The sequence below is a fragment of the Urocitellus parryii genome, chromosome 7, assembly GCF_045843805.1.
Source record: "Urocitellus parryii isolate mUroPar1 chromosome 7, mUroPar1.hap1, whole genome shotgun sequence".
In the NCBI taxonomy this organism is placed as follows: domain Eukaryota; kingdom Metazoa; phylum Chordata; class Mammalia; order Rodentia; family Sciuridae; genus Urocitellus; species Urocitellus parryii.
The window spans coordinates 168,278,254-168,520,967 of record NC_135537.1 but is presented as its reverse complement, the minus strand read 5'-3'; the positions used below and the strand labels follow the sequence as shown (position 1 = coordinate 168,520,967).

Below are 242,714 nucleotides of genomic sequence, written 5' to 3'. Positions count from 1 at the left end.
GACTTGGCTAGAGGATCTGGAGGGTAATTATTTATGGCTTCTCCTAGCTGGCAGGATGAGTAAGAGCTGAATCTCACAATGGTGGTGTTTTTTTTTTTCCCCCTAACAGATGGCATGGAAGTTCACTCTTCTGTTGGCTTTTTATGTAAATTAAGTAGTACAGTGATAAATAATTGAAGGTTGCTACATCACACCACTCTGGAATCATGCAGTGCCTAGCCTGGGTGGCCATGTGCAGTAGCCCTATATATATATTTAAAGTGATTTTTCTGCAGTTCCGATCTGAAACCAGATTAAGGCAAAAGAATGAGTCCTGTGTTCATTCACTTACCCATCCAACAAGGTTTGGTCACTCTTTGGATTGCTTTGGACACCACAACAACTGCCAAGAACACATACATAAATCAAACAAGGTCTTTGTCCTCAAGAGCATCTGGCCTAGGGAGGTATATTAGTTTCCTGGGGCTGCCAAAACAAAATACCACAAACTGGGTGACTTTAACAGAAATTGATTTGTCTCAAAGCTCTGGACACTGGAAGTCTGAAATCAAATGGTTGCAGGACCATGCTCCATCTGAACCCTGTAGGTGAACCCTCTTCTGCTACTTCCTAGATTCTGGTGGTTTTCTTGGGATCCCACACATCCCTAGCTACAGCTCTTTGATTCCTGCCTCCATTGCCACCTGGCATTTTCCTCTTATGAGTCTCTGTCTCTGTCTCTTCTCTTATAAAGACACCAGTCATACTGGATTAAGGGCCTATCTTCATTTTACCTAATTACATCTGCAAAGATCCTATTTCCACATAGGGTCATATTTTGAGGTCCTGGGTATTAGGATTTTGATATCCTTCTTTTGTTTTGGAGAGACACAATCCAGTCCCATAACATAAAGTAAGAATACATGTGGAAAAAATTATGGTTGCTACAATGGAAATCTGTGTCAGGTACAGAGTGAGGGGGCAGGGGCAGAGGAGACAAATTTTACCTGTAAGGGTCAGAAAAGGTTCCATAGATGAGGTGATGCTTGAACAGACTCTAGATACTGATGCAGAGTGTTTGCCAGGAATAAAATGGGCTTGGAAATTAGGCATGGGAATGGAAGTACATCCCCCACAGGTGCAAGGTGGAGGCAACAGTGCCATATAAACTATATCATCATGTTCCACTACAATTGGAAAGGGGCTTAGGCTTCCTGTTTCCCAGAAAAATTAAAATATGGTCCTAAGCACCTCGCCTATTTGGAGCATCTATGACAGTTATTTGAGATGACTGGCGGCTCACTGGACAGAGAAGGGCAATTGAATTAGAAGGCAGAAGGCTGGCTGGTGGGTGACTAATCTAAGCCACATTTGCATGATAACAACACTGTTTTTATTAGTTTGCCGGTTACATAGTAATAAAAATAGCAACACAGTCAAAAGATGTCTTCATTGATTCTTCACATGAGACAGAGAAAAATGTCAATTATGCCTGTCAAAGAATAAGCGCACCCAGGAGTAACTTGGGGGGGGTGAACCTTCCTCCTGGCATATCACCCTATTGCAACACCTAGGGTAATGTTCGAGGGCTGTTCCTGTCCAGCCACTGTGCTATGTGATTAAATGTGTTATATCTCATTATCCCCAATTTACGGATAAAGGCATGGAGGGTTGGAGAGGTTAAAAGCATTGTCCAACTCATACAGCTAGAGATTTTATCTCAATGATAATCTAAAAAGCCATAATAATGTATGAACTAGGATGATGCCCTATCTGACACAGTAGTCACTAGCCACAAGTAGCTATTTAATAATGGAAATTAATTTAAAATTCTGTTCCTGGGTTGCACTCACCACTTTAAGGGCTCCATAGCTATATGTGGCGAAGGAGTGTTTCCGTTAAGAACAAGGAGACCACTTAATAACTGAGCACTGCCTTATGGTTTTGCTCGTGTTTGCTTTGTTTGAGATCCAGTTGGCATGGTGTACTCCCAATTGTCCTTTACAAATGAGTAAAGAATAGAGTTAGCCATAGTTTGTGAATGATACATTACTGCTGTCTCAAGGAAGGTAATTTAATAGTTCAACTAAAGAAAAGTTGAGAGGGGTAGTTTTACAACCTACCAAGATGCACCAAAATCAAAAGTACTATATTTACAGTGTAATCAATTACTTAGCTCAGCAAAATAACACCATCCATCTCATTAAATTAGCATTGTCAACTTAAATATCACAGGCTCCATAGTGTTGTTTAAATTTAAGAATTTGTACCTGTTTTAGTTTTTATGCATTTAAAGATAACATTATGATAAAAGTAACTAAGTAAACAGAAGGATCAGTGGAGAATTTGTAGTTACCTTTAAAAGGGGCCATTACAAACTTTGATGGGGCAAAGGGGAGGAGGGGTCGGGAGGGGGCATGGGAGTAGGAAAGATGGTGGAATGAGATGGACATCATTACCCTAGGTACATGTATGACTGCACATATGGTATGATGCTCCATCCTGTAAAACCATAGAAGTGTAAAGTTGTGCTGCAATTGTGTATAATGAATCAAAATGCATTCTGCTGTCATATATACTTAATTAAGATAAATTTTTTAAGAAGGGGAGGCCATTACAATTTTCAAGATTGACAGGCCTTGTGTAATGGCTCTCAGGATGAAGCAGCCTGGATGTATCACCTATAACACAGTCTCAGGCCCACCCAGTTTGCATGGTCATCAGCATCCCACCAAATCTGATTAACCGATGGTCCCAGCACCAGCATGCCATAGTTCTACCAAGAAACATATTATGACACCAACTGCAGCAGCTGGCAAGGCTTCACATGACGAAGCATTTTATTCCATAATTTTCTAATCACCCCCGTATTTCAGAATTTGATCAGTAAAATCTGATTTACACTATTCATAAAAACAGAATTTTCTACCACCCCTTCATAGTTCTGAATACTCAGAACATTTTTGCCAGGAGCAAGAGACCACATAGCAAGACTTATCCTTTCTGTTTTCTGGCACATTTTTCTTCTGTCTTAATCAGACCCACTATTCTCAAGCACCTTGCTGATGGGAAATAGGACTCAAGAGTGTCATTTTCATATTATCACTTCACAATGTTTTACTGAAGAATTTTGTGTCTCCTCACTTAATCTTCGGCCTCCAGCTTTCCCCTTGAAATCAGCAGATGATTTTCACATTCAAGTGGGCTGCTTTCCTCACTGTAAATGAGAAATTGAGACTGGGCCAGGGTGCGGCTCAGTGGTGCAGCACTTGCCTAGCAGGCGTGAGGGAGGCCCTGGGTTCAATCCGTGACATTGGAAAAAAATAGTAGAAATAAAGATCAGTCTAGGCTGGATGTTCTCATTGGGAGCATCCCTGGGGCTACTGTCAGTTCAGACTGGTCTTATCATTATGATGGCAAAAATCAGAGGGGTCCATTCAGGCAACTTTGTGCCACCGGGGAAGTAAATTGTTATTTTTAGTGGCATAGCATATTACATTGAGACACCTAATTTATGTAACATTGCATATGAATCCCCAGAACCTCTTACTGCTTAGCTTATTTCCAAAAACTACTTGGTAAATATTCCCACTATTTCTTGCCAAGGGAGGCTTAAAGAAGACATAGCGTATTGTATAAGTGGCAAAGAAACTATCAAAATCCTATGAACCAGAAGGATACTATAAAGTCCTCTAAAGCAAAACAAAACAATAACAACAAAATGCCTGCTTAGCACCTTTAAAAATACCCCAAAGATATGCAAAGTAACACTGGGAAGAATTCTGAATATCTATCTCCCTCCCCTTAAGAAGGTGTTTCTGGAAATTAAGTAAAGCAATCTTGTACTCAGATTTTTTCGAGGTTATTTATAACTGCTGAAGTTTAACTCTGCTAAGCTAATAACATAAGCATTTGCCATTTATTTGGCCTTTCCTCTATGTCAGACACTATGGCAAATTATCTACATATATTATCTTATTTACTCCTTATAACTACTTTAGGAAGGTAGGTAGTATCTCCATTTTTAAAGATTTTTTTTTTTTAATTGTAAGGCTTAGAAATTAGCCTGAAGTCACATAGCTATTAAATGTTGGAGTCAGGATTTGAACTCAGAACTTCCTGAACTCTCAAACCCAGGCTCTTAATCTCACAAACAATAATATAGTATACCAAGAAGGATAAGGACAGTCAGGCAGGGGGTACACACCTGCAATCCCATCCTCTTGAGAGGCAGAATTAGGAGGATCACAAGTTTGAGGCCAGTCTGAGCAGTTTGGCAAGACCCTAAGCAACTTAGCAAGACCCTGTCACAAAAAATAAAAAGGGCTGGGGATATGGGAATCCAATTCAATGGTAAAGCACCACAGTACCAAAGAAAAAAGAAAGAAGAAGACATATTTACATATAATATATATATATATATATATAAAATGATTTATGAGTAATAGTCCAATTAATTTGTTGCTACTCTTCAACCCATTTTTATTTTTAATATCTGCTCCAACTTCCAGGAAAATGTTTACTATGGTAAGGTTCAGTCTTTAACTTTTTTTTTTTTTTTTTCAGTGCTGGGGATAGAACACAGGGTCCCCATGCATGCAAGGTAAGTGCTCTACCACTGAGCTACATCCCCAGCCAAACCCTAGATTATTCTTAAGTTATAGCTCAAGTTCTTTTTTTTTTTTTTTTTGAGAGAGAGAATTTTTTTTAATATTTATTTTTTAGTTCTCGGCGGACACAACATCTTTGTTGGTATGTGGTGCTGAGGATCGAACCCGGGCCGCACACATGCCAGGCGAGCGAGCTACCATTTGAACCACATCCCCAGCCCCGAGCTCAAGTTCTTTGCAACTCAAATAACCTTCACAAAATTTACCTATTTTCTGTTCTTAGTTCACAGGGTTTGGCCTACTATCCCCAAAGCACTTTCATTTCCAGCCAGAGAGACTTTATAAAGAGAAATGATGCCCCTTTTCATTCCAAAATGAGTTCTCAACAGTGTTCTGTAAGGATGACTTCACTCCTCCAGTGGGTCATCTTTGCGGGAGAGTTCAGTCACCAACAGCTGGGCATTCACAGGAACCATGGTGTAGGGCAGGAGCCAGATAACCAATTACTCACTAGAAAATTCAAGGGGAATTTTGAGAACCTTGATTTTTTTTCCAGCTCTTAGTAAGCATCCTAATTTTCATCAATAAAACATTACCAATCTTTAGAAGAACATAAGTAAGATTTAAGCTCAGTTACTTTGAGGAGATCTTAGTATTTATATTGCACGTTAGGTAAGCTTTGATAGTTAATTCTATAAACTCTAAACTAGCCTGATAGTGAAAGCAGCTATCCCTTCTACCACACTTCTACTTTCACACCCAGGAGCAGATTCAGAAATCCTACCTACTCATTGTTACTTCTTCTTCCTTTTGGGGGGGATGGGGGTACTGGAGATTGAACTTAATCACTGAGCCACATCCCCAGCTCTTTTGATTTTTTATTTTGATTCAGGGACTTACTAAGTTGCTTAGTTGCTTACTAAGTTGCTGAGGCTGGCCTTGATCTTATGGATCCTTCTGCCTCAGCCTCCCGAGCTGCTGGGGTTACAGGTGTGGGCCACTGTGTTTGGCCCACTGTTACTTCTTTATCAGTTTATTTAATGGAAAATATATTCCCTCAACTAGAAGGAAATTAGTGGCAGGCACTGATTAGTTCTTTCATATGCTACAAAATCTATCAATAAAAATTTATCCAATATGGAGATTGTGATATTTGTTATGAACATGTCTAAACTTTATATTTGTACCATGGATAAAAAGGGTTTTCTAGGGCTTCCTACTCCCGAGATAGCCCACATTCTCTCTTGCCTGGGTCTCTGCTTTCCTAAATAAGCCTGTGTCTGTGTCTCTGGAAAAAAAAAAAATCAGGTTTTGGGAAAAGGAGGTTGCTCCTCCTTAGGCAAATAACTTTTGCTATGGACTGTGTCCTTCTAAATTCAGTATGTGAATGAGTTTTAGTCCAATATAACTCTCAATGTGATGGCATTTGGAGATGGAATTTGGGGAAGTCATTAGGTTTGGATTAGATGATAAAGGTGGGGTCCTCATGATGGGATTAGTGCTCTTCTAAGAAGAGACATTAGAGAATTTGCCTTTCCTCTGCCACGTGAGGACACAGAGAGAAGGTGGCCAGAGTTTAGTCATCTGGTGTCCTAATCTCAGACTTCCCAGCCTCCAGAACTGTGAAAAAAATAAATTTCTGGACCTTTTTTTTTTTTCTTTTGTTGGTATTGGGAATCAGACGGAGAGGTGCTCTATCTCTGAGTTTTACTCCCACTCATTTTTATTTTTATTTGGAGACACGGTATTATGGTTTAGATGTGGTGTCCCCCAAAAGCTCATGTGTGAGACAATGCAAGAAGGTCTGGAGGAGAAATGATTGGGTTATAACCTTAACCTCATCAGTGAATTAGTCCCTGATGGGATTAACTTGAGTGGGGGGCTGGAGGCAGGTGGGGTGGCGCTGGAGGAAGTGGTTCACTGGGGGCGTGGCTGTGGAGTAGTATTTTGTATCTTGAGAGGGAAGTCTCTCTCTGCTTTCTAATCATCATGTGAGCTGGTTCCCTCTACCACACTCTTCCATCAAGATGTCCTGCCTCATCTTAAGCCCCAAAGATTGGAGCTTGTCTTCTTTGGACTAAGACCTCTGAAACCATGAGGTTTTGAATGGGAGAGATGGTTCTGGTAGGGTCCTTTCAGTCACAGCAGCAAAAAAAAAAAAAAAAAACTGACTAAAACACAGGATCTTGCTAAATTGCTGAGAAGCCTTGAACTTGAGATTCTCCTGCCTCAGACTCCTGAGTTGCTGACATTACAGGCATGCACCAACATGCCTGGCAATTTCTATTGTTTAAGTCCCCCAGTCTATGGCATTTTGTTATGCCAGCCCAAGATGGTCAGTACATCTTTCATGATTTTAGGAGAATCTATTTGCATGCAGAAATATTTAAAACTTTGGAGTTATAATTTCTGTGTGTATTCATTATGGCAAATCTGACAAGACCTTTCTCCATGGCAATGCTTTTTTCTTTCTTTCTTTCTTTTTTGGTACTAGGGATTGAACTCAGGGGCACTCAGCCACTGAGCCACATCCCCAGCCCTACTTTGTATTTTATTTAGAGACAGGGTCTCACTGAGTTGTTTAGTGCCTCGCTGTTGCTGAGGCTGGCTTTGAACTCGAAATCTTCCTGCCTCAGCCTGCCAAGACACTGGGATTACAGGTGTGAGCCAATGCGCCCAGCAGCAATGCTTTTATGATACCCTTTCAATTAAAAGCGATAAAATACCTTTTAAGAAGTTATATTATGCAGGTTTTTTCCCAATAGTTTAAATAGTCAGAATTTGTGAAATTTATTCTTTTACTCTAAAGAAACTAATATATATCATAATAAATCAAATGTTATATATGAGCACATTCTTGCAGCAAGGTTTTGCTTTATTGTAAGAACACTGAAATAGAAGAGATCTATGTTGATAATCACTGAAGATGAGTGTTGGGGACACGCGGGGTTCATCGTACTACACTTTCTACTTTTGTGGATGTTTTAAAATATTAATCAAAGTTGGAATGAGTATGCATACAGGAGCTATGTACAAACTAATGGGTGGATATATTCAGTTTGCATTTAAGCTGTGTGTTGGCTCATAACCTTTTTAAAAAGTGGAAATGAGTAGCTGCCTGGCCCTTTTTTAAAAAGTACAAACCCTGCCAGCTGATTTGAATGGGAGAGAATGTTTTACACTCTATTTTCACAGCTGTCTTATCAGTTTCCTAAACTAAAGTAGGGTGGAGCACAGGGTTCAAGAATTTCAGGATGGGGGCCCTCGGGGCTTTGTTGTGGTGGTGCAAGATAAGGCTATCTTTCCAGGCTAGTCTCTTGGAGTAAAGACATTTCTCCAGAGGGAGCAAAAAGTAAGTAAGGCCTTAAAGACATCTTCATAGAACTGACAGGAGAAGTTGAAGCTTAGCAGGCTTTGGAGAACTCTGCCAGCCTTGTGGGGAAATGACTTAGTATTCAATTATTTTAACTTGGGCACTTTCCCAAATTAGGCCTAGTTCTGACTAGATCAAACCTCTGCATTCCATCCCACCCCTCCTCCACATCCAAATTCCCTGAACCCCAGGTGTGGCAGGCTTGCTTTGTTCAGGTGAAAACAGGACAAGAGCTATCAGGTCGTTCAGGAAAGTACCTTTTCAGTCTCTCGCCTGTTCTCTTGGCTTTGGTGTGGAAGTGAGAATTTCCATAATTTTAAAGGGAGTGCCTTATGGTTTGATTACCAGTTGAATAATCATTGAGGTTCTTGACCTTAATACACAATCTGGATTTCCCTGTCTGTGAAATAGGAATATTGAGCCTAGGACTCAATACTCAAACCAGCTAAAGTTGGTTCTTTATTTTTTGCAGAGTTTTCATTTTACTCATAACCTAGTTTTAAGCTGGAGATGTGGGTGGTGAGTATCCAGGTCCTTCATGAGGCATTACACAATCTATTAGAATTACACAGAGCAGATAGAAAAGTGCCTATAACCCACTTTTAAAGAGTGTTTCATAATAAAGACTCTGTAACCCTGGAAAATTCTTCAGGGCATGGAATTATTGACACTGTTTCTTCATGGAAGAGAATTCTGAAAAAAAAATTCTCATTATTTCTATAGTTCACAGGATACAGGGGAAAGGTGGGCAAGCGTGATAGGCCAAGGGATTGGGAAAGACTTTGCTTTGGGGACTTGTCAACCACACTATTGGTTCAAAGGTGGGACCCTCAAGCCCAGAGAAGATCCCCACATTTGGGAGATTGCAGTTGGTATAACCATTAGATTTATCACAACAGATTTTCATTAGAAACTTTTTGTTAAAGCACACATTAAGTCTTCCTCTTTCCCTTTGCCTCTCCAGAATTTTAAAGGTAAAATTTGTTGTTCATGCTTTTATCATCATGAATCATATTTTGAGAGCTCAAGAGACATGTGGCAATGTAATTAGGTAGTTGCAAAAGGTTTGAAAGAAGTTCATGAGTCATAAGGATCCCAGGTTTCAAGGTGCTGGTCTCTCATTAATTTATTAAATAAATGTTTATTGACTGCCTACTACGTGCTAAGCACTATTCTAGTCACTGGGCATATATCAAAGCACAAGAAAAACAAGGTCCTCACAGAGCTTGCTTTTTAGGGTGGACAGACATACAAAACAATGGAAATCAGGCTGTGATTGTGCGGATACAAAATAAAGCAGGATGAGACTAAATGAGTTAATTTGGATGATAAGGGAAGGCTGAGAAGTGACATTAGAAAGAAGAAATATTGGAAAGAAGCCAGTTGAGGAAGATCAAGGGGATTCCTATTCTAGGGAGAGGGAACAAGCCAAAGGGAAACTCCAATGCTTAACACACTTGAGGGACAGAAAGAACCAAGTGTGGCTGGGGCTTGGGGAGAATGCAAGGGAGTGATTTGGTCAGAGAGAGAAGCAGAAACCTGGTCCTATAGAGCTTTGAAGGCCTTAAATTTTTGCTATGATGGAAAAATATTGAAGGGTTTAAAGCAGAGAGACTTTATTATCATATTTGCAACTTAAAATATTACTCTAGTTACCATGTGGAGGGTGGATTAGATAAGGTGGCTAGATCTGTGATTCCAGTAAGAGGTGACGGATAGACCTGGAGAATAGCAGACGGATTCGGGATATTCTGGAATTAGGGTACTCAGCACTTATTAGTCTCCAGCAAATTTAATGGCTCCTTGCTAGTCCTATTCTTAAAATGTTTTCTCTATCCCTTTCTAAGTTCTAGAATTCTCCAAGTTTTCATTCTCATGCTCCTCCCCCCACTCATTCACTCCCAAGCATTTCACTACCAACTATTTCTATTTGCTGATGAAGACTAAAATCTATTTCTAAACCCCAGGCTTATTGATAACAACATGCGCCTCTCTCATAGACACCTCAAAGTCAGCACAACAAAACTAAATGTATCACCTTCACCTGTAGCCCTGCTCCTGCTCCTATGGGCCCCAACACAAGGAACGACCCTGCCACAGGCCAAGTAGAAACTAGGAAATCTCCTTCCTCCTGCTGTTTCTTACCTTCCCTTGACATAAGGGCTGGTCAAAGAAGAGATTGACTCCATTGGATATGATGAGCTATTAACTAAATTTGTGTCCTGGAGAAATGAGAGAGATGAAAGAATAAAAGTAAAGCCAGGATATCAAATCTAAGTAGCTACGAGTGCTCCTCAGCCATGCCAAGTATTAACACCTGAACCAATAAATCCAAAAATTTGGTGCTATGGACTGAATTTCCACTCTACCTCCCCCTGCAAAATAATTCCTACATTGAAACCCTAACCTCCAATGTGAGGGATCCCCAATGTGAGGACACAGAGAGAAGGATCCACTTGCAAACCAAGGAAAGAGGCCATGCCAGAAATCAACTCTGATGACACCTTTACCTTGGATTTTTAACTTCCAGAATATAAAATTCTGGTGTTTAAGCCATCCTGTCCATGGATTTTTGTTATGGTACCCTACCAGGCTAATATACCTGGGATATGGTCTAGGCAGGGATATTTGTATAACCTCCCTGAGTGATTCTGAGGCATAGCTAGGCTGGAAAGGAGAGAGGGAGAGAGAGAGAGAGAGAGAGAGAGAGAGAGAGAGAGAGAGAGAGAGAGAGAGAGAGAAGAGAGAGAGAGAGAGAGAGAAGACCATAGTAAGGGGCTGGGGATGTGGCTCAGCGGTAGCGCGCTCGCCTGGCATGCGGGGGCCCGGGTTCGATCCTCAGCACCACATACCAACAAAGATGTTGTGTCCGCCGAGAACTACAAAATAAATATTAAAAATTCTCTCTCTCTCCTCTCTCACTCTCTCTAAAAAAAAAAAAAAAAAAAAAAAAAAAAAAAAAAAAAAAAAAAGACCATAGTAATAAGACAAACATAGTCAAAGGTGAAAAACCAGGGAAGCCCGGAAAGAAGAATAGCAGCTCAGAGGAAAGCTTGCAAGTCTTGGGAATGCCTTTGGCATCTTTTGATATGATCTCAGCTCAGGCTTCCGCTGGTTTGCCAGAGTAATTAAGGGGCCCATAATAGGGCAACCATGTCCTCATCAGGGATCAACTCCTGATAATTCTAGTTCTTTAATATTTTTTCAACAAGAGAAACTCCACTGGCATTATCCCTGTCCTCCTATGCTTTAGTATAGTTTTATAAATAAAGTTTTCATAAATAAAGTTTTTATAAATAAAGTTTTATTGGAACATGGTCAAACTTATTTGTTTATGTGTTGTTTCTAGCTATTTTTACACTACAATGGTGGAGTTGAGTATTTACAACAAAGACTGTACAGCCCACAAAGCATATTAATTATTATAATTATTACTATGTGGCCCTTTTCAAAAGAAGTTTGCCAATTTCTGTACTAATAGGTAGCTATCCTCTAATGGTGGTTAGACTAGACAGCAGTCACTCATGTATGACAGCTTTACTGGTCCAAGAGAATAAAATGCCTTCACAGTGTGCCCAAGTCAGTATTTACTGAGCACCGACAATTTCCTAGTCTGTGATAAAAAGTAGCCTGGTACCCTACCAGGCTAACATACCATATCCCAGGTATATTAGCCTGGTAAGGGTACCATAACAAAAATCCATAGACAGGATGGCTTAAACACCAGAATTTTATATTCTGGAAGTTAAAAGTCCAAGGTAAAGGTGCCATCAGAGTTGATTTCTGGCATGGTCTCTTTCCTTGGTTTGCAAGTGGTCTTATCACAACAGTGATAAGAGTGCAGTGTTGCCCTTACATCCAAGCAAAAAGGGCCCCCCATCATGGGTTCCTCACTTTAGAGGGGCTACATATTATAAATATACACAAAAATAAATTTATTAAAGAAAACGCAGAACTGGGTGCTGTGGCATGTGCCTGTAATCCCAGTGGTTCTGGAGGCTGATGCAGGAGGATGATGAGTTCAAAGCCAGCTTCAGCAACTCAGCAAGGCCCTATGCAACTCAGTGAGACCCTGTCTCTAAATAAAACATTTAAAAAAGGGCTGGGGATATAGCTCAGTGGTTCAAGCCTGTGTTCAATCCTTGGTACTAAGAAAGGAAAACACAGTGCACCTGCTACTTGGTCCTATACTCAGCATTGGCAGGACTATAATCTGTAACTTTAAACAATCACTCCTGTGGCTTACACCAGTCAGGTTCTAGGAAAGGATTTCTCTACATCTTTTGCAGTCAAAACTTAAGATGACCATGTCAGAATATCACAGAGACTTGCAGATTATCCCCTTATTGATGTTGGAAAAAGATACTTCCTTGGCATGCAGGGAGGATTTGATCAGTGAAAAGGCAAATTAAATAAGCCATCAATCTCTTCCTCTTAGCAATAGATGCAATTGATGGTTACAGAAGAAGTATGATTTCCTATTAGTGCTGAGAATCCATTTTCTTGTATTTTTTAGTATTCTTCTAATGTATAGTTCTGAGGATACCTATGTTCATATGGCATATGAAGAGGGATATCAATTCTTTTGTGTATGTGTGTGTGTGTGTGTTGCTGAAGATCAAACCCAGGGCCTCATGCATACTAGGCAAGTACTCTACCACTAAGCTACCCCCTTAGTCCAATATTACTTTTTTACATTATCAACTAATAGACACTGCACACAAGACTTGGAATCCTTTTATGTGTATATTTATTCATAAAATTAAATTTAAAATTTAGCTTTGAAAAACTTTGATTTAAAGTTCACTAATTAGGCTTCTATTTTGCTCATTAAGCTTAATAGGGATTCCATCTCTTGGGTCCCCTTCTTCCTCTGGGAGAAGTCTTTTCTGCTGTCCTTTAATAAACTTCTACTTTCCACTCTGAAAAAAAAAAAGCTTAATATATTGTTTTTGTTTTGAATAATTTGGGAGAAAAATAATATCTATAAAATAATATTCTGGGACTGGGATTGTGGCTCAGCGGTAGAGTGCTCACCTGGCGCGTGCAAGGCCCTGGGTTTGATTCTCAGCACTACAAAAAAATAAATAAATAAAAATAAAGGCATTGTGTACAACTAAAAGAAATAAATATTTTTTAAAAACAATATTCTTGTTTTACTTCAATTTACTTTTTTGATGAAAATATATACAAATTTTGAGTACTTTCAATGCAATAAATTTTACTTTTATCTTTTAGATTATTTATTAGCAATTGAACACACAGTATATGAAAATCTAGATTCAAGTAACATAATTAGTGGTTTTGCCAAAATAAAGACAAGAAAAATAAATTTTATAAAATAAACATATAAGAGTTCTTAAAATATGTGTCATTTTCATTACTCATCTAAGAATAATTTGTCTGTTTGCAGAATGCCCAGACAATAATAACTAAATTGTCTTTAATATTTTGCCAACTTTTAATCACATAAAATCATAGATTTATGCATAATTTTTTTTTAACCGTATATGAATACTTTTCAGGGGAAAGGCATAAAGTTATTTTATTTAACTGTTGGTTAGCCTTTTTCATAAAGTTTAGATATTTAGACAAATGATGCACTCTTTCATTTGTACTCTTTCCTGGGCTCACTGAATGGAGAAGCAGGCCTACAGGACAGACCCAGTCTCTGCGCTTAGGGACCTTACAGTCTAGTTGGGTAGAGACACCTAGTTAGGCCACTGTGAGTACTGACACAATAGCAGAGTGCTACAGAGACACATGCCCGGCTGGGATGCAGGAAGTGAGGGCTTCCTGCAGGAAATTGTTTCTAGGCTACAAGCTGAAGGATAAGCAGGAGTTAACCAGGTGAAGGGAGGGAAGGGGTGGATGTGAAGAAGGGACATTCAAAAGGAGGAGGGTTCCTAGAAGAAGAAACAGCCTAAGGCAGGATTGGCCAAGTGTTTTGTTTTGTTTTGTTTTTATACAGGGCCAGATAGTAAGTATTTGAGGCTGTGTAGGCCTTTGTCTTGTACCTCAACCCTGCTGTTGTAACATGGAAGCAGCTGCAGACAGTACCTGTGTGTCTGGTTGTGCTCCACAATCAGGCAGCAGGCCCTTGGGTTGCGGTTTGTGGACTCTTGTGAAGCAGCTTGTGAAAGGTCACTTCAGGGGCTAACCATCAACAAATATGACCAAGGCATGGGGACCAGGAATGGTGAGTCTGGTGAGTTCAGAACAAGGCTGCAGAGAGTGGACAGGAGTCTGAATGCTGATGTTGCAGGCATCTTAAATTAGGGTGGTAGCAGGCAGAGGGAGAAAGGGGAATGGTTTGGAGAGATGGTCGTTGAGAGGTAGTAGGGAGAAAGGGAGCCGAGGGTCAAGGCCGACTCCCAGATTCATGGCAAGCAGGGCTCTATAGAAGATGCTCTGGGCAAGTGCAATCTGGGAGAACAGATTTAGGTAAGGGTTTGGGATAGGTGCTGGAATCTGTTCCCCAGGATGCTTGGGTCAGTGCCTGCCATACAAAATTGGCTATGTAAATACAGTATTTTTGTCAGAAATGTGCCTGGCAGGTCTATGAAAGTCCAATCTATAAATCCTGAGAAAGTCAGAGGGAAGCCGAACATGCAGAGCTAAATACCTTTGTAATGACAATCCTAGGGAATAATTACTATTGACAGATTTTTTTCTCTAGCCTATGGGGACCACAGGCTTTAGACACTCTGGTTCGCTTTTATTCACAACTAATTTAACAACAGCACAGCACACAGTATCTGCTGGTAACAATAGCCAACTTGGTCAGGAAAGACAGCTTCATCAAGGCAGTGAATCTGGTCAACCAGATGGATTGGCACTTCAGATGGCACATGTCCCAGTGTGCAGGATTTGCTGCTGGCTTAGGGTGGGGGTGGGGTGGTGATGTTTCTACAGCCCTCTCACAGTCACCCCTGGAATGACAGCCTTTGTAAAATAAGGGAGTACTGGAGGGGGGCCGGATAGTGAGGAGAGCAGGGTGCTTGAGCACTCTTTGACACAGAGCCCCGCCAGGCTGGTTGAGCTATAAGCATCGTTCATCTATCAAGCCAAAACGAGGGTACCAGGGCATTGCAGAAACAATTTAGAGATTCTCTGGGTGAATTTATGGACCTATGGCTCTTGCCATCAATCAGAAGTACACTCGGTAGAGTACCTGCCTTAGATCAAATGCTGCTGGGCTATTTGAGGAGCAATGGCCCCTGTGACACAGCAGGAAGCATATGCCGTGTGTGGTGCCTCTGAGGACACCTCTCCTGACATCCACCTGGCTACCGTAGTGACCTTTTTAAAATAAAAATTGGATGATGTCACTCCTCCACTAGAGGCTTCCATGCTTTTCCATTGCATTTAGAAGAAAATCCAGACCCCTGACCATGGCCTACAAGTCTGACTGCTCTGGCCAGGTTCTTCCTCTGCCACTGTCACCCTTGGATCCCTTTAGCCCAAACAGTAGCTTTCTCTTTGTCCCTCCAACATCCCAAGTACTTTCTCTCAGTTCTTCCTTATTCTAGAATGATCTCTGCGACCCTGCATCCTCCATTTCTACCATGATAACTCCTTGCATTTCAAATATCCAGTAAAATTAACCTCCTCAAAGGAGCCCTTACTGATTATCGAGGCTACGTTGGCTTTTCGTCTTATTCTGGCATAGTACCACATCTGTTCATCTGACCTTCCTTCCTCCCGTACTTTTCCTCCCTCCCTCCTTCTTTTTTCCTCCCTCCCTTCCTTACCATGATGCAACATCATTTTGTCTACTTGTTGACTCTCATCTCCCCTCACTAAATTATAAGCTCCTTGGAGGCAGAACTGTATTTAATCTGTTTACCATTGTACCCCCAGGGACTAGCACAGTACCTGGCACTTGTGGGCTCAAAAAATGTTTGTTGAGTAAATGTTTTTGTTTTTGTGGTGTTGGGAATTTAATCCAGGGGCATGCTATCACTGAGCTACACCCCCAGCCCTTTATAATTTTTGTTTTGAGATAGGGACTCACTAGGTTCCCCAGGCTGGCCTCGAATTTGCAATCCTTCTGCCTCAGCCTCATGAGTAGCTGGGATTACAGGCATGTACCAGGCTGTTTGTTAAGTAAACGAGTAGGTCAGTAAATAAAGTCATTCAACAAATCTATCCGTTGACTGACTCATTCATACGCATATGGGATATATTCATAATTGTAAAATTTCTACTCCAGGTACTTAGTGACTTAAAATAAAAACGTATTACTGGTCTTCTGATTCTGAAGGCTCAGTGTCTCCGCTGGGGAGTTTTCTTGGGCTAGCCTATGGTTGTGGTCAAATGGCAGCTGGGCTGGAGTCATCACAAGGACAATTGATACTGTCAATGGGTAGCACATTAGGCTGTCAGTAAGAGTACCTACACATGGACTCTACCTGTGCCTTAGGCTGCTCACATTTTGGTAGCTGACTTTTTTTTTTTTTTTTTTGTACTTGCTATTGAACCCGGGGAGGGGTGGTGGTGTAACCACTGAGCCACATCCCTAGTCCTTTTTATTTTTCACTTTTAAGACAGAGTCTTGCTAGGTTGCTTAGCACCTCGCTAAGTTGCTGAGCCTGGTTTCGCACTCTCGATCCTCCTGCCTCAGCCTCCCAAATTGCTGGGATTACAAGCATGTGCCACTGCACTGGCTGGTGGCTGACTTCTAAAGGGATTGTCCTCAGAGCAAGAGGTTATATATCTAGGAGACCCAGGCAGAAGCTGCAAAGCATCTTATTACCCAGCCTAAGAACTGTCTCTCAGTATCACTTAAGACATATTCTATTAGTAACAAGTAAGTCACAAGGCAGCCCAGATTCAAAGGGAGAAAATTTCACAAGGTCATAACTACTAATCCTGGTTCACTGGGGCCATTTTTGGAGACTAGCTACCACCATCCCTTAGATCATTCTGTAGATGTTTCTATTCCTAGCAGACACTCCTTTGTTTATTTCTCTTAGGCTCTTGCCCAAACCTTCTGTAATTTGTGTACTTTATTGCAATGACACTTACTGGTAAAAGTAGAGGATCTCTTTCCCCAGTTTCTTCAGAGGGCTGAAGTTAGTCATTCAGGGACTAGAGGCTCCAGGAAACGGGCCTGCATGTTGGAGGCTAACTTGCAGTGGGAGGGGCAGCGAGGTGGAATGGAGGCCGGTGCTGCTGGTCAGCATCCAGGAACCTTGGTGCTCACTGTTCATTACTGAGAGCGGGGCGCTGACCCTGGCCGGCACTCGCAGCACTGAAATCACTGGCTATGAGAGCCAAGTCCGAGGAGAATTGAATTTGGGAGAGTTTCAAGGGTAGACGATGCCAGCCCTGTCTCGTTTTGCCTTGTAGCTAGTGTTTTCATCCAAATGTGAAATGCTCTCCCTCTCCACCTCTCTTGCACTCCCACACCCCCTCCCCTTTCCAAATGTCCTTCCAGCTGCTATTTTTGATTCGGGCCTCAAGGCAAATGTTTCACTGTAGCAAAATTACTGTAAAATTCCTTCCTGTGCTCTCACAGATAATGGAGCTGTGGCTCCACAGAACCTGGGACTACTCCCTAGAGAACCCCAGGAGCACACCGCTTCAGAAAGGGCCCAAAGGCAATCCCAAAAGACGGATCTAAGGAAACAGAACTATCATAAAAAAGGCTCTCATCAGAGGGACGGGTCAAACAATATGCTTGTTTTTAATGGTCCTCCCTGAATTTAGGTACATTTTCTTTCTTTTTTGTGTGTATCAAGTCAGGCTCAAAACATCAAAGACCACTAAGGCACACAAAATAGTATTAGGAAGTCTGCTGATGGGTCTGTAAACATACAAACCTGTGATATATTTAAAGAACTTTAGTGGGCAGTATGTAAACAGAGAAACATCTTATCCAAAAACAACCTGCAAAACTGCAGAGGAGGCAGCATCTTTGAAAAACAATGAGTCATAAATTCTTTTCCCCTCTCCTCTGATGGACAGAAAACAGCAAAAAGGGATGCGCAGGAATATCCATGGCAGGTGTTTCTACTACAGTGCCATTTCAGCATGTCTGGGAAAGGCCTGTTGATGGTCTGGGTCAAAGTGAAGAAGTAGGGCTCAGGGACAGGTGTGTAGCTCAGCCGTAGACTGCTTCCCTAGCATGCACGAGGCCCTGGGTTCTATCACCAGCATTGGAGAAAAGGAAAAAAAAAAAAAAAAGTTTCTCTGTGTCAAGTTTCAGTAGTCAAGAGTCCTCAAATTCAACACTTTTACACTTGTATGTGATATCTTAAAGCAGAGTTCCTGATTTCTAATTGGTTATTCCCTTCGTGCTTCAGCCATAGAAATATACTTTTCACTTCAACTTCATTAATTCAGTACCAAGACAAGTTCAGATGGCTACTTTTACAGGATCCATTTTAAATTACAAAACCAGGTTGTTTATTGCATAAGAGGAAAAAAAATAGCCCTTTCTAATAAAAAAGAAAAAGAGGCAAGCCTGAACTTAATTTACCTGAGAATTTAGTTACAAAAGTGGATGACAGCCAAATGCTTCCTGCAGAATTCTCCCAGGGACAGATGACTAGAAAGGTAGAAACTTACAAGGGCAAACTATAGGTGTTGGGTAGATTTGGCCTCAATTCTTCATCCGTCCCTTTTCCCATGCCTCTTTCCATGTGACACTGAAGATCATCTCCAAAAATGGAAGAAAATATTTTCCTACCCTTTACCTCTGAGTTAGGCCATCTGATTTATTTGGGCCAAAGGATATGCCTTCTTTGGCATATGTAATACAAATGGAGGTTTAAACATACTTAGTCAATTGGACATGTGCTCTTCTACCTCTGTGAATGCAAAGGGAAGAATCCCCATGCTAGCTGGTGGGTCCCAGAAGGGAGACACATGGAGCAGAGTTTCCCTACCAAGCTCAGCCCAGAAGAGAGGCCCAGCAGACAACACTTACATAGAGAGCCTAACCTAGATCAGCCCAACCCCAACCAATTCCTAGGGGCGTGAGTTGCAATAAGGGACCGTTATTATGATGGTGGATTATTATTTATTATATAACATTAACTGACCAACGTAAGTGTTATGGAATCACATTGGTTTCCCAGGTAGTTTTATAAACTCAGAATAACTCTAATTTCATAAGAGTTAATAACCAAGTGAATCTATAGACACGATAGCAGATAATTTGCATCCTAGACTCACATTCCTATCCCAAACCACAGAAAACCTCTCCTAAATCTAAGGAAAGATCCTGAGACTTTATCCAAAAGCTCCCCTCTTGCTTTGAGCTCCTCTAGAAGTTAACTCTGAGATAAAGATTCAAGTGTAAATAGTGTAAATATGGGAGTGGGTGACATAGCCAAAGGAAAGTGGGCGACAAAGGACTTATTAGCAGCTGGTTTCCACTAAGGACTTATTAGCAGCTGGTTTCCACTGTGAACTGGAGCTTTATCTCACTGGTAAAGTCTGAAAGCCAGTGTGGAGCACACCTCAAGGGAAGCCTATCTGGCTAAGGACTGCCCCAGGGAGGAATAACTTCTGGGTGCTTCCAGCCTGCAATACCAGGAGTGGCCAGAGACTGCCTTTAGGCAAGGAAATGCAGATGCTGGCAAATGAAATCTGATAGCTCTGCACAAGAAATGGTAGGGCCAGGAAATAGCTTTGGAGAATCTGCTTCTCTCTGTTCTGTTGTTTCCTTAACTTGGAGAGCATGAAATCCTAGCTGGGCTGGGGATTTTACTTTGTCCCTGCCTTCTTTCTCTCTGCTACTCCTTGCTTCTCTACAATTATAAGGTGAGCAGCTTTCCTCTGCCACATCCTTCTGCCATGATTGTCTGCCTCACCTTGGGCCAAGAGCAATGGAGTTGAGTGACCACAGACTGAACCTCTGAAACTCTGGGCCCAAAATAAACTTTTGCTCCTTTAAGTTGTTCTTGTTGGATATTTTGGTCACATGCACAGCTACCATTTGGAGTTAGGTATGCCGACTTATCCCACTGGATAGCTGTGCCTTTCAAAGAGAAGTGTGACTGTGTTTGTGAATGTTGTAAAACTGCAGGGTCTGTATTTCAGATTTCATGGGGAGCATCCTTTGCTTCATGAAGCAGATGGACCTGAATGTTACAGACTGGGCGGCTGTAACAAGAGCCAGTCATGGGTATTGTCACCCTTCTTTACCTTGGTGGAGCGGACACCCTAAAAAGTGGTATGAGGGGGTTGGGATTGTGGCTCTGTGGCAGAGCGCTTGCCTCACAAGTATGAGGCACTGAGTTCGATCCTCAGCACCACATATAAATAATAAAATAAAGGTATTGTGTCCATCTACAACTAAAAAAAAAAATATTTAAAAAGAAAAGTGACATGAGGATATGAGAAAGGATTGGGAAAGCTACAGGAAAATGTGCACATGTCTAAAAGGAAACTGGCATGGAGAAGCACGCTGCTATGGTCAGCAAAGGCAGGATCCCACTGATCCAAAGATCTGACCTGCATGTGCTTGACCTGCCTGGCATGTAGCCTGTGGCCCTAATGAAACAGCCACAAAACATTCCTTTTTTTTATTGAGAAGATAGTGCTCATGCGTGTTAGTGCTCTACTTAAGTGCTGCAGGAGTTGCACAAAAGCAGCAGCAGACAGGCCCTACTTTCAAGGCAATTTTATTTGAGCCAAAGGATAAAGTAAAACTTCAGAGGATGACTTCGAGGTAAAATGTAACAGCGCATGGCAGAGCAGAACAAAGAGTGTGAGATGAGCAATAAACAGATGTGGTAGAAAGACTGAGTGAGGTGAGTTAGCAAAAGAGGGACTCCTGCAGGAAGTGGGTCTTGAGCCAGGCCCTGAAGGAAGCAATTGACAAATGTAAACTCTCCAGCTGGCCACAGGGGAAGGAGCTGGGCATCTGCAGGAGTTGTGTAACTCCAATGTGCTCCGACCTGTTTGTCTGCGAACACTCAGGCCAACTCCGAAGCTAGTTCGCCTGTGTCTGTAAGTCTGCACAAAACCACTGTTTTGGTCAAAAGAATGTAGTACATTTGGCACTGGGTGCACCTTCTAGATGATGTCATGTCTGTAGATCAAAGACAGCCTAATGTCACCTTCAAGGGAAGAAGACATACGTTGGTCTTATGCTTTTATTTTACCTTCTGTTTCCAAGGTTCATTTTTAGGTTAAAGATTTTCATCTTGATTACAGATCTTGGTAAATGAAGGTCATTTTAAAAATCTGATTCCTTGGAGGCAAAATGCACATCTTTTTTCTGGAAACAAATTCTTTTTTAAAAAATATACATATTTCTTAGTTATTGATGGAGCTTTATTTATTTATTTATTTATATGCTGTGCTGAGAATCGAACCCAGGACTTCACACACATGCTAGGCAAGCGCTCTCCCAGTGAGTCACAACCCCAGCCCACAAATTCTTATTAAAAGGTGAACTGCATCATTGCAACAGAAGTCCTCTTTAATGACATCAAAACAAAAACCAAAAGCACCTACTTTTTGCCTTAAAGCTAGAGAGAGAATAAGAAAGGAGTAGAAAGCTAGAGAGAGAATAAGAAAGGAGTAGAAAGCTAGAGAGAGAATAAGAAAGGAGTTAACAGATTGTTATTTCTTTGAGGAAGATATCAACTTAAAATGTGGTCCTTAGCCATAATGAAAACACATTTTTAAGTTCCTTCCTTATTCTGGCCAGATAAAAACAAGTTGTAATGAAACCATTTCTGTCAAGACTAGAAGCTTTGGCCTTATCACCATTGTTAAAAGCAATCCAATAAATACTCTTTAAGGCTAATTTTGCTGCCCTTTGAAGAGACTTTTGAAGCCAAAAAAAAAGAACCCAGACAATAAGATGAATTGGAAGGACCTCCTTGGCAGCCAATGTCAAATTACGTTGTCCCCTGTCTATGGATAAAACCCAGAATTGCACTCTTCAGGGCTGCCAGCCCCCTACTTGACAACCACTACAAAATCAAACAGTAAATGAAACGAACAGCCTACTTCACTAGATTGGGAACACATCTGAACTTGCACAGAAAGACAGCTGGACTTCAGTTCATTTCCCTAGAGACTCGGCTACAGCAATACCTAATGAAAACAGCGATGGGCACATATTTATTTCCAAGGCATTTGTAGCCTGAGCTCTAGTTCCAGTCTTCCCACAGAACCAAGATCAATTTTCACATCTTTTCACTAAGTGGATGGGATGTGAAATTACTCCTATTGACAATAAGCATTCTCAAGGGCTCTAGTAATTGCGTAGTCCAGCACAGCAGAAAAGAGGCGCTAACAAAAGCACATAGACAATTGGTTACCATCAATTTCCTCTGGTGCTGGCAGATGTGAGTGTAACTGCAGTAAAAAAGGGGGGAAAATGAGGTCTTGGGTAAAGCCTATGCCTTCTCCATTAGTAGCAAATCTAACCAGCAGAATGCAGCCAGCATGTGATTTCTTTTCCAGCAATCTCTGGAAAGTTCGTAGCACCAAATCTAATCACAGCCAGGATTTATGGGCTGAGAAAACCAGGACCTAACCTTCTGCCTGGTAATTTCTGCATATCAATTCCCCCTCCCCCATCTCAGTCCACTCCTCCCATCTTTTATTCTGCCCCATTTGTGAGATGAGTGCCAAATGACCTCTTTGACAGTGGACCACTGTCCGTGTCCATTTCCATCTTCAAAGATTTGACCTATGTGGGAATGCTTGGATTGGAGACAGCTCCTGGTTCAGCCTTCTTATTGGTTTTGTCTCAAATGCACTGACCTATATAACAGGGACAAAGAATGAAGACAAAAGCAGGTGCACACTTGAGATGAGTTAGAACCCAGACAGAGAGCTGATGGAGTACTTACGGCAGAGTAGATTATCTTTAGTCTCCAGATTTCAGATTGTCTTGCAAATACCACAAGCTGCTTCAGCACTAAGGAAACATCTTTCTCAGGAAGTTGCCTTTAAGATCAACTTCCTCACTATTACACAAATGATTTATTCCCTCCAAAAAATTCCATCAAATTCAACCAAAAGTAGACCGAATAAAAAGCACTCTATATACTTGTGTAAATATAACTAAAGCAGAACGTTGCTATTTTGACCGTTTGACAATAAAGGTGTAAGCAATGAGAAAACAAGTCTCATGAAGTACAAAATTGGAATCAAATTTACAAGATCAGGCTCACCTTTTGGAAATTCTAATTCAGTTAAGGATCTGGGCCATAAACCAGTCAATAGAAGAGCACATTTCTTTCATGTCTTTGTACAAAATTAAATAAATAAATAAAATGTTCCTGTTCATGTTTGCTATCAAAGAATTTCTTTTTTGTAGTTCCAGAAAACTAGATAGGAAAAGGGAACCAACATTTACTGAGAGCCAGACATTATGTTAGGTACTTTTTATATACAATATATGTTTCATAAATGCTATCTAATTTAATTTTCACAACACCAAGGAATTATTAAATCCCAGGGTATCTGGCTCCCAAGCTTGGGTGAAGGCACACAGTTTGTCATTTTTCAGAGAAATATAATACAATAAAATTTATCTGACAGAAAAACCCTAATGAAAATAATTTAATATTGTGATAGAAAAAGGAACTTTGCTTCAAGTTTTATTTTTCTTGGCTTAGTTTTATTTCATGACTTTCACAAATCACTGTAACTCAAAGTAAACTGGTATTAGGCTAAGCTGAATATGAACTGATCCCATGTGATATTCTAATATCAGGTTATATAATTCCTTTTCTAATAAAATGACAGGGCAGAAAAAGAGTGGTTATTTGAGCCTTTTTTGCCATTTGGATTCTGTATTTATTATTTATTTCTTTGCATATACCTTTTATAGCCTGCTCCCATCCTTTGAGGCCAGGAACTTTAGCCAAACAAATTATAGGCCTAATACTCCTAAATAAATATTTTGGTTTTATTTAACTGTGAATTTAGATAATATTTGACACTATAAACAGATTCAAGCCAGGCACAGTGATGTACACCTGTAATCCCAGCAGCTCAGGAGGCTGATGCAGGAGGATTGTGAGTTCAAAGCCAACCTCAGCAATTTAGTGAGGCCCTAAGCACTCAGTGAGACCCTGTCTCTAAATAAAATATAAAAAAAGGGCTGGGGATGTGGCTCAGTGGTTGCTCCAGGGTTCAATCCCCAGTACCAAGAAACAAACATACAAAGCAGATTCAAGAAGGTTGAGATCAATTGATGGCTCTTGGCTGTCCAACAGATACAAAGGAATTAAGGAATTTGCTGGTTTATTCCTAATTTCTGAGCACAATGGCATGGAAAGCCACCACTCTTCCTCATAGAATGTTACTTGAGGGTATTAAGAGAAAGATTGCATTTTTAATGTAGTTTGCAAGTTCATTTCTGTTATCTTTCTTTCAAAGCCCATTTTGCTTTTTAACTATGTAATCTCTCTGTTTTATCACATTTTCTTGGTATCCCAGGATAAAAATCTTAGAATAGCACTTCCCAAAATGAGTTCTATGAAATACTAAAGTCTGTGGTATGCTAATAAGTTCCTGCCAAATGAAGCATTTCTTTAGGGAATGCTAGTTAAAGAAAATCATACAAGTTCTACTTCTGTAAAGGCCAAGTAGCTCATGTTAGACCAACCCTTCTGTAGACAAAAGCTACATTCCTGCGAAAACAGAATTCTTGAAAAATATAAACAACTACTTGAAGTTACAAATAATTATTTAAAAAACCAGGCAGATATTAAATGGGGCCAACATTATAAAGGTGTGGTGAGGGCTTGTTTTCTCTAAAAGGAGTGAAGGGGTCTCTCTCATTTCTTTTATAAGGGCACTAATCTCATTGCTATGGCTTAAATGTGTTCCCCAAAGTCTCACTGGAAGCTTTATCTTCGCAGTGAGGCAGTGTTGGGAGGTAGTTGGGGCCTAGTGGAAGGTAATTATATCATTGGTGATGTTGCCCTTGAAAGGAATTAATGCTGTTCTTGTAGAACAAGTTAGTTCTCAGGAGAGTTGTGAGATATATATATATATATATATATTTTTTTTTTCCTCCCTCAAATACGGACCCCTCCCAGGTCTCCAGCTTCCTGTTTTACCATGTGGTCTCTTCCTCTTACACTCTACCATGCCATCTACCATGTTGTGATGAACCCTCACCAGAGCCAGAACCAAACTACTTAGGCTTTCAGCCTCCAGAACTGTAAGCTTAAATAAACCTCTTTTCTTTATAAAGCACTTAGGTATTTTATAATGATATAAAAGATACTCAGAAACCCATTCATGAAGGGTCTCCTAATCGCCCCCCAAAGGCCCTACCTCCTTCCTAACTCTGTCTTGTTGGAGGTGAGGATTTCAATCCCATATAAATTCTGGAGGGACAAAAACATTTAGACCATAGCAAGGGGAATTCACGAACACTCATTTTCTCTCCACCAGTACTACTAACACCAAAAATGGGGCTATATTTTTATAGATTTAATCAATTAAAAAGCATTTGTGGAGCCAATTGTCAAGTCACATGCTACTAGGAGCAAAAACAAAGTAACATGTCCACATTTCCTGGCCATAGTTAGCTTAAAAACCCAGATGAACAATTTATCCTGGCTCTCTCCTTTATGAGTACATAGGTGATGAGAACCAAACAGATTATCTATCCTAAAATAAAAAAAAAAAAAAAAAAACAATGGGTTTGTAATTGATGTCATGGGTGCAGTACGCTTGCTTCTACTATTGTATATCTCAGAATTATGGTTTCAATCCCTCTTGACTGTTAAACCTCCTTTGTGCCCTTTTCCTTTTTCCTGTTGTTTGACATCAATTTTCTCCATCTTTTCTAGCCTCCTCTCTGGTCACACTTCTCCTCCACCCCTAATATGTATTGTGTTCCTTCCATATAGTAAAATTCACATATATGAAAGACACAAATCTTAACTATATAATTCAATGAGTTTTGTTGTTGTTTTGGTCCTAGAGATTGAACACAGGGACACTTTACCATTGAGAAACATCCCAGTTCTTTTTAAAATATTTTTTAAGATTTTTATCTCTATTTTTATGTATTTATTTGTTTAGTTGATGATGGACCTTTATTTATTTATATGTGGTTCTGAGAATCGAACCCAGTGCCTCACATGTGCTAGGCAAGCACTCTATCACTGACCTACAACCCCAACTCCTCTTTTTTTAATGTTTAACTTTTAATTTTAATCTTGCTAAGATGCTGAGGCTGGCTTTGAACTGTGATCCTCCTGTCTCAGGCTCCCGAGTTGCTGGGATTACAGGCATGCACCACCATGCCACGCCAATTCAATGAGTTTTGACAACTGTGTACCGATATAAGATTCAGACTGTCCATCATCTTGGAAAGTTCTGTTGTGTCTCTTTCCAGTCTATCTTATCCTCTTTCAGGCTATTACTTTCTGGGTTTTGATTATTTTTGTTTTTTGGTCATAGACTACTTGTGCCTATGGTGGGCTGTCAATGAATGGAACCATACAATCTGTATGTACCATTTTGTATCTGGCTTATTTTGCCCAGCATAATGAAGGATGCATCAATGGTTTCACATACATCAGTAATTTGTTTCGTTTTATTGCTGAGTGTTCTTCCATTGCATGAATATACCAAAATTTTAAAAATCCATTCTCCTATTGATGGATATTTAGACTGGTTCCAGTTGAGAATGTTATGAACAAAGCTTTTACAAGGCTTTCTGTGGACACACACTTTTATTTCTCTTAAGAAAGTATCTAGAGTTTGCAATTGGAAACTCAAGTCATAGGATGGGTGTAAGTTTAAGTTTATGACAAACTACCAACTGGTTTTCCAAAGCAGTTGTACTATTTTACACTTGTAGCAATAGTCTATGAGAATTCCGGTGGCTCCATATCTTTGCCAAGATTTTGTCATCAGTGTTTATAATTTTAGCCCTCATAGTAAGTATTTAGTGCTATCTCAGTATGGTTTTAATTTGTGTTTCCCTGCTTGTGTACCAGTATAGACAAATGTTTTCACTTCTCTTGGGTATATACCTAAGAGTAGAATTGCTGGATTGTGTGATAACTGTTTAATTGTAGGAGGAACTACACTTTACAAAGTGGCTGTACCATTTTACATTCCTACCACCGATGTAGGGCTCCAATTTCTGCACATCATTACCAACACTTGGTGTTTACCATTTGTCTTTTTTACTGTAAGTGTCACCTTCCTACTGGGTGTGAAGTGTATCTTGTGGTGGTTTTGATTTGCAATTTCTTGATGTGTCTCTTTGAATCTTTCCTGCATTTAAAAAAATTTTTGTATTCATTCTTTTTAGATATACATGACAGTAGAATGTGTTTTGATATATTATACACACATGGGGTATAACTTCCCATTCTTCTAGTTCTACATGATATGGAGTTACAGTAGTTGTGTGAACATAGGAATGTTATGTCTGATTCATTCTACAGACTTTCCCATTCCCAACCGCCCTTTCTTCCTCTAACTTTACCCGCCCCCAGGTTTCTCCATTGTTTATTGGGTTGCCTGGCTTTGCACTAATGAGTTTTAAGGTTTTTCTTCACATATTGTAAGAATAAGTTCTTTATCAGATACTTGATGTGTAAATATTTCTTTCAGTCTGCAACTTACTTAATTATTTTCTTACTGCTATACTCTACTGTGCAAAGTTTTAAATTTTTATGAAGTCCAATTATCAATTTTTATCTTATATGAGTTTTCCTTATGTGTCCCACCAAAGTCATTTTTGCCTACTTTAAGATCATGAAGCTATTTTTCTACTCCTTCTCTTATAATCTTTGTAGTTTATCTTTTTATTTTAGGTCTATGATCCATCCCACTTTAGTTTCTCTGCATGATATAGACATTAAGGTCTATTTTTCCCATATGGATATTCAGTTGTGCTAGCACCATTTGTCGAAAGCTTTCCTTACCATGTTGAATTTCTTTGGCATTATTAGTCAAAAAATTAATTGGCCAAATAAAAGTGGTCTACTTCTGGACTCTTCATTCTCAACGTGCATTTTTTGTTTTCAATTTTTTTTTTGTACCAGGGATTGAACCCAGGGGAACAACCACTGAGCCATATCCCCATCTTAAAATTTTATTTAGAGACAAGTTCTCCCTAAAATTCATAGCACCTCACTAAGTTGCTAAAGCTGGCTTTGAACTTGTGATCCTCCTGCCTCAGTCTCCCAAGATGCAGGGATTACAGGCTTGCAGCACTGTGCCTGTAATTTTTTACCACACTTCATATTAGGTAATCTCAACCCAAAGGGTATTTAAAATAAACTTATCTATGAGTTTTGGGGAAACATATAAACGAGAACAGTTTTCCTTGCCCAGAAAGTACAATATTAACGAACATTAATCAATTGTTTGTCAACTTTTTCACAGCTTTGACTAAACGACCTGACCAGAACAATTGTGGGGAGGAAGAGTTTATTTAGGGGCTCACAGTTTCAGGGGTCTCAATCCATGGACAGCCGGCTCCATTCCTTGGGGTCCAGGTGAGGCAGGAACAACATGGTGGAAGAGTGTGGCAGAAGGAAGCAGCTCAATTGATGATCAGGAAGCACAGACTCCAGCCACCAGATACAAAAATAGATACCCCAAAGCCACACCCCCAATGCCCCACCCACCTGTCTTCAGTTACCACCCAATTAATCCCATCAGATGATTAATTCACTGATTGGGTGAATTCATTAATTAAGAGAGCCTTAACCCAATAATTTCTTCTCTGAACCTTCTTGCATTGTCTCATATGTGAGCTTTTGGGGAATACCTCACACACAAACCATAACATCAATCATTAGTTTGGTCTCACATTTCCCTAAGAAGACCAGCATTAAATTTTATAATTTGGTAACAATCAAATTAATTGTCATGTATTTAAAAAACAAACTAATATGTCTTTCTGATTAATTATAAATTTTTTTTTAGTTGTAGTTGGACAAAATGCCCTTATCTTATTTATTTTTATGTGGTGCTGAGGATTGAACCCAGCACTTTGCAGTGCTAGACAAGCGCTCTATCACTGAGCCACAACCCCAGGCCCTGATTAATTTTTTAAAAATTTTAAAATTTGTTTCAATTAGTTATACATGATAGTAGAATGCATTTATGTACTTTGATATATCATATATAGATGGGATATAATTTCTCATTTTTCTGAGTGTACATGTTGCAGAATCATATTGGTCATGCAGTCACATATATACATACAGTAATAACGTCTGTTTCATTCTACTATCTTTCCTATCCCCACATCCCCTCCCATCCTCCCCTATTATTTCCCTCTACCTAATATAAGATAATGCTATTCTTCCCTAGTGCCCCCTGCCTTATTGTGAATTAGCATCTGCATATTAGAGAAAACATTCGGCTTTTTTTTTTGTAGGATTGGTGTATTTCACCTAGCATGATATTCTCCAACTCCAACCATTTACTGGCAAATTCCATAATTTTACTCTTCTTTAAAGCTGAGTAATATTCCATTTAGTATATATACCACATTTTCTTTATCTATCTATATTATCTTCATCTAGGTTGGTTTCATAGTCTAGCTATTGTAAATTGAGCTGCTATAAAAATTGATGTGGCCGTGTCACTATAGTATGCTGATTTTAAGTCCTTTGGGTATAAACCAAGGAGTGGGATAGCTGGGTCAAATGATGGTTCCAATCCCAATTTTCTGAGGAATCTCCATACTGCTTTCCATAATAGTTTCACCAATTTGCAGTCCCACCAACAGTGTATGAGTGTACCTTTTTCCCCACATCCTTGCCAACATTTCTTGTTGCCTGTATTCTTGATGATTGCCATTCTGACAGGAGTGAGATAAAATCTTAGAGTAGTTTTAATTAGCACTTCTCTAATTGCTAGAGATGTTGAACAATTTTTCATATATTTGTTGATTGATTGTCTTCTTCTGTGAAGTGTCTGTTCAGTTCCTTAGCCCATTTATTGATTGGGTTATTTGTTTTTTTGGTGTTTTTTGAGTTCTTTATATATCCTAGAGATTAATGCTTTATCAGAGGTGGATGTGGTAAAGATTTTCTCCCAATCTGTAGGCTCTCTCCTCACTTTATTGTTTCCTTTGCTGAGAAGAAGCTTTTTAATTTGAGTTCATCCCATTTATTAATTCTTGATTTTACTTCTTGCACTTTAGGAATTTAAGGATGTCAGATCCTAGGCCAACCTGGTGAAAATTTGGGCCTATTTTTTCTTCTATAAGGTGCAGGGTCTCTGTTCTAGTGCCTAAGAGTTTGATCCACTTTGAATTGATTTTTGTGCAGGGTGAGAGATAGAGGTTTAATTTCTTTTTGCTACATATGGATTTCCAGTTTTGCCAGCACCATTTGTTGAATAGGCTATCTCTTCTCCAGTGAATGTTTTTGGCACCTTTGTCTAGTATGACATAACCATATTTATGTGGGTTTGCCTCAGTGTCCTCTATTCTGTACCATTGGTCTACAAGTCTATTTTGGTGCCAATGCTGTTTTTATTACTATAGCTCTGTAGTATAGTTTAAGGTTTGGTATTGTGATACCTCCTGCTTCACTTTTCTTGCTAAGGATTGCTTTAGCTATTCTGGGTCTCTTATTTTTCCAAATAAATTTGATAATTGCTTTTTCTAATTCTATGAAAAATGTCATTGGGATTTTAATAGAAATCATATTAAATCTGTATAATGCTTTTGGTAGTATCGCCATTTTGACAATATTAATTCTGCCAACCAAATACATTATCATGTATTATATATATATATATATATATATATATATATATATATATATATATATATTAGTTGTTGATGAACCTTCATTTTTTTTAACTTATTTGTATATGGTGCTGAGACTCGAACCCAGTGCCTCATGCATGCTAGACAGCACACTACCAATGAGCCAAAACCCCAGCTCCACATTATCATGTATTTTAAAAATAAACTAATATGTCTTTCTGATTAATTTTTAATAAAGAAAAAGCAAATAACTAATAAAATCAATAAGTGATATTTCAGCTAATAAATTCCTCTTATTAGGCTCCAGGTAATATTTTTCTATGTATTCACAAATTCTCTTCTGAGATGTTTAAAAGGCAAATTTTTAAAACAAAAAGAAAAAAATACATAAACCACTGAAGCAAAGGAGATGCTTTTATTTAATGCATGCGCTGAGATGCTTGATAAACCACACTTTTTAGGATTGCCAGTAGCATTGTGTGTGCGCACACATATGTGTATTTGGTTGTGTGCCTGAGGGAGGGTGCATGTGAATTTGTGGAATTTGTGGTGTGTGCTTGTGAGTATTTGTATGCAAGTATGTTAGTGTGCATTTGTGTGTGGGGAGTGTGAGTATGTGTGTGTGCTGTGAAATTTACCCCATGAGACAATGGGGGAATTGGTATGTCCAACACTCTTAGATCTTTTGAGAACAAGCAGGCAGACTCACCAAGACCTTATATCTTGAAAAAACCATCAAGACATACTCTTAACTCCGATCAGGGAAAAACACCACAGTTTAGGAGCCATGCAGGCCTGTGTTTGAATCCTGGCTCTGGCTCCAATTGGTTATAAGTCCTCTGGGCTTGGGTTCCCTCATCTATAAGGTGGTGGTAATAATTCCTATAACAGAGATATTGTAAGCATTAAATGAGATTAAATGAGGCTTTGCTCATTACACTAGCTAGGGATATTTGTCTTTTTTTGTTTGTTTTGTTTTGGGTTTTATTGTTGTTGTTGTTGTTTGTTTGTTTTTGCCTCCATCCACTCTCAGGGCCATAGTGTGACCTCGAAGAATGGGAGTTCTGTAGTTAGGTAGCCTCCAGGTAGGAATCCTTGGCTCAAGAAAAGTTATTTCATGTCCCTGAGCCTCAGGAGTTAGGATATCTACCATGTTAGGTTTCTGTGCAGATTAGATCACATGGTTTATATTTAGGTCCTAACACAGCAACTGGCCAGTAGGAGATGTTCAATACAAACCATTTTGCTACAACATATTTTAAGTATGAATGGCCTCGCAGCCATTGGTAAAAGGGAGTCTGATAAACAGCGTAGTCCTGTTGGTTCCTACGCAATTTTCCCCCCAGCATGCTAATGCTTTGAAACAACCGGGGACAAGCTTTCTCACAGTAACTACCTCTTTGATAAGAGCAACCTGAACACTCTGTGAAAGGCTTAAGGGAAAAGCTGAGAGTACACAGAGCTACCTTCTTTGGCTCAGGAAGTGACTGATTTAGTGAATTTAGGAACCACTGTGATGTCCTCTTGTCAAGCTTTCCGTAGAAATGAAGAGTCCAGTCAAGGAAGCTGGGAAGACATTTCCTTTTGTGCTTAGAAGAATGGATTAGCAAAGAATGCTCTTTAAACTGAATGTTTAATTTTGATGAAATGTGTCCCTCTTAGAAGCAAATGGCCTCGAAGACCTATCCCTCCAGGGATATAGCAGGAGCCCTAGAATTCCAGACTGGGATACAGTGGGCAAATGTTTGTGCAAATTGAGGTTTCATAGATCTAACATCTTATTAATTTTGGCTTTTTTTGTGGGAATTTTTGTTACAAAGTTGCATAAGTTTTGAGTGGTCTGTTCCAGCCACATTTGTTTCCTACAAGTCCAGCGATTTTTTAATGGGCCATGGGCACACAGGAAGATCTTTTCAGGAGCACATAGATGGTGTTAGAGCAGAGAGATCTATAGACATTCCCTTCCCTCCTAATGTTTCTTTACTGTCAAAAAAAAAAAAATCCAAGCAATGATTAATCAACATAAAAGCATAATATGTACATATGCATATAATAACAAAAACAATGGTTCTTGTTTATTTTGTATTCTTTACAGGTGTTAACTCAATTAAATCTCACAAGATTCTGAGTGAGGGGTGCTGTTATGTTTATCTGGTGAATTTGGAAACTTGGATCTATAAGTAACTTGAGAAAATCAAGATTAAGTAATTTGCCCAAGGGGACACAGCTAGGAAGTGTTTGAGTGAGATTGGAAGCCAGTGCTTTTTGTATACATTTAAATGCACTTATAGTGTGTTTGTTGGGAGGGGGGGTTGGGGGGGTCTATTTTCAATATCAATGGAATTTGACTTATATTGTTTCTTTAATGTACAGGCTCTGACCTAACAGAAAGCCTGAGTAAAGGAAAATTGTTAGTAACTCACAGCTATTTACATTTCACAAGTCTCATGTTGCATTCCAAGAAATCAGGCTCATCAATTATTTGCATTTGGTAACATGTTAATTATACAAATAATTAGCCTTGAGACTAGATCCGAACATGAAAGTATAATGAACCGTTTTGCTAATTGCTCTCTTCTGTTATGGGCAGTTGCTGGTTTGTAGTAGCAACGGCTCCCAGGTTAGTGTGCTACATTCTCCTAACTTTCACTTGGGATGACAAATGGATTTTCCGTCTCACACTAATCCTAACCCATTGGTTGTGACTGTTGAAAGCACAGTACAGAGAAGGCTTCTAGGGTTGTCTTCCACGAGTCCTTTTGCCAGGAGGAGTGCGGGTTAGCAGCAGGGGGATTTAGATGCTTGCCATCTCTGGCCTGAGTGTTGAGAAGAGAACCTACCTCACCACCACACTTCCTGCTCCCACCAGCAGTCCTATGAGCATGCTAGGGAGGAGTTCCATGTGGCTGGGATGTAGGAAAATAAAGGAAGGAAAGGTTGGGAAACAGGGGCAAGCCCAGGTTGTAAAGGGCCTGGGAATGCCAGATTAGGAATGTTCTAGAACAATGTTTCTCAAGGTGTGTCCACAGGATGTTCATAGTTATTAGGTAACAAAGTATCCTGCTGGATCCTGTTGTCAACTACATCTGAGCAACATTGAATTAACAGTAGTTAACCGCTCTTCAGAACTTTTAAAATGCAATTGTTCACTGTGACTCTCCAGGAAGGACCTGTAGTTTGCAAAAATCCCAAATTTAAAGAAATGTTGTTCTTGGAGCATTGTGGGATCAGTCACAGAGCTCACATTCAGCATGACTTGCTAATTGGCCAGCTGACTAGTCAGATCTAGGATCTGAATATTTTTGCAGGTATAGGGAGAAAACTATTTGCCCCAAAGAAAGCATCAAACCCTCCCTCCCTCTTTCCCCCTGGTTTATTGTTATAAGGCTCTGCCTTCAGGACCCTCCATTTTTAGTCAGACAAATTGTATGGTTCTCACATTCTGGACTTTTTTTTTTTTTTTTTTTTACTGCTCGAATAAAACCTGGTCTTCCTTCCAGGGCTCTAAGGGTGCTCTGTTGTGAATCTCCCATCTGTCATCCTGGATCCCAGACCTGCTGCCTGATGCCCCTTGACCCCTCCCCGCCAGCCTGCCTGGACTCCTTCTGTGCCACTGCTCTGCTCTGTACATACTTTGAGTGCTCCTGGTCCTCCTGGTCAATCTCTCCATGTCCCACCTCAGGCAGCTCACAAGCCTGATGTGACTGTGGCTCTGGCTCCTGCCACTTACTCAGAGACAAAGGCATCTGCGTCCTATCTTCTGAGAAGCTGGGCTCCTGCGTGTTTTGATGAACATCCTCCTGCCATCTTTCCCAGTTGTGGTGGCTTCCAGGTGAGATTCTATAAATCTGCTTCAGAGGGATGAGCAAGCAGCTTCTATATTTAACATCATTTAATTATCTCCCGTGGAGGGGAGAAATCTTAGCAGTGACATGTTTAGAGCTGCACTTGGAAGGAGCTTTAGTTGATTGGGCAAAATTGGGTGGGATTGCACAATAATCTAGATGAAGCAGTCAAATCTCTAAGCTTTGGGGGTCTGTTAGGTTGTTCAACAAGAAGCCAGCTGTGGGGAGATTAAATGAAGCTAGGTGAATGGGCAAAGCCTTGGCAGATAAACTTTAATGAGAAACAAGAGCAAGACAGGAAGAAAAGGTACAAGATGACCTACAGAAGACAAGTTGTGCCACTCTGAACCAACTGCTGTTGTAACCCAGGAAGGGACTTGGGACTCATTGAAGAGTATGCAGCAAAGGACTCTGTCCCCAAAAGGTTAACCAGTTTTTGGAAATTGTTAGGAAAAATAAGGAAGGGGAAACAACAAAGAATGCATTATTTTCCTTTTGTTTTAAACACAGACCGGAAGATGCAGTTCTGATGGATGAATTTCAAAAAAGAAATAATGGGATTTACGAGGCATTTCAAATGATCCAGGGACTTAGGGGCTCCTGTAGGAGGCCAGAATGAAGGCTACAGGATGACAAGGCATATACGATTGTTTAGGAAATTTGTGAAAGGTACAGATAATGTGAAAATAGACCAAAACCCAGCTTCTTAGAAATAACAGGCATCTGGAGATTTTCTCAGTTAAAAATGATTACTAAATCTGTGGAACTCCGGAGTTAGGGGTGTAGTTCTGTGGTAGAGTGTCTAGCACACACAGGTTCAATTCCCAGCACACACACAAAAAATTAAAAATAAAAAAAAACACATAAAAACTAAATGTATGGAACTCATTACCCCCAAGAGGTATCATAGGCTGCAAATAGAAATAGGTGTTTTTGAAAACAACTTGCGTAATGTTGTGATGGCTGGGACTGCCACATTATACTGAGGGAAATGGGATTGTTGTGCATGAACTCATAGGGGGGCCAGTTGCATATGTCTAACGCTTAGTCTTTAGCCTCATTCTCAGCATCACTGGAAATTTTGGGTTGGATCCCACTTGACTTTACTTACTTTTTTAAAAAGTACTTTTAAAAAGTAAGATTGCTTATATGAATGTATGTATCGTGATATTATTTGGTACCCACCCTGTGTTAGAGATCAGATCTCACAATAATACTATACAATCTAATAATTCCTCCCATTTCATAGATGAGAAAGCAAAGCTCGGATAAGCAGCTAGCTCAAGGTCGCACACAGCTAGTCAATGAGGAACTGGGTCTTGAATCCCATGCTTACATTTTTTTTTTTTGGGGGGGGCTACTGAGGATTAAACTCAGGGGCACTTGAGTCGCATCCCAAGCCCATTTTGTATTTTATTTAGAGACAGGGTCTCATTGAGTTGCTTAGCTCCTCGCTGTTACTGAGGACGGCTTTGAACTCCGGATCCTCCTGTCTCAGCCTCCTGAGCCACTGGGATTACAGGCATGCACCACCATTCCCAGCCCCCATGCCTACTCTTGATCCATGTAATATTGTCTCTCAATCACTCACTTCTTAGGTTTTTCTGCCCCTTGTGCCAAAATTTAGTCTAAGACTAAAAGCCCCAATTCCCAAAGTGTACTTGTTTTTCCTTTCTCATTGCTGAATAATTGACCTCAGTCATCATGGAACTAGAGCATTTGCCTCAAAAGTCCAAAGGACTCAGCAGGAGAGGGGACAATGGGAGTGCTGGGGCTGAGACCAAAAGGAGAGTGGGAAGAACTGATGTCGTGGGCATTTCATGTGTTCCATCATGTAGTTTTCACAACCTTTACTGTAATTCCCATTTTAGAGTTGAAAAGACTGAGTCTGGAGAAATCATGTAAAATACTTAAAAACCCATAGTTCACAGGCAATAGACCCAGAATGTGAATCTGTCTAATGCCGAGGCTGCCTCCCTTGAAGCAGGGAGGACCATACAACCGTATTCTCCTTCCTTCCAGGAAGGTCACCTTGTGCATTACCTCCATTGCCACAAACTCCAAAAGGCTCTCTGCACAAACTGTTGCTAAATCTAAACTGTTGGGAGGAGCTTTGAGCTTCCTTGCTCTACAAAGAGTAATTTGGGTTGAAATTATGTTTGTTGAATGAACTATCTGCCCCTGCCTCCTCCTTGTCAACATTTTTCCTAAATAGTTGAAGAGCTGATTTTTTTTTTTTAAAGAGAGAGTGAGAGAGGAGAGAGAGAGAGAGAGAGAGAGAGAGAGAGAGAGAGAGAGAGAGAATTTTTAATATTTATTTTTTAGTTCTCGGCGGACACAACATCTTTGTTGGTATGTGGTGCTGAGGATCGAACCCGGGCCGCACGCATGCCAGGCGAGCGCGCTACCACTTGAGCCACATCCCCAGCCCTGAAGAGCTGATTTTTAATGAAACAGATGGATATTCTGATTCCTCTAACTCAGGGTTTCTCAACCTTGGTGTGTTGACAGGGTGGGAAGGGACTGCTTTGTTGGGGGGATTGCCCTTTGCATTGTAGGATGTTTAGCAGCCTCCCTGATCTCTACCCACTGGATTTAATAACCTCCCTCCCAAACAGGATGACAACCCCAAATGTCTGCAGACCTTGCCAAAATCTCATCTAGGAGGCAAAACCAACCCTGGTTGAAAAACACTGGGGTAACCCAAGGGCCTTTCTACCCCAAAATGCAACCAGCCAACCCCACCCACCCACTGAGGCAGGAATGTAAGCCCTGGGGACATGGTCAAATGACACCTGTAGATGAAATTTGGCTTTTCTGGTTTGAGGGGGGAAGGCATAACAGATTGCTGGCCCAGGACATATTTGATGCCCCCATGAGACGTTAAAAATGTAGAGCTTTCAATGTGCAGATGGCTCTCGCTGCTTAATTATCAACCGAAAGCACAGGAGCATCTTCCCTCTCCCTGCTGCAACAGGCCTTCAGGAGCAGTGGAGGCAAGACGACCGGGAGCAGTTGCCCTTTCCCGCATCCTTATCGCACACTAATTATTTCATTCTAAAGAGACAAAGTAGAGAGAATGTAACATATGATTCTGACGACAAGTACTTTAAAAAAAAAGAAGAAAACTGTCTGCTTTTCCTAGTGACTAGAGCATAGGAGCTGGTTGCTAAGCAACTGGGAAACTGCAGACTCGTGTACTGGCCACGCTGGTTTCGGAAATGAGCCATAAAAGGAATTCCCCAGTGAGAAGGGATCCCATACCATTGCCTGGTTGCCATGGACACCATACATAAGTGATGGATCGTGGGTTACAGGCCCTGCTTAAGAAAAAAATATGTTGTCTCTGCTTAAGGCTTGAATGGTATGGGAAAGGTATGGAAATCTTCTCCCCCTACGTTATCCATGTGAGCATGCCCTGACCCTTTCCTCACGTGCTCCCCCTGAAAGAGAGGTCTGAATCTAAGTGGTTGAGACATTCCATCCAATTTCAGCTCTGCTTTTATTTAATGTGTTCCAGTTTTTTAAGGAGTTGGAAGGGAGTCTGCAATCTGGAAAAGCAAATTTTTAAGCAAGAAAAGATGCCTCTGGTGGCAGACAGGCTGTCTGTCTGTCATCCACCCTTGTTTGGGGGCCACACAGAGCCAAGATCAGGCACAAGGGCAACTCTCTATGTTCACACGTTCTATTGGAATTTTGCAAAACAAGAGAGATTAGCAGAGAAAAAGACAATAGCCGTGACTCCAAAATGAAATTGGCATGTCATGCAGAGCAAGGCAACAATAGGCCACTTCAATTCTGTCAGAAATTAGAAACAGACTTCAGATAATAGGAGTGGAAAATGTGAGGCAAATGCAAAGATGTGGAGCTTGAAACCCAGAGAGGTGCAGGTTTCGCTGGGATTCCTGTGGGAAATAGAAGAGTTATGCCTTGTTGGAGCACTGACTCTCACTTCCAGGAGAGGACATTAGACTCTCACCCCAAGTGGTCACAAGGAGACTGAGACCCAAAGAGTGAAAGTGATTTTTCTCAAGGCCAAGAAGACAAAAATTTCTGGATGGTCTATAAAGAAGAAGCCTCCGTTTTTAATATTTCTCCATAACAAATTCCCTCAGAAGGTAGCAGCTTCAAATCATAAACAGTTATTATCGTATAATTCTTGCAGGTCAGAAATCCAGGAGTATCTTAGTTGGGAACCTCTGATTTGGGATCTTTCATGAGGCTACAAAGATGTCAGGTTCTACTGTCATGAGTAACTAATTAGAAGAAATTTTTAAAATAAGGTAAAATAAAGATGTCAGAGGAGCCACAGCATCTCACTGCTCCAGGGCAGGAGGATCAGCCTGGCAGCTTGGCGGGGTGCTGGCCAGTCTCAGGTCCTCACTGACTGTTGGCTGGAGACTTGTATTCCTTGCTCTCTAATTCTCTCAGTCAAGCAGTTTATGATATGGCAGCTGTTTCCCCTCATGGCCAATGAGTACCCAAGGCAGAAGCTCTAGCCTTTTAAAATCTCAGCTTAAAAGTGACATCCCATCATTTTTGCCATGTTTTATTTGTTAGGATGGAGTCACAAGGTGCAGCTATGCTGAAGGGGAGTGGAGTACATGAAGACATGAATATTAGGAGGTGGGACCATTCACTGGTGGCTAATTCAGGGGCTGCCTACCTCCAAAACCAAGTCCACTTTCAGGATAAAAACCATAAATGGGAGAGATTGGGGGTGGGGCTTGAGCTCCTAGTTGCATGTGGAAGACAAGAGAGGGGAGAGTTCTGGGGCCTAGGGAGGGGCAGCTTGGGGAAACCAAAGGGAGAAGTAGAGAAGAAAGTAAATGTGAGAAGTAGAGAGTAGCAAAGAATAGGACCAGATAAACGTCCAGCGGAGAGAAGCAAGGGGTTGGGATGAAGGGCATACATTATAAGAAAATAGATAAAATAGAAAAGGGGATGGGGAATGAACAGGAAGAGTAAAGAAGAATCAAGACAAGGGAGAAAGGAGTGGAGATGGGGGAATTAGGAAGAGGAAGGGAAAGAGAGCCAGAAGCCAGGGGCAAGGCGCTTACAGACAATGCGATAGAACAGAGGGAGAAAATTGTTAGTGAGAGGCGAGTTGGTGGGGAATGTAATAATAGAAAAACTCTGCCAAAGACATGGAGGAAAAGGAGCTATTTTAGGGCTGGTGCAGAAGGTAGCAACTGGGGAAATCAATGACAATAACAACACAGATTTATTGAATGCCAAGAATTTCACGTGGTACCTGATTTAGTCTTCATTGTCACTCAACACTAAAGATGATGTTATTTATAGCATCTCAGAGATGAAGAAATTTAATCTTGGAAGGATTAAGTGCCTGCTCAAGTGGGCATGGCCAAGAAGTGGCTGCAGGTGCAGGGAAGCATGACAGGGCATCATCTTGCCAGGCAACCAGTCCCAGCCTCACCGTCATCTTGGTTAGGGCAGAGGAGCTGTAGGGTGCAGAGTTTATGCCCTTATCCTATCTGTAAATGGATGTTATCTCATGTCTCTTCTGCTACCCACTGGTAGTCTAAGTCCCAGCACAGATTTGGATCACTGGATTTCTTGTCAGTGGTAGTAGTCTTAACAGAACATGATGTCCAGGGTGTGTACCTCAGTTTATTATATGAACCCACATATTAAAATACAACTCTTCTCTATATCACGTAGTTGTTACTACATCACTGAGAGCATGTCTTGTTCTTCAAAATTCCCATTGTGCTTTGCACTGTCTTATACTGGTATTCAAAAAAAACTTTATAAAACCAAACATTTATGTACACTGCATCCCATGAGAGATTCTGCTGCAATGAAGTGGGGAAAGTGTGGCTCTGTCCCCTGGGTCCAGCTTTTCATTAGCTGTTTAACTCTGGGCAAATTACTTAACCAGACTGGAATGCAGGACCCTTATCATTAAATTAGGTTTGCCTAACTAATCTTTAAAGTTGTTTTCTAGCTCGGAAACTTCACAAATTAGATATCAAGAACAAGAATTAGGAGTCAGAGTCAAAATGGTCAATGGGTTGGACACAGATGTGGGCTGCCACGTAGGCAGAACCAGTGCAGAGCTGTGCCAGAGTCTGTGCGGCCAGGATGCCAATTCAGCAATATGCATCTCAAGGGAGGTTCCGCTCAACTCTGTGCACAACAAAGACTCCATGAGCTTAATTCTCCTCATCACCAAGCTCCTTCTCTGATGCTATGTTAGGAATGTAGAGAGGCTTATCAACTGGCAAAACAATAGAGACCAACGGGGCATGATGGGTTCAGCTGCCAGAGTTCCATTAGGAATAAGGAGAGCAGCAGGACTCAATGGGTGTGTCGTGGGAATCTGGGTGCCTGGATTTAATCATGCTTTTCAGTTGTCAGTGTGTGGAGCTGGTGCCTAGGAATAAAAGACAGTGTCACCTATCTCTGTTTGGCCCCTGCCCACCTGGGCAACTCTCAGAGGGCCAATCTGCTACACCATGGACCATGAGGTACCCAGGCATGTGCAGGCATTTTGTGAATGCATCAAAGGGGCAAGTCTATGCTAAACACAGAAATTCACTGATGATGGATTCAGACCATCTTAAAAATAAAGATTGAACTTGTTTGCTTCTATAATCACCATCTGCTGAAAATGATAGAAAAGGTTTGATATTAATCTATTTGTTGTAGCCATGGGTTCCATTTCCTAGTATTTCTGCATAAAGAAAATATATTAAGGAAAAATACATCACTCTCCTAATCGTAAGTCTCTAAGAACCTTACCAACAACGAAAGGTTTTGGTGATTCTTGGGAGCAGTGGAGAATCGACTTCCTCACATGTGTTCTGAGAAATTGAGTGCAGCAGCTGTTGTTGGTGTCCTGCCCACAGCCTCTCCGCCTTTACATTTCAGCACGAGTTGGCTTGGCTTCCAACTACCAGCATTTGTATATCTCTTCATCCAGAACTTTCTTTACCTGGGAACTGTCCTAGAGTTTCGGTAACTCCTGCCCATATAGAAGGCAGGAAGTCTGGGGGATTAACACTCAGCCCTAACCTAAAGCAGCTCTCCTCAATGACTGAGGGAGGTGGGATACAAATCCCCAGCTCCCTCGCCTTAGGTGGTGTAACTGTCTCCCAGAGATCCCCAGCAGGATCTAGCCCCACCTGCCCAAAGCCGTAACTTACTTGATGACAAATCTTTTATTCACTTCCTTCCTTTCCTTGTATCACTTCCCCTCACTCCTACTGGTGTTTCCTGACCTCACCTCTCTGCTAAACAGTGTGCACTTAAACCCTTATTTCAGGTCAGCTTCTAGGGGAGCCCAAACATATCCTAGGGCAATAAGAAGGAACAGAGAACAAAATATTATTTAAAAGAAGGATTTCTGTAAGCAGTGTGTTCCCTGATGCATTTAAGAGTTCATTTGCAGCTCATTACCTTCCTTTAGAGAAACGCCATGGGCTACATTAGCTAAGAAGTGCTGCTGACTAAGGACCAGTCAGAAATGAAGATAAAACATCTCTGGAAAGATCCCAGAGGTTATTAGAAGCATTACCTTGATTTGCAAAAACTCTTGTTTTTCCATGATGTCCGTCTGGGATGAACAATGCCACGTACCTGGAGTGATAACCAATTGCAGCATCCCTTGAGATTCCTATCTATGTAATTACCTGGAAGCCACACACTGACTGGGGCCAAGGGTCTTCAGAACAGACAATGCTGTTCGCTTGGCAGTGCCCACACTGGGTCATCTGGTGTGCCTTCAGCAGCATCTGGTCCTAAGGCTGTCCCAATGCAGAGGAAAGGGGAGAAAGAGAACAGAGACATCATAACTTGAAGGGCAACTGGAGAGGAAGCAGCTTACAGCATGTGGGCTCGATTTTCCTCAAAAGGCTCATAATATAACTGTCAAAAATGGCACGGTGAACCCAAATTATAAGATAATTATGTTCAATCCCAAATTCAACACAATAAAGGTTATTTGCTCTCCAACTCTAGCAACCATCTCATAGAGAGGAGAAAAATGCCATACAAAAACAAAATGTAAACTTGCAAAGCAGTAATAAAACCAGCACACAACTATTCATTTCAAGTCTCTTTTGAAAAGCCTTTGATAATACCAGTAATTCCCCGTAAAGCTTCTATTCTTTTGCCACAATTCCCTTCTGCAGATAGAAAAAGGGTTTGCTGTTCTACAGCTATTCCTTTTAGGGAGATAAAGTCCACTTTATTTTCCAATTTTATATGTTTATCATTCTTTAAAAAAAAAAGAAAAGAAAAGAAAGAAATCCCTGATCACCTATGCCTAGCTAAGCCTACCATATAAGTAGGGGCTTAGTGGCAATACCAGTGTGAATCCTCCTTGTTTTATACAGCACAATTTATTTAATGGTCTTAACAAGGTGCTTAAATATAGCCCAAGAGCCTTGTCCAAAAGACATTCCAGTAAAAAGTAGAAAATTCAACTAACAGTCTACCCATTTCCAAACATTCTGATGTTTCATAGCATGCAATGTGAATATTAGTCCTTTTATAACCTGGCTCAGTGGTTCTCCTGGATACCACTGGCAGGTCTACCTGCAACTGATGCTAGAAGAAAGGAGATTGGGACACCTTTGGTTGCAAGAAAAGGGATTTATTTAGATGAGTTCAACTAAGAAAAGGGTGGTTGTCCAGTCCTTCGCAGACTCTTAGGAAAAGCTGTGTGATCAGGTTTCAGGAAGAGTGGGAACTGGCTGCCATTGGCATCCAGCTGTGGGGGCTGATGTGGTAGAGGAAGGGCAGACAGAGCTATGTGCAGGGATAGAAACACCTCGAAGGAAATAGGTGTGTGGGCAATGCATAGGATAGTAAGGTAGGATAACAAAAAGGAAAAGAAAGAAGAATAGAAATTGGGAGCAGGAAAAAGGTAATCGAAACTAAAGGAAAGAGGAATGATGAAATGTCATCTGCGAAGGCTTAAGCCAGCCACCAGCAACTGACCAGTACTAACCATCAGCTGTCCATGCTGTGGAGCCAGTCTGTGCAACCCTGAGAGGCTGCAAATACAAAGCCCTTCTAATTTATCTGAACTGGTCATTCTGATTGACATGGAATTAGGGTCTATTTTTAAAAAAGATAAAGTCGTATTAGTTGGAAGGATGTACATGATCTCAAGGAAGATCTGGATGAAAAAGTCTTACATAACTCATAAAGCTTCATAGCATGTAAGTAATTGCATTTGGGGTATTTTGATGTTGCTTGCTATGACTGATGTGGATTTTAGTTTGTCACTGGGTTTATTTACACAAACATGGTAGTGATTCTTTGCCCCAAGGAATATGCCCTAAAAGTCTCTTTTCTTGCAACCGAAAGTGTCCCGATCTCCTTTCTTCTAGAATCAGTTCTAGAATTCTACTTCAACTGTCATCAGAAATGGGTCCCAAATACCTAAGACGCCCAAGGACTGTGCTAAGCACTTGCTTGGATGCTGTGTTGAAGAAGACACAGTCCTGTTTTAATGAGCTTGTAATCTGAAAGTGGAGGGGTGGGTGGTGGGGGTGTTAGGCATCATTAGACATCATTAGACAGTAACTGTGAGCAATAGACAATCACTTGTGTCCACTCGCTGTTCTTGGAACTCAGCTCTCTGACTAGAGTCCATGATGAGCCCTCTCTTCTTCTACCTCCCCCTGCCTGTCTCTTTCTACCTAAATCCAACTCATCCTTTCATCCTACCCATTCCATGATCACACATAAGATAATTACATTTAGTCCCAAGGCAGATCCTTCCACAGCATGCGAGCCCTTTGGAACCTCTCCAGTCTTGGTTTACTCAGCATAATGGAAATGATGACTGGAGGCTAAGTGGAGCCTTTTGACTCCCTGAGTCAACTGGTCCAGTGGAAACCACTCAGGGAGACCTCAAACGCTGAGAAGAGCCTGAGCTGCTGCACACCTTCACCCGTTGTCCTGCTCAGACATGTACTTACTGTGCTTGCACTTGTGGCTTCATCCGGGACTTCACGTGGAAGTGTGTGTGTGTGTGTGTGTGTGTGTGTGTACACTAGAGGAGAAAAGATAACTCAGATGGGCTTTCCAACCCTCATTCCCTCTCCTGCCTCCTTCTGCACAGCTGCTTCCTAAAATCCAGGGAAGAGACTGCTATATTGCATTGGGAGCACTTTGAAGTTTCTTGCTATCACTGATGTGGGTCTCAGTTTGTCACCAGGTTTATTTACGCATACATAGTAGTGATTCTTTGTCCCAGTGAATATGCCCTAAACCTTTAGGAATGGGTGGATTTCAGTTTGTTACCATGTGCCAACTGGGATCATACCCCCTCTGGCATTTTCTCTACCAGTTTTGTCCTAGGAGAGCTGCTGAGCACTGAGGACAAATTTGACCTGTTGACTGTGAAGATGCTCCATGGTTGGAGCATTATTCTGAAAGCCTGTGCCTGGTGTGGTATCTCTGCCTCTGTCCCTCTGCCCTAATTTCAGTGGTGACAGGGATCAAGTGTCCAGGATTATTCAGTCTGCCTGTCGCCAGTGTCAGTGCTTCTCTAATACCCAGGATCCTCACCAGACACCTCAGCCTGCAGCCCGAGTGCCGTGGGGGTAGTGGTAACTTTACTCTTACGCTTTCAGATTACAGACCCTGGCCAAAAGCATTTTATCTTCCCAGAGGCTGAGGGACAGGTTTTACTGGAGTTCATATCCCCAAACTTGAAAAGCAAGTTCACCTCCTTTCCTCTACATGTTGGTGTTCCATTCTATTTTTGAGAAAAAGTCAAGCATCCACCTCCATAATGACTCTAGAGATCACATCTTGCTCCCAGTGTGTATGCCAGTCACTAGAGCTTGGCTGATTAACTGTGGCAGTTTGGGACCAAAAGGTTTCTGAGACTTGGGACATTCAGTGCTAAAATCAGGAAAATCTCAAGCAGCCTTGGTTGAGTTGATCACCCTAAGTAGAACTGATCACTGGACCTCTTAAACCAGATCCCTGGCATCCCTGGGATCTAGAGTTAAGCAAAATCCATAAGAAACAAAGAAAGAGCTGAATTTGGAGTAACAGCAGCCTGTTGCTCTCTTTTGCCTTATTCAGACCCTCAAGCTTAGTTAGAATAGTCTTTGTTCCTCTAGATCTGAACAGGCAGGGAGCTGCAGCATCACCACAAACCTGGACTGTGTTCTAAGTCTTGTCAAAAGGGGATCCTGACAGTTATGCATAGATTGAGATGCAGATGGTACAGAGTTGGACCTGGGGCCAGGAGCACCTACACCTTCCCTCCATCATCTACACTTCCCTTCCAGGTTGCCAGGGGAACCTGTACTTACAAGGACAAAGTGAAGCTAAGAGGCACTCATTCTAACTGGTGCTTTGGTCCCAAATCTTGTTGTCAAGCCCTAGGGACTTGCCTGGGTCACTTAAAGAGCTTCCTCAGACTCAATTGGAACCAAAGCTCAAATCCCAAACCTCAGGGCAAAGTAAGGAAAAACCAAGCCAGAGAAAGTCACCAGGGATGAGCAGAGCCAACGAGACAGGAAGGGGTACCAGCAAGTGAGTATCTACCCCAAGGTCCAAAGCCAAGTTCACCTCACCAGGGAATCTGGAATAGCAGCTGAGTCCAATCCACAGACCCTTCCCCTCCCCCCAGCCTCCTGCAACCTTTTGGGTGCCTAAAGATGCTGTGGTTGGATCTCTAAGTCACACTTTGTTTTTCTGGAATCTTTAAGGCACAGTATCCAAAGAAAGATTATGCATATGCTCTGGGATCTTTACCTATTTGAAAAACTCAATCTCTATGGCCTGATTTTAACCAATTCTCTGAACTTGCCTCTGATGGGGAATTTCCACTTCCCCTGCTGGACTGGACACAGGGCTGGTACTCAAGAAATCTGAGCTTTATTCTTTTTAAAAATCTCTGTGACTGAAGGCAAAACATTTAATTACTGTTTCCTCACCTGTAAAATTGATTGGACTAACCTTTGGGGATTAAGGTTTCTTTTGGCTTTATGATTCTTCATCTCTCTCTTTCTCTTTCTCTTATACACACACACACACACACACAAACACACACACAAACACACACACACAAACACACACACACCTTGTTCCATTTTATTTCTGGATATTAACTCTTGAACCACGCCACACCATATTGAAGCTTGAGATGAAGAAAAAAAATCAGTAATCCTGGTCCTCTTTATTTAAATGTTGATATTTTTTTATCATGGATTTTTTCATTCATTTAAATTTTTAAATATTGCATAAAAATATTCATCTTGGTTACTGACTTTTTAGTGCCCCTTTAAGCTCTATGCCCAAGGCATCTCACCTAGTGTCAGCCCTGTTAGTCCAGTTCAGCATCTAGGTAAGTTGGCACTGAGTGAAGGAGGGAATGCCAAGAGAGGCAGAAAGAGAGATTAGATGTCACCACTTTACGCGATTACCTCAGGCCAGCACAGAGTCAAGCACTGAACAATCAGAATGCAAAGGCAGGACATGCACAGAAGTCTAGATCTTGCACCAGCATCTCTCTTGACCCTCCAAAAGGTAATCATTTATCATTAAAAAAAAATTTAAACTTCAGAAAATAAAAACATAAGCAGCTGGAATACCAAAAGAGTGAAAACAGTTGTTTTGGCACAATGTTACCAGATAATGAAAAAGGAATTTGTGTTTCATCTCTTGCTTTTTCCTCTCAGATTGGAGGGGATCAGGGAAAGGTAAGGCTTAGGCAAACAAGCCTCCGGGGACCCAGAGGAGGGTCACCCTGAGGAGGGTCACCAGCTGGACTCATCCGTTCTTTGATCTTGAACAATGAAGGCCGCTGGTGACCTGCCACCTTGCAGCAGGACTTGAGGGAGAACATCTTCAAGCTGCACAAACCTGGGCCTGGTAAGAAGAGCAAAGGAAATGGTATCAAAACATCACCCCCTTAAAGCTGCATCAGAGGACATTACAGGAATTGTATTGCTTTCAGTGTGATGCATTAATAGAGACTAATAGCTCTAAAAATGGATTTGTACCGTAGCCCTCCCTGGCAAGCCTTTATGCTGTAAATAAGCAAGAACTGGTGTTTGGATGCTACAGTGACAGAAGGCGCTGGACAGGATTCGCTTCTTATTTCTGGCTGGGTGCCCATGAGCAAATCATTCACCCTCTCCGTGCTTCCTTTTCTTCATCTGTAAAAGAGGGCCACTAAGACCCCCTCTATCTCTCACATTATACAGGAGGTGCTCTAGTAAAAGCGCTGGGGGGGGGGTATGATTTACTTGTAAAAGATTCCCTCCTGCTATCTTTCTGCTTTTTAAAATTTTTTTAATGGAGAGTAGTAGTCAAATTCTTAATTAGTAGGTTTTGAAATATGAAGAATACAAGGCTTTACTGTACATTTGGGAAGAATGAAGATTTTTTTCTTTTAAGTCGAGAAATAAAGCTTGCTTAGGTTTCTTACTGAAGCAAGTCACACCCCCACAAAAATGAAATGGAAGCATGAAAGATCCTGAAGATCTGGGACTCTACAAGCAAAGAACAAATACTGGGTTGGTATTTTTAAAAAGATCTCCATTCCATGTGCAGTACCTTTGTACTTCCTTTATGGATTTCTCCATCTCTTTTTTGGCTCTACAATGAGCTATTTTAAGACTGTTTTCCTTCCATACAGTAATACCGTTCAGATAAGGCAATTTAATTGTCATCATACTTTTTTCTTAGTCTTTCAAGACCTTTTGTTATGGTGAAATAATTTTAGGCACATCAAGCACAAATCCATTAAATACTTTCCTTATTTCACTAATGAACTATTGTGGGTGGTAAAAATTAATTTCATTCCACCCATGATGCATATCTGTTAAATTTTTATAGTTAAGAAATGAAGGTTGCAAATAACTGTATTCCAATGAGAGTCTTCTCTTTTAAAAAAAAAATGTTGCCTGTTGTTTCATTTATGCCAAGATGGATCAGAAGAAAAAAAATCTATAAAAATAACTCACAAATGAAAATGGTTCAATAGGTTCAATCTCCAGGCTAATACTGGAAACGCTTTAACAGGCAGAATGTGCTTAGGAACTTGAAGGACCTTGTGTTAACGAACTAGTCGAGGAGTTCTGAGTGGGTGTGTTTAAGCTCATCTGCATGAACAGATCAGATCTTAGCAAGCTTGTTAAAGACGAGGTACTGAGGATCTCAGGGTCCCAGGCTGAATTGCTTATAGCTCAGGTGGTGGTGCTCATTCTATAGCTCAGGTTGTATCCCTGGAACCCCTCTGCTATTTTACATACCTCTATGGAAGGTCACAGGCTAGAGGATGAGGATGGCATCCAGCCAATCCCTCCCCATAATACAGAAAAGGACTCCAAGCACAGGCTGTACTCACTGAAGGCCTGGGAACCCACTTTGACACTTGCTCATGGTAAGAATGACCGGTCAGACCCATTACTTCTGGTTGGAAGGTACTTTGAACAGGAAACCAGGAATCATCTCCATCATGTAGAAGAAAATGGGTAGGATGTGCCTTCACAGGGAAAAAAAAAAGAAAAGAAAAATACACAGTTGAAATGAAAGCACTCTCCTCCAAGAGACTGGCCAGATGCCACACAGCAAGAGAGGTCAGAGTCCTGTCCCTGAAGGTAAAAATTTCCAGAACTCCTGAGGACCTTGATGCATGTGAAACTGGGATTAACTATTAAAAGTTTCCTTATTTGCAAACTGTCCCTTCCAGGGCCAATTCCTATTTACTTAAATTAGTGTCAGTCCCTTGGGTACAAAAGGCGGCCTGCTGATTTTTCTTCAGTCAGATTTCATTCCAATTTCAGCCTCTAAATGTGTGCAAGCTACTTTAAAGGGTTCTCCAAGCCTGGTACTTTAACCTTCTACTCTTTTTTCTTTCATCTCTTATTTTTGACTCCTCTTTCATTTCTCTTCCTTCTTTCTAAGCCCCAAATAGTAGCTAGATTGGAGGACACAATCAAGGATAATAAAAAGAATCCAGTCTATAAGAAGACAGATAAAGAAATCCCCGAACTCATGTTCTGTGGCCCTGAAGTAATTACTAAGAGTCCAATGGAGTTCATGCTGGTGCTGAGCTCAGGGCTTACCAACATGACCTGGAAGATCAGTGACAACTTTAAGGAATAAATGAATAAAAGAAGAATGACAAAGCAGTTACCTTTTTTTTTTTTGTCAGTCTATGAAAATAATGTCATTGTATTCCTGCACACACACACACACACACACTCACACATATGCTCTTCTTGATCCCTTTTTTCTATTAAATGGCAGTGAGCCATGAAAGACTACAGAGAATTATAAGCAGAATCTGCCTTAAAAAAAAAAAAAAAAGATTTCTCTCCTCAAGCTACAGTAAGTTGGATAAATGCTATTTTTGGATGGAATATATCTAATGTCCAGATGTGATTCTACCACATGAAGGGAAAAACAAATCTAAAGCCCCAAACTGTACTTGAGGACATTTTTAAAAAAATTTCTGGTAATAATGATTTATAATGGAAAGACTTCAACACGTGGTCCTGGCCATCTGACTCTGCAGTGGTCCCCTTAGGAGTGACATCTGCACACATGGCTCCAACATGTAGATGATCCCAAAATTTACATTCCTGACTTAATTGTTACTAACTCTCTGGGCTTGCAACTTTTCAGTGGTATATTTCCATGCAAGGCAAGGCAAAAATCAGCATTTCTGTGCTCGGCCAGTGAGTTCTCCCATGAATGTGACCTTGAGAGGTCGTTTGTTTGTCCACATAAATACTGCTTCGGCTCCGACATTTTTGGACATCTTCTTCATTCACTCAACAAATATTGATTAAGCATCTACAATTTTCCAAGCTCTTTTCGGTGCTAAAAATGAAGTGATAAGTACAACAAACGTAGCCCCTGGCCTCAGACTTACAGTCTAGTGGAATTTCTCTGGGAGTCCAGGTTACAAATTACAAAAAGAAGATAATCTTATTACTTTAGCAACACAAATGGTGGTGTCACATTTGATCACAGCCTTCATCACTGTGCCTGACCCTGACTAACGTCTGGCCATTTGGAAAAAGTCAATCCCTGCAATATAGTTATGGAAGATAATCAAAATAATGTGCCTCTGAGAGAAGAGTCACAAACAGATTATTGAGCAATGACATCATTGCTGGATAAAGAAATGGGCTCTCCAAGTGACTCTGTAGTTTATACTCCTATAGGAGAGGGGATAAGGACATCCTGTCCAGGGACAGCAGCCAGGAGGCAGAGAGGAAGAAAAGAGGGAGTGGTAGGGAACTAGATGGAGCAAGTCCAATCCAAGTCCAGGCAGGTAGTAAAAGCCCTGGGTAGAGGAGGGAGTGGCACTCGCAGGGGGAGAGAAGTGTCAAATGAGAGTAGCTTTGGAGGAGCTGAGCCCAGATGTTTGGAGAATCATGATCAAGCTGCATAAGAAAATCCATCCAAGAACTAGATTGAGAGAAGGAACTAGGCTTGTCATCCCAGAGGAATAGAAGTCTCCAAGTTGCTCAAATAAACCTACCTTCTAGTTGCCAGATAGGTGATCTAGCATCTCCGAGGGCCAGGGGAAGGAAGGGGCTGGGCAGTGTGTCTTTATGGTGCCATAGAAGTGTCTAGTATTCTGTTCTGGGTAAGAGTGATCACATGTGCTTTAAAACTTTCAAGACCATAGATGATATATTGTCTGACTGGTCCCTACTTTGTCTTAAGAATAGGATGAAGGCTGAGAATAACTATGTCATCATATGGACAGTCAATAAGGGGTTAAGATGGGACTAAAATCAACTACTGTATTTGGCATTATTTCATAATCATTTCTCAAATGTCCAGTAGCCATCTGAAATGCATCTATATAAAAGAATCCTCTTTTCATCATTGACAAATTATGTTCTTTGTTTTGAAGTTCGAATAGTTATTTTTTAGCACGAGAGATGGATTTGCATGTAGTCCTACAAATTCTCCTACTCTAAATCCTTCACAAATAGCCAGTCTGGGGGGAACATCTAGCTGCTACCTGAGTGTGCCTGCAGGCATGAAGCAGAGCTGATCAAACTTCAAAAACACTGGGCCTGCAACCTTGGATTCACTTGACTAACCAGGAAGCAAGTCTACCTTTCCCTCCTCAAGGCCTTCCCTACCCAGCATGGTCTTTTAAGCCACCAGGTCAGTAACATCCTAACCTTGTGTTCCTTGGCACTTTGGGTGGTGCCACGCCCCTTGGGGACTCTTGTGGAGTTGTTCTCTTGGTCTCAATCCCAACACCCTGCTTTAGACCAGTGGGTTTCAAATCTGGTCTCAGAGGGTGCCTCAGGGTTCATGGGATGGCTTAACAGATGGGATCCAAACTTCCCATCGTAGGTACTTAGCTAGTGGCTGTTGATATAGTTTTTAAATTGGTTTTCTACACCAGTCTCCACGCAAGATTTTATTTCATAAAACAAAAATGTCAGAGGAAGTTCTATGACACACACACACAAACAATGCATGTGTGAGTATGCATGTGCACGCGAGCATGCGTGCACACACACACACACACACACACATACATGCTAATTAATTACTGTTTTAAACCAAGAGTCAGCAGTCATTTTAGCCATTTATGGAATGAACAGGACTAGACAGTGAAGTAAGCAAATTCCTTCCATGGCCGATTAAGCACAAGACATAGACAAGAAAGAAGAGAAATTGGCAAATAAGAAAAGGGGGGAAAGAAAGAAAAAGTTACAGTATTGATTTTGGGTTTTTTTTTTTTTTTTTGCTCCAAAACAAGCATACATTTGTGTTCATTTAATATTCTGTAGACAATGAGGGTGTCCTTGGATGACAAAGGCTCACATCTGGGGCTCAGGTTGGAAAGACATCTCTCTGTCCACAGCAACTGTATTCACCCTATCACGGGCACAGAGTGAAGGATGTGAAGGCAAAAGTTTGGATTCTTAATTTTTCTTTAATGTTTCTCTGATCATTTTACCTCATTCTCCTCATAAGGATGTTGCTATGAACTCTTAACAAACCATGTCCAGAGTTTCAAACATGGGATTGCAAATATTTTACTTGAGATTCTCATTAATGTGGCAAATAGCTTCTCTTGGCTACTTTCCAATTCGTATCTTTAGCTCTGTAATCAGAACAAATAATGTAATTGTCAGTTATAGATCAAGTCTACCACTTGCCAAATGATTTCAGTGGTTGTCATATTAAGAGTGTCCTTGAAAGCACCAAACATTTGAGGCTTTTGCTGGAGGCATCCAAAGTCGCTGGGTTATTTTTCCATTCATAACCCTGAGCAAAGGCCCTCTGGTATCATCCTTAAGCCCTTGGTTTTGATTGTTGACACTAAAACTGCTAATCAGCCTTCTATTTAGAACTTTAAGACTGAGTAATCCACCCCGTCTCATAACCCTGTCATGCGTGATATTACCCCAAATAATTGTTGCCTCTCTGGCCATCTATCCTCTCTTGAACTTACAAAGTAGAATTTCAATCCAGCACAGTTTTCCTTCTGAGTTTCAGCCTCCCATTGATAAGATTATTAAGTGACCACTTTCGTGTATCAAAGACACCTTAAGTTCAACATACCCAGCACCACACTCCTTTCCTGAGGATCTATTCCACTACCTGTCCACCTGCACTGGCCACCATATGCACAGTTGCTTAAGACAAAGATCTCTGGGCTTTTCCCTTCTTTCTTGTTGATTGTCACATCTAATAGGTGTTAAGATCTTAATGATTCTACTTCCTCCATAGGTAAGTGTTATGGCAAGTGTCTTCTAAATGGCTTTCCTAATTTCACTTTGAATTCTCCAGTCTGCCCCTCAATTTGCTATTAGTGACCTTTCAAAATTACACACTTGACCTTGTAACTACTTTCACCTAAAATCCTTCAGTAGGTGCCCTTTTCCTTCAAAATACAACCAGACTTCTTATCCTGGAGTTTAATGATCTTTATGAATTGACCTGGTCTTTCTCCACTCCCCGCCCCCAGGCCAATACCCAAGGCTTGCACCCAGCAAACCACAGGCTGAGTGATGACCATGCCCTCTTGGCCGCCTTCTTCCCTTTGTTAATACCTACTCACTCCTCCAAGATGTTGAACATTGTGCCAGCACTGCTTTTAGCTACACACATAGCAAAATTTCTAATCCTCCTAAAAATCCTGTGGAAATTGTAGAAATGCCTAAGATTGCCCAAGTTCAGTTAGTGAGTAGCGAGAGACTCAAATCAAGCCTTGTCAGACATCAGTGCCCAAGTTCTTTCCATGACGCCAAGATGCCTTACTTCAGAATACCACTCAAACGTCCTTCCCTGACCCCCTTATGCTGTACTTTCATGACCATCCAACCTGGAGTTCCCTCTAAGAAGCCTCAGGTACAACCCCCAGAGCAAGTGTCTGTCTGTCTGTCGGTGCTATAGGCTCTGAACTATCAAGCAGACATTGGGACTTTGAATGAGCTAAGAAACGCCTGTTCACAGATGCTAAAATTCAAGTACATAAAGCTATATGGAGACCCCCATCTCTAGGCCAACTTAGAGGTGACCAAAGTTAACCACTACTGTGTAACCTTCCAGAAGTTTTTGTGACTATGGAACTATATATACATATAGCCTTTGCCCCCAACACAGAGGCTCATATTTTATACTCTTCCTCTGTGATTTTTTTTCTACATCTAAGACGTTTTTCTATATTGGTACATATAAGTTGGCTTCATTTTTTGGTAGAAATAAATCTTTAAATATTCTTTCCATGATTCAAATGGAGGAATAAAACTCACACTTTTAAGATTAAAAAAATCAGGGCTTGGGATATAGCTCAATGTTAGAGTGCTTGCCGTGCATGCACAAGGTCCTGAGTTTGATTCCTAGTACTGAAAAAAAAGTCAGTATAGAAAAAAAGAAATCTATCTATATGCTGTTTTTAAGAGAAACACCTAAAACATGATGCAGAAAGATTAAAAGCCAATTCATTGAGTAAAATAAGAATACATGAACTTTCTCTCTCTCTCTCTCTCTCTCTCTCTCTCTCTCTCTCTCTCTCTCTCTCCATGTGTGTTATGCGTGTATGTACATAAATAGGTAGGAGAAGGGAAAGTTGAGCCTCATAGAAGAAAGCTAACCAATGAATGGAGAAGGAATGATGGAAGTAGAAAATTTCTATTTGGCACCTATCATAGTATTAAATGATTCAAGCAAGAATCATCAAGCGTTACTGAAACTAGAGGGAAAGAATCTGAGGAGTAGTGAGATATTTATAATTGTTTGAAAGTATTCTATCCATGAGAAATAACAAATTTATAAACTACAAAAGAAAAAATAATAACTTTACAAAAAAGAAATTTGAGAATCACCACCTTAACCAAGTGATCCAAATTAATACAAGTAACAAAACCCATCAACATCATCTGTGATGAACTGAGATGGGTGCAGCACTGTGTCTGGAGTGTTTCTGTCAAAATGCATAAATGGAATATAATCAGGAGGGAACGTCAGATCAACCCAAACCAAGGGGCATTCTGCAAAATAAAGAGCCAGACTCTTCAAAAGCTCAAGTTCAGGAAAGACAAAGAAAGCTCTGAGGAAACATCTCAAATTAAAGGTGACTAAAGAGATCTGACAACAGAGTACAACCTGTGATCTGGGACTTTCTTTTGCTATTAAGGTCATTATTGGGACAAATCTGAAAAACTTTTAAAAATTACAAATCTGATCTTAGAACCACTCTTAAAGTCCTTCAATAGTCACATTTTGCCTTCAAAACCAAACTCCTTAATATGTAATTCAACACTCTCACTAAGCTAACCCATCTGTAAATACTCTAAGGGATAAGACTTGTTCTTGTTGTCAACACAGCCATAATTTCATGCCAGGCTGAATGTGGGTGCTGTAAGGAACTCAGACAGAGCCTGCGTACCAGCCCCCACCAGCCATGATTTGGCAGTATGCCTTTTGAGTGATCCTCCCTGTCAAAATCTGGATCTTTGGAGAAGATATTGGCCAAATTATATTGTTATATTGTGTGCACGAATAGATATGTAACAACAAATCCTACCATTATGTACAACTATGATGCACCAATAAAAATGTGGAAAAAATCTGTGTCTCTGAGGGTACAGAACATTTCCATACTGCAAAGATTCCCCATGTTACCCTTTTATAACTACATGCACTTCTTTCTCAGAACCCTCTCCCTTAACTCCTGGCAACCACTAAGCCATTTCTATAGTTTTCATCTCAGGAATGTCCTATAGGGCCAGAATCATACAAGAATTACAGGCCACACCTAAAATCCCAGCTACTTGGGAAGCTGAGATGGAAAGATCATTTAAGCCCAGGAGTTTGAGACCAGCCTGGGTAATATAGTAAGGCCAGTACTGTCTCTTAAAAACCAAACCAAAACAATGTCATATAAATAAAATTATACAGTAGATAAACGTTGGGGTTTGTCTTTCTTCACTCAGTGCAATTCTCTGGAGACACATCCAGGGTCTGTTGAGTTCGTCGATTTTGCATTCCCACCGGCAAAGTTTGAGGGATCCAGTTTCTGTATGTTCTTGCTAGCATTTGGTGTCGTCATGATTTTTTATTTTAGCTATTCTGATAAGCATGTCATGGTATCTCTTGGTGGTTTTCAGTGCATTTCTCTAATGACTGATGATGTTGAACATCTTTTCATGTGTTTATCTGTGTTGTCTTCTTCATGGCTTTTCACCATCTTCTAACTGAACCTTTGCTTCTTTTACTGATGAGTTTTGAGAGTTCTCTCTATATTCTAGATACTAGTTCTTTGGTGGGGATGTGCCTTGCAAATATTTTCTCTTAAAAAAAAATATATATATATATACATACACACACACATACAAAATTTGTTTTTTAAGTTCTCTTACCATGATCTTTTCAGAGGAAAAATTTTAAATTTTTATGGCATCAAGCTCATTAATTTTTTCATGGAACATGCTTTTAGTTCAAGTCTAAGAATTCTTTGCAGAGCCTTGAATTCCAAAGATTTTTCTCCAATTATTTTTTTCTTAAAAATTTTACATTTCACGTCTAGGATTGTGGCTCAGCAGTAGAGTGCTTGCCTAACACATGTGAGGTGCTGGGTTCAATCCTCAGTACCACGTATAAATAAATAAGTAAATAAATATATTATTTATTGTACTGATTAGAGCTTCTAGTATTATGTTCAATAAGAGTGGTGAAAGTAGGCATTCTTGCCTACCTTATAGGGGAAATTTTACTTTTGTGCAATTACATATAATATTAGTTGTAGGATTTTGCAACATTGGGTAGTCTTTCTCTGTTATAGTTTGAATGTGGAATATCCACCAAAGGTCCATGTGTTAAAGACTTGGTTCTCAGAGTTGTGCTACTAGGAGGCGGAGAAAGCTTTAGGAACTATATAAACCTTTTCTCTTTATAAGTTAGCCATTTTAGGCATTTAATTATAGTGATAGAAAGTTGACTAATTCACCCTCTAATCTTGTTTTTCTGGAAGTTAGTTTTTTAATCATGAATGGGTATTGAATTTTATCAAATGATTCTTCAGAATCTACTGATATTATTATGTGATCTTTCTTCTTTATTTTGTCAGTTAGGTGACTATTGATTTTGAATAATAAACTGGCCTTGTATCCCTGTAATAAAACTCATTCTTGGTATATATTATTTTTATATTGCTGGATTCTATTTGCATTCTTATTTTATACTTTGTTGGGAATTTTGGGTCTATATTCATGGAAGATTTTAGTCTATGGTTTTCTTTTTCATGCTGTCTTTGGTTTTGGCATAAGGGTAACACTAGCTTTATAAAATGAATTAAGAAGTGTTCCCCCCTCTTCTATTTTCTGAAAGAAGTAACATGGAATTGGTTTGATTCTTTAAATGTTTAATAGAAATCTCCAGTGATACAATTTGGACATGGAGATTTCTTTTGAGGGGGTTTTAAAATTATAAATTCAATTTCCTTTTTAGTTAAGGTTATTCAAATGATCTATTTCATATTGGGTAAGTTGTGATACTTTGTTTTTCCATTAATTGGTCCATTTCTTCTAAATTATTAAATTTATATTGGTAGAGTTCTTTGTAATATTCCTTTATTATCCTTTTGATGTCTGCAGAGGCTACAGTGATTTCTCTTTTTCTACTTCTGATATGGATAATTTGTCTTCTTTATTTTTTATTTTTTAAAATCTTGTTAGAATCTTGTCAATTGAATTGATCTTTTCAATGAAACAGTTCTTCAGCTAATTGATTTTTCCCATTGTTTTTTCTGTGTACAACTTTATTGATTTCTGCTCTTTATTATTTCCCTCTTGTTGTGAATTTAGTTTTGTTCTTCTTTTACCAAGTTTTCAAGTTGGCACTTAGATTGATTTGAGACTTTTTTATTTTCTTTTTCTAATGTACACACTTAGTTTCCTCTTCAGCATTATTTTGGATGTGTCCCACAATTTTGACACATCGTATTTTCATTTTCACTCAATTCAATGTATTTTTAAACTTCCTTTGATACTTCCTTTTTGACTCCTGTATTATTTATATGTGCATATGTACTTTTCAAATTGTTTGGAAATTTTCCTGTTATCTCTTTGCTATTTATTTCTAGTTTCACTCCATTGTGGTCAGAGACCACACTGTGCATGATTTAAATAATTTAAATTTTATTGAGGTTTATTTTATGGCCAAAGATATGATGTATTTTGATACATATCCTTTGGCACTAGAGAGATTATGTCTTCTGCTGTTGTTGGGTAGAGTATTTTATAAATGATGATTATACTTTGGTAGTCATTTGTGGTTTTTTTTGTAATACTCCACTTATTTTCTGTCTAGTTGGTCTAACAATTTTGAGAGAAGTGCATAATTATGTATTTTTATAGATCTCCTTTAAGTTCTGTTAGTTTTTACTTCAGATATTTTACAAGTGTTATTTGGTGCATACACATTTAAGACTTCTATGTCTTCTTGGTGGGTTGATCCATTTTATAGTTATATAGTGGTCCTTTCTGTATCTGGAAATTTTCTTTGCTCCAACGACTACTTTATTTTACACTAATCCAGCCACTTCTGATTATTTCATTGTTTTACTTTATTTTTTATATTTTTATTGGTAGATTATAGTTGTACATGATGTTGGGATTCATTGTTACATATTCATACATGCACACAATATAACAATATAATTTGGTCACTCCTGCTTGTTTTTGAGCTCCATTTGCATGGTATATCATTTTCTGTACTTTTACTTTCATCACATGGCTATCTTTCCCTGAAAGGAAAATCTCTTGAAAACAACATACAGTTGGGTTTTATTTTTAATTCTGCCAGCCTATATATATATATATATTTTTTGATACCAGGGATTGAACCCAGGGGCACTTAACCACTGACCCATATCACCAGCCTTTTAAAATATTTAATTTAGAGACAGGGTCTTGCTAAGTTGCCGAGGATATCACCAAGTTGCTGAGGCTGGCCTTGAATTTGCAATCCTCCTGCTTCAGCTTCCCAAGCCTCTAGGATCACAGGCATATGACACCATGCCCAGTCAGCCTACACCTTTTAATTGGAGAGTTGAGACCATTTACATTCAATGGTGTTATACAGAGATGTTTATTAATTACTGCCATTTTGACTTATTTATAATGTTTAATTTGGTCCTGCTTCTCATTTGCTTAGCTATTCTTCAGATGAGATGTGTCCATTTGTGAACTCTGTGTATTTTTTATTTCTTCTTTGTTAAGTATTTCTTTAAGTATCTTCTTTAACACCAGCTTAGTAGTCATGGATTCTTTTAGTTCCTGCTTATCTTGGAAGGTTTTCATTTCTTCTACAATTCTGAATGACAGCTTTGTTGTACATAGCAATGTTGGTTGACAGTTATTTTCTTTCATGACTTTTAACACATCATTACAAGTCCTCCTGAGTTTTAGAGTTTGTGCTAAGAGCACAAAAGTAATTCCAATTGGCTTGCCTCTAGACATGACCTGACATTTTTATCTTGAGGCTTTTAAAATTTTATCCTTTTCTATCTGTTAGGTATTTTAATTATAATGTGTTGTGAGGAAGATCTTTTCTGATCTTTGCCATTGGTATTCTGTATCTGGATGTCCATCTCACTCTCAAGGTTTGGAAATTTTTCTGTTATTATTTCCCTGAAGAGGATGTATATGTCATTAGCCTGCATCTCACAACCCTTTTCAATTCCAATGTTCTCAAATTTGGTCTCTTAGTATATGCTGGTCATGGTTCCCTGTTTTCTTTAATACTGTCTGAATATTCAAGTCTGGCTACTTTGTCTTCTAAGATTCTGTCTTCAGCATAGTCTACTCTATTAGAGGGATTTTCAACTGAACATTTTACTGTGTTGATTGATTTATTGTGTTATTCATTTCCAAGATTTCCATTTGGTTCTCTTTTTAATATTTATTTTTTAGTTGTAGTTGGATACAATACCTTTATTTTGCTTTATTTATTTTTTTATGTGGTGCTGGGCATCGAACCCAGGGCCTCGCATGAGCTAGGTGAGCACTCTACCGCTGACCCACAACCCCAGTCCCTCCATTTGGTTCTTTAAAAATATCTTTGATGTCTCCTTACTGAATTCTTATTCATGTCCTGTACTGACTCCCATAATTCATTCAGTTGTTTTTTTTATGTTATCTTGGAATTAATTGATTGTTTTAATAATGATTCTTTAAATCTTTAATATTTTATCCACTTCAATATCTTTGTACTCAGTTGCTGGTGAATTATGAACTTTAAGAAGCATCATTTTAAAATATTTCTTATATTCCAGTGTGGACTTTTATGCATCTGTTGGGATAGATTTCTCTTCCACTTTTATACAAGGGCCTTTTTAGGGTACAACCTTTTTTTGCCAAAATGTCCAGAGTGATCTAGATTGAGACCTTTAACAAGTGTGGTATCCACAGCCTTTGTGTTAATTCTCTCTGTTTTTGCTGTAAAAATGGATGTTTGTGAGTGGGACACGAGGGCCCCCCACTTGCTATTCCTACTTAGGTTCTGGTCATTAGTTTGGGATTTTTGTCTCCTCTGTTGTTTGCATTAAAGTATCACTGAAGTTTGAGAGTGATTAATTTGTGTGTCGAGCAAGTGGGGGCTCAACTTTTGACTGGGATTAGCTCAGCAGCAGAGACTCTATCGTTTCAACCTGCAGTGCTCCTGTATCTGCAGGTATCCCAGCGCCTCACAGAAAAGGAGTAAACAATAGCAACAACTGAAGCAAACTGTATATAGCATTAAAGCAAATACCTGAGTCTACTAGGACATCTAATACACTAATTACCACAAAAACAGAAACGATGGGGTCAGCAATTGCCAACAGCACAAACATTAAACTGCCATGAACTAGATCTGGCATTAAGCAGCTGGTATCAACTAATGCCAACCACAGTACTAATAACTGCAACAACATGAATGGTTGGGCAGGGTTTATATAAACCAAATAGCTTTAAAAGATGGTAAAAATACAGTTTATTAAGAGAAATCAAAATGTGATAGGAACAGAAAAGAAAGTTTAAATGTTCAAAATGTGAACAGAGAGAATGCAGAAGAAACATAGCAAGTGATGGTTATAAAAGAAGGAAGAGAAAAAGTAGAAAAAAGTAAAGGGAGAGAGAAAGTGAGAACAAGAGAATTTAACTATTAGTTGGAGAGAGAGAGAGAAGAAAGAGAAACAAAAACAACCAAAAAGCCCTAACCCTCAAAAGTCATGGAAAATTTATTGTTTAAAAAAATTCTATAAAAGAGCAAAAAAGAAATAAATACATAACTGTTGTATTATATATATAGTATATAATATATTACATGTAATATATATATTGTATACAATAATTATATATGTATACGTATAGTTATTTTATATATCCATGAACCAATCATCAGAGCAAGAACACCAAAAATAAAAAAGGAAAAGAGACTCTTCATGGAAAGTGAAAGAATTTTTTTCCACTGAAGTAGTCAAAACTGTCTACAAGGATGGACGTTCACTGCCTATGCCTAGCAATCCTTCTTCCATTGGGCTACATAGAGAAAGATAGAGCAGGAACTGGGTGTTGTTAATCTGTGTGTGTGTGTGTGTATGTGTGTGTGTGTGTGTGTGTGTGTGTGTTGCTCACAAATCTTCCAGCTGCAGCCTAAAGCTGGTAGAAATAGCTTTCACCTCCCCTTCTCAGGTGGAACGAGAATGAGAGTTTTGTCCAAACAGGCCAGATAGATGCACTCCCTCAGTGGGGCGGCTGCAGAATTCTAAGAGGGAAGTTCTTGTGGCTGGGGCATATGTCTAATCAGGCCTTAGGGAATTTATTGGGTGGTATCTGCTCTGGAGAGATTAGATCAATATATCCCTAGGGCCAGGCAGATGCTGAACTCTGCTGGAGTCTGAACCTCAGAAAGCTCCCATGGATTCTGCTTGTGAGGCAGGGAAGACAATCCTCCACAGGTCTCACACTTTCCACTGTCCACATATACACTTTCCTAGCCTTATTCCCCCCCGGGCATTGATGCTCACCTGTTCAGTTTCCTGATCCTCTTCACCTGATCACATAAGCCAATGGATTCAAGGGGAAAGCATTTCTGACTTGAATGCCCCTGGATACAGTCTTTTCTATGCCTGTTCCACTCACGTTCTGCTAGGTACACCCTAGGCCACACTTAGGTGCTTGCTGGGGCAGCATGGCCATGTTTGCTGTGATCTCCTGAGCTACCACACAGAAAGTTGCTGTGTGACCTCCTCAAGATGGCTCCTACCTCAGTTCTCCATTTGCCAGCTGAGAAATACAGAGCACTTTTCAAACACCAGTTCACTGCACAGCCTCTGGATCAGACTGTTTTTCTGATCTGCAGGTTTTTCCATGCCAAATTTGCCCCTTGTGTTTCTCTCACTTTATTATCCCTCCCCTCTGCAGTGAACCAGTGCTGCTGCCGCTGCCACAACCAGCTTGGCCCCAAGGTACTCTTTCTTGTATTTTGTTCAATGCATCAGAATGTCTGAGTCTCTAATATACTCTCTGTCTACATTAGAGTACATTAGAGACTCTAATTGAATTAGTGAATTTCAGTGAATTCCCAATTTCACCTATCTTACTGAAAAGCAATACTCCCATTGTTTGAATCCCAAGACACAGAGAAATTGGAAAGGCAGCCTTCTGCTAATCTGCCATCTTGAATTCTCCTATCTTTTTACTTTCAACCTGCCTATATTATTATATTTGAAGTGTGTTTCTTATAGACAGCATATAGATGGGTCATGTTTTAAAACTATTTCTGTCAATCTCCCTTTTAATTGCTGTATATGGACCACTTACATTTAATGCAATTATTGATATATTGGATCCTAAGATTGTCATTTGATTTTTTTATTTTCTTGTTTGTTCTATATTTCATTTCTCTTTTTGTTCCTGCCTTACAGACATTTTTAATAATTCCATTTTGGTTTATCTGTGTTGTTTTAGAATATATTTATTTGTAGAGGGTTTTTAAGTGGTTGATGTAGATATTACATTATACATAAATAGCTCACACAGTCTGTTGGTATCATTTTTATATTTCAAGTGCAATATAGAAAAATTATTTCCTTTTATATCTCTTTACCTTCCACCATTTATAATACAGTTCTCTTACTATTTCTTCTATATACATTTGGAACCATACCAAAAAATTATCATTTATACTTCAACAATTAAACAGTTTTTTTTTAAATATCAATTAATGTAAATACTTTATTATAAAACTATTTTACAATTTAAATTTCATTTGAGAAATGTATTCACATCCACAATTTCTTAAAAGTCCTTTATATGAGTGCATTTCATAAGAAATACACTAACATTATTATTTATGTTTCCTAGGGGAGAAAAAAATTAATAATCCTATTAATCCAAACCATATCATTAATTTGCTTATTTCTTGAACATTTACATGTTCAAACATGTTTGCTGAATAGTGATCATTCATCCCCACAGTGGCATACTTCCGCATAATCTTAAAACAGGACTAGATAATAGTCACATGTAGATTACAGAAACAGATACTTATTCTGTTACATACAAGCTTACTTATAAAGTAATAACATAAAATGGTCATTGGGTAACAGTGATAAAAAATGTAAACAAAAAGAATTAAATGTTAATCCCTTCCCTGAAAAACAAAGATAAAAGCACTTCTTGTTTTATTAAAACAAAACATGATCTATTTTATCAGAAAGGCAAGACATTGACTTTACAAAACTCTATTTCCAAATACAGATAAAGAAAATCTAGAACAGCTGATTCAGACTTTATTGAACTAAAATGTGCAAATAATCTGATAATACTTAAATTTATTAAATTTAATGTACATAGGCTGACACAATCCCATACAAAAATCCTCTGAAGATTCAACATAGTGTTCATTTATATGAGCTTAACACTATCTAAGTAACAACAACAACAAAAGTCGATATTGAAGAAAAAAAAGAGTAAAAATAAAAAAGTTTCTATTAATTAAGACTTGAATTTCATTTCCACAAAAATGTATGGCCAATACCCACTTGGGAATACAGAGAAACATTACATCCCAAGGAAAAATATTTTACACTAATTCTAAATAAAAATAACAAAATGCATATAAAGTTATGCCAGTTTAAAAGATTTGCTAAGTATAGTATTCATAGAAATTTATCTGGTGACTTTGTTTGGACTTAGATATTTGCAAAGTACCCTCAGTGAGAGTTGGGAAGCTAAGAAACAAAATTTCCTCCATACCACATAAAAATGGCACTTGGATTTAAAAGTTTAAATTGTGATTCTGAGGTAAAAAGAGGAGGAAAAGATCTTAAATCATAACTTCAAAATGTGTTCCAGGAATATGGTAAAACTGCTCAACTACTTAGATGTATTACTAGTGAATCAAAGTGCTTTGAAAGCATTAACATCAAATTATTTTCAAATTTAATTTTAAAGTCTTACAATAAACAGTTTTTTTGAAGTGCTTGCCTAGCGTGTATGGGGCACAGGGCTCAATCCTCAACACCACATAAAATAAATAAATGAAATAAATGTCTAGAACTAAAAATATTCTTAATTGAATAATAGATGAGAAAACGATTGTATTGTTTACTAATTTACTAATTATTTGGTTTTTTCTGATGTACCAAGTATCCTTCTTTTATCATTCCCTTTCCTGATGCTCCAAATTTCCTTCTTCTGCTGTTCTATGTTTAGAAAATTTCTTGTAGCCATTCTTTTAGAGTATGTGTGCTGGTGACAGATTTTTAGTTTTCATTTATATGAGACTATCTTGGTTTCCTTTCATTTCTGAAAGAAATATTCACTGGGTATAGAAATTCTGGTTTGACAGTTCTTTTTTTCTACACTTAAAAAAATATCGCACTCCTTCCTTAAGACTCCACTATCATTCAAATAATGTTTTCCCTGACTAACTTCAAAATTTTTCTCTTGGCTTTTAGTCTTCAGAAGTTTAACTATGATGTGTCTTGGAGTGGATTTCTTTGGGTTTAACTGTTTGTGGTTTTCTCAGCTTCTTACTCTCTAGGTTTATATCTTTTATGAAAAATTTAAAGTTTTCAGTCACTGATTCTTTGAGGATTCTTTTATTCTCACTTTCTTCCCCTTGTCTTTCTGCAACTCCAAAAATACTATGTAAATCTTTTGTTAAAGTTCCAGAGTGTTCTGAATTTCGGCTCATTTTTTGTCTATTTTTGAATCATTGTTAACATTGGGCAAATTCTATTATTCTACCTTCCAGTTCACTGATCTTATTTTCTGTTTCCTCCATTCTACTATTGAGTCCAAACACTGGGTTTTCTATCTTAGTTATTGTATTGTTAGGTTCTAAAAACTTCCATTTGGTTCCTCTTTATATCTTCTATTTCTTTGCTCAGACTGTCTACTTCTGCATTCATTTCTAGTGTGTTCATGGCTGTCATGTTATTGTAACATCTCTGTCATCTTGATGTTGGCATCAATTGATTGGCTTTTTATTTACTTATGCAGTTTAATATCTTCCTGGTTGTTGATATGATGAGTAATTTTCAGTTGAAACCTGAACATTTTTATATTATGTATGAGTCTACAGATCTTATTTTACCCATTTGCTTTATTTTTGATTTTTGTTTGTCTTTCTCTTTTTTAGTTATTACACTGTTCCAGCAGAGGAGGGGGACACCACTTTACTATTGCCAGGGAAAGGTAAAAGTCTTGGTTCCCCACTCAGCCTCTGTATTATACCTGAATAGCACTTCTCATCACTGATGAGAAGAAAGGGAATGTGCAGAGGAGGGAATTCCAGCTCCCCAGATGTCCTCCACTGACACTGAGGTGGGGATTGCCTTGTTACCATTGGATGGTGGTAAAAGTCAAGATTCTTCACTAATCCTCTTCTAGTCCAGCAGGGATGGGGAGGGCCAATTCATTACTGCTGGTTGGTGGTAGAAGTCCAGGCTCTTCATGGTGAGTACTTCATCATGGCCTCAGAAGGGTAGATTTCTAGGCTCTGCACTCAGCTGTTTCTGGCATGGGTGAGGGCCAGAGATTTTTCTATGCTTTTTAACTAGATTAGAACAATTATTATATATGTTAGTCAGCTTGGGTTGCTATAACAAAATACAATGGTCTGGTAGCTTAAACAATAGATGCTATGTCTTATAGTGTAGAAGGTGGGATGTCTGAGATCAAGGTGCTGGCCAATTTAGTTCCTTGTGAGGGCGCTCTTCCTGAGTTGCCAATGGCTACCTTCTCACTGCATTTTCACATGACAAAAAAAAAAAAAAATCTGTCTCTCTTCTTCTTATAAAGCCACTAATCCCATTATGAGGGGCCACATCCCTGACCTCATCTAACCCCAATTATCTCCCAAAGGCCCACTTCCAAACATCATCACATTAGGGGATGGGGCTTCAACATATACATTTTGGGGAAACATAATTCAGTCCATAGCACTAAAATTTTCCTATCTTGCTACGCCACCCCTTTCCCAGACCTTTAGCTAAAGAAAGCAGACTTTTATTGTTGTTATTTTTAACTACTCCTGTTGGCATTCCCAGCTTGCTGGCTTCTTCAACTCCATGTCAGGGAGTAAAAAATAAAAATCCAGAAACTCACTGCAATATTATTCCTCAGGTTCTTTTGTGAGTGAGTATGTGTGTGTGTGTGTGTGTGTGTGTGTGTGTGTTGCTGAGGATTGAACCCAGCGCCTCTCAAGTGCTAGGTGAACACTCTACCACTGAGCCACCACCCCAGCCCCTATTCCTCAGTTCTGAGGTTCTCAAATATTCTGCTTTCTTTTCTGTATCTTTTAGAGTCTTATATTTGTTCTATACATAATATCAGGGTTTATTATTATGCTTAATGGAAGGAATAGGAAAATACACTAGAAAAAGAGAATTTTTTTCCCCTTAGGAAATGAAAGGAAAAAGTTAGGGCTCCATGTACTTGTTTGTGTATATAAGACTATCATAAGCCCATGACTGGGCATTATCTCCCAAACTGGCCACTGAGAGACATTCATTAAAGTTTATAAACTTTAGTTAATAAATTTATACATAGACTCTCTATTTGTTGAAAAATAAAAATTACATTCTGCCAAGAATCACTTGGACAAAAACATAAACATAATTGACTCTGCCCAGTGAATTAGAACACCAACTTCTCTCATGTGCCTTTTAAGTCCTCTTTGCAGTGAACTAAATTAACATTTCACCTTTGCAAACCTCAGGTTTCTATTAATTTCTATTAAGATATACTTAATCTTACTGAGACTTGAATAAAGGAGTAGTATGGCTTGTCTTTGCTTTAAGCCAGTGGCTCACAAAGTGTGGTCCATGAGTTTTAGGCATGTGTAATGAAATTAAAACTATTTTCTCACAATAATACTAAGATGTTATTTGCCTTTTCTCTGTGTTAAAATTCTCATAAACGATAATGGGTTAAACTTCTGATGCTTCAGCATGAACCCAGCATCAGTATCAAACTGTACTGGTATGAAAGGTCCATTGATTTAAGAAAATGGGAAGACAAGCCACAGTCTGGGATAAAATGTTTTCAAAACACTTATCTGACAAAGGAATAGTATCCAAAATATACAAAGAACTCCTAAAACTCAACAATAACAAATAACCCAATTAAATAATGGGCAAAGAATCCAAATAAACACCTCAACAAAGAAGATATACAGACAGCAACTAAACATATTAATAATGCTCAACATCATATGTCACTAGAGGCTTGCAAATGAAAACAATGAGAAATAGATACTATGTATATATCAGAATGGCCAAAATCCAAAAAACTAGCATTACCAAATATTGACAAGCATGTGGAACAACAGATATTCTCATTCATTACTAGTGGGCGTGCAAAATGGTACAGTCACTTTAGAAGACAATCTGGCAAATTCTTTTTTTTTTTTAACTTTATTTTGTTTATTTTTCATGTGGTGCTGAGGATCAAACCCAGGGCCTCACACATGCGAGGCAAGTGCTCTACCACTGAGCCACAACCCCAGCCCTGGCAAATTCTTATAAAACTAAACACACTCTTACTATTTGATCCAGCAATCATACTTCTAGGTACTTACCCCAAAAAAGTTGGAAACTTATGCCCACACAAGTGTTTATAGTAACTTGTTTCATAATTTTCCTGAACTGGAAGCAAACAAGATGGCCTTCAAAAAGTAAACGAACAATCAAAACCATGGTATATTCATAAAATGGAACATTACTCAGTGATAAAAAGAAATGAGCTATCAAGCCATGAAAAGACATAATGATATTTTAAATGCATATTGCTAGTGAAAGAAGCCAGTTTCAAAATTCTACATATTGCTTGATCCCAACTATATGATATTCTAGAGAAGGCAAATCTATAGAGACAGTGAAAGATCAGTGGTTGCCAGAAGTTTTGGGGAAGGAGAGAGGAGATGACTATGAGAAGCATAGGGGATATTTAGAGTAATGAAAATATTCTTATGATTCTGTAATGGTAGATACATGCCATTATACACCTGTCCTTTCTTATGGAACTCTGTATAAGAAAGAATGAACCCTAATGTAAACTATGGACTTATGTTAAAAATAATATATCAAAATTGGTTCATCATTTATAAAAAATGTACCACATTAATGCAAAATGTTAATCCTAGGGTGCTGGTGTGGGGAGGGACTTAGGGGAACTTCCCATACTATTTGTTTAAGTTTTTTAAAATATTTATTTATTTTTTAGTTTTAGGTGGACACAATGTCTTTATTTTTTTTATTTTTATTTTTATGTAGTGTTGAGGATTGAGCCCAGAGCCCCACACAAATGCCAGGCAAGCGCGCTACCGCTTGAGCCACATCCCCAGCCCAATTGCTTAAGTTTTGATAAACCTAAAACTGCTCAAAAACGTTTAGTCTAGCTGGGCATGCTGGTACACCTACAATCCCAGCAAGTCCAGAGGTTGAAGAAGGAGGATTACAAGTTTGAAGCCAGCCTTTGCGACTCAGCAAGACCCTGTCTCAAAATAAAAAAAATGTTGGGAGTGAGCCAAGGGATGAAGAACCCCCAGGTTTACTCCCCAATACCACCAACCATCAAAAAAATAGTCCACTTCCCCCACCCCCAGATTCTGCATTGCAACTCATCTTTAAAAAACTATCAACTTTGGGTTTTGATTTTAAAGAAGAATATCCATAATTATTTGAAAAGACCATTAAAATACTCTCTTTGTCCAACTACATAGATATGTAGGGGCAGATTTTCTTCCTATATTTCAACCAAAGCAACATATTACAACAGATATTTTAGAAGGTTATCCATGTTAACATGCAATTGCTCACTGTTTTTTAAATAAATAAGTGAACATTCAAAAATATCTGATTTCTAATTTCTTATACAGTAAATATTGAGAGAGATGATCCACACAAGCAAAAACTCTTTAGAGTCTTTGAAATTTTAAGAGTGTGAAGGGGTTCCAAGCCCAAAAACCATTGCTCTTGGTCTTTGTGGTCTGGTTAAACTTTTTTTAGGTTATTTTTGGACCATTTAACAACTGATATACTAATAGCAAATATATCTAATAATTACACAGAAGCTTCTGGTATCCAGAAAGGGGCCATCAGGGCTGACGGGTGTATGCTAAGCATATCTTTTTTCAAGCATGAATTTGGAATTTGTTCAATTTTCATTCTTCTGTTATCTTCCTTTAAAACGAAACATTTCAACGAATATAATAAAACATGAAGGTAAATAAAAAAACAGTGAAGTCAAATTTATGGTGAGGCAACATAAGGCTTGCTATTACAGCTTTTAATGGCAGATAGTTTACAATAAACATTGGGCTTAGCCTGGTAGAAAATAGTCACAGACAGGAGGTAATTACTTGTCCATCTCCAAGCATCAGAAACTCTGGAGTCCCTCCAGTTGAATAATGCAGATCTGCCAACTGTCACTCATTTGGACCAATGCTTTTTTTGTTGTTGTTTTAATTAAATTGAGAGAGGGAGGAAAAAGAACACGAGATAAACCTCTCTCTCTGAAAGTGCTAAAATTCCAGGGTTGGATAAATCCATGACCCATCCTTTCACGCTGTCTTTATTAGTCCTGAGTAAATCACATAGACTCCCATAAATAGAGCCACCGAGGGAATGGAATGTATATGTACGTGCTAGGAAGGGCCCACTGCCAGCAAATCTGAATATTACAGCAGGGGTTCTATAAACAGCACGAGGAAAGCAGCTCGATCCCCTCACAGATAAGAATATAAATGGACCTTTTAACGAAGCTTTGCATCATCACGTATGAAATAATAAATACACCCAAACAGAGATAAAAAGAGGAAGAGCAAAAATTATGCAAAAATTCTGTTGTTAAGATATGTGGGCAGCGTGGCTCAAAATAGAAGCCAAGCAGCTTTCCAAAGACTTGAAGGTTTAGATACAGAAAATAAAATCGCTCTAATTCTTGTTTAATCCTGTTCCCTCCAGCTTTTATGTCAGAAACTGTTACCCACCTCTGGTTATTTGAGGACAGTGGAACTGCTCACGGAAATATACCTGAAACAGATTCTCACAAGCAGGCATTCTAATTTTAGGGCTTTTACATTTAAAAAAAGAACTGTGGCAAAATTCAAGGTTACGTATAGGGAGAATAACCAAGAAGCAAATGGAATTTGTATCATATTCTAATCTCTAATATGCTTTACGAAAACCTGTATTTATATTTTGTTTGATATGTACTTCAGATAAAAGGTAATTTAGCATCAACTGTTATTATTAATACCTTAGATTACTTCAAATCAAGGGCTTTCAGTGGCACACTAGGTACTTATCAAAGGTGTGTTCTTCTGAAATGAAGAATGCATGCAAGATTAATTCTGATTTTTTTTTTTTTTGTAGTAGGGATTGAATCCAGGGATGCTTAACCACTGAGCCACATCTCAGTCCTTTTTTAATATTTTATTTAGAGACAGGGTCTCATTGAGTTGCTTGGGGCCTTGCTAAGTTGCTGAGGCTGGCTTTGAACTCACGATCCTCCTGCCTCAGCTTCCAGAGCAACTGGAATTACAAGTGTGCACCGCCACACCTGGCGTAATTCTCATTTTTATTTCATTATCATCTCATTGGCTAAGAGGTTGCCCCAGTGCTACAATGGAACTTGCATTTCATTTTACACTGAATGAAAACAGTTCTCCTTATACAGTCATGTTTAGCCGAACTAGTGTCTATCTCATGGTGATGTTAGTAAATCTGACTCATTATATGCTCAAAAAGAACTTAAAAATAAATTATACTAGATCTTGTGAACTGTAATGAGCTTCAGTTTCAATTTCATCATGAAAATTTATGACACCTCATAGGTATCACACCCAAAAGAAATAGTAACCTGAATAGAGAGGAAGCAAATTTTTAAAAGGGGAACCTTGTGGTACTACATGTGATTTTTTCCCCTTCTGGTACTGATGCTCACTGTTGGCACCCTCACAAGGTCCAGGGGAAAAGTAAGTATGATGGTGTTAGGCCAACATTTTCGAAGCCAATAAAGCTCAGTGATGAATATAGAGGTCTTAAGCTTATCTCAAAGGTTGCACTCTGAGGACTTATGGGCAGAATACAGCTCATGTGTCAGCTTTCTTTGACCTTTACAGTGTTTTTCTGAAAATTGAGTTGGTTGCCAACATTCACAAATCAGGATATTAAAAACAACAACCAAACCAAACCAAACAACCAAAGCCTCAGATCTCTGACTTTTCTGAGCAATTCAGAGGTCTGGCCACACTGAACTTTTATAGTCTCCCAGGGCAAGGAGAAGCAGGAGGCAGGGTGAGGCTGCTCCCCTCATAAGGGACACCCCTTCAGCTGGCCAGGGTGCATACCCAGCCTACCTTATTCACCCATGTTACCCACTTGACCCTCAGATATGTGTACGTGGTGTCCTGGGCTTATGAGTCTCTCTGGCTGAGCCTCAAAGAAAGAACTGGTCAGACTCAAGCGTTTGCCCCCTGGGGGTCCCTCCCTATCTCTTTTACTAAAACTCTGAAGTATAGTTTCAGATCCCAGCTAGACCTGAATGGGAGGCATTCAGAGCCTTGGTCCTGATCAGAATCACATCAAATTATCATTGCTCTGAAGATATTCTGGAAATAAAGAGTCAGAGACCTTTCTTGAAGTTTATGTTCAATCAAAGTTGAGCTGGGAAATGAATCATAAGACAAAAGGAGAGTAATTCTGGGATCACAAAGAAAAATGATCCCCCAACAGAGGTGTTATGGTAATGTCTCTCAGTATGTGAGATGCAGTAAAGAATAATACCTGTATTCTAGCCCCCACGCTGCCTATAACAAGCTGAGGGACCTTAGACAAGTCACTTAGCTTCATTACTTTCTGTCTTTTCACCTGTAAAATAAAGGAGATCCAAATCATATATTAGAGTCACCTGGAGAACTTAAAAAATGTTGATGCCCAGGCCCACTCCAGGAAAATTCAGTCTGATTCCTTGAGTTGGAATCCCAGGAATCAGTATTTTCCTGATGCTCCCTAATAGATGCTAATGCAGAGAGGAAGGAGAGACATGAATCAATATGACCTCAAAGGTTCTTCCCATCCTCCAATTCTGTGGTCTCAGTGGATTGGGACCAAGTGCCAGGAGAATAGCCATTTGCACTGTTAATGGCTCTTTGATGTCAGATTGCCAACAAAGAACATTCATTTCACACACATGCATGTGGGGGTTAGGGGGCATAACTTTTCATTTCCATAGTAAGTAACTAAGAGAATTCTGGGTTAGAAGCTCACATTCTACCACCCAACCTCTTCAATTCACTTTCCACATCCATATCTTAGGCAACACTTGTCCAAGACATTATGATTCTCATATTGTAAATAATTATATACAGTGAAGTTATTTAAATCATTGTCCTTTAAAAGTTACCAAGAGCTTCTTGGTATGATAAGGTGGCCATCAGTCATATGCTGCTATTGAACACTTTCGATGTAACTGGTCCTAATAGAGATGGGGCTAGAAGTGAAAAATATACACTGGATTTTGTGAACGTAGTGCAAAAAAAGGTAAAATGGCTCATTAATATTTTTATATTGATTTCATGTTGAAATGACGATGTTTTAACACAGTGACTTTGGCAAAATGTATTATTAAAATTAATTTCACCTGTTCGTTTTTACTTTTCTAAATATGATTCCTAGAAAATGTAAAATTACTGAAACTGGGCATGGTAAAACATGCCTGTAATCCCAGCTACTTGGGAGGCTGAAGCAGGAGGACTAGGAGTTTGAGGCCAGCCTTGAGTAAACAAAAATATTTTAAGTACTTGTTAGCTCACATTGTATTTCTATTAGATAGCACTGAGAGGTGTCCACTTTCTGAAACTTTAGTTGAAGTTTGTCCTGTGCATGTGTTTTTAAAGACAGTCTCATGAACTAAGTTGAGGGTTGATGAACAGTCAACTTACTAGCCTTTATTGCCAAGGGACTGACTAAAATTCCACAGCCTTCACTGGGTGGAGAGTCACTAATCAGAAGTAATAGAGCAGTCCCTTGGAATCCTTGGAGGGTTGGTGCTCAGCTCCCCAAATCTACACATGCTCAGCTTCTTGTATAAAATGACATAGTCTTTGCATAAACCCTATGCACATCCCCCCAAATGTTTTAAATCATCTATCTCTAGATTATGTACAATATCTAATACAGTGTAAATGTCATGGAAATAATTATTATATTATTTGGGAATAATGATAAGAAAAAACTCTTTATGTGTTCAATACAGATGCATTCTTTTTTTTTTTTTAGTTGTTGATAGACTTTATATTATTTATTTATATGTGGTGCTGAGAATTGAATCCAGTGCCTCACTCACACCAGGCAAGTGTGCTACTGCTAAGCCCCAGACCCAGATGCATTTTTAAAAAATGTTTTCATCTGAGATTGAATCCATGCTTGCTAAACTTGTGGATCTGGAGGGTTGACTGTACTTATGCCTATAGGACACTTCTGTATCCCTAGATATGGCTCTGGGGAGAATCCTAGTGGAACACTACAAGTGGCCACTTCCCCTTCTTTTCACCACACATTAGGAATATTGTTTCAACACATCTACCTCTTCCCACGTTTCCCCCCATTCACACACTCACTTAGCCAGTTCTGTCCTCAAACAGAAAACTTACAAATGGTACACAAAGTTCATGGGGGCATTTCGAGGGGACATCATCAAAGTGTCCCATTTGGTGCAATTGTGTTTCCATCACGAATCTCTCCAAAGCTGGAAAGCAGTTGTTGCTACAGTCTTGGGAGATTTCCAGCTAAAAGGTCTGAGACTAGCCATTATCAGGCCCCCACCCGGGGCCTTATCATGCAGCCACAATACAGGGCAGGGAGGGGAAAACATGTCAGATTGAATGTTTGGAATTAGGGCCAACTCTAAGTGCAGAAAGAGCAGGCAACTGTCCAGAATATGTGGATCAGGGGTGCCAGGAGCCTCCAGCCTCTCAGGAAACTCTTCCTTGGCTCATTGCAGCTCTTTGGACTAAGGCTTTGAGGCCTGGTGCAGGATGGAGTTCCCAGGTGCACAGGGGACGAGTCACTTATGCTTCACTGGGAATACTCTTCAGATCAATTCGATACATATTGATTATGTGTGGCTTCTCCAAGAAGCTCTAGATAAAAGTGTTGGGAACCTTCCTCCAGAGGGGTGGGGGAGAAACATGCAGGAGGGAGGAAAAGGACGCCAACGCCAAGGCTGGGAGAGCTGACAGCTAACGTCATCCTGCTCCAGGTCTGGCCGGTGTCTGGCCCTGCTGGGAAAGGCTTCCGCCAGCGGGGAACTGACGCACCCGTGGGCACCACCGATGGCCCTCCAGCAAGGCTCGGAGGCCCTTCCCCAGTCCTCCCCGTGAGAACCTACCCTTCCTCTTTCCCTCGCCCTCCCCCAGGCCCACACCTACTCTATCCTAGACCTGACTCCATGGTCTTGTTTACCTTCCTTCCTCCCCCGCAAGCGCAAAGACTGTCTGAGTCCTCTGTGACACAGGGCCCTTGGCCCTGAAATGCTTCCTACGCATTTGATGAACGAACCCGGGAGTATACCCTCCCGGCCCATTGCAGGGTACCAAGAGGAGCTATGGTTCTGCCCATGATCTCAGGGTGAAAGAAGTTGCAAATCTACGTATCCAACTAGGCCTGCATTTCCAAACACTAGACACAACATTTTGAAACAAAGGTGAAGGGGAAGAGGCGTAGGGCAGGTTGGGGCATGAAAATATTACCACCCATGTGTGTACATACCCACTGAGAGGCTGCCAAAATGTTGCCTCGGCCCTTTCCCATGTGTCCTCCTTCCTGTTTTACCCCCAGCCTCAGTGGGTCTCTGTGAGAAAGACCATTAGGATAACTTGGTTGGCATCAAACAAATAAAAACAAAGTAGATCAAAACTTTCCCCGCAATCCGAGGGTTATCGTACTTTTTAACAAACTGACCCACCACTGTTCTCCAGCATTTGTGATAGGCTTCTGCAAGTAGGCGCCTGGCACTCGGAAAGCTCAAGGTTCCAGCAACAGTTGGGTGGCCTTGGATAAGGAGCACAGGGAGACTCTTTGTCCTCTGGTTTCTTCAGTGTATTAAAGAGAGAGAATGGTATATTCAATGGGTATGAAAACAGCTTAACATTAGTCTGCATGAAGCTCTTTGAAATGCATGAAGGGCATCGCAGTGTATCAATTCAACACTTGTCCCAGTGTTCACTCAGAGGCCTTGTCTGAACATTTGTAAAATCTCTCTGGGGAAGTGTACGTGCACACGCACATACATACACACACACACACACAGTCACAACTATATTTAAAATTGCTTTTAAAATGTTTAAGTAAACACACTGTAATGGTTATAAGGCGTCTGTGCAATGTAAGCCTGCCACGATAAGAGCTATTTGAGAAACTAAATCACATCAATGAAAGAATAGCAATGAGTCAATTGATGAAATATTGCATTAGCAGTGGCCTCTGACCCCGTGTGATGCCAAATGAATGCTTTTTCCTCCCTTTGTAATTCAATCATCTTTCAGTTAGATTAATTTCTTAAAATCCACTCAGTCTTGCATTACACACACATAACTCCAGGTGTAGGTGAAATAAAGGACAAACCTCAATTGTGCTATGACTCTCTGCTACTGCTTTATTCTGGAAATGGACAGTATCCTGTTTGTTTGTTTGTTTGTTTCTCTCTTCCCCTCTGACAAGAATTTTCTTTGTTAAAGGGTAAAGTCAAGGGACCCAAAAACCCCAAGGCAGAGACCCAGTCACTATGCTATGAAGCTGTAAAAACACCACCAGGAGAGGCCCCACAGTGTGCCTCCTGGACAGATAGACTGGCTATGTTTTAAAAACATTATTTGAATGCAAAGTAACTGACTGGAAGGTGACTTTGTGAAGACAGCAACTCTGGGAGGAGCTGACAAGCCAGCCCCACGCCTGTGGCCTGTGCTTGGGCTTGCTGGGGGAGCTCGCTCCACACACGTCCAGGAATTTGAGGACTGAGTGTGGTTAAGTCATGTTTTAAGAATGTTCTCTCATTATCCTGACTCAGAGGGCGCAGCAAGCCACAGAAGGGACATTGCACAGTGATACCTTCTGGGTTTTGAGAACTGCCTTCTACTGTGTTGAGGATGGGAGACCCATGTGGCACGAAGTGGCACCTTCACGTCTGCTTTCCACAGGGCTAGGGGAAGAGCACTTTTCCCTGTTGACATTTAAAAACAACAACAACAAAAACTTGTAACCTGGGAATCAGGCTGAGGAAGGTGGGGAGGGTGGGAAAGATATGGGGAAGAGTGAGGGAGACAGAGAAGGGACTTGACCAAAAGAGAGACCCAATCAAAAAGTCTGTAAAACTAGCCAAGAAATTTGTTTGGGAAAATAGAAATCTAAGAGCTGTGGTTTGGCAAGTAACACCGACTGGTAATGAGAAAGGCAGAGAGAGAAGAGAGGGGAGTCTGGGATAAGGAGGGGAGGGAAAAGAGGAGGAGAGGTGCAGCTCAAGGGAGGAACAAAGGGGGCGGTTAAAAGGAGTGAGACTCAATGTGTGACATCAGAAAGGACATTATGAGGGAATGCATTTTAAGGAGAGCCTGGAAGTTGACAATCAGGATAGGCTGCCCAATAGGGGACATCTGTTCATGTCCATGTCCCAGAACAAGAAGAAACAGCTTTGCTGATTTATTTTTGGTCCTCTTGTCTTATCCAGTCAGCAAGCATGTGCTTGAGTGGCATTGGGAAGGTTCCTCAAAGAGTGGATTTGGGCCAGGCATGGTGGCTCACACCTGTAATCCTAGCAGCTCAGGAGGCTGAGACAGGAGGATCACAAGTCTAAGGCCAGCCTCAGCAATTTAGCAAGCCCTGAGCAACTTAGTGAGACCCTATCTCAAAATAAAAAGTGGAAGGGATGTGACTCAGTGGTTAAGTGTCCCTGTGTTCAATCCCTGGTGACAAAAAGGGTCGGGGGGTGGACTTGGGTATCATGGGGCCATAATTAGTCTCCTCACCTACCTTCCGTCACAATGGTCTTCCAGCCATATTGACTTCCTTTCATTTCCTTGAATCCCCTGAGCTTTCTCTTACCTTAAGACCTTCCCAATTCTGTTTTCTGCACGCTCAGAGAACTGGCTCCTCCTCATCTTTTGGGTCTTACACAGAGAGGCCATCTTAAACCACTCTGAACAAAAAGGCTCCCAATCTCCCCACTGCTATCTCCATCACTGTACCCTATTAGCAAGCACTAATTGTCACTTGTCAGCATATCTTTCCTGATTTGTCTACATGAAAATTGTCCTTGACACCTACTATCTATTCAATAATTATTTGCTGATTGAACAAATGGATGGACTATTCCATATTCACTGATTTGAGCACTGGCAGCAAGCCCCAACAACCCATCTTTGCTTTTGCGATTCCTCTTCCTGACCTCTCCAAGCCTAGCTCCCACCTGTGCCTTGAAGATGGTCCTGCTGCCTGTGAAGACCCGAAGCCTAGCAGAAGGAGAGGTGAACAGTCATCCTTGGGTGGGACAGAAGCAAAGAGACACGACAGTTTAAAGAAATTGGAGCTAGGTACAGTGGTACACACCTGTAATTACAGTGGCTTGAAGGGGGGGGGGTGTGGAGGCAGGAGGATTGCAAGTTCAAAGCCATCCTCAGCAAAATTGAGGCACTAAGCAACTCAGTGAAACCCTGTCTCTAAATAAAACACAAAATAGGGCTAGGGGTGCGGCTCAGTGATTGAGTGCCCTGAGTTCAATCCCCCCTCAAAAAAAAAAAAAAAAAAAAGAAATTGGAGTTTGCAGCTTATCTGATGCTCCTTTTGTCATTAGAAAAACTGAAAGAGAATTACAAAAGGAAAGCACTCTGAAAAGAGGGCGGACATTGGAAATATTCTAGTCAGGGACAAATGCTCATCTGTGTGGTACCATCAATGGGGAAGGGGGACCTGCTCCATTCCTGTGAGTGCAGAGGTTACTTTATAGAGCAAAACCTCCAGAATCTCAACCGTCTGAAAATGGGTGATCAGAAAGGAGGGCGCCTTTGCTCTGTTATGCGGCCTACCGGTTGTAGGGCTACTATCATCCTCACTTGCTGTGCACCTTTATCCAAATAAAATGTCATGGACTAGAATTCACAAAGGTCCAGGAGTTGCTCAGTGCTCATGTTCCCTGTATTCTTGATGAGAAGGGTGTTTTTGGTTTGGCCTGAGTATTTATTTCTCCAGAAACATGCTCCATGGTCATGTGGGATTCTCGGCGCCATCATGGATTCTGAAGGCTGCATCTTTCTCAAGAGTTGAGAGTCAGTCTACCGATTCAACTCTTGGCCAAACTTAGTTGAGTTGATCCAAAGTCCAAACAAACCAGATACTCCTTCTGGACAGAAGTCCAATTCTTTCCTTTGATAATATTTTTTCAGAAATTAAAAATGCAGTATGTTTTCTGTTCTTGAAGTTCTTATAATCACATCCAATATCTTATCAGATGCATCAGTTGCCATAATGAAAGGTTTTTGAAAAGTCTGAAGCTTCCAAAGTGGATAAAGAAATCAAAGCTCATTTGAACTTTTGAGAAATATTTCAGCACTGTAGGATCCAAAGACTCTAATGAGTTTGCCCCCTCTTTGTAAAACAGCACAATTGACAAGCAACAATTCCAAGTGAGGGAAATTCTAAGGCATCTCCCAAAGGGCATGCTTTCTTAAAAAATTAATTATAGTGAGTTTGCCAATCTCTAACAGAGTCTACTTTGTTCCACAAAAGAATTGGATTTCAAATATCTGATCTTTGAAGGCCCAACAGACATTACTAAATTTCATTTAATTTTTGGATGACTGACTGCAAGCCCCAAACTGAATACACCCTCACAATTAGGGATGAGGTCAGAAAATGTCACTCTGAAACTCAGGATTAAAAAAATAATATAAAATCAACCACAATGATATTATTTAAACACAACTAGCCTTTTAAGAAAGAAATAAGGCTTTAGAGATGTTTTATAAATTTGTGGGAGATGTTCCTTGGGCTGTCCTCAGATCTCAGCAAGGAGAATTAAATCTATGTATATAATGTAAAAAATAGTGATACCATTTGTTGCACAGCTACTTGTGTATCAAGTCCATGCCAGAAACTTTACATTACCTTATTAATTCTTATTAATTCAAGTGCCACCGCTGGGATTTTAACCCAGGTCTTCTCAACTCCAGACTATATGGTTAAGACAATAGATAGAAGAAAAATGTCCCCATAAGTCAAGCAAGAAGGCACCTATCTGAAACATAAATATGGTAAAGTCTCCAAAAATTTTGAGGTGAACAATCCAAATCAGTTATCCAGACTGAAATGTCCCTGGAGGGTAGGAAACTTATTCCTTAAGGTCTCCTTAACCTGCTGGATAAATCCCTTAAGAATACTCAATTCCCTGTGATCTAATTCAATATTTACCACAGACTCCTTTAATTCAGGCTCCTGGGGATAACTTTCCACGGGGAGGAAGCACCTTGTGTACATGGCCAGGGTCAGCTTGCCAGCTTTGTGTTCTGGGATGAAAAAAATAAATAAACTGGTCCAGTGGAGGACAAATGAAAAGTTTCTGCTGAGGGGGAGTCTTTGGAATCAGTTCCTAAAATGATCAATTCTGAATTAACAAAAATGGATCCATCCTACAAAAAGGATCTGATCCTACAAAACCAAGACCCAAATCCTGGAGCCTTGATGACCTCCATCATGAATTATACATAGGGAATGTCAGTGATAGAGTGCTTGCCTAGAATGCAGGAGGTCCTGGGTTCAATCCCTAGCACCAAGAGAGAATGAGAAGACTGTGTGTGTGTGTGTGTGTGTGTGTGTGTGCGCGTGTGTGTGTGTGCGCGCGCGCGCGCGTGTGTGTGTGTGTGTGTGTGTGTATGTTTACATATACACATACACACATACCAATGCTCACCTTAAACATCCTATTAAGCTCTCTAACCATCTTAATACGTCAATGTAGTATCATTCTTAACGGGTACCATTAATTAATGGTTATCATCTTGCACATACCCCTTCTTGTCAACTGTAGCTAAGGGGTGAATGCAGAATGTTATAACAGCCGACAGCATACTCCATAAGTCATTAGTCAGTTTTTTTAAAAAAAAAAAAAAAGAATCAGATGAATTCCCTGCACAGAATTGTGCTGGAAGAGAACCCAAGGAGTGCTCAAGGACTAGCATGCCTGTATAATACCCTTCTCAGGAAAGCTACTCTTGGAAATTCTTTTTGCAAACAAACGCCATGGCACAGGTCAGGTGCACTGATTGAAAGCAAGACCATTACATTAGCCTCAACCAACGAGAACAGGAACTTGTCAGTCATGTGTGGCTCAAGATCAAAATGACCATGTTTAAATTGTTTGTGAGGGAGGCCATGTGCCTCTGAGGCCATTTGATGTGAAGCTTTATGCCCTTGTAAAAGAGCTCCTGATTAGTTACTGTCAGAGACCTAATTAGACAGCCCCTCCCCCCACACCTTTCCCTAAATATGAGGTGAACAAAAGAGGGTGGGTATTTCCAGCTCAACTGAGTAGCTGGACCAGGTTTCTGGGGGATATCCCAATCTTAGAAGCCTTGGGAAGCTTTGAATGATAACTACCTCTCTGGAAAGTTAACTTTTCATATTGAATTAACTGTTTTCCTCAAAAAATATTATTCTGAAACTTAATTCAGTCTACTTCTGAAATTTTACACTTGAAGCTGCCCTTGGTTGGACTCTTAGATTCAACAAAAGAATGCTGGTACTTACTGGCCAACAAGAAATAGCTTATTATAATCCGCTGTCTACTGAAGTCTTAATTTTTTTCTTCACTTATTCATCATTTAATAGGGACACATGCAAAACAGCAGGTATAAGTCGGATCCTTTCCTCAACCTGGAATTGTTTTTCTTCCTCACTTTACTATTTCTCTTCCTTAGCACTTTGCTTTTTAAATCCATAACTAATCTTGTTTGTAATTTACATGCCAAGGTTAAATTTACTCATGAACCACTTAAATTGGAATTGCTCTATAGCTTTTTAATGGGCTGACCTTTGGTTCTATCACTCTTTCAAGGGCACCATGATTCTTTCATAGAACTTAATTTTCAAAAACATGTGAAGTGCACAAGAGTTTAAAACTGAGATGAAGTGATGTCTACAAATCTTGATATTTTTAAATCTTAAAATATTTATGGTTTATGGGCTGAGGTTGTGGCAGAGCGCTTGCCTAGCACGTGCAAGGCCTTTGGGTTTGATCTTCAGCACCACATAAAAATCAATCAATAAATAGAATAAAGCTATTGTGTCCAACTACAACTAAAAATAAATATTTTAAAAAAAATTTATGGTTTACACTCATGTGCATTAAATAAAATCTTAAAATATGCTTTAGGGAAAAAATTACCAATTATCAAGTGCTTACTATGTGTGAGGCATGATGTTAAATGTTTTGCCTTCTCTCCTTCAATCTTCACAGCAATCTTTGGAAGCAGGTAGTTTTATTTTATGCAGATTTTGAAATTGAAGGAGAGAAAGCTGAGTCCAATAAGTACCATGTGCTTTTTCTTACTAGTGGGCAACATCAAGATATCAGATGTGGGGGTCTTGCTTCTGAGTGCTGTTTCTGGTTTTTCTCCTATGTATATGGTCATCTGAGCTTCAACTTTCTCCTGTTAATCATTAATAATAATCATTTATCATCATTTTTTTATTTGAGGTACACCATAGCTCCAACAGAACAAGCTCCTTATCATTTGACTATTATAGTTTCAAGCCAAAGTTTCTTAAACTTGGTATATTTTTAAATACCTACCTTTGAAAGGCAAAGATCATGGAGAGTGATCTTAGGTTAAGTCCTTAGTTAATGTTTTAAAAAAGGACACTAGAGAGCTGAAAACAAGAACAAAGTGTGGGTGGGGTTACTGGTACTGGAAAGGTTGTAAGGACTTCTGGGTGACCAATGAAGGTCAAATGAGAAAGTGCCCAAAACCAAGACTTCACCTAAGTATATTTTGTCCAGACTCTGTTCAGCTCAGGATATGTCTTAGAAGTTGATGCGAAGACAAAAAAAATAAGACTCAATGGGTTATATAGAGTCCCATGGGGCCAAAGTATGAGTAAAGAAGTACTAAAGGACAAAAATCTAGAAAGCAAGCCCAGGGGAGAAAAATGGGAAAGTCATGCACAGAAGTTCAGAATTCATTGCACAAAGAGGATGCTTTAAGGGTTTCTTAGCAGGGTCAGAAGACATTAGACTTCTGATGCTTCTTAGGGCAGAGAAAATGGTGGGCATAGTGTATGAAGGACAGAAGCCGGGAAGTGTTAGGAGATCCTTATGATAATCTAGTTAAGAGGTCATAGAGCTAAAAATCAGGGGGTGGTGACAAGAAAAGAAGGACTGTAGAGGACATGGTCACCACCTGGATATGGGGATTGTAGAGAAGACTCTGGATCCACAGTCACAAAGATTCTGGGCTCTGGTGAAAGGTCCAAGAATTTCTATTCTCCTTTTTTTTTTTTCCTCCACCCAATCTAAAATGTCCTAAGTTGACATCTACTGGCAAATTACTGACAGCCTAAATATGCAAAATAAATGCAAGAGTCATCTTTGCCTACGAGAACCATATACAGAAATAAACCTTGGAAAAACAGTAAAACTAGCAAAGGTTCAGGTGCCTTACTTCCAAAACCGCGGGCACTGGTCTAAGGCTCCAAGCACTTATTTCCTTGGGAGGTCGGTGAAGACCACTGATAACCAAGAGGCCAGAGTTCTGGTGTCCATTCTGCTTAATTATTTATGTTTTCGTTTTTATGTTAGACTACAGCATTTCTATTGGAGCTCCCCTGCAGAACCCCACCTCCAAGATTACAGTATCTTTCCCTCTTTCCAAGTATGGCCTCTATATTATTTCATTTGGAAAAAATTCCTCTCTCCTTTTCTAATCTCCTTCTTGATAAAAGCACTGGACCCTTTCAGGGAAGAAGTGAGGGCCTCTACATCTGCGTCTGGGCTCCGACATCAAGACAAAGCCAGCGAGCCTCCTCCTCCAGCATCCCCTGGCATTCCTGCCACCATCACCGTTTTGCCTTCCCTACTGCATCCCTCCTGGTTCCCACGGCAACCGGCGGGGCGCCCACGTGTGGGCTCAGGACCTCTGAGGCCACAGCCCCGCCCCGCCCCGCCCCCCACCCCTGCGCTCGCGACGGGCCGCACGGAACACAGCGCGAGGAGGGCAGAGGCCCGGTTGCCAAGGAAACGGAAGGACGCTAGGCAGCCGACCCCACCGCCACCGCCCCTAAAAAGGCCGGGCAGGCGCTGCGGAAGGCTGCCTCCAGGAGGAGGAGGAAGCGGGAGGGAAGACGCGAGTGGAGGAGGAGAAGCCCAGGCCAGCCCCAGTTCGATTGATGGGCAGCCCCTCTGCACTGAACCCGCCCGCCGAATCCGCTCCTTGGCCCCTTTAGGAGACAAAGTGTAGGCTCTCAAGGTAACTGACCCGCCTAGCCCAGACCTCCGTGGGAAGCGAGGTACTTCTAAGATTCTGGAGGGAGGTAGGGCCTCCTGATAACAGGGCTGCCCTCCTGGGGATGCCCCCCTCCCCACCCCACCCCCTTTTTTCCAGCCTCTAAAGCACTGATTTGGGGAGTCTTATCATTGGCGCACAGGCAGCCCCTGCGCACCTACGTGACTTCACTGCACCCTCCTCAAATCTGCAAGAACAGGAAAGGTATATTGGTGATATTTGGTATTAACGATAGCACCAATGGGCTTGTCAAACCTGTGGCATCCGCCCCCCACCCCCCACGTCCCCAAAGTTTCCCAGTTACACATTGAGTCTCTCTGGGTTTGATCCTCAATATGTGATGGCCCATCTCCCTTTGTTTAACAACAAAATGTAAAGTGGCTGCCTTGAACAACAAGCTCCTTCCTCGCCCTCATCCACCCCCCACCACCTTGATTTCCTATGCCAAATTGGCTAGGAAGAGTCAAAAGATTTCCCTGCCTTTCCCAACAATGACTCCTCTTTATGATCCCAGGACTCAGGGAGTTAGGAAAATTGGCCTCAAATCACTAAACTTTGTTGTTTATTATCAAGACTTTTTAAAAAATTTGTTTATTTTTTAGTTGTAGCTGGACACATTACCTTTATTTTATTTATTTATTTTTATGTGGTGCTGAGGATCGAACCTGGAGCCTCGCACATGCTAGGCGAGTACTTTGCCACTGAGCCACAACCCCAACCCCTATTATCAAGACATTTTTATAAGTTAAAATATTTAAAAACTCTAATATTATTTTGTAAATCTAAGATTGAAACAAATCCTGCAATTCTTGTTATTACAAATTAATTGAGAAAAAGGTTGAATTAAGATCTGAAATCTTTCTTCCAGGCACTCAATTGTGGAAAAGAGGGAATTTATAAACCTGATTGCCAGGTATTAACGTTGCCATTTAAAATTTGTTTTAAAGGAAGCTTCAGCCAAAGAAGAGGTTAAATTTACAGCTTGCTTAGTTGTTGAAATCAACAACTTTAGTGATATTTCTAATATTATAATATTATAAGCTGAAAACAACAAAATAGCTTATTAAAAAGGTCTCCTTTCAAATCATTTTTAAATAAACATGGCCACAAAACAGGACTCCCTATATATGTAAAAACTCATATATAATATTATACATAGTATGTTCTATATAGTCATATATATAAAATCATTCAATTCTCTAAAAATTATACATATATACATATATACACAGAGAGAAAAAGAGAAATTTTTAAAAAATGTATTCTGCAATCAAATTCTCTTCTTATTCGAGACCCAGTTTGAATTCATTGGAAATTTACACTAAAGAGAAATTTGTATGTCACAAGTTCTTAGAATTTTTCTCATTGAAATTTCACAGATGTGTAGAATTTGGAAGCCAAGAAGAATCCTTAGCTCTTGCTTTCAGTGAGGCAAGTTCCCTTATCCCTCTACCTCTTTCCCTCCCACTACTTAACATGGCCTCTTCACTGATTTCTAAAGCATAAATTTGACACAGTACATTATCACGAAAGATTTAAAACAGAAGTATGCATAACCATGAGTGGATTCTAAATTGAGAAGCAGCTTAAAGGTGAGCAATAGAAGACAATATGGAATGCTATTTTAGAAACATATGCCTTGGCCATTTTTATTATCATTGTCTTCCACTCCTCCCACCTGTCTGTATTTGCTGATGAAAAACTCTTGGCTTCAAATGGCCATCTGATTGAGTAGGCCCACAAAACTGAGCCCCATGATTTTCTCCTGTGGGATTATATCCATACGGTTACTTCTGTTTCTTATTCATCCTGATCAGTTTTTCAAACCTGCAGTGTGGTATGAATTTCAAGTGAATGTGGGAGAATATTTGCCTAACCTGAGATAATCAACCATCTCCTTGGACAATCTCTACAGTCTGTTTCCTTGGTGCCTACAGTATCATTTAATCTCACAGAGTCTTGATGAACTGAAATAAGTAATTACATGTAGTACCATGATGCTTCCAAATACAGTGCAATAGAGACTTGGGGTGGGGGGTGGAGAGAGAATTTGGTAGGCAATTGTAAAGTCCTTTATTTGGTAGGTGATTGTGAAGTCAGAAGTAACCTAGCAAGTTATTCAATAGCATTACTTCCTGCCTCTTTAGACAAAGTGATTTCATGCCTTCTGATTTAGAGGCCTCCTTAAAATAACATTGTGTTAAAACCATGATAGCTGACTTTGCTATGTTAACTTTGTAACCATCTGATTGGACTCTGGGATGTGCCTCTTTAGTGACCATTAACATATTTTCATTATGATCTTTGTGTTCTCTGACTGATTAATATTCAGACAGGCTTCTCTTCCCAACAGTAGCAGCAGGGATCTCTCTCTCTCTTATTAACACCATAGTTTTCTGAAAAGAGTGGGAACAGAACTTCATTCTATGCAGATACAAATTTATATGAAAAATAAAAGTGATCCTTTAAAATCTAGTCTCATAAAGGACTATTAAAATGCTGAGAGATTATCAGATGTGGTGGCTCACACCTGTAATCCCTGCTACTACAAGGCTGAGGCAGGAGAATCTCAAGATGGACTTGGTGACTGTGGGGATGGGGTGGAGAAGGAAGTGTCGAGGAACCCAGGTCACTGGCTCAAGCTGGAGGCCAGCGTCAGCACTGAGGGATACCCTATATCAAAATTAAAAAAAAAAAAGCACTGGAGGTGTAGCTCAGTGATCCAGTGCCCCCTGGATTCAATAACCAGTACCAGAGGGGGAAAAAAAAATGCTGAGAGATAAGATTTGGTTTGGCTCTGGACTGTGGAATCTAAATATTGGGTTGCAGTTTCAGACTCTGACTCTCAAAGACCAACATTCTATACTTGAGAGAAAGTTATTTCCCCTGAGGACCAGCAAAAGTTTTTCCTATTGTTCAGAGGTAGACAATAAACCTTGAGAGATTTCATAACTACCAGACGAGACATTGGGTCACCACAAGTCAGGGACAACCTGACTCTGCCAGTATCTACATGACTAAATAAACCTGAGGCGTTTGGGAAGGCCACAGAGGCCACACACTGAGGACTAGGATGTCTCTTTCAGCCTGTCTACCCAGAGCCTAGAGCAGGCCCTGTCACACCATGGCCATGAAAAAAAAATATGTGTAGAAATAAATGAAAGGGCATCACTGGACAATAAACAGGAATCTTGTGGGGGCTCCAGGGACCCTATAGGTGAGGTCTACCCATCTCATTATGAACAGTGCCATTTTATCCCTTTGTGAGCTTTAATATTATGGTCGTGAATTTGACCATGCCAATCAGAACCAAACTTTTTGAAATCCTCTACTTCCTTACCTCCTGTTTGCACTCTGTCCTCAGAACTGTCCCTTCGCTAACTGCTCTCACCAGGGTTATTCGCTACCACCTCCCCAAAACACTCCCTTGAGAGCTCAGAAAGGGCACCAACCTTGTCTTCTGGCCTCCCCGGCTTCTTCACAAGGGCTTCTCTTTGGCCACTTGTTCCTCAAATTATAGAGTTTGTCTCAGGTTTGTTTTGTGTCCATTTTCTGGTTTTGGTCTCCATTCTACTTTAACCTGAGTCATCATTTGCCAGCATTGGCCAGATCTTTGCCTAATTGGCTTCAGAGTCCTGCATCTAACTGCTTGCTTGACATCTCCTCTTGCGGAAGGGCCAGGACACATTAAATTCCGTGTTGTTTTCTCAGCTGCTGCTCCTCTGTTTTCTGAATGGACTGTTGGTCTCCCAGCCAGCTAGCTTGAGCCAGTGACCTGGGTTCCTCGACACTTCCTTCTCCACCCCATCCCCACAGTCACCAAGTCCAGATGGTTTTCTCTTCTGAACATCCTTCTTATCAGTTGCGGTGAAGAGTGTGGACACTGGCACCAGGTTCTCTGGGTTCCAATCCAAGTTCTTCCGCTTAATAGCTCTGTAGCCTTAAGCAAGTTACTTAAGCAAGTTCTTTTTGTGCCTCAGTTTCCTCACCTGCAAAACAGAAATACAGTGCCTGCCTCTCAGCATCCTCCTGCAGATTGACTAAGTTACTGTGTGTAAATGCTCAGAGCAGTGCCTGGCACTTCCAGAGGCTGGAAATAGGAGCTATGATTCCTGCTCTGTCCCTATTTCCCTTTTTCTTCTTCTTTTTCTTCTTTCTCCTCTTTCTTCCCTCAACCTTGGCTAACCAAGCCTGGCCACCATTTTACCTCATCTGGGTTATTATCACCTATTCCAGTGGTCTTCCTGGTTCCGTGTTTTACTCCACCCCCAACCATTCTCCCTACCACAGCTGGAGAGGTCTTTTAAAAACACAGATCATTTATTCCCCAGATTGGAACCTGTTAAAGGCTTCATATGACTCTTCCAACCATGGCCTTCGAGGACTCACATGAGCTGGGTCTCGCCAATCCCCCAGCCTTTCTGGGGCTGCATCCTGAATTTCCTCCCTTGCCCCTGCCCCTTCCTCATCTGCATCTGCCCCCTTCATGTCCTAAAGCCTCTCTACCTGCTGTCCTCTCTGTTCCAATTCTTGCTTATCTCACTCCTTATCAAACCCAGTGTTCCCTGAACCCTCCAGGGCAGGTTATGCCCCCTCATAACACTCCCTCAAAGAACCCCATACTTCTGTTCCATAGCACTCATTGGCAGTTAAATTTCATTTATTCAATGTCAGCTTTCCACCTTAGCCTAGAAGCGGCACAAAGGCAGGAACCACGTCTGTGTGGCTGGTGGTTGTACCCAGTACCTAGCACAGTGCCTAGATTGGAATAAGGGTAAAATGGTTGTTATGTAAATAAATATGAGAAACCTGGGACTTATGACTTGGTCATTGATAATTCAGCTAGGTTTGGGGGGGTTTTCTTTTTTTTGTCACATTATAGAAGTGCTTCTGAATCCGTGTGTCACTCAACCTCACTCCCTGTGAATAAGCAGGACAGGCTCACTGAGGCCAGCTGATGAATGTGGCTGCATAATTTATGCCCAGAACCAGGAGAGCTATACGGGCTTCAGCACCAACACAAGAAGCCCCTTCAGCCTGAAAGGAGCATCTGTGCCTTTCAAGCAACGGAGATTAGATTAATAAGAGAATAAAAGCAATTACTGGAAAATAAATCCAAACATGGCAGTCACAAAGGAGTCCGTCACAGCACATTTATTTCTCTTTTATATGCAGGTCAGGAATTAAGAATCATGTTGCATGAAGTAAAGGATAGACAGAAGTTCGTCAGTGATGTTCAGTGTCTGCAGGACATGCAACACAAGGGGGACTCTGAGTATCAGGTAATTGTGGAAAGCAAGGAGTGTCTTTCACCTTCTCTTACAGTGTTGGCAAGTATGCAGAATAGAGTCTCAGCTTATGATGCTCAGTCATCGTTTCCACAGGGGGTAACCATGAAAAATCACTACACCTTCCCGAGTCTCTGTTTCCTCATCTGTCAAATGGGGAGAATGATGGCGTCCATTTCACAACACCATCACAAAAAAAAAAAAAATGAAACTAGATAAAGAGCATTTAGGGCAGCATTTGACACACAGCCCTTAACAACAAAAGACATCAGGGTTTCCACAAACCAACTAAGAAAAAAAGACTATAAAGGGTTAACTGGGTCATGTATAAAATAACATGCTCTTCTGTTGTCAGAAGAAGGGTGGTTACATATTCTACAATAAGCTAACTGTTGGTCTCCCTGGTTACGGTGTTTACATGCAAAAACAAAACAGAAAAGGAGCCCTAGGGGTCATGATGCAATTACCGGGGGCTGGCGTAGGACAAACTTGCTAGACTGGGTTATGGGATTCTGGGAGCTGTACAAGGTGTCAGTCATTCCCCCTGCCAGAGGTCAGCCCTCACCAATCAAGAGCCATGTCCTCAGCCTTGTTGGAGGATGGAAAAGCACTCCTTCCCTAAGGAGAATAAAGATCTGCCGTTCTGAGTTTTTTTTTATTTTTTCCCCTTCTCCTCCTCAGTAATTTCAAATATAACCGAACCTCCTGGGTCACCAAGGAAACCAAACCTGTCTCAGTAACCTGATTTCACCTGTATAATATGGCTTCACTTTGGGGCTGGAAACGGAGTCAGCAATTCCCTCCCACAACTTGCCAGCCCACATATCAGAAAACTATAAAATCCAGGGAATTTCTGGAAAACAAATAAGGATGTAAACATCTGAAACAGTCACCCTAAGAAATCCATCTCCTTCTCACAAAGACGCCTCTGCCACCTGGCTTGGGCGTGGAAATACTTTTTGAGATTGTCTCTAGAACAGGCACAGAGGGAGAACAATCTTATTATTCTGTGGTCCCTGCTGAAGACAAAGCACACACAACCGTGTAAGTTGGAGGCATTGTCATTTTATTTTCTAATCTCAGTTGGGTTTTCAGGGTTGCCTTTTCATTCATTCAGCCAGTATTTATCAAGGGTCTACTATGTGCTGGATGAGACATCTATTCTCCCAGAGTTCTTGTCCTAGGCATGGGGGAACAACACCTCTGAGTAAATGTGTAAGATAGTTTTAACTACTGCTATCGTTTAGATCTGGAATAACCCCTCAAAGGCCCGTGTATTAAAGGTTTGGCCTCCAGCTTGACACTGTTGGTGGTAGAACCTTTCAGGGGTGGAATCTGTGGGATAGTCGCAATCCAGTCCCTTCCTCCTTCTCTCCCTCTCTCTCTCTCTCTCTCTCTCTCACTTCCCAGTGGCCATGAGGTGAACCCACTTCCTCTGCCATTCACTCCCACCATGTTGTATGGTGCTGCCATAGGCCCAAAAGCAATGGGACCGATAGACCAAGAACTGAAAGCTCAAAAACTGTGAGCTTTCCTCTTTTAAGTTGATTTATCTCAAATTATTAACTGTCTGAAGAAGTGAATGATGGGAAAGAGCCTAGAACCTCCCAAGTAGTGTTAATGCCCTGAGGCAGGAACTAGCCTGGGACGCTGGAAGAAACAAAAGCCGACCAGAGTGGCTGAAAGATATTCCCGAGAGGAGGCAGAAGAAGTTCAACCGAGCAGATCGTGTTGGGTCTCACAGGGCAAAGCTTGGCATTTAGATGTGATCCTTAACACAGTGAGAATTATTGAGTGGTTTTTAAGTAGTAGGATCTGATCTACATATTAAAAAGATCACTTTGGGCCCTGCATGGTGGCACATACCTATAATCCCAGCTACCGGGAGGCTGAGGCAAAAGGATCACAAGTTCAAAGACAGCATGGGCAACTTAGCAAGACCCTGCCTCAAAATAAAAAAAAAAATAAAAAAGGCTAGAGATGTAGCTCAGTGAAAGAGCACCCCTGGGGGTTCTATCCCAGCAAAACCCATACCCGCATCGTTTCAGCTTTGTGTGGGGAAAGGACCAAAAGGTCAACAGAAAAAACAGAAAAATTCATGGTGAAACTCAAATGGAAATTTAGGAGAGAGATTATGGTGACTTGGTTGGTAGCTGTGGAGGTGGCAAAAAGTGGCCCGACCCAGGAAACAACAGAACAGACGTCTTGCTAGATGAAGAGGAGGAGTGAGGGAAGGAGAGAATGAGGGGAGACTCACTTCAGCACCCTTCCTCTGCCATCAGTCCCACGTGTTATCATCGCTCTTTTAAACCTTTCCACTCTTCAAACCTCCAACCCCCTTACTTCTATTTCCCCTCTTATTTCACATACCAACGAAACTAAACGAAAAACCCAAGGCCAGCACATGGAATGTGCCCAACCTATTTCCCCTGTAACCCAGGCTAGCCCTCAGGTCTCTGGGGAGTGATCCCCTTCCTTCCAAGGACCAGCTGAGGTGTTGGTCCCACCCCTTTGCTCTCCAGCCTCTCCCACCCAGGGCCCCTTGTCTGTCTTTGACCTTCCCTCCTCCTCACTGACTGTCTAGACATGCTCATGCATCTCCCATCTGTGACCCAAAGAACAACCTCTACTTTACACTAACGACTTGTAGACAGGAGCCTGCCCAAAGTGTCAGAATCATAAGCTCACTCGTTTATTGGATATTTCCACCTGGAAGTTACATAGGCATCTCCTGTTCAACGTGCCAGTTGTATGTTGGACAGCTGTACGCCACGTGTCCACTCCCTGCCATGTTTCCTATGGCCTACGCCTGCCTTGGCTCCTTCCTCTCCCTCCCCACCCACACCCCACCAGTTACAAGCCCTGCCGAGTTCACCTATGAGCTCACGACCTTTTGTTTTCCTTTTTATCTTAGTGCCACCACTGTGGTTCCAACCTCCACAATTTCTCTCCAAGACTATTATGACATCCTTATAACCGATCTCCTTGCCTCTGCGATCTCTCTTGTCGTCTTTCAGATTGCTTTCTTGAAATCTAAGCTGTGCATTTGACTAGGCTATTGGAATACACAAAATCTTTCAGGTGTTTTGCCACACTTAAAGGCAGGCCCGGGACCCAAGAACCTGAGCAAACTGACCCAGCCTCAACCCCCCGCAACCTCCTCTTCCCCTTTGCACTTCGCTCTCTTGACACAAGGGTGGTGAGGATCATAGTTTTAATTTAGGACTAAAGGAAACCTCTGTACTCACAAGACGTATTCACAGTAGTTTTATTTTATTTTTAATTTTGTAAAACCTTTATACTTTACATATCATGAAATTCAATCTGTTTTAACTGTTCAGTTAATGATTTTTAGTAAATTTACCAAGTTTGCAGCCGGGGCTATCAGTTTTAGAACATTCCCATCACCCCAATACCATAGTACCCTTTTATATCTCTTTTATTATATCACAGGGCTAGTGAGATTGTGTTACAATTATCTTTTGAGCAAATGCACAACACCTCCTTAAGGGCAAGGGCTGAGTCTCTTTTATGTTGAACCATGGGCCCTGTCATTCGCTAAAGTCAATATTAACCTAACTTGGCCACCAACTCTATTTATTAGACTTAGATCCAGCTGACCTGTGACTATTCTTTTTTTTTTTAATATTTATTTTTTGGTCGTAGACGGTCACAATATTTTTATTTTATTTTATGTGGTGCTGAGGATCTAACCCAGGGCCCCACACGTGCTAGGTGAGTGCTCTACAGCTCAGCCACAACCCCAGCCCGTGACTATTCTTAAGAGTCAAATTCACCTTTTTTTTTTTTTTTTTTTTTTTTTTAGCATTTTCAATCCCACTTATCCAGAGATTTGCATAAAATGAGTATGGTTGTCTTGAAGATGCTCTGTGTATTGTTGAAGTGAGTGTACAGAGATAGTAACTACTTGAAAGGGAACAGCACTGATTTTTTTTAGTTATATGATTCAATCTATCCCTTGCTTTGTTTCAAAAAGTATTTAAAGTAGTGGTTTAAGATTCAATTACATACCAGGTGTGGTAGCACACGCCTGTAATCCCAGTGGCTCGGGAGGTTGAGACAGGGAAATCACAAGTTCAAAGCCAGCCTCAGCAATGGCGAGGTGTTAAGCAACTCAATGAGACTCTGTCTCTAAATAAAAACGTGGCTCAGTGGTTGAGTGCCCCTGAGTTCAATTCCTGGTACCGCCGCAACCCTCCCCAGAAAAGAATTTATTGTATGACGTTAGTGACCCCTCAGTAACCTGGCCCACATATGACCTATATGTATTTAGATAATTTACTGAGACTTGATGTTGGATAGATATCGATGAGCTTGGTCATTTACCAACTGTGGAAATCCTTGTTTTCTCAGTTTAGCCATCTGCTCGGGACACCAGGGATTCCCTGTTTCAGGGTGTACAAATAGTGTAAGACCTAATAACTAGGTGTGACTCCCAAATCATATACATTTGCCACATATTCCTTCCTGTGCCTGACTTGCCTTTAATGAACTGGCTCAAATTGAAGCCCTTAGAAACCTCCAGTGTAAACTATTCCTGCTCCATCCTAAAATATTCTAAGGGTTGGTATGCACCAAATTAGCAGTGCTTTTCAGGTCTCTGTGCTAGCAGCAGCAGAAGAGGGATAAACCCACCCTGAGTTATTTTGATACTACTCCTTTCAGTGGCTGGGTGGGACCCTTTTGAGAAAACAAGAGGGAACAAACATCTATTTGGCATATTACATGCTATTTCAGAATCTGGTAAACTAGTATATAATTATATGCCATCTCAGAATTTGGCTCTATTTCTTCAAGGGTGTTCATGCTGCATAGTTGTGTGTGTGTGTGTGTGTGTGTGTGTGTGTGTGTGTGTGTGTGTGTTTCCTTGTGGTCAAATGTGTTTATGTAAGGGAAGGCAGAATTTAGCCATTAATGTCTACTAGAAAGCAGGAGGGAAAGATTACACCTGGCATTTCAGAACAATTTTCTGTAATCCATCGAATGTGTCCAAATAGGTTTCGTCCCATGTCCCTTATTCAGAATCTTGATTCTTTTAAGTGCAGATTAAACAGCTAAACGTGACAATATAGATTTATTCATGGACATGATAGGTGACTTTATACCAGGTGGCAAGAGTTACAGGGGCACCTGGCTCGCCTGTGAGATGTGTGTTTTATTCGTTTATTTATGAAGAGACTATCATGTCAAACTTTTTAATGGCTTCAGTTTCTTAACCGTTTAAAATGAATGAATTTCAAGAATGTTATCAATGATAATTAAAACCCAGTCCCCGGGTTTTGTATATTGGAGCATAAGAACAACAAAGCAGCAGCCATTGAAGGCAGTGGCCATTCGTGTCTCAAAATGCCTCCAGGGTTAGTGTAACAATAGCCCTGTGGATGCCATTACTGACAGAGATGTGAAGCCAGATCACTTTCAGGATGGTTTTTACACCAGAGCTATGTGGCTGGCAAGTGTTCCTGTGGCATGTGGCTTCTTAAGTCATCAGGAGTCCCACTGGTAACTAAAGAGGGAAGACAGATAATAAAAAAAGAATCTCTGAGCACAACTGCAGGCTCAGAAAGTTGTAATGCCAAAGAAAAAGTGGTTTACGATGTGACCCCAAGTGACTGAGAGCAGGAGCTGCTCATTGGGCCATCTGGGGACTCTAGGCAGGGAAACAGAGCTCTACTTACAGGGCAGAAAAGCAATGATGAGCCCCAGACCCAGACAGAGAGGCTCTTTCTTCTGTGGCCAAGATCATAGTCATGCGCTTTGGCAAAGGCTGACTTTGGAAATAGAAGTAAACCGGGAAATAGGATTGAAAACAGCAATCACAAACCTGACGATGTAGGGGAGGCGGGGACCTTTGAGGGAACCCTCGCCATGGGCCAGTCGCTGCTCCCACGTTACCCACAGAACCTCCCGCTCTCCTCCTAACAGTCTTGCAGAGGAGAGAGCTGACAATCAATGGAGTTAGTTCTCAGTGTTAGAAAGTGGCAGCCCCGGGGCTCGTGGTGTTTACCAGGATTGAGTTACAGTGAGTCACAAAGCCCCCGCTGTCCCCCACAGGCAGACAGGCACATTCTGTGATTTGCCCCCATGGTGGGGGCTTCTGCCCCGGAGGCAGCCTGACTGCCTGTGCTGTCGTCAGAGGGTGGGCTGGCAGCCGGGCGGGGACACTACCAAAGGAGAAGTGAAGAAGGAAGCCCTGGCTCTCCCCAGAAGGAAAGAAGAAGTCACCTGCAGCCTTCCATTTCAAGACTGCCCTCTGATGGTCTTGCCACACAGCAGAAGCTTATTTATAGCCCTCTCGGGCCTGACACATGGAACAGAAGGGGAGGACGACAGAAGCGCAGGTTATGAATTGCCAATCCGTTCCTCCTCCCGACCCGTGGGTTTCACCCTCTGCTGGTCACGTCAGGATCCCTACCATAGAGATCTTGACAAATGCAATGACCCCAAATCACTCACATTTACAAATACAAAGAAAAGGAGCCCTCTGGGGGAAAATATGGCTAGGTTCTTGCTTGTTTCTAGGACCAGAAGTCTGGTGGCTCTGTTCCCGTGTTCCTTCTCAGCAGAGCTATGACTGAGAGGATTGATGTTTGATTGGCACAGAAAGATGATCAAAATGATCAAGTACCGACCTTGCCGCTGGTTTGTTCTTGCTAATCTACACGAGGAGGGAAGAGGAACCAGGGGCAGGGGAAATGCTTTTCAGTATAGCAAGTCCATCTATCCCTCCTCCCTTTTGGTAAAGAAATATTTAAGTCCTAGGCATTCTTGGAGAGAATTTTCAAAAAACACTCAGCCCACAAGAATTCTGTTCATCCCACAAAATCTGCCGTGGTCCTACGTGCATGTGCTCATACTGGCTCCTCCACTTTCAGCCTTTAATACCAGTAGGTTAAGGCGACACAGACATCTGTCACTTTGGGAAACAACACTCCATGCCAGGAATCCCCCTCCCAGGAGATCTGGTTTGCAGACGTCATGAAAGAACAGAAAAGTGGCTCATATTTCATTGAACTTCATCAAGCTCTTCAGATTTCTTTTAGGGTTGCTTTGGCTCATTTATCATTTCTTGTTTATTTAACTTATTCATTATAGTTACTATCTAAGTGTTCTTTGCATTTTCTTTTTTACATTATGAAACAAACACTACCGGGTTATTTATTTCAATGATTTACTATCTATGTGGCATTACTTTAAAAAAAAAAAAAAATAAGACAAACAGTGGGACGGTGGGGAGGGAAGAAACAGTCATTTCAGAGTGTTCTTCCTCTCCAAGCAAGGTGGGGTGCAACTCCATCTCTCTTCTGGAATCCAGGATTCCACCTGCTGCAGGTGACCATCTGGCTGCTGGGGACGAGCTGGAGGCCAGGGCCTTACCTGTGATTCAGTTGAGAAGCACAGTGTGACCAGGTGCTCAATGTTAGACTTTCTCCATGGCATGGAACTCTGGAAAGTCCTGCCATAACACATCACAGAGGAAAGTGTTTCTTGTAACAGAAGAAAAGAAATCTTCCCTTTCTCAGCCTGTCCAGGAAGCAGGATATGGCAGGTCTACTTTAGTAACAATATTGTTGATCCCACACCAAATCTATTCACTGTGACAGTGGATGATTTGACCCTAGAAGGGCAAAGGTGAATTAGGTCACTGGGTCTACAAGTATAGAAATACTCCTAAAGTATTACTCTTTGGGATTATTTAAAATGTCAGTTGAGATCTTCAAAGCACATGATATCTTTGAATTTTTTTAGTCCTAATTACTAGAGGAGAGAGATTTGTTACCATATTTTATTTGAGTTTTGCTAAGAAAAATGGGGGGAATTAGTTCTGTTGCTAATTTTATTTTTATTATTTCACATTTAGGGATTGGTATTTTTTTTTCCAAAGCCAAAATTCAGTTCAATTAATATTAAGATAAAGGGTCACCCTTTATCCACAAGAGATTGAGCCCAAAGTCCCCAATATGTGCCTAAAACTGCAAATAACAATGACTCTTGTATATTGTTTTCTCCCCTGATACCTATATACAAATGATAAAACTGAGTTTATAAATCAGGCACAGTAAAAGATGAATAACAATAAGTGAGGCACAATAGTAGCACATGCCTATAATCCCACCTACTTGGGAGGCTGAGGCAGGAGGACCATAAGTCTGACAATACTGTCAGCAACTTAGCAAAACTATTTCTGGAATTAATGAAAGAGAATAATTTTAACAATATACTTTAATAAAATTGCCAACATCACTACTTTGAACTGTTATTAAGTAAAATAAGGGTCCCATGAACATAAGCACTTTGATGTTACCATATTGGTTCTGATCACTGAGATAGCTACACAGTAATCGTTAGATAAGCAGCGTATATGCTGAATAAAGGGATGATTCATTAGGACAGGACAAGATGAGAAAAGTGAGATTTCATCATGCTACTTAGAATGGTACTCAGTTCAAAAACGCATAAATTGTTCATTTCTGGAATCTTCCATTTAATAATTTTGGACCAAAGTTGACCATACCAGAGAAGAGGAGTAATCAGGAAAATGAAAGAGAAAAGATATCCCATGATCTGGTTCTTAGTGTCAGCAGGATTGGCCAAGGGAACATTGTGTGGAGGTTATTCCGAGCAAAGGGAATAGCATTTGCCAAAGCTAATGTGAAAATTCTGCACATTGGGGGTAACTTTGCAGGCGGGAGTAGCAAGAAGGGGGATCTAGGAAGAGAATGAGATGGAAGGAGAAGCTAATATGGCAGATCAGGTATAACCTTCCTCGAGAAGGCAAGTGTTGGGTAAGTTCTTGACAAAATGCCTGTTAGTGTGTTCATTATTTAGACTTATTAAAGCAGTGACTGAGATTTTTGACCTGGAATTTTGCACGAAGGGCCAGTAGGGCAACACCTGGTCTTTATACTTGATAGCCGACACTTTAGGAACCCTCAGAGAAGGATAACATCTATCGTATGCTCCTCACGATCAGAATGAAGCCTCAAGTTGCCAAAGCCAGTCATAAATCAAAATTTTTTTTGTTTTCTCTAGGCTTGTTTGAGACGACAGGAATTCAGAAGAGACTCAAAGGATGAGAAGAAACAAGATCAGTTTGAGGGGCAAGAGATAGATTTTGAGAGATCCCGGAATTCAAGCGGGTCATCTTCCAAACAGGTATGGAGAATTCTGGGGGACAGACAGTTTCCTACTCCTGTGTGTGTGTGTGTGTGTGTGTGTGTACTCAAAAAGGAGATGTTACAGAATCCTAAAGGTCAGGGCAGGGAGAGGTGCGGGGCAAGGCATGGGCCCAAAGATTCCATCCCAGACACCACCCACCACTTCCCAGCTGTGTGGCCTTCCTACTTTTTGGTGAGGGCTTGCTCTTCTTTCCTGTGGTTAAAAGACTGGAGGTCGATGGTCTGCAAATACCATCTGCATCAGAAATGCTGGAACACTTTGATTTTAAGAGTTGAAGGCACTGGGCGTTCATGTTTGTGACTTATGGTCTAAGCCACTGCATGTTCGAGTCTAGCTTTTATTTCAAATGGAAGAAGACAGCAAAACATAGTGATAATGTCGTCATGCAAAAACTGGCAATTGTTTAAATATTTTCATCTAGGATGATAACAAATAATAGGAACAATATCATATTTTTTAGCAGAATGATGAGGATGATAATGATAGCAGTCAAAATAGTTACCATATGTGAGTTCTTACAGCAGTCCAGGCACTGTACTAAGTAGCTAATACGTATTAGCTTACTTAATTTTCACACATCTATATGTATCTAACACACACACACACACACACTTGCCCCATTTTACAGATAGGAAAACTGCACCTAAGAAGTTAAGAAATTTTACCTAAGATCTCACAGCCAGTATGTTGTGAAGTAGGAATTCCATGCCAGGCAGACTGACCCCAGAGAAGGTATTCCGAACTGCTGAGCTGTCCAATCATATTTCATCTTTAAGATCTTGGCTGTCTGAGAATTTTACTTATCCTGCCTACAAGCTAAATACCACAAACTGCATTCAAGCCTGGTTGTTAGCATGGTGAATTGATTTAAGATGAGTAATATGCCTTTTATGAATTCTTACTTAATATTTTATGCCTGAAATAGACTCCAGAGGGAGGGACTCTCTCTCTCTCTTTCATATCAGTGGCGTGGATCTTTGAGATAGATCTTGGATACCTGATATCAATCAAATTCTTGTTGAGATTTCTTCTTTAATCTACAATGTTCACAACTGCAGTTATTTAATGTTCAAAGGACACCTTTAAAACATCTATGATTGATGTTTATGGATGTAGCTATATCCCTGGGAGAGATGTATACTCCCTAATAAGGGATATAAAATCACAGGACAAAATATCCCGCCTAGAGTCTGAAGGTGAAGGAGACCATCTCATGGTACCGCCAGCTCCAAGAAGAACATGTTGCTAAGGCTTTTTCCTGTTAGTCAAGGACTAGATATGATGTCTGCTGCTGGATAAACTTAGGGAGTGAGATCAATCCAAAAGTTAAATCCAGTTTGGATAGAATAACACATTTTAGCTCTAAGACAAATTCTTACATTTTTATACTTAGAAACAAAAATCAAGAACGGATAAGAAAATTCAAAGTATTTTAAGTAAACAGTAGTGTGTAGCAATCTTCCTAGAATGGCATTACTAAACAAATGGGCATCTGGATTCTTCTGTTTTCAGGCAGAGATTCACGTTCATAGTTGGGGCCAGTTTGTATGGCAGCTCGTGTGCATTTGGGACATTTGGGACTTGCAGTTTATGCTCCTCTCTACTCATTTTAGGGGACAAGCTGGTATCAGATTCCTATGGTTTCCTTCTTTCTGCTATAAAAATTAACCACTCTTTCAGACCACTTCTAAATAAGGATATGGTTATACATATATAAGTAATTATGTGAAATAGCTTCTATAATCATAGATTATTTGTCTGAATTTTCCGACTCTTAATTTTATTATTCACTTATACTCACCACAAAATAATGAAAAAATTGCATAGAACTGGTAATTTCTATCTAAAGTACAAGTTGGATGCAGTGGCCATTCCTATAATCCCAACAACTTAGGAGCCTGAGGCAAGAGGATCACATCTTCAAGGCCAGCCTCTTCAAGTTAGGGAGACCCTGTCTCAAAATGAAATTTTAGAAGAGGCTGTAGCTGTAGCTGAGTGGTAGAGTACCCCTGGATTCAATCCCGAGAAACACACACACACACAGTACGAGGATCATACTATTCCACCATTCCTCTGTGTATCGGAGAACATGAAACATTGCTTTCATAATCTCATTTTTTCCAAATGATAAAACCATGGGGCTGGGGTTGTGGCTCAGTGGTAGAGTGCTTGCCTAGCATGCACAAGGCATTGGGTTCGATCCTCAGCACCACATAAATGTAAAATAAAGTTATTGTGTCCACCTAAAACTAAAAAATAAATATTTAAACACACACACACACACAAGGGTTTGGTCCTTGACTGTATGAATGACTTTAAGGCTATATCTTCTCATCAAGAAGAGTGACAGTGGGCTGGGGTTGTAGCTCAGTGGTAGAGTGCTTGCTTCACATGTGTGAAGCACTGGGTTTGATCCTCAGCACCACATAAAAATAAATTAATTAAATAAAGGTACCATGTCCATCTACAACTAAAAAATATATTTTTTTAAAAAAAAGAAGAGTGACAAAATCAGAATTTTCCACAGCTGAAGTTCACTGCTTTGCTTTTAGGGTTGGACCCCCACCTACATTTCTACGAAATCTGATTGTCTTTAAGCCTTCAGAGCCTGGAGATGTCCTGCCATATCTCAAATCCTGAAGGAATGCACAACTTATTAATAAGCTTGTTTTCTCAGTGTCCATAACACCAGGGAGATCCTGGACCTAGTCTCCCAGAGACTATAAGAAATAAGATACAAGAAAGCTGGCATCTCCCGAAGGAGAACCAGGCCAGACAGATCCAATTTCCAGAGCTCAGCGTATTGAATGTCACATCAGGAGCTAGAGTGCCAAAACACCTGTCAATCAGAGAGGGGCAGGAGAAAGAAGCTGCTCAGAGAGCCAGTGTGAACCCACCAAAGTCCCCCTCCCTGGGTGCAAATTCCCCGAGTAATTTCTTTCCAGAGATTGCAGTGCTGAAACCTCTAAGTAACATTTTGCCTATGATTTGTGGAGGCAGGTTTATTCTCTTAGTGAGTGGCTAGTATGAAAGTGAATTGCTTACTCCATGGAAATTCTTCCACCATTCTGTCACTATGTGGAGCGTGCCAGGACCAAATTTTGACACTTGAATTGCAATTTTCATCACTTGTTCATTTCTCAACTCAGATTCGCATTGTGACAATTCTGATGAGCCTGGAACAAGCAAGGCATTTACCATCAGGTGATGGCTCCAGTGTCAAGTTGTCATTTCCAGACACCTGCCTAGAGGTGGGCATGTCCCCAAACACGGTTACCCTGGTGGCTGCTCCATCATGGCACAGCCTCCTCGCTACAACCAATGGCTCTAACTGCCGGGGGTACGAAGAGGTTGTGTTTAATTTAAATCTAGGAATAAGCAATTCCTATCAAGCCCCTGCTGAGTGGTTCTTTAAAGTGGTACCTCCTAAATACATTTCAGCTTGTGATTGGGCATAATAAAAAACATTAATCAAGGCCAGCTCTGTCCCTCTTTACAGTGTGAATTCAGGCAAACCCTTTGCCTTCGAAGCATTTCAATTTACCATCAAGGGGATACTTGTTATTGTGCTTATCTTGTTTGGGATGATTGTGAAAATAAGGGTGATCTCTAAGTGACATACTAACATTTGAATACATATAAACTGTCACCGGTGTCCACTGCAAATGATGCTTCAACAGGCTTCAGTAGAGGAATTGTTTCTGCTCTTCTTCTTTTTTGCCTCAGCCCCATCCAGGCCACATTTCTAAAGGCCAACCTAACGTAGCAACTTAATTTTAGACCTTTCTCAGAGTTACAGATAACCTCTTAAACAGCTTATTCAGAATTTTAACATGGAAATAAACAGTAGGTTCACATAGCCAACTAGAAATTGGATAATTTAGGGGACCAGAAAGCAAAGAAGTCTCCATATAAGGAGAAAATAGCTCTCCTCTTTCCCAGGTGCCCCTAGGGATTGCTGCTAGCTTGGAGGACCTGCTGTGATTGACAGGGGCACCAGGATTTTTCATCCTTTCAAACCTCAGCAGAGAAGAGACAGAAGCCCCAATTCCCTTGTAGAAGATGAAGAAAATGATTAACCCAGGACAAGGAGGACAGCAAGCTTCTCTGAAGAGACACACTACAAGTCCTTCTCATCTTTGGAGATCCTGTATCCTTGCTGCAAGAGACACTGTTCCCAATGCACCAGCCTCAAGCCCTGAGAACATATTGTCACTGCATTTTCTTTGTTGGGAAGGAAAATGGAGATCAGCCCTCAGTTTTTCAAGAGCACCTTTTCCTTGGGTGATAGGAACCCTCAGCAACCAAGCTACTAAATATTTAGATTGCAACTCACAAGGACCCAAGGTTACATTGGAAGGAGGCGTAGGCAGTTAACCTGATACCAAGAAGCAGCTGGCTGTGGCCCAGGCCCTGCTCAGTGTGATGTTTACATCCGTGAGGTCACCTGAACCTCCCAGCAAACAAGGTAAGTTTCAGGAGAAGGCTATTTCCTGACACACACATTTTTAATTGTTTTATCCATGAGAATCCACACAAACTTGGAAGATTAAAAAAAAAATAAAGGCTCTAAAATGCAACCTGTAATGGTTTAAAAAATCAGCAGGTCTACCACCCCTCCATGAGGGCAGCAGAGGTCTAGAACTGTGGTGTCCAGTGCCAGTGGTAACATGCCATGTGTAGCTATTCACATTTAAATTAATTAGAAGTAAATTTAAAATTTAATTCCTGAGTCACACTAGCCATGTTCCACTGGGGTCAGAGTCTGCTGTGCTCCACTGTGCTGACACAGAGCATTTCCATCATTGAAGAAAGTTGTGCGGGACAGTGCTGCTCCAGATGGTCAAATCTAAAACACAAAACAAAACAAGACCCATGATCCAGGAAAGAGTTTGGCTTCCCAGAAGCTGGACCTGCAGAATCCACAATGCAATAATTTACATACTGCAGCTCCTGGCACTTGTTGGCTTCCCTGTGACCGAGCTGTCCCTGAAAGCTGGCTTGATTTGCATTTTGTATTTTTCCTGTGACCTGGGTATATTTGCATGACTCCTTTCCTTACCTGTTTATCCATCCTACTCTTCCTGTGAAGCCTTCAGCTTCTCCTCTTTCAAAGAGCTCTTAGGGAGTTATCCTCCCATTAATCTGTCAGTGTCAAGCCACTGACACCCTGAATAGTGTCACAAAAGCAGCCACAGCTTGGGACGTGGCATATGTGTTCTGTGAGTCATGCTTGTAATCTTCTCCAGCTTCTGCGGGTCCATTGTCAGGTTCCTTGGGGGCCGGGCCTTCCTTCCCCTGGCCCCAGGCTGTGCACTGATGAGGCGGTCACGCCTGCACACACTGGCTCTAACTGCTAAGGGCCCTGCCCTGGCTGTGAGTCATCTCTCACACCTGGTGTGGTGTTTGTCACAGCCGCCCTCTTGACTTCAGAGCAGATCCTGCGCCCTCGAGGTGCACCTGAGTGATAAGGCAGCTGTGCACAGGGCGTCTGGGGCAGGCTGTGTGCGTCACAGAGAGGGAATGTGCAGCCCATCTTCTGACAAGCGCAGATCTGTGGGATTTTCCTTGGAGCTCGTTTTCCATTTTAGCTGTTGATCTGTTCACTGCAGTGTTCCTCAAACCCCTCAGACTCAAGATGCTGGATGCACCATCTCCCCTTAAATTGGTTCCTCTTCCTAATTTGGTAATTTCTGCCTGAGCCAGAATTCTGCACGTTGTCTTAGACTCCTCCCCCTCTTCCTTCTGCTCCTCCTCACACTTCAAAGCAGTCAGACACAAAGCTTGTCTGTCTTATCTCCTCTCTTGACTCTGCCCATCATCACTTCCCTTTGCTGGGCCCTGTCTTTGTTTCTTTCTTTCTTTCTTTCTTTTTTTTTAGTCTGGATCATTGTAGGGATGGGTCCTCTGGTCATCTTATCTAGAAGCAAATTGGATCATGACAGTCCTTTATTAAAAATTCTTCACTACGTCCTCATGGTCTTTGGGACCATGTTCAAAGACTTAGCAAGGCACTCAAGGCCCTCTTTGGCCTGACCCCTGCAGACACCCCGCACATCGTCGACTATGAGGGCACGCCCTCTGTGAAGAAAAGAGTATCCAGGGCTCCTCCTGGACATCCAGTGGCTGTTCTTATCTTTCTTGTGTGTTCTCAGGACACCCCTGGGTACATCTTTTACCATGGGTACATCTTGTCTGCCTCCTCCCTCCGACTCAGAGATAGTCACAAGATGCCACTGTTTACTGTTACATTTCCAATACCTGGCAGGAAATAGGGGCTCAATGCTTGATACCTAATGTATTGGGAATGTGCACATATTGAAAGTCACAACTGTATGGACGGAACAGCCAGAATAGTGATCCTCACCCTGCATGAGAGAAGACAAAGGACAGCATTACTTTGAATGGAGAGTGCTGTATGACCTGGCTTTGAAATTATCCAGAGAGGAGTGTGGTTTGGTGAGACTGCCAATCGACAATGACCAGTTTGGGCTTGAAAATTAGTCGGTTATGAACCACAAATCCCTGAAATGCTGGTGACTAGAGTAAAAAGCTAAATTCCTGGTAGACCATTCTGCCAAGAGACAAATGACTTCTTCCTTCAAGCCTGGGTAAGTTCCCTTGGTCACAGGTAGGCAACACACAAAGGCATCAGAATGCTGGGCTGGAAACTCGGCCCAGAGGTGACTCGGGACTTGCCTGGACTTTACCACTGAGGTCATCTCGTTGTGGTTGAATGTTCTGCAGGATAACGCACCAGACCGAACTGGCTAGTTCTTTTATGATTAGGTTGTAGATGCATACTGGGTACAGGCCCCTCTCCAGGCACACCAGCTCTGGAGGTCTGAAGGTTGAAGCAGCAGTAATGGAGTAAATGAATGACAACTACCTGAGCCAAAGCCAGCGGTGCTTCATTTCTCCTTTACTTCTGCACTTTGTCTGAGTTCCACTGGGCAATTTAAAAATAGGGTATGACATTCAAATGAGGCAACTGTCCGTTTAAATTGTGATTGGTTCCAGAAAGGTGTCCTGCCTCTTTGAACAGATAAGACAACCGCTTCCTTCCACCAGGGTGATTCTGCCATGTGGCTGAGTTGATACCAACACCAGTTGTGATCCCTGTTCAGTGAAAATGTTGGTGCCAAGAATTGGTGGTCTCTGACCCAAAGAGCTCCCTGTGTCAATTAGACTTAGCAGCTCAGAAATTGCATGAGAGAAGATTATGATAAAATATCTCTTTTTCTTTGTATGTAATAGCATATATTTCAAGTTTACTACATTTTATTAAAATTACCTACTTTTAAAAAATGGTTCCAATTAATCTCTAAAACCAAAAAAACTTGTTAAAAAACCAATTAAAATTCAGATATCAAAACTTAAAAATGTTTCAATTACGAGATAATAATATTCAGGTGCATACCTGCACTAAATATATTTTTATAACACCTGGCATTTCATCCTAAAACAATGTTTTATATTGGCTTTATTCATTAAAAATTATAATGCAATTATTAATTAAAAATAAAGCAAAATTAAAAAATAAAATAAAATGCAAAAATTATAAATCACTGTGTATAAGCCACTATGTTGGGTACTATGGGGATATAGTAATGAATAAACCATGCCCCGCCCTCGGGTAGTTTAGAGTTGGTAAACTAAGATATTATATAAATGCCTGCAAATTTTAAGCTGATCCTAACTCATGGTCAAGATCTGGGGAGTTGGGTATGAGGTGGGGAGCTGAGGCAGGGAGGATTTTCCAGGAGGAAGGAAGAGGGCCTAAATCAAGGCTCATCTGGGATATGGCCAGCGTCCAGTCTCCCTGCAGCAGGAAATGTGTGTCAGCCCTCTTTCCAGAGCTTCCCTGTGACTCCTTGCCATAGGGAAGGCTGCCTCTTCCCTGAGGAGGCTCCTTCCTAACCGTCCTCCAGGGGGCGCTCTCCTTGCCACTCCAGCAACCCCACCAGGAAGCAGGAGGGCGTCCTTGCTCCCCAGTGCTGCTCCCAAACCATTTCTCCCCTTGCTCTGTTGGTTTATGCTGTTTCACTCCAACGCCTTCCTCCATTGGTCATCCCCATTAGTCTCCTGGCCACTCTCCTTTATTCAGTGAAGGCTCTGGCGAGCAGTTCAGTCTCCTGATTTCCTGCCACCATCCTTGCCGACTTTAGCAACCACCTGGATAACCCAGCCACACCCTGGCTCCCCAGTTCCTGATGCTTCTCAAGAGCCCTGCTCCATTCTGTTCTGCTGCACCTAGCCCCGAGGCACATCCCTGACCTCTGATGTCACCCCCAAATGATCCTGTCATTACTGCTCTCTAGACCTCCCAGCTCTGCGAATCCATCACTTCTAGTGTGACATCTTCGACTTCTTGGGAATCTCTGTTCCATTGGGATTCTTCTCCCTTTGGCCTATGATCACCCCGCTCTGTGCTGGTATCTCCTTTCTAAGCAACCTAAATTCTGTAATTTAGGTTTGTAATTCTTTACCTCTTTGTAATTCTTTATTCGTTTGTCTTTTTTCACACCTGTCATCAAGCTCTGCACATCCAGTCTCTGGGCCTATATTCCGGTCACTGGCTATTGCTCAAGAAAAATCATTCCACTTTTTGAATAATGGTGTCCCTGAAAGGTTACAGCCATCCACCTCCTGGAACTCCTCAAAGCTGCTCAGTTACTCTACCCAACTCTCTTCCACCTCAAACCTCCTTCCTTCTCCCCAGGCTTCAATCCCTTTTTTCTTCCACCCCACACCATATGCCCAGATTTTAAAATCAACCTCTGTACCTGTGTCAGGATCCACCCCTTGCCCTTCTCAGGACCTTACTTAGTCCCTCCTTTCCCTGCCTGTACCTCCAATTTGGTACCAGAGTGTTCCCATCAGCGGGTAATCGTAATCTAAGGCCTCCCTCTCATCAAAAAGAGAGAGAGAGAGAGAGAGAGAGAGAGAGAGAGAGAGAGAGAGAGAGGAGAGAGAGAGAGAACAGAACAGCCCTTCCTTATCCCACACTCCCCTCCACTTATTTCTTTTTCACAGCCAAAGTTCCCAGAAGAATCATTTACACTGCCTGACTCCACTTCCCCACCTCCTACTCACGCCCCAGCCCACTCCAATCTGGCTTCACACTCCTCATTCCACAGAAATGGCTCTTCCTCGAGCCACTTCCACATCCCCGAATGCTGCAGATCTCTTTCGGTCCTCACCGCGCTTGACCTTAGGGCAGCTTTGGACTCTGCTGGCTGCTGCCTCCTCCACATGCTGCCCCCTGAGCATCTGCAAAGCCGCTCTCCCCCTGGCTCCCTCCCTCTTCTCTGGAGGCGGCCTCTCATCTCTGCTTCTCATCCTCCTCCAGCTGGCTCCGAATCCTGGGATTCCTCGAGGCTCGGTTCTCTTCCACTCTACACCAGGGGTCTTAGGCTATTTTTGTGCCACAAACCTCTTGGCTGGGAGTGCATCCCCTTCTCAGAATAATATTTCCAAATGTATAAAATAAGATGCACGGGCTTTCAAAGGAAACCACTTTTATTGAAATAGTCATCAAAATATTTTTAGAAATTTGTGATTCAGTAATATGTGTGCTTCCTTATTAACACTTTAAATAACAAGTGATGGGCGTAAAGGGTATTTTGAGACATCTGCAATGAATTTAATGAGATGCGAAAATATCTGTGATTTCCATTGGTGACAAAAATCACAGGTCCTGCTAATACTACTTGTGGTTTGTTGCCTGCATTCATAGATGAAAGATCTGCTTAGATTTCAGGTACAGGTTAGTGGAACTTTAGAAAGACATGATTTTTTTTTTTTTTGCATCCAAGTTCATGACAAAGTCTTCTTCCCTAAGAAGCTGTGTATTCTAGTTATCTCATGAACATTTAACTGCCAAAGTCAAGATGTTAATGACCAGTGCTTCCCAGATCTGTATTTCTAACCTAAAGTTCATTTTTTATCTCCAGATCTAATCATTTATATATCCCAACTGTTTATTTACTGTATCTACTGGAGTGTCTCAAAGACACCTCAAACTCAGCAGGCCCAGGTCTAAAGTTCCCACCCTTGACCCTTCATCCTTGCTTCTATGTGTAGCATCATTGGAATCTGGCATTTCCTCTCCACCTTCCCCCTGGTTCAGTTCATCACCAACTCCTATCAATTTTGTTTTCCCAATGTCTTTTTGATCCATCTGTATCTTTCCCAGCAGCACCAGCTCCCTTGGTGACAGCAGTGGTTAGATTAGATTATGTAAATTGTAACCTAATGGTAACCCTCACACTTGACTCCTGCCCCATGTCTCCTTCCCATACCACAGGCACAGCCATGAGAACAAGTGGAGCTCACTTCACCTCATTTGCTTGCTGAAGCCCCATTCTGTGGCTTTCAGAACCAGGACCAAAACTCATCATGCAACCAGCAGGACGCTGTGGGCCCGGGCCCTCCACAGTGCTCCCTAAGCACCCGGGCTTGGTATCCTCTTAGGTTCTAGGCGCTTCCTGCAGCCCTCACCCTGCCTCCTCACTGTGCCACAGATCTCAGCTGAGGTCCCTTCCTGACCACCCCTGCCCCAACTAGATTAGGACCCTCCTCCCATGTTCTTGTGTATTTTCTTTTTTTCCCCCTTTCACTTATGACTCTTGGAATTTTTATGCTTATTTAATTAATCTACCTCCACTCACAGAATATAGCCCTTAAAAAGGGTAAGATCTTGTTTTTACTCACATTCTCTGGTCCCCAGTGTGAGAAGTTATATTGTATTAGAGTTTAGTTGATGTGGATTAACAGGTGGTAACTATAGGCAGTTGAGGTGTGGCTAGAGGAGGCGGGTCCCTGGGGGCATGTCTTTGGGGTTTACATTTTGTCCCTGGTGAATGGAGCATTCTCTCTGCTTCCTGGTGGCCGTGTCCTGAGCCACTTCCCTCTGCCACACCCTTGCGCCACGACGTTCTGCCTCACCTTTTGCCCAGAGTTTTGGAGCAGCCATCTATGGACTGAGACCTCTGAAACTGTGAGGTAAAATACGTGTTTCCTCCTATAATTGTTCTTGGCAGATCTTTTGGTCACAGTGACAACGAAGCTAATTAAAACACATTGCCTTCTCCTTGGAGAGGTTCCTTTTCTGTGCAACAGCCTAAAGCACCAAGTGTGAGACCACTTTCAAATTTATCTTTGATTTGGGTGGTGCTGGGAATCAACCCCAGAGTCTTGAGCATGCATCAAAATTTATCTTATATTGACTCCTGTATTGATTGTTGGTTTCTTGTTGCCACATGATACCATGAAGGGAACAAATTTTTAATCTAATGTAATAAATGTTTATTATGGACTATATGTCTTCACCATTCCTTTGAATAACCCAGCCACATGCTGGTAGTGTTCCCACAAGGCATCTAGTTTATCCTACAGCCCTAATATCTATATATCTATATTTCTGTTCCATTTTCCCCCAGCATTTTACAGGGAAAGCCTGCAGACACACAGAAAAATTGAAAGAATTGTACAGTAACTATCTGTATACCTGGCAGCCAGTTTCTATATTGTTGGCATTTTGCTATATTGGCTTTATTCCACATCCATCCATCCATTCATCCATTCATCCATCTTGTATTTTGGTGTGTTTCATAGTAAGCCACTGTACTCTGCAGCCCTAAACACTTCAGCAAGGACATCATTAACCAGAGTTGCCTGTTTGTTTATGGGTTTTGCAGTTTTGATTATTCATTTTGTTTTTTCGGGTTTTGTTTTAGAGGTTAAAAAAAATTACTTGCAGTGAATCATTCACATCTTAAAGAGTAATGCTTGGTGAGTTCTGACCATGCATGTGCGGTGCTAGCCAACCCCCACCCATTAGTTCACTCTCTGAAGAGCCTTCCTGCCCCTCCCATCCAGCTATGCCCTGTCCCACACAGAGGTGACCACTGTTCTGAGTATTTTCACCACAGATTTATGCCTTTTCTCCTTCTGTTCTTAAAAGCCATTTTTCTTTGAGGTCAACTTTATGTCATCTTTTAGAAATAGGTAGAATATATATTTTAAATACATTAGATAAATGAACGAATCTGTTTAATAAATTATAATTACAATCATCTCCAAACATGACAAAGTTTTTTTTAAAGAAAACAGAAAAGTTGTACAGAAACTGATATTCTCATATACATCTTAAATGTAAATTGATACAATATTTTTGGAGGATGATTTAGAAAAAAAATTTCAAATCTTTGTGATGCTTTTAATCTAGTGATATAATCCCCACTTTGGAGACTTAAAGACATAACTAGAGAGATATTGAAATTTACAATGATATTCTTCATAACAGTATTTATCATAACAAAGAGTTGGAAGGAACCAACAAAAGAATTATGATATTCATACAAGGAGGAATATATTCTAAAGACAAAGAGAACTTCAAAGAACTAATAAAAAACTTACTTAGCAGATTTATTCCTACAGTCATATTTGCATTATAATTCTGAAATTGTTTCATGTTTACTGCAGGGTAAAACAAACGAATAAACATAAATATAATTAAGGAATAAAGATTTTAAATAATGAAAGAGATATAAATACAGAAGTAATGGAAAGCCTTGTAGTGTTAAATTTTAATTAGAAATATTGCTGTGGATTCATAATTTTTTAAATACATATTTCTAATTCATTCCAGTGGAAGGATCTAGAAATAGTGCCTCTCCAATGGCAATGAACACACGTAATGCTTTCAACTAGAAGGAACCAGAGCTTGAGAAATAACTGACTCCAGGTCTGAGGCACATAAAGTACAAGACAGACTATGATATATATATATATATTTTTTTTAGTGGACATAATACCTTTATTTTGTTTATTTATTTTTATGTGGTGCTAAGGATCAAACCCAATGCCTCACAGGTGCGAGGCAAGTGCTCTACCGCTGAGCCACAACCCCAGCCCCAGACTATGGTATTTTATTGTACCAGAAAACAAAGAAGTACTCAAAGACTTGCTAAAAGCTACCTTCAACAGACTCTCACCTTAGGTTTTAGCACAACCTAAGCAACAAAAAATTTGATGAGCTAATCAAATGAAACATCCTTGACCACACTATTAATTAATTAATTAATTAATAAGAGGAAAAGGAGAAGGAAATGAACTTCTTTAGAGAAGGATGCCAGCTAGTAAGTGTAGAAGAGACGTACGCAGAATTAGAAAATCATCATTTGGCTGCCCTAGTGCAAAGCACATCAAAAGATGCTCAAGTCATTGAGTGAAAAACTGGAAATAGGCCATTCAGCAAGTGTCAAAGAATCAACCCACAGACAACTTGCTGGCTACACTGGAGGATGTGCTAGAGAATCCTGATCTTATCCTGGAGCTCAAACAGCATTAGCAACATTAGGACCACCGAGCAGTGTGAGCAGTGTGGCTGCCGATGTGATTGTGCAAAGAAAGATACTAGCCTGGCATGGTGGCATATGCCTGTAAACCCAGCAGCTCGGGAGGCTGAGGCAGGAGGATTGAGCATTCAAAGCTACCCTCAGTAGCTTAGCAAGGGCCTAAGCAACTTAGTGAGGCCCTGTCTCTAAGTAAGATATTCAAAAGGGCTGGGGTTATGGCTCACTGGTTAAGTGCCCCTTGAGTTCAATCTCTGGTTCAAAAATTAAAAAAGAAAGAAAGAAAGGCACCACATCATCTATAAAATATTCATATGCAAAATGATTAACCTGAATTTCATTAAGAGGCAACAAATTCAGGACATATGATATTTTATGTGGCAGCTTGGTTAGATGGTAAAAATCCTGAAAAAAGAACAAAGGGCAGAGAACAATTCTAGATTAGAAGACAAAAGGGATATAATAACTGCATGCTAAAAAAGTTATCTTGGGGACAATTGGGTTTGAATATGCTCTGTATATTAGGTAATATTATGAAACTATTAAAGTTTCTTCGGTAAGATAATGGTATTGTGACTTTGTAGGCGAATGCATGCTGAAGTATTTAGGGCCAAAGTATATTGGAGTATGGCCACTTTGAAATTATTCAGAGAAAGAATAGGAAAGAGAGAGAGAGAGAGCAAATTGACAAGGTAAAAAAATGTGGTTATTTCTATTATTTTTTCAACTTCTCTATAGATTTGAAAATTCTCAATATGGGTGAAAAAAGTATAGAAAGGTGTCTTGCTGCAATGTATTGCTAAGTGAAGCAGTATGTGTGGCGCGATTTTATTTTGTAAGAAAAAAATCATCTTTATACCTTCGAATAATAGTACACATGAAGGTAATGTTGGCTGCTGTAACAAAGAGACTAAAAATGCACTGGCTCAGTCAAGATGGAAGTTTATTTCTTGCATATGACAGTCCTGGTTGGATGACCTCGGCAGGCTGCTCTTCTCTATGGAGACTTCCAGGGACTCAGGCTGCTGTCTTCAGCATGTGACTTTCCAAGCTGCCATTCCAGCTCACAGGAAGCGGGCAGGCAGAGGTCCAAGGCCAGAGATTTTCTCTGAAGCAGGCTGCTCACATCTCTTCCACTCATGCTCCCCTAGTGAGACCTTCCTCCTGAGGCCCCGCTGCACAAGAGGCTGAAAAATTCAGTGCTAGGTGGGCAGCCACATTGCAACTTTGACTCCTGCGGCTTTAGCAGGGATTTCAGTAGAAAGCTAGTAGTCTCCCTCAGGGTCATAAAAAATGTCTGAAAGAATACAGACCAACCCGTATGCAGTTTTTATTTCAAGGTCAAAAGATTTTTGAGTGTTTTAATATTCTTTCTTTTCTTTTCTGGGGTGTATGTGTGATACTAGAGCTTGAACTCAGGGTGCTTTACCACTGAGCTACATGCTTGGCTCTTTTTAACTTTTTTGTTTTGAAACAGGGTATTGCTAAATTGCAGAGGCTGGCCTTGAACTTGGAATCCTCCTGTATCTGCCTCCCAAGTCACTGGGATTACAGGCATGTGCCACTTCCCCCAGCTTAAATTTTATTTTTTTAATGCTTGTCTCTAATTTTCTGCTATAAGCATGCATTTCATTGGTAACAAAGAAAAAATTAGACGTTTAAAAAAATAAACCATTGAACTATGGCAATACATGCCTACCCATGTTTATAGCAGCACAATTCACAGTAGCCAAACTATGGAACCAGCCTACATGTCCATCAATAAATGAATGGATAAAGAAAATGTGGAACGTATACATAATAGAGTTTTATTCAGCCAAAAAGAAGAATGAAATTATGTCATTTGCAGGAAAATGGATGGAACTAGAGAAAATTACCTTAAGCGAAATAAGTCAAACTCAGAAATTCAAGGGTCCTATGTTTTCTCTCAGATTGGAAGCCAGAGAGGAAGAAAGAAAAGAAGAGGGAGCAGATCTCAGGAAAATCAAAGGGAGATCAGTAGAGGAAAGGGACTAGGGAGAGGGAGGAGGGCACTGAGGAATGGTACTGGCCAAATTAGATCATTGTAATATGTGCATGTGCAAACACGTAACAACAAATCCCATCATCATGTACAACTATAATGCACCAATAAAAAAGTATGGGAAAGGGGCTGGAGTTGTGGCTCAGCGGTAGAGCACTCGCCTAGCATGTGTGAGGCCCCGGGTTCAATCCCCAGAATCACATAAAAATAAACAAATAAAACAAAGGTTTTTTTAAAAAAAAGTATGGAAAAAATAAACCACTGAAACAACAGAGAGATGGGGCTGGGGTTGTGGCTCAGCCGAGGAGCGCTTGCCTAGCATGTGTGAGGCCCTGGGTTCAATATTCAGCACCACATATAAATAAACAAATAAAATAAAGGGGGGGGCTACAAATAAAATAAAGGGGGGCTGGGGATGTGGCTCAAGCAGTAGCGCACTTGCTTGGCATGCGCGGGGCGCTGGGTTTGATCCTCAGCACCACATAAAAATAAAATAAAGATGTTGTGTCCACCAAAAACTAAAAAATAGATATTAAAAATTCAAAAATAAAATAAAGGTATTGTGCCCAACTATAACTAAAAAAAAAAATATTAAGAAAAGAAACAACAGAGATCATTTTGCTGGCAAATTTGCAGGATACTTTGTTTTCTTCCTCCAAAAGAAGCAAATTAAGGTACCACTTTAAGCATTTTTTTTTAACTCAGAAACCTTCAGATGGACTTGATTCACTGTCCCATTGATTCTCAAAGCTCCCAGCAAGCAGACCCTCCCTCACCCCCTCTCCTCTGGTCCCTAGACTGACTGACCAGGAGTCACAGTGTGATTCCACTCCATGCTGGCCGTTGCTCACATGTACCTCCAGCATCGCTGGTTTCTGCTCATGCTTCACATCCCAGCACATACCATCAACCTCTCTTGACTTCTTATCTTTTCTCAGGCATTTCAATGGCTTGAGCATTGGGTTGACCCAGTTTATCACTTAATTCAGTGTGGTTTTGCGTTTGGCTTGTAAGGCATTGCACTTGGGTCTCCCAGCTTATGCTTCTGGTTTCTGTGTTCCTGCAAGTGGCTGGTGCTCAGCTGAAGACATAGCAGGTGTATATGGTGCTTCTCATTGCCTTCCATGTTTCACGACCTCTTTTTTTTTTTTTTAAAGAGAGAGTGAGAGAGGAGAGAGAGAGAGAGAGAGAGAGAGAGAGAGAGAGAGAGAGAGAGAGAATTTTTAATATTTATTTTTTAGTTCTCGGCGGACACAACATCTTTGTTGGTATGTGGTGCTGAGGGTCGAACCCGGGCCGCACGCATGCCAGGCGAGCGCGCTACCGCTGAGCCACATCTCCAGCCCACGACCTCTTATTTTGAGTTGGCAGCATTTTCAAGGATGACCTTCACTGGAAGGCCAAACGCTTAGGAGTCTCAGCTTAAAAGGAGACTATAAGTTCAAATAAAGATGAAGGGAACATGCATTGTAGCAAAACCATATCTGAAAAATACCCAAATTTTGATGTGGTACTAAGCACTACCTTTTAGTGCTCAAATATTTAAAATCCAACCATTTTCCGGCCACATACTGCTTCTTTACCCACTGCCCACCACACAGAACCCATCCCTAGGACACCTGGAGAACAATGAACACAGGTGTCCCCAGTATTGAGAAACCCAAAGCATGTCACCCATGTCAACTGTGGCTTCTGCAACATGCCAATGGTTAATGTACATTATAAGAAATACCTAAGAGGCATCAGAAAGTATGTCATGCTTGCTATTTCTGTAGTTCACTGCCTCTGGGCGTTCCATAGTGGGATGAATAGTAATTGCAAAGCAAGTTCTGAAGTCCCACACAGACTCCACTTTCAAGAGCAGACCCAATGGTGACCAAATGTTAGGGAGATTTTAATCACTGAGGCCACTCAGGAGAGGGCCCCAGATGGATCATTCCAACCTTCTGGCATTCGAATCAGAAGTCTGCAGGCAGGAGAGAGTTCTCTAGAGAACCTGACGCCATGATGGTTATGTTTACGGCAGCCCAGATGACTCCAAAATGCATCTTGTGGCAAAATGAAGAGCAAGAGCTTTCAAGTTGACCCTGTATTGCCCAGCCTCCCCTGGCAGCCACATCCTTAGGTGGAAGGACAAATAAGCTTAAGTTGGACTCAGGTGGGGAAGACCCAAGCTGGAAGGAAAAAAAAAAAAAAAGGCTATTGATTGCTCTTATTTGTTATTGTTCCATTTTACAGTTCTGGTGACCTCTAAATGTCCTGAAAACATGGGAAGGCTTTTGCTGCTCTTAGACTTTTTTTCTGGACAAGAGAAAATTTAACTTGCTTGGTGCTAAAACCACTCCATGTACAATACTGCTCCATGTAGAACATGCTTTATATTAACTTCTTTGATATGTAAAGGTATCCATCCTAACCAGAGTGCCATTTATGCATCCTATCCTTAATTCCTTGAGGCAATTTTTATGTTTGCAGCACAATTTGAATGTGGACTTTGGGGACAGCACTCTGAAGTTACTCGTTTGCACACATGGTCCCTAGTCAATGCTAGTCACAAGGTCTCATGTCCCAGTTTGACTGCAGAAGTTCACTTCCTTGATCACGGTCTTCACAATCCCATGGGACTAAGTTTATTTCAAATGTAATAAACACACAATCTTTCCCTGGCTCCAGCCTAACATTACCCTTAGCCTCTTCCTTCTTCTTCATCAGTCATGCCCTGATCCACCCTGCATCATAAGATTCACTCAGCTCAGCCTTCCATCGCTGACACCCGGCAAAAGTGGGTTTCAAACACGTCAGTCAGCGCTCAGCCACACACCTGGGGAGGGCGGCAGCGGGTGTGCCAGCCCAGAACCAATTTCATGGGTCTTGGAAAGGAACCACCAAAGAGAGTTGGAAAATAACTTCAAGTCTTTTCTGTCCCCGCCTCCTCCAGCCTACCCAGACTCTGATCAGCCGTATTCATCGTCACCTTACGCTTTCACACTCAATATTGCTACATCCCAGTTTTTAAAGCTCCTCACATTCCCAAGGAGATGCATCCCACTCCCCTGTCCTTGTTTCTCCACCTTCCAGGAGATCTCACTTGAACCATCATGGCGTATCCAAGTCCTCCCCTGCTGCCTGGTCCCTTAACCACACCTCTTCTTTTTCCATTGCGAGTCTCTCCGAACTTTTTATTTTTTTCTTGGGGGGGGGCTAACCAGGGATTGAACCCAGGGGCGCTTAACCATTGAACCACACCCAGCCCTTTTTAAAATATTTTATTTAGAGACAGATTCTCATTAAATTGCTTAGGGCTTTGCTAAGTTGCTGAGGCTGGCTTTGCACTAGTGATCCTCCTGCCTCGGCCTCCCGCCCACTATGCCTCATCATTACAGGTGTGCACCATCACCCCCAGCTTTCTCTGAACTTTTTTTTGGGTGCAGGATGGTACCGGGGGTTGAACTCAGGGACACTGGACCACTGAGTCACAGCCCCAGCCCTGTTTTGTATTTTATTTAGACACAAAGTCTCACTGAGTTGCTTAGTGCCTCACTTTTGCTGAGGCTGGCTTTGAACTTGAAATCCTCCTGCCTCAGCCTCCCGAGCCCCTGGGATTACAGATGTGTGCCATTGCACCTGGCTTTCTCTGAACTTTTTTTTTAAATAACTTTATATTTATTTTTATGTAGTGCTGAGGATGGAACCCAGCGCCTCCCACGTGCTAGGCAAGCACTCTACTGCGAGCCACAACCTAGCATCCCCGCGCTCTGAACTTTTGAGAGAGCCGAGCCCTGGGCAAAATAATATATTTCCTTTATTATGTATGATGCCAGAAGGGAAAGTAAGGGATCTTTGGAAAGACTTAAATACAAAAATAACAATACTCCAGGAAAAAAAAAATTGATGGATTGAATCAATGAATTATTTTAGTTAACATGGTTTTATGAAGGTTTTTATCAAATTATCAATAGGTTGGGTTTTTGTTGTAACTTGTCATTTGGTGGGGTTTGTTGTTGTTTTAGGCTTTGACTCTGAATGATAGAGCTGGTTTTCTTCCCCGCAAAGAAATAGCAATGTGCTGCTGCCTCCACCTCCATGTGACATTTCAACTCAGGAACATATGGAGAAGTGGTGAAAACTGTAATTTTCAAAATTATAAGAGGAAAATACAGGTTTTAAAAATCAACTTTAAGTCAAAAAATTTAATTATTGCTTGTTTGATAATTTCTAAATATTATTAAATGTTTGCTCTTAGAGCTTTACTGTCTGAAAAAAATGCACCATATTTTCTTAAGACTGAAGGAATTTCAACTGGCTGTTTATGACTATAATAAATAAATGGCCTGTAGAGAGAAACAAGAGTGCTGTGGAGGAACTGACCCACCTTTCTGTCCATCTCTCTTTGGAAGAGGCGAACTCCAGTAGGATTTTTACTGGAGTCTTTGGCTTTGGTTTCACCCGTGGGTGGTTAGTATTTAGTAATTAGCTTGTTAATTTTAAGGGTGGCTGGATGTGAATAACTAATTATAAAAGCCAACATTTACATGGCCCTTACTGTGTTATATGTACATAGTGCTATATGCATATCTTATCTCAGTTAATCCTCATGAAACCACAAAAAGGTAGGTGGATATTATTGTTCACACGTGAGAAAATCAGACTTGGAGGAAAAAAAAAACAAAACCTAGTCACACGATTATTATGTTCCAAAGGTGGGATTTGCTCCTAGGGAGCTGGGTGCCTGGGTTTTAAATACCACACTTTATTGCCGGAATGAGTTACTACAACTTCTCCCACCCAAGGATCATCCTCCCCAGATAGCACAATGGGTTTTCACCAAAGAATAGAGGGCGGGCCGAGGACAGGAGAGGACATGAGCGACGACAGAAGAAGCTGAAATGTCTTGCTTCAGATTGCTCAATGAGGCAGGCCTCAAACCATCCATTAGCATATTCCTAAGTATTAGTGGTCTCGCTACTGTGACTCCTGTCTCCATCTGACCAAATCACACACTTCTGGTGGCAATTTCTGGACTCTTAAGAATGATTACCACCTGGAAGTAGTAAGGGTGGTTGGAACCAGGAAGGTGGAGGATGTGCACAGAAAACAGGTGCACATCCTCCCCTGACAGGCTTGGTTTGATTGGCCGTGCCCTCTTTTACCTCCATAGTGCTCCTGGAGGCTCCAGGTAATGAATGGGTGAAGGAAGAATAAACAGAGGCTTAACACACACCCGATAAAGAGGCTCTTTGCCAACCCCTCCCAATTCCCCACTGCCTGAGGGCAGGCCAAAAATCGGGGCCCTGGCTTGGGGTGATGGAGATGGATGGACTCACTTAAGCGGACACCTGTTCCTGATGCTCTAGTGCAGGAGTTGAAATTCTTAGCCTGGAGCCCTGCCTTTCTGCCCACTGGAAAGAAAAGGTTGAAGTGCAGGCCTCTGGGTGAGCAGACTGCCTGACCATCTAAAGTAAAGCCAGCTGTTGGGGTGGGAAATGTGTTGGAGAAATTCTGCCCCATATTCACTGCTGCTCTGCTTGGGACCCAAATCCAGGCACTGTGACTTCCATCACCCGCTTACAATGACAATCTTAGGCATCATAACTAAAATTTGCCCACACTTCCTTTTCTGAGAATAGAGAACTCATCTCATGCTCAGAAATGACCCTAATGTTTCATCTTAGACGTGTCAGAATAGTTCTCAAGGATTTCTATTAAGTCCCACAATCAAGAAGGAAAAAGGCAAAAAAACAATCCATTCATTATGTCTTGTTCTCTTCCCGTCCCTTTATCTGAGGTTGGTCTGTTTTCTGAAAATATATGGCGTCACAATAATTATTTGTCTGAAGGCTGTATCCAAACACTAAATTTCAAAACAAGATTTATTGTCTTGGAATATAATGATCTGTCTACCTGTGGATTTATAGAGACTTCCCTATGGAAGACTGACAAGTAGAGGGCTTTTCAGAGTTTAGTTTGTCTTGCGTTGCACCCAATAATTCAAAGCTATTTGGAATATTTTCCTGAGTCAGGAGCCTGTGAAATGAAAATGCCGAGACTGTCCGCGAGGACAATGAGCAAGATCAATACAAATTGCAGCAGCTGGGGAGGTGCCGGGGACATTCATTTAGCAGCCTGTGTCTGCAAAAGTCCACACTTACAGAGGGCTTTCCAGTACTGGACTAATGGGCAATGTAGGGGAACACCCTTAGAGTTGGGGGTGTGGAGTGAACCCTTGTGATTTTGTCTGGTGCACAGCGTCTGGCCCATCAAACAGTGCTAATACCAGGTCCTAAAGTCATAAGGCTGTACTTAAATCACCCTGGAAGACCAGGTTTTTGATAGTCACTTATATTCTTTTCATCATTTCTTTGGTGGGTATAAATGTGGCAAAGTATAAAACCGTTGAACGCCTGGATAATTTTTATCGCATCTGCCAGGCTGTGTTGAGATATTCTGACACCGCAGGAATCACGATTTATCCACGCATAGATTTATGCTGACTTCTTTATAGAAGATTGACAAGGAAGAGACTTTTTTAGGATTCATCTGTCTTAGGCTACACCCAATAATGCAGAATATTGAAACCGAGGCTTGATTTAATCAGTCTCCACCACACTATCGCGATTTCCTTTCCGCGTCAAGTATATGATTAACATAAGGAATATCTTCCCTCACCCACCCCCAAAGTAGTTCAAATAACAAACTGCAAGAAATTTTAAAAGCACTGTTTGTTTGTTTTTTTCTCTCTTTGTATAGTAGCTTTTAACATGAGCTACTTATTGGTCACTGAATTATTAAATGCATTCTTTTCAGGATGTGTTGCAAAACAGACTCAAATTCCTTCTTTTCATAATATTTTACAAAATAACCTCATTAACTTTGCCATTATTTCTAAGTTGATACTCCCATTCCATTAAAAAAAAAAGAAAAAAAAACTCACAAAAGGGCTCATTGAACACGGGAAGATGCTTCAGCATCGTTGCTGGAGGGGGTCCCTACATTCACCTCATTTCTTTTTTCTTTACCTAGCAAAGGTGACCTACTTGGCCACTGATACTCAGACATCTTTCATTTTCAATAGAGTTCTGGTGAGGATGATTCTGTAGCTGAATCCAGAGCATCTAGCAAGATATGCGGGGTTAAGTGTGAATCCAAACTTCCAGCAATTGACCAAACATCAGTCAAGCAAAAACATAAGAGTACCATGACTCCAAGGAAACCTGAGAAATCATCAGAAACCACCAAATCCCCTTCAGGTGAGTGGCTGGTTTATTGAAATTCACATCATCTAAAAATCCCTGCCTTCACGATGACAACAATCAAATTAGTGGTATTGGTTAAGCCTGGTGTTTTCCAAGTGACTAATTCCAGTTTGGGGAGCTCAATGATCCTGTGCACATGGTAAATTCCGCTGTGACTATCAGGCCAAAGAGGCATGACTTATGCAGAACAAACTGTCTCCTTGCCCTTTTCTCCAGCCAAATATCTGCTTGGTGTGGCAGTCCCCAGAATTGCTGCCTTTATACCCTTCTTGGGGGGATAAAGGCATTTGGTCCCAGGTATTAAGTTATGACTCAGGCCAGAGGAGCTTTCAAAAGCATCCAAATGGCATAATTTATAGTCCTCCAGTCCTGTGTTTGTCCTCTCTGGGAGCAAAGGAACTTGATAAATCCTTCCTTTTTGTGCAGTTTGGTAAATAATTCACTCTTTAGCTGTGATTCAAATCACGGACTGGTCTTTGCGCTAGGAGTGGGAGTGATTTAATAGTATCCAGGAAGGAGCTAGAATCAACGGGAAGATTAGAGTCCCTCAGGCTCATTCCCATCAAAGCCAACATCTATAGGACAAACTTGAACCCTCTGGGAACCAGCATAAGTTGGGGTAACTAGGCAGAGAGTTCTGCCTTCTGGGCAGGGATCCAAACTAACTGCTGAAGAATTCGTAAATAACTGCAATTCATTAAAATCCGAATCACAGCTACTTCCTAATCCTAAATAGCTTCTGTCATGCAACCACCCGTCCAGTTAAATCTTAATGCATTTTTTAGAAAATGTCAGCTTTCACTCAGATTAACCACCCACGTTTTATTGCTATAATGAAGTAAAAACCAAATGGACTTTTTTTTTTTTTTTTTTTTTTTTTTTTGTGGTGCTGGTGATCAAACCCAGAGCACGTACTCTACCACCTAGCTGTACCCCCAGCCCTCAACTCAACTTCTATAACAATGTACTTTCAGGCAAAGCCACATCTCTTGCTCCTTATTTAATCAGGGGAAAGTAACACCATAGTTAATTTCTCACTTTAAAGACTTGAGGCTCTGAATTCAATTGTCTTAAGGCCAAAATAGAGGAGGTCATTCTGCAAATATTTCAAAATACAAGTTATAATTTATTGAATTGAGTATATCTTAATTGCAAAATTTTGAGTGTAAGTTTAAATAATAGGGACTCCACTCATTCAAATTGACTTTTTTGCCTTCTTGCTAAAAACTGGTAGCTGTTGCTCTGTCATCTTGGGAGTAAAAACATTAAAAGGAACTGCTGAGGCCCACTTGATGATTTAGTGTGTCTGATTAATACAGATGTTTTTCGGATTGAGTAAACTCCATATGGAACTTACAGCACTGACAAAAAGAGTGAATTAATTCACCTTCCATTCTATGAAAAATCAAATTTGAAGAATTACCCGACTGAAAAACATCAAGGTTTAAGCAAGAGAGCCAAATTGGCAAAAAGACATCTTTTTCATCAAATGAGGAATGTCACTTATAGTAAAAGTATTTACAAACTGCCAGCTTCACTGTCATATCATGGCCGGAGCCTATATCCAAGACCCGGTAGTCATGCGCTGGACAGGAACCGGCTGTCTGTCCAGCACAGCAGTCCTGGAGATTGATGGCAGTGCCAAATCAGGTGTGCAGTGATCTGCATTGATCAAGAAGCTGCCTAAAAGCAAAGTGCTGGTGTGTTCCGGTCCACTCGTCCATTCCTTTAACTCGTGTGGACCCACCCTTGGAGTTCCCAGGTAGCTTAGGTGAAATGAGAGCCTACAACCGTGGCAAGAATTTAAGCTGAGTCTGTTCAGGAAAAATTAAGCTGGGGGTGGTGACGATGCAGACAATTGAAGTGAATGCTCTGCTGTTGCAGAAAAAGAGGACTTGTTTCCTGAATTATCTGGACATTGAGCTGATCCACTAGTTGAATGCAATTGCCTGCTTTTCTTCATTTCCATAGAAAAATATTTTCTTAAAGCATTTCGGGAATCACCCCAGTTTGGCAGTACAAGGCCAAACCTTCTTTCCAGTTCAGACCTGAAGCATCAAACACAGTGAAATCCCTTTGTGACATCTACTTAACAGGCCAGCTGTCCTTCCGTACTGTGTGAGGCCAGATTCTTCCCAAATAAGAAGAGTGTAGCTGGGGAGTGTGGCTTGCCTTACCATAAACCTGTGATGACAATCCTTGCCCTCTAGAACCCCTGAAATCACTACTAGCAACTCAGGCCCATTGAATGCCCTCCACAGACAGATTCATAACCAAGAAGGCACCAGATTCTTACTGTTCTTCACACTCTGTCCATTGGAGGTCACACGTTCAGGTTAAGTTTATAGGTTCCCTGGAACTGTTTCTGGATAAGTTGACTTGTGATGCTCCTTGTTATCTCCCTCTATGCGGCAGGGTGAGTGGTTGATGGGCAAGTACTTTGGAATTAAAATGCTTATTAATTAATTAACTAAAATGCTGGGTGGGTGGTGGTGCATACTTGTAAGCCCATTGACTCTAGAGCTGAGAAAGGAGGATTGCAAGTTTGAGGTCAACCTCAGAAACTTAGCAAGACCTATCTCAAAATAAAAAAAATTGGGAGCAGAATTAAAGTCAGCATACTGTACACATGCATATCCATGTTTATAGCAGCACAATTCACAATAGCCAAACTATGGAACCAGCCTACATGTCCATCAATAAATGAATGGATGAAGAAAATGTGGTATATATACACAATGAAGTTTTATTCAGCCATAAAGAAAAATGAAAACTATGTCATATGCAGGAAAATGGATGGAACTTGAGAACATTATGTTAAGTGAAATGAGCCAAACTCAGAAAGTCAAAGGTCCTGTGTTTTCTCTCAGATGTGGGGGCTAGAAAGGAAAAAGAAAGGGGCAGATCTCATGCAAAGTGAAGGGAGATCAGTGGAGTAGAGGAAAGAGACCAGGGGGAGGCAGAAGAGGAAGGAAAGTGTTAATACTGGGGAATGATATTGGCCAAATTAGATTATTTTATTGTGTGCACGTACAAATATGTAACAACAAATCTCACTATTACATACAACTATAATGTACTAGTAAAAACACGGAAAAAAAAAAACAAAAAAATCATACATGTGTATGTATTCAAAAATTTAAAAGGGCTTGGAGTTCAATCCTCAGTATTATTTTTTTTAAAAAAAAATACTTGGATAGCTTCTGGTCCCCATGTCATATTTGCTGTGTACCTTTTGGCAAGTAATTTCTCTGTACCTCAGTTTCATCATCTGTGAAATGGAGAAGGGATAAAAAGAGAATCCCATCTGCTGGGACTGCCAGGAAGAGTCAGTGATAAGCACACTCAGCCATTAGAATAGCACACAACACTGTAACCACTACCTAAATGATAGCATTATGTTACCTCACATGTGAAAGCGGCACTTGGTACAGAAAAACATTATTTTCCTTGTCTAAAACTTATCCCCACCCCACCCCCCATTTTTTTCTCTTCACAAAAGTCAGAGGTGTATTTTTCTAAAATCTCTGACATAAATGCAGGTACACATACTTTGACTACACTTTTTGAGTTTCCAAAGCAAAACACAAAATGGAAAAAGACCAATAATCAGGAGTTATTCACCAAGCCAAAGCTATGCTCTGTCTCCAAAGAGGACATGGAAAATTCAGGCAGTGTGTCAAGACCCACTTGGGTCTGCTGTGTAGCTGACGCAGGATCCTTCACAACCACAGTGAACACTGGTGGGAAATACGCCTCGCAGAGTTGCATGTATTTCAGGCTTCTATGTGGGCTGGCGAGCTGCAGAGCAGTCAGCGGGCTCAGCAAACGCAGGGGTACAGGGATGATCGGGAGGCTATGGTGGCCTCCAACTCCCGCCTGCTCTGAAGACCTTCGCCAGCCCCAGCCTGGGTTGGAAAGGGGCCTCCTCTCCCTTCCAGGACATGAAGAGGCATCCCAAGGCCGTTGTGCTGTAGGGTTCTGGCTCTTGGAGTCCTGCAGTGCTCTTGGCCCCAGGGCCAGGCACAGGGGAAGCCTGTGTGTGCCCTCTCCTGCTCTCTGCTCTTACCTGGAGCCTGGGCAGAAACCCCCAGTTATGTTTCAGGAAAACGGATCTGGATGGAGTCCTGGGAGGCTGCTTCCAAAATCTTGCCCTTTAAAACAAAGCCAAGTGTTCTGAAATCATCCTCCCTGATTACTGAGTTCAGTGTCAGTCATTAACCAGATTCAGATTTGCAGGCGGAGTGAGAGACCTATTCTGCCTCACTGTAGCTTATCTTGAAGACATGTTCTTGTAAAACTAAGCGAGAGTGGTGAATTCGGGTTTTAAAAGATAGAAATCTAAAATAACTGCGGTCTCTTTTGGATTGGGAAATATTTAAAGAGCAGCCTGGGAGAGGAATTTGAGGGCAAATCCTGAAATCTTCATAATTTGCCTTGCAAATAAATTCTATTGAAGATTTTCTCTGAAAGGCCAAGATGAATGGGTTTCGCAGCAAGTCGAGCTGGTGTCCAACAACGGTCCAAGCTATCTGCCCAAGTCAGAAAAAACAAAACAATATAAATGAGAGAACAGAGAATCATTCTTTTTTACAGAAATTCATAATTCTCAATCCCTTTTTACAAATGCTTCTGAGACAGAGGGGCTGGGAGGTATCACGGAGCCCAGAATGTGAAATCTTGGCTCAGAATCCTGGCTCTACCACTTTATAGCCTTAAAAATGTGAGCTGGCAACTTCCCAACTCAGTCTCCTCATCAGTAAAATGGAGTTACAGTATTGCTACTTCACCAGGCAGATAGAAGATTAAGACCCTGGGTATCAGCCTTTGGTAAAGGTAGACCCCACCCACCTGCCCTAGTCCTTCCACTGCTTCCAAAGCCTGCTCCCAACACCACCTGCTATGCTTGGGCAAAGTAGTTTGAGATGTGAGAGTGTTATAACTTAGTTATAAAAAACCTTAAAGTATTTGATCACTGAAGAAGGCATGTATTTACTCAGTACCTATGGGGAAGTTAACAGGTCCACTCAGCTGCTCCCCACCTCCAGTTCCCCATCCCAGGACGCATGATACCAGGGCAAATTGCATTTTCCACTCGTCACTCATTCACTTGGTCCTTCATTCACTGCTGGGCTCTAGGGATAAGACACACAGACCCACCAGTCCTCCAGGGCCCCCCAGCCTAGTGGGCGGCCAGGACACCAACAGGGCAAACAGTGCAATGCTTGCCCTGACCAAGGTAAGTCCTGAGAACCTGTGGGAAGGAGTGAACAAGGTGAGACTCCTGAAGGATGAGATTTAACCAGGCGAGGAGAGCAAGGAAGTTGTGTCCAGCAGGAGGGTGCTGAGCTTTCAAAGGCCTAGAGGAGAGAGACGGGTAGACAGACATCAAGGAGCTACAAATAGTCTAGGGTCTTGGGTCTTCACACACCCCCAGACCAGTAGCAGAAGCATCACCTGAGAGCTTGTTAGAAATGCAAACCAGAAAGAAGCCAGGCACAGTGGTGCACTTCTGCAATCCCAGTGATTTGGGAGGCTGAAACGAGAAGATCACAAGTTCAAGACCAGCCTCAGCAACTTAGCGAAGCCCTGGTCAACTTAGTGAGACCCTGTCTAAAAATAAAAAAAATAAAAAGGGCTTGGGAGGTGGCTCAGTGGTAAAGTACCCCTGGGTTAAATGCCTGGTACCAATAAATGAATAAACAAATAAAACACAACCTGAGGCCCCAACCAGACTTACTGACTAGGAATCTGCACCTAACAAGATCTCAGGGATATTCACATGCACCTGTGAGTTTGAAAAGCTCTGGTATAGAGTCAGGCTGCAAATTAGGAAGTGTAGAATATAAAGTTGAGGCTCTATAGGACCAGGCCCCCAAGGTCCTCGAATGTCATGCTGAAGGCAATGGAGCATTGGTTATCAAAGGGGACTGTGCAGGGAAGTGATACAGTCACACCGGATTTTTTTTTTTCTTGTAGTGCTGGGGATTGAACCCAGGGCCTTGTGCCTGCGAGGCAAGCACTCTACCAACGGAGCTATATCCCCAGCTCCCAAATCAGATTTTTCATGTTGATTCTGGCCATAGCAAGGAGCAGGGACCGGTTGGGAAGGTGAGGGCAGCCAGACCCAGACCGCAAGAGACCAGACCAGCCTTGCAGTCGACCCGGGGAGAAATGAGAGCAGAGAGAATAGAGAAGAGGGCATGGGCTTGAGGGATGGTTAAGGAAGGAAGCCTAACAGAACCTGGTGACTTGGAAGTTGGAATCAGGGGGAAAAAAAGGAGGAATCAAAGAGAACTCAGGGATCTGGCCCAGAAAAGGAAGCCAGTGGAGGCTGCCTTTGCCAAGGCTGAGGAAGCAAGAAGAGGGTGGGCCCCCTTCTGTGGTGTTGTCTTTGAGAAGCCAGAAGGAGAGAGGGTAGAAATGCCGGGTCCCTGGTCTGCTCTTCATCATTCCTGCCACTTGCAGGAATCCAAGGGCCTCAGCGAGTCAGAGGGGGTTGAGATGGCAAGCGTGCCTCCTCCCCCGTGAGAGTGAGTGGAGCCAGAAGGCAGGTGACAGAGGAGCTTTGGGAGGAAAGAACAGTTAAAGGAAGAACAGAGGAAGACAACCGCCCAGAGAGAAAAATGACTGAGAAGTGAACCACTCTGAGAGACAGTTAGGAAGGAATAGGAAGTAGATTATACCTGCTTGAATCTATGGCAGAGATACTCCTGAGTCCCTCCACTGGACTGAGACCCTCCACTTCGTGTAATAGTTTTCAACTGGATGGCTACAGTGATTTCAGCCATTCATTTTAGAATCAAAACTGATTTTAACTGCAGCTTTTCCCCAAACTGCTCTACTGAGTAAGAGTCGCCAAGGAGGTGCTTCACTGAAACACAAATTCCTGTTCCCATCCCTGAGCCAGAGTGTCTGTGTTAGTTAGCTTCAGGACACTCTAACAAAATACCTGAAATAATTACCTTATAAGGAGAAAAGGGGTTATTTTCGTTCATAGTTTTGTAGGTTCCAGTGCAAGATTGGGGTAGACACATTCGCTTTGGGCCTGTGGTGAAGCAAGAAAGCTCACTTCATGGCCAGAAAGTGAGAGAGAGAAAGAGGAAGGTGACCAGGGACCTACAACCCCCTTTGTGGACACATCCTCAGTGACCTATCAACACCAACCTGGGGGATCAAACCTCTAACACGTGGATCTTTGGAGGGTACTGATCCTAACCATAGTAGCAACCGAATCTCCCGAGCAGGACTCTGCAAAACTGTTTTGAAGGAGCCCTACAAAGATGCTCATCCCAGAGGTTTGGGCAGCCGTCTCAGAGCTTTGCTTCTTAAACTTTAATGTTCATGGGAAACACCTTGTTAAAATGCAGGTTCTGACTCAGTAGGTTTGGGGGGGGGGGCTGAGATTCTGCATTTCTAAGAAGCTCCCAGGTGACGTTCATGGCTGCTCGACTAAGCACCAGCCTAGGAGAAGCGAGGCCAGAGAAAACACCCGCCTCATTTTGCAGATGAGGAAACAGGTTCTGAGAAGGTAAGCGGTGGACTCAAGGTGACCGAGCTGGCTAGGGGCAGGCATGAGGGAGTCGCTCTGAATCATGCCTCCATCGGGCGCCCGCGTTCTGCCTCCAGAGAAGTTGGCAGGTAGAGCGTGAGGTTAGTGTTGAAGTCATTGATTCCACTTGGACACCTCTCTGGTCCACCTGCCTGTCCCTCCTTGATTCCTCCCCCTCCCGTGATCCCACCAGGGTCTCTCTGCAGCTTTCTCTTTCCCCAAGCTTCCCCTCCGGAGCAGAAAGGCCAGATCGGGGCATGACCACAACCTCCTGCCCGGGGCAGCTGGAGCCCGGGGGCGAGTGCCTGGCGGCAGTGGGGCCCTGCAGGCCACCATCTGCTGCCGCCAGAACAGCTTGTTAGACTGGCTGTGGGGGACGAGGGAGGACCGCGCCTTCCACATGGCTGCCTCAGGATGTTTCGGGAACTTGCTGGGGGAATAACTTCCCTACATCTGCCAGGTCTGCCCTAGACTATTGGCCGGAAAGGGGTGTGAAGGTGATGCCACTTCCCTTGGTTAACTCGTGGGTGACTCAGATCTAGGCGAGGAGGCTCCTGGGCAGGAGCCAGGCCTGCTGTGCCTGCGACACCTGGAGGCCCCACTCCCACCCCCGAAGAACCATTTTTGAGTTTTGATTCATTCTCAGACTTTTTTAATGTCCTTTCCCACCTGCGAGTGCTGCTTCCTGATTGCTCTTTTTCTTTTATGCAGGTGACAGCAGCGAGCACCCCCTGTTCTGTGTTGAATATTCCCCTTACTGCTCCGTCTTTGCTTTCTCTCCCAACATGCAGCCCAATACCAATTACTGCTGCCTCCTCCTGCCACTAGTGCCACCAGCCTCCCCAACAGCCCAGTGCTCTTCCTCTTCCACTCCTCCGGCTCTCCCTCCCACCTACTCGACTTACACTCCCACCACCTCAAGCCCCACACCTGGGTCTCCCTCATCCCTCTGCTACTTCCCTGTCTCCTGCCCAACTCCATCCGAGACACCTGTGCTGTGCGTGTCGGGCCCCAGAAGGCCCAGTAAGATTTACCTCATATGGTAAGTCGCCCCTGGCAAGGCACGCAGCCCAGAGGAGTCAGGGAGAGGGGAACATCAGGCTTCCAGAAGGCAGATGACAGGAGAGGGACCAGAACAGTGCCATGAACAATACCAGGAGGTGTGGTATGCAGGGCAGCAGGAAGACTGGACAGCGCCACCACTTGCTTTGGGCTCAGCTTCCCCTAGCGCTGAAGAAGCAAACGATCAATAAAATCCCATCATCTCTCAAGACTCTCTCGATTTCTTAACTCCTGTGTCTGGCCCTCTCTGGAACGTCACCGCCAGACACCCAGCAGGCTCTTCTGTGTCTGCTCAAACCCTTGGCCATATGAATCAGCAGTCACCGAGGCTGCCCTGAAAGGGTGGCTGGCACCAGGCGGGTCCTTGTGAAAACATACGCTGGAACTGAAAGCCCATCCAGACCGTGCTGAGGAGGGACAGATGAAAGGGCTCAGTCAGTGTTGACATTCCCTTTCCTGCCTACTTATTAGGCATTGCATTTCCCAAAATCCAAAAAAAAAAAAAAAAAAATCCCACCTCCTGCGTTCCAAAATAAAACATATTTATGGTACATAATGAAGCCTTAATTAAGATCTCCTCTGGGTGTGTGAGACAACATACATTTCCAGCAGACTCAAATAAGCAAATGGATGTGACCTATTATTTGTGGCCATATAGAAAGCTGCCTATTACACCAGGCAACACTGGCTCTTATAATTAAGCTGTAATTCTTCTCATGATCCAAAGAGAGCAATCACCTTTTCAAAACAGGATCTCCTACATGGAATCCCAGCAGCACCTAGGCACCAGGGACGCCAGTCAAGGTAGCACTGGGCAAGGATAAAGGTGCAGGAACTGTATTTTCCTCTTTCTCTTTTCAATTTTGTCAAGAACTGTCTGTGTAGGGCCAGTGGTATGAGGGAACTGAACCATTATCAGGTGCATGGAATGAGCATAGACAGTTGGATGGCTTGGTTCTCAGTCCAATTAAGATCTATTGCATATCAATTCCAGTTTCCCAGATTATCAAGAGAACTGGAGCATATATACCCTTTATCAAAACAGCTGTTTTGTTTCTTTGCTATCAGAGGCATCCCTTTGCTCAGATACTGAAAGAGGGTATGGGCTACATGTTGTCTGAAGCAAAATGCAGTCTTCTCCAAATTCACTGACATGCAGAATATTGGGTTACCAGGAGATGAAACTTGTGAACATAACTCCTTCCTGTTTTTCTAAGGCAGAGGGTTTGTCCTGCTACCTGAAGAGGAATTTTATAGTTCACCTCTTAGGGCACGTATGACTTAGATTTCCTACAGACTAGCATAGGCACCATTCCATGATCAGTTCTGAAATTTGGTTCACCATTCATTTGGGTAAGGTGATTAGGAACTTGGTGGGCTTGCTGAATGTCTGAAACTCTTAAATCCATGTATGCAAAATATGCAGTCAAGGTCACTCATTTGTGACTGTGATTGTAGATGGAGAAGAAAGAACGTTTTGCAAGAGCTTGTTTTCCATGGACGTAAAGTGTACCTCAGACAAGAAGTGAGCAGTGCAGCCAAATTAAATCATAACCTTTAAGGTCATGACCAAAATGTCTTACTCATCTTTGTGAACCCTCAATCATTGCATAGCAAAGGCACACAGGTATTTGTTGAACAAATTATAATAAAAAAATTGCTATTTGCCTTTTGGATTTTAGAAAAGAAGGCTTGGGAGAGAGAATCAATAAGAATGACACAGGATTGCAGGCTGCTGAATAAGTTATTCTCAACCTGCAAAGCCTGCATGACAATAAGTTTCTGGTCAAATCCACTCCTCTCATGGGAATGACTTCAGATTTTCCTCGGTGTGAAGTATTAGTATTCATTATGGTAGAAGGAGCAGTTACTGGTTTAGTGGCTAATAGGCTCCAGACACAAAGTTAGGTCATGTATATATATTATTGCTAAATTTTACAGTAACTTAAGGTAGGAATATTCCCATTTTGCAGTTGCAGAAACTGAGGTTCAAACTGCCAAAGGTCAGGGGAATCCTAATGCTACTCCACTGCCAGACCTAGTAAAATCTAGTAAAATCATCTCTGGGTGTCCAGCTTCATTAGTTCAGTTGGCTGGAGCTCAATGACAGGAGACACGTAATCATTTTGGAAATTAAGAGATCTGATATTTTAAAGAAAGCAGTTTTTTGAGCACCAACAACAAAATAATCTTTTCTCCTAAGCCGCCTTAGGTGTTTTGCACATCAAAAAAAAAAAATGATTCTAGTTTTGAAGTTCCCCATAGCTGGGACTGAATGTATCTTCTGGAGCCCTGCAAATACTAAGCCGTTGTTATCAGTCTTATGTAACCGTGTGAAGCAACCTACAGACTGGCCATGAGAGAGTATCTGTCCTCTAGGAGTTTATAGTTTACATGGAGAGAAAAGTTAAGCAATTTTTGAATATTTAAATACTAAAGGCCTTCAAAGGCTGAAAGCAAGGCTTCTGGAAAAGGCAGAGTAAAGACTGACTCAGTGGACAAAAAAAAAAAAAAAAAAAAAAACCAGACCTTGAAGGACCTGCTTGCTGGGGCAGACTGGGGAAAAAGACTTCCCGAGAGTGTGTGGATGGAGTCGGAGTCGGAGGGTCCCTCTGCCAGCAGTCAAAGGGTCTGCTGCCTGGAGGTGGGGGTGGCGGAGGAAATTCGGATATTCTGCTGGGAATCAAAGTGAAATCCTTCTGACTAGGACTTGGCCTGAGCTCGAGCCTCTCCCTTCCCTGGTTGCTCTATTTCTTTCTCATCGAGAATCCCACAGCTTCCTCCTCTGTCAGTCAGGTGAGGGGAGAGAAGCCATGGTTGGTCTCTGAGAGCTGGGGAAGGAGGCCAGTCTGGATTCAAGCATTGCAACTTTGGGTGCTGAGACCCCCTCCTAGTGTCCCCCTCCACAAAGAGCCCTGTCCCTTCCTCTCACCCTCCTCCTCTCACTCCCTCCAAAGAATAGATTCTCATTTTCCAGAGAACTTCCACTCTCTCTCCTCCTTTATGGCCAAGCCACAACTTCTCTAGGCCCTACCAACTTGCTTTACGCTGACTCACCCCCCCCCCCCCCCGCCCAACCTTCTAGTAAGTTCCCTGTGGTGCACGGGCCCCTTGCCTGCCCTCCTGTTGGAGGGAAGCAGACCTAGTCGCAGTATTAAACTGGCCTTCACCGTCTGCCAAAGAGAAGTTTCCTCCCTTCCCTGAATCTGGATGGAAACTTCACACGACCACAGCCTACACACTGAAACACTAATCCAGTTGTCCCCACGTGCCAGGAAGGGCTGTGCTCTCACATGCCAGCAGGTCCTGTCCCAGCTCTACCCTGTTGCCTGCTGGCTGCATCTACTTGTGAAACTTCTAAACTGTCTAAAAGGGGATGAGCCAGGCAAATTCTCCTGGGGGGAGTAAGTGCAGATATTCACAGTTTAACTGCCTGGTGAGCCCAAGGACTTGTAGAGGTGCCTGGGAAATGCTGCGACTTTCCCTCATATTCACGTGCACTGATGCTTAATACACGTGAAGAAGAAACTTGACATTATTCATACCAAGTAGCAACCTAATTCCAAATATGAATTTTTAACAAGTGCTCATTGGGAATGCAGTCCACGGTAGCACTCTAGCTACTGCCTCCTGCACCCGCACAAGGGTGGGTAGGACATGGGCAAGGAAAAATGGATGGTCCCTGAAGGTTGGAATCTTCCTGTAAGGTAATGTTTGCCACAAAACAACCCAAGGACATTAATATGCAAGTACAAAATATAATGTGATTCAAATTTGGGTGAGCACTTGGGGAGCAAGGGACCTTGAGCGTCCCAGGGGCCTTCTGGACAGTATCGCTGACAGGACCATCCAAACATGAATTGGAAACTAGAAGCTTCTTAGTGAAAGGAAAGACCCCCGTGCATTGCAGGTGTCATGGGTGCTCATTAATGGTGATCATAGTCTTACAAAGTAGGTATTATTTCCATGTAACAGGAGGAGGCTTGGAGAGGTGAAGGAATTCACCCAAGCTCATGTGACTACAAGGGAGTGGAACCAGGTTTCCCCAGAGCTACTCTGATCTCTTGAGTTCCTGTGACCCGCCCCCCCAGACACCCCATGTTGGGCCCTTTGAGCATTCTTTATATGGATGTTTCCCGGTAAAAAAAAAAATAATTATTGAAAAGATTTTGCACCTTTCAGCAGCACAGGCACCAAAGATTTTATCAAGGAAGAGGAGGCCAAACCTGGGGAGATTGACAGTCAGCCCAGAGATGCACAGCCCAAGAGCATCTGGGGACAGAAGCAGACAGAAATCACAGCTGCCTGCAAAGGCACAGACCCTCTGGGGAGCAGGTAAGGACGGTGGCTGCCGTACCTTGGTCCTCAGGGAAGAGGATCGACTTGTGCTGTCACCTGGTGAATTCTTCCTGGTTTGTAGATGCTTGTGCTTTTATGTGATAGAGAATACCCAAAAATGAAATACTTAAAAAGGTTTAAAAGCAGACTGATCTTGAGTTTTTTTTTTTTCCTCCAATAGATGTTGGTGGGAAAAGCAATGGAGGAGTTTATCTTTTATTTTATCTTCCATAACTCCAGAGCATGACAAGGTGTGTTTTTGAGTGGACAGGAGCTGGGGGAAGATGGAAAAGCAGGCTGCAGTTCTGGGGAGGTCCCACCAGGGAATAGGACAATGGATATCCGTGATAGCATACGATTTGTCTCTGAGAGAGATGGCCTTTCTGATCCAGGGCAGTCATAGCAGCAAGATCTCAGTGTGTAAGAAATATCAAAATGAATATATGCTTTATTTCAAACACTGGCTTGGTGGAACGCTCCTCTTTCTGAATTTGAGTCCTGAACATGCACCCAAAGGCTCATGCCATCTACTCTGCTAACCTTGTCACAGTCCCCTTCAGTGACAGAAAGGAGGGAAGAACAGCACCTAAGGAGCTCACTTAGGACTCAAGAGAAGCAATGTGTCATAACCAAAATTTGCTCTCAGAGAAGCCATTGAGTATCACACTTTCTTGATACTAAATGAACGTGGTAGCCTTTGTATTTAAATGGGATATATATATATATATATATAAAGGGGAGTATTTAGATGGCTTGGAATGAGATGCCATTAAAGTCCACATGAACTAGTAGCAATGAGATGTCCCCAGTTACAGAATGTCTTTTGGCAGAAAGGGCATGAGCTTTAGGGCAGACCCCAGTTCTAGGGTTCGTCCTTGATGGTCATGTAGCCACACTGGGATAGAGTTCCCTTATCTTAAAACAAGGATAATGAAAATCTACCTTGCCCTATTGTTAAAGTGGCTTAGTGAAGTAATACACAGACCAGCACCAGCACATATTAGGTCCACGCAGAAGGCCTGAACCATTGTTAGTTTCTGTCCTGCCACCTCCCCAGTGGCTCCCTGTGAACTCTGATGTTATTTGAAAGCTGACATTCTCTGCACATGAAACATTCCTGGACCCCTGGGGCTCATTCAACTCTCCATCTGCACCTAGGGGACAAGTTTTATTTTTCCTATGACTCCCTGAGTTGTTATCCCAGGGCTCCTTCTCTTTCCCCAATTAGAGTCTCTCTTTAGTTTCTTTCCTCACGTTCTAATTTGGCTTGAATAAATTGGAGTAGAGTCAGATATTTGAACAGTGAGAGATTTGAAGCAAATGTAACCAAGATAATATACAGAAAAAAATCAATAAAACACACATGCGTGCACACACACACACACACACACACACACACACACACACAATACCTAAGAGAAAAATGAAGAAGGGTAACAGACAATTTTGCAGAGACATATAGGCGAACCCTTAAAACAGAAGTTCAGCCTTAATAGGTTATAAATGTAAATTCACAAGTGAGCTAAATGTGGCCTGCCAACTTGGCTAAGGAGTTTAAAATAATATTTAATAGTGGTTGTAAAACTAAGAGCTAATACTTCCTGGCACTGTTGTGTCAAATGCTATCGACAAGGATTGCTGGGGACCCGGTTATGAAAGCGATGTTCTCGTGCCTCCCCCAGGGGGTAATTTGGTGCAAACTGGAAAGAAATTTGGCAACATGTGTCAAAACCTTCTAGAAAGTTCATACCTTTTGACCTGGTAACTCCACCCCCACAAATCTATTCTAAGAAAAGAAGGTGTGTCGTCAATGATGCACAAGCAAGGAAATTTATCACAGAAGGGATCCGTGACAGCAAAAACCCCAAAACTGTCTATATGCCCAGCAACAGGGGAAGAGTTCACAAATTATGATACATTCATATTATCATTGAGGAATAATGACATGAGATAATGCATACAACGAAATGTTTAGAGAAAGAAAGCAGGACATACTGTTGCATATACAGAATCATACCAATTTTGTTTTTTTAAAAAGGAATAACCTCTAGATAAGGGAGGCCTGGGTTGTAAGTTCAAATACCTTCAGGGAGCAGGTGGGTACGGCAGGAGAGATTCATAGCGGGGATCATGAGGTAAACCACACATCCATGTTTCCATCTGAAGGCATTTAATTCATGGTTCCAATGCTGAGCCAAAGCACTACTGCAAGATGGGAACAACCAGGGGTCTTTAGCCTGCAACTCCCCAGAAGATGAGCAATGGTCACCTGAGCCCTGAGTCATGGGCAGACTTGGATTAGTTCATCCTCTCCTCTATTTTCTCCAGTGATCATAGGCCGCTTTTATAACCAGAAGGGGAATAAAAAAAATGAAAAGTCTATGGCTGTTGGAATTAGGACACTCTTGGTCAAGCACACGAGGAAGTCCAGACCAAAGGCATCATCTCAGGGCAGACAGTCGCTTGTTCCGGTTTCATTTCCACATGCCTGGAACTCCTGGCGATGGCAGGGCCCCCGGCCACAGCTGGAGGCCAGGCAGGCCTCAGAGCAGCATCCAGTGTCTGCACTATGAATAGCACGTCCTGGCATACCAAGTGGAGTGCTCATCCCCAGCCCTGAAGTCTGCTCCCTCTTTGATAGGCACCAAAAAAATGGGGTTGAAATAGCATAAATATAGAATGCTGCAGTCTGTCACCTTTAGGAAACACACATGCGTGCGCATGCTCACACACACACACACACACACACACACACACACACACACGCCAGAGAAGCTCTGATTGAATTTTTAAAGAGGAGACAGTTGTGGTGACAGGGAACGTGAAGATGCAGTCCCTGGTGTGTTTTGTTGGGAGCCGCAGGAGTCTCAGCGAGGTGCGGTGCAGTGTGTAGCTGGGACTTCTGCCCCAGAGGCCCTGTCACCCTGTGACAGCTCAGTGGCTTCCAGGAAATGAGCTCATGGCCCCTGTTGAGGCTCCAATTTCTGTTTTTCAGAAGTCGTCCAGCTCATTCTTTAGCCCACCAGGTGTCTCCCCCTTCCCTGCTCAGAGCCTGAGCTGAATTGGCTCAGGGCAGCGGGGGTGGGGATGGGGAGCAGCCCCTCACCCTCTAGCCAGGGAGGTGAGTTCTAAAAATGACCAGAAGTCTTGCATGAGGCCCTCCTCAAATTCAAAATGGAAACTGATCAATCAGAGCCTAGACTTTGATGCCTTCGTATCACTTTTTTTCCTCAAAAGAAAGAAATAAATGATCAGAATTCAGCTGGTTATGTAGAAGCACGAGTCTCCCAAGTGGGGATCAGCCCCGTGGGGTGGGCGAACAAGTGGGACTCCTGTACGCACAGAGCCAGATGCTCAAGGAGTCCTTGAATTGCTGATAAATCTCTTCCTGGGGTTCATAAACCCCACGAGGGGCCTGGTAGGAGAGTTTAACAGATAAAGCTGATGAGTAAAGATTCGCACTGTGTCTGTGAGTGTCCTGTGCAGTTCACAATAAAAGAAGCTTACCCAGTGTTAGGACGTTAGCCTCTGAAGCCCGGGCTCCCCTGCCAGGCAGCTCAATTAAAGCGAGTGGTATTGACTTGGCCCTTGGCTGAGCCGGCTGCTCCAAGGATTTGCATTTCCCCAGCAGAGCTGTTATCACAGACCTTCCCAGGCCCCGCAAAGTCCTGTCCACTCGACAGGCAGGCAGCTGCTTTAGAGACTAAGTGATAAGGACAGCAGAGTCTCATCAGATCCACAGAATAACAGAGAGCAGGCAGAGTGGGGGGTGGCTCACTTCAGGAGGGAAAAAAGAGAAATGAGGTCAGAGAAGTACTTTCAGTTTCTACCAGTGCCATCAAGGTGAATGACCCTCAACCACACACACACACACACACACCCAACACAATGAATTACTTTGGATCCTGGTTTTCACAAGGAAATTGGAAGTCCAACCAGTTTCTAAAGGGATAATACAGGATAGTGGTTAAGAACACAAACCTCAAATCAAACAGGCTGGGGTCCAAATGTTCACTCCATCACTTATTAGAAATGTCTTGGGCAAGTTATGTGACCTCCCTGGGTGTTGGTGTATTATAATGTGGTATGATTATGGAACGTATTTCATAGAGCTGCAAGGCTTATGTGTGTGTCTGTAAGTGTGTGAGAGAGAAAGAGATATAGAGTTATGGTTCTACTCAAAGTTCACCCTCAATAAGTAAGACTAATTATTTGTATAAAACAAGTTTTGAATAAGTGATCTCACCAATAAAAATTCCTCCTCCTACTACAAAATCGGGAGGGTGGGGGAAGTTGGGGATTCTATAATGGCCAGAGTTTATGAGTTTACTAGAGGCTAATGACAGAGAGGAGATTGTGATTTCTTGAGAGGTTTAAAATTGCGATTTTCACTAAGTGGTAAGCATGGCCACAGTCTTCATTCAGTGTATCTGGGCACTGGATTCGAGAGCCTTCCTCGCAAGCAGTCTGCCATAATGAACATACTTTTCATACATTTTTATAAAGTTGTATGAGAAACAAGAGTGTCATAAATGTACGTCAGATGAATTTGGATGAGAAAGGATCAGTCGTTTTTGTAGAAGTTGCTCCCAGAGTGCAGGTTTTCCTTCATGATGTACAGAATGAAAACCAGTATTTATCCATCCTCGCCCCTGACTGGCCTGAAGCTGGATCGTTCTTCTGGAAGTTTCCGCAGAAAGAATCTGTACCCTCAGGGTCACCCTATTTCCCCAGAACCAGCCTGAACTCCACAAGGGTACAAAGGAGAACCCAGCAGCAGTCAAAAGAAGCCGACTGTGTGGCATTCCTCCTGCACCTCCTACCATTTTGGCCATTCACATTTTCTTCTCCAGGGCTTTTTCTTATGGTTGAGGGATCCCCATGCTTGGTGTAAAGGGCTTTCATGCATGGGCACTTTTAACAGCATGACCAATTTGTCTCTTGTCCATGCAGATCCAGTAGTGCAACAAGAAACCCTGATATGGGCAGGCGAGACTAAGCTGAAGAGGCCAACCCGAGAGAGAAGAAACTTCGTCTCCTCCTCACCACTGATGATGACAGCTGAGAACACCCTGGAGAGAGCCAGGAAAGGAGACCCAAGTGCTCTTTCCCAGAATGAGCCACATTCAACCCCAACCCAGACTTTCCAAGGAATGAAGAGTTCTCAAGTGCTAAGTGAGCCCTTGGGGCCACCACTCATGCCCGCCATCATGGGGGGGCCAAGAAGGTCACCCTTTAGGTTCCGGGATGAAGATTTCTATTCTGTTATCTCGTTAAATGCTGGAAGAGAAGAGGAGGACACTGAGGAGGAAATCCAGGTAGAAGAAGAACTTCTGTTGGTTGGTATGCGCTCACCCCGTTCTCCCTCCAACCATAAAAGAAGTAGATTTCTTGGGACATCAGTTACTCAGACCAAAAATAAAAATTCGGAAGAAAACCCTGAACATTGCAGAGGTAATTCTTTAAGAAGGAGCGAGCCCAGTCCTGGCTCGTTAAGAATAAGCAACACAATGGAGCCATTGCCTACAAGGCAATTTTCTCTAGGGCAAAGGATGTTCCAGGAGCCCAAACTACCTGATGGGGAGTCTGTTAAAGGCAGGGACAGTGGGGGAAGTGAAAATGAGCAAAAGCCCTTCCATTCAGTGGACACCAATTCTGAACCCAGACAAGATGGTGGTCTCAATGCTGAAAATGTACCTAGTGATGGCATTTCTACAGAAAACAGGTCTGGTATCCATGATTACGAAAGAGATTGGCAAGACTATTTAAATAGTTCCAGAAATTCTTTTGACCACTTACTTTCTGCTAGACCAACAGCTTCGAGATCCTCCATGAATTCATCTTATTACACTCCTGGATCATTAATGCATTTTGCTCTGAGAGATGAAGTTCCAATAGACTTGTCACTGTCACCGACTTTAGGTCACAGCTCAAGTTCAGAGGGAAACTCAAGGTTCAATGTTCGCCGGCCATTGTCCCCTATCAGAAATAGGAATCCATTTGCCAGTGCTGAAAACCACCCAGTAAACTCTGGACATGAATTTGACGTCAGGGGAGCCGAGGACATGACTTTCACAAGCCTGCCTCAGGGGGCTCCATTATACACAGGAGATCTCTTCACAAATCCTCAAGGCAGCTTGTCCCCGGTGCATCCTCCTAGCTCCTCTCCATCAAGAAGGAACTTACAAGGTCACTTGCATGTGCCTGGGTCCCTGCAAGAAAATATACCTTTTACTTTCTTTGCAGTGTCTGATTTCTCAAATCAAAATGATAATGGCAGCAGTATGGCAGTATCCAGGTTCCCAGATGTAAAAGAGGCCACCGAGATAAAGACAGACCCTGAGAAACTCAAGAAATTGCAGGAAAGGTGAGGAAGTTTCATAATTACATATATAAACACACATACTCTTTTCCATTTCTTCCAATGCTGAAATAAATATTGCTTTCATTAGAGTGTCATGGGAAATTTATCTAAATCAGAGGTAGACTGTTCCTTGACATATTAATGATTGCTTACTTTGAGGAAATTGTCCCTATTTTGATGCTCTTAGAATATATGTATGAAAAAAGAAAAGTTTGGTGTTTCTGCTCAATATCTTTAGTATTCTTAAAGTGTTTTTTTTTTTTTTCCCCCTTGAACACTGTAACTTTAAGAAAGGAAAGTTGGCTAGATGTAATGGATTCTGATGGAGTAGGGCTGGCTTTTCTCCCCAGCAATTAGGAACCAGGATTTTTCATGAAAAGGTTGTTATCTCCCCAGAGAACGAACCATTCAGCACTTGAAGTTCACAGCTCCCTGTTGGGACTTATCGCAAATCAAACCAACAGTTCTAGAATTTGAACCTTCCAAACCGAAGATGGTTCCCAAACAGTTACCATAGTTACCTGGGTCCTCAGAGGGGCCGGGCTGAGGGAGCCCCTGCCTCCATCTTATGTGTTCTTTCTTATGCACAAAAGAGAGAAAAGCGAGACCTTTTTTGAACTGCCCTTTCCTTTGATCTTTCCTTTCTCATGAGGTGATTTGGGGGATATTTCACAGCTATGAAATGGGATACTCTTTAAAGCTATCATTAAATAGTGTGTCAGAATTCTACCATTTCATTTATGATAGGTGTTTACTGTCCCCTAATCTAGGCCTACCGATCTGGAAATTGATTCTCGGAAATGGGAACCCTCTTTGTGCCTGTTGGTTTGGCTCGTTCGGGCCATTAATTATCCTATGGATATTCATTTGTAAGCAGAAAAATTGCCTGACAATGAATTAAAAATGAAAAAAGGAGGGGGAACCAAAACACAGACTACATATCTATTCCTCTGCCTCTTTAACTCCAGAACTAGCTTTTATGGTTTTCCGTGATAAACAAGGCCAAGAAACCTCGCCCCACCCATCCTCACCTACCTGAGCCAACAGCTTCAGACATGCTGGTCTGAACACTGGATGCCACCATCCCAAAGCGATGCATTTGGGCTCAAAGTAATCATTTTAAATGCATGGACTTCTAGGCCTGGTGATGCATTAAACAGCTCTTGTTCACGGGATACTTGCTTTATCAGATGGTTCTGTTTTCCTGCATGTAACAGACCTTATATTTTTCTTATTATTTCCAAAGTGTCCATTTTAGGAAATAATTTAGAATAAAGACTTAAAAGGAAAACACCTATAACCCTATCATGCTGAGATAAGCACTGTTAAAAATTGCAACTTTTAGTGAACATTGGTTCATATTGTTTTAAAAAATATCTTATTTTGCTATTTTAAGCCATTTCTCAATACCACTTAACACTGTTAAAATGTTTTCCTCCAGTGTTAGTTACATGAATACATAAAAATAAGTATATAATATGTATACACTTTGGAGAATTTTTTTTAAGAGAGAGAGAGAGACAGACAGAGAGAGAGAGAGAAAGAGCCCCAGACATCCCTGTGCCCACCTCCAGCTAACAGAACCTTCTTGACATGCTGGAGCGCTCAAGAGCACCACGCGGATCTCCTGGTCTCCCTCCTCACTTCCCCACCCCCTGACCTCACCTGCATTGTGTTAGTGGTTCCTTTGGATTCTGTCTTATCTTGTTTGGGACTTCGATGCTCTTCCCATACGTGTATGTGCGTTGCTAAACTCTATAGAACCGTTCCTACCGTTTTTGGACTCTGTAGAAATGGAATCTCTGTTCTTCCATGACTTGCTTTTTCCCCTCACAGCATCTGTGAGATGCATCCTTTTTGGTATCTGGGGCTTTCATTTGTTCCCTTCACCACAAGTGGCACAAAGTGTTTGGTTGTGTGGATACACCTGTTCTCCTGTCCGAGGTCTTGTGGGCTGTTCACTGTTTTCTGCAAACTACGTTGCATGAGCATCCTTGTGAATGTCTCCTGGTGCACGAGGGAAGAGTGCTCTGGGATGTTTATCTGGGAATGCAGTTTCTGGGCTGGCAGATGGCACTTCTTCCCCTGTACTAAGTAATGCTCATCTACGGTTCCACCCGAAATATCCAACTTGTGCATCCTTGACAATTCTTATGCTGATTAGCTTTTCAAATTTGCCAGTCTGAGGGGAATAGAATGATATTGTGGCTTCAATTTGCATTTTCATGACTGTTAATGAGGTTAGGTATTTTATGTGCTCTCTTAAATGTTAAATGACCATTTGTGTTTCCTTTTCTGTGAAATACTTGTAAGTCTTTATTTTTCTTTTTAGAATATTTGTATCTTATTTTAGGAGTCCTTTATATATTCTAGCTACTGATCGAATCCCTTGAAGTTAAATATTGAAAATACCCCCTCCCAACTTCTAGTTCATCTTTTTCCTTATTATGTCTTTTAATGAAATTTATTTGTTTATTTAGTACCAGGGATTGAACCCAGGGGTGCTCTACCACTGACCTCCACCCCCCTCCGTTTTTAGTTTTCATTTGGAGACAGAGTCTTGCTAAATTGCTGAGGCTGACCTCAGACTTGAGCTTCTCTTGCCTCAGCTTCCTGAGTGGCGGGATTACAGGTGTGCATTACCATGCCCGTCACGAAAGGAGATTCCTAATTTTAGTGTAGTCAAATATGTCCATCTTCTTTGTGGATTGTGGTTGGTACCTTGTCCTGTTGAAGGAATCCTTCCCTAACCTGACATCATCATGACGTTCTTCCTATTTTCTTCTGAAATCTGTTTCACTTCGTACATTTAGGACTCAATGTGAATGGGGTTGTGGATTTAAATGGGAAATGGCTTCAATATGTGGTGTGAGGTGAACTTTATACTTTGCCCTATGAACATGCCATCGTCCCAGGATTTTCTCTGCGCAGCCTCTTCTGTGGTGCACAACATGCCATACACGTATGAATCTGATTCAGGGCTCTTCTTTTTGTTCCATTAGTCTTTTATGTCTTTCCCTAATTTAATACTGACTGTCTTAATATCCACAGTTTTTATTGGTTTTGCTGAGTGTTTTGTTTTTTCGTTTCTTGTTTTTTGTGTTTTTTTTTTTTTTTTTTTTTGGTGGGGGGGTGGGTACCAGAGATTCAGCCCAGGGCCGCTTAACCACTGAGCCACATCCACAGCCCTTTTTATATTTTATTTAGAGACAAGGTCTCGCTAAGTTGCGTAGAGCCTTGCTAAGCGCTGAGGCTGGCTTTAAACTTGGATCCTCCTGCCTCAGTCTCCAGAGCCGCTGAGATTACAGGCGTGAGCCACCATGTCCACGCAATTCTTTAAAGACTTCTTGACTATATACTTAAGAGTCTGCTTGTTGGGATTTTTATTACAATTACATTGAATCTACAGGCTATTGGGAGATCGACACCTTTGAGATATTGTTTGGTTCTTTGGTAAACATGGTATGTTTCTCCTTTTGTCTTTAATATCTTTTATGTAGTTTTTAAAATTTTTTTTTTAGTTGTCAATGGACATTTATTTATTTATTTATTTATATGTGGTGCTGAGAATCATACCCAGTTCCTCATGCATGCTAGGCAAGGACTCTACCACTGAGCTACAACCTTAGCCCTCTTTTACGTAGTTTTGTGATTTTTTTCTTGATAAAAGCCTTTCCATTTATCTCTAGGTTCTTTTATTTTCTGTTTACTATTAAAACAGTATTTTAAATTACAATTTTAAATCTTTTTATTAGTGTATACAAATGCAATTGACATATTTTTTTCTGTATTTTTGCTAATCTTTCTTATTCATTATAATATATAGCTATAGCTTTTTTGGTTTTTTTTCATGTAGAAAATAACTTCAACCACCATTTTGTAAAAATCCTTTTTCTCTATACCCTTGCCAATTCCCGAGCTTTTATGTTTGTCAAATGATTAGCCAAAAATTATAATCAGTTTAATTTGCAAATTTTATGCTTATTAGTGATGTTGAACTTTTTCCATGTTTATTGTTAATTTGCATATCTTCATTTGCCATTGCCTGATCTTGTCTCCTATCTACATTTTGGGGGGAATGTTAATATTGTTTTTACCTCCTAAAATATACCAACATTCTATATAGAAAATCAATAGTAATGCTCTGCCAAATATCAGGCATATACTTTTTCACTTTTTCCATTTTATTTACTTCATATTTTATGTGCATGATGTTTTTTTAAAATATGCATATTTTTAGTTGTTGATGGACCTTTATTTAATTTATTTATTTATTTATATGTGGTGCTGAGAATTGGATTCAATTCAAAATATGCAGGTTTAAGATACTTACCTATGTCAGAAAGTGCTTAGCACAAAGCAAACTCCTACTACATGGGAGCTATTCTTAAATTCAGATGATGTGCAATTTGAAGTGGGGTTCTGATGTCTGGTTTTTTTTTTTTTTTTTCCTTTAACCAGTTGTCCCACAACCATTCATTCTATCCTTCCCTTCCTGATCTGAAATGCCTTCTTGGCTCACACAATCTCTGTCAGTCTGTTTACGGACTTTCGCTTCTGTTCTGTCAATCTGCCTGAAATACTGCATCAATTATACACTTTTTATTTATTATAAATTTAAGGATTTAAAAATATTTGCTATAGTAAATTTCCTTTTGTTATCTTTCTTTTAAAAGTTTTTATTGCCCATCTTAATTTTTTTTGGGGGGAGACAGTACCAGGAATTGAACTCAGGAGCACTCAACCACTGAGCCACATCCCTAGCCCTATTTGTATTTTATTTAGAAACAGGGTCTCATGAGTTGCTTAGAGCCTCGATTTTTGCTGGGGCTGGCTTTGAACTCTAAGATCCTTCTGCCTCAGCCTCTTGAGCTGCTGGGATTATAGGTGTGCACCACCGCACCCAGCATCCATCCTAATTTAATTGCATTGTGATCTGCAGTTTTTGTGCCCCAATACATATTCAACATCTACAAATATGCCATGGCATTAGGGAATGTTGCATATCCTCTGTTCTCTCATGGTCTGTACATACATGTAAAATACAGTTTGAAAAGTTTGCCATCAAAATTCTTCCTTCTTCCTGCTGGGCATGGTGGCACACGCCTGTGATCCCAGCAGTTTGGGAAGCTGAGGCAGGAGGATCAGGAGTTCAAAGCCAGCCTCAGCCATGGTGAGGCACTAAATTACTCAGCGAGACCCTGTCTCTAAATAAAATACAAGAAAAGGCTGGGGATGTGGCTCAGTGGTTAAGGGTCCCTTAGTTCAATCCCGATATCACTCCCCCCCAAAAAAAATTCTTCCTACTTCCGTCAGCAACTTAGCAAGACTCTGTCTCAAAATAAAAAATAAAAAGGGCTGGGGTATGGCTCAGTGATTGACCGAGCGACCCTGGGTTCCATCCCTGGTTTTAAAAAAAAAAAAATCCTCCTAGTCAATTATGTTCTTTTGAATTTGTCAATTTCTGAACGTTATTTATTAAAACCTTCCCATATGATTTAGATTCACCCATCCTCCTTTATCTTTATAAGAATTTGGCTTTTATTTAGCACATTAAGGCTCATATTTTCTTGGTGGATTGGTCAATATTACCTTTACACTTTTAGCTGAGTTACATTTTGTCTATCAATATCGCTACACCTGGAATTTCATTTTGTTAATCATATATATATATTTTAATTCCCCAGAAATTCTTCTTATCTCTCATTGGTCCTTTCCCAGAGCAGTGGAATCCTCCTGAGAACTAATCCCCCGTTAGCTGACCCATTCATTTCTTGCAGGGTCAGCAGGCTCTTCTTTCTTGTCTCCTCTCCTCTGTGCTGCTGAGTTCCACATGTGACAGGTGATCCCAGCAGTCCATGAAGGAAGGAGTGGCTGGTTCAGCATGGAGGCAGCCAACTCAGTTGTCCCACGGCTGTGCCTTGCTTCCTCAGCAGCCCTCTTCCCTGATTCAAAGGCTTTGTGTGATCGGGGATGCTCATGAACTTGTCTGTAAACTCAGGGCTGTGTGAGAGTTCCCTTTCTATAGCACTCAGCTCCGGGGGGTGCCCGGGCACAGGCACTGTTGCTGGGCTGCCCAGAGGAACCGGCCCTCTGTGCTGAAGCAGGTCTTGAGCTAGTTACCCTCATAACTGCCCTGCCCGTGAACTTGTGCACCCCAAGCTGGGGACTGTCTGGGTCAGCTCTTCTCCACGGTTTTCTACTGCAAGCAGGTCTGGTCCTCACCTCTGCATCTACTGTCCTAGGATTCTCCAATATTTCTGGCCCGCTGGTCTTCGGGCACTGTTGTGGATTCGTTCTGTGTAATTATCTTTTTAAGAGATTCGGGTGGGAAGGGAGATCCATGGGAGTCCTTTGCCTGCTGTCCTAAGAGTAAGCTCAACTTTCTAAAACAGTGTGCCCCGAACAGAAGGGAGTGCCCCAAACTATTAATGCGCAATCACTTTAGGGTGATGACTTCATGTCTGACCTCTTTTTCTTTTTCTCTCTCTCTTCTTCACTTTTGTGAACGTATGTATTTTTTCTCAAAATGTAGTAGCCCATGGATTCCCACTAATACCTTTGAGAAGACGGGAGAGCTTACATTAGGAGTCAGGCATTTATAAACTATATATGTACAAAAAAATTAATCACAGAGCCAAATGCAGTGGTGCACCCCTGTAATCCCAGGAACTTGGGAGGCTAAAGTAGGAGGATCACAAGTCGGAGGCTAGCCTGAGCAATTCTGTGAAACCTTGACTTCAAATTTAATATTGAAAAAATAAAAAGGGCTGGGCATATAACTCGGTGGTTAAGCACTTGGTTCAATCCCCAGTACCACCTCCCCCGCACAAAAATTAAACACAGAGCCCTTGATCCTACTCCTTAGATCGGTGGTCTTCAGACCTGAGTGACCATCAGACCATTCAGATTCCAGGGCCCAAATATCTTTGCTTGCATTTCCATTTATTCTATCTTATCAAACACCAGCAGCTTACATTCTGAAATGTGGACTCACTTGCTGGCAAGAGTTGTTATTGGTGAGCTCCACGTCCAGGTTTGTGGGCTCATCACTTCTCTGAACCAACACCTATTGAGCACAACACCTCTGGCCACAAATGTTTTGCCAGGCACTGGACGCACCTGAAGTTCCGTGTCCCCGTCACCAGGCACACGGCCTGCCCAACCCTGCCAAGCCGGCTGCAGTAGTGCTACCCTCACCCCTATTACAGATCAGGAAACGGGATGCTGGGGAAATGAGGAGCTCATCCCAAGGTCACATGACTTCATCATTTCAGAGGCAGCGTCAAGCCCGGGAGCCCTGAGCATGAATCCCACCAGCTTACACGCCTGGACGTGATGTTGGGCATCACAGCCTGCTCACAAAGGCTGAGGCAGGGAGGGGCTCCTGGATTTGCGCTTCCCTCTTGAGGCCTTTCCTTTGTTTTTGTTCCTGGTTTTGGTGTTTGGTTTTGCCTGCTGGGGTGGAATCTGGGGCCTCAGGGCAAGACCTCACCCTGGCTTCTTGGTTTTGCTGGCTGAGGCTGTGCTGGTCCCGTGGGCTCACGCATCTCAAGAACTACAAAGAAACCTAATATAAGAATTTGTGCATCGATTATGCAGAACCCCATCTAGAGGAATGAGCCCCAGGGTGACCAAGGGTGAGCCCCAGGAGCAGGCGGGCAGGATGTGGGGTGATTGTTCCTTCTTCCTTCCCCCCTGAATGCCCTGGGAACTGGTATCGGCAGAAACTGCCAATGTGGAGACTCTCGGTCACGAGGCCGTGTTTTCCATTTAGTCTCCTGGAGGAGGACTCCGAGGAGGAGGGAGACTTGTGTCGCATCTGTCAGATAGCCGGGGGTTCCCCCGCCAACCCCCTCCTGGAGCCCTGCGGCTGTGTGGGAAGCCTGCGGTTTGTCCACCAGGAGTGCCTGAAGAAGTGGCTGAAGGTGAAAATAACCTCAGGTAGGTGGGGGGGGACGCCCCCGTACAATTAACCCGAGCCACCCCCGGGCGGGCCTCGGAGCCTTGCCCACGGCTCACTCTCGGGGAAGCATGGCCAGGCCCACGATTCTTGCTCATAAATGCTGCCTTCAAATTACGGGAGGGAAGCAAATGTTTTTTCAAGTCTGAGGGAAGAATCCTGGAAACACTTGCTTACCAAACCCTTCTCCTGCTCGAGACCTGAGCAGAGATGCTAAGATCGCCTCCCCAGAGGAGGGAGACAGAAGAATCAGGTCAGGGGTTGAAGCTCAGCAAGCAGAAGGTGGCCGTGTCCACCAGTGGACGCTGTGCAAAATAATTCAGAAAGTCCCCCGAGAGAGAGACCCCCAAACACACACGCTTTCATTGGGGAAGGAGGATGGGTGTCACCTAAGATACCAGGCAAAGCTGTCTGTTGGCCACAGGGGTAAGGAAAGAGAGTTGATCTGATCTTCTAGAAACATAGCAGATAAAGAGAGCTCCATGTGCTGCCTTTGTAGGTTGATCTTATAACCAGGTAAGAAACCCTCTCTGTTTTTTGAGGGGTAGGGGTGTGTGTGTGCCAGGGATTGAACCCAGGGGCACTCGACCACTGAGCCACTTCCGCAGCCCTATTTTGTATTTTATTTAGAGACAGGGTCTCGCTGAGTTGCTTAGCGCCTCACCATTGCTGAGGCTGGCTTTGAACTCTCAATCCCCCTGCCTCAGCCTCCAGAGCCCCTGGGATTACAGGAGTGCACCACCGCATCCAGTTTGAAGCCCTCTCTTGACTCCCCGGGGAGGGTCTATAACCTCAGTCCTCGTCAGTAGATTTACTTTTCTTGGCAGAGAATGGGTTTCTTTAAAAATGGCTTTAAGAATGACCAAGAAGAAAAAATTAAAAAAAAAAAAAAAGGACTCATCAATGCAAGCAACTCAATTAGAAAACAGATGCTCTTTCACCCTCACCTCTCTGAAAGCTGTACTCCACAGCCAGATCCCTTTGCTCTCTGCTTCCATGTTCTGATCACTATTTCAGGCTACCGAGGAGACCTAGCACTCTGCTCTGGCCCCAGGCCTGTTGCCATGCTCCCTCACCAAGGACAGCACACCATTTAACTAGAGAGCGAACACCCAGGATAATCATAGTAACTGCCTCTTTCCTGCAGCTCTGTTTCCATGTGTGCCTCTCCTCCTCACATGAGAAACACAGGCCCACTCCCAAGATGCTTAAACGCATGTCCACACAGCAAGCAAAGATTCAGTCCAGAGCAAAAAAAAAAAAAAAAAGTGGATTTCGGTTGCTAATGACTCGGCCAAACAATGCTTATCTTACTAGAAATTAAAGCCAATTAAACATCTATCACAGGGAGAGGGGGAAAAAAGACCCATGAAATGTGTTATGAAAATGATCTTAAATGCTCGTAAATGCCGATGCTCGTATGAGTATGTTCAGCAGGATTAGGTTGGAAGGCACATGGGATGTTCTGTAGCCAAAAGCATCACTGAATGGTGCTAAAAAAGAAAAATCAAGCAAACAAAATGGAGATAAGGGATTACTGTGCATCCTTACCCTTTAAAAGTCTCTATTATTTACTATTTCTTTATATCCCCAGTGGGAAAATAGAACTGGGGTATAAACCTGTACAAGCCCTAATTAGTAAACACATGCAGATAACCAGTAAGTCCTCTGCTTTTTGATGCATAAAATAAACACTGGTAGATCATCGGTCTAAATGCAGCAGCTACGCTTGGGGGATGCTCATAGCTTTTTTTTTTTTTCCCTTTTTCTTTTTTTGGTACTGGGGATTACACCCAGGGGTGCTTAACCACTGAGCCACATCCCCAGCCCCTTTTTATATTTTATCTAGAGACAGGGTCTCACTGAATTGCTTAGGGCCTCACTAAGTTGCTGAGGCTGGCTTGGAACTTGCAATCCTCCTGCCTCAGCCTCTCGAGCTGCTGGGATTACAAACCTAGCATCACCACACCCAGCCCAAATTGCATGCTTTTATAAAAACAGACATTCAGGAGCCTTCTCATGTTTCTTCTTTTTCCAAATGAGGCTGAGCTCAGGCTTTGGTGACGGGCCCAGATGCTCCTTTTAACTAATACCCACACATGGCCCCTCACTCCCTCGCTTTTCTCAGTTGGGATTTTCACCTGTGTGCCAGTAAAGGTAGCTTTTTAAGCCATCAACTAGCTTCAGCCATCTATTTGGGCCTCACTAATTTATTTACCTGACTCTTAGCTTCCGTGTAGCAATTCCAATTTTATGAGCCATTATGTTTATATTTAAATAGAAACAAGACCTGTTATTTGAAAGCCATGGGAATTTCACCTACATGAAGCTTGCATAATAAATGATTACAAAGGGAATTTTTCAGATCTCAGATTCAAGGTCATTTTCTAGAGAAGATGACTGACTTTAAATGAAGGTCACTGAAGCTCAGAATGTATAACATGCAGAAGTTGAAACTCAAAATATCAGCTGTCTAAATTTTCAACATAAACCAACCCAGCGTTGAATGACAGATAATTGATCACGTGTGTGCGTGCATGCGCGTGTGCATGTTAAGAACACTTAAGATAAACTCTCTTACGTTTAGTTCTTTATCTAATTCAAGGAGCAGATCTGGGTGCTGTGAAGACCTGTGAGATGTGTAAGCAAGGCCTGCTGATCAACCTGGATGACTTAAACCTGACCGAATTTTACCAGAAGCACCAGCAATCCCGGGTAAGAAACGCACCCACGCTACCTCCACAGACTACAGTCGACTAGGGGTGCAGGAGGGGCAGAGGCCGGCTTTCCCCGATCTAAGGAATGTAGAAGGCCTGTGTGTGACATGAGTCTGGGAATGTCCCTTGGGCTCACTTCTTTGAGAAGGGTCTGTCACTACATGTGAACGTTGGAGAGTTGGGAGGTGTTGGTCATCCTGGGTTGATGTCCACCTGCTGTCAGGGACAAAAGTAGGAAGCTATCAGCTCTAGTGACAAAGTGGACCCACAGGAAGAGCAAAACGTCTGGGCAAGCTCAAATCTGCTGAAGTCATTTAAGTTTAATAGCAACAAAAGAAAGGGAAAAAAAAATTCAGGATGTTGGAGGAAATGGGCCCCAGTTAAATACCAAGTAAGTCTGGACAATAAGGAACTGCTCCGCCTAAACATGGAGTAAATGCTCACTGTGTGCTTTTGGGGAATAGGATGAGTGGAGAAAACACTTCTGGGGCATTTGGATTGTGTTTTGAATACTGCAAAAGTTAACCTCAGGTGGGAAGGCAATTTATACCCAAGAAAATCATCACCCACTTCTCAAGCAAACAACCTCCCATTTAGAACTACACTCTCCAATATAGAAGCCACAAGCCACATGTGGCTAATGAGAAAGTGGTTGTAACATTTGCTTGTAAGTGCTAAATACACACCAAATTTCAAAGAGTAACAAAAAATATAAAATATCATGTTGTTTTATATTAAATGTATATTGTATTAGAGCATTTTTCAACATTGTAACAAAATGCCCAAGGCTAGACCACTTTAAAAAGAAAATAGGCCATCCATGTCATGGCCCTTCCATGTGGGAACAAAGAATAGAGGTTTATTTAGCTCACTGTTCAAGGGCTCATATCTGGTGATGGCCTTGCTGGCAGATTCCCTGACACAGAACATTGCATCATGTAGCAAGAAACAGGAATCACTCTCTTAAACTCTTATAAATCCAACAGGATTCAGTCATGGGGACTTCATTTTGGCAATCTTATCTAATCCTAATGCCCTCCCAAAGGCCTCACCCATAAGCATATAGTCAGATTAACGTCCATCTTCTTAATGCTTCACAGTGAATCAATTAACTTTCCGTCACAATAATGAAATACCTGAGGCAATTAGCTTACAAAGAGAAAAGGTCTATTTTGGCATGTGGTTCTGGAGGTTCCAGCTCAAGATTGAGTGGCTTATTGCTTTGAGCCTCTAGAACAACATGAAAAGAGCATGTGGTGAAGCAAACTGTTCACCTCATGAGCCAGGAAGCAGAGGGAAAAAGAGGATGACACTGATGTCCCACAATTCTCTTCAATGCTCCCAATGACCAGAGGAGCTCCCCCGAGGCCCCACCTGCCTCCTGAAGGCCCCATTACCTCCCAGCCGTGCAAGCCTTTTTCACATCCAAACCACAGCACTGAGGGCTAGATTTCAACATGTACATCCTCAGGGGAAACCCTGAGACCCTAACCAAACACAGTACACATCACACCTCAAAGACTTTGCGTGACACAAGAAGCTTAGGAGTCACCGCTCTGTCCCGACAACAGGAAAAGCTGAACAAACTGAAAAATCAACAACTCTTCTTAGATACATAAGAAAAATGAGATCACAGGACAAACCACTGTCCCTAAAATTGGAGAGAGAATCGCAACTTACCAGAGCAGAAGCTCACAAGCAGAAGCCTCTGTGGGAACAGTGCTGGACACAGAAACCTAAACTGAAATTAGTGAACTGCCGAATGCAGTGTGGGTCAAAAACTGAGGGTCAAAAACTCCAAGGAAAACCAGTCATCAGGGTGTCCCCACACTTCTGTGAGTTTTATCTCCAGGAGCTTAATCAGGTTCTTGCAGTGAATATCAGAAAAAAATCCCTTCACACTCCCGGCGGTGGGAGGGAGCAGTAGCCATGTCTGTATGCGCCAGATTGTACTAAAGTTATATGTGTTAGTCTGATTGACAACACTATAACAAAATACCTGAGCTAATTAACTTATAAAGAAAAAATACTTATTCTGGCTCATAGTTTTGAAGGTCCCAGACCAAGACAGGGTGGACCCACTGGTTTGGGCCTCTGGTAAGTGTGCTGGATGGTAATGGCAAGGAGCACCCGGTGGAGCAAACTACTCGCCTCATAACCAAGAAACAAAAAAAATAGAAAGAGGCAAGGGTCCCACAGTCTCCTTCAAGAGAAGATCCCCGATGACCAAAGAATCTCTCACCAGGCCCCACCTCTTAAAGGTTCCATCTCCTCTCGGTAGCATCACCTTGGGGACCACATGGACTTTTTGGGGATAATCTACCTCCAAACCACAGTAGGATAACATATGTTTAATGAAAATACCAAAAAAGAAGAGAGAAAGGAATAGACTATATCACTGAAGCAAGAGCAACTAAGAATTTCTCCCACATTAATGTCAGGACACCAAACCAGGGGCTCGGGCTGGGGCTCGGGCTGGGGCTCGGGCTGGGGCTCAGCAGTAGCGCACTTGCCTGGCATGGGTGAGGCACTGGGTTCGATTCTCAGCATCATGTATGAATAAATAATGAATAAATAAATAAAGGTCTACCAATAACTTAAAAAAAAAAAGACACCAAACCAGAACTCCAAGAGTCTCAGAGTACATCAAGCAGGATAATTGTGAATAGATAAATAAATTGTGATTTATCATATTTAAGATGGAAAAAATCAAACAGAAATAAAAAAAATCCTGCAAGAAGTTAAGAAGAAAAACTACCTCCCCTGTATAAAGCAAAGTTAAGAATCATATCCAACTTCCCAGAAAACAAGTAAGTAGAGCAAAATATTTAAAACGTTGACCAACCTTGAATTCATAGGTTGCTTATCCTGGGATGATGTCTACCTGCTGGACAAGTGGTGATTCTATACCCTGCAAAACTATCCTTCAAAATTAAAGTAGACATTATCTCTCTCTCTCTCTCTCTCTCTCTCTCTCTATATATATATATATATATATATATATATATATATAATATATTATATATAATATATTATATATATATTATATATAATATATTATATATAATATATTTATATATTATATATTTAATTATATATATTATATATATATTTAATTTATATATATATTCAGGCAGAGGAAGGAGAAGTTGTGCTCCATTTGTGTACAATATGTCAAAATGCATTCCACCATCATGAGTAACCAATGAGAACAAATTTTAAAATAAAATAAAATTTGAAATAAAATTGAAATAGAAATAAAAACTTTTTCAAAGACTTAATACCCCAAAAGGATGTAAAATATCACAGATAACTGTAGATTACAGTCACGTGCTTCCTAATGACCTTTCAGTGATGAACAACATATGGTGACGGTATGTACCACGTAGTCCAGCTGTGCATACTGTGCCATCTAGGCTTGTGTACACCACTCTGCGACCATCACAAGCAATAAAATTGTCTACAGACACATTTCTCAGAGTGCATCCCAATAATTAAGGAACTCACAGCTGCAATTATACACTGAAATGATATTTTGGATATATTAAGTTAATAAAATATATGGCTAACATTAATTTCACTGATTTCCTTTTACTTGTTTAATGTGGTTACTATAATTTTTCAGATTACCTATGTGGTTTACATTGGTGCCTCACATTGTATTGTCCTGGATGGTTCTGATCCAGAAGGTGCCTTGCACATAATAACCATCAATAACATTTATCTAATAAAGGTAGCCCAGCATTATTACCATTATAACTTAAAACTGCCCCCCCCTTATAACACGATTCCAAAAAAGTACTAACAATCATGCCTGTAACGCACATGATTCTAAAACTACAAAACCATTGTTAACAACCAGAACGTCACCCCTCAGAGGGACTCACTTCAGCTTTTAGATTATTAGCCTGCTTCCAGACCTTCCTCTGCAAACATTTTGACAGCTGAATCAAAATAGTGTGCAAGAGTCTGGGCAATTCTACAGTTTCTTTTTTTAAACCCTAAGGTGCTAGACAAAGGAACACAATTCTGATAAGAATAAAGGATATTGGAATCTCTTAATAAGTCATGCTACATCAGCGTTGCAAAGACTGGGTCTGAGGCCTGAGACTCTCCCATCACTCCTAACCCCAAACACGAAGGTCTGACATGAGAAGCAAAGTCACTCACACTCTGGAATGTTGAGTCAGAACACTGAAAGGAACCAGGCGTGCTGAGCGCCAGCCAGAGTGTAGACAGGCTCTTCTCGAAAAGTAGATCATTCCAGAAAGTAAGCCCCACGAACTACCTGAGAAGGAGGATATGCCCAGGTAGGGCTGGTCCCCCAGGTCACTATCAGGATGCTCTCTAGACATCACAGACCCCGTGCAGCCCGGAAATGCCTTGTCTAGTAAAGACCTCTTTGGGTCCCAAGCATTTCATGTTGTTCTTCCTGCCAAACTGCTGCTACCATGCCACCTTGGCTTACCAGTGATCTTTGTAGGATTGATCCAATAATAGCAAAATTCTCCAGTTGTCTTAAAACGTTTGCACTCCCGTGGAGCCTGAGGAAGCCTGCCCCTCTGAAAAACTCGCCAGCTCTGACTAAGATCGGAACCTGAATCCTATTCCCTTCCCTAAAGATGCCGGGTGAACTTGGGGAAGCTATGTCCGTTCCCTGGGCCTCAGCTCTCCCGCCCATCTGTGGAGAATGGGAGATAATTCCTACCTTGCAGAGATGGATGTAAGAAAAGACTTGAACCCCTAACAGAATGACGCAGTGCCCGCACAGAGAAGGCTCCAAGGGAATGGGAACCACCACTCAAAGCCACAGAGACACCCAACTTCTTTGGCACAAAGGACCAAAGTAGAATCCATCATGGAACCATCCAAGCTGACTGGCCCACACAGGGGTCGCGCCCAGGCCCTCCAACTCGCTGTTTCCCCCCGAGTGGAGATAACGGGCTACAAGCACATTCTAGAAAGAACTGAAAGCAACTGTCTTTGCAGGGTCTGGGCAGGGAGGGGACGAAGGCACACTCAAGGGCGTTGAGTGATGAGAGCTGAACAAAGGGCAAAAATGGGGACAAGGACCAGCAGTGAGGCCACTGGGCCTGAAGTGAGGAGGGGTGCTTACCAGGGCCAGGATGGCTGTCCAGTAGAGGAGAGCAGTGGCGGCCAGACCACTGCCCACAGTGAATGAACAGGAGGAGCAAACACCCCGGGCCCTCGCTCCTCCGCCCCCTGGTCTCCTGCCAGCCAAACCCACTGGCCAAACCCAACGGGAAACCAGAGGGCGAGGGAGCCCAGCCACTCAGTCCACGGGGTCAGCCTGCAGGCCACAGTGCCGGCTGGAAAGTGGCTCTCTGGAGGGGAGAGTGGAAAACATCCAGCACGGTCATTACTCCACGTGGAAGCAGAAAAGGTTTTAAAATCAGTTTGGGTGAGAACTGGACAGGTCATCAAAGCCTTCTGGAAACGCCCTCCATTATGATCCCAGTGGGAAGGTGCTGCAGACCCACCCTGCGGGAGGACGGCAGGGCTCACACTTTCACAGCAGTTGGGCCTGTTCCTTCCCGTGGCCTGTTGTGAAGGTAACAGCGTCTGTTTGCTACAGGTCGGAGCTAAACTCAAGACACCAGCGAAGTGCAACTCAGAAGAGTCCAGAACCCTCCTCCCGGACCAAGACTGTGGTCTAACACACAGCTACCCACGGAGCCACGGACCTCAGCCTGTGCCTCAGAAATGAGCTCAGAAATGGCAGGCCCTCTGACGGGACCAGCCCAGCGCGGGTGGCCCCCAGGCTGGCGGTGGATTGATCTGTGTCCCCATGTTCCTGTGCCTCTGAGGGCCTGGTTCCTTTTCCCATCCAGGCCATGGCTCCTGCAGGCCTCTCAGCCACCCTCGGTGCTGGTCACTCCTTGGAAAAGAGGTTCCCTTCCGGAGAAGTTGGGTAACTGGTGCCAAACCTAGCTCTACAAAGAAAGATAGGGACAAAACCAAAATCAGAACAGGTCCATGGCTTCAGCCCAGCCTGGCTCTCCCTTGACCTCAACTAAGTAGCCCACGAGCTTCTTTTATCTTATGCATTTCCCATTTAATTGTTTTCTTTTGCTTTTAATTATAATAATCATGCAAAAATCTCCCATAGTTCACCTCCCCAGATAACAGCTTCTAACTGTTAGCTGCAGGTCTTTTTTTTTTTTTTTTTTTTTTTTTTTTTTGCTTATTAAAATGCCACTGCCCAGGCTCAACCCAAGATTCTGATTTGATTGACGTGGCATGGGGCCAAGTATCAATTTTTTAAATTGTGCCAAAATACACATAACATGAGACTTTAGCCAACTTTTAAAACACTTATTGAAGCCCCACATAATGGTGCTCACTGTAATCCCAGATATTTGAGAAGCCATGGCAGGAGGATTGCAAGTCTGGGGCCAGCCTGGGCAACTTAAGTGAGATAGGGATCTCAAAATAAAAAATAGAAAGGGCTGGGGGTGTGACACTTTACCACTAAGTACCTCTGGGTTCAACTCCCAATACTACAATAAATAAATAAATGGCATTTATTGAACACCTGCTATATGTCAAACATGGGGCTGCAGATACCGGGCAGTCCAAGGCCAACCCAGTCACTTCTTCCTAATGAGGAAGTCCCCACAGTAGCAATAAACTCAATAGGGGAGGGTCAGAACAAGGGACCTGCAAAATCTAGGTTTTGCTCCCATCGTTCCATCCATATATGAATTTATTGAGCACACGCTCTCGACGCACCGGGCACTGTGAGTACAGGTGGCAATAAGATATGGGCCCCACCCTCACACACCTCAATCCCAGACATGCGCCTTTCCATGTGCCTATGTTGAATCCTTGCCTCCTGGGGGATGTTTTTGTTTTGTAAAATGCCACGTCCACCTGTGTCAGCTCAGTTTACATAATGCCTAGGGGAAACGGGCAAACAGAGGTTACTGTCCCCCCTTATAAGTGGAGTCACTCTGGCCTCACACAGTTAAAACTCTTTGCCCTGCATCACAGTGTTTGGTGACGTCAGGCTGCCCACCTGCCCGGCAGCACTGTCGGGCTGTGCCCGCTGGGCCCTGGAGATGAGCTCCCGGCTGCCTCTGTTCTGTGGCACAGGAGGGTCTCCAGGGCGGCCGGCTGCGGTTGTTTTGAAGCACAGGCCTGGCCTTGCTCCATCTCAGTCAAAGACAGATGTCCTCGGACACATGCAGGCACCTAATCACCCTTAGACCTGGGAGCATTTCCGGAACGTATTTGGAGTTTTGACCAAATGTCCAGCCAGGCTGTCAGGCTCTTCGAGGGCACTGCCTGGGCATTGAAAGTTCCCCTGCGTAGCAAGCCTGTTGGCCAAACGGAGGGTAAAGAAAATCAAGGGTGGGAACAGAAGAAAAGAAAGAAAATCAGCTGCTTCGTGGGCCTTGCTGTCCAGAGCTTGCGTCCACGGTTTCAACTGCCTTCTCCTTTCCCCATGTCCCCACCCCCTCCTGCCACTCCCAGTCGCTTCAGGCTAGTGACAAAGGGAAGGCCACGTGGGAACCAGAGCGCGTTGTGATTGGGTCAAGTGGAGAGTGGATCAGGAGTGGTTCCAATAAATAACGTTCCAAAACCTATTTCATTTGCTGATTGAATGCCACCGAGCTCTCAGTCAACAGGTCCCTCCCACTTGTGGCTTGGGAGTGGAAAGGATGCCTCTGGGTTGCCTACCAAGCCAGCTCCAATTGGCCGGCCGAGCCGTGTCAGCATCGCAAGCTCTGCAAAGGGCTCACGTAAAGAGGGAGCCGTGAGATTTATGGCACCACGTGACAGGTTCCCTCCCACAGAATAGAGAAGAGACACAATCTGCTAGAAGTGACTTTTCAAATTATCTGCAGAAAACATTAGTGGATATTTTCCCATCTGCATGCCTGCAGGCCTTATTGAGTCATAAAAAGTAAATGATTTCCCTGAATGCTTTGACAAACCTGATAGTTCCAAGCCATTTTCTAGCTGATTGATTTGCCATTATGCATCAGCGTGTCTCTACGCAGAGGGCTCCCTGGCAAAGACGGGCCTGGACAGAAAGCCCTCATTCCCTCACAGGAGGCCTGGGCCACGAGAGCCAGCAGGGGACAAGGCTCAGTCAAGGTGAAGGAGCTAAAAGGCCTGGCAGGAAGGCTTCCCAGAGGAGGTGGCTTTGGAGAGGGTCCTGAAAGGAGGCGGCAGGCACCTGCTGTTAGGGAAGGTGGGAGGAGGCATGGGAAACAGAAAAGTGAAAACAAGCAATTTGCTGTCTGCCTACTCAAGGCCAAGGTCAACAGAGCCCAGAAAACAAGGCTAAAAATAGAAGTCTAACTGCTAAGGACAGGCTGGCTTGAGCCTTTTAAGACGGGCCCATAGGATGCTGGAGAAGCCTTGGGCGGTGACCTTGAGGCCAATTGGCACCAAGATCCGGAGCTGGCCTGATTCAGAAGGAAGAGCACATGGATCCTTGCTCAACTTCCGCACCTTTCCTGGCCTGGCTGCTATTTGGTCCTGGAAGAGGTGTGTTCTGCCCCAACTTCCTGAGCTGCCCTTGATCTAATAGGAACAGGAAGATGGGCCTGGCTGTGACAGGAAGGAGGCACCCTGCAGTAGTCATGTGTCAAGTCCGCAACGTGCTACCCTACCGTGCGCACCCAGAGTCACAGTTCTGACCTTCTTGAAGGGTGATGTGAAGGGCTGGGCTCCCTGTGGGGAGCCCTCCAGGACTGGGCAGCTTCCTGAACTCAGTCTGGCCCATCCAGAGACCCCCGACTCATGGGACTTGGCATAAGGATGATGAGGGATTAAAGGGCCTTCCCCTCATTTCTTCCCAAAGTAGGAATCCTCCCTTACTAACCCACTGACTTATCCAAGGGGAAGGTCCAAGGACAGGGGCGCTGTGGCTTACTGGCTCAACCTTGCTAGGCAGCACCTGCTTCAAGCTCCAGGGAAAAAGCAGAAATGGGCAAGGGGCATGGCTCAGTGGTAAAGCACTGTGTAATAGGCACAGGGCCTTGGGTTCTATCCCAGGACCAAAATAAGTGAATAAATAAATAACAAGTGCAAGATGTGGTATACAGAATAAAGACACATGTTTAGGAGTCAGGGAGTAAAGGAACAAATGAAGTTCATCAGGAAAGCTTCCACAGGAGGTGACATTTGCAACAGCTGTGTAAGGAAGCTCTAGACATGGCCAGGCAGGAGAGTGGCATTCAAAATAGACACATGAAAGCAACAGACGAAAGAAAGCTCAAGCAAAGGCCCTGAGGTGAGGTCCCCAATGTCACCTTAGATCCTGCCTGGACACACCTGGGGATTAAGTGAGCAGCTGGTGGAAGGGGACCGTAACCAGGGATGCCACCTGGTAGCAAGTGCAAGGCCCTGAGTTCAATCCCTAGCATGGCAAAAAAATAGACAACCTGACTGTAAAGGGAGAGATGAACAGAGCTGAGGTGTGGGGCTCTTTCTCTGGGCAAAAGAGGATCTAGGAAAACCAGGCTTCCCAGAGGCATCTGTGTCCCAGATTGTCCCGCAGTGAAGTTGGCACTTCTAAGACACATCTCGTCCTGTTTACTCCTGTGCTCAAAGACACCAGCAGTTCCCCCACACGCAGCATCACGTCCACACTGCTCACGTCTGCCCAGTGTGGTCCACACCTCACCATCTCCCCAGCCCCGTGCCAAATTTTTTTTTTTTTTAATTTCAAAGCAAACGCCCGCCCCATGTGCTCCAGCCACACTACACAGGAGGGAATTCCGCTCACCACACGCTCCTCTCTCTCCATGGTCTCTGCTGGCCTTCAGGGTCTCTGTCCAGAAGGCCTAACAGCCCCCCTCGGCACTTGTCCTTTAAGGACTGTCAAAGGCCACCTTCTCCAAGAAGCCCTCCCCCAGCTCACAGTCACCAGTCTCTCTTCCTCCTTTCATCTCCATTGTGACACCAGGCACTGGGTGGCTGCTATCAGAGCTGTTTGTGACTGAGGCTCTCTCCTCCGCATCAGGTGACCAGCTCCCAGTAGGGAGCTCTGAGACCTCCTGCCCTGTGCTCCCCACAACTCCAGACACAAAGCTCTGCACTCATAACTGCTCGGCTCGTATCTACGGGGCCGGATGGAGCCTGCCAAATGGAGCTTTCTCAGTGCCTCGTCCACGAAGTAGTACAGAACTCCACTCCGGCTGCCTCCGGCTCTGTCCCCTGCTCCCCAAGGGTGGTCCTTGCTTTGGAACTTGGGCTCTAGTCACACTTCTTGTCAGCTCTTCGTCTTGCTCCTCCCCCCTCCCCCGTCTTGTAGACTTGTAGACAGATCTGACGAGCTTCCTTCTCTATATTTAGGCACAAAATGAGCTGATGAATTCAGGCTTATACCTGGTGCTGCTGCTTCACCTGTATGAGCAGCGGTTTGCAGAACTCATGAGACTCAACTACAGCCGGGTCTCAAGGGAGAGGGTAAGTCTGGTCCCAAACCTGCACTGTCTCCTGCGGCCTAAAAAAAAACCCTGGGGTGTGTTTATTGGATGTGCGTCTGTTGAGGTCCTCACGGTCACTTGGTAAGATATGGGACTCTGGTCAGGACCGAGATGAGCAGCTGCTAAGTGTATCTACAGTGACCCTCTGTATGAAAAGTGATATGAGATAGTGATTAAGTGGTCATCAGTGATCACATAAGGAAGTGTGTCCCCCAAAATAGAGGACCGCAAGGATGTGGGGGTTGGGTGTGCACTGTGTGAGCGTGCCCACTGCCCGAGCACAGAGGACCTGTGAAAAAGAGGGCCCTTCCCCACAGGAGATCTGTTAGCCATCAGACTGTAAGAGGACCTCTCTTCCTGATTTGCTTGGGATCCCTGGGTACATTATACCAGCACACACACATGTGTACGTGTGTGTGTGTGTGTGTGTGTGTGTGTGTGTGCGCACCTGCAGGCACCTGCTGAAGGAGAAAGGATACCAAGAAATAAAGACTGTCAGAGGCATGGCCATGTATTTACCAGGCGTGGTCATCTGTGGCCACCCTTCCTTTAACAAGAAGCCCAGGGTCCTCTAGGTGGCCAGGTGATATGGAGGGAGAGGCCTGCTCTACTACTAACTCTGTGGCTTGACCTTTGCAAAGTTGACCACGGGCTGACCTCTGAAGTGTCCTAGAACACTTAGTCATTGTCAGGTCAGCACCTTGGGTCCCAGAAGCCTGCCCTCTTCATCAAATGGCTGGCTGTGGCCAGGCCAGGCAGGAGCCAGGCCAGGGGCACCATCCTTTCCTTAGGTCATGCCAGGGGGCAGCTGTGTTCTTAGTGTTTTGGATTCCCAGGACAACCCTTGAGGCTCAGATCCTGACCTCTGCTCACGTCAGAAGGTCATGATAAGAAGGTAGGCCAGAGTGGCAGTGGACAAGGCACGGCCAGTGCCATGAGGCCGACTTAGTGATCTGCCATCTGTCCCATGTGCCTCTCTTCCTCCTTAATTTCTTTTCCTTCTTTCTTTATTTTTTTTCTTCCTCTCTCCTCCTCCTCACCCTTCTTTCTCAAGTGGACAGGAGGCATCTGCCACACCAGTTATGCCTAGAGACCCCAGCCCTGTGATCCCAGGTGTGGCTTACACACCACAGGTGTGGGCTACTGTGATCTGTTGGGAGCCACCCCTATTAAAAGTACCAGATTCAAGCCATCCGCCATACACATTCTAGATTCGTCCCTGCTTTAAACACTGAGCTCTCAAGTAAGCAAACGGGCTGGGTCTCTGCCAACATATCTTCTCAGGAATCTCACCCTCTTTTTGACCCAGGCCTGTCCTTCCTTAACCCTTCCATGGTTTTAACGGTAACATAAATTCCTCAGAGAAATACATTTTTTTAGAAAAGGAAAGTACAGGAAGCAGGAAACGATCCTTTGTTAACATTTCTGTAACCTCATTTTCGTGATTCCACATCTTTTTAATGAACTTTTTATTGCACACTGAGCTTCGAGGCAGCCAGGGTTGTCGTAGGTCATGGACGGTCCCTGCATCAGTGAGCCAAGGTGGGGGACATCAGCCACCCAACTGCAAGGCAAAACACGAAGTCAAACGGTACCACCCAACAGATGAACCCCAAGGCCCGAGAGCACTGATGCTAAGGAACCTTCGACGAAAGCCATTCTGTGGAAGGCCCTCCGTTACCCCAGGAGCAAGGAGGGACCAGGGTGGAAAGAAGCAGAAAGAGCCAGGCAGCACTCGCCTCTCACCACCCGCTCACGGTTAACCTGAGAAACCCTGAGACAGACCCCCCTTCAATCATCCAGCAAGAACTGGTGTGAACCACCCATTAAGAGGCAGCCACAAGGAAGCAAGAAACCAATGGATTTTGTCATATTCACACTCTTTTGAATTTTGGCCTTGGTATTTTCCTGTAGAAGATACTCAGAATCCAAGGGTAACATTTAGGAAAAGAGAGGTACAAACCCAGGAGAGAAACCCTCCTGCCTGTTCTTTTACCTGCCAGAACCAGAGAATTGGACTCCTTGACCATCTCATTAAGAGTCCTGGTGACCTGAGGGTTAATGCTGGCGATGGCTCTTTCCCTGCTCTGACATGCCCTGCCCTGCACCAGGGGAGAATGTGGGCTCAGAGAATAAGGCTGGCAGCCATGATGCCACAACGTTCCTTTCTTTGAGGAGTTTATGAGCAAGCTGGGAGACAAGACTCACATGTTTATAAAGACATAAAATAACTGAAAAGGAGTGACCGAGCAAGAGAACCAGGGGCCCATCGAATTCCTAGAGGCTGTAAAGTTGACAAGACAGCATCTCTCTGGCTGGGGCTTCCTGGGCCTCCAACAATTCTGTTAATCATCTCTCTTCTCACTGAGGACGTGAGATATTTGAAGACAAAGCCAGGACTTCTACACCTGTCTCTCTTGCTGAGTACAGGCTTTGTCACAGTTGACTGCTGACCATGTCCACAACACTATGGATTCCAGGAACATTGGGTGATTACAAATGTGCCAAAGAAAGAAGTGGTGTGTTTCGGTTGGGGTCTCACTGACCACTTGGGCACAGTCTCTTATGTCTTCTATATCCCACAGAAGTGCTTAGAAAATGCTTGGTACATGATAGGTTCTAAAAAAAAAAAAAAAAAAAATTGAACCCAGAGGCAGTCAACCACTGAGTGCCACATTCCCTGAACTTTTTTTTTTTTTTTTTTTTTTTTTTTTTTTTTTTAGAGACAGGGTCTCTCTGAGTTGCTTAGTGGCTTGCTAAGTTGCTGAGGCTGGCTTTGAACTCATGATCCTCCTGCCTCAGCCTCCTGAGCCATTGGGATTATAGGCATGCACCACTGTGCCCAGCGCTCAATAACTTTTTACTGCACAATGAATCAGAACCTACTTCTTCCAGGGAGCGAGTCCAGAATTATATGTTTAGAGAAAGTGATAATACAAATTCCTAGAGAGAATAGTACTCTAGGTAAAGGAACACTCCAAAATCAAGGTATATTCATTAATTCTGCATACTTACTCTATGCCTGGTTCTAAATTAGATGCTGAGAATACAGAGATAAGACCCTCCTTGCCTATACGGCACTCAGCATCTAAAGACAGAGAAACACACCTCAAACTGTGCCTGGCTCATGATAGAAGACTGAGCTGGAGGAGGAGGAACTCAGTGCAGAGCAGAGTGATATGCAGTGAAGGGCTGTCATCTCCACCCACCTCCTTCCACCTTTTCTCTGAGACAGAGTCTCCAGCCAGGCTCTTCAGGGACACTAGCCAGTGTTTGGGAGGCCTTACTTCTAATCCTTCAGGTCACACCCTCTGCCAGCAGTCTTCCCTGCTCTGGGAGCCTGGTGGCAATACTGCTTCTGTTACTGCTCGAGTCAACTGATCAATATTTAGACTAAATCTTTGCACGGATGGCAGATGGACAATGGGTGAGGAAGGAGAGGGTACTCTGTGCCGAGGAATATGCAAAGGCAAAGAAAAGTCAAGGAGTTGTGTGGCCAGAGCAGGCAGAAAGTGGCCCAAGGTGTGGGCAGAGAGCCTGTCAGGAAGAGTCTGGGTATGGCTCTGGCGGCTACCGAACAGTTCCCAGCCTGGGATTGACAGGCCAGGGGTCAGGGATGTTTGATAACTGCAGGAGCCACATGGAGGGTGGGCAGGATGGTGGGGGAAGAGACCACCTGGGCAGCTGCTGCAATGGCACAGGGTATTGGAGGGCCACATGGCGGGTATGGGAGAAGGGCTTGGGTGGGTGTAGGGAGAGGAGAGGCTGAAGGCACTGATGTTATTCTCTGCACATGCCCAGTGGGAGGCTGTCCTTTCCTCACTTCAGATGTCCTGGAGGGAGCACTGCCAGGGTACACAAGTGCCTAGCAGCCTCTTTCCCTTCCACACCCACATGGAGCCTCCCAGGATTCAGGGCCTGCTCCCTTAGAGACCCCTGTTGGGGCTTCCTCCTTGCCTGGGTCTCATCTCCATCTGATTATTCCAGGGTCTTCTGAAGAAAGCACATCCCTTCAGTCATCTGTTAATGGTGACAAAGCCAGGCTAGGTGGCAGGGGAGGGGAGCACGGTGCCTGGGAGGCAGGTAGGGTGTGGAAATAACCCTCAGATCCCACTGGTCCATTCACGGCCCTTCCCCATTCCCACGGTTTCTACAAAACCAGAAACTCTTAACCCTAAGGGACCAAATCTACCCAGAATATGAGAAGCCCAGGTTTGGCCCACAGTCAGGAAATCTTCCTGCTCACCAAGATGAACTTTTGTGGTGGAGCGTGAGGGTTGGTTAGCTAGACACATTCACCTGGCAACGGCAACCAGAAGATGGAGGCCAAGGTCAGCAGGATCCTGGTGTATAATTTACCAGGTAACCAGGACCCATTACCCTGGATGAAATTCCATCCTTCTCCTGCCCCTCCCCCTCTCCATGGGCACAGGGACTAGGGCTGCCTCAACACTGGCCACGCAGTTGCCCAGTAACAGTGTCCAGCACCCCTTGTTTTGTCCCCAGCCTGTCACAAAGCCCCTCTTCTTCCAGGGGAAGAGCACCAGCCCCTTCTGCCTTGGAGCCCACATCCCTGCAGGCTGGCACAATGGGCTCCCACGGAGTAAACAGTGTTTCTTATTGTGGCATAAAATGCCATAAAGTCAGAACAAAGAGAGAGCCCAGGGCCTTGATGGGTCTGCTGCTTCCTGTGAGCAGAGAATACAACCGATTGTTTAAAAGCCAGTGGTGAGGCAAGTGGCCAGTGAGCACAGCCTTCACCCCCCACAGCCTATTCTGCCCATCAGGGAGGGATTCTGCTATTCAGATCAATCGCTGAAAGGAAGCAAGTCTGGCCACACTGCCAAATTTAGAAGCCCTGAAACAGCAAAGGTGACTCAGGTTATTGCTGTAGCTGTCCTTGGGACTCGCTATGCTGAGTATGGACACTGCCCTCAGTACCTCTGCCCGTTCCATGCCCCTTTAAGGTGATGTAAGGGGTTTCTAGAACATTCTCGAGACTAGGGAACTGTACATCTGTTCACAATTGCATTAGAAAAACAATTCATTTCTCATTGTCTTCTTTCTCGTAGTTGTCAAGAAATTACCCACAACCCAGACCGGAAGAAAATGAAAGTAGGTTTGGGGGTCAGTCCTGCCATTTTGAGGGTGTTTGCTAAATTACTCCTTTTCTGTTACTGTGTGGAACTTAATCCTATGGAAGGAAGTCATGACCACCACCCAGAGGCAAAAATAACACTGTAAAGCTTGGGAAAGTCACTGCAGCTAACAGGAAGGCGAGTCCAAGTATGCTGGATGCAGAGCAGATAAGAATTTTAATTCATCCTGAAAGCAAGGAGAAGGGTCAACAAAGGGGCAGAGGGTATCAGCAGGCGGAAGATAAGGGTTTTTTTTTTTTTTTTTTTTTTTTTTTCCTTTTCCTTGCTGGGATTCTCCAGCATCCAGCACTTGGTGAGCTGGGGTGGGGGTGGGGGGGTCTGTCAGGATCCTGTCTGGAATTTTCCTTCCCAAACCCTGAAGTGGGGACTGTTTGGCCATTACCAAAAGGAACTGCATTCAAAACAAGCAAGGGCTTGATTGGATTCTCTCACCATTCGGTCCAATTCAGTGGGTCTGCTGGATTCAGAACAAAGCAAACAGGTCTGAGAAAGGTCCCTGAAAGGCAGAGATCTCCAAGCATGTCCAGAAAAGTCTCCTCACTGTTCCTTATTTCATTCTGGACTGGAGAAAATGTGCTTAATTAAAACAGGGGGGGCTCAAAGTCAGACTCAGGAAGAAGTTCTCTATCAGGAGGGAGAATAAACACTTCAGTGAATTGAGGTGGGTGTGACTATTGGATCCCCAGGAGGTTCTCTTGGGTGTGAAATCTTAAAACTACCTGCCTGGAAAGGTTTAGAACAGTGGCTCCTGTGCTGGCTTTGCCATCAGAATCACCGGGGCACTTACCCAAAACACAGATCCCCCGGGCCCTCCGGCGATGGGGCGGGGCCCTGCAATGTCTCTTTCAGGCACAGACCCCGGTGACTCTGATGCAGCTGGCCACGGGGATGGTTTAGATAACCTCACAAGACCCGCCCAGGCGGCTCAGCTCTCCCCAGGGTGGGACCCAGCTTGCGACCCGAGAGAGCCAATTTGTCATTCGGGGCACGCAGTCCCCGGGAGCCGAGCTGACCGTCTCCCGAGGCCGGGGAGGGCCCTTCCTTCCATTCACAAAAGGAGCCCACCGAGCCAGAGTCCCCGCGCGTCCGCGGAGTCCCGCGAGCCGGCCCGGGGCCCAGCGCCCCCTCCTGCTAGCGAGCCGGGGGACGCTCCGGGGGGCCGCCCGCAGACCCGGCCTGGTCGCCTGGGCGGACAGCCAGGAAGGGAGCGGTGAGGTCTTTCAAGGACCTTTGTGTCGCCGCAGCACGCACCACCTGGGGGGGGGGGGGGAAACGCCTCTGCGCCTCGGCTGGTCGCCCCGCGGGTGCTCAGCTTGGCCCAGGCGAGAGCCACCGAGCCCCAGCGCAGCGGGCGGGGAGGACCGCAGGCCCCGGCGCCGCGCCCAGCTGCGCCCCCTCCCCAGCCCCGCCCCGGAGGCGCCCGCTGCTCTTCCCGGCTCCGGGAACCTGCGGCGCGGGGCGCGCCCGGGAGGGTTCGGGTGGGCAGGGGCGCCCTCTAGTGCCCCGCGCGGGCTGCGGCAACCTGCCGCCCTGGCAGCCGCCGAGCCGCCCAGTCTGCTCTTCCAGCCATCCTGGCCGGGCTTGGGGACCGGGAAGTGGCACCCTGGCCTCGGGGTCCAGGCCTCACGGAGGCTACCGTTTCTGGAGGGCAGAAGAGCATCCTTAGTAGGCGCTGCTGGAAAGGCCGTCTCCACGGAGCGGACGGAGGGCCCCCTTCTATCCTCCCTGCTGCTCTGAGGCAGATGGTCCCACTGATCAGCCACAACTCTTGCCATCTTTTTCTGTGAACTAGAAGCAGCTTTAGGATCCCCACCACCACTTCCCGCCGGTCCTATCCCCAATGTGGGGGCAGCCAGTTATCCCCTGGAAACAGATTCTGGTCTTCCCCACCTGTCCCAGTGCTGCAGTGTCTCCGGGCACAGTGCAGGCAGAGAAAAAAGCCCTGCGCTGAGAGGGACCCTGGCAAGCTGGCCAGTGGCTGCCTTTGCCTGGCTTCACACCAGAGCCATTATCAAGACAAAAACCCAGACAGCCTGAGACAGAGCCAGAGGCCTCCAGCCGTCCTTCTGGGCCACCTTTTTTTTTTCCCTGCCCCCCCCCCACCCAAAGCTGGCATGACTCACCTGGTCACGGGCACTTTGTTAATATGGGCTGCCAGCGCTGAGTCACAGCTGTGACCTGCCACCCCAGCTCAGTTCAGGTAAACAGGGAGGGAAAGGCAAAACATCAGGGTACACCAGGTGGCACAACAAGTGCCAGCTTCCTGGTGGCTCTGTGGTGCCTACTGGGCACCCTTTGCTGAACTTGGGAACCAAAGCCCCAAATGGCTCCAAGGTAAGAGAGAGTCCCTGGATATGCATGCCAACTTGTCACACAACTCTGTGACCCATCCCCCTAACAAACAACACTTTCTAGCTGGCAAAAATGACTGTCACCATAGCCAAGACCAAGGCCCTGGAGGGGAACAAAGACTACCTGTTGATATCCAGACAGGTGAGGACAGGACTGGGACAGGCATGAGGCCAAAGGCTGGGCCAGAGCACCCGCCCTCTTGCTCTCCCCCAAACACAAGCCAAGAAGCACAGAATGGGTGAGGAACTGGGCACCTTGTGGAGTGGGGGCTTCCATTAGGTGAAATGTAGCACTGAGAGGGTCCTGGTAAGGATGGGGGATGTCATTTGCTCCCAGCTCCCTTTCCTTCTTCATCAGTCAGAATCCTTTCTCAATAGTGTTTTTCAAGGTGAAAAGAAATACACTGAGAACAAGATTTCTCCAATAATAAGGAGAGCCCCTCACTCTTCCTGCTCCACTGGGACTCTACTGCCACCCCAATGCCTCGGTGCCTTCCACCCTCCTGTCATGTGTTCTTCTGCCTCGCCATTAACCCAAAAAGACATCTTAGAAGCCCAACTCAATCTCTCCACCTCCCTGTCACCTCCACTGCTAGGCAATAGAGATTGATGTGGGGACATTATTCTCAGAGGAGGCAAAGTCTCTTCCAGCTATTTGGCCTGCAAACGTTAGTGTACCAAGCAGTGCCGGGATGCAGGGATGACTGAGTTGCATTCATTGAGTGGCTTACAGTGCAGCTTGCCCTTGGTCCATCTGGAAGCGCTAAAGGTCAGACTGGGGATTCCCCAGCCCCAGACTACAGATGTCTGTCCCCAGACTGTTCCAGGCATGGTGGCCATGTGTGTGACTGGCCATTGGGCCAGAGTGGAAGAATGAAGGGCAGCAATGCCATGCCCTTTCAGGGCAGATCCCACAGTCTGCTGTGGCCTATGGCCTGAGAGATCTTCTTGTTTTGTAGATTCCGAGTTGGGAGATGGAAATGAAAGCATTTATCCAAGCCGGGTCATCTAGCAAGGAAGCTGGCCGTGGAGCTCAGCAGAGACCTCTCCACTCAACAGCCCCTTCTGTGCCCCCCATGTCTCCCTTCCTCCTCCTCCTCCTTACTGAAATTGAAACCAATGTGTTCCAAGTTACCATTTGTACCTTGTGCCACTCTCTCCCTGGGGTCTGGCTCGAACATCCCAGGCAGCAGCAGGAACCAGACGAGTCCCAGACAGCACAGGTCAGGCACCCTGGGGCTGTTGAGCCCCTGGCAGGCTGTCCTGCTACTGCCCCTCAGCCCAGAAGCCCAAGGGGACCCAATGGCCCTGGCAGGCCCAGCAGACTGGGATCCCACTGCCGAGGCGCCTGTTCATGCCTCGCTCCTCCCCAAGTGGGACAGAGCTGTGCATTCAGTAAACTGACTTTATTCTCCCGTCCTGTTTCATGCTTATTTTCCTCCATGGATAAAGACTGAAGTTCTCTAGGGAGAAGGTGAAGGAGAGGGAGAGGGGAAGCACATCTCTCACCCCACCTGACTTTCACTTCTGCTTGCTGGCTGTCACCATGGGGGATGACACATCCCAGGTCTCCTGGGACTAGCTGGGACAGGCTAGTGCACCCTTGGAAACTGCTGGGTGTGTGGACTCCATGCTTCTCTCCTAATTGCATCTAGGGGCACAAAGACTAAGTTAAGAGGGGGTCAGTGAAGAAATTGTATCTGTCTGTGTAAGAGAAAAGATAGGTCAAAAAAGTATTTAAAATGGAGGAAACATAAGTATAACCCATGCAAACATGTTACCCTAAGTGAAAGAAGCTAGGCACAAAGGACCACATCATCTATGATTCCATTTACATGCAATTTCTAGAAAAGTCTCTGGGGACTGGGAAAGAAAAAGGCATTGACAGTAGATGGGCCAGCCAGGACTTAGGATGATAAAAGTGTCACAAAGCTGGTTTGTGGTGATGTTTACACAACTGGACAAATTTGTTCAAGCTCATTGAACTGCACACGTATGATGGGAGGGCTTGATGGCATAATTGTGTGTCTATAAATTTTCTGAAAATTAGAGGAAAAGCCAGAAAAGGAGTCCAGAGGGAGGAGGCTGAGATAGGAGGATTGCAAGTTCAAGACCAGCCTCCACAAATTAGTGAGATCCCATCTCAAAATAAAAAGGGAGAGTGATGTAGCTCTGTGGTTGAGTGTCCCTGGGTTAACCCCCAGTACTTTGGGAAAGAAAAGGGGTGGAGGAAAGACTACATGTTTAAAACTAAGTTTTATAGCCAAGGGGGGGGGGGCAGGTGCCAGTAGTCCCAGTTACTCAGGAGACTGGTGAGGGAGGATCACTTCAGCCCAGGAGTTCAAGTCCAGCCCAGGCAACATGGGGAGACCCCATCTCAAAAAACATATAGAATAAGTTTTACAGAAAGCTGTATGGAATCCCAAGTGGCTGTGCAAACATCCTGAACTGTCAGGATGTTTACACAGCTTTTTGAAAACCTGATGAGGGTTTCATTAGAAAACCATTGCATTTTTGAAAACTGTACTCTTTCTACAGAAAACTTTGGGGGATTCACCCAAACAACTAGGACTGCCTCCGATGAGACTGAGGGTAGGAGAGAACATATCCCAGCCCCCTCCAACCACTCAGTGGGGCAGTGGTCCATGGCTCTGCCATGTGGAGCTTTTCACCATCTGGACAAAGGCCCATTGATCAAAAAGAAGTGCTGAGGGCTGGGGTTGTGGCTCAGTTATGGACCACTTTCCCAGCCTGTGTGAGGCACTGGGTTTGATTCTCAGAACCACATATCAATTAAAAGTCAGTTCATCAACAACTAAAAAATATTTTTAAAATGTGTTAAAATATTAAAAAAAATGAGTTAAAACATTATTTTAAAAAATAAGGCTGGGGTTGTGACTCAGCAGTAGAGCATTCACCTAGCTCGTGCAGGGTCCTATGTTCGATCCTCAGCACCACATAAAAACAAATAAAATAAAGACATTAAAAAAGAAGAAGTGCTGAAAGGGGTGTCCTTCCCAAAAATCTAGTGGATTCTAGTGATTATTGCCCAAATCCACTAGAGGTTGAGGCATAGCAAGTGGATTATGGGGGTCTTTCCAAGCCTTGGCTCTTCAGGCATCCAGCATGGTGACCTTCCCATGTTTATCCACCATCAGATAAGTAAGTGTCACACTTAACAGAAAAAAAAGCATGATGCTCACCACATGGAGCTCAGTCTCATGGGGACAGTGGAACATATACCAGAAAAGTCCCATCAAGGTATATGAGCCTTCAGAGCCTACTATAGAGCCAGGCCCGGGGTAAGCACACAGCTGACACTTGCCTGGAATGGTCACAATAAACTGTGTGGCCCGTGTTGTTAACCCCATGTCACCTGGGAACAAACCCAACCTCAGGGAGGTTAAGCAACATATCCAGGTCCACAGAGTGAAAGTTGGCTTGTCAGCCACGTGTACACACCTGAAGCCTGTGTTCTGCTGCCCAAGACAGCAGAATAGGGGTCCCCAAAGTCAAGGGGTGCAGCAAATCACCTGCAGGAGAGGAAAGGGCCTTAAGGGATGGTGAAGCCCAGGGCCATGGAGAAGGGGAGGGGCAGGAGGGTGTGTACACAGATGTGGGGTGTGAGGGTGCCGTTGGCCACGATAGGTCATTGGGCAGGTTGCTGGGAGGGCCCCAAGATCAGGCCAGGGATCTGAGAGTCCATACATACGCAGCAGGGAGCTTTCAAACATGGCCACCCACGCTGCCAATGGCAGGGGAGGCATCCTATGGCTTCAAAGCTTGGGGTAAACCAGCTCCTGGGGGGCGTTGGGTGTGCGCTCTCAGACCCTGGTGATTGCTGGTATAAACATCTAATTAGTCAACTCAGCCCCACCCCATTTCTGTGCACTGTGCCCCAGGATCCCGTGTCCCTCCTCCACTGCCTTAGGAAAGGAAGCCATGGAGAAACAAGAGGAAAGAGGTCACTCAGCCTTTAAATCTCAAAATAAGCTCTGGAACCCTCAGCAGGGATGACAGGTTGAGACAATGTTCTCGGTCTCCCAGCCTGACTGCCCGAGAGCAGGGCCTGGCTCCAGTCCTCACTGCTGCGGGGCCCAGCAGTTTTCTAACGCAGGGAGGGTGGAGGAGCGGGAGCATGGGAAGCTCGTGTTCTTGTGCCTTGGTTTCCTAATCTGTAAAGGAGGACAAAAGCACCCACCTCATGGTGTGCTGGGAGTGAGCAGCTAGCCCGGGGCCCAGGCATGGTCAGTGCAGCTGGCCCCCTATCAGGTTCCGCTCCCCCATTCCACCAACCACGGATCAAAAATATTGAAAAAAAGGGCTGGGGATACAGCTCAGTTGGTAGAGAGCCTGCCTCACATGCACAAGGCCCTGGGTTCAATCCCCAGCGCCACAAAAAAAAAAAAAAAAAAAAAGAAAAGAAAAGAAAAGAAAAAAAAGTGTGTCTGTACTAAACAGATACAGGCTCTTGTCATTCCCTAAACAATATAGTATAACAGCTGTTTACATCCTACTTACGTTGGGTTAGGTATATAAGTAACCTAGAGATCATTTAAAGTATGAGTAGGATGTGTATAGGTTATATGTACAAATTCTACACCATTTTATATAAACTACTTGGGCATCCTCAGATTTGGATATCTGTAGGGAAAAAAATCTACCTTGGATATTGAGAGGAACCAATCCTCCTCAGATATCAAAGGATAGCTATAACTTAATAAATATTTTATTATCATTATCATGGAGAATAATATGTCCAAGGCAATGCCCCAAGCCCTGCAGCCCCAGTATGGGAAAAGACAACACTCAGAGAGAGGTGTGGAAGGGCGGCCCACCTCTGCATAAGCTATTGGAATATACAGTGACGGAGGACCAAATACTCTGGAAAAGCTGCCCTGGCTGAGATTTCCCTGAAAAGGCTAAAACGAAGGCTCTGCCATCAGCCCGTTTGCACTGCTAAATGTGTGGCCTCCAATCTGGATGCCAGCCGCAAGGCCACCTGGAGCAGGAAAGGCTGTCTCCGGCACAGCATCCGATTTGCTTTCTGGACAACTCAACTGGTGCTGGTTCTAGTGGGAGTGAAGATTTGAGCCTATTGGCAGCCCCCATCTCTGAGATAGAGAAAGTCGGGCCCTGCTGGAACGTCTGAGACCTTCGATCTCATGTAGGTCCCCTCTCATGTCCTCCTCATTTCCTTGGTCTCCTTCCCCCTTTCCTGCTCGCCTTCCTTGGGGTCCTCCCCCAAGATGCAATTCTTCACCTCGTTCCTGCAACCGAACCAACTCACGCCCTGGAGCTCCCGGGCATCTTGGCCAGGCTCAGGCAGTGCCGTTCCAGGAAAACCACATGGTGTGACTGGCCGGCTCCTTGCCTCTGCGGCCCCACAGTGCTGCCCACTGGGCCAGGCCAGCTCTGCCAGGACACCTGGGAGAAGGCCATAGTTGACGTGACAGAAAGAGACTGGGAGAATGCTGTTCTCTGGAGAGCTGCCCTAATCTCCCATTCATGGATTCATTGAGCTGTCACTGAAGGTCCAGGTGGCCCAGAGTTGGGCAGGTTTAGACCTGCAAGTGATGGCTGGGCTCAGTGCCTGGCAGACAGTGCCCTTTGCCCAGGCCCACTGAGATGGGCCTCAGGGCATCTGCCACCCAGCAAAGTGCCTGGCACGTAGGGGCGACGCTTCATTTTTACTGAATTGAAATGATCAGGAAGAAAGAAGGCGCTGCCATGTGTTCCAGCAGAACCAGTACTGTCCTGGTGCCACAGGCAAATGGCCAGGCGTAGAGCCTTCCTCCCACCCCTTTAGAGACTTACAGGAGCACTCCCTTAGCTGCCACAGGGCAGATGGGAGCCCCCAAAAGGGGGCTTCCAACAAGGTCTCTGGGAACTCCCAGTGCCTGTGAAGCTTGCAGGCGGGTGCAAGGCTCTGGGGAGACTCCAGTCATCCAGAAAGGCAGAGAGAAGTCAAGACAGTAGACACCAAGTGCCGCCCCCAGTTGCACTGGGCACTCGGGCCCTCATTCCCCCAGCTGCTCCTATGGCCCCCGAGCCCCCATGCTGGACTTCAGCCCTCTGCTTTCTTCTCTTCCCAGCAAGGGTCGGTAGGCATCCAAGGGGGCCTCTGCCCCAGATTGGCTCCCAGCAGCTGTCGAGTGATCCTTGAGTCGTGGACAATGACAGGGCACTTAATTCACAAAGGGAGCTGTTCTGGCCACAGGTTTGGAGAGCGAATCATTTCAGGGTGAAGTGGATTAGTTATTAAGGACCTCTGTTACATTTTGGATCTGAGTGTCCCTCAGAAGAGCTCATGTGACAGTGCAGGAATGTTCAGAAGTGAAATGACTATGGATTATGCAAGCCGCAAGTTAAACCGCGCGTTAATAATTTGAATGGGTTACTAAGTGGTAACTGTAGGCAGGTGGGGCATGACTGGAGGAAGTAGGTCACGGGGCCCTTGGAGATTATATTTTATCCCTGTCGCTTCACATGCACTTGTTCACTCTCTCTCCACCCCCACCCTCTCTTACCTGGCTAACATGAACTGACAGCTTTCCTCTGCCAAGTTCTTCCAGCATAACGTTCTTGCTCACCTCAAGTCCAGAGAAATGGAGTCGGCTGACCATGGCCTGAATCTCTGAAACCTTGAGCCCCAAATAAAGATTTCCTCCTCTAGGTTGTCCTTGTCAGGTATTTTAGTCACAGTGATGAAAAACTGACCAACAACATCCCAGTGGATTGAGACTCCTTCCCCAAATGATCAGGCCCCCGCCATGGATCCTGTTGTTGCTGAGGCTGCAGAAAGGAGACAGCTAGAGGAGGGTCCCATGCACTTGGCCACAGCTTTGGCTCAGGAATGCAGCTCACAAGCCCTCCCTAGGGTCCCATCTTGGGTGATGCCTCTCACTCACCCTGCAGTCTGAGTGCTTCAGGAAGTCCTGCCTCTCCAGCAGCTTATCTAAACCCCAGCAAGTGCAAGGGCATCCATGACCCCTCAGGCAAATCCTGTGCTCCTGTTTGCTCTTGTTTTCATAAAGAAACACTAGAAAGAGATGCAGGAAACCAGCAGGGCAGGAGGCTGCGGGCTGAATGGGGATGGGGTAGGAGGAAACTGCTTAATGTGTGTCTTTGTGGTTTTAATATTTTTTTTTTTTTGTACCAGGGATTGAACTCAGGGGCACTCAATCACTAAACTGCATCCCCAGCCCTATTTTGTATTTTATTTAGAGACAGGCTCTTACTGAGTTGCTTAGTGCCTCGCTTTTGCTAAGGCTGGCTTTAAACTCCTGATCCTCCTATCTCAGCCTCCCAAACTGCTGCTGGGATTACAGGCATGTGCCACAGTGCCCGGCATCCTTTAGGTTTTGAACCATGTGACCACTGCCTATTCAGAAGAACAGAAACATGCTTAAGGAGTCATGAACAGAGAGCTGTTGCTCTCTCTCTCTCTCTCTCTCTCTCTCTCTCTCTCACACACACACACACACACACACACACACACACACACTTTGCATTGGACCATTGTTATAGTCCTGAGCCAAACAAACCACCATCTCCATCTTCTGGTGCTTGGATTATTACGAGAACTTCCTCGTGTCTTCCTGCTTTCACTCCCCACCACCACCACCCTATTTCCTAGTCATTGTCTAGTTCCCACATCCTCTCCAGACAGATTAGCCATTTGCACTGATTTCCCACCATACTTAAGAATGTCCACACTCTGGACCCCACCGGCCCAAGCTCCCTTGGGCCTAGCTGTCCTGCTGGTCCTCTATGGCACCAGGGATCCCTGGCTCTGGGCCAGGCCCACATGTTTGCGTTGCTCACTCCCCCACCTTGTTCAGGATCCTGAGTCTCACTCCCTCTGGGGGCTCCTCCTCCATACCAGGGCAAACCAGCTCCCCGCCCTTAGCTGCCTTTGCTGTTGCTCCTCACGGCTCCCCTTCCCTTGCTTCACTGCAGAATCTCCAGCTCATCCTCTGAATAAAAGGGTGGATGAGCCAAGGTCCTGCCAATCCACTCCCTGGCCTCTGGGTAGCTTTAGAGTCCAAAGTTCCTGAAGACAAAAAGGAAATTTCTAGCAGATAGAAGGCAGGTATAGTGGCTGCCCTGGAAGGATGATGATGTGGAGGCCCCACCCAGGGCTGACCTGGGCACCTTGAGTGCTCCTCTCAGAGCCTCAGTCCAAAAATAACAGCAGCAGCTAGCAGCTATGATGCACTTGCTGCATGTGCTCAAAGGCACTGCTCTGTTTGCAAGGATGATCTCACTTCATTCATAAGAATCCTTCCAACAGCCCTAGGAGGGGGGTCCTCTTTTCCCTGCTTACACAGGGGAAACTATAAGCTATGTCGCCGGAGCTCGTGTGCTACTGGGCAGAGTTGACCTATATTGTCACCCTCTCGTGCCCTGGAACAGAGAGGTTGAGCAGAAAGGTGATAGGAGTGAGTGTCCCCACGAGCCCAGAGACAAAAGCAAAATGACAGGCTGCAGAAATGACACATGATTCAGGCTCCAAAAACTGACATTTATCTCTAAAGGGATGTGAGGAACAGGCTCGGCATGGGACAAGGCAGGGACCCTTATCTCTCAAGCCCCTGGAAGGTGTTGTGTTTGCTTTTCTTTTTTTCCTTTTTTTAAAAACAATAATGGCACATTTAAAAAATCAAGTACTACAGAAAAGGGACCATGTCTCCAAGTCCACGTTCACATTGTCCCTCGCTGTGGCAGTGGACTGACTGAACACTCCATCCTGGCTGAATTCCAAACTCTCAAAAAACCATGCAAGTTCACTCCAGGAGCCAGGGTGCTGTTCTCTTGGGGCCCACTAGAGGGAAGCACCTGGCATCGTCCCAGGTCTCCTGCTACTCCCAGGCCCCTAGGTCTCTAGCGATTCCCTCTTCTCTCTCCCAATCAGAGCCAGGAACAGGAGATGTTAGAGAACTTATTTTGGTCCCCACAGGGGACTCTTTCAGGGACCGAGCCCTCCCCCGACCGGCAGGAGATGACACCCCAACCTATCCCAGCTCCCCTTTGGGAGGATGGGGTGTCTCTCCCAGTCCTGTCTCCAGCCTCGCAGACACCACACTGGTGCCCTGGTTCTCAGGCCCGTCCTACCCAGGACCCTCCTGCCACACCATGTGGCCATTCCAGCAGACACAAGAGTGACAGATATGCAGCCTCCTCAACTGGCCCCCACCAAGAGCAAGTAGGCTCCCAAACTGGGCCCTGGCTCAGAAGGAGGAGCTGGGTGAGGAGAGAGAGCAGGGTGAAGGGTAAGGATAGCTCCAGGTGGCCAGGTGGGAGGAGAGAAGCAACCGGGAGCTGCCTGAGGGGACAGGGCAGGCTCCCCAGGTCTGCAACAGGGAGGGGGGCCTGGGGCATGGATCAGCAGGCCTGGGCTGGGGAGAAAGGCAGAAAGAGGCTCCTGTTGGCCCTCCCATCCTGCCTCTGGCTACTGTGGGGGCACAGCCCAGGTGACAAGACCACAGGCCCCCCAGAGAGGAAAACACCACTCTGCACTCAGCTGGGTCTCAGTCCAGTCTTCTCAGGAGGGTAGGACTCCCCCAGCCCAGGTCCTGCCCAGTCCTGGCTCCCAACAGCAACTCCCAAGGGCCCCCTCCAGAGGCTAGCTGGACTGGTGACTAGTGGGGGCCTGCTGACCTGCGGCCCCAGGCTCCCCAGATCCAGCCCCTGGCCCTGCCCACGCCCTTGGCTCTAGTCTTGCTGCTCGTTCATTTCCATGTCAGACACCAGGATGTTCTTCTCTGTAGCCTCTCCTGGGCCTGAGCTGCTGCGACTGTAGCGGGCACCCTCGAAGGACCCACGTTCAACGCTCTGTCGCCGTCGGTAGAGGATGAGGGCCGCGGTCAGCAGGGCCAGGAGCAGCAGCACTGCCATAAGCACCACCACCAGGGCCGCCGGGTTCTCAGGGAGAGCTGCTGGGGTGGCATGGACATCAGGCCGGCAGCCCCGCCCGTCCTGGCGGGAAGGGGAAGAGCCACGGGGAGGACGCGTCCCAGCACTGATGTCCACTCACCTGATGGGGAGAAGCTGCGCTCCTCCGCTGTGGCAAGAGGGGGTCTGGTTAATGCCGTCATCGTGAGAGTTATAACAATAGTTTTTGTAGCGCGCTTCCTAAGAGCTACACACTTCACTAAGTCACTTCATCCTCGCCGGGACTGAAGTGAGGTAGGTACTGTTACCATTCCCATTCTATGTCTCAGGAAGTGGAGGCCACGGATCTCACTTCATTCAAAGAACTGGTCCCCCATCACAGAGCTGATCAGGGATGTGCCCTTAACCTCTACAAAGTGACAGGGGCTTGCTGTCTAATTTGGAAGGTAAGTCCTACAGCTAGTCCTTCCTGCAGACTAATGTACCCCAAAGGAAGATCCCAGCTGCCCCTGGTCTGTTCATGCCCTCCCACCCACAGTGTTCCCTGAAAACTCAGGAGGGCCCCCCTGGCGCCACCCCAAGACCAGCTTCATGGGATTGCAAGGGACAGGACAGAACGTGAGACTGCCAGGAAGCTCACTCACCTCGAGGGAGCTTGCAGACAACACCCATGGTGATGTTGGTGCAGGCGCCAGGGCGCCACAGCCCACTGCTGCTCTGAATCCAGTAGCAGCTATTGTGGCTCAGCATGCTGGGACCCAGGCCAGGGGACCCCCAGTTGGAGTAGTTCACAGCCGTGTTGTCCTGCCAGACCAGCATGCCACCTATGGGGAAGAGGGCACTGAGGGGATGTGGGGGCAGGGAGGTAGTTGGCAAGGAAGTCCTGGGAGAGAGCAGGGGTCCTCCAACCACCCCTCCCCTCCCTCACCAGGGCTCTTGCAGAGCAGGGCTTCTCCCTACACACCTTGAGCCCTGGCCCTCCCCAGCCCACACACAGCCCACCCACCTTTGGGGTTGAAGTTCATGCCCAGCCAGGCACCCCGACTCTGGCCCTCGGAGCTCTGTAGGTGCTCCCAGACAAACACATTCTCCATCTCATCCAGAATGGACAGGACTGACCCTCCCGCTGTGCACAAGGGAGGCAAGCGTCAGAGCAGAAGGTCTCCCTAGGGTGGCAAAGTCCCCCAGACCGGCTTCTCTGGCAGCCTGAGTAAGGATGGTGTGAATTCCAGACTTTCAGGCGTGTGTGTCTGTGTATCTGTCTCTCTCAGGAGACCATACTGTACATATGAGGTCACATAAGGTCTCTGTGTGTTAGAACGTGAGCGGGACCCTGGGGTTTGTGCTGCCCAAAGGTAGAGCGCAGCGAAGGGACTCCACCGCCGAAGGTCTCTGCCGCTCGGCCGGTGGGCGCGGCTGCCGTCCCTACCTCTCTGGCAGCGCTGCAGCGCCTCCTTGTGGCCTAGCAGCAGCTCCATGTGGAAGGAGTAGCAGTGCTCCCTGAAGGGAATCCAGGCCGAGTCCGCCAGCCCCTGCGGGCAGCTGCCGTGGTAGTTTATTCTTCGGGGCGGAGAGGGGCCTGCGGGGTGCAGGATTGAGGAAGTGGCCCAGCGTCCTCCCCGGGTCCTCCCATAACTTGCCCACGCACCTAGCCCAGCGGGTGGCACTCACCCCTGCTAACCCCACACACGGCCCCCTGCAGCTTGGTGTCGCAGCTGGTGGTGCGCCAGGCCCCATCCACGTCCACGTAGGCGCAGCCGCCAGGCTGCTGGGGCTCCCCCTCCTGCCAGCCCACAAAGCTCAGAGGCTCCTCTGAGACCCAGGAGTACCTCCGGGAGCCCTGGGCACAGGCAGCCATGGGTGGAAAGAAGGGGACAGTCAGGGTGGGGCAGACAGGGCGGGGTGAGCAGGGACGGGGAGGGGAGGTCCAGGCGGCCGGTAGGTGGGCGGCCAGGGCGGGAGCGAGCGCTGGGAGCCCACCTCCTCACTGGCCAGCCCGATCCAGAGTGGGGTGCGCAGCCCTCGGGCAGCCTGCGTGAGGAAGGCCTGCGTGTAGGGGTCAGGTACGCGGGCCAGGCTGGCGTTGCGGCTCTCACACAGCAGGAGGGCGTCATGCCAGCGCAGTGGCTTCTGCAGCAGCCGGAAGGTGCCATTGAGGTAGGAGAGCTCAGCGCCCGGGGCAGGGGGCGACGCTGCTGGGGATGGGCTCAGGGAGAGGTCTACAGGGAGGGGGGCAGTGCTCAGGCTGGGCCCTGCCTCCCAAACCCCATTCCCAGGCGTAAGGCTGGTGACACAGACGTCAGGCAAAGGCCATGTCTCTACCAAGCATGGGGCTTGGCACAGATTAACCCTAGGTAAGTGTCAGCCCCTGTTATTAGTAACACATGTTTTCTAACAAGTAGAGGAGAAAGCTAGGGCCTTCATCTACCCCTGATCAAGAAACCCAGGGCGGAGGGAACCCATGCTGGTAGCTGGCAGGTCCTGAGCATAAGCCCTGACGCCAGGCATGTTGGCACATCACACAGCCTAGTGTCTGCCTGTCTCTAGTGATCCTCCCATGCCCCCAAACCTTGCTCCTGAGTTCCCCAGTGCATCCCGCCTCTCTGCCCATCTGCCTCCCAAGCACATATATGACTCTGGGGTCCCCTCCTGAGGTAGGGGACCATGTTTCATTCCTCCTGCCATCCCAAAGCAGTCAGACCAGTCCTGGAGTTTCCAAGTTCTCTGGTGACACATACCCGTGCCCTTCTGGCAGATGAAGCCATGTGTCTCCTCTGTGCAGCTACGATCATCCCAGCGGCCAGTGAAATGGGCTGACGGGCTGTGCAGGACCACCGCACAGCTGGTCTGAGGGGAAGGAGCTGCTCAGGGGAGTCCCAGCAGCTGCCCCGTCTAGTGCCACAGTCCCCAAAGGAATAGCAAAAGGCTGAAGGTAGACCCCATGGCAAAGGCACCCCCGAATGAAGGCAGTGGGTACAAGAAGAGTGGAGGGGCCCCCTCACCAGTTTGTTGCCACTGGGAGCAGGACTGGGGCCAGAGGGCTCCCCTGGTGCCCAGTTGGCATACAGCAGAGGCTCCTGCTCCACCCACTGGAAGTCCCTCTGCGAGGCATGGAGGCCAATCCAAAGGTCAAAGTTCACATTGGGCAGGCTGGCTGTGATGAATGCTACAGTCCCCAGAAGAGAGTTGTGAGTGACAGCGGCAGCTCCTGCTTGCTCCCTCTAGCCACTTGGGAGGACTTTATTTGAGGACACCAGGGCCTCCCTGTGGGCTGGCCCTACCTTGTTCTAAGGGGTTTGCAATGGTGACCAGCTGGGCTTCTTGCTGTTCACAGGAGAACTGCGCCTCTGACCACTTCACCCGGTCCTGGGGGTCCTGGCCCTGGATTCGGAAACACTGAGGAGCAGAGCGGGGCTGTGATGTCCAGCTCCACCTTCCTGTACCAAAAACCCAGAAACCCCCACTGTGCACCTATCAGTAGCAGGTCCTGGGGAGCTTTGAAAATGTCAGACCAGGACATCTGGGTCTCCAGGAGCAAGGACCCCACGCTCCAACCTGGCAAAGCAGATTCACACGTGTGCCCGTCCTTTGGGAGATTTTTTAAATGGGAGGACTTCTTTGGGCCACCAAGCGCTCTCCTGCCCTGATGTCAGAGCATGGGCCAAGCACCCGGAAGGTGGAGACAAGATCCATCTTGATTTCTGCTAAACAGCTTTCTGAATGCTGTCTGATATCCATTATCTTTCTCTTTGAGCTTAAATGATCATCCCCAGAATATTTTCATCTGTATTTTTGAATGATCTTTGCTAAGTCTGTTGACTTTACATTTTTTTCCCACCTTTATTAGTTCCATAAGGTCAAAAGAACCCCCTATGGAAAATCTTTATATTGAGTGAAGAAATGGATGATTTTCAGTAATTTCCTGCTCTGAGATGGTGTGATGGGGGAAGAATGGGTATAAACAAGCTTTGAAGAAACAAAGACAGGGATGGGGATGGGGTGAGAGGAGGTGAAAGTCAGAGGCCAGCTCTGACTTTACCTTTCTGGCTTCGATGTACTCTTATGTATAGTAGGAATGAAAGTCCATCTTTTGGGGTCATCTGTAGGATTAACAATAGCTGAGCATGACAGAGTAGGCCAGTAAGTTCCCTCACCGATACCAATTAGCTCTAGCACCAACTTATTGATGTGGATGATGGATTTGGGATAGAAAATAGTAAAGCCTCCTGGGGATACAGGGCAGTGGTAGAGTGCTTGCTCCCAGCACGGAAAAAAGAATAGAAATTATATACCCAGAAATATGGCAAGAGGTTTGTTGTTGTTATTGTTTAGGTTTGACACCAAGTTTGCGGATTTTTATTTCACAGAAGTAGTTTAGAGTTGTGCTCAGGCCCTACTTAAATAACAAGTAGAATTAATTATAATACTAGAAGCAGCAAGGTCACAACAGCATAAGCAAGAAGTAACAGGGCAGGGGCTGGGGCTGTAGCTCAGAGGCGGAGCACTTGCCTAGCATGTGTGAGGCCCTGGGTTCAATCCTCAGCACCACATAAAGATAAATAAATAAAATAAAGGTATTGTGTCCATCTACAACTAAAAAAAATAAAAGAAAAAAAGAACAGGGCAAGTATATTAATTAGGATATTAGTACATTAAACAGTAGAGTCCCATCCCAGCAGCCCTGCAGCCCTGCTCCCCAGGAGCTGAGAGCTAGTGGGAAAAGCAGACTCAAAAGGCTTTATATACCCAGATGCTAAGGAGATACAAAGAAAGACACACAACTAGGAAAGCAAAGAGCCTGGGGGTATAGTGAAGGAGCCAATAAGCTTGCATACTTGGAAAGTTTCCTATGAGGTAGGAGAGTGACTGGCTTTAATATAATGATGCTGACAAATTAAGAAAGGGACTGATTACAAATATAAAATGTATTCATTTTAATTATTAGGTGGAAGAAGCCATTGAGAATAAGTTTCCAGAAAAATCTAATGACGTTGAGAGAATGCCCAAAATATGATACTCAGAAATAAAAGTAAGATATGAAATTGCATTATTTACTATGATCTTAATTCCATGGGAAAAGGCAAGAAGGAGAGTAATAAATATCAATATCAGTAAACTGATAGTGGTGACCTCTGGAGAGTATGGGTGAGTTTGGTTTTATTTTTTCTGCATTTTCCAAAGTTTTAATAATACATGTCTTATTTTTTCTTCTTTTTTTGTACAGATAAAATAGGGTTGGTAGTCTCTTAAATCTTCTAAGGAGGGTAAGGACTAAGGACACTAAGGCTGGCTGCATTCTGACGTGTAACAAGGATTTAGGGATTTTATTATCTAAAATTAGCTAATCTAATCCTCACAATAGGGCTAAGTGGTCTTAAAATGTCCTGCAAAGAAGCCATGGCCAGAAGTTAATTCTGATGCAATGATGCCCACATACAACAAAGAGATGATGAACTTCTCTTCCTGGTATAAACTCTTGCGTGGGAGGGGAATACTAGGGATTGAATCCAGAGTCACTCTACCACTGAACTACACCCCCAGCCCTTTTTTATTTGTTATTGTGAGACAAGGTCTTACTAAGTTGCCCAGGATGACCTCAAACTTGAGATCCTCCTGCCTCAGCCTCCCAAGTCACTGGGATTATAGGCATACACCACTACACCCAGCTTCCTGGTATAAATACTTCGCAATTCTAAAAAAAAAAAAAAAAAATGAAGGTCAAATCAGGTCTAATAAATCAGCCCATGGATGCAAAAGGAACCACTTTGAGGAAGATACATCTTGGAGGGAGCATTTTGAAAACATGGTTAGAAATACACTCCTTTTGATTAATTTAATTGCCCCAAACTGTTGTATCTGCACACTCGAAACACTCAGGAAGAAGAGACTTCCAAAAATGTTATTTTTCAAAAAAATCTTCCGACATTTTTTAACCCTCTTGATCAGGTCTTCTGATTCATTTTTGAGGCAGATGGGAAGAGAAAAATTTACTATGTAACTTTAAAACAAAACCTTTGTTTAGTGGGTAGACATCACAAAGGATCAAATTAAGATTCTTAAAAAATCATGAAATAACAGAAAGACAAGTACCACATGTTTTATTCACATGTGGAATGTAAAAAAGTTGTTCTCATAGAAATTAAGAGTAGGAAGGGGGTTACCAGAGGCTGAGGGAATAGGAAAGAGGGAGGGATGGGGAAAGGCTACCCAGTGGGTAGTAGTTATAATTGGAAAGAAGCTAGAAGTTCTGGGGTGCTTTTGCACTGTAGGGTGACTATAGCTATAATATGCTGCATATTCCAAAAAGCTAGAAGAAAGGATTTTGAATGTTCTCACCACAAAGAAATATTAAATGTTTGAGGAGACAGATATGTTTACCCTGATTTAAACATTACATATTGTATAATGTACTAAAACATCACATGGTACCCCATAAATATGGATCATTTTTGTTTTTATATATCAGTTAAAAAGTAAAGTTTAAAAATTATGACATCAATTTTCTGTTGCAGAGAAAAAATAATGAAATATATGCAATCACGTGGTTCTTATTAAAATAATTTTAACTATTTAAAAAAGTTTTTTTAGATGTAGATGGACACAATACCTTTTTTTTTTTTTTTTTTTTTGGTGGTGCTGAGAATTGAACCCAGCACCACATCACATGTGCTAGGCAAGTGCTCTACCATTGAGCTACAATCCCAGCCCCAGATTATTTAACTTAATAATTATTATACTTGACCATTTGTGTGAGTTCAATTCATACCATTAATCATTTTTAATTTTAAAATATTATTTTTAAAATTTTTAGCTGATGCTTCAAATTCTCTTGTTCTTTTACCACATATAACATTAGTCACATGGGTGTAGAAGTAAATATGTATTTTATGGACACCCATGCACCTATGCAGAAATAAAATGTTTGGGTATGTATGTTCAATATTTTGTTTTACTAATAAAAGGGTTTATTATCAAAAAGTATGGCAATCACTGATCTAGAAAATTCACTGAAGATGTTGGACAACCTCAATTCCTGGTAGAATGACTACACTGTCATTTTCCAAGGAGGCTAGCCCTGGCACTGGGGACAAGTAAAAGACAGGAAGGTGGGTATAGGCAGACACTATGATTCCCATGGGTGCCCTCTCCCCACCTCCTACCTTGTTGAGGAACTGGTTCCAGCCCGAGGGGCAGCCTCCCTGGGCTGCAGGGAGGAGGTCAGGGGGCTGTGTCTCTCTGGTGCTGTTGCTGCGCTTGCAGATGTAGGGCAAGGCTGTCAAGCACTTCTGGTCCCCCCAGTCCTCTGTGAAAGGGGAGGAAAGGTGGTCATCCCCAGGGCAGGGCACATCATGGCTGGCAGTACTCTCTGCCTCATGCCATGAGAGGACAGACGCTGGGCTGGGGCTCAGGGGCTATGTCCAGCTCTGAACTCAAGTCCTCTGGCATGAGGGTCATGGAGACGGGACCAACCCTCTCTGGGTCTAGCCCTTCTTGGATTTGGGTACAAAGAGAATAAGAAGAGACTGATGGCCTCTGCTCACCTTACCACCCCCAACATTGACCCTCTCCACGGTGATGGCACCCTCTGTGTCCCCCACCCCCGTCACCCTCACCTCGGCTGGCTGTCATGTACACGCACTTCTTGTCCTTGCCAATGGGCCGAGGTTTGCCTGGTGCCCAGGAGATGAAGTTTATAGTGGAGCCATCTGACCACCTGCAACAGCACAGAATGGAGTGACTGCAGCACTGACCAGGGCTCAACCTCCCTTGTGTGCAGCACATGGCAGTAAGAGAAAGGGGAGTGGGCTCAGAGCTACAGAGCTCGTGCAGCCATGGATCCACGGGGTAAGGTCCAGCCCTCCCCAGCAATCCTTTCTCTAAGAAGCCTGAAAACCTGGGAATGGGGGATCCAAGAGCAAAGATGTGCTCAGATTCCCATGGACTCCCGGTCCTTCTGCTTCAAGCCACTGATGCATGGTGGGCACTGAATATACTGTCCCCTCTAAGCATCATATGTTCTGCCCACGTCCTGAGAGGCTTCCTTCATGATGAACAACCCCAGACATAATAGGAGCTGCAATTATTTAGGCCCAATATGTGCTAACTGCAGTTACAATGACTTCCCTTTATTATTTCAAATTCTCACAAGAATCCTAGAAGGCAGGCCTCATTATTCCCACTTGCAAGATGAGAAAAACAAGGCCGGAGAAAGGCCACACAGCCAGCAAGGAGCGCTGGATTCTAACGCAGGTCTGTTTCTGTGTGCGGGCAGCCTCCCCACCTCTAGCCTGGAGATGCGGCTGTTCATCCACGCATGCGCCCCTTCTCCCACCTGAAGCGCCCGTCGCCCTCGGAGGTGTGCAGGCCGATCCACCAGTGCTGCTCCTGGCCCCGGGAGAACTGGGGGAGCGGGAAGGGCGGGTGAGGGCTGGCTGCCTCCCTGCCCTCAATCCCTGACCTGCCTTCTCCAGGCCCACAGCCCGCGCACCCACGGCCTCTCAAGCCCACCTTCTGCAGGGTGTGTCCCAGGAAGTCCAGCTCAGCCTGGCTATGCACCGAGGTCAGCTCGGCCTGGAACCACGTGCAGATGCGCTGCGCCTGCGCCCACGTGGAGTGATGCTCGAAGAACTTGTACTCCGCGTCCTGGAAGCGCAGCCATTCCCGCCGGCCTGTGGAGCAGCGCAGCGGGTGGAAGTCAGGCTGCGACAGCCCCCCAAGCCCCGCATGTGCACCGCGGGGTGGGCAGAGCCAGGGCAGGCCGCCCCCCACCTCCCCAGGCACAGTGGCTGAGCACAATGGGCCCGGCTCCAGACCCTGCGCTTTCCCTCCCTCCCTCCCTCCCTTCCTTCTGTGGCTACAGGGCTGCGGTGTCCAACTCCCGTCAACTCAGTCCCCTTTCCACTGGAACCCTGCGTCCCCTGGGTTTTGTTCCTGGCCGCGGTGGACTGGGGTAGACTGGGGTCTCACCTTGAGGGCTGATGTCCGGATCTCGCACGTCCACGCCTACAGAACAAGGACAAAAAGGCTGCAGGGGAAGGAGACCCTCCCCAGCATCCTGGCCCCGCGCCCCTCCCTCTGGTCTGCGTCCCACGGTGCCACCCGACCCAACCTCTAGGGATCTTGCAGATCCAGTCGAGCTGCGTCTCGCACTGCATGGCCACCCACTGCAGGGAGGCCAGGTCCAGCACCGCACAGCCCCGGATGTCATCGTCGTCGTGCCGGCTCCGGTCGAAATTGTGGTAAGAAAACTGGAGGGAAGCAGGATGAGGGAAGAGGGATGTAAGGCACGAGGCGCAGGCCGCCCCATCCCCAGGACAGGGGGACACCGTAAGGCCTGGCCTGAAGTAGGAACTCCCAACCTGGCCTGGGTGTCTCCTCTCAAACCATTTTTTTTTCCTTTCTTTCTTTTTTTTATTTTTTAATTTTTTTTTTGTTGTTGTTGTTTGTTTTTGTTTCCTTTTTGTTTCCTGGGGATTAAACTCAGGGGCACTTACCCACTGAGCCATCTCCCCAGGCCTTTTTTTTTTTTTAATTTATTTTGAGATAGGGTCTCATTAAGTTGCTTAGGGCCTCGCTAAATTACAGAGGCTGGCTTTGAATTCACGATCCTCCTGCCTCAGCCTCCTGAGCCGCTGAGAGTAAAGGCGGGTGCCACCCTATCCAGCTCGCTTACCTTTTTACCCAGACGGCTCTCAGCTCTCTGGAAGCTCTACTTCTAGGAAACCCCATCCATTCCAGGCTTGGCCCTGCCCCACCAGACTCCACCCACAAACCAGCCCCACCCACCTTCTGATCCAGCGCCTCTGCCAGTCCACCTTACCCCTAGGCCATCGCTCCAGCGCCAACTCTGACCCCCTCCAGGGTCCCGACGGTTCAGGCCAATCCAGAACCAGTGCTGCTCATGGATCTCAGGCTCTGATTCACTTCAGCAGAACCCAGGGCAAGGCAGAAGAGAGGAGAGGTGAGGGAGGTGAGAGCTGCAGGCATCTCAACGTAACACCTGACCACTCTCGTCTGTGACCTGGGCAGTCCCCAATGCCTGAGCCTTTCCACCTGAACTTCACACTGGCCCACCAAAGCACTCTTTTGGAAGGGTCATGGGGGTGGGGGGGAAGGGGTGTTCTTGTTTTGTTTTAGAAAAGTCTCTCCCTGGAGATTAGGACAGCTGGACCAGGCTCCCAGCTCAAGGCTCAGTGGCCTGGCTCCCCTTCCCTTGGCTTTCCCTACTCATCGAAGTGCTGGGTGTTTTTACTTTAGGCAGGTTAGGAAGCTGTCTGGCATGTAGCAGCAACCTGAGACTCTGGAGCTAAATAACCTGGACTCAAGTCCTAATTCACCCATGGACCAGCTCTGTGACCTTGGCAAATAACCTCACCTCTCAACCAGGGTCAGTGGAAAATGTGAGCTATTATAATTCCTAGTCAAATTCTTGATGATTGCTGAGAGAAGATATCCCTGGAATTAAGACTCATTGGGATTTTTCCTGATCTAAGGGATGACAAGTCTATGTGACAGAATATAGTAGTTGGGGCCACAGACCAGAGTTGGAGTCCTGGAGGGATCCCCGAGGGCAGAGCTGCAGCCTTTCTTCTCCCGCTGGGATGGTTTTGTGATTTTTGTTTTTTATTTTGACCAAGGATGCTTAACCAATGAGCCACATCCCCAGACCTTTTTAAAAACTTTTTTATTTTGAGATAGGGGCTCACTAAGTTTCTTAGGGCCTCTCTTAAGTTGCTGAGGCTGGCTTCAAACTTGCAATCTTCCTGCCTCAGTCTCCTGAGTGGCTGGGAGTTCAGGTGTGTGACACAGGGCCCCAGCTCAGGATGGTTTATCATGGAGTGGTATTATGGGTTGGTGTAAGGCAGAGGTGAAATGCTTAACTTGAGTCAGGTTGTAGGCTTATAATGGAAAGTCTGCATTTGAGAGGGTGTTGCTCGCTCCATGAGGCTTGTGAGCACATGGAGTCTCCTATGAATGAATGGATCACACCAGTGTGTTTGCCCAGGTCTCCAGGGGACCATGACTATTTCAGAGGGACAGGATGGTCCTGGCACTAGTGGAAGATACACAGTTATTCCAAGCCCTCAGACAGGCTGTGGCCACCTTCACTCTGTCCACCCTGCCTCTTGCCCCACGCAGCCGAGAGTCAGCAGCCAAGGCTGCTCCCGCACATATACAGGCAGCCCCCTGTCCCAGGCTCAGTACCCAAAGATCTTGTTGAGCATGTTGGCTACAAAGTGCTCTTCCTCATAGCTGGCCAGGCTCAGCAGCTGGGCCCCCAACTCCTGGCAGGCCCCTTGGGCCTGGATCCAGCTCTTCTTGTCCTGCAGCCGCTCTGAGCTGAACACCTGCAAGAGCAGAGGCCAGCTGTCTAATGGGTCTCCACTGGCACCTCTCCAGGTGACAACTGCCACCCTCCACGTGGCAGCAAGAACGCAAAGTGCTTTGGCTTCGCTGGACCTAGGACAATCCTGCCCATCAGAGAACAAGCCCCAGGGGAAGGTGTCCAGCTCAGTCAGCTCCTGGAGAGAGCAGCTGTGCCCTGTCCCCTGACCAGTGGGATGACCTGGACTCTAATCCCAGCAGATCCACAGCTTGCTGTAGGCAAGTCCCTTCCTCTCTCTGGACTTCTGTTTCTGCATGTAATAAAAGACCTTGGACTCCATCAGTGGCTCCCAAACTTGGCATATTACCATGCCCCAGCCAGACCTACTCAATCCAAATCTCCATGGCGACAGCCTGGATTTTTATTTTATTGTTTTGTAGTGCTAGGGCTCAAACTCAAGCCCACGCATGCGAGGTTAGATTTTTCTCAGGTTCTCCAGGTAATTCTGAAATACATTCTGTTCCCACATGTGGGAACCTCTGACATTGATGATCTCTACGGTTCCTTCAATTCCTCAAATGTTTACTGAACATCTACTATTTGCCAGGCCTCAGATTCCACTGGTGAGAGTTTCATCAGAAATTACTGCTCTCTGCAGTATGGTATCTCTGGATGGTGGCTGCTCCCTCAGGCTCCCCACGTAAGCTGCCCCTTTGCTTTTTTCTATACCCCACCGTGCCAACAAGCGGCCCTACCTTGTAGCAGTACCGGAGTTTGGGGTCCGAGGCCCAACCCTGAGGACAGGAGCCAGTAAGGCTGGGTGTGGGGTCTGGCCCTGGCAGCTCTGGTGTCACTGGTGTGCCCAGGCTCTGTCGGCAGATGTAGCGAGCCCGGAACGTAGTGCAGTTCTTCACCTCCCATAGTCCCATGGCGCTGCCCGTGGCCAAGGCCACGCAGCCCCCACGGCTATACCCTGATGAAGGGAGAGAGGAGAACCACAGACTGAGGAGGACTCACTTTCTTGCAGGGTACCCCTGCAGTCCCGACTGGGAGCATGCTTGGCCATCTCTGCAAAGACAAGCTGTGTAGAGTCCGAGCCCAGGTGGGAGGAAGGAATGAGGCAGAGTCCTAGTTCTTTGTTTATTTACTGTGAGATCTTGGGTATGTTGTTTAACCTTTCTGAGCCTCTCTCATTATCTACCTCATTAGGTTATGGAAAGGGTTCAAAAAGCTAATGTGAGCCATGTGCAGTGGCCCACACCTGTAATCCCAGCAGCTCGGGAAGCTGAGACAGGAGGATGGAGAGTTCAAAGCCAGCCTTCGCAATGGTGAGGCGCTAAGGAACTCAGTGAGACCCTGTCTCTAATAAAATACAAAATTGGGCTGGGGATGTGGCTCAGTGGTTGAGTGCCCCTAAGTTCAGTCCCCAGTATGCGCCCCCTCCAAAAAAATCTAATGTGAAATGGTAATGATGCTAATGTCTATGCAGTGCACTGTATTGTGCTCACTATTCTGTGCATTTTACATATATCGTCCCTTTCCATGTGTTAGCACTTTACATATATTTAAGGCTCATGCAGACTCTTATGAGGAAGGCATCCCATTTGACAGGTGAGGACACTGGGACTCAGAGGATGCACAGCCAGTAAACAGATTGCCTCCAGGGCCTGCCTGACCAACAGGCCACATTGGACAAATGGTCACTACCCTGGGAAGCCCTGGAGCACAGACCTAGCAGGGCAGGCCCACCACGGCCTCCCAGCTCCCCCAAGGCCAGTCAAAGAAGGAGGCTGTCAGTACTATGGGGTGGGGCTCACCAGGCTGGTCCCTGTTCCAGTGGGTGTACATGACTTCGTCCCCACTGAGCCAGCGGAAGGAGCCGGTGCTGTTGAGGTCCTGCAGGGCTGTCCAGAAGTACTCGCCCTCCCAGTTGTAGATGAGGCTGCTGACGAAGGCCTGCTCGAACCTTTGGGAGGCAGCCTGGTCATGGCAGGGAGTCTATCCCCACTCCCTGGCCACAGGCCAGTCTCCCTGCTCTAGGAGCTCGGGGGGATGTGCCTGGCCAGTAACTTGCTCAGGGAAGTGAGAAACCTGGGGGCTCGCGGAGTAACCCAGTTCCCTCTTCTACCATCCACACCCCTTGCCTTGCTGAGAAGGAAGGAGAGAAAATCAGACACAGCCAAGGTCTGTCTTCCTTGGGCATCCTGCCCACGCTTGTGCCTGCCCCTGCCCTGCCCACGCTGAGGTTGCCTAACAAATGACTCTTTCTTGTGATAAGATTTCAAAAAGAACTAGGAGCCCATTGAGTCTCAAAGGACTCCAAGTCCCTCTGGGCATGGTGGCAGGACACTACTCCGTTTGTGGGAGGGGCTACATTACACAGGTCATGGGCAAGAGTGGGTCTTGACCCCTCCTGTACCTGTTAGTGATGGTGACCAGCTGAGAGCCATGGTCAGTGCACAGGCGCCGGGCCTCACTGTAGGTCACTTGGTCCTCTCCCAGCCAGTAGCAGGATGGGCTGTGCCATGTCCAACCCTGGCTCAAGAGAGAGGACAGAAGAGGGGCGTCTTTGGAGAGAATGATGTTCCATCTTTGCCAAAAAATCCTGGGGCAGGGGATGCCATCAGGGGCATTGCTGGATGTGCACAGGATAGAGGTGACAGATTTGACCCCCGTGGCCATGCTGTGTTTTGCACCTGGTCACTCTCCCCTCTCCCACCACTACTCACAACTGTCAGACCAGGCTAGAAGCAAGGTCCCCGTGTGGCTGACGGACCCGACCCACGGCCTGGCTCAGAGAGATGAGAGGCATCTAAACCAAGAGGCACGGGGTGGGGGTGGGGGGTGCAGGAGTAAACTGCTGATTGGCTGGGAAACCAGAGAAGAAAATCTGGGGAGAGACACCAGCTTGCAGAGAAGGTTGAGCAGTCGTCAGGGCCTACAGATGGGGAGGAAGCGCCTGGCAGGAGGAGACCCTTAGAGACCAGCAGAGCCAAGGCAGAAGAGAAGCAGGTGTGGTATGTCTAAGTGTCCATCAGAGGGGATACAAAGTCCCCTGGCCAGGCTGAGTGTTAATCACAGCCACTCAGCACCCTCCACACACATACCAGGCGGGCCTTGGTGCCAGGCGGTTAGCAATTCCTCACCATCCCCTACCTCCACTCCACCCAACCCAGGACAAAGCCCCTGTCCCCACGCTGAGCACACTGACCCCAAGCTCCTCCGCTAGCCCCTGTCTGCTCTCTCCTTTCTCCCCAACTGATCATGCCCACTGGCATTTCCTGCTCCTCTCCTGGGGGAGGGTCTGGATTGGGTAGGGGGGACTGTAGTAAGGGGCTTAACCCAAAGGAAAACAGGAGCCAGACCAGCAGGGAGGGGCTGCTGGGAGGAGCGAAAGGCCACAAAGTATCCTTTATAACCCAGAGCCCCTGCCAGGTTGGGGGGATAGGGGTGGGGGAGCTGGGAGGCCTGGAGGAGAGAAAGGGGTGGTGACTCACTCTCCCTCTTTGGCCAGCTCACTGCCCTGTCCCTCACTCGCCTTTTATTCCTTAATCCTCTCCTTCCCTCTCTGAACTTCTGGAAGCCCAATAGGGCTGGGAGCACAGGAGGGAAAGGCACATCCCACTCCCCCAGAGGAGACAGAGAGGCACTCGCTGTGCCAGACAGAGGCCTGTGCCAGTGAGGCAGAGGGGGAGGAGGCCTGGGCCACAGAACCTCTGCCCACCATGACTGGGCCAGGCTTGGGGGGTCACCCACCCCCACTTCTTTGTTCTCTGCTGCCCTAGGAAGTGGCTTCCCCAAGGAGAGGGGCTCAGGGCTGGGGCTGGGGACTTCTGCTTCCTCCTCGCCGCTCTACCCTATCTCACCCCATCCAGCTCTTTCAGGAGGAGGCCCAGGAAAGGGACACCAAGGAGGCGGGGTGCTGGGTGAGGCTGCAGGACTCCCGCCACCCTGCCTCTCCTGGGAGCCCCTCTGGCTGGCTGGCCCCACCCAGGGCAGCTCCAGAAACACCCTCACCTTCCGGCAGCCATGATCCTCCTCAGCAGCCCCCTGGCTCAGCTGACCTGCCTTCTTGCAGATGGATGGCAAGGACTGGTTACAGGGACTGTCATTCCAGCGACCTTCCTGGGGACACACAGTGAGAGAGAATTTCAGTCCCCTCCCCCTAAGTCTCCCTAAACCTTCTGGAAACCTGGTTTCTAGAAGTGGCTCTGCCTCTGACTTGCGTGATTCTCAGCAGTTGGCCTGACTTCTCTGTGTCTCAGGCCTTTCCATGCAGAGGGCAGAGTTGGCTCACCAGGCCTCTAGAGTACAGGGGAGCACAGTTCGTGAGAAAATGCCCTGAGACTTGACCAAGCACTGTCTAAATGGGAATTGGTGTTCTGTGAAATTATTTATGCCTCATTTTATAAACACTGATAACAAGCTGGCTAAGATTGTTAGAGCAACTAACAGCAAGGTAGACAGGACTCCCAAGGTATACAGTAGTCCCCCTTATCCCCAGGGATAGCTCCAAGACCTTCCCAGTGGATGCTATATATCCTCTGTTTTTATACCTATGATAAAGTTTAACCTACGAAATAGTCACAGAAAGAGACTATCAGCAACAACCAAGAGTGGAACAATTATAAAACACACTGTAATGAACGTTATTCAAAGTTCATGAAGTAGTTTGAAATTTTCCACTTCTTTTTGGACTATGGATGACCTCAAGTAATGGAAATCCTGAAAAGTGACCCCGCTGCTGAGGGAGTGACTGCTGGAGAACCAGGCAGATCAGGGGCCATGTGTCCAGAACCAAGCCTCAGCTGGGGAAGCTGAAGAAGCCTCTACAAATGTCTGAGCCCTGCCCGGTTCCCACAGCCTCTCAGGCAGCAGCATGTCTGCTGTTAAGCCCCATCCCAAGGGCACAAGTGACTGTGTGTCCTAGCATCCAGATAATGCCCGGCACAAAGGAGACACTCAATAAATAACTGTTTTTAAATTTTCAAACAGCATCCCCCAAGGACAATGGCTCTGCTGTTGCAGTCCCTGGCACTGTTAGCAGTATCTGAAACAGAGTGTCCTGTCAGTCCCAGGGATGGGTAACCTGTCCCTGTGGCTTTGTTCCCTTTTAAAGGGTCTCTGCTTGATACTTTACATCAATTCCTTCACCTAGGCACACCCTGTCTAAGTCAAAACCACAGCAGACAGTCACAACCCCATAATTTCTTGAGAAGACAGGACCCTGGGCTGGATAGGACCGATCCCTGGGGTCAAGGGTTGGCAGATAGCAGCCCTGCTTGTGAAGCCTTCACATCATGTGGGTTCTGATGCCACCTGCTGGTGGGGAGGAACAGCTGGCAGGAGACCAAGTGTGGGCCAGGCAACAGTGCCTAAGGCTACAGGAGAATTAACTCCTTTAATCCTCCAAAGGACCAGCGAGTAACTTGCCCTAGGTGACATGGCTAGCAGGGGATGGAGGTGGAATTCAAACCCTGGCAGTGTCTCATTTGGAAGGAGAGTAGGATGTCCTTCAGCTGGTGTGGGAGACCAACCTTACCCGTGACTGAGTCACACTCCCCGGCTGGCTGCTGAGGCGCTCAGTTGCAGAAATGTGGCAGAGCTTTCCCCACCCTTCTTGGGTGGGAGGGTCGGTGTCTCGTGCATGGGTGTGTCTTGCTACAGCCCCGTGGGTGAAGCTATGCTCACCTGTTCCTTTGTTATTACAGGGGTTATATTACAAGGGGTTATATTTAACCCCTTGCCCTGTTTAGGATAGAATCTCCCATGGAAGTGCCTTGTGTGTCTCCTTCTCTTACTGTGCCCTTGGGTGTGGCCTACCCAGGTGTCAGTCAACCTGCTGACAGTGGACATCATGAAGATAGACTCAGCCCCCTGAAACCTGACCCCTTGCCTCATTTGAATAGCTTCTCCTCAATAAAAGGGGTCAGCGCGTGCTCTCTCTCTCTCTTTCTGCAGACCCTTAAGGTCAGAGGAGCCGTCACAGTAACCCCAAAGAAAAGGTACTTGTGTCTCTTGTGTGGTTATTTCGTGCAGCCCAGTTAGCCCAGTTTAACTGGAGTGACCCCTGAGCCTTTTAGTCTCGAGAACAGAAACCCAGCAAACTGGGGTACCCCCAGGGTGGATTCTGTGGCCCTGTGATGGGGAAGGAGGATCTCACCGGCCCCCAGATGGTAACACAGTCCTCCAGACTGTCCCGGAAGTTGTTGGGCTCAAAAGGGTGCCAGTGGGTGAAGCTCACAAGGCTCCCGTCGGACCACTCAAAATTCATCTGTAGTTTCAAATCGTTGAGGCCGATCCACAGCTCCTCCACCTCTGGGGGTGCAGCAGGAGAGGAGAGGAGAGGAGAGGAGAGAGGACACTGAGAGACCAGCCTCAGCCACCATCAGAGACAGGACAGGATGGATAGCGCAGAGGCCCTGCCCTCTACCCTGGGCATGTGGCCGGGCAACCCCTCCCTCACCTTGCTTGATCTGCTTGGTGATGAACTCGAGCTCAGCCATGCTGTGGATGCTGAGCAGGTCGCCGCCACCCCGCAGACATGCCTTCTTGGATTCCTGCCAGCTGCGCTTCTCAGCCTGCAGACGGTAGCAGTGGCCCTGGAAGGGCTGCCAGCTGGGCTCACATTCCACCTTCACATTGGCCCACCTGTCTGCGGAGACCCACAAGGCCACTGCTCAGAGACCCAGCCACCCAGTCTGGGTACCAACACCACTGGGTATCAACCCAGGAAGAGCCTCCAAGTGGCTTCCTTCCCAAACCCATCTCAGATCTGCTTTCCACGCCCAGAACAGGCTTGGAGATGCTGAAGACAAAACCCTCCGAGGCTGCTGGATACCCAGGGTGGAGATCAAAGTGTTGGTGCAGACCCCACCCAGGACTGTATAGCGCCTCTGGCTGTGGCTCTCAGCAAGAGATGGGCATGCGGTCAAGACAAACCAGCCCCTTGAGCCTCAGTCCCCTCCTCTGTAAATGAGGTTTTCTGCTGAGAGTCGAATTTAGCTTGTGACCATTTTGCTTAATAAATGGAACTGCCATTATTCTCACAAATAACATTCATTGAGTGCAGCTCTGTGTTGGCCTAGGCAGTCTTGGAGGAAGACAGTAGAGAAAGAGCCTTGAGTCAGTAGTGGTGTAAGGGGACAGATGAGACCGGTGGGAATATGAGGTTAAGAGAATAATTCTATAAAATGGACCCACTGTGCTGACCCCTCCCCCCACAGATGCTTTGCCAAAAAGCAATCCACCTACAGCACACATGGCCTAAGTGACAGGATACATCAGGTTCCTCCACAAAATGAGGCAAGGGCAAATGTCGAGCAGTCTGAGTAGGTAAGAGAAAGGATGAGACTAGTATCAAAGAGAGAACAACAGGTTGTTAACCTCCCCAGTCTTGCTCCTGGGCACTCTGGGTTGCTAACAATTAACCTCCATGGGAAAGAAGGAGAGACAATAATTAAAGAAAGGGGTTCTGGGGTCTATAAAAGAGCAAGACACAACCCTTACACAATTCTGAGGCCCCTTTTCTTTGGAGAAGTCTGACTCTGTTCCTTTATTAAATCAAACTTGCTTTCTACATTTTCCTCAACATTTCTAGGGTATTTACTTTCAACACCCAGGAACAAGGACCCTTCCTGATCTCGAGATCAGCGGGACCCAGTCCTGCCCACCAGCAGTCCAAGGTCTGGTGGGTGAGTGCATAGTCACTGCAAATTGGCTGCATCTCCTGATCAGGATTCCCCCGGCCCCTCCCACACCCGAACTCCTCTCCCTGTACCCCAAGACCCTCTTTTGCCCCGACTTTGGTAGATTCCGAGTAGCCCTCTAGGGATTGGGGTCCGAGGGCAACTAAGGCCAACAAGCCCTCACTTGGGTCTTGGCAGAAGAAAAAGGAACTTCACCAAACCACCCACAATGTCAGGCTCAGGCAGGATTCCGCCTGACCAGGCGGGAAGGCGTGTGCCCACTGGAAGTATGGCCCTAGACTGGGATTCTGGGACTAGCTCCATCCCCGCCGACCGCCCCCGGCTCCAGCCATACCTTTTGCTGGAGACTGGGCAAAGTGGGTGGGCCGAGAGCTGGAGCGGGCTCGCTCCTTGGCTCAGGAGCTGTCATTCATCTCTTGTTAGTCAATGAGTTAAGACCCGAGGCTGCGGCCCTAGACAGAACTGATTTTCAGTGGCTGATCAGACCAGAGGGAACCTCAGAGAGGCAGGAAGGGAACTCAGGAAAAGAGGTTGCTGGGGCCTTATGGACGCTTTCGGGGCACGGAAAGCAGAACCCACTCGAACAACTACTTAGAAGTATGCCTTGTTCAGAGAGCTGGGGTGAGGGGGAAAATCTGAGACCACCGACATCTGCAGGCTGGAGGAGGACTCGCCTTTGAGGCCATGTAGGAAAGACCCAGGGGACAGAGCCTGCATCTGGGAAGACCTGGGGTTGGTGTCTGACTCAGGTTTCCTCCAGCAAGAGGTGGGCACACCCAGGCTGGGGTTGTGGCTCAGTGGTAGAGTGCTTGCTTCACCTGTGTGAGGCACTGGGTTCAATCTCAGCACCACATACAAACAAATGAATAAAATAAAGGTCCTTAACTAAAAAAAAAATATTAAGGAGAAAATAAAGAGGTGGGCACCCTAGATGCTGCTCCTCCTGACCCTCTGGGCAAGGCATGACTGATAGTCCTGAATTCATCTTTGAAAAGACTTTCATGGTCCAGAGCAGAAGTTTGGCTTTTTGTTTTCTATGGGTTTGTGAATTTCTTTCTTTTTTTCTAGTTTTGCCATGTTCCTCGTGAAAATCCCCCCCTTATCAACCCCACGGCTAGCTGGACAGGGGCAGTAGCCCCTTCAGCCTACATAATAAACCCACCAGTACCTACAGAAATGCTCCTTGGTGTCTTATTCATGGGGGTGCATTCCTTCTCAATTTGCATGTGGGGACTCTGCCTCTCAGAGACAAGGCTGCTTGTCCAGGCCACACACTGCTAAGGGGCAGAGTCCCCAAAGCAGGCACTGCCTGTCACCCCAAACTCCCCCATCAGGCCCCTGGAGCTATCTCAGTGAATCACAAATGTGAGCTAGAAGATTCTCCCTGGCTTAAAACCCTGCAAAAGCTGCCCACAGCCCACCTGGCCCCACCCAGACTTTGCCCAGCAGCAGCAGCCAAGCCCCTTCAAGGACTGGCTGCAACCTGCCTTTCTAAACTTCTCATTGTTGTGCCCATAAGCTACTGCTACCTAACCACACCTGCACATGAGTCACCTAGGATCTTATTAAGTTCAGGTTCAGATTCAATTTTTTTTTTGGGGGGGGTATTAGGATTGACCCCAAGGATGCTTTAGACATTCACAGGCCTTTTTATTTTTTATTTTAAGACACGTTCTCTCTAAGTTAGTTGCTGAGGGCCTTGCTAAGTTGCTTTGTGATCCTCCTGACTCAGCCTCCAGAGTGGCTGGGATTACAGGCATGAACCACCATGCCTGCCTCTGATTCAGGTAACCAGGTGCAGGGCCTTCGGTCTGCATTTCTAAACAGCTCCCAGGTGATGCTACTACGCTGCTGGTCTGAGGACCACACTCTAAGAAAAGTCTACTCCCCCAACCAAACTGCGCGACTCCCCATGCCTTAGAGCCGCCAGGTGTGCGTCCGGGCTGCCATACCTTTGCACAGGTGGTTCCCTCTGTCAGAAATGCCCTTCTCTCAATCTTGTATGGCCTTTTAAACTTACATTCAAATGTCACTTCCACAAAACCTTAAATCCCAGAACCTTAATTAGCTTCTTCTCCAGCACTTCTTATGCATCTTTCTATAAAAGCTCATAACTCAGAATATTGTAACAGGGTGTAAAGATGTCTGTCACCTTCAGCAGACTGTGGACTCCAACAGGGCCCTCTCTTTCAGCACTTAACACAGTTCCCATCCAATGTTCCCCAAATGAATTCATGGCACATCCCAGTTTGTTCAGACTTTAGCCGAACAACCGAAGGACAACTGGGAGGAAGAGCGAGAGGAGAGGCGGGGCCAGCTGGGCCAAGGCCCTGTGGCTCACCTGGCGGGGTGGGCTCGGCCGTGGCGTTGGGCTTCTTCTTGCACACATAGGGCAACGCGATGCTGCAGTCGCGGTTCTGCCAGCCACCCGAGGACTCGGTGCGGATCACCCCACAGTTTTCCTCACTTGGGTTGTCTGGCTGATCTGTGGGGCGGGCAGGGTGCCAGCACCCCAGGAGGGAGAAGCTCACACCGTGGCCCCTGGAACCTTCCTTAGAGCTTTCTGCTTTTCTTCACTCCCTGGGAAGCCTGAGCCAGCTGGAGAAGTTCAGTCCCCGACTCTGGTTCCACCACAGGGTCCTCATGCTTTTTAACCTGGGCCCACATCATCCTGAACCCCCACCCAGCAAAGCATAACAGCCCCAGCCCTGGCATCCCTGGTTAGGCCACGGGTGCACTGGGCAGCCGTGAGTGAGGCCAAAATCTGATCCATCCACCAAGCCCTAGGACCTGGGGCAGAGCTGGACCATCTGAGGTAGAGGCATCCACTCCTAATTCACACCAAGGCACATCAAGGACCAGTGAGGCCTGGTCCAGGAGGGGGTAAAACCTGTGCTTCTTCTCCCCCCACTGCTTGCCTGGAATAGTATAAAAGGAAGCCAAGTGCCTGTGGTGTCCCTGTGCCCCCAACCCCACGCCTCACCACTCTCCCAGTTGAGGTACTTGAGGGGCGAGTTGTCCGACCACTGCCAGCCCCCGCTGGTGTCCAGATCATTAAGGCCAATCCACAGCGTGGAGCTATAACCAGTGAGGAGCCCTGGGAATAGGAGAGGCACTGAGAAAGGGGAACCCCACCTCCAGTCCTCCACATCCCTCCACTTGCCCTGTCTCCACAAACAGCATCCTTACCCCCACACAAGCAGAAAGGGCACAGGGCCCTTCACAGGGGAGCAGGTCTCAGGCTGCTGGCACCCTCTCCCCATCCCTGGGTGGGTCAGACCCCAGCCCAGCCCCAGGGGGCTGCCCACGGCCTCACCATTAATGTAGGTCTGCTCGTGGATCTCTGTGATGCTCAGCAGATCTGCCCCCTGCTGCTCGCAGCTGGCCCAGGCTTCTCTCCAGGACAGAGTGGACTGGAAGTTGAACTGGTAGCAGCTGTCGGTCAGCTGGTCCTTGTCCCAGAAGGTCTCACAGTCATTACCTGCCATCAGCAGACGGGCAATGGTCCCTCCCAGCCCTCCCCTTCAGCCCCACAGGAAGTCCCTTGGGCACTGCAGGAACCTCACTACCACCCCCATACAGGTGCTCTGCCCCGGAGGGAGCCCTACCTCACAGAAGTTCCAGGGCCCCTCATCACCAGCCTCCCTTCCAGCGCCTCCCCACCTAGCCCTGCTCTCACTCTTGATGGGGCAGAAGCCCCAGCGCTCGTCTTTGCCGTAGTCCTGGGTGGTTGCGCACCACAAGTGCCCATCCTCGCGACCCGTGCTGGTGCAGCTGTGGAACCACTGGTTGTCATATTTGAAGGGGATGGTGCACGGCTTCCCGTGGGAGTTCCCCTGGATGGTGTAGACCTCTGCGGGGGAGGAAAACCAGGCCCTTGGCATCTAGACCCCACAGGCTGCCCCCCATTCCTGAAGGAAAGCCCTTTGTAACTCCCAGAGCTGGGAGTGGACAGGGGTCAGCAGAGAGTGGGAGGGGACAACTGCACCAGACAGTGACTTTAAGGCTCCCTCTGCTGTTAAGTCAGCCCAGGAGCCTGGGAGAAGTCCACTGTGCGTCCCGTAGGGTGAGGAAGGAGCTTCCCCAGGCCCCCTAGTGCCTGTTCAAAAGCCAGCTGAATGAGGGGCCTCTGAGTCACCCACAGAAGGCTGAGCTCAGTGGCATCTCCGCTTAGCTCTCCAGCCAAGGGAGTCCGTGCTTCTCCTAAAAGCTCTGTCTTGGCACTCAGAGGAGTTTCCAGGAAAGAATACCAAGGATAGGGCCACAGACCATAAGAGCCCCCCACCAGGTGACTCCAGTCCTGTTCACCACCTGCAAAACCTGTGCAGGGTTACTACAGGGTCTCCCCTAGAGTGGGCCAGGGAGAAGGGAATTTAATTTTAATTTTAGGCTCTTCATTTTTGTAGTGTTTGAGGTCTTTATAAGCACATAATAATTTTGAAATTTAAAAAAAGTAAATTAAAGGCTTTGAAGTTAATTTTCTTAATTATTCAATACGCTTCCCATTATAATAAAAGATGTAACTGCCAAGGTCCACAGAAGCCAAAGACCTTCTTGCCTTGGAGTTGGCCCTTCCCTTCCTCCAGTCCCCCTGACTCCCTCTGCTGTTAAATCAGCCCAGGAGCCAGCCAGGGACCCACTGCCCCACCTGCAAGCAGCCCCTCACCATAGTAGGGCCGAGCACATAGATCCTCATCACTGCCGTAGATGCGCCACTGGCCACTGCGGGTCTGGTCGCCTCGTTCAAGAGTGCCAGGCTTGGATGCATTGCCAGCGCGGCCCCCCAGGAAGAGGGACAGCTGGTCACCCAGTGTACGACAGTGCCAGCGAAGACTCAGGGCCTCGCGGTCACACTCGTACATGCCCAGGGAGGTTGTGGTGTTGGTGCCCGGCCAGCCTGTGCCCAGGCACTGCATGGTGCCCAGGTTGAAGAGCCGGTTCCGAGAGACCCACTTCCAGCGCTGAGCAGGGAGACTGGCATTGCAGGCTGGGGTGACTCGGACCTGTGCACCCTGGGACTCCAGGCAGCCCTGCAGTCCATGGCTGAAGATGAGGAAGACATCAGACTCTAGAAGGAAGGCAGGAAATGAAACCATCATGGGGTCACTCTTTGGTGACTCCCACGGCCCACAGACACTGACACGTGCCCAGCCCTTCTCGTGTGTGTGAAATCACTCAGTCCTATCAACCCTTCCAGGCGGGGATAAGGGGCACTATTGTGCCCCTGTGCCCAGAGGAGGCAGGGCCCACCTCTTTCCTAGCCCCATGCTCAGCTGGAGGCAGGACAGTCCTTTATCCCACCCCAAAAGCAAACTGTATACAGAAGGCCTGGTACTGTTGACAGTAGTCCTCCCTGTCAGTAGTAGTCGTCATGGTTTCCCTTTCCTCAGTCTCTGTCACCCATAGATAACTGTAATCCTAAAATATTAAGAGGAAAACTCTAGAAATAAACAATTCGTAAGTGTTTTGGTTTTGGGTACCAGGAATTAAACCCAGAGGCACTGTGCTACCAAGCTTCATTCACAGTCATTTTTTATTTGAGATGGGGTATTGCTAAATTTTTTAGGGCCTCACTAAATTGCTGAGGGTGGCTTTGAACTTGTGATCCTCCTGCCTCAGCCTCCTGAGTCGCTGGGATTACAGGTGTGCACCACTGTACCTGGCTCATAAATTTTAAATAAGTTTCATTACAGTATATTGTTATACCTGTTCCACCTTCTTACAAGTCATTGTTGATCTCTTACTATAATTTAACTTATCATAGATATGAACATATAGGAAAAAAAATCAGTATGTAGAGTTCAGTATTATCTGAGGTTTTAGGTTTGGAACCTGTCCCTGGGAAGAAAAAGGTCTACTATACTTTTCTGAAGATGTTATGAGGAGTGGTAGAGGAGTTTACATAACACACCACATTGTAGCCTTAGTCTCAGTCTCCATTGCATATCATGGGTTTCCTCCGAGCACAGTGGCATAAGCCTGTGATCCTAGCCACTTGAGAGCTGAAGCAGGAAGATCACAAGTTTGAGGACAGCCTTGGCAACTTAGTGTTAAAGTTGTTAAAAATAACAACTTAGTGTTAAAGTGTCTCAAAATAAAAAATGGAAATAAGGCTGTAGCTCGGTGGCAGAGCCCTTGCCTAGCACAGTGAGACACTGGGTTCGATCCTCAGTATCACATGAGAATAAACAAATAAAATAAAGGCATACTGTCCATCTACAACTACCAAAAAATTAAAATAAAAAGGGCTGGGGATGTGGCTCAGTCATAAAGCACCCCTGGGTTTGATTCCCAGTACGCCCCCCCCCCCCGCCCCAAATCATGTTTTTTTCTGCCAAAGTTCTTCTTTAACCTAAGAGTACTTTGTCACATTCTTTCCCTTGTCCTTCAGCTTCACGGGTTCCATCCTTTCCTCTTTCTAGAATCTTCCCTAATCACTCATCCTCTGTGGTTCCCAACCATCTCATGTCTGATTTTTTAGACAGCGTGATCCAGCCCTCTGGCTTGCTCCGTTGGCATCGTCTCACCTGCCTCCTTGCTGAGCAGACCCTGGGGAAGGCCCTGGGGAGATCCAATCACCCGCAGTACCCCCTCTCTGTAGACTAAGAAATGAGGCTTGAGTGGATGGAGACAAGGAGCAGATCAGCATTAGAGTCTGGGGCTGTGGTTTGAGTACAGGAAAGGAAGGGGACTAAAGAATATGGTGTTTCTTTTGGAGGTGAAATGAGATTGTGATAGTTGTACAACTCAGTGGATGTACTAACACCCAATGAATCATACATTTTAAATGGGTGAATTTTATGCATAGATTATGTCTCAGGAAAGAAGAAAGAGAAAGAGAGGGAGAAGAAGAGAGAAGTCAACCAGACAGGACAGCTGAGGCTCAGGGACATGAAGTGACCTGCTCACACGTGACCCAGCCAAAGCGCAAACCCAGATGTCTCTGAGGTCCACGTTTCACACCACCTTCCTCCTGTGACCAGGCTGCCACTTAAGGACATTGCCCACTCAGTCTCCACAGAATTTTTTCATACCCTAGTTACTAGTTCCTCAGGATATTTTTCACACTTTAAAAACATGAATCACGCCAGGCATGGTGGCCCACCTGTAATCCCACCGGCTCAGGGAGGCTGAGGCAGGAGGATCACCAGTTCAGAGTCAGCCTCAGTAATTTAGCAAGGCCCTAAAGCAACTCAGCAAGACCTGGTCTCTAAGTAAGATATTAAAAAAGGGACTGGGGATGTGGCACAGTGGTTAAGCATCCTGGGTTCAACCCCTGTACCAAAAACAAAAACGATTCACACTGCTAGTGTTCAAATGCGCTCTGTCACTTAGTGGATGACTTGGGCAAGGGCTTAACCTCTTTGTGACTCAGTCTCCTCATCAAATGATGCTTAGCGAGATCAAGTGAGATAAGAGATAACGCATGTAGAGTGTTTGGGAGAAGGTCTGGTACATAGTAAGAGTACTGTAAATGTTCATTTCTGTCATTATTATTATCCTAAGTTAGAGGTAAAGAAATTGACTAGAAGCATGGAAGCAATTCGATGAACCAAACATAAGACTGGTAAGGGATAGAGATGAAATTTGGCCCCAGTCTCCTGAGACCAAACCTTAAGTTCTTTCTGTTGCCCCATGATGTCCTTATCATCGCTCTGTGGTCCACTCTCCGTGAACAGCCAGAGTGATCTTTTAAAGATGTAAATCAGTTCTAGAAAAAAAATTAAATAATATTGGAGCACTGAAGGCCATAAAGAAAATACTGATGAATTCTATAGCATGAGAATTATTTCGTGGCAGAGGCCAGGCATTGTGGCGCAGGCCTATAATCCCAGCAGCTTGGGAGGCTGAGGCAGGAGGATTGCGAGTTCAAAGCCAGCCTCAGCAATGGCAAGGTACTAAGCAACTCAGTGAGACCCTGTTTCTAAATAAAATACAAAATAGGGCTGGGGATGTGGCTCAGTGGTCGAGTGCTCCTGAGTTCAATCCCTGGTCCCCCCCCCCACAAAAAAAAAGAATTATTTCATGGCAAGATACATGCCACAAGCAAAGTCAAAGTTCAAAAGACAAAACTATAAGCAACTAATTAGAGGCCAAGAAATTTCCCTAATATAAAAAGAGCTTCTACCAAAATAAATTATGAGGTCAATATTAACAAAGCAATAGAAAATGAGTAAAAGATATGTGTAGAAAGTTTTAAAAAATGCAACTGGTTCTTAAATATTTGAAATGAAAATGCCACTCATAGTAAAAGGAAAATAAACAGCATAAGAGGTAAGTCTCCCTCTTGCTTAAATTCTTTCAAATGTGATTCATCATCTTTCAGATAAAATTCAAGCTCCTTACTGTGAACCACAGTGTTGGACGGGTTCTGGTCCTGCCTACCCCATCTGATCTCAGATCACACCACTCCTCCTTGCTCGAGCCACACTGACCTCTTTGTTCCTGCATGGCTCTTCCCTTCTCAAGGCCTCTGCACCAACTCCTCTATCTGGTATTTCACATTTCAGTAAAAGAAAGTCACGTCTTTAGAGAGTCCCTCCCTAATTTTCCAATCTACAGTAACCACAGTTACTCACTGTCATATCACTTTATTATAATTCTCTTTGCAATGTTTATTTCTGATTGTTTTCAGCATCTGGGCTACCTGTGAGTCTGCCATCTATTGACTTTTTTTTTTTCTCTTGGTTATAGGTCATTTCCTGAGACCTATGTGTCTAGTAATTTTTTTTTATACTGGACATCATGGATATATATAAAAAATAGATGTTTTTATGCTGGACACTGCAGATGATATGTTACAGGGAATTTGAATATTTTTTTTCTATCTTCCTATAAAGAACGTTGAGTTTTGTTCTGGCAAGCAGTTAAATTACTGTTGGATGCCCTTGATCCTGTGGAGCCTTGCTAGGCTGGGTTTGTTTTGGTTGTGCCTTAAGTCTCAAGGTGTGGCTTTTAGCCTTGGATTTAATCACAAGGTGAGGCCCTTCTGGAGTTTCAAAAGAAAACTTAGATGATTGCCAGGCCCCTCTAACTTGGTGGAACTTGAATTCTAAACTTTGTTCCTTAGCACTAAGCAGCACCTGAACCCTCTGCTCCCCAGCTGCTGGTTTTGCTGGGCTTAGAGTCTTACCCTGCATATGCACAATTTAGGGGTCACTACAGTTTGAGGGGAATTTGTAGGAAGAATCTTTATGGCTCTTTTCTTTCTTTCTTTTTTAAGTTGTAGGTGGACACAATACATTTATTTTGTTTATTTAGTTTTTTTTATGTGGTGCTTGGATCAAACCCAGTGCCTCATGCATGCTAGGCAGGTGCTCAACCACTGAGCCACAGCCCAGCCCTTTCTTTCCAGGATTTTTTCTCTCTAAATTTTTAGCCTTTCCAGTAGTCGTTAACTCTGGCCTCTGTTTTTTTGTTTTGTTTTGTTTTGCCACTTTTGATGAGGTCCTCAAGCTGGGAAGCGTGCTCAGGGCACTAAGCTGGTTCCACAAGCCACTCACCTTGTTTGCATTTCTCTTGCAAGGATTTTTCACTCCCTACATCTGGTCCCTCCAGGGACTCTCTCCTTCTCTACACTGTCGTTCTCCAGTGTCTTCAGACCACTACATTTTGTGCTTTCTCCTTTGTCCCTAAGTCTTCTTGGCCAGAGAGTTAGACTGCCACAAGCTCCCTGCCATCTCCAGGGCCAGAACTCACTGTCCAACACGTTGGTGGTTGTTGATTGTCCGTGTCTCCTCTCTTGTCCATAAGCTCCAGGGCTTTCTGTCATGCCCATCACTGTGTTACTAGCACCTGAAACCCAACCTGTCACCCCACGGTGCTTAATAAATAATGAATGAATAAATGCATGCATGAATGAATGAATCTTGTGTCCAGATAATGATCACAGCCAGCTCATCTGTCTTTCTGCTTCTTGTTCCACCTGTCAGATTCATTTTCCTAAAAACACAATGCTCCAGCTTCTGTCACTAAGTGCCTAAAACAACCTGATAGGAGGATCAGTGGGGCAAGGACCCTGTCCCTCTATCCACCCATGGGATAGCACCAGGTTGTGGCTTCTTGGAAAGACAGAGGTGAGCTTCCAGAAGGATGACCAGGTGGCTGCCACATCTGATCCTCTGTCTTGAGTCCTCTGTCGTTAGCATGCTTTTTTCTTTCTGCTATGGTCTGAATGTTTCTGTTCTTCCCCAAATTCACAAGTTGAAATCTTAGCCCCCAAGGTGATGGTATTTTGAGGGTAGGGTTTCTGGAAGGTGCTTAGGTCCTGGGGACAGACACCTCATAAGATTAATGCTCTTATCAGAGAGACCCTGGAGAGACCCTCATCCCTTCCACTAGGTGAGGTTACAGTGTGAAAGTGGCCGTCTCTGAGGAGGTGTCCAGATAATGGCCTTCCCCAGACACTGAACCTGCTGCCTCCTTGTCTTGGCTTCTCAGCCTCATGAGAAATAAATTTCTATTGTTTATAACCCACCTGTCGATGGCATTTTGGTATAGCTGGTTAGACTAAGATGCCTTCCAACACCTTCCAGAACTGATAAACTGGCCCCAGGACCTGACCCAGGCCTGCCCAAACTTTCCTTTAAGTCCAGATATTTGGTTCTCAGAAATTCCATTCTGGTGAGGACAGTCGGTGGTAACCATAACTGAAGTGGCTCTCGGCAGGAGGTAAAGAAAGGGCCTGGGATCAGATCAGGGAGAAAACATTGCTTGCTTTTATAAATGCTTCTCAGGGACAGGACTGGACAACGAGGCCCCAAACCTCACAGGAGCCCACACATCCCAAAGGGACAGTATCATCTCCTCCTCCCGACAGAAAACCCACATGTGTGCCAACTCAGTCCCAGACTGACTGCAGTGGTTTTAACCAATGGCAAATGAAGGGTCTGAAAGAGGTCCGTGTTAATTGGCAGGGGCTACTCCGAGGGTCAGGCCAACTTCCCTCACTTGACAGACGAGGAAACAAGCCCAGAGAGGGGAAGTGGTCCTATCACAGTCCTCTTCAAGGGCTCAGATTCCTCCTCTGTGACTGTGAGCGCCCTCCCTCTGATCTCCTAGATTCTAGGTTCAAATTCACCTTACTTCCTGGAGCACTTGCCAGGTACACAACATGTTCCAAGCAACACTAGAACCACCCATAAACCCTAAGGCCGTCCTTACCCTCTCAGGATTTGCAATCCAGTTAGTGAAGAACAGTGGCTTTGGACACAGCAGGACATAAGGGCAAAAAGCCCTTAAAATCATAGGTGTCCACCAGGTATGGTGGTGCACTCCTGTAATCCCAGTGACTCAGGAGGCTGTGGCAGGAAGATCTCAAGTTCAAGGACAGCCTGGGTAATTTGGTGAGATTGTCTCAAAATAAAGAATAAAAATAGCTGGGGGTGTGGTTCAGTTGGGATGGAGCACCCCTGGGTTCAATCCTCAGTATCAGAAAAATAAAATCCCAGGTATCCAGAGTGACAGAGGGATCTGTGTGCCTCCCAGGGGCTTGGAGGCTTTCTCAGAGGTGAGCTCTGAAAACTCTGAGGATCTGGAGGACATAGGGTGAAGGATGCTGGAAAAAAGGGCAAGGAACCAGGGAGATGCCCCCAGAACAGCTCCTAAGCAAAGGAAAGGTTCTGGAGATCGATACTGGGGACTCTGCAAAGCTGGCCTGGAGCATTTTCCACCCAAAGACAAGCAGTAAGCCTGGGCCATCACAGAAAGGAGATAATTTCTCCAGGGTCCAATGGGGGAGGGATGCATAATCAGCCTTGGCTGAGCTGACACTGCTAAGGAGAGAGCCTGACCCGCTCTGTGTTCTTTGTGCCTCTGCTTCCATCCAATATGAAGCAAGCAGCAGGAACTCCAGGGACAGAGGCCAGATGCCCGTCACCCTGAGAAGCCTCTCCCCATATCCAAGTCTTGCTCTTCATTCCTGGGAGCACTGGCTATCAATGCATAGAGAGAGGTTCTGGCCACCTTAAAGGGTACAGAACCCTTTACGAGGATCTTGGAACTGTCCTCCTGAGGGACAAAGGTGACCTCTTGTGTTTTGTTGGCAATTATCTCATGCCTCGTACAGTGCTATGCATCAAGTTATGGTTCACTCTGTACTTGAAGGAATAGATGAATAAAGCTAGCTCGGGAGCTGAGCACTGAGCACCAGGGATGATTCGTTCATTTATTCAACAAATATTTATTGAGAATTTCATAGATGCCATGCATGGTGCTAGGCATGGAGGACATAGTGGCATAATCCCCGCCCTTGTTGCAAAATGGTCTGGCCGTCCATTGGGTTCCACACGGAAGACTTGGAGGTGATTCCAGAATCCTCACTGCTGAGCTGCCCATCGGTTCGTACCTTTTGTCTCCCCAGCCAACTTCTCACCTTTTCCTCTTTTTTTTTTTATCCTTCAGTATTGGGGATTGAACCCAGGGGCTCTCTACCACTATGCTACACCCCCAGACCTTCCCACTGCTTTTATTTTAAGACAGGGTTTCGAAAGTTGCTGATGGTAGCCGTGAACTCCTGATCCTCCCACCTCAGCCTCTCTGCGCACCTGGATTACAGGAGATGATATACAAAGAGAAACAGCTTAGCTGAGATGTGGAAGTGAGTCCTAGTGGTGTTAGACATTCGGTCTCTATCCCTGAGGGACTGTGGCTTCTTTTTTATTTTTTTAGTGCTAGGGATCAAATTCAGGCCCTCACACACGCTGGGCAAATGTTCTACACGGAGCTACAGCCCCAGGATCTGGATCATGATTTTTTTTTTAACATCTTTATTTTATTTTTATGTGATGCTGAGGATCCAACCCAGTGCCTTCCACATGCGACGCAAGCACTCTACCATTGAGCTACAACCCCAGCCTGGATCAAGTTTTTTTTTTTTTTTTTTTGGCTGAGTTTGATTGCATTTGGTTTCTGACCCTTGTGTCTAAAAGAATCCTGATAAATACACCGTCCCTCTCACAGTCTCGAACATCAACCCATTCATTCTCTTTACTTCCAGAGATGCTGTTGCTCCAGGACCCCTCTGCTATGATCTGTCAGACCACAGCAGCTCAGAGGAGACTGGACCCTCCAGCCCACTAGGGTGAGGGGGTGCTTTCTCACTCCAAGCTGATGATAAATGGAAACATTAATTCCATCTATAGGTATGTACCACTACACCCAGTTGCAATGGGGTTTTAAAGTCTTTGTCCTGCATTGAGGAACTCCCATCTCTTCCCTCAGTGATGGTCACTGAAACCTCTTCCTTCTGCCTTAAGGAACCTGCAAGGCCTTGCTAGACTCCAAAGGCTGAATGCAAAGGCTTGACTATAGCCTGTCTCTCTGAAGCAAACCTCCCAGCTGTCCCCGTAGCTTTCCCAGACTTGACCCCGCAGAGGCAGCCAGAGGTCTGACCTCAGACAAGACGGCTGCTCTCCATTACAAGTTGAAGACATTACCACTGAAGGAAGCAGATGAGAAGTTCATTCTAGCACAGTGCCTGGCACGCAGCAGGCTCTTAACAAATATTTGTTGAATGAGAGGCATGTGGCGCAAAACCCTGAAAGGCACAAGCAGAGGCAAGGACAACGAGGGTGTTCCAAGTTGGGGAACCGCAAGAGCAAAGGCCAGAGGCAAGAATCTGTGCTTAGTAACTACCTGGCTTAGCTCCTACAAGAATTGGGTGCTGGGGGGGACCTAATGTGCTCCCCAAAGCATGGCAAGGTGGCCTCCAGCCCCTGAGCCTGTCCCCCATTTGCCCTTTCCTGGGCCAGTCAGGGTCAGAGGCTAGGGGTCATTCCAGGGAGAGCCAGAGGCCGCCTGCAGGGCGGCCAGCCAAGAGGAGCAGCTGTTTTCAATGAGCAGCTTGGCCCTGAGGCCAAGCCTGGAAATGTCCCTGAGTCAGCAGAAGCTGCCAGCCCCGCCCTACTAAGGGGCCAACCCAGAGGGGGAAGCACCCCACCCTACTTCATCCCCACAAAAGACCGTGTTGGTGTACATGTAGGCATGTTGACCCTGAGCTTAGGGGTGGGGAGCCTCCCTTCCATTGAGGCCCAGCTGTGCATTCCCTCACCAAAGCCCGGAGCCCCGTGGGCTTCCTTCTACCTCCACGCTTTCTTTTCACACACCCTCCCTCCCGCTCAGCCTGCCCTGGGTTCTAGCCAGGCCAAACTGCTTGCCGCCCAGGGCCTCAACCACAAGTGCGTGAGCCTTGCACACAGCCCGTCTCTGCTCTGTTGCTAGCACCCTCGTGTGCGCGCCGTCTCCAGGGTGGGCTTCACCAGTCATTTCTAGACACGCTCTTCCCTCTACTTAATGGGTGCTGCAGAATGTGATAGGCTGTGTTCTAGGAAAATGGTAAAGCAAACTCCAGCGGAATGTGAAGAGGTGGGATTTTGGCCTCCACCCACTAAACGCAAGAGAAAGGGAGTGCACAGGATGGGGGTGGGGGCGGGAAAGGGAATCCGTGTAAATTCAGAAAGGCCACTTTCCCTTTGCCCGGTTCAGCCAAGGGTGTGGGCTGGTCCCCACAGTTCCCCGGGAATGCAAACCCTGCCAGGCTGACCCTCTCCCCTGCAATTTAAGTCTTTGATCTCATCCCCTGCTGGGTTTTGTCTCCTCGGACCAAAGCATCACAGTATTTTTCTGCCTGTCCCTTCCAGACCCCGTCTTACCAGCGGGAAGACCCCAGAGCCCACAGTGGGTCCCGACACGATCCTCCGCGCCTGGACCCTGCAGGCAGAGCATCCCAGCGGCGGGCACACCTAGACCCCTTCCTCCCTCGCCTCTGGGCCCAGGATCCAGGGCTCCGCGACGCGCCTGCCCTCGGGTTCGTGTCCCCGCCGCCCCCGCCCTCCCAGGGGCGCCCCGCAGTCCCGGGCGCGCCACCTACGCGGAGCTCCGCCCGACTCGCCAGCCCCGCGCGGCAAACGCCGGGTCTCCGCGGCCGCAGCCCTTGGCGCCGTCTGCCCGCCTGCAGCCAAAATAAACAGCCCAAGAACCGCTTCCTTCCCCCTGGGGGCACTTTCACAATGATAACCGGCCCCGTGGTGGCAGGAAGTGACTTTCGGGGCCAGCACAATCCAACCCCATTGACCGGGTCGCGAAGGGCAGAATGCAGAGCCTGGACCCTGAGCGCGTGGGGTTGGTAACGTCGTCTCCCAGGCGAGCAGACACTCGTGCTCTTGCATTACACCAGCGACAACGATGGCCACAACTCAGGCAAGCAGCTCTGCTAAGGCAGACTTTGGTTTCATATCTCTGGGAGGGAGTTGCGAGCTCATTACTTCATAAAAACCACCGACAGGAGCGGGGTGAGGTGGCGCACACCTGAATCCCAGTGACAACGGGAGGCTGAGGCAGGAGGGTAGCAAGTTCCAAGGACTGCCTCAGAAATTTAGCAAGGCCTTAAACAATTTATCAAGACCCTGTCTCAAAATATTAAAAGGGCTGGGGATGTGGCGCAGTGGCTGAGCACCGCTGGCTGGGTTCAATCCTTGGAACCAATGGGAGGGAAAAAAAAAATCACTGACAGGAGAGCCCTGCCAGGGAGCCCAGCCTAGTCCAGGTTAGGCGCCCCACGTACCTGGCTGGTGGAGGATGAATTAATGAGTAAATTTATGACACCCACACAAATTTGGGGCAAGAAATTTTTAAAAAAATATCTAGTTTTGACAAAGTGACTGCAGAGGTATGGGGAGGATGTAGGGAGGAGTGACCTAGGATAAAATATTAGAAGTCCTCCTCCGTGCTCCCTTCCGTGGCAACAGAAATTAAGGAACTCTCCCTGGCCTATCCAATAAGTTCCAATTTTCCATAGTGAAAATTTCTATTAGTTTTCTAAACAAGAAAAAGAATTAGACGCACACATACAGAAAAGAAAATGTGTAGAGAATTACAGTGAAATCATTTGTTAGACATTGAAGTTTGAGATATTAACATTCTAGCTGGGGTTGTGACTCAGTGGTAGAGCACTTACCTCACATGCATGAGGCATTGGGTTCAATCCCCAGCACCATATTAAATAAAAAAATAAAATAAAGGTATTGTATCCATTTACAACTAAAAATATTTTTTTAAAAAAAGAAGTATTAATATTCCTTAGTAATAGTCTTTCAAATAATACTTGAAGTCAAAGTTGAGTTTTCTCACAAACCTGTACAAAAAGTCTTCATTGGGTGATCACCCCATGAGGGTTCAGGTTGTTCCTGGCCTCTCATGTCCTCCGTGTCTGCCTGGCACAGTTTAGGTTCAGGAAAAATGTTTGTCAAATGACAGAATGAATGCACATTAAGGGATCTTAGAATTAATTTTGTCGTCCTTTAGCATGTGGAAATTCAAACAATGGTTAAATGACTTGTCCAAGACCCTCAAACAACTGGAACTTTGGCTTTTTCATTGGGTTTAAAACTTGTTAAAGTTTTAAGCACCACAATGCCAATATTTGACCATATAATTTACTGGCCAATATGGAGAATGAAATGGGGAGCTGGCAATAATTATACTAGTACAACAAGCATGAACCAGGACTGTCCTATGCAAACTAAGACAAATGATCACCCTGCACTTAAGGAATGAGACATAAATAATAATAATACAAGTAGGCTGAATTAATATTTCCATTTAACAGATGAGGAAACTGAGACATTAAAATAACTGAAAGATTAAACATCTCTATAATAGTAACGAAGGGGAAGAGCTAGGATGGATCCAGAGCTGAGCAAACAGCTCTTGCAGGTATTTTAAATTGATCACTCCCAGCAAGTTGTGTTTAAGTAAGCCAACATTTTAAACGTGCGAGATTTCACATAAAAACACGGATTTCTAGCTTTTCTCAGAAACATCAGGAGGCCTAGCAACACTGGTCAGTGTTCCTGCTGGGAGTCAGTCACAGGAACTGAGTGAAGCTGTCCACCTGGGAGGGGTGTGGGCACACCAGCTTGCCAGAGTCTCCACCCACCCTTTTTGCACCACACACACACACACACACACACACACACACACACACACACTGAGGTGGGATGAGAGTGCCCATGTATTATCACACTTGCACTGACATTTTTCTAAGTGGGAAAGCATTCATTAGTATGTTAGTATTTATTAATAATGATCAGAGGGCTACAGCTATTTTAAAACACACACACATGCACACACAGTAGAGTGGGGTGGAGGGGTTCACTGCCCTGTACCCATGGTGTCCCTGTGACACGCTGCATTCCTTTCATGAGACATGTTTGAAAAGCACTACAATATGACTAAGAAAACATGACACGTCTCATAATGAGCTTTTTGCTTTACTCAACTGGCAAATTCCTTCCCTGACTTCAAGGACGGTTTGTTTGGTTCCAAAAGCACAGCACGCTTTTGGAAGAAGCGTGGCACTGTTGAAAGTCATACGAATTTAGAACCTTTTTTGTTTAGGAGCCTTAAGGTTCTTCCTTACACCATCGCCAAAGATCAAACACTTGCTGACCTTTGCAAGGTTGGGGCGTCGGGGACGTGGCCCCTACCTTCTCTGTAAGGTACTTCAGTGGAGGTCTTGGGAGAGCAGCTCTGGAATTTGGACCTACCCAGGTTCAAATCCAGGCGTGGACTCTTGAGTTCTGGGACTGCCTCACTTCTGTAAGCTTCGATGAGGGGCGGACACTAATAAGATACGACTCCAGGGTTTCTGGGAGGATTAAGGGAGAAGATGAGACCCCTGTACCTGGTGAACACTCAGTAAGAGCAGGCTGCCATTGCTCCTTGATATTTAAGCAAGAGGATCTGTTTATGTTTCACAGCAGAAAGCCTGGGAACCAGGCTTAGCAGACACTGCAATTTGGATAAAAGAAACGATAAGAGGAAATAAGGCCAAGGACTCAAGTGTTTAAACTGCTCTTCAGAAGAATTAAAAGAAAAATAAACCCATGTCCAGATGTGCAGTCCTCTCCCCCTATTCCCATGGGTGCCTAGTCCCTTGAAACTAGTACTTGTTTCTTTGAACTTCTAGACTTCTCAGGTCTCCCTGGAAAGGGAGATATAAAGAGAAAAGGAGGGTGTGTGGGGAAAAGGGGGTGATTTCTGAGGGCCAGGCTCATTGGGCGTGCTCCCTCCCGGCCACATACTGGATATGAAGAAAGCAACTCCAAGGGCAGCCCTAAGAAGATGAGGTCACACAACAGGCAGCTGGAAGGGAGCATGTGGAAGGAGGTGGGGCAGCACCCACACCCCTCAGCTGGGCAGATGCAGGGACAGGAGTCTGCGTGGAACCTTCACTGGGACTCAGGCAGCAAGGGGGCAGATCTGGCCTGGGAGCCCAGGTTCCAGGTCTACCTTTTACAATTGAAATGACCTGAGGGGCTCACTGTTTTCTTATCTGTGAGCTGAATTATGAAGTGAACCCCCCTCCCCCGCCACACACACACACTGCCTCCGTTTGGGTTGCTGGGGTGATCTACAGGAATACTGAGAGATTCTTTTAGGGGTCTGTGTCTCCATCAGTTCCAGAGCTTTGTCTCCCCAGTGCTGAGCATACATCAGGTGCTCAGTATATGCACACTGAATTGTGTAGGACTAGGGAAGGTGCGGAGGCTGCCCGTGTTCTATGTGTAGATTGCAAACTCCTTTAAAACCACATCTAGGGCTGGGGTTGTGGCTCAGTGGTAGAGCGCTTGCCTAGCATGTGAGAGGCACTGAGTTCGATTCTCAGCACCACATAGAAATAAATGAATAAAATAAAGGTCCACCAACATCTAAAAAAATTTAAAAATTAAAAAAAAAAAACCACATCTACACATGGACCATTTATGTGTGGGTGGGAATAAAGAAAACATGAAATTATCTGTTGTGTGAGGAAGTTGGTATTTATGGGTAACTTTTATATTATAATGTTACTTGAGTAAATAAAACTGAGGCAGGGGAATTGGAGGAAGGATTTTAAGATATTCAAAGGAACCAAATCTCACTATATTTCCCACAGGACCCAACTAGGTGCTCAGTAAGTGGTACGTTGAACATGCTTTGCCCTGGTCAGCCATAGAGGATCACTCACAGGGCACCCGACCACCAACACCACCATTTTGACGTCACCAGGACCTACAATAACATACCAGACTTGACCTACCAGGGAATGTAAATGAGGATTTCACCCAAGTTATTTCTCTTTCACCAGCTTTTCACTTCCTTTTCCTGATTTTTTTTTCTCTATATCTTTTCAGGATCATATAAGAGAAAGTTCCGCTCTTACAACCATCTCTTTCCCTCCCTAATGTTAATTAAAAATTAGCTGGGCATTTCAGCACACACCTCTAATCCCAGTGACCTGATGGCCTGAGGCAGGATGATCACAGGTTCAAGGCCAGCCTGGGCAGTTTAGTGAGACCTTGTTTCAAAATAAAAAATAAAAAGGGTTGGGGATGTAGCTCAGTGGTAGCGTGTTATGCCTAGCATGCATGACCCCTATATTCAATTTCAGCACTGAAAAACAAAAAAAGTAGGGAGTGGGGAGGAAAAAAAGAAAAAAAAAAGATGTAAAGAAAGAATTAAAAGGGTTTAGGATGTAGCTCTGTGGAAGGGTGTCCCTGGGTTCCTTCCCACCAGCACCTAAAAAATCTGACCAACCAATCAAACAAACACAAAAATCTACCAATGGAGTTGTTAGGCTCTGGATTTAAAGTTAGGTTTGAATTCCTGCTCTTAACCAAGTCATCTGACCCCTCCATCCCTCAGAGTCATCATTTCATCAGTGGAGAAAATAAAATGTTCCTCATGTTTATCACACATAATAACTACTGAGCACTTTGCAGGTGCCAGGAGCTGTGCCTGGCACTGCCCCTGGGGGTCTGGAGGGTGGCTGAGATCATGGGTGGGAAGGCCACAGCGCACTGTTCCATGCAGAGTGAGCTCATGGGAGTAAGAGCCCAAGTAGGGTGGCTCTTTTGCAGTAGAATTTGGCAGCATTTATCAAAAGCTTTTAATAGCACAAACTCTTTGACCCTAGAATTCACTTCTTAGCAATTTAACTTAAGGAAATAATTAAGAATTTCTAACAAGGGCTGGGGATGTGGCTCAGGCGGTAGCGCGCTCGCCTGGCATGCGTGCGGCCTGGGTTCGATCCTCAGCACCACATACAAACAAAGATGTTGTGTCCGCCGAGAACTAAAAAATAAATATTAAAAAAAATAATTTCTACCAAGATTTAACTATACAGCATGATTTTAATAGCAATGATTTGTGGGAAAACCAAAGTCCAATAATATAGCGTCCACTGAGTACACTGAACTAGATCCCCAGCCCTGCATTCATGTTTTTAAACTTGAGTGTCCAAAGCACTGGGGAGCTTGTTTACAATGCCGGTACCCAAGTCCACCTCAACCCTATCAAATTAGCATCTCAGGGAGAGCAGATGTCTGGATTATAAAGAAGAGTCCCCAGCAGTTCTGAGGCAAACAAGAGTTACAGACTATTGTGCACCCCCAAGTGTGAACACTGGTAATCGCTGATTCATGGGATGGCTGTGTGTTTTTATTTTCTTTGTATTTTCTGTCATTAAAAAGAATCTGTACATGTGTCTAACTTTTGTTTCAAACTTCATCTATGTGGGTTTTGCCCATCTGTGCAGAGTTCTACAACTAAGGGGAAAGAGGGAGGGGAGAAGTGAACCCAGAGGCTCTGAGGAGGACCTAAAGGTACATGAGATCAGTGACTCAATCCTGGCCAAGTCACTGTCAACAAAAAGCTAGAAGTATTGCAAAGTTCTGTCTTGGATTAAGAAGTAAGTTCACAAATGTTTGTTGACATCAATAATATATTATTTATAATGATTATAAATAATTAATATTTGTGGAAGACCATGCAGGAAAGTGCATGTCCATCCCTGGACTGCAGCCCCTGCTCTCTCACTCACTACATGATCCCAGTTGAGACTCTCCTAGGCTGGGTAAGGTAGCACAGGCCTTTTCTGTGATTGAATGATCATACTAATGATATACTTACCACTATAGCTCAGTGGTAAGTACATGCTTAGCATGCTTGAAGCCCTGAGTTCAATACCCAGCACCCAAAAGAGCTGGGGCAGTTCACAGGTATTGAGTCAGGTCAAACCACTTTCCCATCCTACATTAGGATCCCTGCCAATCTTCAGGGCTTCAGCCTGCCAGGAAACATACAGGATGATTACAACCATGAGAATGAGACATAACCTAAAAGTCCAAAGGGCAAGTTATGTATGTCCAGACAACAGAATCCTACAGTCCAGAGAAACTTTGAGTGGAAATACATGGATTACAAATCAACAAAAGAAACATGAAACCTCTATGTTAAGTTTTTTATAGGAAAAGACAAAGGGAGGGAGAGGAGAGGCAATCTGGAAGGCTATTCTCCAAAAAGTTAATAGTGATTGTTTCTTAGTTAGTGCTGAAATTTCAGGCACAGGTTGAGTATCCCTTATCCAAAATACTTGGGACTGGAAGCATTTCAGATTTTTGGTTTTTCAGGATTTTGGAATATTTGCATATATTACATAATGAAATATCTTGGAAATGGGACCCAAGTGTAAATGCAAAATACATTTGTTTCATAATGCAGTATTTTTAGAGAGCCTCTGTTTTGACTGCGACCCCTCACATGAGGTTATGTGTGGAATTTTCCACAGTGGCATTATGTCAGTGCTCAAAAAATTTCAGATTTTGGAGCATTTCAGATTTTATATATATATATATATATATATATATATATATATGTATTATTTTTTGGATTAGGAATGTTTACCTTGCATTTTTTTTGGAGGTGTGGGTAACTTTCTTCTATTGTTTGAATTATATGTTGTAAGTAGGTATCATTTTCATAATCATATAAATGTATTCTTACCTTGAAAACATTTATGTTTATTTCTCAGGCTTTGAATTTTATTTATTTTTGTCTTTTCGCAGCCTCCCTCCAGTTGACTAAGTGCAGCTCCATGGATGTGAAGCTGGGGGAGGGGAAAAGCACTAGTCCAACAGAGAAAGTGGCTCCTTTAGGGGTAAATGATGGAAAGTACAAACCCAGTCTGGCGACCCGAGGTTGGGGTAAACCTGTCTTACCTCTTAGCGCTTTGCAAAATTTAACAAAAAGGCCAAAGTTATGGAGAAAGATGGAGAATAAAAAAGATGCTTCCCAAATAAGATTTTAAAATGAACAACAAAGGGGAAAAGTACCTGCAGCAAATATGGCAAGAAGGTCACAAAAATGAGAAAGACACAGAGACCATGATCATTCTAAGATGTTAAGCCCGGATTAGACAAACCAGGAAGGTCATAATCAGACAGTTCATGAGGAAGAACTAACTGTTCACAACAAACCTTTGGAGAATGTTTACAAGCAGTTTAGACACTGTAATTTTTGTCTGGATCAAACCATTGGCCACACACGTGTGTGTTCAGTTTGGGAAAATATAGAGAGCTGAACACTTGTGATGTGTCTGTTTTTCAGTATTTGTATTATATACCACAAATTAAAATGTCATTATTTACTTATTTTGTGATGCTGGGGACCAAATCCAGGGCCTGGTGCATGCTAGACAGACATATTACCACTGAGGTACATCCTAAGTCCCTAAGAATTGAATTATTGAAGTATTGCAAAGTTCTGTCTTGGATTAAGCAGTAAGTTCACAAATGTTTGTTGACATTAATAGCATATTATTTATAATGATTATAAATAATTAATATTTGTGGAGGACCATGCAGGAAACTGCATGTCCATCCCTGACTGCAGACCCTGCTCTCTCACTCACTACGTGATCCCAGTTGAGACTCTGGCTGAAGCTCCTTTTCTGTGATTGAATGATCACACTAATTCCTTCTTTTCACAGATAAAGGAGCAAGAGGCTGTAGTGGGTGGGCGGTTGGTGGAGAAGGGGCAGGCGGCGGACTGCAGCCACACAGCCACCTTTTGCTGGTGTGGGCCTTGAGTGCGTCTTCTGGGAAACCCCTCTGAGGTATTTAAGCCTGCAAAAGGTTTAAAAACAACTGAGGGACTGTAGAGGAGAGGGTCCCCTCCCAGGGTGGCTCTGAGGCTCTACGTGGAGTCACGTGCTGCACACTTGGACCAATTCCAGGATGGTTTTAGGGCAGGACGGAGGCGTGGCTGCGGTCACGTGACCGGAGAGCAAGGCCTGACAGATCTCCTTCAGGCAATGCATTAAATAAGGGCCTTGGAGAAAGAAAGTAGAGTAGGGGGACCTCATGCAAACCTGAAAGGAGACATCAGGTCAGGAGAACATCCTGTGACTTGCTACTCTCTGATGCTTTAACCATAGCAACTTCTTCTGAGTTAAAATACCCCTCTTTCCAATGGCCAAGTCAAAACTACCAGCTGAGAGCGGGGCGCTGTGGCTCATGCTTGTAATCCCAGTGGCTTGGGAGGCTGAGACAGAAGGATTGCGAGTTCAAAGCCTCAGCAATAGGGAGGCACTAAGCAACTCAGTGAGACCTTGTCTCTAAAATACAACATAGGGCTGGGGATGAGGCTTGGTGGTCGAGTGAGTTCAATCCCTGGTACCCAAAACAAACAAACAAAAACTACCAGGTGAGACCACTCCTCTTAAACAGGAAGTACAATGAAGCACTTGTGATTGGCTTATTACATCCAAAGCATAAAGAAAGAGCTTGATTGGTCCACATCAGCAGCCCTCATTAAAACAGACCCTGCCAATCTGCTGAGCCAGTAGATAAAACAATAAGCAGTGAACCACAGCTCCCCACCAGTCCATCACTAAAGGAAACAAACCATAGTCAGAGTGTACTGTGAGGCTAAGCTATGATGTTTGGAGAGTTAGGTATATTATATATATATATATATATATATATATATATATATATATATATATATATATTTAAATATATATATTTAAAACTGGGGATTGACCCAAGGTTGCTTAACCACTAAGCTACATTCCAGCCCTTTTAAAAAATTTTTATGTTGGATAGGGTCTTGCTTAGGTCCTTGCTAATTTGCTGAGACTGGTTTTGAATCTGTGATCCTCCTACCTCAGCCTCCCAAACCACTGGGATTACAGGCGGGCTTCTTAAATACACTGTGACTTACATTTTCAATTTACAATGGATTTCTTAGGACAAAACCCCATCATAACTTGAAAAGCATCTATATCATTACATCAATCTTGGAAATATTGTGAGAAGTAAAAAATGGTAAATTGCTTTAGTTTTTTTTTCTTTTGCTTCAGTTTTTGATAGCTGGTAATTTAAAACATTTTGTGTAGGCTTATGGGACATTGTATTTGTTCTTCCTGTATTCTGTTCATAATCTTTATATTGTTACCTATTTGGATATAGGTGCCTAAAAATTACTGGAGGTTTCTCATTAGTTTATATGAGCTAGTTGCCATGTAAATTATAGATTTCTTTCCCCTGTTTGACGTCCTTTTAAAATTTTATTTGGACCCTCTTTGGTCACTAATGACAGTTCTCCTACTAAGGGTAACCAATCTTCTATGAATAACACAGATCAGTTTTGTTGGATTTATAGTATTTTATACAGATGGGGGTCATATACTATGAACTGGCATCTGGCTCAATGTATTTGTGAGCTTCATCCATTCTGTCATAGGTGTTTATAAATTATTCATTCTCATTGCTCTATGGTATGATATTCAATTGTGTGAAGATCCCATAATTCATCTGTTCTACTCTTGATGGCCATTTGAGTAGTTTTCAGTTTGGGGCTAAGTTTTAGTTTTGCCTATTAAGAGTAATGCTGCTCACAACGCACAATAGCTAAACTGTGGAACCAACCTAGATGCCCTTCAGTAATGAATGGATAAAGAAAGTGTGATATACACACACAATGGAATATTACTCAGCATTAAAAGAGAATAAAATCATGGCATTTGCAGGTAAATGGAAGGAGTTGGAGAATATAATGCTAAGTGAAGTTAGTCAATCCCAAAAAACCAAATGCTGAATGTTTTCTCTGATATAAGGAGGCTGTACTCAGATAGGGCAAAGGGGAGGCAGTGGGAGGGAGGGGGCAAGGGGGTTAAAAAAAGATGGTGGAATGAGATGGACATCACTACCCTAAGTACATGTGTGAAGAAGACACGAATGGTGTGAATATACTTTGTATACAAGCAGAAGGATCACAAGGATGAGGCCAGTCTCAACAACTTAGTGAGGTCCTTAACAAAATAGGAAGGACTGGGGATGTGGCTTAGTGGTAAAGTACCTTTGGGTTCAATCCCCCGTGCCCCTATAAGCCCCTGTAAAAACAAACAAACAAATAAAAAGGAAAAAAAGGCCAAGCTGTTTTTTGATTTTTTTGGGGGGTGGGGGGATACTGGGAATTGAACCCAGCCGTCCTTCCCCAATCCTAATTTTAATTTTTTTTTTTTAATTTTGAGACAGGATCTCACTAAATTATTGAGGGTCTTACAAGTTACTGAGGCTGACTTTGAACTTTTCATCCTCCTGTCCCAGCTGAGTTTGAGACTTTGTCTCAAAACAAACAATAGAAAGGGCTGGTGATGTAGCTCAGTGGTAAAGTGACCCCTGCCCAATCCCAGTACAAAAAGGAAAAAAAATATATATCCAAAATATCTCTTGGGTGTTTTATTTTTGCAAGGGGAGGCGAAATACTGGGGATTGAACCCAGGGGCACTTAACCTCTGAGCCACATCCTCAGCCCTTTTTTGTATTTTATTTAGAGACAGGGTCTCGCCAAGTTGCTTAGGGCCTCACTAAATTACTGAGGCTGGCCTTGAACTTGCAATTCTCCTGCTTCAGCCTCTGGAGCTGCTGGGATTATAGGTGTGCGATACGATGCCTGGTTTGGGTGTGATTTTGGTATTAGGTTATGTAGGAGAATATTTTTAGTTGATACATGGTTAAAAAGGTATGAAATGTCATGTGTACAACTAACTTTCAGAGTTTTATTAGATACCTACCCCTACACACACACACACACACACACACACACACACACACACACAATATTAAGGTAAATGTGGCAAAATGTTAACAGTTGTGCTTCTGGGTGAAGACTATCCCGTTGCTTGGGTTTTTTTTTTTTTTTAACCTTTTTCAATGATTGAGAAAGAGTATTGTCTTATATATAATCCTCTGGGATTATTTTCCTGGCCTGATGTCACATCTTTAAGAGTCGCTCAAGTTGGTGCATGCAGCTGAGGTTCACTCTTTGACTCCTGCATTGCATTTCATCAGGTGTCTATAATTTATGTGTCCGCATTTCTTTTGATGTACATTCTTCATTTTGGCTTTGTTCTGCTATTACAAACAGGGCTTCAAAGCTATTTCCAAACCACCAATGCTCCTTGAGTCCTTCAGAAATGAGGTTGAGCACCTCTGGGGTCATGCCAACACTCCGTACTCAGGGACCAGAGTGACAGCAGAGCCATTTCCTGTCAGGCGGTTCCTCCCGGCCAGGCTGGTCTGACTTGTTCTCTTTGCTGTCTGACAGATTCCTGTTTCCAGCTCTGAGATTTCAGAGCCCACCTATGGCTTCTCTTTGAGGGAACTTAAAATAGCACCTAAAACTGAAATCGGTGAACATTTGACTAGTTTCTTGTAGATTTTGGAGGGTTGGCTCTCAGAAGACAAGGTGCAGCAGGAGGGCAGGAACCTGGCCTGGCTAGTTCACGTGGCACTCTCAGCACCAAACACCATGCCTGGCAGTTGTCAGTGGTCAGGGAGAAAACAGGACCAAGGAAAAGAGTCCACTAACGGACGAGCACAGGGGCGCCAGGACTGGGCATGTGCCTTGGTTGAACTGTGTGCATTTCATTTTATAAGATCTCCCTGTCGTCATGGGACCTTTCTTGGACTTATTTCATGCTCTGACATTAGTCATCTATTTGCCACTTAGGCTATCACTTAAATTCTCCATCGTGTAGTTTCCAGTTTGTTTTGCTGCTATGAATAGCACTTTTATGAACATATTTTTCCTCTTTCAGATTAATGCCTTGTAAATTCTCTAAAGTGGAATTATGAATTCAAAGGATATAAAATCTCGCAAATCGGTTATATATTGCCCAATAGATTGAATCTTGAAAACTGAACTAATTTACAGTGCCCTAGTTATATCTACTGATTTCCAAACAGTTCTGCTTAGTTTTTCTGTTTTTACTATTTTTTGGGGGGGTGGGGGCGGGGGTGGTTACTGGGAATTGAACTTGGGTACTCAACCACTGAGCCACATCCCCAGCCCTATTTTGTATTTTATTTAGAGACAAAGTCTTACTGAGTTGCTTAGAGCCTTGCTTTTGCTGAGGCTGGCTTTAAACTCACAATCCTCTGCCCCAGCCTTCCGAGCCGCTGGGATTACAGGCATTCGCCACCGCACCCATCTGTTCTTACAGTTTAAGTATTTAAGTATTTAATTTCTTGGGATCTTTGCACCTTCTATGCAACATTTGACAGCTGAATTTCCTCAAGTGTGATCAGCTGTAACTTGAAATTAAATTTTCTTTTTTCGGTGCTGGGGATGAACCGGGAGCCTCACACAAACATTAAGCTCAAGTTGCAAAACTGAACCACACCACTCCTCAAGTTTTCTAATTGTAGACCAGTTGTCTCAATAATATTTAAAAGTAAAGATTTCTCTTTCCCTATATGTGTAATATGAATTGTAATGCATTCTGCTGTCATATATAAATAAAAAATTAATTTAAAAAAAGAAAAAAAAGATTTCTTTTTCCATTAGACTGTTGTTTTAGTATATAGCACATTGAGTTTTTATATCAGTTTAAATCTACTTCTGGAATTTCTTCTAGTCCATTGGACTTTATCTACTGTTTATTTTAACTCAATGCCATGTGTTTTCCATGATTGGGACACCATCTAAAACTTGAAAGGTCAACTCTCCTCATTGCCTTTCTATTTAAAAACAACAAAAACCAAAAAAAAAAAAAAAAAAAACCCAAAACAAAACAAAATAAAAAAACTTATTTGGAACTCTTGTCTGCTTTATTTTTGTTTTTCCATCTCAACAAATATTTACTAGATGCCACCATGCCAAGGGTACTGAACCTGTGGTGTAGGGATTAAAAGGTCCTGCCCAGGGTCTGGGGATGTAGCTCGGGGTGAAGCATAGTATGCAGGAGGCCCTGGGTTTGATCCCAGCACTCGCCACAAAAAAAAAAAAAAAAAAAAAAAACACCCCAAAACCAAAGCCCCTGCTCAGGCAGTGCTTTTAATTCAGAAAGGGAGGAAGTGGCCTCACCAGGGAAGAGCTTGAGGAGCTCAGGAGAGAAAGGCTCCTTCCAGTTGAGGGCAACTGGGCATCCTCCAGTGTGACTGCTCAGGTGTGAGCCACGTGAGGCCTCTGTAAGGGAAGGCCAGGGTGCAGAGACAGACCTATGGGAAGCTGGTGCTTCTGGAAGGGGAAAAAACAGGCACAGAGGCTTCACTGGACAGCACATGGGGCACTGTGGGTAACAGCAAGTAGCTCAGTTAAGACTCATGCAAGGGGTTGAAAGAAAGGGAGGATCTGCCGGGCGTGGTGGCACATGCCTGTCATCCCAGCAGCTCAGGAGGCTGATGCAGGAGGATCGTGAGTTCAAAGCCAGCCTCAGCAAAGGTGAGGCGCAAAGCAATTCAGTGAGACCCTGTCTCTAAATAAAATACTAAATAGGGCTGGGGGTGAGGCTTGGTGGTCAAGTGCCCCTGAATTCAATCCATGGCACCCCCCCCCCCCAAAAAAAAAAAAAAAGGAAAAAAAGGGCTGTGGATATGGCACAGTGGTTAAGCACTTGGTACCAAAAAAAAAAAAAAGTGGGTTTGGCGGGCAGAAGCCTGGCTGAGAAAGGCTTTGAATTCATTCAACAAGTTTAAAACTTATAAAGCTGCCTTTTAGGATCAAGAACTAGGCAGCAATGGCAGCTCTGGACTGAGGATGGAGAGGAAGCTGGAGGGAGAAACCATGGATGCAAACGGCATCACAAGAACTAGAGGACAGAATGTCCATCAGCTGGGTGCAGTGGCACACACCTGTTATCCAGCTACTTGGGAGGCTGAGGCAGGAGGATCTCAAGTTTGAGACCAGCCTTCACAACTTAGTGAGGCCCTAAGTAACTCAGTGAGACCCTGTCTCTAAATAAAATACAAAATAGGGCTGGGGATGTGGCTCAGTGGTTAAGTACCCCTGAATTCATTCCCCACTACCAAAAAATAAAAATAAAAAAAATAAAAAGGGCTGGGGATGTAGATCAGTGGAAGAGCACTCCTGGGTCCAACACCCAGTACTGCCCCCCAAATTAGTTACAGTTAGGGCTTTGTACATTGAGTACTGTGTTTGGTCATATTTGAGTCCCTCTATGTTGATAGTCTCTCTTCTTAATAATAAAAATGGTAATAATTTAATATTACTTCCTAAGAAATGACTCTGTACCTAGTATTGTACTGGCTACTTCTTTCAGACATACTTATCTTATTTGTATGTAATTCTCACAGGAACCCTACAAGGGGAACATTATTGTTCCCATAAGTGTCCTAAATGAAGACACTTGAGCCTCTACCTGAGGTCCCACAGCTGATGAGTGGCATTAATCTTGGTCCCTTGAATCCTGCCCCTATTTATGGAGGGGAACACGCCAGCCACACCCCCACTCCTGCCTCAGTCTACAGGAAAGAGGACCCATCAGTGATAGCCACTTCACACTACCCTCCCAACACCTTGGGGACAACAGGGAAGCGTGGGGAACTCTGTTTCCTTCATTTCCCTTTAGAAGGACCCAGCCCCCCATAGATGTGTTTCACCACTTCTTTTTGAGATGAGCCCTGAGAAAAGAGCCCTCAGTCCCATTCTGGGATTTGTCACTGTGGGTGATGTCTGTGTGTTTGTCTTCCTGCAATTCAGGGGAACACAAGGGGTAATGACCAGGACCCCTGAGTGTCCTCAGGATCCTAGAATCCTGAAGGAAAGGTCAGTGGTAGCCAGAGAGAAGGGAGAGGAGGGCCTGCAGGCCGAGGGAGCGCGAGGGCAAAGGCCTGGTGGTGCGGGAAAGGGCCAGGCAGGACAGGGCAGAGGGTGCCGAAGGGAGCAAAGGCGCAGGGGCCGAGGTTTCCGCTTCTTCCTGCAACAACGCAGGAGAACAGAATGTGCACTCAGAGGACTACAGTGGGGAAGGGGCAGGGCCGGGGTGGGCAGAAAGTGTGGACCCAGCAGAACGAGTGGGAGGGTCTGTGCTAGAAGGGTGCAGCGCCAAGGGCCTGGGAGAAGGGACAGAGTTCCCAGGAGAGGAGGAAGGGCAGGAATGAACCAGAGCTGGACCAACTCCATCTGTTTCCTAAGAGGCTGTGGCAAGCTGACCCCGGGATTGGCCTGAGCAGCAGATGCCACCTTACAGCCTTCTACTGGCCTGCTGTTTACTGACCCATCCCCTAGCTGAGGAGTACCTAGGATTTGCAGTGCCCAGGTTGGGTTCCAAGAGCTGTGTCACCACTCCAGTGGTCCACCCCAACCAGACTTATAGGACCTAATCCTGGGAAAGGGGTCCTCCCATCCCATGCAGGACTAAACAGGAAGACACACTTCCTGTCAGCAATGCCTGGCCCTCCAAGTCCAGGGACCCCCACTGGAGCTGCAGGGGTTAGTAGGCTCAAAGGAGGGACAGGCCTTGACCATCTGTCAGCACTGCAGTCTCAGTAAACACACTGAACAAATGAATGAGCTTGTGACCCTCTGACCTCAGGGAAGCTGGGGTGCCAGGCTGGGGAACCGTGAGTCCCTCACTCTGTACTTGTTTATTGACATCACCTCGGAAGGGGCACTACAGTGACCCTGAGCACACTGAGGGGGGCAAGATCCCCGAGTCCTGGACCCACTGGGACATGAGGGAGCAAAATGCCCAAACAGTTGCCCTGTAACTCAGGGCTGCTCACTCCACCCTCCTCCTCAGGATCCTTCTCAGAAGGACACAGGAGAGGGTGTCCTAGAGGACTTGGAGCTACAGAGAAAATTTCCAGCCTTCCCTAACATATGCCCTGGGGCTTCATCTGATCTGGTACTAAAGGGTTCAGCCTCTCTGGCCTCACCTGCATTGGAATCCTATTTTTCCCACTTTCTAATGGTGTGGTCATGAGCAAAGTCACTGCTCAACTCTTGACTCTCAGGGCATAAAGGGCAAGAGACGCTCATGGGGCTGTGAGAGGTGAGGAGCAGCTGCTGGAAAGCACTAGGCCCGTCTGGGCTTCCACTGCTGTGGTCATACCTTCATTTTTTTTTTTTTTTTTGGTATCGGGGATTGAACTCAGGGGTACTAGACCACTGAGTCACATCGCAGCCCTATTGTGTATTTTATTTAGAGACAGGGTCTTACTGAGTTGCTTAGTGCCTTGTGGTTGCTGAGGCTGGCTTTGAACTTGAGATCCTCCTGTCTCAGCCTCCTCAGCTGCTGGGATTACAGGCATGCGCCACTGTGCCCAACCCTAGCCCTTTTTTGTATTTCATTTAAAAAGAGGGTCTCACTGAGTTGCTTAGGGCCTAAGTTGCTGAGTCTGGCTTTGAACTCATGATCCTCCTGCCTCCGCCTCCCGAGTCACTGGGACTACAGGCATGTGCTATGGTGCCCGGCCCTCATCTCTCCTTTTTATTGCATAAATCAATGGTGGATTCAAATGAAGACTCTCCTGGGAAGTTCACAGCATTCTCATCTCATCTGACCAAGTCACGGGATCATGTGGGATCGGAGAGCCAAGACTTCTCTGGTCTGAGCAAATGGACACCCAAACCCAGGCTTCTTCCTCCCACACCTGTATCCAGGGGAGAGCAGGGATCCATTGCAAGCACAGTGAGATGGGGCACCCCAGGCCCTGGCAGCTCACCGAGGGTCAGCAGCTGCAGCAAGGAAAAGTGAGTTTTTCGGGGAAAGAAGAAGGCTCTGAACTCTGATTCCTGGGGGGAGCCAGCTGGAGGTGCGGGGAGCTTTTCTGGCTGGCTCTGGCAGCAGTTGCAAGTACCAGAGGCTTGCCACCCGATTGCTCTTAGAAGTAACATCCCTCCCTGTCCTTTGGACCAATGTCCTTCCTCATGGGAGGATTCCTCAAGGTCTTCTCATTTCACAACTAGGAGAGCAGATCCCCCTTTCCAATCCCTACCTCGTTCTTCTGTTCCAAAACTGCCAGCGCGTCTCCAGAGTTCCCACAGCCAGCCTGCAAGTTGCCTCCCCATTTTGGCCTCCCAGGAACCTGGCCAGTTTCTTTCAGGAGCCCAGCAAGCTTCCACATTATCCCCAGGAGAGCCGGGGCCACCTTTCTGGTCTCCCCTCTGCTCCTCTCCCTGCTCTGCAAAGCCTGGCCCACCCAACCTCTCTCTAGAGAGCCTCACTCCTTGAAGAGAGCTCTTTCTCTCTCTGGCTCTACCCATTAAGCACTCCTGCCCCAGCCTTTCACTTCCTAGTTGCATGACTCAAATAAACTATCAGATCCCTCTTCGTCTCCATTTCCTCCTCTGCAAAAAGGGTCTAACAATACCTATCTCCTTGGGTGTCTTCAGAATTAAATGAGAAATGGCACCCTGAGCCTTTTAGCATGGCTGTGAGCCATGAGCAGGCACCCACCAGTGGAATCCCACCTCCCCATCCTGTTAAATGTTTTCCGTTTCATTCTCCCACAAGGGATGCATCTTACACTCTTCTCTCCCTCCCTCCCAAAGTCCCTGGCTCAGTGCTGAGCAAACTGAATGCTCCAAAAGTGCAGTAATACATCAATTAACTCAGAGGACGCCTCCAGAAACAAGCTCTGTGGGGCACTCTCAGGGGTGGAAAAAAGATGGACCCTGTCACTGCACACCAAGAAGGCCCTGAAACCCCTTGGCCCCAAAAGGCTCCCTGTTGGTGGTCAGGAAACAGCCCACATAGCCCCTCCCTGGGGCGTTTTCACCACCACGCTGGACTGCCAAGCAAACCACCTTCCACAGCATTTCCTGGGGCTCCCAATGCTGGTGGATTTCTCCCGGGGCTCACCTGATTCATCAGGTGAGAAAGATGAGAGCTCTTCGGGAAGGAATTCAGCCAGGAAGCTCTGCACAGGCTTCCCAGAGGAGGGACAAATGGCAGTTGGCAGGGTGGGGTCAGAGGGGGGAGAGGTGTACAGAGGCAACAAGAAAGTTACGCTGCAACTTCATTCACTTCCTGCTCAACTGCTCCAGTGGGAACCCCGTCCCTCCCACCCATGTCCTCCCAGACCTGGGCTTCCTCTGGTGGAGTGATCCATGCAGCCCAACCTCTGAGGCTGTGGGTACTGTGGTCCAGGGGCACAGTTGTGGGGACAGCATGGAGGACCAGAAACCAGTCAGGAGGCAAGGGAACCCACTCCTGGCCTCCTTGTTCTCCCTGACTGGGCCCCTCAGCAGGCACCTCCAGCTCCCTCTGCCCAAAGCTCCCTGGGGGAAAAGGCCGAGTCAGCACTCCTGCCACCACTCTCCCAGGGCTTGGCTTTACACAAGGGCTGGGGCTCTGGGAATGGCCATCCTCTTCCTCCTCCCTCCCGCTGCTCCCTCACAGAGGAGTGAGGCTCAGGAAGGAGTGCAGGGAGGCCTGTGCTCTGTGTGCTTTGTGTTTGTCCAGCCTGCAACTCCAGGTTGGTCTGGAATTCAGGAGGGACTCTTCCTGGTGAGAATGTGGGTCGCCTTGGCCCGCCTTTCCTTCTCCTGGGCAGATGTGAGTCTTGGATGCCCATGGCACACCAGGCCAGGCCAGAGGCTTCAGGCTTTCCAGGGGCTGTCTGGTCCTTGCACAGAACTGCATTCACTGCTCTGACCGTCCCCTTTCACTCACCCCAACCCCGAATTAAATGGGAAGCAAGAGTTGGTCCCAGCACCCAGCGCCTTTCACTCCTGTCAGCCCCCAAGATGTGCATCTTTTCCTTTAACTCCCATATTCTTGGCGATGGATCTATCTATCCCCATATTTTGCTATCACCCTTGAAAAAGCAGCAGGAAGACAAGGGTACCATTTGGGGGTTTGTTTGGTTGGTTTTCTGTTGGTAGAGTTTTGGCATCTTTAGCAGCTCTTTTGCCGTTCAAGATCTGTCCACTCTGGAGGGGCGCCTGCTTGGCCAGGGCCGCCCAAACAGCATCTCTCTCTCTCTCTCTCTCTCTCTCTCTCTCTCTCTCTCTCTCTCTCTCACACACACACACACACACACACACACACACACACACACACACTCACACACAGGCACCCAGTCTGTCGTTTCATCTTCATGGCATAAAACTGTCCCCACAGAGCTCGACCGGAGCGTGGGGATGCCGCATGCCACAAGCCGTCCTTGAAGACCAAGTGTGGACAAGAAAATATAAACAGCCCCCTCCCCGCCCGAGACGTGAGACGAGCGAAAGAACCCTGGAGCCCGGATGGTGCGGGACCCCAGTAGCGCACCAGTCCTGGGACAGGGCGAGGGACTCGCTGGGGACCGCTGGGCCGAGCCCCTGGTTCCCCGGGCGCGCAGGGCCGGCCGGGTGGTCCGGGAGGCCGGGCGGGGGTCCCGCAGCCCGCCTTCTCCCAGGCGGCGGCCCCGGCTCCCCTCCCCCGCCGCCCGCCACATCTGGTTCCACTCAGGTCCTCCCCCACCTCCAAGCGCGCTCCTCCTCCCCTCTCCTCCCCCGCTCGCAGAAAAGCCGAGACGATTTTTAAAAACCCAGTCACACACACAGGCACACGCACACACGCTTCTGGGGAAAAGAGGGGGGAAAGGAGGGAAAAGTCTGGAGAGGCCCGTTTCCCGCGCCCGGCCCCCGAAGTTGGCCAAGTTGGCAGCGCCTTACCCGGGAGGGCGGCGGCGGCGGCGGCCCCGGGAGGGTTGAGGTGCAGGCCCCCCAGGAGCAGGACGCATCGCAGCAGGTGACGAGGCCAGCGTGCGGGGGACTGAAGGATGGGCCCCATCCCCGCGGCGCTCAGTGGACGCGGGACCGAGGGCGCAGGGGGCGGTGCGCGGTGGCAGCCCTGGCGATGGCTGAGGTGGCTGAGGGGCTCGCGTCCTCCTCCGGGTTGGGACGAAGTGATGCCTCCCGGGGAGGAGGAGGGAAGAGGCAGGCCGGGCGGAGGGAGGGCGGAGGGAGGAGCGCAGAACTCGGGAGGAGGGTTGGAGGGGCAGAGGGGAAGGGAAGCGGGCAGCGTGGGAGGGGAAGGGGAGGAGGCGTTGGGGCTGGGGACCAGGCTGCAGAGAAAGCGTCAGGAGGCAGAGAAGGGGGAGGAGGATCCGCGCGGTCAAGGAGGACCCCGGCGTGCGTTCTTTTTCTCCCGGTTTCCTAATCTCTCCCCGCCGCGCCTTCCCTCGCTTTTCTGTCCCGACCTGGAGCCCCAGACGCTGCGTCACAACTCCCCAACTGGCGCGGGCGGGGAAGCAACTGCAAAACTTTCCGCAAACTTCACCGCGTGGCGGGACCTAGGCTGCGAAGCCCCGCCAGCCGAGGGCGGGGGCGAGTGGCTGACCCAGGTGGCTAGACCAAGCTGCCAGCACCCACTCCATCCAGGCCACACCAAGCCGCCAGCACCCCCTCCATCCCGCCTCCTTCTGCCAAAATTTCTAGCAGCCAAGCATCCGCTGCTTCTTTGCCTAGGACCACCCCTCCCCCGGTCTGGAGAAGGGGCGGAGCCCTGGGTCCCGCCACCAGGGTGAAGAATGGGGGAGGGGAAGTCAGGGCCCCAGTTAAGTCCGAAAGCCAAAAGTTATTGCCCGTCCTGTTTTAGCATTTATGTGACCCCTGTGTTATTGTCACTGGCTGAATAGAAATGTAGCGCCTTTGCTGGTTGGAGCCGCATCCAGAAACCTGGAAAAAATCTGTCCACTTGATGTCCCAGAAGACCGGCATCACTCCCACCAACTGGCCGGTAGCAAAGGACCAAATGGAAATTTCATAAACCGGGAAGACAATCCAGTTATTCAGTATTACGCAACAGGCCGCTGCAGCGCAGAGCACTGGATTGGGAGTCAGGGGCAGGAGGCCAGCCCCAGGTCTACTCATATTCCCTGAGCAACCCTAGAAAAATCGCCTGTGATCCCTGGGCTAAGTAAGAGCAGGACTGAGACATTTGGATGGAGATCCTAAATGCAAAAGAGACTCACGTTCTCCCACCCCAAGTAATCAAATAAATACACTATGAAACTGTAATATAAATTTTATTGTTTTCCTGGGCTGTCCACCGTGGTACTTTTTTGGAACAAACAAGTTGGGCTTCTTTTTTTTTCCTCCAGCCGTAATCTTCCCCATCACTTAGCTCCTCCCATCTGTGCCAGCTGATTTTCTTGGCAAATAATCAGATCAGTGATTGCATGCCCCAAAGGCTGCACCCACCAAAGCCCCCTACAGTGTCTTGGAAAGGCTCCACTAGCCACACTCTGGTCCTGAAAGACAGTCAGCAGCCACACCAAAAAACCCCTGGCTACACGGCTAGCTTGGGCAGCCCTGACAAGGCCAGGTGGCCTTCTGGAAACTGATTCTTCAATGCCCCTTGGGATGTGTCTTCTTGGTGTGGCATGTCCTGTGACCCCCAGGGCCCTGCACGCGAATGGCTGTGCTGGGGCTGCCTCCAAGATCCTCCTCTTGGTCTTTCCTCTACCAGCCCTGTATCTGCAAGAGATTTGAGGATTTGCCATCTTCAGCTGAGCCACCCTCTCCCTGTCTGAAGAGCACAAACTCAGGATACTTCTGGAATGGGGCTGGATCCCCGCTTCTTGACCAGCCTGAATAGGTTTTGGCATTCACCCACTGACAGGGCAGAAGCCAACTCCCTGACATCACCGGACTGTGATGTGGCTCCAGAGAGTCCACCACTTGCCAGCACGCGGTCCACTATGTGTCCAGCAAGAGGTGGGCTTGTTCCTGTCCCCCACAGTCACTGAGCTTGTGCTGCTCCCCTGTGCCAGCTGCCAGGAGACACAGATGGGCAGGCACAGCCACAGCCCTACCAGCTCCATTTGGTAAGGAAAAGTAAATGAAATTTTTGCCACATTCCAGGCAGAGAAGATTCTGCTCAAGGGCTGAGAAGCATGAACGAGCACTGCATGGGCCAGGACAGAGGTCAGTTCAAGCCACTGAGGCCCTGTTTCAGTCTCTGCGGAAGGGGGCACTTCCTGCTCCAGCGCACCAGCATTCCTCACTGCTCATCATCTATCTGAGCACACGACTCCGGCCACCATCTGCCTTTGATCTTGAGCTCGAAAGGCAGAGAGCAGGGCCACATCTGGACAATTCTGTGGAGAATCCAGCCCAGTTCCCTACTTCTTAAAGCTCCTAGGCAGGCTTGGTTGTCAATAGAACATGGCCACAGTTTGCAAGAGCCTTGTGTGTTGTGAGGGCTCGGGATTTCGAGGAACCCAGCACTCAGATCCTTATCTGTTTTCAAGAAAGGCCAGAATCCTCTGTGCCCATGCCCCCCACCCCCACCCCTACTCCCATGAAAGCTCAGCTGAATGCTCTTTACTGAGGGCTTATGAGGTACCAGGCATCAGGCCAGATGCTTGCGTCTTAGTGAGGTTTCTGACTGGTTGCAGGAGATTTTTGCCAAGATGATACTTGCTATAGTGGAATCAATACTGAGAAATGGCTTTCCACAGGCCCTGGGGCGAGGGGGCAGGGTGGTGTGTCTGTGATTTCATTAAGTTTAGTAAAAGGAGTACAGACTTGGAGTCAGACCCAAGTTAAGAATCTGAGTTCCATTTACCCACCTTGTGACAGTTACTTTAGCTCTTTACTGTTAGCAAGTTACTTCAGCTCTTTCCAAGCTCATAATTCTTATTTGTAAATGGGCAACCTTGTTTTCTGTCTTCCTTTGCAATTTGGACATCAGGGCACTTCCCTTCAAATCCTGTCCCTTCATCTAGCCTGCCTCTCCCTGCCCCCTCCCCACTGCCTTTGAGATGTGCATGGGTCAGATTTATCAGGATTGGGATACTGGGTGTCCCAAGAACAATACAACCTCCCCTCACTGTCCCAACATCTCAAGTGTTTAACTGTGGGCAAAAATGGTATCTTGAAGTGTAAATGAATCCAGGCAGAAGCATCTTCATGCTCACTGTGCCTTGCTAAACAAAACAAAACAAAACCCCACATTCACAAACAGGTCAAGTTGGGGCAGTGAAGTCAAGACCACACTGAGTTCCTGTTCTGCCATTCACTTAGCCACACATCCTTAACAAGTCACTTCCCTTCTGAGCCTCAGGAACCTCTGAGGAATGCATTTGGGTATGGGTACTCACTGTGCTTAGTAGGTTCCTTGGCATGAGTGTCCTCTTTTCTGGTTCTGGGGCTTAGCAGCTTCTGCCACTGGAGGGCGCCGGGGAGAGCAGAGCACCCTTCCAGGCCAGGCCTACAACACAAGCTGAGGAAAAGGGAGCACAAGCAGGGAGGAAGAAGGCAGCTGGGTGGTCAGGCAGGGTGGGAGGCTGTAAAGACAGACTTGGCAGCTCCTGCCTGAGGCAACTAGAGAAAGGGGTATGACCCTGTCTACCAGCTCCCTGGCTACGGTATCACAAATGAAAGCCCATGGGGCTCTACTCAGGCAAGCCACCTGCTCCACCAGAAGGTGGCGGACTCAGGATTCACATGGCCCCAAATATCCAAGATTGGCTCTGCCTGCTCCAGGTTGTGCAGCCTTGGGAAAGTCTGTTTCCCCCACCTCCACATCACTGTGGAGTTTTGTGGTTGGTCTGATTTCTCTTGACTGGACTACCCCATTATGGCCACAAATCGAACTTGAGAAGAAAACTCTGCCCACTCTCCGTAGATCCTACCCTTTTCCCTCTTATGGGTAACACCTAGAAGGGCTTCTCCACCTCAGGAGGGCCTCTGAATGTAGTCCACTCACTTTCAACACAAGGCCTGTATTTGAAGAACACACTTTTAAAGTGACTCCCAACTCTGGCTTTTTCCCCTAGGGGCTGCAGATGGATACCTCACAGTGCCTTCCAGGAAGAAGGGGGTCTAGGAGTCCAGACTCTGATTCCCAAGAACATGGGACATGAAATCCCACTTAGAAGAGCCACAGGAATGTTGTCAGCTGTCAGCAGGGCCCTGGAGTTAAGCTCTGATCAAGAGGGCTCAAGGACTGGGAGCCCAGGCTTCAGCAGGGGCCACAAAACCAATGTCTCTGATAATCACTGGCTCTGGTCTCTGCTTGGGAGCGAGAGGGGCAAAGTTGGCCTGAGGCACTATAGCAAGGAACGGAGGGGACCACAGAGTTGAGCTGAAGAATGAGCTACAGTAGAGTGGGATGTAGTCCCAGAATTTTCTATTGCCCTACCCAGTGAGTGTGAGTGAAGGTGAAGGACACTCTATCACTCTGCTTTGTAAGGGCCTCTCCAATCTGGAGCTGCAGTACCTCTGAAGCCTGTTCCTGTGCTGGGGATGGGGCTGAGTCAGGAGTCTGGACTTCCTCTGGCCACAGCTCTGGCTGGGCTGGTAACTTCTGTACCTCCTTCCTTCTTTAAGATGCCGTCCTTGCTGCTGCCTGTCCCCTGCCTCCATCTCTCCAGCTCAGGAAGGACGGATGGGGTGGGATTTGCTCAAAACTCAGTACTTGTACCTCTGAAGCAAGACTGGGCCCAGCAACAGTGGCCCAGAGGATATAAAAGCAAAGGGTGGTTTTGCAGGAATAGAGCCAGCCTTCCCTAGGCCTCTGGCAGAGTAGAGCCCTGGACCAAAAAAAAGAGCCAGGTGGCTGCATCCAGCTGACCACACCATCCCTAACCCAGCCCAAGAGGCTGGCCAAACTTTTCCCAGCCCCCAGTGGAACAGCAAATAGTAGATGGGGCACCTTGGAGACTCTGCAATGTTTTCCAGCTTTCTAGAGGGTGGTGACCAACATAAATGTCATAGTGCATTGCATGTGAGTGAAGTTCTATTCTGTGGAATATGTACTGGGTGGAGATGTAAAGTATATCATGGAGTTGCTGCCATTCAACAAATCTGAAGAACACTGCTATTGAGGACCCGCCACGTTCCCCCCCAGCTATTCCTGCTGAGTCCCTGACCAAAGCACTTCATCTAACACACCACCCCATTTCCTTATGTCACCTCCAGGGTCCCTCACCCACCCACAGAGGGCTCTACTTGCCCTTCACAGACACTTCAGCAGGCCATACTGCCTGGAGTCCTTTAGCCAGGCCCTAGGCTCACTGTAACCATAGGATGGCAGGTGACGCTTGGGCAACCTTGACCTATTCCTGCTTATCCATCCAGGACACTTAAGAGCAGAAGATATATTTTCTACAGGCAGGGCAGGATTGTACCTTCCTAACTATAGACTACAGAAGCAGATGATCTTGGGGAACTTTCAGCACTAACGTTCTAAGAAGCCACACCCCCATTTTCTCATCTAATTCACTTACAGCCTGCACTTCAGGGACAGGGATACTGTCCAGACTGGCTGGTCCTAAAAGTAGACTTCCAACGGCCACTAGCCAGGAGGGAGAGGAGAGACCAGTGATAGGATCAGGGCAAAGTATGATTGGATTAGGATTGACCTAATTAGGGCAGAACTAGAACTTCTGCTGGCAATCCAAGAGCCACCTTCATTCACAACCATCTCTCCCCAAAGATCGCACTCAAGAGAATCCACTTGACAAAATTTTCAACCTGCAGTCCCCTTCCCAGTCACTGCAGCTCTACCCACTGACTGTCACCAACCTCCATGGGCCTGTTTCCTGGTTGTAAAATCAATGAGATACTTCTACCTTGCCTATGCCTAGGCTAAGAAGCAACACAGCTAAGAAATTTCTTTGCAAAGCAGAAGGCTGAATCCCTTTCCTTTGCCCCTCCTGAAGCTTAAGTTGCTGGAGTTATAGGGGAGGCCACCATTGCTGGCTTCTCCATGAGGCTAATAGGGCTGAGATTTGCAGAGTCCTCTGGCTGGACACTTCCCATCACACCCAGGAGGCCTGATCCAGGGCCAATGGGGTGGGGCCAAGTCAGCTAGCCAGCCAGCTGCCCTCTGACCCTCACACCATGGGGTCTCCTGCCCAGAGCCTCACTCATACACACATCCTTCACTGACTCTAGCCAGACTTGGGCCCCTGCTGGGCTCCTCCAGCACAATAGCACTCTTGTATTCCCTGCCCCCAAGAGGTCTCAGACCTGCTCCCAGGCCGGCCTGTTTTCCCAGCCTCTGGCAGGTTCCTCCAACCCTCCCACAAAGCTCACTAGCAGCACATCCTCTTCAGCTCTCCTATCCTCCCTACAAGCTCTCCATTACTCTCTCCTCCCCACTGCTCCAAAGAACTGGGGCAGGCCAGCCCCAGGTTCTCCTTACACACAGGACACCCCCCCCCCCCCCATCCAGGCTGCCCCTTAGGTTCAGAAGCAGTTAGATACCAATATTGAGTTATTCTGTATTTCAAGAGAAGGCCCAGGGTAAGAATCTTTGCTCAAAGGAGGGAATGGTTCTTGAGTGTATTGTCAGATGCCTGTATGAGAGGCTCTCAATGTTGGTCCCCACCAAGACAGCCAATATCTGACAACAAAGGGTCTCATCTCTGACTTCCAGATGGGTGAGTTCAGAAGAGGCCCTGAGGGCTGGGGGTGTAATTCAGTAGTAGAGCACTTGCCTAGCATGCTAAAGGGCATGAATTTGGTTAAAAAAGAATTTGGGGTCTAGTGACCCCACCTAGACCATCCCTAGATGTGTTCTCAAAAGTGAGCCTGCATTATCATCACCTGGAGGTGACACCAGAAAGCTAAGCCCCATAACTAGCTGTCACAGTGTTTGCATGTGAGTGAAGTTCTATTCTGTGGAATATGTACTGGGTGGAGATGTGAAGTGTGAGGCTAGCAGGGCCTCTAGTTTCTCATCAGTGGGTGGGGTGGGGGCCTGAGACTGCACTTCTAACAAGCTTCCTGGTAGAGCTGATGCTGCTGGTCATTCTGAGAACCACTTACCTAAAGGATATTTCTCCCAGACTCAGCCTGAAGCAGTCTTGGAGCTAGGTTAAGAGGAGACCCACTAACCTAGGAAGAGATTCATGTTGGATCTCAAGTTGGAGGAGCCATTTCTGGAAGTCTGAATTACCTATCCCAGGTCAAAGTATCATCTGACACACTGGTGGGTAGGAGGTTCTGAACCTCTAAAACCCATGAACCTGGGGGGAGGGGGTACAGGATTAACTAACTCTTGCACTTGGTCGTGTGTATGTATGTGTTTGTATGTGTGTACGTGTGTGTTTTAAATACGGGAGATTGAACCCAGAGGCACTTAACCACTGAGCAACATCCTGGCCTCTTCTAATATTTTATTTTAAGACAAGGTCTTACTAAGTCGCTGAGGCTGGGCTTGAACTTGTGATCCTCTTTAGATCACATTTTTTATTCCCCTCTTATGTGCCAGGCTCTTTTACCTATCTTATTGTTACTCCTTACTCCTCCAGAGTGAGGAGATATCCCTCAAGTTTGCAGAGGTGGGATCTGAACCCAAACAATAATTTTAAAGTTCAGACTCTTAACCTTTGAGTGATTCTATCTTAAGAAAGGAAAACAGATGGCTTGGGCAATTTGAGTGATGAAGTAAGGGAGGGCAGGAAAGATGCTCAGAAAGAAAACCACTAAGATGGGCCCAGCTAGTTGTAAACTTTGCCTTCTTGGAAGAAGTCAATGCTTGCTTCTAACTCTAGGATTCTAAGAGATAACTATGTTTAAAGAGTGCTATTTTCTAAATTAAGAAATGTAAGAGCTCCTTGATGGCTAATTTTAGCTGGAAGAAAGACTAGACAGCAGGAGGGGGACACTCCTCCAAAAGACAGCTGGTATGCCAGGTCAGTCACAGAAGTGGGGTGCATGCAGCTCTTCTGGGGATTCCCCTCTCAATGCTGCCCATCCCCCAATGGAAGGGTCCAAATCCCTCCCCTCGTTCTCCCACACTTCATCTCTTCCTGGGTGGGCCTGGGTGCCCACTCCTGGATCTGAGCCACTAGCTGGCCCATCCCTATCCTGTTCACTGCTGGATCCCACCATACAAGCCTAGTTCTTAGTACATCAGAGGCACAAAATGCGTCACATGAATCAATACATTCCCACTATGCCTACAATGTCCAAGGGGCTCTGCTCTGCTGCCTGCCAGAACCCCCTCATCTAACATCCTTGATGGTAAGGGCTTTGTTTGGAAGTTGGAGAAATAGAGGAAAATTAAGAGGCTAGGAAATTTTCTCCTTAAAACTTTAATATCCTTCCTCTCCTTACCCCCAACTAGGAAAGGCCAAAACAGTCTAGTTGGGTTTTTTTTTTTTTTTTTTAAAGAGAGAGTGAGAGAGGAGAGAGAGAGAGAGAGAGAGAGAGAGAGAGAGAGAGAGAGAGAATTTTTTTTTTTAATATTTATTTTTTAGTTCTCGGCAGACACAACATCTTTGTTGGTATGTGGTGCTGGGGATCGAACCCGGGCCGCACGCATGCCAGGCGAGCGCGCTACCGCTGAGCCACATCTCCAGCCCTAGTTGGGTTTAATTAAAAATTAATAAACATTTTTGTATCACCGTGTAAAGTGAATTAACATTGTGGGAATAGGGGTTATCCTCAGAGAAGGTGAAACCCACCGCAACAAAGTTTGTCATGGAGAACCCCACTTAATGATTTCACTGGCTCCTTCTAAGACCAGGAAAGGTAAGTGCTCTGTGTGCTCTTTGGGGCTGGCCCACACAGTGGAAAACATGTCTTGCTCTGACTTGGCCAAGCCCAACCAGGCCCTACACCCAGTCAAAGCAAGGGGAGATGGTGCCTTCTTCAGAATGAGGGAAAAAAGGTAGACAGACAAGTCAATGCTGACTTCAATGATCAGCCCATGAGATAAAAGGAGACAAAAAATTAGAGAAAAGGCATAAAGATGAACTTTTTATTTCAACTTTAAAAAGTTAATTGAGGGCTGGGGATGTGGCTCAAGCGGTAGCGCGCTCGCCTGGCATGCGTGCGGCCCGGGTTCGATCCTCAGCACCACATACAAACAAAGATGTTGTGTCCGCCAAAAACTAAAAAATAAATAAGTAAATATTTTTAAAAAAAAGTTAATTGAAAAACTAACTTGCAGCCAGGCACAGTGGTGCATACCTGTAATCCCAGAGGCTCAGGAGGATCATGAGTTCAAGATCAGCCTTGGCAATTTCGTGAGGCCCTAAGCAACTCAGCAAGAACCTGTCTCTAAATACTAAAAAGGGCTGGAGATATGGCTCAGTGGTTAAGTGCCCCTGGTATCAAAAACAAACAAACAAACAAAAAAATGAAACTGCAAGATCACTATAAAGAGGAAAGGGGAAAAAGCACAGAACTAAACTGTTTTTAGTTGGTTTAATATGGTCTCAACTTCATTTGTCTCTTCATCTCTTCATATATGTGAAGACCACTCTGTTCAATCAACCTGCTGCTCTCTGCTTAGCAGCTTGAAGGCAGTAGTTTAAAAAAAAAAAAAAAGGGCAGGGCTCAGTGGCACAAAAGAAAATCAAAGAGAAAAGCACACACACGTGCTCGTGCTCGCGCACGCGCGCACACACACACACACACACACACACACACACACATACACAGGCATGTGTGTATAAATATCAACATTTTATTTCAATAAAATAGTTTTTAAAAAGCTGAGGGAACACCAAGGCCTCTGGGGCTGACTTCTTTCCTTCCGCGTTCCATATAACACCTACCCATTCAGTTTGGAATGTTCCACCTTCTCTTAAGATGGCTTGGTACTG

At 44.8% G+C, this 242,714-nt stretch overlaps 2 protein-coding genes across 5 annotated transcripts; one reads left to right on the top strand and one right to left on the bottom strand.

The window, feature by feature from the left end:
- The first annotated feature begins 89,240 nt into the window (after positions 1-89,240).
- Positions 89,241-170,158, top strand: Marchf10 (membrane associated ring-CH-type finger 10). 3 transcript variants are annotated; one of them, XM_077801146.1, is made up of 10 exons: positions 89,241-89,330; positions 98,391-98,513; positions 120,994-121,168; positions 133,974-134,123; positions 139,080-140,493; positions 148,268-148,434; positions 151,059-151,168; positions 161,503-161,616; positions 166,709-166,751; positions 170,106-170,158. In XM_077801146.1, the coding sequence occupies exons 1-10, from the start codon at positions 89,241-89,243 to the stop codon at positions 170,156-170,158; spliced, it is 2,439 nt and encodes an 812-aa protein (XP_077657272.1). The 3 variants fall into 3 exon arrangements, with proteins under 3 accessions (XP_077657272.1, XP_026258078.2, XP_026258080.1); XM_026402293.2 differs by having other exon boundaries at positions 120,994-121,179; positions 133,979-134,123; XM_026402295.1 differs by lacking the exons at positions 133,974-134,123; positions 139,080-140,493; positions 148,268-148,434; ... (2 more) ...; positions 166,709-166,751; positions 170,106-170,158 and adding an exon at positions 129,438-129,772.
- A 7,420-nt stretch (positions 170,159-177,578) lies between these two features.
- On the bottom strand, positions 177,579-233,030 carry Mrc2 (mannose receptor C-type 2). 2 transcript variants are annotated; one of them, XM_026402296.2, is made up of 30 exons: positions 232,816-233,030; positions 202,745-203,146; positions 201,758-201,931; positions 201,395-201,559; positions 201,062-201,175; positions 200,420-200,563; positions 196,836-197,024; positions 196,533-196,687; positions 194,387-194,494; positions 192,789-192,904; positions 192,187-192,335; positions 191,125-191,342; positions 190,249-190,391; positions 188,864-188,966; positions 188,153-188,291; positions 188,011-188,046; positions 187,552-187,712; positions 187,376-187,443; positions 186,657-186,757; positions 186,204-186,346; positions 182,325-182,439; positions 182,046-182,209; positions 181,782-181,890; positions 181,024-181,262; positions 180,715-180,883; positions 180,473-180,622; positions 180,050-180,169; positions 179,688-179,867; positions 179,186-179,212; positions 177,579-179,087 (listed from the first exon to the last, which is right to left on the bottom strand). In XM_026402296.2, the coding sequence occupies exons 1-30, from the start codon at positions 232,931-232,933 to the stop codon at positions 178,864-178,866; spliced, it is 4,443 nt and encodes a 1,480-aa protein (XP_026258081.1). In that variant the 5' UTR covers positions 232,934-233,030; the 3' UTR covers positions 177,579-178,863. The 2 variants fall into 2 exon arrangements, with proteins under 2 accessions (XP_026258081.1, XP_026258082.1); XM_026402297.2 differs by having other exon boundaries at positions 177,579-179,084.
- Between the last annotated feature and the right edge of the window lie 9,684 nt (positions 233,031-242,714).

Bases quoted from the DNA above. Each gene is read 5' to 3' on its own strand.
- Mrc2 (XM_026402296.2), bottom strand. From the start codon at position 232,933: ATGGGGCCCATCCTTCAGTCCCCCGCACGCTGGCCTCGTCACCTGCTG. The intron at 192,905-194,386 runs GTGAGGGTGTTT...CTCTTGAGCCAG, and splicing joins AGGATCATGGCTGCCGGAAG to GGTTGGACATGGCACAGCCC. The intron at 179,213-179,687 runs GTGAGTGAGCTT...CTCTTGCCACAG, and splicing joins TGTCTGCAAGCTCCCTCGAG to CGGAGGAGCGCAGCTTCTCC.
- Marchf10 (XM_026402293.2), top strand. From the start codon at position 89,241: ATGTTGCATGAAGTAAAGGATAGACAGAAGTTCGTCAGTGATGTTCAG. The intron at 148,435-151,058 runs GTAGGTGGGGGG...ATCTAATTCAAG, and splicing joins GAAGGTGAAAATAACCTCAG to GAGCAGATCTGGGTGCTGTG. The intron at 151,169-161,502 runs GTAAGAAACGCA...CTCTATATTTAG, and splicing joins AGAAGCACCAGCAATCCCGG to GCACAAAATGAGCTGATGAA.